Source organism: Mesocricetus auratus, unplaced genomic scaffold, assembly GCF_017639785.1.
Source record: "Mesocricetus auratus isolate SY011 unplaced genomic scaffold, BCM_Maur_2.0 Super-Scaffold_6730, whole genome shotgun sequence".
In the NCBI taxonomy this organism is placed as follows: Eukaryota; Metazoa; Chordata; class Mammalia; order Rodentia; family Cricetidae; genus Mesocricetus; species Mesocricetus auratus.
This window is the reverse complement of record NW_024429184.1, coordinates 102,294,558-102,582,915: the sequence shown is the minus strand read 5'-3', so window position 1 is coordinate 102,582,915 and position 288,358 is coordinate 102,294,558. Positions and strand designations below refer to the sequence as shown.

The window sequence follows — 288,358 nt, the reverse complement described above, 5'->3', positions numbered from 1 at the left end:
AAAAGAGCAGTTGCTGTCAGCGGTTCTCCTGTTCAAGGACTGAGGCAGACTTGTTTGATATTTTTAGTTAGCTTGGTACTAAATGGCATGTTCCATTTCACTGGAGGAAGGCCAGCCAGGGTGGAAACCAAATGGCTGAGAATTAAAGGTTTATGGCTTATCTTTTCATAGGGGGAGCAAAGGGGGGGGGAAAGTCCATATCTCAGAGTGTTTGAAACCAAATTGTTTTTCACAGTATGCAGCAAGCTTTGATGGAAAGGGGGTGGCTTGCATGATGTCATCCACAGGGATTAAGAAAACAGTCTACTAAGGTTAACAAGCGGCAATCATAGCAGAACTAGTGAAGGATTATAGCTGGGCTAATCCATCAATTACTTTTAGTTGCAGAGGCCCCTACAGAGGCAGAAGCCAGTATACACATTTTGGCAGATGAAGGATCAGCTTGGTCAACAAAGACCCTGACAGCAACGAACATTCTTTATAACTTCATTTTTCATCTCTAAGAGAGGGAAATCTCACTAATGCCAGTCACTGCCACTCAAAAGCAGCCAAAAAGATAACTGTAAATATCTATAAACTCTCAAAACCCGCATATTGTGTCTCATTCGTTAAGTTTCACTCTCACTGTTCTCCTGTTAAAACTGACTTGGGAGAAAAACTAACAAAACCCAGAGCTAGAAACAGCTAAAGATTTTAGTTACAGTGTAATTTGCTTTCTTTCAAATACTGTGTTTGGGTTCAGTGCGATGTACGCTTGAAGTCTCGGTACTCTAGAGGCTCAGGCAAGAGGAGCAAGAGTTTGAGGCCAGCCTGAGCTACATAACAGGACTATGGCTCAAACAACAACAGAAGTAATTTCTAATTATGAGTGTTAAAGAATGCTTTCCCATGCATGGAGAATTTGAATGGAGTTGAGTGATGAGCTTTAGGTAAATGAGCTAGATATGAGGAGATAGATTTTTGATGTAGAAATGGAAAGGTAGGCAATAATTAAAGAAAACCAGCCATTTAAATTCCTCTGCTGTTTACTATATTAAAGACAGTAGGAGAGAAAATCGTGTAAGTGATAAGCCATTCTCTAGTTATTTAGAAGGGGAGATGATAATATAACACAAAATAGACAGATCACAGAAGGAACACAGAAAAAGGACATTGAAAAATGGAAAGCCATCCTCCAAAAGCAAGAATCAAGAATTCCTGGAAGACCTGTGATTTGAGATGTTCAAGCTAAGGTGAGGAGTAAGTCATGGGTTGCATGAAACAAGGAGATGCGCAAATGTCGAAGGAATACTATAAAAAGGGTCCTGTGGTAAACGCTTGGATGCAGTTGACGCAGCTGTTGACAGACAACTGGATCATGAGAGTGCTCGTGTCCTCAATGGGTTAATCTATGACAAGCTCACAGCTGAATGAGCTGTTAGGAGATATAGTAGGAAGACGTATGTCATTGAGGGAGAGTAACTTTGTCCCTAGCCCCTTCCCATCTGTGTGCTTCCCAGCAACCATGAGATGCGCAACATTTTTGCTATGCTCAATACCTCCCCACAATAATAAGACCAAGTGACTGTGGCCTGGAACTCCTGGAGGCTTGAGCCAAAATAGTTTTTTCTCCTTTAAGTTGACTTTCTCAGGCATTTATCAAAGGGGCAAGAGACTGTGTTGGCTAGTTTTATTTCAACTTGACACAGCTAGAGTCATCAGAGAGAAGGAAGCCTCAATTAAGAAAATGCCTTAATAAGATCAGACTGTATTTAAGCCTGTGGGGAATTTTCTTAATTGTTGACTGTAATGAGCATTCTTCACGCCAGCCTGGTCCCAGAGCCACATCAACCCCAAACGGAGACTCTATCAGTTACAACACTGTCGACTAATGTCCAGGGCTTCTCATTGGCTAGTTCTGTCTTAAGTATTAACCCATGACTACTAATATACATTTCTGTAAGGACTTATCTTTCTGAGGACGGCATCCTGACACATCCCCTCCTTCCCGGGATCACATGGCGACTCCCTACTCTTGACTACATTTCCCAGCATCCTCCTCGACTCCTAGTCCCACCTATCTTGCTTCCCTATTGACTAACAGTGCTTTATTTACATGTACACAGAAGGACTTCCCCCCATCAGTTGACTATTAGGGGATGACCGAGCCCATTGTGAGTGGTGCCATTCCTGAGCTCCTGGTACTAGGTTCTATAAGGAAGCAGCTGAGCTAGCCATGAAGACAAGTTAGTGAGCAACACTCTTCCATGGTCTCTGCTTCAACTCCTGCCTCCATGTTCCTCCCCTGTTTGAGTTCCTGTCCTGACTTCCTTCAGTGATAAAGTGTAAACTAAATAATCCCCTTCCTCCTCAGGTTGTTTTGGTCATGGTGTTTCATCACAGCAGTAGTAACCCTTACTAGGACACTGACTAACACACACCTCGTTGGTTTACCAGGAGCAATACGTTCACCTAAGTAAGAGGTGAAGAACAGAAAGCTAAGTTGGGATCATTTTTTAAGGGTTTTGAATTGCACAGGATTTGAACTTGAACAAAATAAGGGAGGGAGTCATTCAAACTTTGAGAAAAAAATATCAGAATCAGAAAACCAAGCAGTATCTACCCACTGTGTCCTGATACTGTTACAGTGGGGAGAATGCAGATGAGGAAAGTTAAAAGCTATTACCACAGTAACTCTAATAGAATCCAAAGAGTTTGTCCTCTAGTCATATGGAGTGCAGATATTGAAGGAAAGAAAAGGCTGGCTGGGGATTTGGCTCAGTTGATGGAATATCTGACATACACCAAGTCCTAGGTTTGAACCCCAGTATCACATAAAACAGGAATGGTGTCACGTGCCTGCCATCCCTGTATTCAGGAAGTGAATACAAGAGGTTAGAAAGATCTTCCTTAGCTACACAGTGAATTCAAGGCCAAACTGGATTACCTGAGCCCCTGCATCAAAAAAAGGAAAAAGAACCTTGCCCAGCCTAGACACAGGGGTGTGGGGGGGTGGAGAGATGCCTTGGTCCTGCCTCAACTAGATGATGGGACAGACTTAGTAGTCTTCCTAGGAGAGGCCTTACCCTCTCCATGGAGCAGATGGTGGGAGGGAGGAGTAGGGGAAGCAGGAGGAAAGGAGGGAGGGGAAATTCAGATTGGAATGTAAAAAATAAATTAATTAAAAAATTTAAATCACTAAAAAAAGACAGAGAGGGAGAGAGGGATGAGGGAAGGAGGGAGGAAGGAAGGAAGGAATGAACGAACGAAGGAAGGAATGAAGGAAGGAAGGAAGAAATTATAGGAAGGTAAAACAGGTTGTACCAACTTTCATAACAGGAACCATGAAAAAGTAGGACTGTCTGCCTGGGTGTCCTTAGTCAGGCCTCTTAGAGTTTTGACAGTGTCAGCTATATCCAAATATTTATGGAATTTAGCAAGGTTTATTGAGGAGTTGAGGAGCTGAGAATTTGCTCGTGTAGAATAAGGGTAGATACCCTTCAGAGAGAATTCCCAATTCTCCAGCAAACAACTTACAAGCTCTTGTCATGTGCCAGCTGCTGTATCGGGCATGCTAAGAGAAATTTAGATGTAAAACAGACTTACAGCGGAGGAGCTGAGAATCTAGCAGTTTTTCATTCTGAGTCTATCACCTAGAGCAAGCACTTTTTCCCCAGCTCGTTTATATCCCAGAAATAGCTCTGTGCCTATAATCACTTGGATGGTGGTTGTTAGATTTGCCAGGTATAACATTTTTTAGGATCATAAGCGGGTTTGCGGGAAACATTATTACAAAGTCATGAGGGCAGATTGGGGGAAGCAGTAAAGAAAGGGCTAAACTCCCAGAGTGAGCACAACAGAGGAAACCTTCAGAGAACTCTCTGAGGTTAGAGCCTGAACCCAAGCTCCTCACTCGTGTGTCACTTTTCATCAGAGTGAGCTACCATGGAGCCACCAGCAAGGCTCTGAGGCACAGCCAGGCTGAGTTCAAGGTTGAATCCAAAAGCCAGAGTGTTAGTATATACCTTTCTAAAAGGAGTCTCTGCCCAGCAGGGAAGTGAAGAGCCATGTAAAGACTGTAAGAATCATCCTGTCTCTTTCTGGCTTCCTGTATATTTAAGCTGCCTCAGAAATCTAACCCCATAAACATTTTGGTTTGGAGTTGCTTTTTGGTTTCTAACAGTGTCTCACTATAAAGCCCAAGCAGGTATTGAACTCACTATGTAGAACAAGCCAGCCTTTAACGCTTTTTTGTTGTGGTTGGATGGCTGGTTAGTTGGCTTTGGTTTTGGTTTTTCGAGACTGGGTTTCTCTGTGTAACAGCCCTGGCTGTCCTGGGACTAACTTTGTAGACTAGGCTGGCCTGGAACTTACAGAGACCCACTTGTCTCTGCCTCCCAAATGCTGGGATTAAAGGCATGTGCCACCACTGCCAGCCTGGCCTTTAACTCTCCATTGTCCTGCTTCTGCTTCTGCTTCTGCTTCTCTAGTGCTAGTGTTAAACAGGCTTGGCTTTACATTTTGCCTATCGTGAAATGTCCTCTGTGGGCTCCCGTGTTTGAAGACTGGGTCTGGATGTGATGTCTTGGAACGTAGTGGAACTCTTAAAAATTAGAGCCTTCCTGAAAGAAGGAGGTCACTGGGGGCAGGCCTTGGGTTTTACTGCTTACTCTACTTCTTACCTGTCCTCTACTTCTTAAGTATGTAGATGCTGTTTGAGTATCTGCCTCACGCTCTTACAACCATGCCATAATGGACTGTATCTCTTAAGACTAGAAGCCAAAATAAATTTGTTCTTCCTTAAATTTATCATCTATCATCTACCTACCTTCCTACCCACCTACCTACCTACCTACCTATCATCTGTCTGTCAGTCTATCTCTGTCTGTCTGTCTGTCTATTTAATCTCTCTCCTTCCCTCCCTCTGCACCCCCTTTCCCCACATTGCCTTACCCAGTTCCCTCTTTCCTACTTGTGTGCCCTCACTCTGCCTCTCAGTGCCATCTCAAGACTTTTTGTGTGATTTTTTTTAATTTGGATATTTTTATTCTGTAAGTCTTCTTTGTTTACAAAGGCTTTACTGTAAATGAGTCAACAAATTCATTCCCATCAATTCATTTGAACATAGGCCTATTCCACCATAACTTATTTTTCTCCTCTGATAGTTTAGCACCAAACAAAAACAAATATTAATCCCAGCACGTGGGAGGCAGAGGCATGTTTGAGGCCAGACTGGTCTACATTGGGAGTTCCATGCTGGGCAAGGCTGTAGAGTGAGATCTAGCCTCGAAAGAGCAATCACTTTAAGTGTTTGGTGATCTAGAGTAGAACTGTTGCCTAGTCTATCTGGAGCACTTAGGCAGTGCCAAACAATCTGTGAAGCAGGAAACTACATAATCCTTAGCACACTCACAGGAGAGTAATAACTACTTCTGCCACTTTTCAGATTAGAAATCTGAGGCCAAAAACTAAGATCCCAGTCACTCGCCTGGTAGAAGACTAAGCTGGGCTGGAATGTACATCCAGAGACTGTGCCCTCCTAACCGTGATTGTGATACACCAGGGAGAACAGGCTCTGGGGATCCAGAGGGTGACTCCTCTGCAAGCATTTGTATTACATCTCTCCACATTTAATTAAGGGATTAACTTGGACAGAATCCACCAAAGAAAAGAAACTAAGGATTATAGGGGAGAGTTGACTAATGGATAGGGTGAATTCCTGTTGGAGATTTGGTTAAGAAATGAAGAAGAATTTACTGACAATAAGAATTATTAAACAAAGAAGTGAATTACTAAAAGGGAATTAGGTAGTATGAAGGGCTCTAAGCAAGTAAACCTTGTCGTTTATAATTCCTGGTAAATTCAGTTAGGAAACTAGAATCAAAGGAATAAATAACTAAATTATAGCTAGTGGAACAATAGTGCAGCATATAAATGGTTATAAAGGGAAAATTCCAACACTAAGGAGAAAAAATGAAAAACTTGAAACTCTTTTGAGGTCTGGGAATACAACAATGTATGAAAAGCACTTGTCTGGCATGTCCAAGGTCCTGTACTCTATTCCAGCACTAGGAATGTGGGGACCCTCTCTTGAGCCACTCATAGTGGCACGTGTCTGTAATCTCAATCCACAGGAGGCAAGAAAGAGATATCATAAGACTGACACTAAATCTGCTATAGGAAGATGAAGAGGAAACATTCCAAGACGTGAGCAGAGGCAAGAAGCTCCCAAATCAAGCTGTAATAGCACAGAAAGAAATGCAAGACTCTATCGATGGGATCCAGGAAATTAAACTGTGTCTCCATAGCCTAGGACACTGAGCAGAGCGAAGAGTCAGCTTACAGAATGGGAGAGAACTCTGCCAGCTGCATCTCAGATGAGATGTCATCATCCACAATCTATACAGAAATGGGCCAATGAACAGTTCTCAAAAGAAGAAACACAAATGACCTATCTATAATTTTAAGTGTTCAAAATCCTTACCAAAAAAGGAAGTACAAGTTAAGACTCCCCCAGTCAGCCCAGTCAGAAAGGATGTGGAGAGAAAAACAGGTAGTCACTCTCGGGGGGAGTCTGAACCCCAGTAGCCCACTGTGGAAATCAGTACGGAGGTTTCTCAAACTAAAACTGGAAATCTCATACGATCCAGCTACACCATTCCTAAGAATATAGTCAAAGAACTTTTCGCCCTATGACAGAGGGCACTCATTTATACTGCAGTCTCACAACAGTCGAGAAACCAAACTAGCCTAAATGTCCAACAACGGATGAATGGATAAAGAAAATGTGGTACATATACACAGCGGAGTTTAACTCAGATAAAGAGAAATTAAGTCATGGTATTTGCAGTAAAGTGGTCGAAATTAGACATTGTTATGTAAGTCAGAATCAGAAAAATCATACCATGTATTTTCTCCCCTTTGTGGGTCCTTACATTGTGATTTTTATGTAACAGTGTATATGGGAAACAAGAAGGGGACCCATGGAAGGGGAAAAGGTAAGAGGGGTAGAATGAAAAGTGTTTGTAGAATACTCTAACCTCAAAGGAGGGGAGTCTCCTAGGGAAAGAGGACTAATAGAAATGGGCCAGGAGTGAATAAGCAATGGATAGGGAAGGAACATCAACAAGAACAAAGAATACATGAAAATGTAATAATGAAACCCATTACCTGGTGTGCTGATTCTAAAACTTAATTTAAGAAAGAAGATCATGAGTTTGAGCTAGTCTGGGCCATATACCATGGCTTTAGCACATACACACACACACACACACACACACACACACACACACACACTAAATAGGTAGATGGAAGAAGGAAGGAAGGATGGATGGATGGATGGATGGATGGATGGACAGGTAGATGGATAGATCCTTAAAACTCAATAGTAACGCTAAAGTCCAAACTTTTTTAATTTTTTTATTTTTAAAATTATCCCTTTGAGAATCTATTGAGCCTTGGGCAGCAGATCAGTACCCATCCCAAGTATACACATGGACTTTGGACTCCCATAGAACAATGTGAGGTGCACTCTCACCCTGAACTCTTGGGGAAGGGTCTAGGCCCTGCCCTATATGAAATGACAGACTATGGACACCCCCATGGAGGGCCTCACCCTCCCTGGGGGAATGAGGGGATAACGGGGGGGGGGGGTTGGGGGAGGGCCCGGGAGGAGGGGAGGGAATGGGAGAGGGACCTGGAACTGACTTGTGAAGCAACCTCGTTTCTTATCTAAATTTAAACTGGAAAATAAAATATATATAAAAAAAATAAGTGACCCCCCCAAAAAATTATCCCTTTGAGGTTATAATATAATTACATAATTTCCTCTTTCCCTTTCCTACCTCCAAAGCCTCCCATATAACCCTCCTTGCTATCTTTCAAATTCATGACCTCTTTTTTCACTAACTGTTGTTATGTACATATATGTATATACTTACATATTCCTAAATGTATAAATTCAACCACCTCAGCCTGCATAACATTACCTGTCTATGTGTTTTTAGGGCTGACCATTTGATATTCAATAACAATACCTGGAGAAGACAATTTCTCCCCCCTCTCATCATTCCTTGGTTGCCTGTAGTTCTTTGAGCTGCTCAGGTCTCCTGGATTTTCCCCCATCCACTTTAGCATGTCCACTGTTGTTGTACTAGCTCAGCTCACGTTTTGGCAGCCATGTTGGTGAGATCTTATGGGTGTGGCTTCTGACATCACTAGGAGACAATCTCACAGCAAATTCTCTGGTCCTCTGACTCTTACAGTCTTTCTGCCCCCTCTTCTGCAATGATCCCCGAGCCTCAGGTGCAGGAAGCGTGTATGTGTTTCTGTTTGGACTCGGCTCCACAACTCTGCATTTTAATAGGCTGAGGTCTTCTGTAATGGTTTCCATCTATTGCAAAGAGAACTTTCCTTGATGAGGGTTGAAGACTGCACATGTCTATGAGTGTAAGAACAAATACTTATGATGTAGTTGCTAATTTAGTAGAGAGGGAGTTGCAGTTTCTCCTTCAAAACCCATGACTTCATTAGCCCTGGGGAGATAGGTATCTACCTCAAAAAAAATCCCTATAATACACATTTGGCCATGTATAAATATCCATATATAGTTTAATGAGATTCTCTCACCTGAGCTGACAATGCTCCCTCCAAGAGTCAAAGACAAGATAACGAAGCCCCCAACACCAGACATGAAAAGCCCTCTTTTGACTTGTTGATCAGCGTTGGCCAAGGGACTTCTGTATTGCAGTACCATAATACTAAATTTGAAAATATGCCACCCTTGTCTATTTTTTACTATTCATTTTATATGTACTAGTATTTACCTGTATTTTATGCAAGCAATACTTGCTTGTCACCCACAAAGACAAGAAGAGGGTATTAGATTTCCTAGACGTTACAGAGAGTTATGATCTGCCATGTGGATGCTGGAAATTGAACCCAGGTCCTCAGTGAAAACTGCAAGTGCAAGTAACAGCTGTCTAGCTTCCCAGCCCAGCCTCATTCAGTTTTCACAGTCTTGGTTGTTTGCTCTTTTTACTTTCTCATCTTACCAATTACAACTTGCTTTTTAAAACAGTATTCCTTTGGTTCTGGCTGTAACTGGGAGGAAATGGGCAATATACTTAACAAAATGAAAAAATCAAAATACGCATTGCTCCACAATCACCCTTATCAAACAGAATTCAGCAGTGAAGGCTTTTAATTAAAAGCTTTGTCCTGTTGGTCTTATCTGCTACATGTAGGGTCCAACAAGGATGCTAATGTTCCAAGTTATGAGTTAACTGTGGTTGTATAATGGAGCCTCTAGTGAGCTACATAATTCCTTTTCCAGCCTGTTAGAATACCAGGTTGCCTGGCAAGCTATTTAAAAAAAAAAGACGGCTTTTCAAAAATCCTTACAACTCAATGCTTCCTTTGTACTAGATGTAGTGACTTATTTTCACTCCAGCTGGAGAATTAAGTTTGAAATACTGTCCGGAATATTCTGCCTCAAAGTGTGACATGCTGTGCTGGTTGATGGATATCAGGAGCCTGTTAAACATGTTCCCACAATGATGTCTTCACTATGCAAGCCTCTGGGTTGTTCAAACATTTCCAACAAGCAGAGTGCTCCTGTGACCAGGCCCATAGCTCCCTCCGAGTTTTAGACAGACCTACATGGACTTAGTGTGCAAAAATGCAGATAACCCCTGAATTCCCAATGAAGAAGAAGCTGGAACAGATGGTTTTTGATACACCAAAACATGCACATTGGGACACGTTAATGTCTTTGGGGATCCAAATCTGGGTTAGATCTAACCTAAAATTTTTCCAGTTTAATGATTCCCTTCAGATACTAAAGTATGGAAAGAAAAACTTAATGCCAAGTTTTACATAGATGTAGTATTCTACATAAATGCATCTTGGTAGAATAAAAGTCACACAGTAGAAGTATAGATTTTATTAAATCTAGCACTTGCAGATAGAAAAAATAAGCCATAAATTATTTTAAGAAAATATTTAAGTTGCTTGCGTTTTCTCAACAATTTGTTTTACTCATTTGCACGGTGGGGGAAGAAAGTACGCTACATCCATAAGGCTCGTTAAGGACCTGGGCCCATAGACTCCTAGAACAAGGGGAATTTAAGAACCTTTCAGAGGGAAAATATGATCCTCATTGCTCTTTGCCTTCCCTCCCTGAGACATGCCTCCTATTAAAATTCTTGGTTTCCAATTTACTCATTTAAGATAAATGATGCCAAAATTCTGAAAATCATTTAGGACCACTCAAAATATTTATAAGGGAGCTAGCTGAGGAGAGTGCTTGCCGAGCAGGCACAAAGTGCTGAGCTTGATCCCCAGCACCTCATAAAACACGCATAGTAGCTTAAGCCTGTAATCCCAGTACCCTGGAAGTAGAAGCAGGAAAATCAGGAATTCAAGGTCATCCTTTGCTACATAGAGTGAGTTTCAGGACAGCCTGGGCTACATGAGCCTAGTTCCAAAAGAAAAATTACAGAAAAAGAGTTATAGTTAACAAACAAACAAAAACTTTGGGGACCGGAGAGATGGCGCATCAGATAAGAGCACTGACTGCTCTTCCAGAGGTCCTGAGTACAATTCCCAGCAACCATATGGTGGCTCACAACCATCTATAATGGGATCTGATGCCCTCTTCTGGCATACAGGCAAACAGAGCATTCACGTATTAAATAATAATAATAATGAACAAAAAAAACTGGTTATCACAAGAATAAATGAAAAAACAAATTCTGTTAGACAAACTGAAAGAAACAGACTCAGAACCTAAAACTTTCATTCTTATGCTTTTTGAGAGAGCAGAGAAAGTGGCTCCCCTTTCTAAGGTTCTATCTCCTCATTCTAAAGAAAAAAAAAACACCATACACACAATTATGTCTACTCTGCCTCCCTTTCTGCAAACCATACTCCTGAGCAGCTCCCACACCCAGGAGCTCTTCTCCCCAGACCCCTTCTCCACGGGCCCTTCCTGCAACCCCTATCTAGGATGAAAATACCAGCGTTCCTCCCATCCCACGTTACGGAGAAAATTCTAAGGCTGGAGCTTTAGGCACTTTCACCCTCTGCTCCTCTCTTTGCCATTCTCACCGGCATCCTTTGGTGAGAATGGTGACTTAGATCCAAGGCTCAGTGATCCCGGTGCCATCAGTTGACAGGATGCTAATTCTCACCATGTTTGACTTAGTAAGGCTAGCCCTAACCAGAAAAAAAAAACAGGCAAGAAAAAGAAGTAACCACTGGAGTGAAGACAGCAAGCTATGTCTTAACATGCCTTCTATGTGATTCCAGAATAAAACTGATTATATAGTAGAAGTGTCTGCTATGCTCTGTAGGGCTAAACTCCGAGACCCAGGACCACGTCACATGACTGGCATCATCTCAAGTGTTCCAACCTTAAGACATTATATTATTTTGGTTTTTCTTTTACCACTCTAGTTTTCCTCTACTTATTGGATTGTCCTCTTCTCTCCCACTTTCATCTTATACTAGCAATTTCTCTAAGTAAATTGTATTGTGTCATCTATAAACTCATTTATGTTGATAGTGTTAATGCTAATAATATCATTTCTTCAGGATCCTCCAAGAATTCTAGATACTTAAAATGCATGATCCCTCCCCACAAAAAGTAAGGATTCCATATTTTCCTTTTTTCACCAAAAGGCACCTTACCTTCTTTCTTTTCATGTTGGTGTAACTTCCTTTCCCTTTATCTGATTACCAACTCTTCCCATTCCTCCAGATCTCAGTTCCACCATCTCTCCCTTTTAAAAAAGCTTCTTACATGACTTTAATCCCAGAACTTGGGAGGCAGAGGCAGACCAGCCTGGTCTACAAGACCTAGTTCCAAGACAGGCTTAAAAGCCACAGAGATACCCTGTCTCAAAAAACAAAACAAAACAAAAATCTTCTCCTACCAGCCTAATACTCATCACACTGCAACTTTCCTTCATTTGCATTATTTAGTCGGTACTTAGTTCTTTAATATAAGCTGTACAAAAACAACACTGTAGTGATTTACCAGACAGGATATCCCCAGTGCTAGGCACAGTTCCTGGCACACAGCAGCCACTTAAAAAGCTGATCCGTGTAACATAACTTAATGATTATGGCAGGTTTGGATTACTTTCTAGTGGAATTGGTGTTTTACATGAACAAAAAGGACTCTAACAACTTGGAAAAGGTCGATATGTTCATTCCTGAAAATAAAAGAGTAGTAGACCAGAGAGATGGCTCAGTGGTTATGAGCACATATTGCTCATGCGAAGGACCCAAGTAGGGTCCTCAATCCCCACATCAGTCAGCTCTCAACCACCTGTAAGTCCCATCCAAGGACTCTGGTATGCTCCTTTAGCCTCCATGGGCACATTTGCCAGTATGCATATACCCAGACACAGGTATATACACTATTTTTAAAAATACAGATAAATCTTTTCAAAAAAAGATGAAAAGAAAATAAGGGGCAGAGAAGATGGCTCAGTGGATAAAGTGTTTGACACACAAGCATGAGGACGTGAGTTCAGATCCCCAGAACCAATGTAAAAGAGCTAAGTAGGCATGCTGGTCAACCATTAACCCCAGTGTTCACAGGTGGAGAAAGACTAGTTGATGCAGTGAACTTGAGATTCATTGAGAGATCCTGCTTCAATATATAGAGTGAATAATAATTAGGGAAGATACCCCAAACCAACATGGGTTTCCACATGCATAGGCACACTCACATACTAACATTAATGCACATATGTATGCATACTACACACATATACACATACAAAAATTACTGGAAAGAAGATTGAGTTCTACATATGGATACAGTTTTGCATATAACAACTGGGCATTCACACAAAGGAAAATTGCTGGTCATCAGTCAACAAGAAAGAAGAGGCAGGAAATAACAAGAGAGCCACATAGTCACTCTGAGATGCCACACAAACACTGTAGGGTATCTGTCCAAAGGGAAGGCTCTGTTAACCCCTCTGATAAATGTCATCCAAAATTCTCAAATATGGAAATAGCAAAACACTATCTTTGTACCTTCCCCACACACAAATACCCTGTAAATGCTTTTTTTTAGATGCCAAGGAAACCACAAGGCATATGAGAAAACACAAAATGCACAGGGAACAAATGTGCATAGACCAAGAAGGCCAGGTAATAGACTGTCTACTCCAGTATACTTCAAAAGATGAGACACAAGTTGGGAGCAATAGTGCGTGCCTTTAACCCCAGCATTTGGGAGGCAGAGACAGGCAGATCTCTGAGTTTGAGGCCAACCTGATCTACAAAAGTGAGTTCCAGCAAGGGCTACAAAGACAAAATCCTTGTCAAAAAAAAAAAACTGAAACACTGCCACCATGAAGGTTGACAATACTGACTTGTCATTATAAAGGTATTTAAACTACAAGAATTTAAATAGAAACTAGGTATGGAACAACCCCACTAGCCTAAAGAAAGGTTTGTTTTGGCCCACATAAATAGCAATTCAGAAGTCTTTCTAACTCTGTCAGATGATCAGTATGTCACAGCTTTCCCCCATGAGGGGAAACAAAACTTAATGATCATTAACTCTCTCTGAAAACAGCCAAAATCACATCAACAGATGGGTGACTGTCAATTAGCCATTTGTTAACCAGTATGGGTCTCTTGGCAACTCTTAAAACCTCAACAAAATGAGAGGGGAGGCATGAATAAGGATGGAAGGATAAGGCCTCCTGAATCTCATTTTTAATTTTTCATCATATTTTATATGCTTGATAGGAAAATACTATGGTGGGAAAATAATGGCATGAGGAGAAGGTGAATTTGCCGAACATCAACAGAAGCCCTTTCGCCAAGACCATCCTGGTCTTCCGTGTTCCTCAGAGAAGAAACTTTTCTACGGTAAAACTGCTAAACTTAGCCACCAAACGCAGAGACCACAGTCCGAATTCTCCCCAGTTAAAGACACAACAGGATTGGTGCACAAAGGAACTCACAGAAACTATAGCAACACACACAGGACCTGCACTGGTTCAAGCCAGGCTGGGTCCCAGCACTGAGAGGGATGAATGGAAATCAGTTTTCTCCAATGAAGTATCACTGGGCGTATCAACCACATTCTAGGATAGGCCCCATGCTTAGGCTACTTACCAGCACAAAACAAATCCCATGGGGGGGGGGCTTTTTGTTTTGTTTTTAAGCATTTTTTGTAATTAAAAAAAATGTCCCACAGCTGGATCTTATGGAAGCATTTTTCTCAGTTGAGGTTCCCTCCTTTCAGATGACTCTAGATTGTGTCAAACTGACATAAAACTAGCCATCAGAGTTCCTTACTCTGATACTCAAACATCAGAGGCCACCAGCATCACCCTCAGAGCCAGTCAACACACAAACTGCACACAGATTCTGTCTGATTCCTATGACCCTAGAGGCACAGACTGGACTGATAGAGTAACCAGCACAAAACAGCAGTAGCCACCAAAACCTCAAAGAAGTAAAGCATAGATCTTTCCCACACTGTGTGTCTGGGTGGTGCCAGAGCACCTACATTTCCAGCAGGCTGGTGGCTAGCCCTACCTTGTAGGCAGTTACAGGCCACCCGCTGTGGTGGTGGTATCTTTGAGAATTGTATTTCAGAACTTGGATGTTTCCCCTTTACAAACTCATTGGAAAGTAGTAACAAACAGCAAAGATGCGCCATCAACTCTACAAAGGATCAAAAGTACCATGGTCTTTGATTTCCTTTCTGGAAAACAAAAAGCACACACACACACACACACACACACGCGCGCGCACGCACGCACGCACGCACACACACACACACACACACACACAGGATGTCAGGCTTCAATTTAAGAAAAACAGCAGTGAGAGTTGATAGCACAGCCTGTTATCTCAACACTGGGGAACAGTGGCACCTAGAATGTAGATTTCTTTTACTACATACTGCACTGTGAAATGAAGGGCCACCACGACAGGCAACAACGACAGCAAAGCCACCCTGCAGAAGCTCTCACTGTATAGAAGGGATGGCTTATGGAAGGAGTCTTCTCACCGTTTTCATGTGACATGATTGTGCCATTTCGGTCAGACACTCATTTCTGTGATTGAACACGCCAGAGACAACAAAATGTCACCTCCATGTCACCCACCGTGCAAGGGCTTTCATCAAAAGACCCAAATTTTCTGTTCCTACCAAAATACATTTTCTATTCCTTTGAGAAACATTGGGAATCTTGTTAAAATGATTTATCCAGTAAGATTAACACAAGACAGCACCAGTATTCACCATGGTAGAAACGTGTGTGTGCAGCCATAAATATACCCCGGAGCTGTTACGGGTCAGACACAGGTACAGTCGATGTGAAAAATGGAACAAGATTTCAGGTCTTAGGGGGCATGCACTGATGGTGAGGCAGGGACTACACAATACGGAAGCAAACAAGTGCTCTTGGTCAGGTCATAAGAGATGTGAAAAAGAACCAAACAGTCTCAGGTGATAAAGGAGAAGCTGCCCCACCACACTGCAAAGTCAAAGGAGGTTTCTCTGGTAAGGAAACATGAGTCATGAAAGATAAGAAGTCAAACACAATATTCATGAAGTTCCCTAGGCCAGAAAAGTTCCTGAGGCCTCAACCCTATACAAAGAACTGTAGTTAGCAGGGTAGAGCTGGGAGTGGAGCAGCCAAGAGCTCACCAATTGGTTCTCCAGCGCTAAGTGGTCAGCCCTGAAAGCATACATACAAGTAACATTGTATGGACTCGACAGATTATATTTAGGAATGTGTGTGTGTGTTTGTGTGTGTATACACAAATACATGTAAACATTCAGTAACAATTGATGATAAAAGATGCCATGATGGGGAGGGCCTGGAATGAGTTGGGGGAGGGAAAAAATGTAATCAAAACCTATTGTATGAAAAATTTAAATCAATAAAAATAACAAACAAAACCAAAACAAAAAAGATACCATGAATTTGAAGGCAAATAGGAGATATATATAGGGAGGGTTTGGTGGGAGGAAAGGGAATAAAGAAATGTTGTAATTAAAATACAATCTCAAAAATAAAAATAAATCCCCTAGGCCACACTCATTGTGTTAATGTATAGTTGTGGCCAAGGAGGCTATTTTCAATGATGTGGAAATGGGGAACAATTAGAAGGCAGAAGAATTGGGTGTTTCTTGGAAAGCAGGATGTGGGAAAGGGGTAAAGGGTGGCACAGAGACCACAGGTTGCCACCAGACGCTTCTGGGCATGTTTCCTGGGTAGGTTACATTCTGAATCCTGTTTTCAAACTGGTTTATTGAGACAGTCAAGCCCCAGTGTGCTGAAGTTCTAACCCCGACTGAGTCATTTCCACAGTGAAATAATTATTTTCAGGTTTGATCAGTCATGAGGCCCAGCCCCACAGGAACACACTTCAAAGACTTGGCAGTTGTTCTCAATCTGTCCATTCAGAGACAACAAAGGCCAGCACTGAACTCTGGACCGTCTGGTCAGCATGGTTAATCAAAGTTTACCGAGGACTCCTGCAAGGCAGACCCAGGTTAGAGGTTCTTGGTTGAATTCAAAGGAGCAGTATGCAGTACTTCAGTCAGAGCCTAAGTCACCACAGGCCTCTCTTCCTCTCCTCTCCTCCAAAACCACCCACCCAATTTCTTCGCATCATCCAATTAAACAGTATCAACTTCAAAAACTGTATTTATTAATTATTTGAAAAGGCCATACAATGTGCTCCGAATCTTGTTTGGTAGGTGACATGGGCATGTCTTTCTTGCCTGAGCACCTCACTGACACTTAGCCTCTGCAATTTGACCAACTTTGAATTTCTGCGTGAACCATTGTCCACTTCACAAAGAATTATCTGCATAGAATCAACTTTAAAGACAAGCAGAACTACCTAGATTCTTTAAAAAAACTGTGTCTTACTTAGGTAGCTTACATCTTGCCCCTCGGTCTGCTACTCTTAGCTTACCTTCACATTCAAAAGGGGGCAGAACTTAGTGTTCACAGAGCTTCTCAAAGGCAGAGAGAGAATGGTTCAGAGGGGGCAACTGTGAATTGGAAGTCACTTTGGTTAAATGTGCGGAAAGTGAACGCCATGGCTGCAATATTTCTCTGCGTTCTCTGTTCTTCTTCTTCTCCTTAGGCTTCCCTGAGCTTTTCTTCTAGGGAAACGGCACCTGTATTTATCCTCTGTACATCGTCCCAACTCTGGAATTTCTCGTTCTCTTTTCTGCCTTACAAAACATGTTGCCCTTACTGCCATTCTAATCTACACTCTGAATGGAGGTTTCAACTGGTTAATTTGAAACTTTAACTCTAGAGCAGTGCCTTGCCACAAGTGATCTGCCACTAGCAGCATCAACATAACATGGGAGGTTATAAAAATGTCCCTTCCGTGTCCAGCCTCACGCTCTGTGCCTTTGCATGCCTTTAGGGTGCTGAGTTCATGCGCTAGAGCTAGAGAAACACTGTTGTGGAATATAAGTGAGGAGTAATAAGTGATTGTCACTTCTAGATGTCGGGTTTTAGAGGGTCTTTTAAGTCTTTTTATAAAAACACAGTTATAAAAATTGCAGGATCCCGTGTGTAGACAAGGTGTGTTCCACTGTATCCCACAAAAGAAACCATGTAGTAGCTATTGACTCACGCTACCCGCCAAGGGCTTCCTTGATGACAAGGATGCTAGTTTCTGAAAAGGACCACTAGCTGTGTGCTCAGAAGCCAACAGAACATCTCGCCGGAAGGTGAAGCGCACATTCGAACGCGGTGGCACTCAGTACAGCCTGTGCTCAGCAGAGAGAGCAAATGGTGTCTTGAAACACCCTCCCTTGGGATATTAATGGTCTGCCTCTAATCACACATCATTTATTGAATGTGAAAGGAGGTCTGCTACGGGCAAGGTGTGATGACCTGGCCATTTATTTCACTTCTTGGAGTCACAGACCAGTTTCTCCGGGTTCAGTGGGGTCAAAGAGCTTAAAGTGTTATCTAGGATAAGACAAACATGTAATTTTCTCATGTTTTAGTCTTCTATTTTTTTAATGATTAATTAAGAGGTGTGCCTTAAGACACATGAGATGGGGTTGCACCAGTCTTTACAGTGAGTGATTCATAAAAGCTAATGTCTACAAGGTTAAGCTTGCTTAGGAACCCACGGGCCAGAATCTCCATCAGAAGGAAAAATTCTTACCAAACCTTACCCGATCCCCAATCTTCCCTGTACAGTAACATCCTCCTGGACTTAAATTTTCCATCCAGACTCAGACTTCTCTGCGAATCCCCTTTGGAGTGACATGACTGGCAGTGTTCGAAAGGCAAGAAAACACGCCTGCAGGGCTTACACTGAGTTAAGAAAACATTTTCTGCATGACATTTAGGGCCAAACGAGGGACCAAAGTCTTCATTCTTTTAGTCAGGACTAGGTTTACGTCTCCACAGGCAATGTGAAATGGACTGTGGAGAAATGATCTCATGAAATAAATTACTTTAGACAGGGTGCCTGGTTTGTTCCTACCCGTGTGTGTGTGTGTGTGTGTGTGTGTGTGTGTGTGTGTGTGTGTGTGTGTGTGTGTGAGCAGGCTTGAGAATTGAGAAACAATACTACTGAAGAGATGAGCAAAAGAAGGCTGTCCACCAGCAGCAGATGCTGGCTTTTTGTTTGTGTTTCACCACTTATGGATCAGGTGAACTTGACCTTGATGCAATCCATAAGTTTGTTTCCTCCATTCTCCATCAGATGACCCTGTAAGACCCAGTCAACCAGGGTGGAGAGGAACAGAAAGGCATGGAAGGACAGAACTCTGTGATGATGTATCAAAACTCAACAGTGTTGCCACTAAATGTCCCTTCTAATATTTGCATCCAGGTCTGTAGAGACACATGATATCTTTTCTTGGGCACATGCTGACACACCACAGCTTTGACCTTTCAGTGTCTCCCACCAGGACCTTGGAGCCATACATTTCCCAACAGTGGATCAAGCCACTATCTCTATAGTGATCCCGACCACAGCTGCTTCCCGAATAAGATAGCAGAATTAGGAAATTGAATCTGAGGTTCTCACATGGAAGGCCAGGGCATTAATCAGGCCGAGCACACTGGGGGATTTTCAGCTGAGTTGACTGGTTGAGTTCATAAAATCTCTTTCATTTTTCATCGGGAGATTCCAAGTTTTATATATTTATTATCCCTCTCATTATGTCACAGCCAGCGGCATATTTTGCTTGTAGCGGTGCCTAACTGGGAATAATTTTGGAAACCACAAAGCTTATGAGGCCGGGATTGCTGGGGCACCAGCAAGGCTGCCTTGCTCTTCATTAAGGGACTGAGTTCAATATTGCTTACATTTACACCCTGGTGTGCCCTGCAATTACAATGCTTTTTGTTGTCTTTTTTCCCCTACTAACAACTACAGAGCATGAGGATAATTCAACCTGGACATCTCCACCCCCCACCTCCACCTTGTAGCTGTTTCAAGGAACCTAGTGGAAGCATAATTTATGTAACTTCTTGTGTTCATACTGAAAGGCATTGACCATTGAGTGGCAAGAGCAATAACAGTTATTTTCATGACCAATGTGCCTCAGTGAAATATAGTACACCATCACCTCTGCCGCCTTCAAGCCACAGTCTACCCTTAAGAAACCGGTGTCCATGGGTGGTTGTCAGTATAGATCAACCTAAGAGGAAAAATATGTTCACCAAGAAGTCCTTTGGCCTGTACTATGATACACAAGAAACATGGTGATTACAGATGGATTTCTGCCTCTTTAAATGTTTCCATTCTTCTCCCATACTGCCTCCTCTGTGAGTTCATCTGGCTCATATTTGACCATGAAAGAATGAGTTTAGGTCACTCACTTTCCACAAAACACAATTTGAGTCTCTCTGTCTTCAGAGGTAAAACATTTATAGACTTCACTTAGCATTGTTTTTATAAACCTAATGAGATTATTAACACGCTTCTCTTTGGTGGGAAAGATTTTGCATTCTCAGTGCAGACAAGATAAAAACTTACAGGCAAATAGAGAGGAGGAGGAGAGAGAGGTGTACTGATAGAAGAAGAGGAAAAAGAAGGAAAGGAGGAGAAAGAAGGCAAGATTTATGCTTTCACACTTTGGAATCCAAAAGAGTAATGGCCGTGGTACAAGAAGTGTTTAAAGTTCCATGAATCACATCCCAGCAGGGTTCCTATGCCTCAGGAGGACTCCAGCAAGTCAGCCAGACCGGCTCCTGTCTTCAGGTCGCTCCAGAAATTCATGACCACACACCTTAAAAAAAAATCCTGAGGCTTGAGAGATGGCTTAGCACTTAAGAACGTGTGTCTCTCTTGAAGAGCAGAGTTCGGTTCCCCAGTACCCACATTGTAGCTGAAAACCACCTGTAAATCTAGCTCTAAGGGATCTGGCACCCTCTTCTAACCTCCATGGGCATACACATACACACACACACACACACACACACACACACACTGATAGCAATACTTTATTTAAATTAGTAACAAGCTTACTTAACCTGTCAATCCCAGCTCCCTCTCCCTCCCCTCCTCCCCGCCCCTCCACCCACCCCCTCAGACCCCCACACACACACACCCACAAATCCCCATTCCATTCCCCAGGGAGGGTGAGGCCCTCCATGGGGATCTACAGAGTCAGTCATTTCATTCAGAGCAGGGCCTAGGCCCTCTCCCAAGAGTCCAGGCTGAGAGAGCCTCTCTTATTGTAAGAGAGGCACCCAAAGTCCATTTGTATGCCAGGGATAAATACTGATACTGCCAAAGACCCCATAGATTGGCCAGGCCTCCTCTCTGACACCCACATTGGGGGGAATCTGGGTCAGTCCCATGCTGGCCTCCCAGCCATCGGTCTGGGGTTCCAAGAGCTCCCCCCTTGTTCAGGTCAGCAGTTTCTGTGGGTTTCACCAACCCAGTCTTGACCCCTTTGCTCATCATTCCTCCCTCTCTGTCATTGGGTTCCAGGAGTTCAGTTCAGTGTTTAGCTGTGGGTGTCTGTCTCTGCTTCCATCAGTCACTGAATGAATGTTCTAGGATGGCATATAAGGTAGTCATCAACCTCATTATCAGGGGTGGGTATTTAAGGTAGTCTCTCCATTATTGCTTAGTTTGCCAGTTAGTGTGATCCTTGTAGATCTCTGGAAATCTCACTAGTGCCAGATCTCTCCTCATACCTATAATGACTCCCTCTATTATGGTATCTCTTATCCTGCTCTCCTTTATTCTTCCCCTGACTCATCCTTCCTGCTCCCCCTTCTCTCCCCTCCTCTTCTCCCTCTCTCTTTCTCCCCCCTCTCCCCTCCCCCCATGCTCCCAATCTGCTCAGGAGATCCTGATTCAGTCCTCTTCTCTGAGGTACCATGTATATCTCTCTTAGGGTCCTTCCTGTTTCACAGACTCCCTGTCAGTGGGATTGTAGGCTGACCAATACTTTTTTTTTGATCACAGGAAAAGACAACATAATAATTCTTAGTTTAAAACTGGGTCAACGAATTGAACAGCTTCTCTCCAGAATTTAACATCATGCCCAGAACATTCCAAAAATTATTTTGGAGTGATAAATGAACATGTGTGGCGCCCCTTGGGTCTGATCTAACTAGTTCAGGGCAGTGTGGTATGGTGTGGTGGTTATGACCAGCTCTGAAGCCAGATTAGCATCATGTCACTTTTGCCGTGTCTTTGACCTTGAAACTTTCTGCTTCCAGTTTGTATATCTGAAAAATGATGATGTTGGGATATATTTCATAGGTGGTAAAGACAATTGAGAATAATAGTCTCAGGATCATGTGTGACACACAGTGAATACTATCAAAGTGTCAATATGTCTACCATGTAGCAAAGTTCTAAGGAACACCAGTCACATCCAAAGCTACTGAGTTATGTGTGTTACAACTGTCCAGGTTACAACTTGAAATGTCATATAATAGCTCTGGTTGTTTGAGATTTATCACTGTTATGCTCTATTTGGGCCCATTTTTTTCTCATTTCTCTTTGTTCTGATATCCAGAAACTGAGCAGAAACCCAAGGGTTCATGTTATATAAAGTCCAAAATAAGGAGATACTTTTGTATGTATAAGAAACCAAAGCATATTCTATTGTGTCCTAAACATTTTCCTTACCCAAGACAGACAGACAGACAGACAGACAGACACACACACACACACACACACACACACACACACACACATATGATGGGGGATGTCCTGTCTATATGCTGTGAATTTATTTCCCTTATTGGTTTAATAAAGAACTGACTGGTCAGTAGCCAGGCAGGAAGTATAGGCGGGGCTACCAGACAAAGAGAATTCTGGGGAAAGGAAGCAGAGAGTTAGCCTCTACAGAGACCCCATGTAGCCGCTGAAGGACTAATATGCTGGAGCATTCTCCAGTAAGCCAAGACCATGGAAATACTTAGAATAATAGAAATGGGTTAATAATTAAGAGAGAGCTGGCCAATAAAAAGCCTGAGCCATCAGCCAAACATTTTATAATTAATGTAAGTCTCTGTGTATTTATTTGGAGGTAAATGGCTATAGGACTAGGCAGAATGGAACTTCTATCTACAAACACACCACACACACACACATACACACACACACACACACACACACACACACACACACACACACACACAATCCATCTTCACTAAGAGAATAGAAGTGTTTTCACCCAAGTTGCTGATCACATATTTGTCCCAGGATCAAGTGAATGCCTAGAGCCAAGAGCCTACATATTCAGGTGCCTGAAAATTATTTCTGTGATGAAATTATTCCATGTAAGAAAATGAACAATGGTTCTGGGAAATTCTTCATAATGGCTGTCAGCATTCTGTCTCCAGGATGTTTGACCTCATCACTAAAACTGAGGAGCTCTAATCACACAAGGGACCAAAACAACAGCACCAACCTAGCAGTCCTTCTAACAAAGCATGATCACTCCTTGTCAGACACACAAGAGGCAGTGACCTTGAGAGCAGAGGACCCAACTCCCACACCTGTGAATTCTTAGGATTTTCTCCTCCCTTCCTCACCTCAGTGTCTTCCCATAGCTTATATAGATTAGCACATGCATTTACATTTACAAACTCAAATGACCCTTCTTTTCTAAATTGGAGAAATCCATTTTTCCAAAAAACCTGAGGCCTTTGCAAGTTCATTTAAAAGAAATTCTTTTAGAGGTTGAGTTTGTTTTCTCATATTTGCCAAAAGGTAATCAAATAGCCACTCACAAATTCCATCCAGGAAAGGAAACTTTGTTATCCACCAGATTTTATATCCTAATTCCTAGAGTCTAGAAAACAAAATGTTGTTTCTTCTTAGCATTATTACACAAAGATGGCCAGATAGACACATTTTGTAATTCCCTAGGAATGGCACAGACAAAAAAGATTATAGGTACAAAAAAGGACAATAAGACATTGAGTGTGAGGCTGGGAGCTCAGTGTAGAGAGCATGCTAGCATGTACAAGATCATGGGTCCCTTCCTTCCATCAGAAAGAGAGAGAGAGAGAGAGAGAGAGAGAGAGAGAGAGGGAGGGAGGGAGGGAGGGAGGGAGGGAGGGAGGAGGGAGGGAGGGAGGGAGGGAGGGAGGGAGGAAGGAAGGAAGGAAAATACATTCATTATGTGCGGATTGTTATCCATAGTGAATGACAGACAATGTAGTGTATGTATGGAAGGAGAGTGGTGTTACAGTTTGTTGACTGCTTAGTCTACTGTACACAAAATCCTGGGGTCACATCCCCAGCTCGAAGAAAAGCCTTACACGTCAGCACATGCCTGTAATCCCAGAACTAGGAAGGGGGATGCAGCAAGATTGAACATTCAAGGTTCTCATGAGTATATAGAGTTCAAGGCCAGCCTGCCCTACATGAGACCTGTCTCAGAACCTCAGTCACAGTGTCCTGGCCAGTGTGCCTCCAAAGAAAATCATGCTCCAGGGAGAAAAGGGATATAAGGCCAGAAGCCTATTGCATTGAGCTCAAATGTTATACTATTCCCGTTCAATTAATTTTAGACTTGGAAAAAGTTAAAGTCTAATAGTTTGGTGAAAAGGTGTAACATCTTAATGAGTATTTACAGAAGTACGGTATCACCCTTATGCATTCTATAATAAAGACTATTATTATTAAGGAATTAATAGAAATACACCAGGGTAGGAAAACTTAAGAGTAAAACTGTTAAGGGAGCTTCAATCAGACAGTGTAAGTAAAAACTACAGTGATTTAATGAGAACCATACTGACTTTATAAAACTAGTAACTTAATCACTTTTAAAGCAGGAAAGTAACTCGGTGCTACTGATAGGAGAATTGGGCTATTTATGTCATTCACTTTTTTTTGTTTTAATTTTCCAAAGTAGTAAAAGGATTTCCGCAAAGTTTGCCCTCCATGTTTTTCTCTGTTTTGACCTATAATCTAAAAAAAAAGGAAGGAAGGAAGGAAGGAAGGAAGGAAGGAAGGAAGGAAAGAAGGAAGGAAAGAAGGAAGGAAACGAGAAAAAATGAGTCATATGTTCACCCACATTCCTTTTGTCTGTCACAGTTTGTAAGTTTAAATTTATCATTTGGCAGCAGCCTTAAAAGAACTTAGAAGAATATCATTGATTCTCTCAGATTACAGCAACTAGGAGCACTTGATTAAAATACAGCATAGACTTCCTCCCTCCCCCTTCGGTCCTTCCTTCCTTCCTTCTTCTCTCCCTCCCTTTCTTTCTCCCTCCTTTCCTTCCTTATTTTGCTTCTCCTAAACAAGAGTCTAATAGAATAAAAGGAATACCTAAGAAAGATCATGTTGTCTTAGGTCCTATGTCATCTAATGAGCAAAAGAGTTTGCCAGGTGTGGTGGCACATACCTGGCACTCAGAAGGCAAAGGCAGATAGATCTCTGTGAGTTCTAAGCCATCATGGTCTACAAAGTGAATCCCTGAACAGTTAGGAATACATGGAGAGAACCTGTCTCTAGATGAGTGGATGGATGGATGGATGGATGGATGGATGGATGGATGGAAAATGAATATAAATAAATTCATCCGAGGACTGCTTATTATAAAATGTAATAGTTCCATAAAAATGATGACAAATGATTTTGCCACTTAATTCCTCATCTCTTTGTTGCTTACCTTTAATACTAATATTTAAGGTTAGTACTTACCCTTTTTTTTTTACTATGACAAATTGCTTCAACCTCTGACTTGCTCATTTTACCCACAGCACCAATGTGAATTTATAAACGTATTGAAATTTTTGCTACATCTTTATACTGTGAAATTGAGTAAAAATGTGGTATCTCTTAAGTACAGGGATCCGTGAGAACCTCCTGTCCATGCACCCCCGACAGCAGCAGCAGGGCCAGAACGGTGGCAATGTGGTGGGCATCCCCTAGTAGGCCATCTCCTGTTTTGTTTTGCTTTCTTTGAGAGAAACTCTCGCTAGGTAGCCTTGGCTAACCTCGAACTCACCATGTAGACCAGGATAGCCTCAAACTCAAAGATTCTCTTACCTCTGCCTCCCAAGTGCTAGGATTAAAGTCATAGGCCACCACATGGGCTCATCTAATTTTTTTGTAATTTATGTTTCTTGCTTCTGTTTCCTCCCTGAAGACTGCCCCCCCCGCTCTCCTTCTGATTTATGGCATCTTTTTTTCACTGATTGTTACTGCATGCATACATGTATGTACATATATATTGCTAAACATAGTCTATCTGGTCCATATAATGTACTTGTATGTATGATGTATATTTTCAAGGATGACTGTATCACTTTTTTTGAGACAAAGTTTCTCTGTATAACAGTCCTACCTGTTCTGCAACTCGCTTCATAGACCAGGCTGGCCTCAAACTCACAGAGGTCCACCCACCTGCCTCTGCTCCTGAGTACTTGAATTAAAGGCATGAGCCACCATCACCTGGCTATCTCATCTGTTGTTAAGGAAAACAAAAAGCAAAAACTGAGGTTTCCCCTTATGTGATATAACAAAAAGCCAGTCCACAGAAACAGAACCTTTTCCCTTCCCAATGCAATATTCTCCCCCACCAGTATGTATGTATGTATGTATGTATTTTTTATTCACTGAACAAAAACATCACTTACTTGTTATTCTGTGTATGGAGCATTAGCAAAACTAAACATAAAACATAAGAATTTAATTATTTTAAGAATTGTCTTTGAAATGCTTTGAAGAGAGCAGAAATGGAATGGTTTTGGATGCCATTCAGGCTTAGCAATTGGTAGAGGCACATAGGAATGAGCTGCAAAATTCTTTGTCATTGCGCAAAATGGAAACAGTTTTAATATCTATGAAAACAGGACAGGGAATAAATGTCATAACAGTTATTGCTTAAAGTATTAGGTATAGAAGTAATTTCAAGTAATTAAGTTAATTATACTACCAAGGAAAATTCCTCCAGACATGTTATTAAGTTGAAAAAAATCTATGCAATAATGGTGATTCATAATGAGTACATTAAGTATATTTCCATGGAGAGATATATGTTTTTATATAGCGGATCTGGATGGATACACACTTGGCAGACAGCAGGGCTAACATCTGAGATAGAGACCTGGATTCTGGGAATGTTGAAATATTTTTAAGGTCTCAATTTACGTGAAGAATGTGTTAATTTATTTCATGTATAGTCAAAGCTTTGTTTTAAATATTTTATTTTTATTAAGATTTGTTCAAGTATTCTATGTATTATGTATGTGCAGCATGTATATGCAGTATTCACAGAGGTCAGAAAAGGGTGTCAGATCCCCTGAAACTGGAGTTGCAGGTGGTTGTAAACTGCCAGACGTAGGTGTTGGGACCTGAACCAGGGTTCTCTGCAAGAGCAGCAAAATCTCTTAACTATCGTGCCATCTCTACAGCACCTGTGTTTGTTTGTGTTTTGTTTTTCATGCGTATGGATGTTTTGCCAGCGTGCAGGTCTGTGCACCACTTGTATGCCTGGTGCCCTGGGAGGCCAGAAGGTGGCACCAAACCTTCTGGACCGAAGCAATAGATGGTTGTGAGCAGTCTTGTGCTTGATGGGAATCAAACCCAGGACCTCCGGAAGAGCAGTCAGTACTCTTAACCACTGAGCCATGTCAGCATCCCCCAGACCCTGCTTTAAGTATTTTAACACTTTAGCCAGATGTGCTCACACACACCTGTAATCTCACTGCTAGGAAGGAAAATCACAAGTCTGAGGCCAGTCTGCACTACATAAAGGGTTGGAGCCCAGTCTAAGCTCGTATCAAGCCCCTGTCCCATGAAGAAAAATTTAATGTCTTTAGTAAAGTGTCAAAGATTTTGGCAGACTAGTAGAACTTTTTTATCTATAACTGAACAAGCAAGCAAAGGCAGTTGATAAGTGGAAATGACTGTCAAGATGGAAATATTTTATAGTTTAGATCACGTTAAAATACTATTTCATGAAATTACTCCTAGGTGTCACTTTCACATCATATCAATTTATTTATATTTACTTAATAAACATTTACAAACTGCAATGCCTTTGGCCACAGAAAGGCAAGAGAACATATGTGTAGAGTTTCAGGAACCAAGTAGAACCTCCGCCCATTTCCAGCATTCCCAAAGGGAACACAAGATGGCCAATAATTTTGCTCGATTATCTATGTCTTAGTGAGACTTTATTAAAATAAGACTTTAATGGAGATTTTCAGAGATATTCAGTTTCCTTCCTAAGACAATTGAAAGCTACAAGGTACCTTTTTCTTGATCTCTAATGAGAGTAATTCTGATTCAGAAATCCTGGGGTTTATGGCTAACTTCTAAACGAAGTGTTTTTCTAAATGCTGGTTTTAGAAGCTTAACTGTCTGAGATTTTCTTGACTCTGGTCCTGAGAATGTTATATTTAACATTCTGAGACAATCATCTACACAAATTAACTGTCCCAATGGAGAACATGGAATCAGCACAGGCCAAGCCCTCTGTGACTCAAACATGTTCTTCCTGGACAACCACATGGAACCTAGCAATTACACGTGTGAGCAGATGGGCAGCCAAAAGTCATTTGTCTTTTGAAGCAGAGGGCATTAGATCATTTATGAAGCAAGTTTACCTCCTTAGTTGTGTTTGTTTGCTCTACCTCTAAAATAAGCCTGGTTTGCATTCCCCAGCATGTGAGGATTGCTTCTCAGAAGTGTTCAAAAAAGAGACAGGAATACACATGGTTTTAATAATGACCTACCATGTACGTAATCCACATAAGGATAATAAAAGACCTTTTAGTCTGCTCAATTATCTGTTAGATAAACAGAAACTCCAGCCCCGTTTCCCTGGCCACTTAGTATACTTCTGGGGGACTCGTTCCAGGTCAGTGGGTTGAGACCCCAGGAATGCACACTCATTGTTAGCTCAGGTAAAACATCTTTTACAATCAATGAATCATTAAGCTCGGTGAAGGTCACTCACACTGTTAACATTTTTCTTCAGGATGTTCTCATACAGCCTGAGAAAGACAGGCAGGCAAGAATTCCATCTCTGCACGTCAAGGGGAATTACTAGCCCTCCGTATCAAAGCTTCTAGCCATCTCTGCCTTGCCTGCCTGCCTGCATTCCTCTGGGCCCTCTCTTCCCCCACCGCACTGAAATATTCACTACGAGAAGCAGGGCAGATCCCTGCTCTCTCCTAGGAAATGATGTGGACATATTGATTTCTTCGGAGGATGGTCTTTTCCACTTCAGTCCTGTTGCGCTGTGTTATAGTTTTGAGACCGGGTCTCATATAACACAAGCAAGTCTCAGATTCACTAGGTAACCAAGCATAGCCTTCAAATTCCTGATCCTCCAGCTACACCTCCCAAGTGTAAACCATGATTTTTAGATTAACACGAAACAAACAGGGCATTATTTACCAGCCATGAACCATCGAGCCCAGCCCCACAATCTGCTTTAAAGGTAAAATCGCAATAAAACTAGACACTGAGAAATCACTCTTTCCCTCCAAGTTTACCCCCACTTCCAATAAATGACAAAGGCTCAGAGTCAAACAGTTACCTACAGTAAGAGCTGAGTGAGAATCTCGTAGCCACCTAATTTAAAACGTCTATATGGGGAGCACGGTGTGGCGTGAACAAATGATCTGCCTGACTCTACCCCTACCCTGTTATCGCTGAGACTGAGCTAGAGCCCTCTGCTCCAGCCAAGCAGCAAGAGATGAACACTGAGACATTGTTTATAACCAATTGAAAGTCTGTATTCCAACAAGCCGGGACCACAGCCAAGTATTGGGGCAGGGCCAGGGTGGGGGATCCCCTAAGTATGGCCCCTAGTCTCCAGAACACTGGGTTGGTTTTTTTTTTTTTTTTTTGGTTTTTCAAGACAGGGTTTCTCTATGGCTTTGGAGGCTGTCCTGGAACTCACTTTGTAGACCAGGCTGGCCTCGAACTCACAGAGATCCGCCTGCCTCTGCCTCCCGAGTGCTGGGATTAAAGGCGTGCGCCACCAACGCCCGGCCAGAACACTGGGTTTTTAAGGGGAGAGAAGTCATTGTGGCATCTCAGTCGGCACCTTGGGGAGGGTAAGGAATGTGCTTCGCAGAGTGAGCAGTATGAAGCAAACCGTTTTAACAGAAGTTAATATTAAGACATTAGGCAGCCAGAGGGGGTTCCTCACAAACAGGCAGCTAAGATAAACGGTTAGCTGGAGGAGGTTCTACACAAACAAGCAGTTTTTAACAAAGGCTAAATTTAAGTGAGCTAGGACACCCTGACCTTTGGTTCCTAGAACCCAGTTGGATAGTTTTCCATGGGATTCCAAGGAGATAAGATTCTAGTTAAACCCGGAAACGGCCTCGGAAAAACACAGGATGGAGGAATCCCTTGCCCTCTCACACCATTGATTTTAAAAGCAGACAAATAAATAGGATTAGAATATCTGGAGACTGCAAAAATAAATAAATAATACAATTATATATTAAATTGCAATTAAATAAATTAATACAATTAAATAAATAAAATACAATTAGAAAGTAAGGTATCCTTTGGAGAGCATCACATAAGTCAACACAAACCTGAAAGCATTGTAAGAACTATACATTTGAGATTTTGCTTAATCCAATTCTTAGTTCAACTTTTCATACCTTTAACGAAGACCATTTTGGGTGGACAGTATTTCAAACTTTCTAACTACGAGTTTCCATTTATCTGGATGACCTCCTCTCTTATTCTTACCGTATACTTGAAGTAAGCGTGTGAAACTGCAGAAGTATCATTCCTTGGGCTGTTTTTCTGGGCCCCTGAAGAGATCCCGCTGTGTGAAATACTTGAGCTAGAATATGATAATAAGGCAGGGGGACTGCTGCCAGCAGCAATATGGTTTCCATTAGCACATGGTCCACATTTATAGTTGAAAACTTTATTAGTTAAGTTACTATTGGATGCTCAGAAATACTTTCTGTTTGCAAGAAGAAAAACATTCAAGCAAGGTCAGTTCGACAAAAGTGAGATATTTGCAGGGAATGCCAAGGATTGGCCATTTAGAAAGCCAAGTCAAATAAGGCACAATTAGATCTCTTTTGGCTTCCAACCTCTCAGGATTCATAAATTCACATTTTAGCAGACTTGGAGAGCCAGCTTCGTCTTCATCACGTCTTGTTTCCGTTGGCCCATCTGCACAACCCAGCCTCTCTTCTGATGGGCGCTTTCAGCAAATATCGTATGTCCTGGATCCTGATAACCCTTTTTCCAAGCTAGTTTTTCCTTTTCCTTAGTCAATGTTTTTGAACAGAGATCATATTTTATTTTGTTTGCAAAAGAATGGGGGCAGAATGTATTTATCTACATGGCCATGTGAAGAAAACAGACATCAAAAGCAGTAATTTTAGATTCCCAATCAGTTCTACCACTGGAGGCTCACTTCCCAAACATGTACATTGGCTACTAAGCCTCTGACGTTCCTATACACAGTGTGATCTCAAAAATAGATGAAAAATTAAGAGAAAGGAATCTGATACACCAAAACTTACCTTTACACATGTAAAATATTAGGCCAAAAATTTAGAGTTCATCATTGCTGGATGTTAATGCCAAGAGGCATAACACATTCCCACATTTCAGAGGACCTGGGGTTGCCTGGTTCCTCATGTATTCATGCCTCCCCTACATAGTCCTTACCTTCCCATCAGTTCCCAACTCTGGCACCTCTTGGTATGGAGATTTTTGGCTCCCAAATTGTGACCAATTCCATGAGAATGGCACAATCTTCAGATGGCTATAGTCACTCTACTCCTTACTAGATGATAGATGTATCTGAGCTTTGGTGGCAGACCACTCATCATCTCTACTGCCTCCTCCTGGCTGTCACAAATGCTCAGGAGTTAGAGCCATATCTTATGTCACATCAAGCCCAGCTGGGCTGGGAAAGTCAGCTGAGTTTTGTAACTGAGAAATGAGAAGCGACTTACTGGAATTCTCTGTGCCTTGATTCCTCCTCAGCTAATGAGGATAGATAATAATTGTTATTATTCAAGACTAATATGAAAAGATGTAGATGTGTTATGCCTCATACAGTTCCTGGTGTGTAATAGAGTAACGATAGTAATAGTAATAATGATAATAATTTACTTTCTTTTCTTTGTTTTCTCAGTATCAGGGAGGAAGTGCAGGACCTTGCATGCTAGGTGAGCACTCTATTCATGAGTAAGCTATATTCCCAGAGTGTGCTGGGTAGTTTATGTCAACCTGACACAAGCTAAAGTCATCTGAAAGGATTAAGCAAATGCCTCACAAGACAGTAGAGCATTGTCTTCTTTTAGTAATTGATGGGAGAGGGCTCACCCCCTTGTGGGTGGTGCCACTCCGGGCTTGTGGTCCTGGATTCTATAAGAAAGCAGGCTGAACAATCCAGTAAGCAGCCCTCCTCCATGGCCTCTGCCTGAGTTACTGTTCTGACCTCCTTCAATGACCAACTGTTGGCTGGAAGTGCAAATGAAATAAACCCTTTCCTTCCCAGCTTGCTGGTAGTTCATCACAGGAGTAGTAGGTCTAACTAAGACACAGCCCTAATAACGGTGACCTTCAACCTGACTCGGGATTTGTTTCTTTTCTTTCTCTGTGACTTCTGACGGCATTTTTCAAAGACACTACTCTATTGAGCTCTATGGCCCTCAGTGTCACAGACTTCCTTGTCATTCACAGGCAATTTAATCTCTATCCACCAAGATTACTCACCCTGTTTATGGTTCCCAGGCCTCTCCTCCAGCTAGCATGACTGTCTACCCTAAGTCTAACACTGCTAGGTATTATTAGACACACTTGACGTCCAGCTGTCTTAGAGAAAAGGTACCTTACCCAGGCTACTGGTCATACTATGTAGTTACGATGGCTTGAACAAAAATGGCCCCATAAGTCAACAGGAAGTGGCACTCTTAGGGGGTGCAGCCTTGGTGGAGTAGGTGTGGCTTTGTTGGAGGAAGTGTGTCACTAGATGATGGGCTTTGAGGTCTTAGAATGCTCAGGTCAGGTCTAGTGTGCCACTATCACTTCCTGATGCCTGTGGATCCAGATGTAGGACTCCCAGCTACCTCTCTAGTGCCATGTCTGCCTGTATTCCACCAGGCTTAAGATAATGGACTATACCTCTGAACTTTAAGCCAGCCCCAGCTAAATCTTTTCCTTTATAAGAGTTGCCGTGGTCATGTTGCCTCATCGTGGCAATAAAACCCTGTTTAAGACAGTAGCCAAGGAAGACCTTGATCTCCTGATCTTCTTGCCTCTACCTCCCAGGTGTTGAGATTACAGGTATGTGCCACTATGCCCAGTTTATGTGGGGCTGGGGGATTGAACCTAGAGCCTCAGGTATGCCAGGAGAGCACTCTACCAACTGAGCTATATTCCCCAGCCCCATACCTGAGTTTTCTATCTCCTTTTCTTTTTACTTTTATGTGCCAGCAGTTAAAAGAATGTTTATTAAAAGTAGGCGTTCCTCCTACTGTACCTTTTCTCTCTCTGTCTCTCTATGGCTGTTTCGGTAAAGTTATTCTAAAATAAACAACTAATTTTGTTCTCTGTGTTAGCTAGTGCCTTCCAATCTTTCACCCCTAGGTTGTTACACAGCATGGGGCTTGTCAATTAGGCTGCCCCTTCTACTCACTGTGTGTCCTTGGACAAATAGCTTAAGCCCATCTGTATCAAATTTCTTTCTTGAAGTATTTGTCTAATTCTTTTTCTTTCTTTTTTTTCTGAGATTGGGTTTCTCTGTAACTTTAAGAGCCTGTCCTGGAACTCCCCTCTGTAGACCAGGCCGGCCTCGAACTCACAGAGATCCACCTGCCTCTGCCTCCCAAGTACTAGGATCAAAGGTAGGCACACCACTGCCAGGCCTAATTTTTCTTTATCAGTAAAAAATTAAGAGTCAGATATCCACGGTAAGAACCTGAATAATCAAAAACCAAAAAAAAAAAAGAAAGAAAGAAAGAAAGAAAAAGAAAAGGGCCAGGTGGTGGTGACGCACGCCTTTAATCCCAGCACTTGGGAGGCAGAGGCAGGTGGATCTCTGTGAGTTCGAGACCAAGCCTGGTCTACAGAGTGAGTTCCAGGACAGCCTCCAAAACAATACAGAGAAACCCTGTCTCAAAATAAAAAAAAAAAAAACAAAAACAACAACAACAACAACAACAAAAAGAACCTGAATAATCGGAGAAACACCAGAGAAGCCACCAGCCACCTCCTATCTCTTCCATTCCTCCATCCAAAAGGGCTGAGATTCTCTCTCTTCCCTAACTTACTACTCCCTGTCTCCTACCTATCTATCTTATCCTCCAAAACCTCTATGGATAATTTTGGTCAGCTAGTGGCTAGCTCTGCCCTCTGACTCCAAGCAAGCTTTATTTATAGAACATAATCAAAACATCACACAACACACACACACACAAATAAATAACTTTTAAAGATACCTTTTTCCTGGATACAGTTCTCATAGATACAAAAGAGAAGAAAGCTAGAGAGAGAAGCAAGATGGTGTAGGAGTTTTTTGAAGAATCAGGAAGCATGTCTGCACCCATTTACACCATCAACAAAGTCCCACATGGGTCCTGGTACAACTCTGAAAACAGTGGAAAGTGGTGGTTAGTACCTGCAATTACCTAGGAGATGTCTCGGATGGCCTGTGAGGGATTATTTAGAGTAAGTTTACCTCTGGGCACGCCTGTGGAAGATCAGCGTGGTTGTTAATTGCAGTGAGAAGACCCACCATTAAGAAGGGTGGCACCATTCCCTGGGTTTCAGTAATAGACTACATAAAAGGGAAGTAGCTAGCTAAGCATGAGCTTCCTAAGTCTCTGTCTTCTGATTATAGATATAATGTGACCAGCTGCCTGAATTGCTCAGCCATGATGGACTGTATCCTGAACAGCCACACTGACTGGTCAGCCAGAACTAAATGATCAACCCTGAAAGTATACATACAAGTAACACTCTGCTGGTCAGTTTTATGTCAGCTTGACACAAGCTCAGTCATTTGGGAAGAGGGAACCTCAGTTGAGAAAAGTGGCCTCTGATGGTGCATTTTCTTGATTGATGACTGACGGATATAGAAGGACCTAACTCACTGTGGGTGGATCCATCCCCGGGCTGGTGGCCCTGGGTACCACAAGAAGACAGGCTTAGGAAGCCATGAGGGACAAACCAGTAAGCTAAGCAGTACTACTCCATGGTCTCTGCATCAGTTCCTGCTTCTAGGCCCCTGCCCTGAGTTCCTTCCCTGACTTCCCTAGATGATAATTTGTAAACTGAAATAAACACTTTCCTCTCTAAATTGTTTATAGTCATTGTTTTATCACAGCACTAAAAACCCTAACTAAGACAAACATTATATGGATTGAGCAGGTTGTATTTATATATTTAGGAATATATATGCACATGTATGTATAGATATTGTTAATCTCACTGGTCGAGAGTAAAACCAATATCATAATTTTGAGCCAAATTTGAAACAAGCTTTAACTAAAAACTGGATAAGATGGTGGACTCTGGACAGATCCATTCCTGGGTTCCCAGGAAATGGTCATGAATCATGTTTTGAAGAGGTTTAAAAAGACAGAACCATAAGGCCATCCACCAGGTTCAATCAGGGACAAGACTACATCCTAATGTAGTTCCTGCCTTTGTACCTCCCACCTACATCCAATCAGGGGCTAGCATACTTCCTGAGGTATTTCCTGCCAGTGTACCTCCTACCTATATGTGATCAAGCACATCCAGTGCAGTTGGATCAAACTTGTCTAGGGAACAAACACTGACTTGTTATCTCCCACAAACAATAGCCTCCAACATTTCAGGAAGTATCTGTCCTTGGACAAGGGGCTTACAGGTTAGAGGCATTTTCATTTCATGAATCTCTTAGGCACAATAATTAAAATTTAGAACACAGTTGCTGGCTCTCACAATATACACATATATCTAACAACAATTAAAGAAGAAAGCAGATAATGCATTTGAAAGGAAGCAAGACGGGCACCTGGGAGGACTTGGAGATAAGGAAGTGGTAAAATTGTGTTGTAATATTGAAAAAATATTGAACTGAAGGAAAAATCCCTTAGGTTACTATTTTTTGGTTTATTTACTGTTTGTGTGCATGATGTGAGGGCATGATCAGGAGTGCCATGATGTTTGTGTAAAGATCTAAGGACAACTTTCACGAGTTGGCTCTCTTGTTTCACCAAGTGGGTCTGGGGATCAAACTTTGATCTTCAGGCTTGACAGCAAACCACCTTACCCCTTCACTGTCTTTATCACCATCCACTCCCCTTGTGTTGTATTTGGGGTAATTTAATCTCGGCCACAGGACGTTAACTCAGACAGGGAAAACCTTCGGAATCTCAAGAATAGGGATAGCATGGAGTGTTAGAAGGACTAACCTGAGCATGGACTTTGGGACTAGAAATCCAGAGTGTCACAAATGTCACAGTGGCTGCCAGTGAGAAGGGAAGTCAGCAACTGAAAGCCACCATCACCACAGCACCAGCAGGAAGTCATATCAAGGTGGCAGACACCTCTGCCACAGAGGAAAGAAAATTGGGCAACAACAGCACCCACCCAGGCTCTGGCTCCCTCAGAACAGACACTGTGAGCTTCTTCCTCCAACCTGGACAGAGAATGCTCTGTAAATCTCCGTTGAACCAAGATGTTGATTAATTTTCTACTTCAACGTCAGACTGAAATGGCACAAGAAGCATCCCGACACCATCCCCCACACCTTAACTAAATTCATATGCAAACAATAGCAGCTGTGGAGAAAGGAGGAAACACCATGGGAGAGAGTGTGATCATGGACCCAAGACAACTAGAAACTAAATTGGCCTGCAAAATTCAGCAAATATTTTAAATAGTTTGAGCCACTAGAGGGAGTATGTCCAGGTTCAAATGAAATAGGATAAAAATTGCATTCGAATGTTTAATTAACAGCCGTAAGGCTTATGCCCAGGTATAATTCTTTTTCTTTTCAAAATACAAATAATTCAAAAAGACAGAGTCTGTGAAAACTACGGAACACCAAATTATTTCCCATGACACAAAGCCAAAATCAAATATTGATTTTTTAAAGACAATGTAAACATTTATTTTTTAATATTTGCTATGACTGTATATATATGTATTTTGTGTGTACTATGTTGTGTGTATGAGTGAAAGCATCACAGTGTTCTTGTGAAGTCAGAGGACAACTTTCAGTGTCAATTTTCTCCTTCTAGCATGGGTTCCAGAGAACTCAGGTCATGGCAAATGACTTTACACACTGAACCATCTTGCCAGTCCTGAGAACTTTTTTCCTTAAATCCTTAAATTCATTACCTATTTGTTTTGTGTCTGTGTATGCGTGTGTACTCATGTGCATGCATGTGTTTGAAGATTCAGAGACATTTTTTGGGAGTCAGTTATCACCACGTGGGTCCTAGAAATCAAACTCAGTCCACCAGGCTACAGCATCACCTTTATCGACTGTGTCATCCTCCCCACCCACACCCCACCCCTACCTTAAGTTCTTTTGAAAACTAAGACTGGGGCCTAGAGAAATGGCTTCATGGTCTAGAGCACTGGCTGCTCTTCCAAAGGACCCAGGTTTGATTCTGAGAGCCCACATGGCAGCTTATAGCTGCCTATACCTCTAGTTCCAGAGGATCTGTCATCTTCTGTATTACATGGACATCAGGTGTGCTAACGGTATACAGGCATATGTGCAGGCAAAATGGGAGGCAGAGGCAGACAGTTCTCTCTGAGTTTGAAGTCAGCCTGGTCCACAGAGCTAGTTCTAGGACAACCAAGGCTACACAGAGAAACCTATCTTGAAAAACAAAAACTAAACTAAGCTGTTAAGAATTGGCAACCCTGGGAGCCAGGTGGTGGTGGCTCATGCCTTTGATCTCAGCACTCTGGAGACAGAGGCAGGTGGATCTCTGTAAGTTGCAGGGCAGCCTGGTCTACAGAATAACTTGTAGGACAGCCAAAAAATAGAAATAAAAGGCTAAAACAAACAAAAAACAGAAAGATTTGGCAGTCTTGGGGCTGGAGAGATGACTCAGCAGCTTACTGCTCTTTCGGGGGATCCAGATTCAATCCCTGGTGTCCACGTGGAAGCTCACAACCATCAGTAACACCAGTGCCAGGGGATCCCATGACTTCTTCTGACCTCCTCAAACATCAGGCATACAAGGTCTACACATACATACATACATACATACATACATACATACATACATACATACGCAAACCTGCAGACAAAACACTCACACACATAAAATAAATAGATAAGCTGAACTTGCAGTCATTCTGTGCTATTCGGCCTTAAATAGCAACTTAAAGTGACTTCTCAATCCTGATGCCATATTTTGAAAACTTGCAATCAAGAATCATAAAATAAATATAGATTCGCCAGATGTTTCACTTCAATTTCTAGAAGGAAATGTTAGTGATTCTCATTTAGTAAATGGGGTGGATGGACGGGGGTCCAAATAGTCCATCAAATTATCCAGGGTCTCATTCTAGCTAACAGAAAACTCTAAGTATAAATGGATCATCATCACCATCATCATCATCATCATCATCATCTACCCATCCAGAATGGGACTCACTTAGCAAATGCCCCTTGATAGCACATCAGTTTTCAAAGCATTCTTAGAATTGATTCATTCAAAGGTCAGGGAGCTGGGTCAGTAGGTTAAGAATGTGCTTGTCACTTAACTCTGATTTTCAGAACCCATAATGGAAGGAAGAACCAATACCAAAAGTTGTCCTCTGGCCTCCTTATATGTTGGTGATTGACTCTCTCTGTCTTCTCTCTGCCTTGATATTCTGCCTACTCAGGCTCATAGCAGAGAATCCAGCCAACTTTTCACTGAAACTTTTGAGATCACAAGCCAAAATGCATCCTTTCCCTTTTAAGTTGCTTATGCCAAGTATTTTGTCACAGACACAAAAAAACTAACGTGTTACCTAAGAAGATTAATGTTTGGAATTTTTTAAAATCCCTATAGAATAGGCAAAGCACACAGCAATGGTCTTTCATATCTATCTCAGTGAGTATGTAAACTAATACCTCATTATTGTTTCTTTTTAGAATGGGTCTCGTGTAGTTCGTGGCCCGAAACTCACTAGGTAGCTAGGAAGATATTGAATTTCTGATCCTCCTGCCTCTGTCTTTGAGTTCTGGGACTGCAGGTATGTACAACACATCCAGATTAGTTATGGCTGGGGATTGAATCCAGGGTTTCTTGCATGCTAGATAAGTGCTCTGCCAACTGAGCTGCACCTTTACCCCACAGATCCATCTTTTGAAAGTGAGTTCAGTAAAGTTTTATGTGATGGCATGGCAGAGGCAGGCAGATATCTATGAATTTCAATATGGTCTGGACTACATAGGAAGGGCCAGGCCAGTTAAAGCTGCATACTGAGACCCTATTTTAAAAAAATGGGTCAGGAGCCAGCATGGTGGTGCACACCATTAATACCAGCATTCAGGAAGCAGAGGCAGGTGAATCTCTGTGAGTTCCAGGCCAGTTTGGCTACAGAATGTTCTAGGCCAATCAGAACCACATAGATAGACCTTGTCTTAAAAAAAAGGCATGAGAAATTAAATATCTTAAAATATCTACATTCAAACAGAGATGTACATTTAATCATACTCATTTCTACTTTGTGAATAATGAGGTAATAGAAACCTTCTAAATGCCCAACGTAAGAAGTATTTAAATAAAAAATATCTACAAAAATAAGGACATACTATACAGCCATCAAAAGCCATTATGCTGAAGATTAATAACATAGAGAATATATTCAGTGTAAATCCAGATTAAAATACATGCTAATTGTAAATTCTGAAGATGTATTCTGTGGTAAAGAATTTGCCTAGCATGTGTAAGGTCATGGGTTCAATCCCCATCACCATGAAAATAAGTTAATAAACTACTGGTGTTGACATACATTGTGAATGTTTTTGCATGCCTGTGTGAATGTTTAGAGAGGAGAGAAAGAGATTTCTTACAACAGAATTCCAAAGTAATTTCTTTTTATAATTTCTAATTTTCTGTGTGTTTGTGAACTAGCTGCTTAAATTCCCCGACATTGTGTTTGCTTGTTTTCATGTCTATAACATGTCTGACTGCAGCTGATGACTTCTCAATAATCTTACTGAGATCATAACCAGCTTCCCCCATTCCACTGCCAGCGGCACCACTAATAAAAGCCTGAGGCTGGGTTGCTGCCAGGTGGGGAGCAGGGTTTCTACTGCCATGAGGAAACAAGGCATAAGGGAAATATACTCATCAATAGTCCTAGTGTACATGGTTTCTTCATGGCAGACCAATAGAGAGCCGAGTACAATGGTGCACACTTGGTATTCCAGCACTTGGGAACCTGCAGTTGGAAGATTGCAAGTTCAAGGCCATCCTAGGCTACATAAAATGTTCAAGACCAGGGCTAGGGAGATAACTTAGCCTTTAGAATGCTTGCCATATAAGCATGAGGACCTGAGTGTGAATTCCCAGCATCCATGTGGAAATCCAAGCATAGCAACATGTGCCTAAAAGTCTAGTACTGGATGGGATTGGCAAGCAGGAAGATCCTTGGAGCTCACAAGCCAGCTTGTCTCAAAAAATATAAGAAACACAATGACTGTACAAGACATCCAATGACAACCTCTGGCCTCTACATTCATGTACACACATGCATGTGCACTGGCATGCATGTCTACACACAAACCACACACACACACACACACACACACACACTCCTACACCACATGCACACCAGTTCAAGACCAAAAATTACTTTAAAAATTAAAGACACTCAATACCAACTTGAGTTACATAATGAGTCCCTGTCTGAGAAACCCAAAGAGCTTTGTTATAATATAGCTCAGTGGCAGAGTGCTTGACTAGCATTTACAAGACCTGCCTTGGATTTGATCCCATGTACAACAAATAATCATTCTTTGCTAGCATTTGTCTCTAAGAACACATAAATTGCTTTCTTTGGTTTGAGTTGGGTAATCTCACTGATGCAATCCAAGTGGTTAGAACAATGCCTAGCAAATAGCACTGCCTCAGTTTATCAGTTTTGATATTGAGCCTTCCCCTCACAGAGATGGGCATTTGAAAGTCTTATCTACAGCATGATTTTCATGAAGGAAATGTTTTCCATGAAAGAATTTCTCTTGTTAGAGAAGCACTCTTTTAGACACTGCCCATCTGGGTGTGGTGACACATGCCTTTTTTTAGGTTTATTGTTTAAGAAAATATAATTGTTATAGTAGCATTAACTGACAATTAATTGTATTTGTACTCTAGTTTTAAAAAAATAGATGAATCATATATCTATAGATATGTTTCTGGATTCTATTTTACTTTATTAATGTTCTTAACATTATGTTCTTTTTTTTGTTTGTTTTTTTGAGACAGGGTTTCTCTGTATTGTTTTGGAGGCTGTCCTGGAACTCACTCTGTAGACCAGGCTGGCCTCGGACTCACAGAGTTCCACTTGCCTCTGCCTCCCGAGTGCTGGGATTAAAGGTGTGTGCCACCAATGCCGGCAGCATTATGTTCTTTATTATGTTCTTAACATTATCTATTGTAGTAGTATCTAAATGTGTGTTTTCAGAAATATTTTAAGTAGCTTGCATTAATTATACATAATAATGAGCTTCATTATGACATTTTCATATACGTATGTGACACACCTTTTAATAATTTTTGAGACAGGGTCCCTTTCTGTAGTCCCAGTTGTTCTAGAACTTGCTGTGTAAAGCAGACTGACCTTTAACTCATAGAGATGGCCCTGCCTCTTTCTCCAGAGTTCAGGGCTTAACGACCTGTGCCACCACACCTGGCTGCATGTTAGCATTCAGTCTTATTTGCCGCTATTACCTTCTCTTGCCCACTTCCTACTCATGTGGGTCCCCTTCCTCTTCCCAATGAAGCCATCTTCTACTTTCTTCTTTTTCTCCTCCTTCTCCTCTTTTTCTTGGAAGACCAACTGAATATTGTATAGGTACATGCATGAGGTATTATTACAGACACATTGGCATCTTGCCAGTGGCTACACCACTGAAGATAATGTCTCCCTCCTACAGCAACCACTAACTATCAACAGAACCTCAAGGAATGGTGAAGTCTCTTGAGCCCTTCCACTTTCTATAATGGACTGATGATGAGTCCAGTCTTGTGCAGGTAATCAGCGATGCTGCTGTTATGTGGGTATTACCAGAGAAGACTGCTCAGACCTGGCTTGAAGCAAATACGAAGTCTTTATTAGCAGTCTGGCGACTACACTGGATGTTTTGGGATCCCAGCATAGCATACAGTCTTCCTTGGGGTAAGTCTTGAAGCATGAAAACCATATTCTGTTAACTTCAGTTAACCAGAACATTTACCCAGAAGCAGAACTACAGAAGCCAAAAATCAAGGTTAGTACTAGAGACTTTCCCAGAACTATGGACTTTGTTTTCATTTTGGCAGGTGGTACTATCTAGGTGCTGAGTTTTATGCCCGAATGGTACTTCCATGAAGGAGTGAGTTGTGTGAAGGTGGTGGGGGTGGTGGTGGCTACTAATGTCTGGGACCCTGTTACAGCTGTGAGTTCAAGAGTGTCACAGTGCAGAAGAAGGTCCACATCTCTCCTATTCCCCTTCCTCTGGCACCTACGTTTCTCTCCACCCCTCTCCACAGTGTTCTCAGACAACTACAAAAATGTATGTCTTCTCCATGCAGGAGTTGAAGGCCAGTCATTGGGTTAGCCTAGGCCAAACAGTAGTTCAACAAGTGAGGGGACAAGAAAAGATGTCTGGTGTGCACGCAACGAACAGCATCTACTGAAGCTAATTTCTGTCAATGCATTCAGTCTGTCTTCTCTTGAAGTTGCCAAATAGGTTTTTAAATATGTCAGATAATTCATCTCTGATTTCTCCCTCTAATGGGTGAGGAAGAAGTCAAATTTGTAGCAGCCAAGTCCTTCACTCATTAGTTTGGCCTGAGGAAATCTTGGTGTTATCTTTAACACTAGTCCTAAAGTGAACAACTTAGCCTAATAATAATACTGTAAGCCGGGTGGTGGTGGTACACGCCCTTTATCCCAGCACTCGGGAGGCAGAGGCAGGTGGATCTCTGTGAGTTCGAGGCCAGCCTGGTCTACAAAGTGAGTTCCAGGACAGCCTCCAAAGCTACAGAGAAACCCTGTCTCGAAAAAAAAAATAATAATAATACTCTAATGCTGCTGACATGTGTCCCTTAGGAAGGAACTTGAAATCACAAAAAGATTAACTTCACTCACTTGAAACAGCGTTTTAGTGTAGTTCATATAGCAGTGTTCTTGCCTAGCATGCAAAAGCCCTGGGGTTGATCCCCAGCAACACACACACACACACACACACACACACACACACACACACACACACACGGCAGAGAGGCATGAGTGTATAATCCCAGAACAAGGGATATTTAAATTTTTTCGGTTCTGTTCCTCCAGGGACCTCTAGGCTATTCTATAAACTACAACCCTCCTGCCTCAGCTTGCCAAATCCTGCGATTATAAGTCTGTGTTATTATACCCAGCATGAATGTCTAAACTTTGGCTTATCTGATGTCTCTTCAAGATTAAATTTATATGTTTTTAGGCAAATATACCATGGAAGTTACACTGTGCCTCTCCAGTACATCTTATCTGAAGGAACATGGCGTCAACATCCTCAGGACTGATGATATCTTTGGTTCCTTGGTTAAAGTCAGGTCTCTGAAGTCTCTCCATGATGGCAATTCTTCACTATATCCCATGAGTACCTCATAGGAGAATATTCTCTGTCTCATCAAACTTTCATACATGAATTTTAAAGAACCATTAATGATTCTTATGATAGCTATTTAGTGAAGTATTTCTCAAATGATTTTATATTTCCAACATTGCTTTAATATTTATTAATTATAAATTCACATATTAAAATTCACTTATTTTTATTACTTATTTATATCAAGATGGAGGCATGATTATTTTTGTTTGGAGACAGGATCTCTCAAGTAGCCTAGGCTGACCTTGAACTTGCCTTGTAGCCAAGGATAACCTTGAACACCTGATCCTCCAGCCTCAACCTCCCAAGTACTATAATGACAGGTATGTGCTACTGTGGACAGTTTCTGCAGAGGTGGCCTTGGAATCCGAGGTTTCCTACATGCTAGACAGTCTACCAAGTTGAGCCGCATTCCCAACGCATGACTATTCATTTCATCCCACAGGGTAAAATGAATTACTTAATGTTTTTTTTTCTATTCTCTATTGTATAAATACTCCTTCCAGTTAGTTCCCCCCATGCCCACTTTTTGAGACAGGGTCTCACTATGCAATATGTCCCAGGCTGGCCTTGAACTTCTCAACCTCTCTTTTGCTAGAATTCCAAATATGCACCATCATACCAGACTCCTATGTCCCTTTGGCATGACTCCAGGTCCCCCTTCAGTATCCTTTATTTCCTAGAACTGCAAGATAGTTCAACCTCTGGCACTTTTCTTGCTCATGCCACAGGATCAGGTTAATAAGTTTCTCTGATTGCTCATATTGGGAAAGAACTAAACTCTACAGTCAGGAGGTGTTTTCTTATATTTTTAAACCCTTCTCTGATACTAACATGTGGAGATAGTTGCCAGAAAAGAACTTAGAAAACAAGTGAAGTTGTAAGGGGCCATTTTTAAACATGGGTGGAATCCAACTTAATTGTAATATCTCCAACTAACTTTTGGGCTTCTTGTTATTACAACTCCACATGCATCAAGAGATAAGGTTCCCTTGAAGACCAAAGGACTTCATCCCCCTTTTCAGCAAAATAACAAGTTATGTGATTTTGGTAAAGAGTAACAAAAGCCTTTTCTTTCATTCCCTTTTCTTATCTTTTTTTTTCTAAGGTAGTCTTTTTTATTAGATTTATTCCTTTTATTTTAGGAGTGTTATTGCCTACATGTATATGCTCCTCATGCATTCTTGGTGCCCACAAAGGTCAGAAGAGGTCATTGGATCCCCTGGAACTGAAGATGCAGATGATCGTGAACTGCTATGTGGATATTGATAACTGAAGCCAGGTCCTCTGCAAGAGCAAGAAGAGATGATTAGTCACTGAGTCATCTCACCAGCCGCCCCCTCCCCAAGCCCATTCTTTATGGGAAGTCCCAAAGGGCCAGCTCAATCTCTGGCCTGACTATTGGGGAAATAAAATATTTCAGACTCATTAAGGAAAATGAGAAGCCAATATAGCGTGTTGCTATAGGGTTATAGACATCAGACTCCGTAGAGACTTGTTCCGCAGTAAACTGATGTCTCCAATCCCAGTCTCTCCTTTCTGAATTAGCAAAGCCCTCACATTTCAGATGGGCATACAGTCACCAGAGTAAAGTCATGCTTTATAGGTTCCACTAAACATGAATGTGACCATGGGCTCAATTTTTGGTTAATGGTTATGAATAAAAATGAAATTAAGTCTCCAGTTACATTCTTTTTTTTTGTTTGTTTGTTTGTTTTTGTTTTTACGAGACAGGGTTTCTCTATTGTTTTGGAGGCTATCGGTCCAGCCCGGCCTCGAACTCACAGAGATCCGCCTGCCTCTGCCTCCCGAGTGCTGGGATTAAAGGCGTGTGCCACCACAGCCCGGCAATTCTCCAGTTACATTCTTAAAGTAAGGGTTCCCTTTCACTGTTTCCTTTTTCTCTCCACCCTAATGCCAGTGCCATGGACAATCTTACAAGAGCCAGAGAGGCCACCTTAGCCAGAAACAAAGCAGTCACATGCTACCTAGGTCGCGTGGTAAAGGTGTGACAGAAAGGACCTGACCCTTGCCACCATGGAGCTGCCGTTTTAGATAAAATCAGTCAGCCTTTACCTCAAAACCTAAGCAGTCTGTTTGTTTTTCCTAAGCAATCCTTATCTGGGGATCTTTCTTAAATGGGAAGCCGGTAGCTCTTATTTTTCCCTTAAGCAAACCTAGTTAAACTGTGAGCGGCTGTGGTGGGAAGGCAAGCCATAAACTGCCCAAGCCTGCAACCAAGGAAGTAAGTTGGAAAAATTCATTCTGTAGGGAGCTTCTTGGCATCTGAAGCAAAGCCCCACAGAAGGGATGACGTCAGAGATAATTTCTGTATGAGAGAAAACTCGGTGCTTTTAACAGACACTCTGTCTTGCTTGAAAGCTACGCTGAGTGTCAAGTATAGTGATCTGAATACTCAAGGGTCGGGAAAAAATAAACAGTTCTTCTACAGCACACACTGAAGCAAGAGGTAGTTCTCCGGCTGCAGCACCCAGCGGCTGCTATAAGGGAAAAGGAGAATGGAGTCCCCATGCTGTTCTTAAACTCGTAAGCATTTCTGTTGGAGAACCCCCGAGAGACAATCGGAACCAATCCAATCCCAATATCGGACTACAGCTGGGGTCTGCCCTCTCAGCCTATTATTTCTATTTAGGATTAATTTGTATTACTTATGTGTGTGGGGGAGGAGGTGCTTGTGGGAGTCAGAAGAGGGTGTCAGATCCCCTGGAGTCGGCGTCACAAGCAGCTGTAAACCACACGATGCGGGTGCTGGGATCCGAACTCTAGGCTGGTGAGCCATCTCGCCAGCCCCGCCCATTATTCCCAACGGTGTCCAGACTGAGGAGCATATGACGGTTTGAATGTAAAGTGCCCCCAACAAGTTCTTGCATTGGAACACTTGGTTTCCCAGCTGACTGCACGGCTTGGGAGAGAGCCTTTAGGGACTGAGACCTAGTTCTGCAAGAGGCTTCGGGACTCCAGCCTCTCTCTGCTTCCTGATTGGCTGTCAAAATGTAAGCAAGCCTCACTCACACACCTGCCACCACAGCCTTGAACCCTGCTATGCCTTCTGGCCACAGAACTATGAACTAAAATGCCTCCTTCCTCTTTCAAGGCACCAACATCAGATGTCTGTCCCAGCCAAACAAGGCAAGGGATCTGTGGACAGAAGATACAATATTTCAGTTACAAATCTTGCAGCTGAGTGAACTTCATGCTTTGTGGCTGTCTACCTGAAACTGATTTGAAGTAAATAAAGCAGAGAAATAACATGGGAAGGTGTGGGGATAGGTTACTTCCAAGGAAATCAGCTTTCTCCTGGGTTCCCTCAGGAAATACTCAAAAACTGTGTAATGTGAGAATTGTTTAACAAAGGAATTATTTATGAATTATGGGGAAAAAAGAGACCGTAGGGTGTATAAGAACCTTTCAACCAGGAACGGTGGAGTGTCTCAGAAGATAAAAGTTGCCTAGGGGCTAATGGCATCACCACGCTAGAGTGTCCCAGCCAGGAGCAAGCCAGGCAAGACATACCCCAGCACCCCTCTTCTTTCCCTTCCTCTGGGTCTTGTCATTGAAACCCAGAGGACAAAGGATCCCTTTATATACCAAGATCGGTCCATCTCCCAGAAAAAGAAAGAGGGTGCAAAGGGGATAAATTGGTCATCTAAAGGAGCAATATTCCAAACACCTCCATTGTAGCTGCAAAGCTAGAAAACTTCCAAGAACAGCCGAGTCCCCAGTATGTGCTCCAGTTGAGGTCACTAAAGACCAAGGGCTCCTCTCAACGCAATGCCAGACGCAGCCCACTGAAAGCCAGGAGAGAGCAGCGGAATGCACTCCTAGGGAAGCCGGTCTAGCAGTGTCTGCTCATCTGTACCTGGGACGGCCTCTCTGTTCTTTCAAGTGAGAGCCTTAACTGTGCTTATTACAGTGTGGGAGAGAGATAAGTTGCCTTTCAGTTCATAGGTTGCCGGGTCACAGGGAACCATACCCAGACACAGGAGGATTACACATCACCCAGGGATCGGGACCTTGCTCAGAGATGCCATGATTAGATGAGACAAGTTATCTGCTTTTGGATAGTAAGGGAAATAAATATGCTTCCCTTGTGAGATAAAGCCTGTGCACAGATATTTTGGTGGTTAAAAGACTGTGGCAGAGGTAGTTAATTGTCCTCTGATATCCGATCTTCCCATCTTCCTTCAGAGATAGAGTCCCCAAATTATAACTGAGCACATGGTCATGGTCTGCAGGCAGTTGCGGCTCTTTGACTAAAATCTGTCAAGGGCATGTGAGCAGAAGCGATATTGAAATTCATTCCTATGTCCTTTAAAAAAAAAGTGGTCTCTGCTTTTTTTCCACAACATTCTTGCTGCTGGTTAAGGTGGAATGTAATGGAGCAGTGAGAGCAGCCATCTTGGAGCGGGAATTAAAGCCACATGTAAAAACAGCATAGCAATGAAGTTGATAAAACATGGTCCCGGCCTAGTGAAAGCGCCATGGCTTCTCTGAACTGCTTCTTAGATGATGTATAGCCACCGCGCTTCTTGTTGAGAGACAACCACCTAAGGCAAGTCGGATTCATGTTACCTCACAGCGCCAGAGGTTTCAGTCCACAGTGCTTGACTGACTCCTGATGCTAGGCCCGCGGTGGTGGCAGTGTGTGGCATGGGTGACTCACCTCATGGTGGACAGAGCAGAAGGGACTAAGCAACTGGGTATAGCCTTCAAAGCCATGCCTTCGGTGACCCACTTCCTCAAGCGAGGCCTTACCTCCTTAAAATTTCCACAGCCTCCAAAAACAGCACTATTGGCTGGGGACCAAGCCATCATCATCACGGGAGCCTATGGGGAACATGTCATGCTCAGACAGTTCACGTGTGATATTTGAGAGTAAAGAAAGGCCTCGTTATGGGAAGGATGTTACAGAAGCCAACGTTCTAGCTCAACTAACTTTTAGACAAAAGTGTTAACAGAGAGCAACAGGAATGCAGTTGGCTGGAGGAGACACTAAATAAAGCAGCCTGAGGCCTCCAACCCCACCCCCAGCCCGGCCCTCACCCCGCCCCCTAACCCTTATGGCCCCGCCCTGCCCCGCCCCTTCTCTCACAGGCATGCTCAGAACAACCTCTGCATTCAAAACCCTTCCGAGGAATGTTGCACAATATAATCAACACGAGAAACGTCCACGTTTCCCCCTCACAAGTGTATATGGAAACTGTCTGACATTCCCTCCAGACACCAGTCTCTCTCCCATCCCCAAGCTGAGGCAGTCCTGGGTACAAAGCAACAGACAAACTATGTAACAGCACGGCCTGAAATCAAGAATTAATTTAGGCAAAGCCAAGCATAGTGGCCCATGCCTTTAATCTCAACACTCAGGAGACAGAGGCAGGCAGACCTCTGTGAGTTGGAAGCCATCCTGATCTACGAGTGAGTTCCAGGACAGTGAGGGCCGTTACACAGAGAAACCCTGTATCGAAAAACCAAAAGCAAAGCAAAAAAAAAAAAACAAAACAAACAAAAAAAAAAAGTCAGAAGCAAGATGACTGCCAGTGGTTCACAAACAGAAGTAACTGGCATTCACAGTGTACCTCCTCTTTCTCAACTCTACCTGATTGGCAAAGATTATTTCTCATCCTAAAATATACCATTATTACCTGTTTCCTGTCCATGCTGTCGTTCACAAATAAAATGACAAAGTAAGTTATAAAAATTCAACTGATATTGCCGGGTGGTACCGGCACACACCTTTAGTCCCAGTTCTCAAGAGGCAGAGGCAGATGAATCTCTGAGAGTTCCAGGCCAGCCTGGTCTACAGAGTGAGTTCCAGGACAGCAAGGCCTATACAGAGAAACTATGTCTCAGATAACCAAAAAAAAAAAAAAAAAAAAAAAAAGGCAAGGAAACAGCTTTTCTTTTGAAGTCCTACAAACATACTCAACCTGCTAACACCTTGATTTTGCTCAGAACTGTGTTGGGTTTTTAACCTACAGAACTCTTCCCCAGTTGTGGACTTATAAGCAATATAAATCAGCATTTAAAAAAGGGTAAAGCTGACTGTGGCGGTGCACACCTTTAATCGCAGCACTTGAGAGGAAAGGCAGGCAGGTCTGTGTGAGTTCAAGGACAGCCTGGTCTACATAGCAAGCTCCAGGTCGGTAATGATACACAGAGAGACCCTGCTCCCCCCCCCAAAAAAACAAAAAAAAAAACGATATGGATAAAGTTCAATACTCTCTCCACATGAGCCAAACAGTTCAATTCCCCAGCCCTGTAGGACAGCTCCAACGTATAAATTCTAGGGTCTCCACTCTCAAAAGTTTGTAAGTATTTCCTCCTTGGAATTCGCTAAACCTCCCTCCACTGAGGCTTACAAGGGACCCTGTCCTCACTCTCTGTGATGACATGACCTCTATTTCTTCTCTTAGAAAAGAGTCGACACATAACAACGAAATACAATACTCTTCAGAGTGATGGCTACTCACAGAGCTGACAGTACGCAGAGGCTGGTATGATGGCTCCATGCTTAACAGCACCTGTTGATCCCATAGAGGACCTGGCTTCAGTTCCCAATACCCACATACATCTCACAACGACCTGTAACTCCAGCTCCTGCCGATGTACTGACCTCTGTAGGCACCAGGAACACCTGTGGTTCAGAGGCACTCACGTAAGCAAAACACCCATAAGTATAAAAATAAAATAATAATAAAGAAGTTAACAGTACAGAAGTGAGGCAAACTACAACTTTTTAGTCGGCTCTTGGGTGTTTTAATGGATTTCCAGGCCTCTTGTTTTAACCTGTTTGAAGATGCTTAATGGATTTAATTTTCTGTTTAAGAGCCTCTTTTCACTGGAACCATAAATGCCCTTTTAAATCCATAATAGTGAAAAGAGTTATCCTGGAGATAATTATATTTTGCAATTACATTTTACAGCACAGCTATTTCAATCAGCTACAACAATGTTCTCACTTTCCTTTGGTCACTGTTCCTCCAAACAAGAGGAGTTCACTTTTACGGAAGAGGGTGAGACCCAAGGAACTTCAGGGTAAATCTTCACTGAAGCATCCCAGGTAAAGTGACAATTGGAAAATAAAATAAATTTCCTCACTCCTCATCCCCCAATGTTTTCAAAAACTGAATGATGAGGACTCAAAGAAAATCAGTTTCTCAGCCTTTTGGCTGAAAACAAATCAAGTAAGTTCCTTCTGAGCAGATTGGGACTTTCAATTCTCTGGAAAAGATGCCAAGAAGCTGGAAACATCCAGCCTATACCTGGACCACCAGCAACCTCTCTCTCTCTCTCTCTCTCTCTCTCTCTCTCTCTCTCTCTCTCTCTCTCTCTCTCTCTATCTCTATCTCTCTCTGCATCTGGCTGAAGACTCCCCCTTTGTTCTTCCCAGAGCTCTCTCTGTCCAGAAGTGCCTGCTATTCCTCCTGCCTAGGTATTTGCCATTTAGTTTTTCTTATTAAACCAGTCACAGTGACACATCTTCACACAGTGTAAAGGAATATTCCACAAGTGGTTCTCATTCCATTTTTTTCAGTACTGAAATATGACCCTCAGGCCTCCCATATGCTAAGCAAGAAGCACTCCACCACTGAGCTACACAACCACCTCCTTTATTTATATTTTATTACAAGATCTCAATGAGTTGCTCATACTGGCCTTGAACTCACTTTAGCCCAGACAGGACTTGAACTTTCAAACCCCCACACAAATTAAATAAAAACCTGCCAATAAAAGACCTGACACTTCAAGGTAGGGACACATAGTGAGATCACATTTGGGTTGTGGAGAGGGGAGTTGGAGGAGGAAAGGAAGAGAAAGAAAGGAAGAGAGAGAGAGAGAGAGAGAGAGAGAGAGAGAGAGAGAGAGAGAGAGAGAGAGAGAGAGAGAGAGAGAGAGGTTGCTGGTGGTCCAGGTATAGGCTGGTGGTCCAGGTATAGGCTGGATGTTTCCAGCTTCTTGGCATCTTTTCCAGAGAATTGAAAGTAAGTCTTACACAGATTTGCAGAAGCAAAATAACATTATTTGTATCAAAGCAATAGCACGGGTCATGGGGAGACACACTGTCAAGACTGACAGAGGGTCACACAAGTGAACGTACTCAAGAAGAGTAGCCTGGGCTCTCTTTGATGGGGTCTAGGGGAGAAAGGGGGTCATTACTAAAGGGTTTGAGTCCTTCTCTTTTCCTTTCCTTTCCTTTCTTTCCTTCCTTTTCTTTTCTTTTCTCTTCTTTTTTCAAGACAAGGTCTCACTATGCAGCCCTATCTGTCCAAGAACTCAATGTATAGTAGACCAGGCTGGCCTTGAACTCACAGAGATCTCCTGCTTCCATCTCCAGAGTGCTGAGATTAAAAGTTTTTGATTAAAAGTGCTTTTCTATTTGGATCAATAGATTAGTTTATATAATCACGTCTCTACTGTCCCATACTGCATTTGATTTTAATCATCCGCACACCCAACAGTGCATAGGCATACAATAATAAATGGGGGATTCACTATTCCTTACTGCCCATACACCCACAACTACTTCAGGTCAGTTGGGTCTTTCTGTTCTTCACACCTTGATATGCTGGAAAGTATGAATAAATAAATAAAAACAAATAAATAAATAACAAATCAAAGCAAATTTGATTGTTACTGGGGCAAGGAAAGTCATATTATTGTTTGGAGATGTGAGTACATGCCTCCTGATACAGGCGGGGTGGTCAAGGGGTTGTGTGGTTGATAGCACATTGTTTGGAGAAGAGTGATGTGCGCGCGCGCGCGTGTGTGTGTGTGTGTGTGTGCGCGTGCACGCGCACGCATACGTCTCTGTGTCTGTGTCCGTGTGTCATCTGGGCAGATGAGGGAAATAGGCTGTCAAATGCATTATTACAAGGAACGGAGTGCATAACCTAAACCCAATGGCTGTCCTGGAATACTACGCTCTCTCCTGTGCTTGCCTGCCTCACGTGATCCTCCTGCCTCAGCCTCCCAAATGCTAGAATCACAATCAGGAACCAAGATTTAAACCAGGCCAGGTTTAATAAGCATTGGATGTTTTCACTATTCTCATTTTACTTTCTTTGTTTTGTTTTCTGCTTTGTTTTTGGTGGCTTTGTTTTGGTTTGGTTTTTTGCGGGTTTGTTTTTTTGACAAGGTCTCTTTATGCAATCCTGGCTATCCTGGAAATCATTGTGTAGATCAGACTGGCCTGGAACCAGCTGTGATCTTCCTTCCTCTGCCTAGTTCTGGGATTAAAGGCATGTGCCACCATCCCCAGAAGTCTTCTGTACTTTCAACCTTAATAGACTTTAATCATATAAGAAGAAAGCTTTGCTTAGGAAACGTTCAACAGAGCCAGTGAGATGGCTCAGCAGATTAAGGTGTTTGCTGCCAAGTCTGATGAACTGAACTCCATCTCCAATCCCACACTCTGGAAGTAGAAAACCAATTCCTGCAAGCTATCCTCTGACCTCCACATACGTGCCCTGGTTTACCACACATGCACACACATACACACTAACACAGGATAAATAAACAGATTAAAAACAAATAATAATAAAAGGAGACTAGACCTTAATTGAAGAGAGGACAAAATTTAAAGTGAGGAATGACAGTGATTGCTGGTTCACAGTGAAATACGAGGTAAGGATACACACTTCCAATAATGAGTATTTACAATGTGAGAACTCACAACTTTCTTTCTCCAATCAGTGTGTTCTCACAAAACATGAGATAAAATTGTAATGTACATAAAAGCTTCCCTCAGGAAATCATTGGAAACTGTTTAAAACAAATGCTTAGCATTAACTATTTCTGATCCTAAGAAATAAAACAGTTTCACGGGCTTTGTGGTAGCTGATATATTTGCAGAGAGAGAAAATCCATCTTCATAACCAGCTCTAGTTGGGGGAATAATTTCTAGAATTACAGACAATTGCACTGTATATTTTAACTCTGCTTTTAGATGACCACAGAGTACTGGGAATTGCCCTATTTTATGGCCCAGAGGGGATCACATACAATTTGTGTTAAAGTGATTATAGAAGAACTACCTAGGCAGTAATGTCTTTGGTTCTGCAAGCACTTATCCCGGGAGGCTCTTTAAAGCTGAGTGGAGAGAAAGTGCTGTGGTCATCTAAGACCTGTCCATCCAGTAAAAGTCAGCAACCACTGGCAACTGTAGTCTAGCCTAATGTCATCCCTCAGTCACCATTGGACACCAAAGCAAGGAGTTACACCATGGGAAAATGTCACAGATGGAGTGTTTAGTGTCACATCTTAAAGACCTCTTCACCCCACCTCCAGATCATTTTAATTGAATTTTTTCTCAATTGAAGACAGTGATTTTTAAATTTATTTGGCCAGGTCAATGAAGAGGTTGTATAAACAATATAAAAATGAAATGTTTAGCTTACCTCCAAGCTTTTAAGCTCTTTTCAATACCAAATCATTAGTTGTTGGTATTTTTCCTACATTTGTCAGTAAGAAACTTAGAAACAGGGCATTTATTGTGCTTTTTCTGTACAAATGGTATCTACATAGGCAATGAGGGAACTACTCTCTCTAGAGCAATACCAATTTAATAAATGCAGAAGAAATGAGTTTCAGCTCCCAATAAAATGTCTGCCAGTGAAAATTAATGACTGCTAGTATTTCATTGGGCAAAAGGAGGGCTGGAGAGATGGCTCTTCAGCTAAGAGTACTGGCTACTCTTCCACTGGACTAAGTTTGATTCCCAGCAACCACATGGTGGGTAACAACCACCCTTAACTCCACTTCCAGAGGATCCAGTGCCCTTGTCTGGCCTCTCTAGGCAACAGGTGGTGCAAAGATGATATACCCATACCCATACCCATATTTTTTTTAATCCTAAAACAAAAACACATTGGTTAAAATGTTCCTGGGACCTTTATAATATTTTAGATTTTTAAAATATTTCCAGGTGAAATATATGTGATGCCCTGGTAAATTCTTTCATTTTTTGCTGTGTAAGAAATTACTCAAAAACTGAAAGACTTAGTGGGGCAGTGGTGGCATAAGCCTTTGATCCCAGCAAAGGGAGGCAGAGGCAGGCGAATCTCTATAAGTTCAAGGCCAGCATAGTCTACAAAGTTACACAGACAAACCCTGTCTCAAAAAAACAAAAACTAAAAAAATTAAAAACTGAAAGACTTTAAGCAACACTAGCATTTATCCTCTTGAAAGTTCCTCTAACTTGGGGATTAAAGAGTGGTTCAACTAGTGATCTAGTGTTAATCCCACCAGCTGAGAATAAGACCACTACTACAATTTTTGAGCCAAATTTAAAACAAGCTTTATTAAATACTGGCCAGGACAATGAACACTGGCCAGGTACATCCCTGAAATTTCCAGAGAAGGCCACAAACCATGTCAGTAAGGTAGGTGCTTATAAAGGCCAAACCCACAAGGCTACTTACTTCCCGCCTTCGTCCAATCAGGGGCAAGCATACATCCTGACATATGTCCTTCCTATATGTGATCAAGCACATTGTATGCAGTTGTGGCAACCAGCCTTGTTTACAGAAGTGAAAACACATGGCTTGTTAATAACAGCCCCCAGCATTCCAGAGGGTTATCTGCTCTTGGGTAAGTGGGGCTGAAAGGTTAGAGACATTTTTGTTTCATGGATCTCTTAAAATGTAACTTTAGTCCACACATTAACTCAAGGAATCTCATGAGATCCCGCTGAAGGAAAGCCAAGACTAGTCATCTAAAGACTTGACTGGAGCTGGAGAATGGGCTTCCAAGACGACTCACCCCATGGCTATGGGCAAGGTGCCTTGGTTCCTCACCACATGGCTTTCTTCATCCGGCTGCTTGCCTTTGCAGCTTCTTCTCTCCTCCAGAGGCAGAAGCCACAAAGTATTTTGTCTGACTTGACCTTCTAACCTGTGCATTGTTTCTGTTATCCTCTTCGTGTTGGAAGAGAACTACATGGGAAATTAACGTGAAAATTTGATGTCATTGAGACTTTTTGGAACTTGGTTGTTATAAATAGGAAGCAGTCCTAAGAAGGATTTTTAAAGCATTTATTTAGTTGTGTGCATGCACACACGCCCCAGCATTTACAGTATTTGTGTGGAGGTCAGAGAGCAGCCTGTAGGGAATCAGCTCTTTCTGTCCCTGTTCATGGGTCCCTGGACTGTCAGCTTGACAACAAACACCTTCACACCAGCTCTGTGAGGATTTGTTTGGGTTGGTTGGTTGGTTGGTTTTTTTAATTTCATTTGTTTGTTTTTGTGTGTTCATTTTGATCAGTTAGTTGGTAGGTTTTTGAGACAAGGTCTCACTCTGTAACTCAGGCTAGCCCTAAACGCACAATCTTTCTTCTTGGTCTCTGGTATGCTGGGATCATAGGAGTGTACCACTGCACCCTACTTGTATGGAGTGTGTTTTTTCCCTCTTCATAAAAATTCTGAGGTTTACACTTTAATACCAGCATTTGAGACTCAGAGGCAGGCAGAGCTCTATGAGTTTGAGAGCAGCCTGGCCTGAATATCAAGAGGCAGGACAGCCAAAGCTGCATAGAGAATAAATAAATAAATAAAATCAAACAAACAAATAAAATCCACCAAATTAGATGGATTTAGGTCTCCCTTTTCCAATTGTAAGAGACAGGGGGGAGTGAAGAATGGAATAAGGGACAAATTCACCACCCTCATGGCCTTACAATTAACCATTTCCAGAATGGGACAGTCTGATGAGCAAGGTCAAATTTCTTCTTCCAGTAAACCGTCTGAGGGTGGGGGATGCAGATTAAAGGAGATTTGACAGATGGTTCACGCTAATGATTTAAACAAATTCCTATTTTTGTAGAAATGTTTCTTTTGTGCAGTTGTGAAAATTTCAAGGAATTGTCAGTCCTGTTCAGTCAGATAAGGGCATTACGAGAGGGTGTGTTTAAAAATGTCTTTATTTCTTACAGTTACACACTGAAGTATTTACAGTTGAAAAGCAGCGATGTCTAAAATCATTCAGTGAAAATGACCAGTCATGGATGACTCAAGTCTGGCAAGAAGTTGAGAGTCTCTGAAACTGGCTCAGAGTTTAAAGGAGTGTTCATTTCTTTCTCTTCCTAATCCTGAACGTTTAGGGATATCTCTAGTTTTAAGGTCCCGAGCATTTGGGACAAGTCATAGCAACTAGTGTTTCATAGTAGTACTCAAAGAGGTGCTACAAGATGCTTAGCTGAGTTGGGACATGTAAAGGCATCTGAAGTTGTGGTTTTTACACTTCCAAGAACAGTAAGAAGGCTAGCTGGAGGGAAGATGGGCTGAAATGCCACAGAGGGGTGGGGCAGCAGGGAAGTACATTCAGAATCACTTGCAAAAGGCTGAGTACAGAGGTCACGCAGTGTCTTCCAGGAAAGAGGCAGGACTGGAAAGGAAAGAAAACTCCTGAGTGGGTAGGAGAGCACGTCCTCCAATAATCTGCAGCTGTTTCCTGTCAAACTGCCACCATATCCTGTGTGACTTCCTTGCCTGGGATGCACTTTATTTTCACGTGTGGCTAAATGTCCATAAGTGTTTTTCTTTATAAGGTTTTTTAGTATAAGTTTGAGATTTGTTTTTAAGAATACTAGAAAGGGGGGTTGCACATATGGATTAACAATTGTTGTGACAGCATGCACGGGGATTGTGCAGGTTCTGCCAGACAGCATCCTATCATGTAGAGGGAAGGTGGGCATGAAGTCCACCCCTAACTAAGGAGCTATTGACAGCTGATAGCTGCTGGAGAGGGAGAGTCAGTTTATTCTAAGGGTGTGGACCCTGGTGGGCTGACCTAACTCCAGTGAAAACCACACATGCAAAAATAAATGTCCAGAGTCAACTGTACTGAGCATTTTAAAGTAAGGGAGGGAGTATGGATCTTGGAGGAATGGGGAGAAGGCAATGAATATGAATATGAATATGATCAACATTCCCTGAACAAAATTCTCCAAGAACTAGTAAAACCTGGAGGAAAAAACTTTTTAAAAAAGAATGCTAGGTAGGGCAGGAAAACCAGAAGATGGTATCTTCTCTTACTCTTCCTTTAAACCTCTATTTCTCAGTCTATTTTAACAATATTTACTAAGCAGTGGTGTCTAACACCTTTAATCCCAGCAATTGGTAAGCAGAAGCAGGGAGATCTCTGAGTTCAAGGCCATCCTGATCTACAGAACAAATTCTAGAACAGCCAGGGCTAGACAGAGAAATCCTACCCCAACAAAACCTATATGTAGTCCAAGCTGTAAAGACATGTATAGCCAGGAAGACCATGAACTTGTAATCATCATGTACCTACCTCACAAATACTTGAGTTATAAGCATGACCACAGGTCCTGGTGTATGTCTTGCTGGAGATGCAGCCCAGGGCTTCCCACTACTAGGTAAGCACTTCACCAATAGCCCTTCAGCCCTAGTCTCTAACCATGTTTTAAAGTGTGTAGTACATACTAAAGAACGTGGGAGAACTGGGCCAGGCCAGCCAGGACTACACACAGAGGGAGAGCCTGTTTCAAAACAAACAAACAAAAATAGCATAGTCAAAGCAATCCCCATCAAAATTTCAATATCATTCTTCACAGAAACTGAAAAAAAGCAGTCTTCAAATTCATATGGAAACACACACACACATGCACACACACACACAATTAGTTAAAACCATCCTGAATAACAATAATAGTAAAACTGCTGGAGGTATCACTATTCCAGATTTCAAGCTGCATTGCACGGCTATAGTAATAAAAACAGCATAATATTACCACAAAAACAGACATATTGATCAATGTAAAAGACATAATTTCACACACCTACAGACACCTGTTTTTTTATAAAGAAACCAAAAATACACACTGGAGAAAAAAGTGTCTTCCACAAATGGTGCTGGTCAAACGATGGCTGAATGCAGATAGACCCATGTCTATCACTTTGCATGACTCACAAATGGTGCTGGTCAAACGATGGTGAATGCAGATAGACCCGTGTCTATCACTTTGCATGACACTCAACTCCAAATAGATCAAGGACCTCAACACAAGACCAGACATCCTGAATCTGATAGAAGAGACAATGGGGGATAAGCTAGAATGGATTGATACAGGAAAGGCTTTCTCAACAGGACACTGATAGCACAGGCACTAAGACCACCAAGTAGTAAACTAGCCTTTGTGAAGCTAAAAACCCTTCTGTACAGCAAAGCAGCAGCCTGCAAAGTTGTGAAATAATCTTTTTTTGTACACTGTGAAGATTTGTCATTCTGGTTGGTTCAATAAGCTAAACGGCCAATAGCCAGGCAGGATTTCTGGGCAGAGAGGATGCTGGGAAGAAGGGGCAAAGATGCCAGGAGACGAAGAACAAACAGGATGGGCACTAAGGAGATGACGTAATAAAGCCACAAGGCAGAAAGTAAATTAATGGAAATGGGTTAACTTAAGTTGTAAGAACTAGTTAGAAATAAGCCTAAACTATGGGCTGAGTTTCATAATTAATAGTAAGTCTTCATGTTGAGATTTGGGAGCTGGCTGGTGGGACAAAGAAAGACTTGATACACCACACAATGGAAAAAAGGTCTTTACCAACTATACATCTGATAGGGGATTAGTATCTAGAATAGATAAAGAACTTAAACAAGCTGGGCAGTGGTGGCACACACCTTTAATCCCAGCACTTGGGAGGCAGAGGCAGGCAGATCTCTGTGAGTTCAAGACCAGCCTGGTCTACAGAGCAATTTCCAGGACAGCCAAGCCTACACAGAGAAATCCTGTCTTAAAAAACCAAAAAGAAAAAAAAAAGAACTAAAACAACTGAACAGCAAGAAAACAAGTAGCCCATTTTTGAAATAGGGCACAGAACTAAGCAGAGAGTTCTCGAAAGATGAAACAAAAGGGTAAGAAACAATAAGAAATGCTCAATACCCTTAGCTACCAGGGAGATGCAGATCAAAACTACTTTGAGATTTCATCTTACCCCAGTTAGAATGGCCAACATCAATAAAGCAAATGGCTTCACATGCTAATGAGGATGTGGAGAAAGTGGAAACACTTACTCATTGTTGGTGACACTGCAAACTTAGACAAATACTATGGAAATCAGTAGGTGGTTCCTCAGGAAGCAAGGAATCAATTTATTTCAAGATCCAGCCAAATCACTTCACCTAGTTACTTTTTTAATTGCTATGAAGAGACACTATGACTAAAGCAACTTACAAAAGAAAGCATCTAATGGGGAAAACCTCAGTTCCAGAGGGTTAGAGTTCATGGCCACCATGACGAAGAGCATGGCAGCAGGAAGGAAGGCGTAGCACTGAGAAGCTGAGAACTTAACCCCTGTTCATAGACAGGAAGCAGAGAGAGGTAACTGGGAACTACATGGACTTTTGAAACCTCAAAGCCCACCCCCAATAATAGACCTCCTCCAACAAGACCACACCTCCTAATCCTTCCCAAACAGTTCTATCAACTGAGGACCAAGCATTCAAATATATGAACCTATGGTGGTCATTCTCATTTAAACTACCACAACACTCTTGGGCATATACCCCAATTACTCTACATCTTAATACGCAGATAGTTAGTTGTTCATCTGTGTATATTACTGCTCTATTCATAATAGCCAGACACTAGAAACAACCTAGATCTTCAGCAGCTGATGAATGGATAATGTGGGCTTTTCAGAAAAAAGCAACTCAGAAATGTGCAGGTAAATGGATGGAGCTAGAAAAAAGTATCTGGAGTGAGGAAATCCAGACCCCAAAAGACAAATATTGTGTGTTTTCACTTACATGTGGATGCTAGCTTTTACACTTTCAAAATGTGTACTAATGTCTGAATAACCACAGAGTTTGGATACCTAGCAAGAAAGCAGGGTGGAGAGGTTCTCCCAAGGAAGGGGAATATAGAATATATTGTCATGTAGAGACAAAGAGGAAACTAGAATATGACTAAATAGGGAAGGGGGTAGGAGAGAAGGGTAAAAGGAGTAACATGGAGACAACTAACACTCAGGGCCATTCTTTAAATTTTATTTATTTAATATGGAAACAATTTGATTTTACATATCAATCCTAGTTCCCTCTCCCTCCCATCCTCCCATGCCCTCCTCCAACTCCCCCAGACTCTGTCTCAAAAAAACAAAACATTAAATTTTAGGAACTCTGAGAGCAACAAAACACCAAGTCCCTATAGTCGCAGGTCTTCTAACAAAACACTGTAGGGTGGGAGGTCTTGGGCAAGTCTTAGTCTAGCGATTGTCACTGACAAACAACATCCTTAAACAAAAGAGGGCTTTACCAGGGACTCATGGGCTTACCTTATTTTTTACTGTTATTCTTTCAGTACTGTAACTTTACATGTATGATTTATGCACTCTTTGAATGTTGGTTAGTGGCAGATTTAAAGGAAGATCAATAAAAGAAGGAAAAAGGTGCTGAAAACTTTGGAACTTAATCTTTTTAATGTCAAGCTAAGGAAATCAGACAGGGGAACTAGGAACATGGCATATACCGTAAAGAGCAATTAGCATTCTACACGGCTTTTATGAAATGGCTACCTCTTTTAACTAGCTATATTGCTTCCACTCAACAGTGTAATAATCCAGAAAGTAGTAAAACTAAATGCCTACCTTATTGATTAGTCATCAAAAATATTATCATATTTTACCTTTCTCATAAAATATGCTCTAAAAATTTATTAGGACATTAATGTATGAGTTTACCTCTCTGGAGGGATATACTATGAATATAAAGCAATTTGCTCACTTTGGTCTTTTCAAAGGTGGCATTCTAGAACCAGGTCTATTGGGGTTACATAGTGAGTTCAAGGCTATTCTCAGGAACTTTGTCTAGAAGAGGAAAAAAGAGAAGGTGTGTGTGTGTGTATGTATAGTAATTTCCATAAATAAAGATTTGTCTTTGTTAGTCCACATGAGTGAGTAATTCTATTTCTAGGGCAATGGTTCTCAAGCTGTGGGTCACGACCTCCTTGGGATCAAACAATCTTTTCACAGGGGTCAACTAGTGCCATTGGAAAACACAAATACTTATATTATAATTCATAACAGTAGAAAAATTATAGTTATATAATAGTAAGAAAAGAATTGCATACTTGGGGGTCACCATGGCATGAGGAACTGTATTAAAGGGTTGCAGCATTAGGAAGGTTGAGAACCACTGCTCTAGAGTTTTAAAATATCATCACTTCTTTATGACCCTTCAATACTTTGGAAGAAACAGCATAAATTATTAACCTTTAGCACTGCCATGTACACCTGGAATCCCAGCATTAGGGAGGCAGAGACTGGAGGATCAAGAGTTTCAAACCATCGTGAACTATACAGAATGACCCTGTCATTTAAAAACTAAAAGCAAACCTGGTGGTGGTAATGCATACTTTTAATCCCAGCACTTGGAAGGCAGAGACAGACAGATCTCTGAATTTGAGGCTAGCCTGGTCTACAGAGTGAGTTCCAGGGCAGTTGGGGCTACACAGAAAAATGCTGTCTCAGAAAACAAAAAACAAACAAACAAAAACTAAAAGCAAATAAAATACAGTTATTAAGTGAATCATATTCTTTTTCATTTCTGGATTTATGTGACTAAAGTAATACTATTAAGCTGTAGCTCAGTGATAGAGTTTTTGCCTAGAATGTATGAAGTCCTGGGTTTGATCCCCAGAACATCAATAAACAAACAGCCATCTGTGCTAAATACGTAGCTATTTACCTCTGTTACCTAAATGAATGTTTTATGACTTATCAATTCTGGAATAATTAAAATGTAATGGTCTGCTTCAAAAAACAGCCGTTTAGTCAGACGCGGTGGTCCCTGCCTTTATTCCCCAAATTTGGAAGGTCCAAGCTGGAAGATCAGCAATTCATGGTCAGCATCAAATACAAGGTCCAGGCTGTCTTGGGCTATATGAAATAATATCTCAAAATTATATAGGCAGATAGGTAGATAGATAGATAGATAGATAGGTGCTTATTTATTTTCCCCAATAAATTTCTGTATTTTTTAGTAAATGCTTCCAAAAATCAACTCATTAATCTTAACATGCTAATGAGCAGTCACAGTATTTTATATATTTTATTCACTGAAAAGCTTTTATTTCCTCGTTTTACAGTTCTACTGTGAGCAAAACAGACCAAAATTCCTGCCCTGGTAGGGATTACATACTGTTACTAGTAATGAGACAAATCTCACATAGTTTCACGTGCCTCGCATGAAAGCATTTCAACATAGGTAATACTAATTTTGTCATTGTTTATTTTTATTTCATAAGTGTGTTTGTGTGTGAAGTTCATGTATGTATGCACATATGCACATATGTAGGTATGTGTGCTCTCAGATGAGTGTGTCCTACACATCAGCAGATACCATAGGAAGTAAATACCGTACCAGGAAAACAGGCTATCCTGTTCTTTACTCTCTACCTTATTTCCTCTAGAAAGGGAATAAGAACCGGTACCTAGGGTGTTAGCTAGTAAACCCCAGTGTCCTCCTTGTCTCAAACCCCAGTGTCCTCCTTGTCTCTGCCTCCTCATAGTCTTACGGTAACAGGCATGCGCTATTACCTCAGACTTTTTACATGGGTGCTAGAGATTTGAACTTGGGTCTTTATGCTTGCATAGCAAGCCCTCCTACAGGCTGAGTCATCTTCTCAATGCTGTTATTGTTGAGACAAGCTCTCAATTTGTATTCCTGGTTAGCCTGAAACTTGTGTTGTAGACCAGGCTAGCGTCAAGCTTGAGCTGATCCTCCTGCCTGTGTCTCCCCTGGGCTGGGGTTACAGGAATGTTCCACCATGCCTGTGGGTGGGAGTTGTTAAGGATCAAATCCAGGACCACATGCATAAGAAACACGCAGTCTACCACCAACCTGCATCACAGCCCTCAGCCCACTGTTGTATAGACACTCTGGAGTGTCAGTGCCAGCTGAATGAAGTGGGGTTGGTGAAACTCAGAGCACAGAGAGGCCTTGCCAGCATGGCAATTGGTAGAGTGAACGCTGTTAAAAAAAAATGTTACATAATGAAGCAAGTGGAGGGACTTTAGAACAGAAACAGCTAATATCTGGTACTATGGTCACCTCTTGGCTTTCTACAGATTACATACTTGACCTTTGAAATGTGGAAATCAGAGGCTAAAGAGTTGGCTCAATGGCTAACAGTGCTTCCTGCTCTTGTAGAGGACTCCATTTCCATTTCTATTTTGGGTGGCTTACAACTCTTCATAACTCCAGCACCAGGGGATCCTATGCCCTCTTCTAGCCTGCATGGCCTACCTACACACACACACACACACATACACACACACACACACACACACACACAGTGACCCCAGAAAGAAGGAGGGGTTGAGTGACAAAAACTAGGGTTAAAGAGGATGGAGCCACATGTAGTCTTAGGGAAAACTAATAGCAAGCAATGATAGACTATTCCCTAACTCCACCACTTACCAACTTATCCTGTGGCCTAGGCTGTGGCACACAAGTCTGCTGAGCTATAGGATTCTACAGTTAGCCATCAGCTACTCAGCATCTGGGAGATCTCAGTCAACAGAAAGAGACTTCTAGATCCCCTTTTTCTGCCTTGAAAGGCCAGTCCAGCCTCTTGCATCCTGAAGCAGGAAGTGAATCATGCAGCTGCCATAGCACCAAGTTCTCCCAAATCCTCCCGATGGCCTCGAGATTTCTCATTTCAGGGACTGTAAGGGAGTGGGACCATTTGCTTCTTCATCAGGCTTATTTGTCTATCTTAATACCTCATTGATTTGTCTCTATCTGAAGACATGCAAAGAATGGCTGGTGTGACTTGCACTCATGCACCCCCAAACATGTAGTGTTTGATGAAATCAAACACAGTGAAAAAGGAAAGGGGGGAGGGATGAACCGGCCATTGTCCATCATGACAACTCAGAAATTAGGCTTCATTCCCACATTAGTAATGATTCATTAGCTCTTTGTCTCTAAGCCAGGCCATTTGGGTTCAGCATTTTGAGCCCCTAAATTACACAAAAATACTTTTGAAGAATTAGGTCACAATGCATATTTTTATTTCCCCCCATTACCAGCTGCATTATTGCGAAAGAATGAGCACAAGGAGCAATTCTGTGCTCTGTCTGTGCTCTGACTGCTGGCAGCTCACCATGGCCTACTGCTGGTCATCCCCAGCTAGTCCCCTCACCTGACGGCCTCTAAGGTCCCAGGGAGTAATCAGTGAACTCTTGGTGAGAGAAGATGGGAAAATGTGAATGACAGTGAGCAACTTTTCCACTTAACCCCAATCAACTGTCACATTTTGCGGTGAAATATTATTTATTTACAATTTATTAAAGCTTGCCTGAGGATTCAGAAAGCAAAGCCAGTCACAAGCCACAGAGACCAGGCACACACCTTTAAACCCAGCAGCCAGAAGCTAGAGGGTGGTGGCACACATCTGTCATCCCAGGAGGTAGACTGATCTCTGTGAGTTCAAGGCCACCCAGATCTACACAAGATTGACCCAGTCCTAATGAGAAACAGCTCACACAAAGATGATCCCAGCATTATGGAGGTATAAGACAGGAGCAAGGTCTCAGTATTGAGCATTAATTCTCCAGCCACACTGAGGACAGGAAGACATTCAGTCTCAGATTTCTCCAGTCACGCTGAGGAAAGGCAGCAGGATCAGCCAGTTCAGCCTGAGGTAGTGGTAAGAGCCAGTGGTCCACTACTTTACTTCTCTAATCTTCAGCTTGAAGTATCATCAGTCTCTGGGTCTTTTATTTTTCGAATGACAAGTTTGGTGCCTCTTTCTAGCATGCTCTGTGGGGTGAGTGCTACTGCTGACAAAGACGATTATGTAGCTTCACAACTGCTTTGGGGATAAGGGAGGTTGGTGGACAATTATGTGAGCTCCAGCCTTTGGGAGTAGGTTGAACAAAGTTATAGTAGTATGTTCCCTGCTTTGATAAAGAAACATCATCTGCATCACCTCTGCTAACACAAAAAGGACTTTCCCCATGGAGTGGAGAGACTATGGACCTTGGTACAAGCCATGTCTGGGCATGTCTGTGCATAGTGTAAACCAAAGATATGGTATGCTTTGTAAAATTAAAACAAAATACTGATTCACTTTGAAACTGAATTACATGCTCATGTAAAATAGGTCCAGGTTTAACTTTGAGTACCTTTTTTTTAGACTTTAAATTTTTTATTTTTAATTGTGTGTGTGTGTGTATTTGTATGTGTGTTCAAATGACACTAACATATAGGTACAGGTGCCTTTGGGGTCTAGAAGAGGGTATGGGATTCCCTGAAACTGGAGTTATGGGAGTCTAACTTGGGTGCTTTATAAGAGCGCAACTGCTCTTAATCACTGACCCATCTCTCCATCCAATTTTTGTTTTCTTGGAATAGGATCTCACTGTAGCCCAAGCTGGCTTTGAACTTGCTGTGTAGTAAAAGATGATGATCTTGAACTCCTGATCCTCTCTGCCTCCCAAATTCTGGGATTATAGTTTAAGCCACCACAAGTGACTCAGTTTTTGTTGTTGTTTTTAATGCAATAGTGAGATGTCCAGCTTTGTATTTCATTCAAATGTTTTGATACGGATCCCCCGCCCCCACCCTGCCATTTCTATATAATTATGAACAATAGGTGAAATCAACTGAGTTAATGCAGTGCTGTGGGTTAAATTATTCATAATGTTGATGTCCTAACCCCAAGTTGCTCAGAATGTGGTTTGGAGAAAGGGCCTTTACATGAGGTAAGTAAGCAAGCTCAGTAAGACAGACTTCCCTATTCAACATCAAAGGGGACTTTTTTTTTCTGATATTGAAGATTGAAGTTGAAACATTATTCAAACAAGGCAAATTATTTAACACAGTACTATATCCCCAGACTTGGCATTCTTACTGAAAAGGGGAAGTGTAGTGTCAGCAAGTTGGTTCAGTCAGTAAAGGTCTTGAAGTCAAGCCTGGAGACTAATCCCCAAGTCCCACGTGGTAGAAGGAAAGAATGACCCAGAAAGATGTCCCCTGACCTTCATGCATGTGCTGTGGCACATATGCATTCATGAACAAACACACACATGATGCATGGATGTAAGGGATGGTTACAAGGGACATGATCAAGTGTATGTGAAAATAAGCATCTAAAGCCAAGGAAAGAGCCAGGGTAGACTCTTCCCTCAGAGACTTCAGAAGATCCCTGCATCTGTTTGAGAGATCTGGGAGAAGGAAAGACCTCACCACATAGTTCAGGTCAGACTCGAACTGAAGCCCCTTCCAGCTTCCTGAGTAGTGTTGGGTTCATAGGGCTTACCACTATGCTCAGTTCCCACCGAGTATCTTGATCTGACACTTCTGGCCTGTAAAACTGGGAGAATATACGTTTCTGCCGTTTAAGGCACCCAGTGTGTGGTCCTTGTTATAGCAGGGCTAGAAAACTAACATATATGGGGAAAAAAAAAACAAAACAAGTTTTCTCCCCCCATTTTCAGTCCAAGTAAAAACAGGCCGTAAGCTGGGTTTCTGTTCTGTGATTGCAAGCTCCAATGTTGCAGAGACAAAAGCTGGTAATCAAAGTACTAGATCTAGCTGGTCAGACTAGGCAGGGTTCCCAGAGGGAACTAGGCAAACTGGAAAGTAAGCAGTGGCCAGCTAGAGCCAGTTTCCGTAAAGAAATACAGGCCCAGTATTGCCCAAGACTCTGATCCTTGAGAAAACTCCAAAATGTATGGTTGTTCTGTCTTATTTTTGTTTTTGCTGTTATAAAAATCTCCTGTCTAGAGTACTAGCAACTAATTAGGGAAAAAATCTCAATATTGCCCTGGCCAGAGGGAATACATGACCAAGGGAGAACAAGATTATGATGGAGAAATCTACAGAGACAGCTGAACCAAGCTCGTGGTAACTCATGAACTCTGGACGAACAGCTGTGGGGTCTCCATGGGACCCAGCAAGGCCCTCCGTTCGTGGGAGACAGTTGTGAAACTGGCAGTAGGACCAGGATCTCTTCCTGGTGCATGAGCTAGCTTGTTAGAGCCCATTCCCTATGAGGGGATACCATGCTCAGACTTAACACAGCAGGGAGGGGCTGGGCACTTAATGTGCCAAACTGTGTCGACTCCCAATGGGAGCCCTTACCTGTTGGAAGGAGTGGATGTGAGGTGAGCTGGGGGGGGGGCTGGAGGAAGGGTAGGAGGGAGAACTTTTGTTGTAAATGAAATTAAAATAAATAAATAGATATTTAAAAAATATTGCCCTGGCCAACATCTTAAATAAACATCCAAATAAAATCTAAGGCCTGACCCAGCCCACAGGCTAATGAGGCTCAAGGTATATTTACAGAGGAGGGTGTCAGAGCCTGAGAGGGATTCAGTCCTTGCTTTTAGGTGTGGCCCTGTGACTAACTCTGTCCAAAGGAATGTGGCCGATGGAGAAGAAGCCAGGTACTGCCATGTCAAGGCTAGCAAGTGTGTCAGGCACCTTCTTACTACTCCACCTTTCCAGAATATACTGGATGTATACTGACATTCACAGTTTAAAGGACAAGATTTCATTTGACAAAAGCAGGAACTTGAAGTGTGGGGACAACTACAATTTTTTTACAGAGAGGATAATTTTCCCTTATCCTGGCCCTAAGGGAAAGAGTAAGACGGAGGGGGGGGGGACGGGACGGGACTGGACGGGACTGACGGACGCTGTCTTGTGCTAAAGAATCAGGAGTCATGGTCCCACTCTCTAGTCCTCTGGCCCAAGATCCAAGGGTGACAACCACTCATGACTTTTTTGCTGGTTCAGTCCTCAGGCAGCACAGAGAATCAGTGAGAAACAAACAAGTTTTTCCTATAAACCCACTCTTGAGATAGCTTATTTAACCTATCAATCGTATGAATGAGCTAATCTGTTTATGAGGGCTGGGCCCTAATGGGATTAAATGTCACTGTGAGTTTTTGAGAAGACAACCCAGCTTAGATTCATAGCACTAAGATCAGATTTCCAACTTCATCTTTGAAAGACACACAGGAAGCCATGAGAAAGATGTAGCAATTTCCCCTTACCTGACAACATTTAGGAAGAGTCTGGTCCCCTCTCTGTGTTCACTCCCTGTGTAGGGAGGGAAAGGTGCCCATGGCTAACATGTCCACTGCCTTAGGTTCTCTGGAGCTTGTATAAGAAAATGACTACTAAGTAAAGCTTTCACTTCTTTCCTTTCTATACAAAATTATTTCCTCAGTACAATCATTGGAAAGATGTTGACTGAAAGCTATCACCGCACTTGTACTTCTAACGCTTTGAAGTAAAGTTACACAACTTAATGGGATAGCAACTTTATTAAAAATAGAACTTCTCTTCTTTTTGAAAATACCTTTTAACTTGAACTTTGAGATCTTTGGAAACCCTGGGCCTTGAGACTGAACTGAATACACATACAGTTCCTGTGGCCTCTTTATCTAGACTCATTTACTGAGTTTACCCATCTTGTCTCTGTTGCCCTGAAGTTCTTTGCTGGCTATCTTAGGACCTCTTTTACATTATCATTTCTTCTCCTGAAACCCTCCCCAAGAAGTCTTTATCTCATTAAACTGACGGTCCAGAGCTTTCAACATTTTTATGTTGCTGCTTGTCTCTACTTATTGTGAATGTCCCACTGTGAATCCCTGGAAGGCACACACACACACACACACACACACACACACACACACACACACACACTTGTTGTTGGTTGTTTTATTCTTTTGCTCTTTGTCTCTAGGCTCTTTTTTCTTCTGGGAGCCCACCACCCAACTGCCAAATAAATACTCACTGAGTCTTATTACTACTTATAAATGCCCAGTCTTCACTTAGCTTGTTTCTTGCCAGCTTTTCTTAAATTATCCCATCTACCTTTTGCCTCTGGGCTTTTACCTTTCTCTATTTCTGTACATCTTTTCTTTCCTTCTTATTCCATGTCTGGCTGTGTAGCTGAGTGACTGGCTCCTTCTTTTCTCAATCCTTGATCCTCTTCCCAGATTCCTCCTCCTATGTATTCTCTCTGCCTGCCAGCCCCACCTATCCTTTAACCTGCCTTGCTGCTGGTTGTTCAGCTCTTTGGTAGACCAATCAGGTGTTTTAGACAGGCAAAGTAACACAGCTTCACAGAGTTAAACAATGCAACATAAAAAAATACAGTATAACAAAAAATGCAGCACATCTTTGCATCATTAAACAGATATTCCGTATCTTCAACTAATATTCTGCAATACCCTATAGCCTTAAATTTTTTTACCTATATCTTTTAAAATTAATGATATCTAAATGTAATGATTTATGGTGTTATCCATACTTCTATCTGTCAAAAATAAATCTTTACTGGAGGTGGTAGTGCATTCCTGTCATATCAAATCTTGGGAGACTGGAGCTGAAAAATTGTAAGTTCAAGGTCATCCTCTGCTACATAGTGACACATGTCTCATAAAAAGCAAAACAGGCTTACTTGGTATAAGCACTAACATATACAAAGATAGAGGCTGCTTCTGCCTTGCACGTCAATGTTTATTTGGTTGATTTGGGCTCTTTATTTTTAGATTTGGCAAAACTAAGGGCTTTAAAGAATTGGATTCTAACTGGGACAGGGGTGCTGGCGAGATGTCTCCACAGGCAAGAGCACTTGCAGCTGATTCTGGTGACCTTAGCTCCGTACTCAGAGCACACACGGTGGAAAACGAGAAACGACCGACTGTCAGCAAGTTGCGCTCTGACCTCTGTGTATGTGCCGTGGGACCTCCATGTCCACATTCCCACCCTCACACAGTCACAAGATAAATGTTTCGGGCTGGAGAGACTGCTCGGCCACCAAACGCTAGGCTCAGAACCTTTAGAAATATAAAATAAATGGTTTAGAAAAACCAAAAATAAGCAAAAAAAAAAAAAAAAAAGAGCTTGTGAATGCCTTTAATCCCAGCACTCAGGACGTAGAGGAAGATGAATGTCTATGAATCTGAGGCCAGCCTGGTATACAGAGAGAGTTCCAGGACAGCCAGGGCTACACAGAGAAACCCTGTTTCAAAAAACCAAAAAGATAAAAAATAAAAAAGTAAAGCATTGGACTCTTGGCAAGTATTAGCAAGCTAATCCTTGAAGGATAACACTCTAAACCAGGTAATCTAGCACCCAAAAAGCACAGGCAGGAAGATTGCTGTCATTTCAAAGCCAGTCTTGTGCATAACAGCAAGTTCTAGGCCAACCAGTGCTACATAGCTAGAATTTTGTCTCACTCCCATCCACTTCAGACCCCTGAACGATACAACTGCATGATTATTCTGTAAAAGTCATAGCGATAAAGCAGGTAGCACAAATGTTACCCGCAGGAAGAATTCACAGGGGACACATGATGTTTCAGGAATACTAGATGAGAGAATTTTATTTCTGTAGACTTTCTTCATTCTGCTGGGAACCTTCCTTTATTCTTTAAATATGATCTTGAATAGACTGAATTTTACATAACTGTAGACTTTTTTTTTTTTCGGCTTTTCAAGACAGTTTTTTTCTGTGTAGTTTTGAAGCCTGTCCTGGAACTCACTCTGAACACCAGACTGGCCTTGAACACACACACACACACACACACACACACACACACACACACACACACCTTTCAATCTAGATTCTGTAGAAGAGAAGAAGCTGATATTTAGTCTTCAGAGTCTTGTTTAGCTTGACATAAAGATCTCCAGTCCCATTTTTTTCTCCTGAAAATAATATAACTTCACTCTTCTTTACAGCTGAACAGAACTCTATTGTGTACATTTTGTTTATCTGTTCATCCTGATAGACAGCAAGATTGGTTTCACATCTTTGGATATTAAGAATAGTGCCGAGCCGGGCGTTGGTGGCACACGCCTTTAATCCCAGCACTCGGGAGGCAGAGGTAGGCGGATCTCTGTGAGTTCGAGGCCAGCCTGGTCTGCAAGAGCTAGTTCCAGGACAGCCTCCAAAGCCACAGAGAAACCCTGTCTCGAAAAACCAAAAAAAAAAAAAAAAAAAAAAAAAAAAAAAGAATAGTGCCATAGCAAACATGGATGTGGTGCTGGCTTGATTCATTCAGATTCATAAAGAAAAAAGAAAAAAAGAGCTTATTCAGGAATAAACGTAACCAATGAGGTGAACGTCTTCTAAAATTAAAACTTCAGGGTTGGCAAGATTGCTGGCTGGGTAGCAGCATTTAGCACACAAGCCTAGCCACTTGAGTTCTATCCCCACAGAACCCAAGTTAAAAAAAAAAAAAAAGCTGGACGTGGGGGCACCAACCTGTACTCCCAGCATTCCCACACTTTGAGATGGAAGTTAGAGGCAGGAGAATCCCCTGCAAGATTGATTGCAGGTCAGCTAGCCTGGACTAGCCAGAAGGACAGAAACAACCAGAGCCTCTGTCTTAGCAAGGAGAGGGTCAACATTAAAATCTTCTTTTAATAAACCAACTCTACATCATACTGGTTCATCCTGAAATGTATTTCTGGAGCATCCAGGGATCCCAGCTTCCCTTGCAGAGACGTCTCTGAAAGAAATTCTCAGGCTTCTGCCAGTTGTAGCCCATAGCTCTTGGGCACAACAGTTAATAGAAAGTCACTCAGGAAGAAAGTAAGACACAATCAAGAACATGGGTGTGGGCGTCTCAAACTGAGAACTCTAAGAAAATGTTGCTATATACAGTAGCTAACATACATTGTTTGTGTTGGCTTCTGAAGCTGTGCCTGGAAGAGTTGCTACATGAGATCATTGGGGTGGGATTCCTATGCACCGCCTAGGAGTCAGTAGATATGCTAAAACCTCAAGGGCTCAGCTCCAGTGAAGATGTTTTTGTTGTAAACAAAGATTGTATCTTGTTTATGAGAAAAGGAAAGGTCATCTGCCATCATTCCTGGCTTATTTGTTTTTGTATTCAGTCCCTTTCTGTCAAAAAATCAACTTCTGCTCAGTCTAAAACTGTTTTATGGAATGGAATGTTGCCTGATTTTGGAACTGAAAATAAAGCCAACTAGAATTTTTAAACTGGTGTATTACAAACAAGTTCCAGGCCCGCAGAGGCTGCACAGTAAGACCATATCTCAAAAAAGTAACCCCAAAGGCTGTCCTGGAACTCACTATGTAGGCCAGGCTAGCCAGGAATTCACAGTAATCAGCCTGCCCCTGCCTCCCGAGTGCTGGGATTGGGATTAAAGCATGTGGTGTCACACCCAACTGGTTGTTATGTCTTCTATCACCCCATGTCCCCCTTGCCGTGAATGGCCATTATAACTAGGATACTTCACCAGAAACCCATCTCACTGAATCCCTTTGTTGAGCCTGGAAATAGTCTTTATTATTATTATTATTATTATTTATTTTTTAGTGGAGTTGGGGGTGCAGCATGCTATGGTGCATGTGTGGAGGTCAGAGGACAACTTGTAGGGAGTCCCAGGGGATTCAAGCAGGGTCATCAAGTTTGCATTTGTTGAACAGTATGTGTTTTTACTGGCTGCACCACCTCGAATCCCTCTCACCTCTCCTCTCTCCATCTTACTATGTAGCCCCGACCCTTACTATGTAGCTCTGAACCAGGAGGCCTCGGGTCTCAGCCTCCTGAGTGCTGGGATTACAGACATGTGCCATGGTGTCCAATTTGTATTTATTTGATTAGATGGTTTCTAGTTTTATTTTTCGTAAAGTCTCACGTAGTCTTGTGGTTCAGCGGTTAAGAGCAGTTGCTGCTCTTGCAGAGGGCCTGGGTTTTATTTTCAATTCTGCAATTTTCAGTCCAGGCAGCATTTCATTCCATAAAATAGACTAGGTATAGGTCTGAGCCATAGTTGGCTTTGTGATGGAAAAGGGCTGAATGAAAAAGAAATAAGCCAGGTAGGTGTTTAATCCAGCACTCTGGAGGTGGAAGCAAGAAAACTGCCAGTTCCAGATCCCCTTCAAAATAAGGGGGTGGTAGGAAGACAACCAAAAACCAAACAGAAAGGAAAAGTGGAGGAGAAGGAAAGGAGAAACCACACAAGCAAGGAGCAGGAAGATCACAAGAGCTTAAAGCCAGTCTGAGTTACTACTAAAGACACAGAAGGGAGGGAGGGAGGGCCGAGGGAGGGCAGCCTGGCTCCTGGTTTCCTGCATTGGATCTGAGTTCATTGTCTAACAATCTTGAAGAACAACAGTAATAGAAGAGGAAGTAATTGGAGTGTGAGGAAGTAAAGAAAGCTCTTGCAGCCAGGCAGAGCCTGGAAATGAGTGGTACTCTGGACTACCGGTTCTTTTATATCTTAAGAATGGGCTGGCTTGGTCCAGCAAGGGGTAGGGATGAGCCCTAGCAGCTATTTTGAATTCATGGGGGCATGGATGGGGTGGGGTGGGGCTGTCAAGAACCAGGTGGAAGAAAGCAAGCTCAGGAAAAAACAAACAAACAAAAAAACCGGCCAAACAAAATGCTCGACAAGAAAAGTTTGTTGGTGGGAGGAAGAGGCAGGAAATGAGAAGAAGGATGCTGGTGGTTAGCTGACGTCTTGCTGAGTCAGGGTCTTCGTGGATTTTAGCTCCAGAGCTCACGGCTTGTGCAGATTGCATTGTATAATGTCGATGTTCTTAGAAGTTACCAGGACATGTAGATACTTTTGCTTTCCTAGGGCCTATAATCCTGACTAGCTGCCTGTAAGACGGAGTTACTTCATTCCTAACTCCTATTAGAAGAACCCAAAGCAAATCATTTCAAAGTTGGTGCTGATGGGACAACAGAAATCTCATGGGTCGGCTAATGTTACTTATTTCAGTTTACCCCTTTCCTTGTGAGCATTGAGGCAGAGAGAGCTCGTTTGGGATTGGGACTGTTGTCTTACTTACCCTTTGAACACCTGATTAAAAGGTTTGGTTTTAGTTCAGGGCAAGTTGATGTGAATGACTCTAGTTTTGATTGTGCTTGATTTGTCTGTTGTGCTGGAGATAATGTTACAGTTGCTATGATCAGGGCTAAGTTGTGGGAATGGAATCCATCACTGGCCTGGGTGGAGACCTATATGCCACGGTTCCTAAACACAAGTGTTACCCAACTGGGTGTATCAATCACTTGGCTAAAAGATCATTCTTCTGGAAAGTGGATTTATCTAATACCCCCATAAAGAAATGAAAAGAATAATTATTCCTTTAGTGAGATACTGTATTTTCCTTTCACAGAATTCCAACCTCTGTGCAGTTATTACAGAGCCAGCACCAGGCTGTTTTAAGTTGGCCCCATGAAAAAGGGATACTTTTCACATTTTCTTTTCTGTCGTTTTCTTTTTGATGCCGGACAGAGGCCAATATGCCTTCTCTGGTAGTTTGAACTTTTTCACTATTTCTCTGAAGCTATCTCTCCCACTCCTTGCTCAGGGAACCTCTGTGCTTAACTCCATCTCCCTTCTCTAGGCAGCTGCTAAAAGTTACGGTTTGCCTACCTTGAAGTTTTTTTGTTTTTGTTTTTAATACTCTAAATAAAGTTGTCCTGGTGCTTTTTTTTTCTGTCTGAGTCTGTTCTTCAATCCTTTTATTAATGAGCCTTAGAACCCTAAAGAAACCTGATAACACATGTCATAATACGACTCCCCACAAAGATTTACTTTTATTTTATGTGTATGGGTGTTTGGTCTGCAAGTATGTGTATTCATCACAGAGGCTAGAAGATTCCTAGTTACAGCCAAATCCAGAGCCTTGCACATTCTAGGCAAGTGCCCTAACATTAAACTATTCCCAGCTCTCCATCTTCACTTTTAGCCTGGTCTGTTCCAATCTAGTATAGGAGTTCAATCCAAAGCAAAGCTTTCCCGGAATTTTTACTTACTACAACTCTGTATACAGGAAACCAACTTGCCAGAACTTTATCACATGGTCAGTCCTGACAATGAAAGAAGGGGAAAAAGTTCTCTTTATTCTTTGTTTGTTTGAGACAGGGTTTCTCTATATAGTCCTGACTGTCCTGGAACTGGCTTTGTAGACCAGGTTGACCTCAAACTCAGAGAGCTGCTTGCCTCTGCCTCTTGAATGCTAGGATTAAAGGCATGCACCGCCATGCTTGGATTTGCGTTCTCTTTATTTTTGTTTGCTGTAATACACTGGCTGCTCTTCCAGAGGGCCCAGGTTCAAGTCCCAGCACCCACGTGACAGCTCATAACTGTCTGTACTACAGTTCCAGGGTGTCTAACATCTTCTTGTGACTCTCTGTGGGCATACATAGTGCATAGACATTCATTTAGGAAAAACACCCACACATGAAAAAAATTTTTAAAGGAAAAGAAATATCTTAAAAATAACAACCACAACAAAACCCAATGCAAACCATATTCCAGGCTGGGCATGGTGAGGCATGCCTTTAATCCTAGTACTTGGAAGGTTGAAACAGGTGGATTTCTGTGATTTCTAGACCAGCCTCACCTATGTATAGAGTTCCAGGCCTGCCAAAGATACACAGTGTCTCAAAAAATTAAAAAAAGAGTCCTTCTTTGTGAAGGTAAACATACAGAGATCATAAACATTAATACCCACAGGATAAAACAATTAATCTTGTGCATTTATCTAAACATTTACCCCTATTGTTCCCAGAAAAATTGAGATGAGAGCTATGGGTTAAGGAAACCAAAGCCACCCAATCCATTCTCTAGGGAAATCAGCTTTGGGGAAGAGTTGCCCCATCTTCCTGTTTAATTGGCAGAATGGCATTGGGAAAGCTCTGCTATTTGCAAAACTCTGCTGTACACTGAAAATTCGAGACTCATTGTCTGAAATTATTAAGACTATTGAGATGGTGGCAGCAGAGTCAAACTTAGTCCAAGTCATTCGGAAAGTGGATCCTGTGCGGCTATGCTGGTGTTGTACCAGGCAAACAGCCATGATGCATGATCATAGTGCCAGATGCCTGAACAATTCTGGGCAGGAAAATGGGAACATTTGGGCAATAGGGGAAAAAACGACAGAGATGACATAAGAGTTTTGTTTCTGGGCATTTTGGATGGAAAAGGCAGGGGGTAAGAAGGGAAAGAACAAGGATTTTCTTGGTTTGATTTTTCAGGTGTTGGAATGACTTCCATAAATCTCTTTATGGTGTCACTTTGGGGGGGGGGGGTCGAGACAGGGTTTCTCTGTGTCTTTGGAGGCTGTCCTGGAACTAGCTATTGTAGACTAGTCTGATCTCAAACTCACAGAGATTTACCTGCCTCTGCCTCCCAAGTGCTGGGATTAAAGGCATGCACCAACATCACCCGACCACTTCTAATGAGCCTATGGGGGACATTTTCATTTAAACCACCACAGGGCATGAGCCAGAGAGAGCAAGCCCAGCTTCTGGAGATCAAACTCAGAAACTCAAGCATGCTACACAGATGACTGCACCTCAAACTCCAGTCTTTCTGATTTTGCTTAAAAATAGGGTATTTAGGCAGATCCCTGTGGGTTTGAATCCAACCTGGTCTACATAGAGAGTTCCAGGCCAGCCAGAGCTACATAGAGAGGCCCTGTATGGAGAATAAAGAAAAAAGAAAAAAATACTGAGTGGGTTTCTTGGCATATTAACACATAGCATACACTTGAGGGCAGCCTGGGCTTCACATTGACATAGCCTATAATCCAAGGGGGGAAAAAGGCAAACCTCCCCCTGAAACTGGGATAAAATACTGTGCAGTCAATGAAATTGCAGCAATGTCCATTTTTTTCATTATGTCTGTATTTTTTGAGACAGGCTCTGTTGTAGTCTAGGCTGGCCTTAACACCTTGAACTTCTGATCCTCCTGCTTCAACCTCCCAAGGGCTAGGATTCTAGGCACACACCCATCACAGCCAGTTTTATCCTGTGAGGTGCTGGCGATCACACAGGGCTTTGCACATGCTAGGCAAGCACTGTGCTAAATGAGGCTACATGCCCACCCCAGACCTTTTAATTATCTAGGGCTGCACTAATAGGCATCTACTGGTCATCAATAAAATGAAATGAAATTTTAAAGCCCCATTTCAAGCGCCCAGTAGTCCCGCGCAAACAGTACAGGAAGGGAACACTAGCACCGCTTCAGAAGTTTCTTATGGAACTCTCTGGCAACACCTGAGTATGTTTCTCTCTCCGCCAATAATCAGTCTTAACCCAGAATCTGTGTATGATCCAAGCTCAAAGGCTGGTGTCTAAGCCCTTCTGCTTCCTAGTCCTGTTGTAACGAATGTAAGACTTTCATGCTTCAAGTCTGGTCAGCACGCAGGAAGTAACTAAGTAAGGATGCCCAGAGCCAAACGTGGAAGCAGGAGGAGCGGTGAAGGGGCGGGGCCAGCTAGGAGCTCTGGGGCTCGCACTGCTCCAGTCGGGGGCGGAGCCTCGCGGGGGGAAGGCAGCCCGGGGCGGGGCCTCGAGGGGGCGGGCCCGGGGGCGGGCCGGGGGGCGGGCCAGCCAGCGGGGTCGGCGCGCCAGCCAGCCCTGCCTTGCGTGCTCACGTGACAGGTCGGCGAGGCCCGGCTCTTGCAGTCGTCCAGGCCCGCGAAGATGGCGGCGGAGAGGGAACCTCCTCCGCTGGGGGACGTGAAGCCCACCGACTTTGAGGAGCTGGAGGACGGAGAGGACCTGTTCACCAGCACCGTCTCCACGCTCGAGGTGAGGCGGCCCCGCCGCGGAGGCCGCGTCTCCCCGCGCGCCCCCGCCGCCTTTCCCCTGCCGCGACTGTCCCTCCCCACTCCCGGGTTCGGCCAGGCCAGGTCCGGTGACACCTGTGACGCCGGCCGCACCTCACGTGCCTGTCAAGGGGGCTGGGGACAGCAGCCTGCGGGCCTGGGGTGCGACTTCATCCCCCCGGGACCCAGGGACGGAGCACAGCCGCGCTCGCTCGCTCGCTCGCCAGCTCTCGGGCCTTCCGTGTCATTCGCGCCTCTTCCTCCAGGCAGCAGGGAGGCTTGACCCGGCTTCCCCGGCACCTCCGCCGCCCCCGGGACTTCAGCAGCCCCGGGAGAGGGGCTTGTTTCTCTGCCCGCCGGAGGGTGTGCCCCGCGAGGGGAGCGCCCTGAAGTCATGCAGTGAGCGCTGAGAGCCCCTGGGGAGGTGTGGGTGCGCTCCTCACTGTAGTGCCCTTCATGGACTGTTAGCTCTCTTGGAGACCGGAGCCAACTCCTTTTTTTTCTTTGTATATAAATAGGTAAATGCATTTGAGTTAGTAGACTTTTCTTGAGGCGAGATCTCTTGCAGCACAGGCCGGATTCGAACTCAGTATGTAACTAGGATGGCATTGAACCCGTGATCTTCCTGTGCCTCCTCTTTCCAAGTGCTGAGACTAGTTGATGTGAGCCGCCTCTTGGGTTTTAGACTTTTTAGGGGCTGTGTTGTTTGGAAAATACAAAATCAAAAGGAGAGTGTGGTTCAGGAAACTTTTTTTTTTAATTACTAGGGGAGAAATAGAAACATCTCCACTCCTTTTTCCTCTTTTTTCGCATGGTCAGCGATCTCTGTAGCTGAGTGTTCCTGTTTTTGTCAAAGGAAATGCTCTGAGTTGAACGGTGTTGGCCCGCCCTTTTTCTAGTCACCTTTGAATTGCTTTACATTGAATGAGAGTGCATGCGCCCGAAATCCTAATTTTAAGTGTGTAAGCCCTTTTCTCAGAAGATTGTTTGCCTCAGATGTAGTAGTTGTTATTTTTTTAATTACGTGTATTTATTGTGTACGTGTGTGCGCCGGCGCCTGCTTATGAAACCAAAGGACAACTCCTGAGAGTTGGTTCTCTGCTTCCACAATTGTCAGCACCTTTACCAGCTTAGCTTAAATTGTCAAAACTGCTGTCTCCTAAAATTAGTTAAAATTACTTTGCAGAATAATTTTTCTGGGCAGGGAGAGTTTGTATCCTTGTGTACTTTGATATGTTTTATATAGCTTAACATGTTAACATGTCTGCAGGGACCTAAAACCTGCATTGTCTTTCTGAGATACACAGAGTAAAAAGAAGTATAGTCTGCATCTCTGAATATGATCTTTGACCCCTTTTTTTTCCCGTTTTTTAAATTTTAAATTAGAAACAAGCCTGCTTCACATGTCAATCCCAGCTCCCTCTTCCCTCCCCAGGGAGGGTGAGGCCCTCCATGGGGGATCCCAAAAGTCTGTCATATCATCTGGGGCAGGGCCTTGGCTCTCCTCTAAGAGTCCATGCTGAGAGAGCATACCTCCACGTGGGATGGGCTCTCAAAGTCCATTCATATGCCAGGAATAAATACCGATCTACTACCCAAGGCCCCATAGATTGCTGAGGCCTCCTCACTGACACCCACATTCAGGGGGTCTGGATCAGTCCTATGCTGGATTCCCAGCCATCAGTCTTGGGTCCATGAGCTCCCCCTTGTTCAGGTCAGCTGTTTCTCTGGGCTTCACCAGCCCAGTCTTGACCCCTTTGCTCATCACTCCTCCCTCTCTGCAACTGGGTTCCAGGAGTTCAGTTCAGTGTTTAGCTGTGGGCGTCTGCTTCTGCTTCCATAGCCACTGGATGAAAGCTCTAGGATGGCATACAGAGTAGTCGCCAATCTCATTATAGGGGCAGGGCATTTAAGATAGCCTCTCCACTATTGCTTAGATTGCCAGTTGGTATCATCAACCATTTTTTAAAAAGGAAGTTTGCAAAGTTTTATTATAAATATACTTATTTTGGTTGATACACTGTGAAAGTCGTAAATAAAGTTGGTTACTGACTGTTTATCTCATGGATTTTAAGAAAGTAGTGTGACTGAAATTTCTAGATGTCTTTTAAGTTTTTTCAGATTAGCATACAAAGTTCATTTTTCCTCTCTTCAACATGTTTGGGAACTGTCTGAGGGGTTCTGTGTCATTGCTTCACTTCTCTTTTACGTAGTGCTTCTTACACTTTGAGTGCAAAAGATCCTTAGTATTCATGCACAAATGTCTGCACCTGACTGGGATTCTGTGTCTAACAAATGCTTTCTTTCTTTTGAAACCAGATCTCTCTTTGTAGCCTAGACTGGCATGGAACTCCTCTTGGCTGAGCCTGAGTGCTCCATTACAAACATGTACCAGCACTCCTGACTGTGGAGTGGCATTTTTCCTGTACTTAGGTTGAGCATGCTGAGCAACATTTCCAGCCCCAGATCAGTGTAGATACAGGGGCCTTGTTGTACATATCAGGATTCTGTAGGGCACTGTAGAGACCTTTCGCTTGCTTGTTGGTTTGCTTTGAGTCAGGCTCTCACTGCCTCAAACTCATCAAGGACCTCCTGCCTCTGCCTCCTGAGTGCTGGGATAAAGGTGTGCACCACGCCTGGCCCATCTAGTGTATCAAGATTTCCTGATTCTGTAGGTTGTGCAGAAGCTTTTTAATTTTCTGAAATCCCATTTGTAAGTTGTTAACATTGTTTCCTGACTTAGTGGTATCCTTTCCAGTGCTCACTGTATTTTTCCTCTAATAGTCTCAGAGCTTCAGGTCTTGTAGGGTCTTTAATGCATTCAGAGACAGTTTTTGTACAAGGTGAGTAAGAGATTCACTTTTGTCCTTTTATGTGTAGATAGCCAGTTTTCCCAGTCTCATTTGTTGAAAAGGGTGTCTTTTCAGTGGTATATATTTTGGACATCTTAGTTGAAAATCTGGTGACTGGGAGCTGGTGAAATGGTTTATTGTGTAAAAATACTTGCCATCAAGCCTGATGACCACAGTTTAGTTCCCAAGGAGGGTACCAACTCCCTACACATTGCTCTTTGACCTCCACATTGACTGCTCAATAAATGTAAATTAAAAAAAATACTAATCAGGAGGCTGTAGCTGCATGGATTTATAGCTGCGCCCTCTGTTTTATTCCATCTGTCTACATGCTTGTTTTGTGCTAGTACCATGTTTTGTAGTACACCTTAATCAGGTATGATTGCAACATTGCTCTTTCCTTGCTTTCCATATGAACCTCATTGCTCTTTGTATTTCTATAAAGAATGTTACTGGAGTTTTACTAGGGATTGCATTGAATCTGTAGGTCACCTTTTGAAAGATAGATCTTCATAATAGTAATTCTATTGATCTTCGAGGGAAGTCATCTCATTTTTTAGTGTCTTCAGATTTGTTTCTTCACTGTTTTAATTTTTTGTAGAGGTCCTTTACTTTCTTGTTTAGGTTTATTCCAAGATATGTTTATATTCACTTCTTTATTTTTAGAGAAGTTTGATTGGATTGTTTTCCTGATTTCTTGCTTAACATGCTTGTTATTAGTAAATAGGAAAACCACTGATTTTTGTCTGTCAGTTTATCCTGGCACATTATTGGAAGTGTTTGTCAGATCCCGAAATTTTCTGGTGGAGTCTTTAGGGTCTATTACATAAAAAGCTTATCACCTGCAAATAAAGATAATTTGACTTCTTTCCATTTGTATTCCTTTTATTGCATTCTCTTGACTTTACTGCTCTAGCTAAGGCCTCAAGCACTATGTCGAATAGGAATATTAGTGGATATACTTGTTGTTCCAGATATTAGTGCAAATGATTTGAGTTTATCTCCATTTATCATGATGTTGGCTATAGGCTTGTTGTATGTAACTTTTATTATGTTGAGATATGTTCCTTCCATTTTTAGTCTCTTTGGGGCTTTTATCATGGAGGATTTTGTCAAAAACCTTTTCTGCATCTGTTGAGATAATCATGTGATTGCTTTCCTTGAATCCATTCATGTGATTCATAACATTTGCTGATTTTATATATTGAACCATCCCTGCATGTCTGGAGTGAAGCTAACTTGATCTTATTTATTTTTTGTGTATGAGGGTTTTGGATTTTTTGGGCAGGTGGTGGCTACATTCATGTATGTGTACTATGCACGGCTCATATGTTCAGAGTTCAGAAAAGGGCATCTGGAGTAACTGGAGTTACAGGTAGTTGTCGGCCACCATGTGGGTGCTGGTGGAACCTGGGTTCCTTTGCAAGTACAAGAAATGCTCATAACCTGTGTCTGAGTCATCTCTCCAGTCCCTGGATTACCTTTTGAATTTGGTTTGCAAAGTACTTTATTGAGAATTTTTGTGTCTGTTCATCAGGGAGACTTGTCTGTAATTTTCTTTTTTTGTTGTGTTTTTGTCTGGTTATGCCACCAACGTAACACTGGAGTCATAAGAGGAATATGGAAGCATTCTTTCCTTCTCTATTTTATGAACTGCTTTGTGAATGATTGTTGTTGATTCTTCTTAAAAGTTTGGTAGAATTCTGTAGTGAATGCATCTGGGCCTGGATTTCTTTTAGTTGGAAGATTTTTATCACTGTCTAAATCTCGCTTGTTACAGACCTGGTTACGTTATTTATTATCTCTTCTTCGTTTTAACTTCAGTAGGTCGTATGCATCTAGAAATTAATTTCCTCATAATTTTCAATTTTAGTGGAATATAAGGGTTTTGTTGTTGTTGTTGTTGTTGTTGTTTGTTTTTCAAGACAGGGTTTCTCTATGTATTCTAGCTGTCCTGGAACTAGCTCTTTTAGTTCAGGCTAGTCTTGAATTCAGAAATCACCTGCCTCTGTCTCCCGAGTGCTGGTATTAAAGGCGACTGTCACCACTGCTGGGCTGGAATATAAGTATTTTAAATTTAAAAAGGATTTATTTTTATGATTTTTATGTATATCTCTGTGGATGAATGAATGCTGCATGTATGTGGGTTCCTGTGGAGACCAGGAGAGAACATGATGTCTCTTGGATCTAGAGTTAAAGAATCCAGACATGGATTCTGGAATGGAACCTGGATCCTCTGGAAGGGCAGCTAATCTGCTGAGCTATGACTCCTAATGTATATCCTTATGATTTTATGGCTAATTCTTTCCATTGTAATGGGGGTTGGGATGTCTGCTACATACCGTACATGTGTGGCAGTCAGGACAAATTTTGGGAGTTGATTCTTCAATTATGCAGATCCTGGGAAATGTTTTTTGTTTTGTTTTATTTTGGGGGCTTGGCTGAGAACCCCTTTACCTGTTGGTTTTCTGACTTTTTTATTATTAATTTTTTCAGGACAGGGTTTCCATGTGAAGCCCTGGCTGTCCTGGAAATCGCTTTGTTGAGACCAGGCTGGCCTCAAACTTATCTGCCTGCCTTCCAAGTGCTGGATTAAAAGCATGCATCTTTTCAGATTAAGGATGTTTCAATAAGTCATTTCAGGTGTGGAGTGAGTGGGCACTACATGAACTGTTTGTCACTGGTTTATTGTAGAATTTGATAGGTGTACCAAGTAAATTTTATCAAAAACAGTATGCACCATTGATTTTGACTTTCATTAGTTTCTGCTGTAATTTCTACCTTTTCATCTCTAATTTTATTAATCTTTATTAATCTCTCTTGTTCTTTTAGTTTGGCTATTATGTGTTAATCTTAGTTATCATTTCAAAGAATTAACTCTGTTGATTTTTTTTTAATCTTTAAAAGTTTCTATGTCATTTATTTCCTGATTTTTTTTTCAATCTACTGGCTTTGGGTTTGCTTTGTTCTTGTTTTTCCAGGATACTGAGGTTATGTGAGAGCATTCTGATTTTTTTTTTTAAATGTAGGCACTGGTAGTTAGGAACTTTGCTCCGTAGGACTGCTTTCATTATATCCCATAAGTTTTGACAAGTTCTTTATTTTTTCATTCAATTCTCAGAGTTGTTAAAAATTTCCGTCTTGATTTCTTCAATGACCCATTTATCATTCAGTTGGGTGTTGTTTATTTCCCATGAGTTGTTTATGTACTTTTTATAGTTTATCTTGCTATTGATTTCTGCTTCATTACATTGTGGCCAGATTGGAAACAACAAAAAGCTATTCTAGTTTTACCAATTTGCATTCTAACAGGATCTATTCTAGAGAAAGTTCCATGGGCTACTGAGAAGAGTGTATTTTTTTGCCCCAAGACAGGGTTTCTCTGTGTAACAGCCCTGGCTGTCCTGGCACTTGCTCTGTAGACCAGGCTGGCCTCAAACTCACAGAGATCCACCTGCCTCTGTTTCTTGAGTTCTGGGACTAAAAGCATTAAAAGCATGCACTACCACCCCGAGGCTTTACTTTTATTTTATTTTTTAAATTGTGTGTGTGTGTGTGTATGTGTATGCAGTTACACATCCTACATCCAGTATACAAATAGAGAGGGGTAAGTGAACAACTGGATGGAATTGATTCTTCCCGTCTATATTTTGTTTGGTGTTGTTTATTTATTTGTTTGTTTTGGTGGGACCTGTCTTATTGGTGAGACTAGGGTATTATATTCATCATTATTGTGTTGGGGTTAATTTGGTCTTATATCTAGTAGTATTTGTTGTATGAACTGGGTCATTACTTCTTGTTTTTCTTTCCTTGGATTGTTTTCACAACCTTTCAGTTAAACATTTTGTCTTTGATGGTGAAGCACATTTCTTGGAGGTAGCAAATAGATGGATCCTGCTTTGTTGTTCTTTCTTTAATTAATTTATTTTTATGTGTATGGGTGTTTTGCATGCATGCATGTCTTTCCACCACATCCAAGCTTTATGTCCACAGAGACTAGAAAAAAATCACTGAATTTCCTGGAAGTGGAGTTCCAAGTGGTTGTGAGCTACCTGATGATGTGGGGCTGGGAACTGAATCCAGATTTTCTACAAGTGCAGCCAGTGCTATTAACCATCAAGTCATTTCTCTACAGCCTAGATCTTTAAGCTTTAAAAAAATTTGTTTTAGACAAACACTGTACTGAACTAGAATCCAGTGTCAGAAAGAGAGAACTGATGGGCAAAGGAGTTAAGAGTGGGCTGGTTTAATCCACAGAAACAGTTGACCTGAACAAGGGGGAGCTCTAGGACTCCAGATTGATGGCTGTGTGGAAAGCATGGGACTGACCCAGACCCCCTGAATGTGGGTGTCAGTGAGGAGGCCTAGGTAATCTGTGGGGCCTTGGGTAGTATTTATCCTTGGCGTACAAATAGACTTTGAGTGCTCATGCCACAATATGGGAGGCTCGCTCAGCTGGGACTCTTGGGGGAGGGCCTAGGCCCTGCCCTGGATGAAATGACAGTTACTGGAGATCCACCATGGAGGGCCTCACCCTCCTTGGTGATTGGAGTGGAGATTGGGTGGGGGACTGGAGGACCTGGTCTGGAGGGCAGGGGAGGAGGGGAGGGAGAGAGAGCTGGGATTGACATGTGAAACAAGATTGTTTCTAACCTAAATTTAAAAAAAAAAATTTGTTTTGTATTATGTTTGCCATGGACTTTGAGAACTGTATGGGTCAGTTGGACACTGGTCACAGTCATTTCTACCTGCTTCTTTTTTTGTGCTTGGCTTAAGAAATAATTTTATAGCAATCGTATCTTGAAGGAGTAGACATCATTGTATGGTGTTCTGTTTTCTTTTACCATCACACTAATAGGGCTTCTAATCCACTATCTCACCAGGAAGTCCTGTTTTTATTTTTGTTTACAATTTCTGTGGGTGTAGTGTGTTGTGGTGTGTGAAGCATATGGAAGTTGTTTGTCTCTATGTTGTGCATTCTAAGGATCAAACTTAGGTCATCAGGATTGACAGCAAGCATCCTGTCCACGGAGTCCTTTTTTTCTTTTTCTTTTTTCTTTTCTTTTTGAGAAGGGTCTCATTTACATAACCCAGGCTGGGCATAGGCTTTCATCGGTTCTGTCATAGCCTCCCAAGGCATTGCAAGCATGAGCCATTCCCTATACCTTTTTTTTTTCTGAACAGCATTGCTAAGGTACAGCTTATATGCCATATTGTTCACCAATTTGTGTGTATATTTCAGTGTTTTTTAGGATAGTGAAATATATGTATCTATTACCATAGTCAGCTTTAAAATATTTTCATTATTTTAGAAAGATATCTTGTACCCTTCAGGTGTTTTCTCTCCATTTTCCCAGCCTCTAACCTTAATATAGCAACTAATCTATCTCTATAGATTTCCTGTTGTGGAGCTTGGATGAGTAAAATCATATAGTTGTGCGTATATGTGTGTGTGTGTTTAAATTGTTTTCCCTACTCAGCATTGGGGTGGGGGGATTATCATAGTACATTGTCTGCAGGTATGACAATGTAAATAAATAAAAATTGGGTCTTGCCTTGTAGCCCAAAGTGGCCTTAAACTTGTGACCCTCTAGCTTCAGTCTCTCCTTCCACAGTCTCAGAAGTTTGCCCCTACACCTGGCTTCCTCTTCCATGTTGATGCTTTCAGTGTCATGGTCAGTATCTGCAGAATGCAGAGTCACAAAGATTAAGGCATTGATTTTCTTTAACTCTTTTTTTCTGTCTCACTATGTAGTCTGTACTGCTCTGAAACTAGAAGTGCGCCTATCTCAGCTTTCCCAGTGTTAGGATGGTATGAGTGCCCTGCTACACATGACTGATTTTCTTTATTTAGTTTCAAGTTTTTAAAAAAATTGTTGTTGCCAGGCGTTGGTGGCACACGCCTTTAATCCCAGCACTCGGGAGACAGAGGCAGGCGGATCTCTGTGAGTTCGAGGCCAGGCTGGACCGACAGCCTCCAAAACAGAGAAACCCTGTCTCGTAAAACCAAAATAAAATAAAATAAAATAAAAAAATAATAAAAAATTGTTGTTTGTATGCACATGTACATGTGGGTGCCCACAGAGGCCAGAAGTAGGTGTCGGAACCCCTGAAGATTGAGTTTATAGGCTGTTGTCAGCTGCCCCATGTAGACATGGAGAATTGAATGTGAGTCCTCTACAAGAACAGCAAAAACTCTTAACCACTGAGCCATCTTTCTAGCTTCCTTGTTTCTGTTCCAAGATGTGATCTCATGTAGCTCAGGCTGGCCCCAGACTTGCTTTGTAGTCAGAGATGGCTTGAACTCCTAATCTCCTTCCTCTGCCTCCACAAAGTGTTGAGATTACAGACATGTACTACCATGTCCAGAAAACGAATGATGTAGAGGAATGTGGGTATGGTTTGGTATGAGAGTGTTTGCCAGGCAAGTGTAAGGGCTCTAGGTTCAGTCGCTACCACTACAAAAACAAAAAGATGGCCTACAAAAAGTTTACTAACCACTAAAGAAGAAAAAAAATTGCTGTATGAAATTAAGAAATTCTGTTGTAGGTCTCTTATTAATGTAGACAGGTAAGCCATAGACTGCTGGAAATATTTGTAATTTAAATCTGATTCCCCCTCCCAAACAAACCCTTTTGTTTAAAAAATATGAAGAACCTCTACCAGCTGAGTTATAGTGGTCCACAACTTTAATCCCGGCCCTCTGGAGCAGAGGCGGGCAGATCTCTTCCAACTTTAAGGCCAACATGGTCTACATAGTAAGTTCTCGGACATCCAGGACTACACAGAAAAACCCTGTCTTGAAAAAGCAACAAACAAAAAGCTATTTTTTTAAAACAACAAAATGCTTGAGACCTTTGTCAGTCTTGTCACTCCTTGGGACTTAGAATCACCCTGGAACCATACATATCTCTCCGCATGTTAAGTTAGTAGAAGTGGAAAGCATACTACAGTGAGTGATTTACTACACATAGCAGTACAGAAGAGTTTCATATAGGCATAGCATTATGTAGGAAAAACAGCTGGGTATGATAGAGTCCTAATAATTCCAGAATTTGGAAGGGTGAGGCAGGAGGGTGTTGTTTTCTAGATCTGCCTGGGCTACATAGCCAGACCTAATTGAAAAAGAGAAGAGTCATGAATTTTCCAGCTGAGTGTAGTGCACACCTACACACAAGTGCATGGGAGGCTGAGACATGAGAGTGCAAGTCTAGCCTAGGCTATGCTACATATGAGACCCCTTGTCTCCAAAAAAAAAAAGTGTTTTGAGACATGGCACAGCTTTAGTTTGAAAATGTAGAATCTTAGAAATGACTGCATTCATAATTCATCCAGTATTAGATCTTTGCATACTTGTAGAAGTCAGGGGTGATTTTTAGGATCAGTTCTCTCAGAGACTGCATTCAGGTCACCATGTTGGTAGTAAGAGCCTTTGTTACCGAGTCATCTCACAGGCTCTTTTTATTTATGTATTTTTGCTTTATTTGAGATAGGGTCTTAAGCTAGTGTTGAACTTACAATGTAGTTGGGGATGACCTTGAACTCCTAACCTGCTTGCCCCATCTCCCATATTCTGGGATTACAGGTGTCAACTACCGTGTGTGCCTTTTCTTATTCTAAAGCAGGGCTTTGAACTCTGATATATCTGACCCCAGTAGGAAAACAACCATGATTATAAAAAAAAGGCACGAACTTTTTTTTAAATAACTTATTTTATTTTATGTATATTGGTATTTTACATGCACGCGTGTCAGTGTGAGGGTGTCAGATCTTGGAGTTACAGACAGTTGTGAGCTGCCATGTGAGTGGTGGGAATTGAACCTGGTTGTATTGTGGATAATACGATTTTGTTAATTAAAACAAGTATGATAAATTAGTGCTTCTAAAGGGCTGATACTTGAGTTAAGTGACTCTTGAGCAAAGGGGATGCACTAAAGTGTGTTTTGAACCTTAGAGAAGAATGTAAGTGGCTGTTCTTTTCCTCTCTAATCAAGGGAATGATGTATTTCTTTAGTTTATGAGAAAAGCAAAGAAGCATTCCAGTTCATTGTCTACTATTCTTTTCACAGTCAAGTCCATCATCTCCTGAACCAGCCAGTCTTCCTGCAGAAGATATTAGTGCAAACTCCAATGGCTCCAAACCTGTAGAAGTCATGCTAGATGATGACAGAGAAGATCTTTTCGCAGGTAATTGTCATATCTTGACCTTTTTTTAGTTAGTAATAGCCAACTATATATAATGTTATATGCTTTTAGGATACTCTTTAAAGCAACTGAAATTCTGTGTCTTAATGGGATCTCTTTTAACACCCTAAAAAGTGAATCTGAGCATGGTTGATGGCTATAATCTTAGCATTAGAGATAATGAGGCATGAAAATTGCTATGAGTTCAAGGTCAGCCTGGCTTACAAGGTGAGACCTGTAACCAACAACCAAAAAAATTTTTAGTAGGATAAGGACTATCTAGTTAGGTCACTCTGTAAGAAATACACACAGACCATTAAGAGGAGCAAAACTGCCCTTTATTTTTAAGCATTTGAAAACAGGGTACAGGGTACTGAGCATATTGTTGGGAGGTAGCAGTGATTTTATTGTTTTTGTTGTTATTGTTATTTACAAGTTGTCACAAAGCAAAATCAAAGTATGGGTTTGAGAATCACTATATGGGGGCTAGAGAGATGCCTCAGCAGCTCTTCCAAAAGGACCCAAATTTGATTCCTAGCACCCAGATAGTGGCTCACAGCCATCTGTTATCTTCAGTTCCAGGGGCTTTGATGTCTTCTTCTGGCCTCTGGGGGAACAGGCATACATGTGGTACATAGACATACCTATAGGCAAAACACCCATACACATAAAAAATAAAAAGAATCACTGTGTTACAGGTATGTTGTTAGGTAAGTTGACAGTTGAATGTATTCTAGTTATAAGGATATAATTAAAGGAATACTTGACTTTTCTAAATAATTATACCTTAAAATTAAGTTGAGATTTAAGTTAATATTTTAATACTGAAAAGCAAAAATTAAAATTTTAATATTGACACAAAATTAAAATAGTGTTTAGCAATTAATCTGTGTTGAGAGTGGAATGACAAGATCAGCGATACATAGCAAGACCCTGTGTCAAAGAAAAGGAGAGAGAGAGAGAGAGAGAGAGAGAGCGAGAGAGAGAGAGAGAGAGAGAGAGAGAGAGAGAGAGAGAGAGAGAGAGAGAGAGAGAGAGAGAGAGAGAGAGAGAGAGAGAGAGCGCAGCAGTGAATTAGGGTTTGGTAAGAAGGAATCAGTAGATGAAGTTCTTTTTGTACAACCCTGACTATTTTTGAGTTTGATCTGGTAAGCCTCAGAAAATGGAAACAACCAACTCCTGAAAATTGTCCTCTGACCTTTACAGGTACTACTCAGTGGCACGTGTTCCTGCACTGCCATACATGCACCATACATACACTCTCACATAACAAAAATCTTAAACAAAATAGTTTTTATGCTTTACAGTCTAACTTGACTGTTTTTTCTTTGTTTTTGTTTTTCTGAGACAGGGTTTCTCTGTATTGTTTTGGAGCCTATCCTAAAACTCACTCTGTAGACCAGGCTGGTCTCAAACTCACAGAGATCTGACTGCCTCTGTCTCCCAAGTGCTGGGATTTAAGGCGAGTGCCACCACTGCCAAGCTTAGCTGTGTTTTATTATGACATCTTTAGGTTATCCAAGACATTTTTGTAGAAATTATAATGTTTGATTCATATTTATAATGCACTGAAGCAGATCTATGTCTCTTCCTATGGAAGAATATGCTGCTAGGAACCTGTAAGTACAGCATCTGCTATCAGGATGATGAGACTTGTTGTCTAGTAGTAATAACATATTTCAGTGCATATAAAATGCAGTTCTAGCTAAAACAAAGTAGCCATTGTGATTTTATAAGCCCCAAAGAAATCAGATTATGGTGCTGTGTCCTGTTGTGCTTTAGATAACTTATATTGTTTATGGGTAGTTCATATCAGCACCACATTGGAAAAAATTAACTGTGACATGTTGTTGCTTCCTTATCAGATATTCACCAAATGGGTTCAACTATCTAACCCTTCTCCATTTGGTGCATCTTACTGAGTGCCTGAATATTGACAAAATCAATGTGCATTCACCCTCAAGTCTGGAACTAAACCCTCTGTATTTGTAACTCTTCACGTAGGTTAGAAAAAGTCACATCAGCCGTTTAAAGTGTGGACGTAGTGATACACACCTCCAATTCCAGCACTTAGTGAGTGGCAAGTGCAGGATCAGGTGCTGCTCAGTAATATGAGTTGGAGAATTCATGAGACCATGTCTTTAGTTGCTGGTAGCCTTGGCTGTCCTGGAACTCACTCTGTAGATCAGGTTGACCTCAGACTCACAGAGATTTGCGTGTCTCTGCTTCCCAAGTCATGTGCCACCATTACCTGCTGAGACCATGTCTTAAAAACCAAACAACAAAACAAATTTAAGGCAGACCATCAGTATGATGCATCTAAGCCTATTCGTTTGATTTCTTCTCTTTCTATATTAGTTGCTTAGATCATGCTTGGTCTTACTTAAGTTTCTGGTCCTTTGTAGCTGAAGCAGCTACTAGCACAAGCACAGAAAACTTTTTATCAGTATTAGACTAGTGCTTCTCAAGCTTCCTAATGCTGTGGCCCTTTAGTACAGTTTCTTATGTTGTAGTGTCTCCCAACCATAAAATTATTTCATTGCTATTCATAATTCTAATTTGTTACTGTTATGAATCATTGGGGGGGTCACAGCTCACAGGTTGAGAACCACTGAGTTTGAACCAATGTCAGTGGAACCTTTTGTTGATTTGCTGTTGCATATGTGTTGTGGCTGTAGTGTGCTTCCTGGGGTTCATGGGTTGATGGGCTCTGCTGCTTATGTTCATGTTGATGCTTAAGATTATTTATTTTTATGTGTAGGAGTAATTTTTCTACATTTGTATATGTGCACCAGTGCATGAGGTGCCTATAGAGGCACTAGATTCCCTGGAACTGGCGTTTTAGATTTTTGAACTGCCATGTGGGTTCTGGGAACCAGAAGAGTAGAGAACGATCTTAACTGCTGAGCCACCCCTTCAGCCCATCACACCTAGTTTTGATATACTGCATTTTATTTCCATACAGTGTTGACTGTTTTTTGTTTTTGTTTCACTATGTAGATGAAGCCTCAAACTCCTAAAGATCTACCTGTCTCTGCCTCCCAAGTGCTGGGATTAAAGGCCAGCACCACCATGCCAAGCGTATTGCTAACTATTTTCGTCTCTTTGAAATTTTTCCTATACATTTATTTGCGTGTGTGTGTGTGTGTGTGTGTGTATACACATATCACAGCATGTGCATGGAGGTCAGAGGATAACTTATAGAAGTTAGCTCTCTTCCTACCATGTAGGTCCCAAGGATCAAACTCGGATTGGCAGGCTTGGTGGAAAGCATCTTTACCCAATGAACCATTCTCTAGCCCTGCTTTCATTTCTTTAAGATAAATAAATAAATAACAACCAAATAAATAAATAGGTAGATAAATAAATAAAAATGCTAGCAATCTGCAAACTTTGAAGTGGTATTTAAGCTTTTAGTTTGTGCTGTCAGGGACATATATAGCCCGTTTTATCTGTATTTTGTATTTTCCCCTGTGGTTACCATAGTTTGGAAGATTTTAGTTATTCATTTTTCTTTTAATACAAAAATATGAAGAGATTCATACCAGTTGTCTTGTCAACATTAAATAGCCAGTTCAAGCAATTTGATAGCATGTCAAGCTGTGTAATTTCAAGTTGACTGCTTAAAGTGTCTCATTGACCACAATTAGTACTTTCTCCAAATTCCAAGAATCCAGAAACCAAGGCTGAAAACATTGGTCTGATCTCTTGTTTGCCTTATAATTTCATCTTCTTAGTATCAGTTCTACAAGGCAGTAGGACTGTTTTGTCTTAGGCTCACTGATTAAATTTCACTGTCCTAGCTTTTTTTTTTCTTGTTTCTACTTCTGCTGTTATTCTGTTTGCATGGGATTCTTCTCCAGCGTCTTTCTATTCTATTTAAACCATCTCAAATCAGTGTCACAGACTATTTCTGAATTTCCCCACCCTGAAGTTTTGACTCCTGCGTCTACTCAAATTATAGTGTTTGTTCTACCATTTATGTAGTAATTGAATGTCTTATAACATTCTTTATTGTTCTCTTAAGTCTTTTATTATTATTTAACATTCCACATGTCTTGTTTTCTCAACTAGATTATAAACTCCCTGAGGGCAGGTATGATTTTTTTCCATTTCTTTGTGTTTCTTCATTGCTTTTAGCACAGTATTACATAGTGTGTAGACCAGTTTATTGATGTGGTTTGATTTTAAATGTACTTAATTTTAGATATTTCAAGTGAATGAGCATTTAAAATTAAAACCTAAATGTCTCTTTGCTTTGTGTCATATTTGTAAATTCAACTAATCTCCAGTAATCTTTGGCAATTAATTGCTTTAGATTACTAATGTGGCGAGTTTTTCATAACAGATTTTTAATTCCAATTGGGATAGTTAAAAGTAGTCTTCCATAAAATGTGTTTTCATATGTATGAGCAATCATATTAACCTGAATAAAATATTATAAAGGTAAGTTACCACATGTAAGCTGTATTACCAGTCCAAACACAAATGAATATGGAATTAGTCACATCATTATTTTTCTCCTAGTATAGATAATTAAACTGACTTAATACATAAATATCAACTTAGTTCCTGTTTATTGTGAAGGTTTCATAAACAATTAAATAATTAGTTACATAAAGTCCCTTGTAGTGATAACTTATAAATCATGATACTTTGGAGACTTATTTGTAGATATGTTTTTCATATTTCAAACAGCTGTATGCTATAATTTCCTTGATTAACTTGTTTAATTTATGTCTAGAAGCCACAGAAGAAGTTTCTTTGGACAGTCCAGAAAGAGAGCCCATCGTCTCCTCTGAGCCTTCTCCTGCAGTTACTCCTGTCACACCCACTGCACTCATTGCTCCTAGAATTGAGTCAAAGAGTATCTCTGCTCCAGTGATCTTTGACAGATCCAGGGAAGAGGTATGGAGAGATGTTTATAATTCTAGGTTAATATCGAAAGAATATATATCTTTGTTCCTTACCTTGCACTTCTCTCCTGTTAAATTAAATTATTCCTAATCAAAGCCTTTCAGACATTTTAGATGGGAAAACTACACTAAGAAGAAAGGTGTGGTGGCACATGTCTGTAATCTCAGTACTTGGGAGGCAGAGGCAGAGGCAGAGGCAGAGGCAGAGGCAGAGGCAGGTAGATCTCTGTTTGTTAGAAGTCAGCCTTTTTCTACAATTGAGTTCTAACTCAGCTAGGGTTATATAGTGAGACCTGATGTTAGAACATGGCACGGGGCACCTGTTGTTAAATCTCTTCTAGAAATTGACCTAACATATTGTGTACACTCGTTTTGTTGTTTGAGTTTTAAGACAGGGTGTTTTTTACTCTGTAGCCCATGCTGACTTGGAACTCACAGTATCCCAACTGACTTTAAAACTTACAGCAGTGTTCCTGTCTTAGCTTCTCTATATGTTGTACCCCACCGAATCATCATACCACTTAACTTTCTTAAGTCAAAGAATTTGAAGCTGGAGTGTAGCTCAGTGGTAGAGTGATTGCTTCATATGCTTAGGACCCTAGATTCTATCCTCAGAGTCACCAAAACAGAAGACTGTTTGATGACTAAATCGGAGTATTTGACATTTATGGTCTTATGATAATAATGTAGGCCTCTTAAGGTTCCTGTGTTGAACAAGTGATGCGGGAAAGTACTTAAAGTGGTGTTATGAGTAATTTTCTTTGATAGAGTATGTAGTGACTACTAATCCTAAGATTGCTATCTAGCATCTATTTATTTTTACAGCACTAGGGGCTCTTGCATTATAGGCAACTGTTTTGCCTCTGAGCTGTATGCCTGGCCCAAATCTTTATCTACTTCCTTTTGAACTGCCTCAGGCTTTTAGTTTTAAAAGAAAGAGGTACATATCAATAAAAGTTGCTTCCTTATAACCTGATAATTCTTTTACTTTATAAAGGATAGAATTATTAAGAAACACATTTGAAGAAAAAAATCTTGGTTATTTTTAAAATAAAACATTAAAAAATTCAAGTAGAAATTTATAACCAATATAAACACAATTAAATAATGACTATATACAAAGGTGACTAACTTCCCCAAAATAAATCAAATGGAAAGTAGTAAGATATAAATAAATGAGTACTCACATTGTCTGATTCCATGATAGGAACATTAAAAACAGATAACATTAGCAAACAGTATATACAGCGGTAGATATCAGGCGATCAGCTGCGTTGGCATGGTGAAGAAGTTGTGACTGGAAGGCAAGCTCTAAGGAGGGTCTTTGGGGATGTATTTGTTGCTTGCATTTCTCATTTTGGTTCTGGTTACAAAGGTGAGTTTATTTTGTGAGCATTTATTGAACTGTCCACTTAACAGTTAATTTTTTCTGAATTACAGTGTCCTTGTACAGAAGATTAGCTTAATGTCTCTATAAAAAAAGTGACTTTGAAAAGAAAGATGGTTAGGAAAATATGCTTTTGTTACAACTTTATATTGCTAATATTGCCTTGACATTCTAGAGATTTAATACTGTGAGATTTCTTGTCCTTTGTTTTTTGCTTTTTGTTTTTTCGTTTGGTGCTATGCATAGAATCCAGGCCTTGCTTATGCTAGACATACACTACCTCTGAGTTACACTCCTGGCTGACCTCTCTAAAAACTCTTCCTGTAAACAAAAATATTTGAAATGCTTGGGTTTTGTTTTTTAAGACAGGGTTTCTCTGTGTAGTCCTGGCTATCTTGGAACTCACTATACAGAAGAGGCTGGCCTTTATCTGAGAAATTCACTTGCCTTCTCTTACTGAGTTCTGGGATCAAAGGCATGGGCTACAATGGCCTGGCTGAGGGTTTGTTTTTTTTTTAGTTTATAATTTTTAAAAATATATTTATGTTATTTCATGTGCATTGGTGTTTTGCCCCTGTGTATGTTTGTGTGAGGGTGTCAGATGCTCTGGAACTGGAGTTAAAGACAGTTGTGAGCTGCTATGTGACACTTGGAATTGAACTTGGGTCCTCTGGAAGAACTGTCAGTGCTCTTAACTGCTGATCATCTCTCTGGCTCCAAAATACTTGTTTTAAATTGTCTTCAAAAGGGCCTTTCTGTAGTTCCATCAAGTTAATTTTCCTACTTGTTAACTTTGAGTTTTACAGGGCATTTATTTGTGTCGAGGAAAATAATGTGTTTTTTTTATTAGATAATTAGAGAAATCATTCTGTTAAAGTTGGTTTTAGATATAATTTCTACAAGTATGTAAGTTTCTATTGGTACAGGTAATGAGTTCTTTTTAGTTGTTCAGGATTGGAAATTGTGGGGCAGGGGCTCTGATGACAGTCTTGTAGCTCTGTCAGTTGGGATGGGCATGTGGCAGTCTCTCCTCCTCCTATGTTGACTAGCTGTGGATTTCTAGAATAGTCTCCATCTAAAAGAAACTTCTGAAGGGTGAGAGCTACAACTATTTGTGGTATGAGGATAAGTATTTAGAATACAATTAGAAATTATATTGTTTTAGAGAAATGACAGCAGTACGATCTCTTTAGGGCACAGGCCTCTCTCGGTGCAGATAGCTGACCAGAACTGCAGTACTAGGTATAAATTCCCTGCTGTTAACAGGGCTATGAATCCAATTAGACAGCTGCTGGTTATCTTCAAGAGAAATGGAATTTTTAACACCAACATATACTTTTATAGATTGAAGAAGAAGCGAATGGAGATATTTTTGATATAGAAATTGGTGTGTCAGATCCAGAAAAAGTTGGTGAGTCATTATTATTTTCTGTACTTTTTGATTGGCTTGATTGTTATATCCTATAGTTTTACAATTACTTATATGGTTATGGTGCTTTCCTTTTAAATTTTTTTGTGTATTTTTAAACATTTAATTCAATTAATTTATTTTTAATTATTTTGGTGGTACTAATAATTAAACCCAGGGTCTTATAAACACTAGACAAGCAGTCTACCTTTTACCTCCTCTAGTCCAAGCACCTGAATTTTAATAATATTCTTTGACTTCTTTACAGGTGATGGCATGAATGCATACATGGCATATAGAGTAACAACAAAGGTGAGCTTTTTGCTTCTTTAATAAAGTGTTGGCCCCTCACTCTGTGTGGTAGAGAGGATGTGAGCATAAGAACGAGAGTTTACAGGAAGTGGACTGATAATGTAGACCTGAAGGTTAGGCATGGCCAAGGGAGTTCTAAGGTGAGACATGGGTGAGGGAGTGAGTAGGAGGGAAGGAGGAAGAGTCAAGGCATTGGACTTTCCAGAGTCCTGTCTGTAAGTGACTCCTGACTGCTTTATCTTATGGATTTTGAGTAGCCACATTAAGGAGTTCTGATTTCATCCTTAGCATACAGGAGAGCTGTTAGAGAGGCACTATTAGATTTTTGTTAGGGCAACTCTGTCTTAACTCAGTATGAATTGGGAGGATCCAAGTAGGTGAAGACTTCCAGTTAAAGGCCACTGCAGTCACTAAAGGATTAAGTCTTGACCCAGAAAGCAAGTGTGTCGTAGTGATCATAACTTTACACTGGGGATGTAGCTCAGTTAGAGTTAGAGTGCTTGCCTAACATGCATTAAGCCCTGGGTTCATGCTCCAGTATACAAAGCAAACGGGAAGTGATGTACACCTGTGATTTCAATACTCAGGAGGCAGGTAGGGGCAGGTGCAGCAGAAAGAAGTTCACAGTGAGCTTAAAGCCAGCTGGAGAAACACAAACAATTACAACCAGGGAGGGCATTGATACTTGACAAAGAAACAGATTTGAAAGTAATCAAAATCGTTTTTTTAATTATGTAGGTAGGAGAATCAATAATGTTTGAGTATAAGGAGTCATGAAGATATTTATTTATGATACAGGAAGTTTGTAGTTGGAGAAAGACAAGATGGGGAGGGACACAGTGAGGTGGGGTGAGTTTTGTTAATCGATGAAACAAATCCTTATTAAAACCCTTACTATGATTTTGGACTCTGTTGCAAGCGCCTGGCAATAGCAGTGAACAGTAGAGGAAAGTACAGTCCGTGTGGTCTCTTACTCTAGCACGGGAAATTCAGTGAGTTTGAGCTCAGTGAGATTTGTGTGGAGCTGCCTTTTGGGAGGTCTGGGCCATGGGTAAATATTGAAGAACCAGTAACCTATGCATTGTGAGATCAAAGCTATCCTGTATCAACACATGCCTCAAAACCAGGAAAGGGAGAAATCATTAGCAAAAGTACAGTAGAGAAGTGTTATAGATCAAACATAGAATAAAGCAAGTGTTTTCTAACCTTATGTTGCTTTTTAAAAAACTATGTCTTGAGCCCTAAATTTTAGTTTGGTTGTTGTTGTTGTTATCTATTAGCCATACTATACACTCTGCAGTCATTTGCAAATTAGAACAAACTATACTTGTAGTTACATGCAGTATTAATTTGTAAATGATTGCTTTATATTAACAATGTGAAATACCTGTTCTTCATTTGTAGACTTCTCTTTCCATGTTCAGTAAGAGTGAATTTTCAGTCAAAAGAAGATTCAGTGACTTTCTTGGTTTGCATAGCAAATTAGCAAGCAAATATTTACATGTTGGCTACATTGTGCCACCAGCTCCAGAAAAGAGTATAGTAGGTAAGCATAAGTCAGAACATTACTTTTTGCTGTTCCTAATTCAATTTTAGTTGTGGTTTATGTATCCCTTAATCATCTCCAGTCAGGGCTCCTGTCTAGAGGTGTAGGTTTATATGGGTTGTGATGATCCTCTGTATCCTTGAAGAATGTGTAGTTTGTAGTTTCCAACATATAAATATCTGGTTGTTGAATATTGGGTTGAGATTGATCAAATTGAAGGAGGTTAGAAACTAATTTCTAGGGTTGTTAGAATACCAATTTACTGAGTCTGGTGATACTCATGTTGTTAAAATGTTAATGTTTTCTCTGAGAGCTAGGTCCTATTTGGTGTTCAACTATATATTATCCAAAGAGAAATTCAATTTAGCCTTGCTCATATAAGAGCTATTTAAATTCTTCTTAGCTTATTGAGTTCCCAGCCAGGTTTAGTGGGATCCTGCCTGAAACCCACAGATCCGCCCTCATCTGCCTCCCAAGTGCCTGAAATAAAACAAAAATCATTACTGTGATCAGCAGTAAGGGCTTGGTTTTCAAAATTCAGAAAATTTCAAAAGAAGCAGAAGCGTTTGTTATGTTTACTATAAAATTTTTTGCTGCTCATTGTGTGTTGAGCGGTGTTACTCTTGCTACCACGTGCATATGGAAGACAAGACAATTTATGGAAGTTGGTGCTCTCCTTCCATGTGGATCCCTGGGATTGAACTTAGTCAGGTTTGGCAGCAAGCATCTTCATACACTGAGGCATCTCAATGGCCCCAATTATTCCACTTGTAAGACTTAAAATTTGTAGGGAAAGCATTTAGCAAATTCATCAATTACATTTACCACATTTCATCATTCCATAAAGACCTTTATTGACATTCACTGATGGTAGCTTTTTAAACTCCATTTTATGTGTTAAAGTATAGGACTGGTGCCTAAGGGGATGGCTCAGCCAAATGCTTGCTACTTTTGCAAAGAACTAGAATTTGTTTCCCAGGACCCACATTAGGTGCCTGTCTCACAACTGCCTGTAACTCCAACTCCAGAGAATCTGCTGTCTTCATCTGGCCTCTGCAAGACCTATATGCATGTGTATGTTACGAAATACACATATACACAGAAGTAAATAATGAAATCCTTTTAAAAAGAAATGTAGGGGAAAAATGAAGCTGGGGATCTGGGTCAGAGGTGGAGTACTTGTCTAGCATTCATAAGGCCTTGGGTTCTAGCCCAGGTCTAGGGAGAAAATAGTCTTGAAATATGAAAACATTGGTGTTTTTGAAGTGTGAAGTACCACAAAAAAATGAAATTTTTATGTAAGCTTTTAAATTTACTGTATGAGTTCAAAACCCACAAATACAGCTCAAGTTGTACTTTATTTACATGTTCCTGCTCTAGATATTTATTCATTACAGGTATTAACACATCATGAGATGTAATTCTTCAAAGTAGGTTTCTCTTTAAATAAGATCCCAGTTGCCAACATAGGGACATTACTATAAAGTTAAAGGTATATTTTGATTATGAATATATTATGATGATCTGTTTCATAGTAATATAAAATTCTTACAAATTTCATCCAACTTCTTTAAAGGTATGACCAAGGTCAAAGTAGGTAAAGAAGACTCATCGTCCACTGAGTTTGTAGAAAAACGAAGAGCGGCGCTGGAGAGGTAATTCCAAGTCACAGCACCACTATTGTTATGCTTTCATTAGTCCTTAGCTTCATAATCTAATGGCATGACTCCTGAGTCTGTATCATCTTGTGAGCAGGAAATTAAAGTAGTGCATTAATTATATCATACTCACCAAGAGCACTAAAAACCGGCTGTAATTGTAAGAGGGAAACATGGAAACTGCTTGCAGGAACACCTGGTAAAATGTCTGGAGAAGCTGTGTGTGGTGTACACTCCTGCAATCAATATTCAGTAATCTAGCAGAAGTACTTTTAGCTACATAGAAAGACCCAGTCTCAAAAAACAAAAAACAGGGAGGAAACTGGTCCTCTATGGAGAAATGCTTATATTACATTTCTGATGCCTTGAACCACACCCTCAGCACAGCCCCTTACAAAATAAAATCGGTATAAATTACTCAGATGCTTAGAAAGTTATACCATATCTACTATTTTAATTATGCCATATTTACCTACTATCTTACCTAATAATTTAGTTATAGTTTGTCTAAATTGAATTTTTAGATTAGATTGATTTTGATTTATATGAGTGTTTTGTCTGATTGAAAATATATACACCACATGCAAGCTTGGTGCCTGTGGAATTCAGAAGAGTGGGTTGGGTCTCCTTAAACTGGAGTTACAAACTGTTGTAACTTTGTAGGTTCTGAGAACTAGACCTGGATCTTCTCCAAGAACAACAACTCTTTATAATTACTGAGCCATCTCTCTAACCCTAAGTTACTTTTTTTGTTTGAATAATTATTTGGTGTAAGCACTGATAAACAATGAAAACTGCATGTGTGTGCCCTGACATTTTTGTATACTTGATTTTTACTTTAATGGATAGTAATGTTACTCCTTGCTTATTTATTATAAAGACTAATTATGACATTTATATCTTCCTTTAGAATATATAATTATACATGCCCTATAGATTTAAAGACTTGCTTTTCTTCTTTCCTTTTTGAGACAAGGTCTTAATGTGTGGTCTTGGTTGGCTTTGAGCATAAAGATCAGTCTTCCCCTGCCTCCTACACCACTAGGATCAAAGGCATGCACTGCCACACCTGGCCTACAGCTTACCTTTTTAATGGCAGACTAGAATATTCCTGCTCTAGTTTCTTAACATATAGTCCTTTCTTGCTTTGCTGAAATGTGAAAACAAAAGCGAGACTGTCAGAAGTCAACTCTACAGTACAAAACACCTTTTCTGTTTGTTTTGTTTTTTGGAGATAGTGTTTTACTATGTAGTCTTGGCTGGTCTGGAAATCACCGTGTAGACCAGGTTGGCCTGTCTCTGCCTTCCAAGTACTAGGATTAAATGTGTGAACCACACATGATCCTAGTCACTGAAGCTTTACCAGTTTCTGGTAGCATAGTTGATTTTATCTGCTTGTCATTTTACCTTCTGCCTTAAAATCAGTGACTAAGGTAGGTAGAATAGGCTTTTAGGAGTGTGTGTGTGTCTTTGTGGTACAAATTTTTACAACCATTTTTGAGGTAGCTATTTTGAGGTAATAAATTGTTAACATTTTAAGAAAATTTCTTAGTAAAGTCAGGTTTAACCTGTAGGAGAGAGCCCAGCAGCTAAGAGCCCTGGCTGCTCAGGTACAGGGCCCACATTCAGTTCCCAGCATTTCATAATCACTCTAACTCCAGTTCCAGGCCCTCTGATGCCCTCTTCTGGCCTCTATGGGCACTACATGCACAGACATACAGGCTGGCAAAGCGTTCTTATACATAAAACACAAAAATTTTTTTTGCTCTTTTTTGAAACAGGGTCTCTCCAAGTAGCCCTGGCTGTCCTGGAATGTGCTCTGTAGACCAGGCTGGTCTCAAGCTCCCAGAGATCTGTCTGCCTCTGCCTCCTGATTGTTGTGATTAAAGGCGTGAGCCACCACTGCCCAGTATAAAATACAATTTTTTTTTTCCTTTGGTTTTTCAAGACAGGGTTTCTCTGTGACTTTGGAAGCTGTCCTGGAACTAACTCTTGTAGACCAGCTGGTCTCGAACTCTGTCTGCCTCTGCTTCCCGCATACTGGGATTAAAGGCATGAACCACCACCACCTGGCCAAATTAAAAATTTTTAAAGTTTAAAAATAAATAAACTTAATATCTAAAGAATATGTAGTTTACTGTTTTTAAATTTAAAAGACTGAAAAGTGAGATTATTTCAGAGAGAATCTAGTTACTCAAAATGATCTAAATTGAATCAGAAGTTTAAGTAAGCACTGGAATTAATTGTGTTTAAGAGAAGTCGTAGAAAGAATACTTTAAAGATTAAAGGCCTGTAATGCTTTTTGTTGTTGTTGTTGTTTTTTGTTTTTTATTTTTTGAAACAGGGTTTCTCTGTATTGCTTTGGAGGTTGTCCTGGAACTCACTCTATAGACCAGGCTGGCCTCGAACTTACAGATATCTGACTGCCTCTACCTCTCAAGTGCTGGGATTAAAGGCATGAGCCACCAACACCCAGCTCTTTCTTGGTTTTCTTAATTTTGAAAATATAACCATACCCCTTGGAGAAACATTTCAAATCATATTTCCTATGAGTAAGTTGGGTTTTGTTTGTTTGTTTGTTTGTTTTATGTTTCTTTATTTTGGTTTTGGGTTTTTCAGATAGAATCTCTATAGCTCTGTCTCTCTTGGAACTCACTCTGTAGACCAGGCAAGTCCTGAACTCAGAGATCTGCCTGCCTCTACCTCCCAAGTGCTAGCTAGCATTAAAGGTGTGCACCACTACACCCTATGAGGAAGTTTGAAAAGTTTGGATGGCATGCTTGCTTAGACATTAAGATTTGTTGTGCCAAGGACATGGAATTTGATGCTTCAGTGTCCTTCTAGTTTGACTGTACCATCTAGTCCATTACAGTAGCTTCATGCAGTATAACGTGTCTTTTTAATTTCAGTAGTCCCTTAAAAGTCTCTGAAAATTCCTAAGTTAGCATACAAAGTGGTATCATGACATTTCATGTGTTGTCATACTTTGTCCTAATTTACCCTCCTTCTACATGCAGGCACTTTCTTTACTGATAAATGTGACTTGTTGAATGCTGCCTTAAGTGTAATTAGTTGATTTATAGAACAGATGAAATGGAAGTGATTTCAGCTTAACTCTAATACTGTTTTCCTAGGCCCATGAGATGGCTCAGTAGGTAAGGGTGTTTGCTATGCATTCCTTGCAACCTGAGTTCAATCCCTGGAACCCACATAAAGGTGGAATGAGAGAACCAGTTCTACAAAGTGGTCCTCTTATCTCCATGTGTATGCCATGCACTTATATGCTTGACTGCAGTCTCAATAATAATAAAACTAAATGTTTTATAAAACCAGAAAGAGAAAATACTTTTATTAAGAGTATAATAGGTGGGCATTGTGACTCATAGCTGTAATTCTTCTTGGGAGTCTGAGTGAGGCAGGAGGTTGTGATCTGTATCTTTGATGCCAGCCTGGACTGTATTTTTTTTAAAAGGGAGTGGGGCAAAAGACAAGCAAGTATCTCTTAAGCCAAACAGACGGAGACAAAGACATTCAGAGAGGCATGATTTAGAGTGACTTTCCATTGAAATCTGCCCTGTACTACAATATTTATGTGACCTTGGGCAAGAAGTAACTTCAGTGTATAATTATCTCTAAATGAATTGATTAGCATCAGTGTTCTTGTCAAGCACCTAAAAAAATGTCATTTGCATGACCCAAACAGATAAGATAGATTGATTAATCCTACTCTTCCATATCAGAAGATTTTGGAGGTAGGTCACTGTCTAGGGTTATCTGATTTACCAGGAAGTTCTGTTGCTTGTTTCCGAAGCCTGGACTCCAGTCTAGTGACTAGCAGTCCAGAGGCTTAATTAGCTACATATTCTCCTAATGGGCTCACCAATTCCATCCTTGACAATTCTATTCTTCTTTCTTTTCTTTGTTTTTTATTTTTTAATACAGCATGTACAGAACATACCTTGGACTGGATGTAGTTTCAAAAGCCTGTAGTCAATGCACCGGGTAGAGGAAAAGATCAGGCGTGCAGGGTCACCCTCACTTACATGGAGTTTGAGGCCACCCTGCACTACATGAGACACTTTCAAAACAAGCAAAACCACTCCATGGCAGATTGCACAATGTAATGTCACTCAATAAAACCAAAGCTCTTCAGGTTGACTAAAATCCCTACCTGACCTGCACTGTTCATTCATCTTGTTGTTACCTGTCACCCACTTTGCTCCGGGCCACAATGACCCTTTTGTTTTGAATCTGCTGCATTTCTACCTTTTACCCACCTAAATCTCATTATCCTTTCAAGTTTAAATGTTCAAGAAAAGTCTGTTCTGACACCTGGCTTCATTGTAACCTCTCTAAATTGGCATGACCACATCTTATGTACTCGGTCCATGGGTCCCATTCTTTTGTCTCAGGACTTGCCACTTTGTCCCATATTATGTATTTTGTCATTTACACGATTCTTATGTTTATAGTGTATCATCTGTCTTCTAGTAACAACTGTAAATTCCATGAAGGATTTTAAACTATACATCTTAAGGATTTTATGCAGCTGTCTTGTTTTGTCTTCACATGCAAGTAGAAACTGGAAAGCCCAAAAGATCCTTTTCAATTCATTCTGCAGATCTGAGTTGCTGCTGGCCACCTCTTAGTGTGATACTAGCTGGCTGGCATCAACTTCAGTTGTCGTTTACATTTACTTCCTTTCATGAGATTTCCTGTTTTTCTCTCTCTTCATATGTGTTTTTATATCATATTCTTCTTCTGAATGTGTTTCATTTCTTTCTTTTCCCTTGAACTTGGGCCTCACTATGTTCTCCCTGAGTTGGCATGTATTTATAAATGTTTGTTGTTTAAAACCTTGTTCTTAATTTTAACATTATAAAAGCCACAGTATCTTTTATTTATTTACTTCCCTATAGCCCTTAAGAAAAAAGTTTTATGTCTTTTTCTCAAATATTATTTATTGAAGTTGATTCCTCAGAAAGGTCTTATGTGCCAGGATAATAATGAGCTCCACTGTCAACTGAATATTGGTAACAGAATTTACCAAAGTTAAAAAGTTAAATCTTGCCAAATGTGTTCAATCCCAGCATTCAGGAAGCTGAGACAGGCAGGTCTCTGAGTTCAAGGGTAGCATAGTCTACCTATTGAATTAAAGGCCAGCCAAAGTTATGTAGTGAGACTTTATTTAAAAAAAAAAAAGAGTTAGAGCTTGTATATTGTATTGTAGTGTCAATTTAATACTATTGAGTGATTCTTAAAGGAGTAGCGAGCTGGTTAGATCAATCCACAGGTAAAGCTAATGGCCACCAACCCTGACAACCTGAGATTGATCTTCAGAATCCATATGGTAGAAGGAAAAAATTGACTCCAGCAAGTTGTCCTTGTCCTCTGGCTTTTGCACACATGTCCCCTGCCCCACTAATGACCTTTTTAAAAGAAGAAAGTACATATATAATATGTCTCAAACTTTCTTAATTATAGATTAGTCTTTTTATTACTGTTTGAGGCTTATAAACTATAAAATGTGCTTTGGAATGGTAGGTATTTTTATTTAGGCTTAAAATATAGAATGTTTGTCACTTTCTTTTCTTCTTGAGACAGGATCTCACTATGTAGCCCAGGCTAGCCATTTGGCCATTTCCAAAATGCAGGAGATTACACATGCTGCCACACTTGGCTGGAATACTTTGTAGTGATTGAGTGCTGCGTGTCTTGTTTCTGTATGTGAGCACCTACTGTTTTCCAGCACTGACGTTAACAATATATACAAACTGCTTCATGTAGTATGAGTCTAAATTGAATAACTTTATCAATAGTATTAGGAGAATTTTGTTGTTAAAAATTGTGAGTCTGAGTCTTATTATTTAAAAATAACATTTAAAATTTTAACCCCAAGCCTTATTTTATGTTTTAAATTAATTAATTTATTTAAATTTTATTTGTCATGTATATGGGTGTTTTACCTACATGTATGTTTGTGCATCATATGTGTGCATTACCAGCTAATGCCAGAGAGAGTATTGGATCCTCTGGAGCTGGAGTTTCAGGTGGTTGTGAGCTGCAGTGTATGTGCTGGGAATCGAACCCAGCTTCTCTGGAAAATCAACCACTGCTCTTAATTGCCGAGGTATCTCTCCAGCCCCAACTCTAAGCATGTTTTATAGCTCTCTGTCTCTGTCTCTCTCTCTCTCTCTGTCTCTCTCTCTCTCTCTCACACACACACACACACGGAGGGAGGGAGGGAGGGAGGGAGGGAGGGAGAGAGAGAGAGAGAGAGAATATGTGTGCACATGTGCACATACATACACACGTTTAGAGGTTGAGACATCAGTTATCTTCCTAAATCACTCTCTATCTTAATTTTTTGAGACAAGGTCTCTCACTGAGCCTGGAGTGCTCCAGTTCACCAGTTTGTGAGACTGTCTGGCCAGCAAGCCCCAAGGATTTTGAAATAAAATAGAAACATTAATATATTCTAGAGAAACTTAAAAAAAAAACTATATATGGATGTTTTTCCTACATGCAGGTCTGTGTACTATGTGTGTACCTGGTATCCATAGAGGTCATAAGAGGGTGGTGGATCCCCTGGAACTGGAGTTACAGACAGTTGTGAGCTGCCATGTGGGTGCTAGGAATTGAACCCAGGTCCTCTGGAAGGGCAGCCAATGCTCCTTTTTTTTTTTTTTTTTTTTTTTTTTTTACGAGACAGGGTTTCTCTGTATTGTTTCGGAGGCTATCGGTCCAGCCCGGCCTCGAACTCACAGAGATCCGCCTGCCTCTGCCTCCTGAGTGCTGGGATTAAAGGCATGCGCCACCATCGCCCGGCCAGCCAATGCTCTTATACTGCTGAGCCATCATCCAGCCTGGAGGGAAACATTTTTAACAAAATTGGATTAGATAAGTGAAAATCAACTAGTTAACCTTTTTCATTTCTATGAAATCATGATTGCTAATTTATTGTGGATGGCAAACAAAAACAGGCTTTTCTAGGAAGATAGTGACTAAAATTTATGAAAGAAAACTTAAAAAAAAATAGAGAAATTGCTAGGCATGATAGTATATACCTGTAACTCCAGCCCATGGGAAGCTAACACAGGAGGATAGCAAATAGACCAGTCTGGGCTACTTAATGAGAACTTGTCTCCCCAAGAAAGAGGAAATGATGAAGAAAATTTACTCTTCATCAAATCAAAACCAAGGACCAAAAGCTGTTTGTTGTTTAAATCTACCAACAAGCAGAACTATCGATAGGCAATCTCCTAATTTGGAGATAGTAATAATTATATTTGATGACAAGAAAATACACATAGAGGCATGTTAACTTATTTCTCTAAAATTGTAGCTGGAAACATTAAACCAAAGGCAAATTGTTACACAAGCTCATACACCCCTTTGTAACTAAAATGTCACAGTGTGAAGTGAATAAATTATTTACTTTGTCCCCACTTTCAAAAGGTGAGCAAAGGGACTAGAGAGACAGCTCAAAGGTTAAGAAGACTTGCTACTCTTGCAGAGGATATGGGTTTGTTCCCAGTACATGCATGGTGGCTCACAACTACCTCTGAGTCCAGCTCTGGCCTCAATAGACACCAGAAATGTATGTGGCACATGTAGGCACTTACACATACACATAATATACAATAATTTTTAAAAAATGAGATAGGATCTCACATGTAGACCTAACTGGTCTAGAACTTGCTGTGTTAGACCAGGTTATCCTCAAACTCACAGAGATCTGGCTACCTCTGCCTCCCAAGTGCTGGAATTAAGGTGTGTAACACTATGCCCTATTCAATTTGTATACAATTCTAGATAGTGAATGAAGACTAATAAGAGATAGATTTAAGATACTTTTTACCTAGTTATGTTTGTTTGTTGAAACACAGTTTAAAACTGTACTAAAATTGGACCAATTCAATTCTTAAATATAGGTATCTTCAGAGAACAGTAAAGCATCCGACCTTGCTTCAGGATCCTGACTTAAGGCAGTTCTTGGAAAGCTCAGAGGTATCTTTCCCTTAATTGCCTCATTGTCATAACTAATACTAGTGTAGCTATTCCGTAAATGATTAGTTAGTAGACACAGTAAGGCTGTGTGTTGGGACTTTGCATTCTGCTGAACTAAATTACTATCAAACACCTTCTGTTAGTGATAGAGGGTGATCAGTTCCTTTCTTGAAAAGTTTGAACTGGATTTAATCAAATGATTATAAATAATTTTACTGTCACTGCTCTGTTTGTTACTGCCTGAGTCTCAGAATTTTGTAGAAACTCACAAGCACAGCTCTAACAAAGCATGGGGGATTTTCCTCAGGAGCATCTTTGCTCACCAGCAGCTTGTTTGTGCTTCAGACAGGTGGCCAGTGGTAGAGCTTGGCAATTTCTTAATGTATTTTGACAAACAGCGTTTGTTCTATCTAAATGTAAACGTGCAGAAGAAAAGCAAATGGAAAGTCTATTTTTTAAGTTTTCCTTTGAGAATGTACAAGTAGTACATTTGAGAAATTAGATCTCACTGTTGAAATGTATGAGCATGAAGAAAATACAGCCTCTTCTCTTTTCTTCCCTCTCTTTTCTTTATTTTAGGAGTGGGGATCTCTTTTGTGCCCAGTTAAATCTCTAGGCTTTTAACCGGTTTGTTTGCCCTTATTTGTCATTCAATTCCAGCTGCCGAGAGCAGTTAATACACAGGCTCTGAGTGGAGCAGGAATATTGAGGATGGTGAACAAGGCTGCCGACGCTGTCAACAAAATGACAATCAAGATGAATGAATCGGATGCAGTAAGAGCTGATTTTTCGACTTGAATAATGAAATGAATTAATGAGCCCAACAATTGCATTTTAAAGCTGTACAAGCAGAAAATAGGATATTAATTTGCTTATTGAGTTCAGTTCTCAGCTACATCAGTTGACCACCATGGTTACATATGGCTAATTTGCTGTTCTAAAACAAGGAAGGTAGCTTGCTATTGGTAACCTAATTTACAATGGTTCGCTCGTCCTAAATTAGCTCCATTTTTCATTTTTTTTGTTCCTTAGTGGTTTGAAGAAAAGCAACAACAATTTGAAAATCTTGACCAGCAACTTCGGAAACTTCATGCCAGTGTCGAAGCCTTGGTCTGTCATAGGAAAGGTTTGTTTGCCAGGTTAAAGTGAACCCTCTGCAGTGGCCATGGGAAGGAAAGACAGTCTCAGAGAGTCTTTTGGGCTGAGTGGGGTGCACATAAGAGGCTGAAGCAGAACTGCCATGCATTTGAAGCTAGCCCAGACTACATAGTGAGGCTGTCACAAGACAGAAAGAGAATATTCTGTTTTCATATCATTTAAAACTTCAAAAGTTTATAAAACTTTTAATTTCAGACTAAAATTATTACTCATTTGGTCAACTCTTGATATGTTTATAATTTAAGAGATAAAATTGTTTTATTAGTAATTGATTATAATTTGAGATTCTAAAATTTGTATTTATAGAGCTCAGTGGTAGAGTGCTTGTCTAGCATGCATGAGACCCTGGTTCAATTCTCTGAACCATGGTGGAAAAGATTAAAAATTGGTATCTACAGCTTTTTTTCTTGAAGGTATTTGTATTGTGCCTTGGTTTCTTGAAAACCTGTGAACTATTTTGCTTATGTTTCCATGTATTTAGGGGCTGGATATGTTTCCTACTTGGTATTGCTTACTGAACAAGCAGAAGGCCCTGAGTTTGAGCTCCAGCACCACTTAAATCAGGCAGTAAGGAGTTCAGGGCCAGCCTCCATACGTGGAGTGCAGGCCCAGCCTGGGTTAGAGACAGAAAAAAATTATGATGTCCAAACCATGGTATTTAAGACTAGGTTTTGGGAGTAAAAAATTGATAGAAATTTTGAGTTGTAATTTTTTTAATCTGCAAGGTTTTGGGTTGGATTTTTGTTGTTTTGCTTTAACTTTGGGGTGGGGGTATTTTTAGTGTCTAAGACTCTTTTTAATGGTTTTCTAAGACACGATGTGATGTTTAGTAGATTTCATTCAGGTAGTAGTGATAAAACTAATTACTTATGATAAATTATTTTAGATTTTATTTTTATTTTATGTGCATTGGTATTTTGCCTGCATGCATGTCTGTGTGAGGGTGCCAGATGTCCTGGAGCTGGAGTTACAGACAGTTGTGAGTTGCTGTGTGGGTGCTGGGAATTGAACCTGGGTCCTCTGGAAGAGCAGCCAGTGCTCTTAACTTCTGAACCATATGATAATCATTTCTATATAATAGTTTATTATAGCTTTACTTTTCTAATATATATCTCTTAGGAAGTAGACTTTGGATTTTTTTTAAAAAAGAAATTATAGAGTAATGACACAGCTATGGAAAGTGTAATTCTTAGTCATTGTGAGTAGCCTTTAAACACCTAAGTTTTCTTCATTTGAAGTATTTAAAAGGTTATATTAAAAATAATCTAGAAATTCTGATTGGAGAAATTAAGTGTTTGAGGCCAGTCTGGATTAAATAGTGAGTTTCAGGCTAGCTCTTGTCTCAAAAAAAAAAATTCTAATTCTTAGCATCATTGCACAACAAATAAGCAAAAAAATTGAGTTAATTTCAAATAAATTGTATATTTACCTTATTTTTCTTTCTGGGTAGGTAAGATTGTCATTAAAAATTGAGACATTATTTTCAATGACAAATGTTTAAATGCCGAAGAGCATAGTATAAATTAATTGTGATCTTTTTAAAAAGTATTAGTCTTAATTATATGTACTTCTGTGTGTCAGTGTGTGTGTTTACAAATTGGGTTCTCCAGAACAGCAGTACAAACTCTTAACCTTGGAGCCATCTCTCCAGCCCCTTTAATTTTTATCCTTATGTTTCTTATATTAGAAACACACTTATGTCTTTAACAGAATATAAAAGAGAATAAATGAGCACTTTGGGGTAAAAAAGGGAAGGCAGGTTATTGAATTATTTAGTCACAGTTCACCATCTGAAAACATAAGTTGTGGTTCTTTTTTGGAGGGTTATGGGGCTATTCTGGGATTGGATGTAAACACAGGCCCTTGTTCATGCTGGGTTAGTGTTCTGCAGCCGTTACTCCATACAGCAGTGGTGCTTCTACTAGCATCTGTGCCCAAGGCATTCTATTTCATGTTAATTTTAGATATTCCTAAATTCTAATAAATACAATTAGAGAGCATGTAGAGAACGGGTATAATATTAAATTTTTTCTAACAAATACTAAGTACTTTTTTTTTTCTTTTGAAATTTCAGAGCTTTCAGCCAACACAGCTGCCTTTGCTAAGAGTGCTGCCATGCTAGGTAATTCTGAAGACCACACTGCCCTGTCTAGAGCCTTGTCTCAGCTTGCAGAGGTTGAGGAGAAGATAGACCAATTACATCAAGAACAAGCTTTTGCTGACTTTTACATGTTCTCAGAACTTCTTAGTGACTACATTCGGCTCATTGCTGCAGTGAAAGTAAGCCCTATTATAAAAGCTTTCTTACATTCTTTTTACTTAAGCCATTTGCTTTAGAAATACAAATTGTCTGTAATACTACCACCTGAATAGCAGATGCAGGGGGATCACATGTTCAGGGCCAGCCTGCAGTTTGGATTACCTAGCAAAACACGCACACGCACACACACAGTTTTCTGTTAGATATATATTTAAGAGAGCAAATCCTACTGCACTACTACATAAAATTAACTTAGATGAGTGCTTGTAAATATCATTTTCTTCTTATGACATAGATAGTACAATAAAACTGTTTTTAAGAAGTCTAAGGACAACTGGGCAGTGGTGGCGCAAGCCTTTAATCCCAGCACTTGGGCGGCAGAGGCAGGGGGATCTCTGTGAGGTCTATAAGAGCTAGTTCCAGGACAGCCTCCAAAGTCACAGAGAAACCCTGTCTCGAAAAACCAAAAAGAAAAAAAAAAAAAAAAAAAAAAAGGAAGAAGTCTAAGGACAACAGCTAGGCTCAGTAGTTAAGAGCACTGACTGCTCTTCCAGAGGACCTGGGTTCAATTCCCAGCTTCCACAAGGCGGCTCACACCTGTCTGTAACTCCATTTCCAAAGTTTCTAACACCCTAACATAGACATACATGCAGGCAAAACACTAATAATTTTGAAGGAAAAAAAGGGGATAAGGGCTGGAGAGAAGTCTAAGCAATGCCAAATAAGAAGTGAAAACAGTATACATTTATTTTCATATTCATATTAAAATTGTAACTATTTACTTTTATTTGCTCATTCTAGCAGTAACTGAAGCTGCCTATAGATTCTATTCTCGCCAGTAAAGCATGGTAGACAGTAAGCAATAAAATAGGATAAAAGCCAGGTGGTGGGACACCTTTAATCAGAGGCAGGCCGATTTCTGTGAGTTCAAGGCCAGCATGGTCTACACAGCCTGAACTGTCTTTAGTTGGGGAGGAGGGGTGAGAAATGGGATGTAAGTAGGAATGATGGTTGTCTTAATGGTTCAGTGGTTCAGGAGGTCTTTAGCATGAATTTGGACAATAAACAGATTTTGTGTCTGTGTACTCAAATGTATAGTCACATATTTATAGATGAAATGACACTAAATTAGACCACATATTAAATAATACTAGATTTTAAAGAAACCTATTTCTGAGTAGTTTCAGAAGGAATCTAGTTAAAAACTGGTGTTCTGCAAATGCTTTTAGTATTCATACCTCAAACTGAGCTATCAGTATGTCAACATTTTTCAGAAGATATTTTGTGATGTTACAGTGTCTTTAAGTTACTGTTATGGTTCAAAGTCGTCATGGGGAAGATCCAGCTATTTACCCACTGCTTTACCATGAATTCAAATATTTATAGAGCTAACGAGACTATCTTCCTCTCTTTTCTTGGCACACTGCCTATCTATTGATGTTTTGTGAGCTAGCTGTAGAGGATTTAACACTTCCAAATGGTGCATTGTTAGAGTTTACAAAAATTACCAAATTTATATACTCTTATGTTACTCCTTATGCTTCTGGTGAATTTTTTCTTTTTTTAGAGCTGTTACAGTTTTAGTGCATTCTTTATTATATTAGGCAGCCTTCATTTTTATTTTATCTTTTTAAAATATATTTTTAACTTTATTTTATGTGCATTAATATGAAGGTGTCAGATCTCTTGGAACTATAGTTATAGGCAGTTGTGAGATGCCATGTGGGTGCTGTGAATTGAACCTGGGGCCTTTGGAAGATCAGCCAAGTGCTCTTAACCCCTAATCCATCTCTCCAGCCTGGCAGCTTTTATTTTTAACCTCATCTTTGTCTGGTTTTCAAGACCTGGTATTTTTCTGTTGTTGTTTTTGAGAGTATTATGTAGCCAAGACTGGCCTTGAACTCCAGATCCTTCTGACTCCACCTCCTGTGTGCCCAGATTACAAACATGCACCACCAGATGGTGATTCCTGTTTCTGTCTCATCATGTGTTGCCTGTCTCTAAAGAGATGTTGAGAGCTGTTATTTAAAACAAACACAAAAACAGGAGGCTGGAGAGATGGTTCTCAGTTAAGAGCACTGTCAGAAGAAAGGGTTCAATTCCTAGCAGCACCTACACTGCCTGGCTCACATCCAGCTTCAGGGATCAAATGCCGTCCCTCTTCTGGCCTCCACAGATGCTCCTACACATATACCACATGTACAGAGGTAATGATAAGTCTTTAAAAAGCAAGAATGCTTAAGAAGAGATACCTGTGGACCAAGGAAAGAGATTGACAGTCTTTGAGGACGTGCTGAGAAGAGCTTCCCAGGGAGAGGCCCCATGGTAGGGTAGACCTGCCTGTGGTGATCCCTCAGGAAAAAGCATTCTTCCTACACCTAAAATCTTGTTAGGTTTTTACATTCTTTGAAATTAGTTACTGTTATGCCCAAGTTGTGAAGATCCCCAAAGACCACTGGAGAGACAGACCCACCAAACTGCAAAAGCAAGATTTATTGTTCATCCAACCATGTCAGGAACCCCATATAGCAAGCTGACACAGCAGCCTCCAGAGGAAGTGGAGTTCCCTTTCTATTGCTAGATTTTAAAGGAAAAAAAATCACAGGATTACATCAGTAGGTACAGGTTGGTTTATGATTGGTTGACATTTAGGAATAGTTAGGGGAATTTTTCAAAGTCATTTTGGCATTGAAAACCAATATTCTCATTCATCAGTGCTGAGAGGGAACATCTGTGGTTTCTATGGCTTTGTCTTGTTACGTGCAGGTGGACTGTTGTTCATAGATACCAGTAATTTTCAGAACTGTATCCTGGAGGCTACAGGGCAGTTTGTGGTTTCCCCTGGAGTTTCTTTTGTGACCAAACAGTTCCCAGGAACCAAGTGTCTAGGAGGCTTGGGGTGGTCTGGAGTTTCTTTGTGTTCACTTTTGGCCTTAGGCTCCAGGAGGCTAGAGAATCTGGAGTTTCTTTGTGTCATGTGGTTGAGTTAGAAAATTGTCCAAAATTTTCTAGAGAACACTGGCATCAAACGATGTGCCACAATCAGCTGGGCGTGGGAAGAGTTACTTAACTTTTTTAATCCAGGGGCACCAAAATTTATATGAAAAATTATTTTTTCATACAAAAACTCGTTTCTACTTCAGTATCAAAGGTGTGTTGAGAAATGTTGAAGGGACTGACTAAGAGAGTCACAGAGCTATGGTCAGCTTCTACTGAAATGTTGGTTGGGTCAGCTGCCTGAGCGTAAGAGATCAGAGTCGTAAGAGCGAGTAACAGGCAAGAAGAGCAAGGCACACAGGACTATTCATATAACCAAAAGGGTACATTTCCTTCTCTGCACAAAAGACTTCTAGTTTCTCTGAAAGCAGTTTTAATCTCCTAAGATTCTTGAGTGTCTTCATAAAAGACTAGTTATGCATGTGCATGACACCAATTTTTATTCCTATCCCTACTTGTTTTGTGCTTTTGTCAGTACATCCTCCAGATGTCTCCCTCCTTCCCTGCCTTTCTCCAAGAGGAGCATACTGTTCTTTACCTGCATCTTACACTCAGTCCATTTTAGAGCTATCTCCAGATCAACATTCATAGACATGTCACTTTATTTATTTATTTATTTATTTATTTATTTATTTTTGGCCTAGAAACCATATAACTAAGGATGATCTTGAACTTGAAAGCTTCCTGGTTCCTGTTGTGATTGCAAGTGTGTGCCATTACATCTGCTCAAATAATGCTGGAACTAAAACCCATGGCATATTCAAGTAATTCAAGGTGTTTCAACAAAAAAATTCCTAGAAGTATAATTATTTGACCAGTAGTTATATATAGATATGAAACTCAATTTTATACAACTACCATTTGTTCCTTTTGTCTGCTTAGTGATGGCTTTTCTGTTTATAGTCAAATTGCTATCTTCCTTCATCCCCTTTTTTTGTGCTTCTTTTTTGTTTTTTTTGCCAGGCAGTGGTGGCACACGCTTTTAATCCCAGCACTTGGAAGGCAGAGGCAGGCATATCTTTGTGAGTTCAAGGCCAAGGCCAGCCTGGTCTACAGAGTTTCAGGACAGCCAGGGCTACACAGAGAAACTGTGTCTCAAAAAACTAAAAAAAAAAATTGTACTGTACAAAGGAGGCGCTTCCTAGATACAAGGTCAGGCTTGAACTAAGTAAGATTTGTGTTTCTTTAGGGCCCAGTTCCTGATGTTCTGTTTCTGTTTCTCTGAGGCAGGGTCAAGGCTAAGGTAGCCTTGAATTCATGGCTCTCTTGCCAGTTATTGGGATTATAGGCATGAACCACAACACCCAGCTATTTACTGCTTCTTGATTAAAATTGAAATATCTCTGGTATAGTGCTTTTTGATTCACCTAGTTTGTTAATAGTTGGTTCATTTGCTGAGTTAGTAAACATTTACAATAATGTTAACATATCTCCAAAATCAAGCTAGAAAAATTCATAGTGGGTTTCGCATCCCGTCCCATCCTGCCCCATCCTGTCCCATTTCTTTTGTTCACACCCTAGTTGCTCTCCTGTGTCTGTGTTTCACTTATTTCTTCATTCACTTGATCTTACTCTGACTGCCCCTTGAAAATAGGTGTGGATTTGGCTGACTTCTGGTAGAGCCTCTGTCGATGTCTTCATCTAGTTCTGCCTTCTGGTTGTGTTCTCTGCCCCTTTTCGCCATGCACAGGACTCACCTCTTCCCCATTTTGTCAGACCTTTACTCTATTATTTATTGTTTGCTTTTTCCTATTAGAGTCATCTATGACATTTGTACTTCACTTTCTGTTACTTAGGATCCCCCGTGTGTGTGTGTGTGTGTGTGTGTGTGTGTGTGTGTGTGTGTGTGTGTGTGTGTGTGTGTGTGTGTGTGTGATTAAGACTATGTCTCACTGTGTGTACACCTGCCTTGCTTAGAACTCACCATATAACAGCACTCAGGAGGCAGAGGCAGGCGGATCTCTGTGAGTTTGATGCCGGGCTGGACCGACAGCCTCCAAAACAATACAGAGAAACCCTGTCTCCTAAAACCAAAAAAAAAAAAAAAAAGAAAAAAAAACAACTCACCATATAAAACAAGCTGGTCTCAAACTTAGCAACAGTCCTTCTGCCTCCGTCTCATAGTACTGGGATTACAGAGGTAGGGCTGGCCTGGCCCATTTTATGTTTTCAATTTCTGTTTTTTCAACATTAAATTTTTTTTGTATATTGTTCAATAGAACATCTAATGTATATCAGTATTTCTTCATTAACTACGTCCTTTTTTAGACCATACAACTCTTTTACATCTTATTGTAAGCCACATTGAAAATCCTAAAAGCTAGTGAAATTGCTATTGGCATGCATATTTTCATTATCTCTATATATTAGGATAACATTTTAAATAGTTTTATAGATTTCAGTATATACTTACATTGTAATGAAAGTATTTTTGCATTGTTGCCTAATAGCCTTTTGCCATCCACTTACAGGGTGTGTTTGACCATCGGATGAAATGCTGGCAGAAATGGGAAGATGCTCAAATCACTTTGCTCAAAAAACGTGAAACTGAAGCAAAAATGATGGTTGCTAACAAACCAGATAAAATTCAACAAGCTAAAAATGAAATAAGAGAGGTAATTATAATACTTTCTTTACTCAGATTTTTCATGTCATTCATATATGCATAATTTTTCATATTTTTTTCTGAATCATTCAGCACTTAGCTATTTCTCCATTTTTTATGAATTATGTGATTTAGTTAGAAGTGTAACATTTTTATAACCATTAAAGTCTCCAGGGACTTTTGTTACCTCACATGCCTATGAAATGAGTGAAGAAGCATGCAAGGAAGCAGTCTAAAATTAACCTTTGTATACGTTTCTTTTTCAAATAGTTTTGATTTCAGATCGTTACTCATTTTGTGTCTAAAAATGGTTTTAAGGGTATATCTACCCACATTTAGTTCTCTGGGCAATATTATACCCCATATATATGTATTATATATGGTATTTTAATAAATTTGTATAAGTTTATTATAATTTATACACTTTTTTTGCCATGCTTCAATAAGGAAATTGAAGAGGTAGGACAACCTTTATATTACTACGAATAACTACACCTGCTCTTTGCAGAGTATGGACTAGTGTTTTGGTTACATAGTGGAAAATACCATTTCATTGCTTAAATCTTTATTTTAGCTCTTTCATTTGTCACTAGTCACATTTTGTTGTTATCATACTGAATTTAATGTTTATTGATGAGTCTTCAGTAGACAATAAATAGTTCCACTTTTAAAAAATCTAGTCATTTTTCCATTACAAAAATTTTTTTGAAGTTCTTGTCATATATTGAAGTATTTCCATGACCACATGAATTGTGATAAACATGTATTGTTGGTATATTTGTATATAAAAGTTGAACTGCATGCCAGGCGTTGGTGGCGCACGCCTTTAATCCCAGCACTCGGGAGGCAGAGGCAGGTGGATCTCTGTGAGTTCGAGACCAGCCTGGTCTACAAGAGCTCTGTTCCAAAGCCACAGAGAAACCCTGTCTCGAAAAACCAAAAAATAAAAATAAAAAATTGAACTGCAGGACTTTTAGTTTATTTTATAGTGAACTTTATACTCAAAATTCTTCCAGATGTATATAGTGGGCATTGATAAGGTGGTTCTTTGATTTGTTTGTTTTGAGGTGGAATCTAACCGTGTTAGATGGGGTCTAACCTAAGGCCAGCCTGGAATTCAGTCCTGTTTCTCAATGTTAGAATTATAGGCAAGAGCTATCATACCTGGCAGGACATTGTAGTTCATTAAATATTGAAGTATTCTAATCTTAAATAAGTATAGCAATGAACTATTAATGGAATTTAAGCTGACTTGTGTTTCTACCACTAGGAAGTGAAATGCACTGTGTGTGTGTGTGTGTGTGTAGAGCATAAGTAATGTGTGTGGACATATGTATATGTGCATGGACATACATGTGTGTACATGGATGTGGAAGCCAGAGTATCATGTTTAGATGTCTTACTTCATCATTCTCCACCTTATGTTTTGAGTCACAGTATTTCACTTAAACCAGAACTTGGTGGTTTGGTTTGCCTAGCTAGCCAGCTTTCCCCAAGGATCTTCTGTCTCTGCCTGCAGGCTGCTAGGGTTATAGGCAGCTGCTGCCCACCCAGTGTCCTCGTGGGTGCTAGAGATCTCACTCGGCTGTTCATGCTTGACAGCACTGCTCTACCCCAATTGTCCTCAGCCTCTAGATACACACTGCACTGCGTTAGGTTGGTGTTCCAGCGACGATCTTTCTTGGTTCTTTTAGGCATTAAATGAGTAATCATGACAGTACAATATTTGTTTCCAGGCAAAAATAAGCATTTTTTTCCTCTTGTTTGTTTTCATTAGTGGGAGGCGAAAGTACAACAAGGAGAGAGAGATTTTGAGCAGATCTCTAAAACAATTCGAAAAGAAGTGGGAAGATTTGAGGCATGTATCATAATTCCATACTTTCCTTAATTTTGCTACAGCTCTGTGGTAAAATTAAGTTTAATTTCCTACTAATGTCCTTTTTAATGTATTGTACTTTAACAGAAAGAAAGAGTGAAAGATTTTAAATCTGTTATCATCAAGTACTTGGAGTCATTAGTACAAACACAGCAACAGGTAAGCTCATTTTCCTTACAACTTCTAAGGTTTCTCTTAGAGTTGTTTTAAAGATAATTAATAGGCTTTTAAGCTGGAGGAAAAATTACAGATAGACTAAAAAAGCTAGGACAACAAAGTGGCAAATGCTAAAGTAATTGGAAACTATCTTAGGTCTGTTGACCTCTACTCAATAATACACAGAGGTATACTATTCCCAAAACTAGGCCCTAAAAGGTCACGGAGGGGCTGGAGAGATGGATAAGCAGTTAAGAACACTTCCTGCTCTTAGAGTGAACCCAGGTTCAATTCCCAGCACCCACATGGTAATCACATCCAGTTCCAGTGGATCCAACTCCCTCTTCTGGCCTCCCAGAACACCAGGTGTACATGTGGTACACATGCGTTCAGACTAACACACCTACCCAGGAAATACCCCTGTCTTTGAAGCTCATTCTGTTTTGGAGACGGTATCTATGAATACCTCAGGGTAGCCTGGGAATTGCTGTCCTTGTGCCTCAGCCTTGCCTAGTACTGAGGCTGTAGGAGTGCACCATGGTTTACACTCCTGGTTTCCCTATCAGACTCCCTGGGGGACTAAGTACTCCTAGTACATTTCTCTCCTCCAAAACAGAAACTTAGACTGAAAATTAATTTTTAAAAAGTTTTTCTTTGTAGTATTTTGATAAATTTGTTTTATTTGGAATTTTTTTAACCCTACAAGTGGCATTTGTTTCCTTACCTAGGACTACAAGCTTCCATGATACATTAAATAAAATCTATAAAAATCATCTTGCATATACAAATCAAATTAACTTAGTGTCTTTAATAGAATAATTCTTCCAGTTAGTTTTAAAATGTTAATAGACACTTGTCCATATACTATGTTATGTCTTCAAATTCAAGCTAGGCACAGCGGTGCAAGCCTGTGACCCCAGCATTTAGAGGGGCATACATCCTGGAGGTGAGCCTGTGACCCCAGCATTTAGAGGGGCATACATCCTGGAGGTGAGCCTGTGACCCCAGCATTTAGAGGGGCATACACCCTGGGGGTGAGCCTGGTCTGCAGAGCAAGTTTTCAGGCCAATCAGGACTATATAATACAACATCATTTTCAAATAAGCTAATAAAGTTAGATTTTAAAAATGGAACTGCCAGATGGTGGTGCACCTTTAAACCCAGAGCTCTGGAGGCAGAGGCAGGTGAATCTCTTGAGTTCAAGGCCAGCCTGGTCTACAAACAGGACAGCCAGGCCTACACAGAGAAACCCTGTCTTCAAAAAATCTAAATCAGATAAAGTTGTTTTCAAAGACTTTTTTTTTTTTTTTTTTTTTTTTTTTGAGACAGGGTTTCTCTGTGTGGCTGTGGAGCCTGTCCTGGCACTCAACTCTGTAGACCAGGCTGGCCTTGAACTCACAGAGATTCGCCTGCCTCTACCTCCTGAGTGCTGCTATTAAAGGTGTGCGCCACCAACGCCTGGCTCAAAGACATTGTTTTAACTTTTTAGTATATAGTCAGTCTGTTTTCTGAGTGACCCAGAGACTGGTAGCTGGTTTCTCCAGCCCCTGTTTACCTTTCTTACTCAATATTGACTTTTTCCTCCTTTATTTTAGTCTTAACTAGCAATAATGCAAAATGTGTATATAAATAATAATATTATATAAATAAAATGTGACTATCCTAGAAATTAGGATGTTATTGCTTTATATTGCAAATTATTGTTTTTTAATTATTTAATAATAGTATAATTCTATGTATAATTTTGCATATGTCTAAGAAGTATAAAAATAGACATTGTTTACAGTGGAATTTGTAATTAGCTAGGAGTAATGTTTAAATAGGTTATATATTAATTCTGTTGCTAAGACATCTGGTAAGGAAATGATCCACTTAAGAACCATATGTAGCCAGGCTTGGTGATGAATACCTATAATCCCAGCACAGTGAGGCACAGGCAGAAGGACTGTCTCAAAGTCATGACCAGATAGTTCTATACAGTAGGGAGAGCCTATCTGAAAAAGCCATCAAAAACAAAGCAAAACCCACACAGGCAAGGTGTGGTCCTGCACATATAATTCCAGCACTGGGGTAGCTCAGGCATAAAAACCTGAAGCTTAAGGCCAGCCTGAGTTAACTGTGAGACCGTTTCTCAAAGGAAGAGCAGGTGATCCCCATAAGTTCAAACAGTTACATGTGTAAGTTTTAAAAGACTAAATTAGAGTTAGCTGTTTACATACATACTTTTTAAAAAAGGGATATATGCATTAAAATGACAAAAATGTAACAAAATATCTTTTTATTATCGCCCACAGCTGATAAAGTACTGGGAAGCATTCCTACCTGAAGCCAAAGCCATTGCCTAGCGATAACGTTATCCCCGTTAAGGAGACCTTGGATTCCTCAGTGAGATCATCTAGAAACCATCTAAATAAACCACTATATATTTTATGAATTACATGTGGTTTTTTTATATATAAAAACATATGCGCTGACATTTTATTACAAGCTGCATGTCCTGAACCTCTTTGAATTAAGTGGACTGTGGCATGACATTCTGCAATATTTTGCTGAATTGAACACTATTGTGTCTTAAATAATTGCACTAAAAAGTGCACCGCAAGGCCAGAAAATTTTACAATCTTTTGTCTTTTATGTTCTGTAGTATGTATGTCTACCCTCATTATGAAGCAAATTAGCAAATGCATTGATTAATGTTCACTTATACATTCCTGTACAGAAATTATGATTTTGTGATTATAGTAATAAAATATTACTTGTGAAATACTAGTAATAAATTATTTGAGTATGTAAACATGTTAGGGATCTTTTTAATAAGAAGAGATACTTCTAAATGTATTTTAGAAGTTAATACTGTCATTCCTTAAATGTTTTATTTGATAGGAAATGCCAAGTTCTTACATTGAATAACTAAATGAAACTTATAAATTGTCTTATAAAACAACTATAAATCAGGGAATGGTTACCTTGGTCATTTTGGGTAAAGAAGAGAATATTATAAATGCCCAACTGAAGAGTTAGAAGAGGTTTGGCATGCAATCATGCCTGTAATCCCAGTACTTTGGAAAGCTGTAATAAATGGATCATTGCAAATTCAAGGCTAGTCTGGACTAGAGAGTCAAAACAAAGGATGGTGTTTGTGTTTCAGTCATAGGTGTCATGGATTTCTTTTTCTTTAGCTCTTCAAATGTTTTGTTGTTGCCTCTGTTTCTATTTTAAACTAAAAGCAGGTCATCTGTAGTCATGATTGACAAGTAATTGGTACCAGATTAAAACCCATGGTTTAATGAGTAGCCAAGGACAGCAAAAACAAATTTGAAGGAAAATGAAACACACCGTGTCTTTCGCAGCCTTCTCACAGTTCTTGTGTGTCCTATTTAGATGACTGATATGCAGTGCTCAATGATGATGAAATTAGAAGTTATGACTGGCACCACTAATTTTCCCCCAATCAGATAGCAGCAATGTACTGTTAAAGAGGTGATAAACTTGGCTAGTCAAACTGCATTGGTTCTCAACCACCTACAAAGCCAGGCTCTTAGGAGCAGAGCATGAGGGAAAGGAGGAGTGCATGGAGGGAGGACAATGACACAATTCTTTGGACTTCTCTAAGGTTGCCTGTTCAACATACTGCTCATTTAGCCAATAATTGCCAACTTGTCACAGGGTCCCGAAATGGAGGGCTTGTTTCCAGCATCTTCCAGCTAAACATTGAAGTACCCTTTGACTCCCACTGCTTGTTCAGTGGTATTCTGGGCACACTGGAATAGTTAGTGCTAGGACTCCAGGCAGATGAGTGGACTTTGAACACACCACAGTGGCACATATCTAATCCCATCACTTGAGAGGCTGGGCAGTATCATGTGTTTGAGGGTAGTCCTATCTACAAAGTCTCTCAATTCTAACCCTCTACCCATCCCATCAAAAGCATGCACGCAAAGGAAGTCTTTGTGGAACGCCTTGACCACATCTCCCTTGTGTCTTACTGGGTATATGAAGTGACTTACTATTTTCTGAGTATGGGTTTTAGTTGAAATGTCAACACCGCTGTGGGTGCTGTTCAAACGAGACTACTAGAACCCAAGAGAGTACCTGTCACACATGTGCTAATAAATGCTTAATGAACTGAACAGGAAAGCCAACCCAGAAGATAGGAAGTAATGTTTACTTTTTAAGAAAACTACAGAGAAAGAATGCAGCCTCACATCACTGCTTACATTGAAAATAGCTTTGAGAAATTAGTAATTTGTAATAATATCAGGTGTCTTCTACCTAAATATTGAACCAGGGGCCAGTGATATGACTCAGCAGATTACGACACCTGCCACCAAGCTTGACCCTAGTTTGATCCCTGGGTCCACTAAGGGAATAGACTCCAAAAGTTATCCTCCGACCACATGTACACTGTGGCATGCATGCTTACATACACACGTGAAATAAATGTTAAAAAAAAAAACACCCTGTTGGGAATATAGTTTCACCTGAATGATGGCCTAGTTGTAATTCCAAATGTGGCTTATATATAGCTAAGTAACTGTTACTCAAATCCTAGCTTTCATATTTAGAATATTCTATAGCTCCAAATAATTGAGTATTTTCAGTTTTGATGAAGTTTTAGAAAACAACCAAAACTTAATTCCTCTGGCCCAATTTACTGCTAGTGTATTGTAAACCTCAGACAAACTGCATGAGTCCCTGACACCTCCCAGCATTTTAACAGTTATTACTTCATTTACTGATCTTATCTCTTACTGATATTTCTAAAGTTTGTTCCTGGGGCTGAAGAGATGACTCTGGTTAAGAGTGCTGGCTGCTGCTGGCTCAGTGGACCAGGGTTCCAGTTCCCACACCCACATAACTGCTCACAACTCAAGTTCCAGGGGATCCAACACCCTCTTGTGACCTCTTTGGGAATGAGGTGGTGCACAGGCATACATGCACCCATACACATAAAATTAAAAATAAGATGCTTTCTTTCCAAATGAAAAAAAAAGTTTAATCAAATAAACTTGAAAAAAGATCAACACAGCAATACAGTAAATGATCTGGATGTGGGTTATGAATCCATTCTTGTGTCACTTAGGGACTATATTATGACTGCTTGTGTTACTTACATTTAAGATTTTTTAAAATGTGTATGTTGAGACAGCATCTTTTTATGAATCCTAAACTGACCTCAAAGTTGTGGTCCTCCTGCCTCAGTCTCCTGCATTGTGGGATAACTTGGTGTGTGTCACCATACCCTTGTACATCTCTTATATTTAAAACAAATTCAAGGAATAATTTTTAAGAAAAAGTGTAAGGGCTGGAGAGATGGCTCAGAGTTTAAGAGCACTCACTGGCTGTTCTGACAGAGGACCTGAATTCAATTCCCAGCAACCACATGGTGGCTCACAACCATCTATAATGAAATATGGTGCCCTCTTCTGGCCTGCAGGTGTACACGCAGGCAGAACACTGCATACAGGAAAAGGTATAAAGGCCTAGAGAGAAGGTTCGTCAGTCAAGAGCATTGACTACTGTTCAAGAGGACCTGAGTTTGGTTTTCAGTACTCAGGTTGGGCAGCTCCAGGGAGAGCCATCATCTTTGGTCTCTGAGGATACCCACACGCAGACATGCAATTAAAAAAATAAAACCTTTAAAAATATAAATTAATAAAACTCTTGGTTCTTGAGTATTTTTCTTACATATTTATAAAATATTCAAGCTTCAGTAAACATATTTAAAATTATGTGTACATGTGTTAAGTGGAGATGATCTAATTAGCGAATCATCAGATCCTAACCAAGAGACGAAAGAGAACTGTTTCAAGTTTAAAGCCAGACCCCTGGCTACCACCCCATCTCCCTCACAAAAAAGAAAAATTCAAATCAAAGATATTAGTCTATTAGTAAAGTAAAATGAGTAGATTTGTGAGTCCTTTTTATAATTTCATTTAGGTATTCACGTGTGGGTGTGAGTGTGCCATAGCGCTTGGGTGGCGGGCGGATGGCAACTTGCAGGGATCCCTTCTTTCACAGTGTGAGTCCTGGGAATCAGTCCGTGTCACCAGGCAGTGAGCCATCTGGCCTGCCATCTCCTCACCCCGCTTTCAGACATTTTGTTTTGAAGCAGGGGCTCACTTTGTATATAGTCCTGTTCTGAGAGTAAAGGTATGTCATATGACATCCTGCTTAAGATGATTTTATGTAGCCGAGGTTGGCCTTGTTTCCTATGTAGCTGAAGCAGATCTTGGACTGATTTTTGTGCCTTAACTTCTCAAGTTCTGAGATAGGCGTGTGCCACCATACCCAGCTTGTGGCCTTGACTTCTAACATAAAAGTACAGTATCTCAGACTGGCATGATAACACACACCTCAAGTCCCAGCATTTGGACTGGATGGCCTCGGGTTTAAAGGAAGCTTGGGTTTTGTGGTCAAGATCCTATCTTAGCAATCCCCCAACTCAGGGTCTCACCTGCTTCGAAAGTTAACATTTTGTCATGAGCTGCAGCCCTAGAAAAAAGAAAAGTGCTTTTACACTTTAGTTTTGAGCCATTTTCAACTATTCAACTTGTGTTTACTATACTTAGACTCCTCTCTGTGAGAGGTGGGGTCATTTGGTAGAGTGCTGACCCTGGAATACATAGAGCCCTGGGTTTGAACCCAGCACCACATGAATTGGGTATGGTGGAGCTCAGGTGGAGACAGGAGGTCCAGAAGTTCAAGGGCATCTTTGGCTATCTAGTTGAAAGGCAGCCTGGACTGTAAGACACGCTGTCCCACAAACATATTAATTTCAAAATACCTTTTCACCTTTGCTCTTCTCTTTCTTAATGGCCCTGACCTAATAAAGCTTGTGAGTCTGAAGTGTTTCACTTGTGGTTTAAAATGTAAACTAAGCCTCTGAATGAAACTGGCTTTTGCCAAAGGAAGCCAGAAGAATTACAGAAGTTCAATGACTTTTTACTTTAAGATTGTTTTAATTGCATACAGTGTATGTTTCATTATGACATTTTCATACATGTTGATCTTGTTTAACCCCCATGTCCCATCTTCTTCTGTGATTCCCAAATACCCAACCATCGCCCCCCCCCATTCTATGTTCATGTCTTTTTCCATCTGAATTTTGAATGTGAGAGAATATCTGTATTTGTCTTTATGGTCTGACATTTCACTTAACACGATGCTCTACAGCTCTTTCCATTGTACTGCATGTCTCACAAATTTGATTTTCTTCCTGACTGAATAACACCGTGTTTTGTTTATACCATATAGTCTTTAGTTCCTTCATCAATGGGTACCTGGGCTGATTAACTAATTTGTGTAATGTCTTTAGTACTGGGAGAAACACGAGTGTTCGTGTATATATATGTCTTATATGCTGACGTATCTGTTCAGAGTAGCAGAGCTGCATCATGTGGTCATCCTCATTTTAGGTTTTTAAGCAACCATAATGACTTCCCTACATTTATACCAACTGCCGGAGGGTACACATGCACCCAGCAGCGTTTGCTGCCTGTTTTCTCGTTAACCATTCTGACTAGAGTGAGACAGAATTTCAGCATAGTCCAACTTGCATTTCCCTCATTGTCTGAATACGTTGAATATCCCTCACAACTAATTTCTTAACCCAGACTTCTAAAAGAATTACAGAAACTTTCATTTATTTCTGCACCAGGAAGAGTTGTGGCTAGGCTAAATGCAACTTCAGCCTTCTTGTCGTGGTTCCCCGCATGGGCAGTTCTGTGCTCGTCTGAATCAGGGAGACAGCAAATATATAGTAGTAACTACAGACAGACTGAGCAAGAGCCGCCTATTTGAACAAGGGCGGTGGTAAGGAGGGAAAGTGACAAGGAAACCCAGTCACCAACTTAGGGACATGGAGACTTTTTAATTTAATATTCACTAGTTAAAAACTATAAGGTGGAATTTTAAAACATTTTTGATCTTAAAAGGGACTAGAGAGCCTGGCGGTAGTGGTGCACACCTTTAATCCCAGCACTCGGAGGCAGAGGCAGGCGGGTGGGCTACAGAGCCAATTCCAGTACAGCCAGGACTACACAGAGAAACCCTGCCTCAAAAAACTAGAGAGATGGCTATCAGTGCTATTCCAGCAGACCCAAGTTCAACTCCCAGCACCCACATCATAGTTCACAACTGGCTATAACTCCAGCTTAAGAGGTCTGATACTCTCTCCTGGACTCCTCCAGCACCTAGCTTAAACATGTACATGTAATTTTAAACATTTTTAAAGAAATGTGTATGACAGGGCTTGAAAGATGGCTCAGCAGTTAAGAGCACATGTACAAAGGACCCAGATTCAGTTCCCAGCACCCAAATGGTGGCTCACAACCATCAGTAAGTCCATGGGATTGAGGTCTGACATCTTCTCTGGCCTCCTTAGGCATCAGGCATGCATATGGTGTACAAACATACACAGGAAAACACACACATGTAGGCAAAACACTCAGACACATGACACCTGATATAAGGAAAACAGAAATGTGTGTGATTGTTTGCATTTCTAAGTACAGATAAAAGACCAAATAGAATCTTGCCATCCCTGACCTAAATTTCACAATACATAAGACCATGCCTAACCTTTACAGTAAAAGACAAGGTTAAGTAATAATGGAGGCTAAACATGGAAACCAAGCATTATATTTCCTATAGCCAGACTTTTAAGAAGTTAAAAGTAACAGATTAATATTTAATCCAGACTCTACAAAATATTTTAATGTGTGGCCCAGTATATTGGATGTTGATGTATTTTGTGTTATCTTCTGCATCAAGGTTTTGATATCTGGTGTGTATTTTTTACTATCATCCCATCTTTAGTCATAGTTTATCAGTTATCACATTGGCTGCTGGCTATGATATGGACAGCATGGATTTAGACTAGTATAGGAATAACTAGTGTAACAGGGAGCTTATTAACACCCTGATCCAGCAAATAACTGAATGTGAATAAAGGAAGTCCAAGTTATCCTCTAGTCAGACGCAGTTGGGGCACAGGATTTTGTAGCTTTTGGGTATGCATGTACTGGGCACTCAATAGCAGCTATAAGTAACACAAACCACTGAACTGCCAGAAGGAGACATGGGCTGCCCAGTTGTCATTTTAGATAAGCAGGTCAGGCCCCTAAATCATACCTGGACTGTGTTTCTTCTTAAATTTGTGTGTTAACTGTGTGCAAACATTTCTTTTCCCTGATGTGTGGTAAGTTCTTCAAGATTCCTGTTCTAAGTGTCAGATGTTGTAGGAAGTCCTTTGGAACCCAGGACCAGTTTCTTCACACTGTTGCCTCAGAAGCTGCTAAGAATAGATGGCTGTAGTCAACAGGGAAGTTGTGGCTTGCTGTCTAATTTTTCAATGCCTATGAAATTTAGCATGCATATTTTCCTTTTTCATCACATGCATCTAAAATGTATTGAAGACAAATGCTCTTTAAGTATTTTCTCAGTTGGGAAAAATGGAGAGTTTTTAAATTAAGACAAATTCAGTTAGCCGGGCGTTGGTGGCACACGCCTTTAATCCCAGCACTTGGGAGGCAGAGGCAGGCGGATCTCTGTGAGTTCGAGGCCATCCCGGTCTACAAAGCGAGTTCCAGGAGAGCCTCCAAAACAATACAGAGAAACCCTGTCTCGAAAAAAACCAAAAACAAAAAACAAAAAACAAAAAAAAAAAACAAAGAAAAACAAGACAAATTCAGTTGAAGCTACCCACTCCATTTTGGTTTGCTTGTGACACAGCCTCACTCTCTAGCCCAGTCTGGCCTGAAACTCACTATGTATCCCAGGACAGCATCAAACTTAAACTCAAGGTGATCCTCCTGCCTCAGCCTCCCCAAATCTGAGATTATAGGTATGTACCACTACACCTGAGTTTACCTACTTGTTAATAAACAGAACTTATTTTTACTAATGTCAATTAACATGATAAACTATTCTAAAGGAATACTTTGAAGGGGAAAATGTTCTATTTTAAACATATATGTAACTTCAATAAAAACTAAATACAAACTTACCCAATTGCCTTCTTATTGTTCCATAATCAAAGTCATGGATTTTCATCTAGATTTACTCTAGCTCTCTACTAGGTCTTCTTACTGTGTGTGTATGTAGCATGCATTTATGGGTGTACCTGTATGTATGTACATGTTTAACAGTAAACTTTGAGACCAAACTTTGGGTTTTAAATTTCAGTTAGAAGTATTCTTAGGACAGGAAGCATACAGCGAGGGAAGAAGGGGAAGGGCTTGAGGTCTCCGCATCGACTGACAACTGTTCATTCAGATTGTTCAGTTGGTGTGTAGTTCACATCTCTCTTGTGTGATCTGATTGCCTGGACTGTCTGTATATTTAAGGAATGGCTAGGCTCTTGTTTCTCGTACAGCACGCTGTTACAGCCCAAACAACATAATAGAGTGGTTAGGAACACAGTCTGGAGGGGCTTGAGAGGTGCTTGGAAAGGACTGGAGTTCATTTCCTAGAAACCAGGCCATTCAGCTCACAACTGCTTTTAACTCCAACTCCAGGGCACATGATGTATCGTTTTGTACTCTTTTGGCTTACTTGGGCACCTGCAAAAAGACACACACACACACACACACACACACACACACACACACACACATACACACACACACACAGAGGAAGGAAGGAAGGAAGGAAGGAAGGAAGGAAGGAAGGAAGGAAGGAAGGAAGGAAGGGCAGAAGGAAGGACAGATGGAAAGAAAACACAGGTTACAAGAAGCCAAGGTAGTTAAATCCTGCTTCATGAGTCTACAGAGAGCTTGAGCGAGTTCTACATCTTTAAGATTTCATCTTTTCATCTGTAAAATGGGAAGTGTCCCTTAACTGGTAGGAACGCCCTAGCAATAACAAATGCTTAATATTTATTATTACACATCCAACAAGTACTTACTGATGTAGACGCAAGTTTCTGTCTCTCCGGTCCCACAGTTGTTTAGTCCCAAATAAGCACAGAGGCTTATATTAATTATAAACTGACTGATAGCTCAGGCATCTTGTTGGCTAGCTCTCTCTTAATTATTAATCCATTTCTATCAATCTTTGTATCTCCATGTGGTCTTGGCTTACCAGTGATGCCCAGGTCTCTTGCTTCCTCAGCAGCAACATGGGGTCTCCTTGACTCTGCCTACTACCTTTCTGTATCCTGTTTAGAATTACCACCTGGCTAAATCCTGCCGTCCACTGGCCGAAACACCTTTATTCGTCAACCAATAAGAGAAACATATAGTCACAGCATGCATCCTCCATCATACCCAGTCAAAGCACAACTCACAAAAGCCAGCTAAACCATTTCCTTCCCAAGTTGTTTTACGTTGAGGTTCTTTGTCTCAGCAACAGCAAGCACGCTGTAACAGGTAACAATAGGGATCCCTCCCAGAACTGTCTGCCCAGAAGATCTTCTATGAGTGTCCTTCTCGGGGTATGAAATCAGGTGTGCAAAAATGCTTGTGGTCAAAACCATTTTCTATCCATTTAGTAAAAGTGTAGTGTTACCATCACTACAGAAAAACCCCATGTGCACGAAAAGCATTGTTAACAGTCCTTTAAAGAAGTCTGGAGTCCCAGCCACTCCAGAAGCGAAGGCATGACTACCACAGGTTCAAGGCTAGCCTGGGCAACTAGGTCAATTTCAAGATTAAAAGAGGGGCTGGAGACATAGATTCAGTGGTGGAGTACTTGCCTAGCACGTGTGCAACCTGGTTGCCAAAGAAGGCAAGAGAAATCGAGGTAATTGCTTAGGAAAGGAATTTATTTTCTGCAAAGAGCCTTGACTAGATTGTAGGCTAAGGGGAACGGCAGTCAATGAAGGAAATGGGCAGGCGAGGGGCACTAATGACAAAGCAGTCAGCCAGACAGGGCTGGAGAGGCTGAAGCACAGCAGCAGAGGTTGTTGAGGGAAACGGAAGTCGCGGGAGGCAACTATCCTTCTTCCATCCATTCATTTTGCAATGCACGTGACTGCTGGGGAAACATGATGGCTAAGTGAAGGTTAGAGAATGTCAGGAAGATGGAAAGAGCCTGCTCCCCCCAAAATGGAGCATTCTTCTGAGTATGGGAAAGGGAGATGGGCAGACTTGGAAAGGAAAGGGGAAACTGCAGGGATTTGAACTTGGAATATTGTATTATCTGAGTGAAGTAAGAAATGAAATACCAAGAAAGCAGAGCAACTGTCAAGACAACGAATGGCAGACAGAAGTAAGAGAACAATGGATGAGGGCTGAGTGTTAAGAGTTTAGAAGTCAGGAGTTTACAATGAAGCCATTCCAGGAGGCAGAGGCAATAGGATCTCTGTGAGTTCAAGGCCAGCCTGCTCTGCATAGGGAGCCCAGGAGAGACAGGGCAATACAGGAAGACCCTTTCTCAAACAACAAAATACAGTGAAGCCAACACACACCAATAGCATCATTTTCTTCATCTATCACAAAGGCATGACCTAAAACAGACTGCTGAATTTATTTAGTATTTTGGACTGCTGATCAGTATGAGGGGGGAGAGCTAAGGACACTAAGAGAATGGGACAGAACCTGATGGTAGAGTTCTTGCCTTTGGAGCCCTCGGTTCAATCCCCAGGGCCTAGCACTAAAGGGGGATGGACCAAAGATGTAATCCACGCTTAGAGGCAGGAAGATCAGGGCCAGGGCCAGGCTACATGAGCCCCACCTCAAAGAAAAAGAAGGGAAGTCTTCACTAAGAGGAATGAAGATGCCTTGTGCGGCAGGACACATTTGTCATCCTGACGTGTCAGAGGCAGGGTGATCACAGTTCCCCAGCCTGGTCTACACAGTAAATCATTACGCAGTGAGATCTGTTTCAACAAAGTTACAAAAAAGACAAGTACAAACTAAAGTGATTCAAGACCATGGAACCAGCCCCGCAGAAGACACAGGGATTGTACACACGGAAGAAGGAAGTCTCAACTGAGAGAACGCAGGGTATTTGAGAATAAAGTTCATGAAAGGGCAACATGCAGGTGGGCAGTGAGCTTACTGGCTTTCTCTTCTAGCCACCAACCCTGTCACCCACCACACACCACTTAGCCCTGGGCACCTAGAACCAGAGCTGGCTGTGGCACACAGTGGCATCTTAGATATGTTGGCTTTGGGGCCTCCCTTGAATGGGGACTGCTGAGATTCCAAAGCAGTGTGTGGGCGGAGTCATTCACATTGCTATCTGGAGGGGAACTTTTCCACACACATGGAAACCACAGCCCACAGAAATAAAACAGTGTGTCCACTGGGAAGCGCACAACAGCCCAGGGCCCAGAGTCTTCGGAGAGCTGAGGCAGGGCCTAACACCTGAGCCCACAGCTTGCAGTAGAGAACTATCCAGACTTTAGACTGGACTTCCTGATCGTGTGAGATTTTTTGCTCAAGGGAAGTAAAGGTAAGTCTAGGATTGGTGTATTAGGAATGACTGCTAAGTGTCTGGGTTTCTTTATGTGGCCCCTGACAGAAAAACTCCATGGCAAGGCCTTCAGGCCTGCCCTTGTGCTGTGGAAACAAAGGTTCAGCTGAGGAGAGAGAAAGAGACTGTAAACTAGACATGATGGCAAAGTCCTGTGTAATCCTAACAGTGGGGAAACTGAGCTAGGAGGACTGTCAGTCTGAGGCCAGCCTGGACTGATAATGAGATTCCATCTGAAAAAAAAACAAGGCAAATGATGGAGAGGAGGGGGGATGAGAAGAGATGAGGGGAGGGGAGGAGGGAGAGGAGGGGAGGAGAGGAAAGGAAGGGAGGGGAGGGGAGAGGAGAGGAGAGGAGAGGAGAGGAGGGGAGGGGAGGGGAGAGGAAGGGAGGGGAGGGGAGAGGAGAGGAGAGGAGAGGAGAGGAGAGGAGAGGAGAGGAGAGGAGAGGAGAGGAGAGGAGAGGAGAGGAAGAGAGGAAGAGAGGGGAGAGCAGAGGAGACCTGACCTCTGACAGGGTAGGCTAGGGGCCTCAGTGCTGTTTCCTTGGCAGTTCTCCAGAGGCTATTGCTTCACAGGCGTATGTGTTAAAATCATCTTCTTGCTTTAGAACATTTTGGACATCTGGGAAATGAAGTGCCGGAGGACATGAAGCTAGGTCTGACTTGTACCCGTGTGTACTGATGTCATTATGACTGGGTGTGGTGGTGCAAGCCTTTAATCGCAGCAGTTGGGAGGCAGAGGTTGGCAGATCTCTTTGAGTTCCAGGCCAGACAGATCTATACACGGAGTTCAAAAGACAACACCGACTAGCAGGCATGGTTGCTCAGGCCCGGAATCCCAGCACCCAGGAGAGGGATTGCCATGAATTTGAAACCAAAGTGGACTACATAATCACATTTAGAGCAAGACCCTGTTAAAGACAAAAGATAGAGGATTAAGAAACAAGATCCAACCATTTGCTGTCTCCAAATATATAAACCTCTTTGGCAAAGATGCATGAAGAAGCTGAGTGTTACAGGGTGGCAGTAAGTAAATTTCCATTTGCTAAGTAAATGGAAACCTAGAGCTACCTTGTGTTCTAGGTTTAGAAGTAGCTACCTGTTGGGGAAGTCCTTTGTCAATAAAGTACTGTTGAGCCAATAGGAATCTAGATAGGTGGGACTAGGAGTCCAGGAGGATTCTGGGAAAGAGAAACACAAGAGAGTCGACATGTGACGCCATGGGGTAGGAAGCCCGGAACTATTCTCTGGTAAGAGACATACTTAGATTAACAATTATGGGGTAATTACTTAAGTCAGAGCTAGCCAGTAAGAAACAAACAAGGCCAACAGCTTCATAATTAATATAGCCTCCTGTGTGTTTATTTGGGACTGATGTGGCTCTAAAACCAGGCTGGCGGGAAGGCTGCCCTCAAAAGAAAAAGCTTCTCTTTACAGCTACCTCTATTCTTACAATGGCTAGAATAAACTTCAAGCCAAAGTAAGTTCAAAGAGACAAAGAAGGCACATCATATTAATAAAGGGGGGAAACCCACTTCCTTGCTGGATATAGAATAATTTTGAGTCTATAGGCCCTGAACATTGAAGACCCTAGTTTCATAAACACAGATAGACATAAAAGACATATAGGTCCTGATATAATAGTGGGGACTTGAGTACACCGTTATCTAGTCATAGACAGATCACTCAAACTAAACGCTGACTGAGAAACATCAACATTATTTGGCATAATAGGTCAAATAGACTTAATAGGTGCTTACAGAATGACCCATCAAACAGAAGAGAGGCCTCTGTAGCGCCAGCATGCCTGGCCAAGCAAGGGAATCAAGGGTTCAAGGTGATTCTTAGCTACATACTATCCAGGCTAACCTGGCCACATAAGACTCTGCCACCCTCTTTACCCAAAACCAACCAACCAACCAACCAACCCACAAGCATGTATTCTGTCATTATCCTGAGACCCAAACCAGGTGAGAACAAAAGAAGAAAAACCTATAGGCCACTATCTCTGATAGTCATAGATATAAAAATTCTACATAAAATACCTGCAAACTGAATTCACCACAATACATTTAAAAAAAAAAAAAAGATAGGTACCACAATCATGTTGATTTAATCTGGGAGACGAGAATGTTTCAGTTTATGTCAGTAGTTTTACTAGACTCAGAGACAAGTCATTCCAATAGACACAGAAAAGGCCTTGGATGTCCCTTTATAGTGAAAGCCCTGAATAAACAATGGCCAGTCATATCTCAACACAGTAAAGGTTACAGTCATAAACCTACAGCTAACCTTATAATAATCAGTGGAAAACTGAATGCATTTCCTCAAAGAACAGGAAGGAGACAAGGGTGCCCACTTTCTATTCTTATTCAATAAAGTACGATAGAATTAAGGCAAGAGAAAAAATTGGGGGATACTGATTATTTCTCTTGATAAATGGAAGTATCCTATGTGTGTGTATGGGGGTGGAGGTGTAAACCTATAATCCCTGTCACAGGAGAGAGAAAAGGCAAGAGGATTTTGTGTTTGACACCGGCCTGGGCTACACAGTGAGATCCTGTTTTAAAAAACAAACAGCCTAACTACAAAAGCAAACAAAACCCCCCAAACTGTGAGATATCAAAACACAAACAATCCAGAAACACTACTGACTTCCTACTCTAAGTCCCCCTGCAAATTGGTGCACACGACACTTCCTCACTGGGACATGACACGAAGCTTAAACACAGGCTTGCTCCATTCCCCTCGTTTTGTGTAAGTGTGTAGATTATATAGAATCTTCCAGAGAAATGTGCCAGATATAGTACCACAGAAAAGTGTCTTAGTTTGGTTTCTATTGCTGTGCCAAAACACTATGATCAAAAGCAACTTGGAGAGGAAATGGTTAATTTCAGCTCATAGTTGTAGTCAACCTGTCATGAAGGGAAGTCAGGCAGGAACTGAAGCAGAGGCCAAGGCCGTGGAAGAGAGCTGCTTACTGGCTTGTTCTGCCGTGGAAGAGAGCTGTTTACTGGCTTGCTCTCCCGTGGAAGAGAGCTGCTTACTGGCTTGCTCTCCCGTGCTTGCCAGTTTGCTTCCTTATACCACCCGGGACCACCTGCCCACAGTGCTATCAATTAGCAGTCAAAGAAAATGCCCCACCAGTTTCTCTACAGACAATCTGATGGATGCATTTAACCCCGTTGAGCTCCTCTTCCCTTTTGATTTTTAGCGTATGTCAAGTCGACAAAAAGCTAAGGAGGACAGGGAGTATGGTGCATTTATTTATTTGCTGTGTTGTGTGTGGGTGTTGGAAGTCAGAGGACAATCAGTGGCAGGTGGGTCTCTCTTGCTACCACATGGGTTCCAGGGTTTGAATCAGGCTTCGCAGCAAGCACCTGGACTCACTGGGCCATCCCACTGGCTCGAACGCTCTTGTTTTTTCCCCTTGACAAGGTCTCACTGTGTAACCCCATCTGTCCTGGACCTCAAACATAACTGCTTGCCTTGGCCTCCCTAGTTCTGGAATTAAAGCCCAGGGCCATCACAATCCACTAACACATTTTGGTTTTTTAAAAGGCAACTGTACCCTTGATTAGATTCTCTCTGGAATTTACCCGGAAAAAGACTGAGAAATCACACAATACAATGTGATACTTGCCAGGGGCTAAGGCAGTCTACAAACTAGACTTCGGGACTGTTGAATTACATCAGGAGGTGAGGGTGGCTACATCCTGGGCTGTAGCTGCTGGGTCAGGAGAATGCCTTTTCAGAGGTAGCTTTGGAGAAGGACGTTCCAAAGTCCAAAACGGGCAATTTTTAAAGCAAGAAGACAGATAACTGCCAGGAGGTGGTGATACACATTTCTAATCTCAGCACTCAGAGGCAGGCAGATCTTGGTGAGTTCGAGGGCAGCCTGGTCTACAAAGCCAGAGACAGCCAGAGCTATTACATAGAAAACCCTATCTGGGAAAAAACAAACAAACAAACAAACAAAAAAGAAAAGGAGGAGGAAGCCAGAGCATTTTCTCTGTGATTTAGGGTTCATTTTCATCTGTTGAATTTAAGTTGAAATGCCCTCTGTCCTCAAGGGCACAGTGAATTGAGTGCAACTGTTTACTTACTATAAACTCAGGGTGCCTCTAGCTGATCAGAGTTACTTTCGACAACCCCACTGCGGGTGTCATCTGAGCGTCCCATAGTTTCTTCTAAATTCTATTCTGCGCTAACCTAAGGAAGAAACGCAGTTTCCTTGAGTAATTTAATAATCCAGTTTCCTGAACTATCAGCTGCGGCCGAGGGACAGGCACTGTCTGGTCACCACGCTTTTAAGCAATCACCTCTTCTATCTTGTCCACTTTCTGTCCCTTAGAGGTAGGCAGTGAATGTCTTGGAACGAGAGCCAGCGCCAGTCACTTTGAGGCTCTGCGGTCTCATCCCCAGGCTCGGAAGGCTTGGCTGAATGGGGCGCAGCAGCAGCCGAGCCCCGGTGAAAGCCGGCACGGTTTGCCTCAGTCGGCACGGAAGCCGAAGCAAGCCGGGCGTTTCCCGTCCTCCGCTGGCTCTCACTCTCGGGTGGGCGCCCCGCACGCCCCGAGCTCGCGGGGCAGCGGAGACCCGGGTGGCGCCCCGCGTGGCCGCGCACACCCGCCGGTGCAGACTCCGGTCCTCAAGCCCCGCCTCCCGGGCCCAGCTGATCCGCGCCGCCCTGCAGGCCCCACGCCTCGGCCCCGCCGAGTCCCGCGCCCGCCGCCCCCGCGCCGCCAATCCCGGTCCCGGCCGTGCACCTCGGGCCGCGCGCGCTGGGAGGGCGGCGGGAGGCGGGGCGGCCCGCACGGTGCGGCGGAGCGGAGAGTGGCGCGGCCCCGCCGCGGCCATGGAGGTCTACATCCCGTCCTTTCGCCACGAGGACAGCGATCTGGAGCGCGGCTACACGGTAGGCCGTCCCCGCGGGTCCCCCCCCCTCCTCCCGTGGCACCCCCCACCCCGCCAGCGCGGTCGTCATGGAGACGGGTGTGCCTCCCCAGCGCCCCCCCCTCCTCCCGGGGCTCCATCCCTTCCCCCTCCGCGGCCCGCGGCCTCGGGAGCTTCGGGAGCAAGGCCCGGCTGCCCTCTGCTTGCTGTGTTGCAGGTTCTTCATGGCTTGCAAGTTCTGTAAGGTTCGTTCAGATGGAAAACGTGTTACCAAAGGGGGAAAAAAAGAAAAGAAAAACCCTTTTGGCTGTTCATTAGCCGGGGTAACACATAGATTGATTTTTAGATTTTTTTTTTTCAGATGGTTTTTAGAGTTTGCTTCTTTTTAGTTCTGCAGTGGCATGAAACGGCAGGCAGGTGCTTTACCTTAGCATGTGTCCTGTAGAGTAGAGTCGCCCGGGAATTTGAGACTGGTGACTTGCTCTGAGTAGAAACAGCTTCCGAGAACAGCCTGGACCCTTATAGGAATAAGTTAAATGAGTTAAGTACTGGTTGATTTCCTAGTACATTTAAGCGCCTTCAGTTAGATTGTCATTGCAAGCTGGAGAAACTCATCAGATTGGCTAGAACTTGCAAGAGGTTTTTTTTGTTTGTTTTGTTTTGTTTAGTTTGTTTAGTTTTTTGTTTTTTGCAGTTGTTGGAGAACAGACTAGAAAGATCATTCCAGACTGACAAACTTAGTGTCTTCTTTGTTGACTAGCAGCTGTATTTTCTGTCATTGGCCAGAGTTTCTTGTGAAATACCAAACAATAATTGTGATCACTCTGCTGCCTGTGCAGGTGAGATGCTGAGTAAGGCCTTTGCTGTGGGTTAGAGCAGTCGTCTGTAATGGATGGAAGGTGTGTCTTGCTGTTTCTAATTTAAGGGTTAAGAATAGGTGTGCTACACGGTGTTCTCTTCAGGGTCTGAAGGGATGTTGAGGAAGACTGCAGAGAGCGGCCTGGACTGATTGCCATCGTACTAACCGTGCCATTCCGGCACAGCATTTTGTTTGTTTTTCAAGACAGGGCTTCTCTGTGTAACAGTCCTGGCTGTCCTGGAACTCACACTGTAGACCAGACTGGCCTCAAACTCACAGATCCGCCTGCCTCTGTCTCCCGAGTGCTGGGATTAAAGAAGTGTGGCACCACTGCCGGTCCTGGCACAGCATTTTAGTCCTTCTTCCTTCCTCCCTCTAAGTATTGTTGGTGTCTTGTGACAGCCTGTCTAAACCCTGAGTTTTGGAAGTGAAAACTAAATCTCCCTCTGAAAAGATGCAGAAGTGTCTCTGAGAGTGGCTAATGTGTTAGCCACGGTCAGGAACTGGAGAGAGGAAGCTGCTCTGGCTCAAAGTAACTGTCTCTTCTGTAAATCCTCCCAGGCACATAGCACATGCTTAAGTATTCTGAATCTTCTTTTAAAGAAAAGATTGTAGGTCAGGGGCAGAGAGCGCTTGTCTTGCATCCACAAGGCTACAGGTTCTGTCACCAACAAGGCAAACACCAAATATCAGCAAGGAAATCCTGGAACCTGAGCCCATTCCATGGAGCAGAAACTTTGACTGTATTTTATTCTCCAGAAATCCCTCCTCTCCTGTTAGCACCTTGCTTTGGGAGGCATTCTTCTGGGGTTTAAAGGTAAAATGACGTTTTGTTAAGGGCTTTGGGCTTCAGGCAGCCCAAGCTAAAGGCTAATTACCAGCAGAAATAAGTGTCTTCGAATAGATGGCAATCCAGTTTCATTGCCCAATACTGAAATTGTTTGCCTTCTTTACATACTATTTGTTAAAGATTTCATTACATGCATTTGTGTGTGTGTGTGTGTGTGTGTGTGTGTGTGTGTGTATGGTCTGTCTGTGTGTGTGGTGTGTGTGTCTGTGTGTGTGGTCTGTCTGTCTTCTTAGAGGAGCGTGTTCTTAGTCTTTAGCTATGCTATAAGCATGTGTATGATGTACATTTGCCAGACACCATGTTGCCAATTAAACTGACTTTGGGAGAGTCCTTTGGGGTTAAACTTAGCAGTTGGAAAATTTCACTTACGGTGATAGTTTGTGCACTCTTTGAAAGTCTACTTTTAAAAAGCATAGCTTAGTTCGATTACCAGACACACTGCTGAGGTGGTTTCCTTTCTCTCTGTAAGCTCGTGAAGCAGCTGATGTTTTTGTTTCTTCCGAGGGATATCTACTATAGTTGCAGAGCCATGATTCACTTAACAAACATTAACCAAATGTCCTGTGCGCTCTATGTCTCTGTTCTGGGAGGAGAGCTGGGAGTGGTGTTTCAACGGAAAGAAAGAACAGTTTATGGAATGCAAAAAACAGATTAATAAAACTAAAAAAGCAAAGCAAAAAAAAAACCAGTTTAAAATCTGATAGTTTCTAAGATAGGAATCTGGTAAACCTGTATGAACTTGAGAGTGCAAAAAATACCTTTAACCCATAGTGATTATGTTTTTAATTAAAAAAAAAAGCTGCTACAAATTCGAATAATTCCCCTGGTAAGGAGGTAAAGCCCAGGCAGTTTCTCTTCCTCTTGGTTGAGAGTTTAACGTTCCCAGAGGTCAAGTGTGGGACTAGATTCTTAGAAAACAAGGCTTAGAGTGGTGCTCACCGGTAATCTCAGCACTCAGGGTTGGAGGCAGGAGAACCTGGAGTTCAAGGCCAGCCTTGGCTATACAGTGAGTTGGAAATCAACCTGTCTGACAGGCATTTACTTTGGGCCTGACTTATGTTGAGAGTGGAATTGAAGGCAGGAAGGTGATGTTCGTGTCCTTGAGGCGGTGTCTCTGAATCTAGAGTCAGACTTGGGGCTGCCAGGGAAGTGTTGGGTTCCAGTCTGTCTGTTAGAGTCCTGTGTGGGCCACTTCTGCTGTGCCTGTGGTGGGGGAGGGGCTTAGGAATGCTGACTTTGAAATCTGATTAGTGTTTTTCTGCTAGCATGTGAATTTTAAGAAGAGGAAATTCATGACAAAAATCTGAGAGCACTGGCATTTCAGACTCCAGATACACCAACTAAATAAGCTGGAGGTAGAGGTGGGGGTGGGGGACCTCCCAGTCAGTTTGCTCTCCAGAGAAGCAGGCCAGGCTGTGGTAAGGAGACAGCAGGTAAACTCAAACGGTCCCAGAGGCCTGGTTTCCTCTGATTCCCTTGTTTCTGAGCCTTCATGACTGTGACTTTGTAGGCAGTGAACTAAGTCCTTGGGGCTTGAAACAGTGTCTGTGTCCAGGCACAGGTCTGTCACGTGGTCAGGACTCAGCTGGCTGGAAAGCCTGATTTTAGGAGCTCAGACCTGTTAAGGCAGTGACCGGAGGCCTGAACAGCCTGGAGGATCAGGTGGGGTCGGTGAGACTGGAATTTCAAGTCAGTAGCAGGGATTGTATGAAGAGATCTCAGGGAGTTACTGGCTGAGAGCTGTAAACAGCAGGGATTGTACGAAGAGATTGCAGGGAGTCACTGGCTGAGGGCTGTAAAAGAAACCGGTGAACTTTGAGTTTCAGGGTGGGAGCTCTTTAGGGAAGGAAGTAACATGATTAACTTTGCGTTTAGACATCCTCTATCAGTTCCTTTGGGCTGCTTTGACTAGAATTCCGGTAGTCTGGCTACTCTATAACGGAAACTCATCTTCTATTGCTTTTGAAACTGTAAAGTCCAAGAAGGAGGTGCTGGCAGATTCATCGTCTGGTGACGGCTCTCTTGACTGGAAGATGGTGCCTGGCTGCCTTCTCATGTGGAAGGGCAAAGTGCTCCCTTGCCCTAGCTTGTCCCTAGCTTATGTGTTACTAATTCCATGTGTGAGGCCTCACCTGAATGACCTAACTATCTCCCAAAGGCCCTGCCTCCTAGTGTGACATTCAGGTTTACTTTTTAGTCTTTGAGACCGGGTCTTGTTCAGCCCAGGCTGGCTTTTAATTGGGTTATATGTAGCTAAGGGTAATCTTCAATTCTCTGATTCTGTGTATTCTTCCTCCACCTTCCTGTGTGTTGGAGTTACAGGCGTGAACCACCACAGGTACTTTGGGCTTAGGCCTCCATATAGGGATTTGGGGAAATCATCAGAGTGACCTATGGCAGGGTGGGAGTGTAATGTTTGCAGCACGGTGTGCTTGATGCTCTGTTTGTGATCCCAGCAACAAACAAACAAAGCCTGAAGGCTATGTATGTATGTATATATGTATCACACACACACACACACACACACACACACACACACACACACACACACACACACACACACACGATGGGGTGGAGAGTGGTTGATTTTCAGATAGCCAGGATGGGAAGGTTGAAGACCTGACCTAAGGCTCTGAACATGGAAAGGACATGCTGAAGACAGGGATTTGAGGTACAAGGCGGTAGAGTGAAGCCCACTGTGACTATATGAGGACAGAAACGGAGACAAAGGTTTCACTCCACGGCCTTTTGGGTTTCGGTGTAGGTGACTTTGTTTGATGTTGTGTTTAGAGCAGGCAGGGATCGGGGCTGGAAATGGCTGGAGGGGACCCTTCACCAAAGGTGGACAGTACTGAGCCAGGGAAGAGGGAGAGCTGGCGGCTCTTAGACTGCAGGTAAGCAAAACAGTCCCAGGACAGCAGTCAGCCGGCCCAGGAGCCCCAGACTGGATGACGAAGGTTAGGGTGCCTTATGAGGAGCAAAGTGCCAGGGGCTCTTTCGAGATGGGAGGATCAGTCGGAGGGATCCGAGGATTGGCTGCTCTTAGATGCCAGCGGCGGTGAGCATTTTCAGTTTTAAAAATCTATGGTTGGTACGGAAAGCCAAACAAACTAGCATCACCAGTTCGGTGACTACACGAAATTGATGCCTCCTATTTCCATTCTCATTGATGTAAAAATAAAAACACTGGGGTCCCCATGTGCTCCCGGAGGAGAGGACGCACGAGCTTGGCATTCTCATAACTCCAAATTGGTTTCCATCACACCAAGAGTCAGAAGCACTGTGGTGAGCTAATAAAGACTTTCACTGAGAAGACACTGGGAGCCCCAGGGCCTGTGTCTCCACCCTGCAGCTTAGGTTATAGGAACTTCCTGGTGTTGCTTGAGGAAGAAGCATCCTTAGTCTTGCTGCTCTGGCTCCTGACGAAGAGCGATGTCTCCAGGGTAGGCTGACTCCACTGAAGATGGTTCCTCCTATGGACCTTCCCTTCTGACCTAAGCCAAAAGCAGCGATTCTCACCAGAGCTCCCAAAGCTGGCTGTAGCCTGTCCAACAGCTACTCAGTCACATCATTCACAACTCTGTATCTTTCCTCTCTGGCCATATGAGTCTTTTCCGCTGCTGCTGGAACAGGCAGGACTATATGGATCAGGTTTGCACTCAATTCGCTGTGGAGACCAAGATGGCCTTAAACTCTCAGTGATCTTTTCATTAGCTTAACAACTGCTGGGATTATAGGCAGTGCCTAGCTACTCTTGGCATTTAAAATGGAGGCAACAGATTACACAGTAGGCAGAAAGGCGCAAAGGCTCTTGTGACTGAGACTGAGCAACATGCAGCCCGCGGGACTTGAGGGTCTCTGCGCACTCGGCCTGCGGCCTCTGGGGCACTGGCTGTTCCTGCTGGGGGTGCTACTTCTAGTTCCGCCTTTGTGGGTATAACCTGCACCCAGACCACTCCAAGCTCCTCCAGCGTTCCAACCACATGGGCGATCTCCATTGCTGATACCACTCTAGGCACGAGAGCAAGCACAGGCCCCGATGCGAGACTTTCTGCTTGTGGATGGCCATATCGACCTGCCTCTGCCCCTGAGAGAGCAATTCCAGAACAAGCTACAGGATGTGAATCTGCGCAATTTCACCCATGGCCAGACCAGCCTGGATAGACTTAGAGATGGCCTTGTCGGCGGTCAGTTCTGGTCAGCCTACATCCCGTGCCAAACCCAGGACCGGCATGCTGTGCGCCTTGCCCTGGAACAGATTGCCCTCATTCGCCAAATGTGCGCTGCTTACCCGGAACTGGAGCTTGTGACCTCAGCTGACGGTCTGAAGAACACTCAGAAGCTGGCCTGCCTCCTTGGTGTAGAGGGCGGTCACTCATTGGCCACTAGCTTCTCTGTGTTGCACAGTTTCTACAATCTAGGAGCCCGCTACCTGACACTTACCTTCACCTCTCCCTGGGTAGAGAGCGCAACAAAATTCAGACACCGCTTCTACACCAACATCAGTGGATTGACAAGCTGATCAGTGAAATGAACCGCCTGGGCATGATGATAGACTTGTCCACCCATGCCTCAGACTCCTCAGTGAAGCAGACCCTGGAGGTGTCGCGGGCTCCTGTGATCTTCTCTCACTCAGCGGCTAGAGCTGTGTGTGACAGTTTGCTGAATGTTCCTGATGACATCCTTCAGCTTCTGAAAAAGAACGGTGGCGTCGTGGTGGTGACACTGTCCTTGGGGGTGCACAGTGCAGTCTGCTTGCCTGTGTGTCCACTGCGGCAGGTCATTTTGATCACCTCAGGAGGACAGCCATTGCATCTGCGTTCATTGGGATCGGTGGGAACTATGGTGGATCTGGAAGGTTCCCTCAGGGGCTGGAGGATGTGCCTCCATACCCAGTGCTCATAGAGGAGTTGCCGAGACGGGGCTGGAGTGAGCAGGAGCTGCTAGGTGTCCTTCGAGGAAATCTGCTTCAGGTCTTCAAACACGTGGAACAGGAGAGAGAGAAGCAGCGGGCAGAGCCCTGTGGAGGTCAAGTTTCCAGACAGGCAGCTGAGTAGCACCTGCCGCTCCTGCCTTCCTGCCTCAACCCCAGGAAAAACCCCAGGACACATACTTCACCTAATCAGGTCCTGCGGAGGGTCTCAGAAGCCTCCCCATGCCCCCATTCCAGACCTCATGACTTCTGTCACCTCCCTAGCCCTCATCCTTTGGCTTTGCTGATCTGGCCACAGGTCAATGTGGCAAAATCCACAAAGTTCCCCTCCTCATTGCCCAGGCCCCAGCTTATGCTGAGAATAAATATTTGAAACATCAAGAAGAAAAAAATAAATAAAAACACTGACCTAAAAATATTTATTTTATTTTTTATTATTTGTTTTTTGAGACAGGGTATTCTCTGTATAACTGCCCTGGCTGTCCTGGAACTTGCTCTGTAGACCAGGCTGGCCTCAAGCTTACAGAGATCTGTCTGCCTCTGCCTCCGGAGTGCTGGGATTAATCGCCTGTGCTACCGCCACCACCACCTGGCAGCTGTGACCCTTTAACACACTTCCTCATGTTGCGGTGACCCCCTAGCCATATTTTGGTACTTCATAACTGTAATTTTGCTGTTATGAATTGTAGTGTAAATATCTGATATGCAGGGCAGTTTTAGGCGACCCCTGTGAAAGGGGCAAGTTGAGAACCACTGCTCTAGAAAGAGTCTATAGTGTGGCGGTACTGACGATCCAAACCTCTGACGTCTAAAAGGAATCTCGAAAGATCAAAAGCTTGAAAATGCAGCCCTGGAGAAAAGTAATTTAAAAATCTTTTCGAAGACATTTATTGCCTTTTAATTTTTATTTTTGCCTTGGGCGTGCAGGCAATCCATCTGTCTTTGTGCCATATCCCCAGCCTTGTTTATGTTTTTAAAAGGGAATTCACTTGAGAAATAGGAAAGCACTTCAACACTTCCCAGGCCACTTTGCATAATAAGATAGGCAGTGAAGCGCTCACACTGCTGGATTCCTTAGGAGTTGGAGTCCAGATGGGCAGCATAGTGAGACCTTGTCTAAACACAGAAACAGCTATGCTGCCAACAGAAGCGCTAAGGTGTAGTAACCATGTTTGCACAGGTGTACAGTCATGAATACATGAGCCATATTCAAATTGCACACTCAGCTCATTTTCATTTGTTGGTGGTGTTGCTGGGACTTGATCCCGGGACCTCTTGCATGCTAGACAAGGGTAGGTAGATGTTCTACCACTAGACTATAGTCCCTATCGTATTTGCTTGTTTGTAGTTACATTTTTACTTTCGTGTGTGTGTGTGTGTGTGCGTGTGTGTGTGTGTGTGTGTGCGTGTGTGTGTGTGTGTGTGTGTGTGTCTGGGTATGCACATGGAGATCAGATTTTCACCACTGTATGCTTCCTGGAGATTCAAATCAGACTGTTGAGCTTGGCAGCAAGTACTTGTCACTGCTGTTACCTGCTGAGACACCTTGCCAGCTTTTTTTAAAGACAGGGTTTCACTCCCGTAGCCTACCCAGTTTGTCTTGGAACTGACCCTATAGTCTGGACCTGGACCTCATGTTCTTACTCTCTCGACCTCCCCCATGCTTGCATCACAGGCATGAGCCGCCTCAACCTGTAACACCCATCTTTTCAACTGTGATTATCTGAAATATCGGGACAGACAATCTAAGTCTTCTGGCAGAGTTGATCAGTAACCAAAATGGGTCTGGATGGTGGCATGGCATTTGTAAGCCCAGGACTCAGGAGGCTCAGATGTTGATTTTGAGTGCCAGACTGGACTGTAGCCTAGCAAGACCCTGTCTGAATAAAAATCAAAAACAAACCGACAACAGAAGCCAGAGAGGTGTCACCACTGTAGAGGTGTGTTGGCCAGAGTTCGTATTTCACAGATGCAGTTCATTGTTTTGCTAATAGCCTAGAATCCTCTAAGGGACAATATTCAGCATTTCCCCGCAGGTATCTAAGTGTTTCCTTCCTTTGATGTGATAGAGCACACACAACTGGAAGGATGCCAGTACTTTCCCAGGATCTGACTTCCTAGCTAGAGCAGCGGTTCTCAACCTGTGGGTCATCAGCCTTTGGAGGGGTCAAACTATCCTTTCACAGGGGTTTGGTTAAGATCATCAGAAAACACACATATTTGCATTATGTAGCAATGAAAATGATTTTATGGTTGCAGGGGGGTCCCCACAACATGGGGTCATGGCATTGGGAATGTTGAGAACCACTGATATAGAACTTCTAGAACATTTGCTCCAATGGGAACTGTGGTTTGGGATTTTCTGCCTTCAGAATTTTAAAGTGGGGGATGCAACCTTTTGGGGTTGTGGTCTTCAGGATTTTCTCCTCTTCCTTCCCCCCTTTTTTGTTTTGAGGTAGAATTTCTCTGTGTAGCTCTTTCTGTCCTGGAACTCGCTCTGAAGACCAGGCTAGCCTCAGACTCAGAGAACCACTTGCCTCTGCCTCCTGAGTGCTGGGTTTAAAGGTGTGCACCACTGCTACCTCCACCAACCAATGTCTCCAGGATTTTCACCTGCAGGGACCTTGCCCTCCCTATTTAAGACCATGATGTAATGCCTGTCCTGGGTTACTGACTGGTGGTGTACACACAGCATTTTCTTCATGCCCAGAATAAATGTGCACACTGAGCGTATACAGCACTAGAGGAGCTGAGGTAGTTTCCTGAAACGGTGAAGGGAAATGATTAAGAAAATGGGTGGGGGGCAGCAGAGAGAAAGGTGCTTGAGCTCACCCAAAGTGCTAGGTCTTTTTTCTATGAGTCTATGTCTTAGTGTAAAGTAAAGAGAGAAAGATCTAGACTGTAGAAAGGAAAACACTGGGGTAGGCATGTAACTTGTGGAGGGCTTGTCTAGTGTGCACAAGCGCTGAGTTCAGTCTCCAGCTCCCTGTACCCAGTGCTTAGGAGATAGAGACTGGAGGATCAGGGGTTCAAGGTCACATTCAGCTACACAGACAGTTTGAGTCCATCCGGGGCTACACGATTTACAGCATGCCTCCAGAGAATTTACCTTTCCATTAACTGCGATTTCTACCTTATCGTTACCGCCATTTGATATGCAGTTCAAGAATGAGACTGAGGTTGAGTGAGGGAGCCTGGCTTTGTCATCTTACTTCTTTCCTGAGTAGTTTCCTCTTGTGGCAAAAAAAAAAAAAAAGAAAAAAAGAAAAAAAATTGTAGGCTTTGTAGACAGCACGCAGAGATGGAGAGCATACTTCCTTATAACAAAGGGACATTTGCCTCAGAACCCTGGGCAGATAAATGGCTTTTCAGATCTCGTTTTTAGTCCCCAGTCAGTCCGCTGATAAGGGACTCCTGTGTGTCCCTAGGTGGAGGCCAGGGTTCCCTGACACTTCAGGAAACAAGGCTAGGTTAGCCAGTTGGAGTGAAGAGTTGGGAGTCTCTGGGGCTGGGAGAAGAGCCAGTCGTGCCTGTCACCCAGCACTTAGGCATGCGAGGGACAAGTGCTGGAGGACACACTGAGACCACATTGTCCTCGGACGTCTCAGTCATCCATCCTTTGCCCATAGATGAACGAAGCCTTTGTAAGCAGTGCAGCGTTGGCACAGTGCCTCATTCACGCTGAACGTAGCAGAAGCACACGTTAAATATTTGTTGAATGGTGAACTCAGGCGTGTGTGAGATGTGATCCCTACCCTTGAAGACACAAATGCAGTTGAAAAGTTCTTCTTGAACATCAGCAAACTTAGAATGATTGCTGCATTGTCAAAATAAGGCCCTTGGTGTAGCTCAGTGGTAAAATGCCAGCCTTCGGTCTGATCCCTCCTATAGTGAAACAAGTAAATAATCAAAATTTTAGTATGCATGAGGCCCTCTCACACAAATAACAACAAAAGCAACTCTCAAAATTAGTACAGGAGGATTGAGTTCTGTAAATACATTATTTAGAAATTTGGGGATACAAGCTCATTTTCATGGTGCTAGAAATAGATTTTAATCTTGCGAGTGCTTTAGTAAGTACTTTGAAGTTGTAAAAACTTGAATAGCTGAGGTTTTCTATTACTGATGAAGACAAGCATTGAGTAAGTTCTGTCTTCTGGTGAGTTCTAGAAACCAGCCCCACCCCAGGTTCAGTCTGCCTAGGCAAGTGCTCAGAACTCCATGGAATTAGAAACAGGAACCACAGCAGTATACTCTAATTTTCTATGTGTCTGACATAGTTATTGTTGACTACAGATGTCACACAGACCAGAGTCTCAATCGGGCAGTGGTCTTTTTCAGGTTGGTTGGTGGGTGTGTCTCTAAGGGATTGTCTTGATACAGGAGTGCTCATACTGGAGTAGCAGCTGGACTGGAGAGATGGCTCAGCCGTTACGGCATGTATCACCCCTGCAGAGGACTGGAGTCCAATTCCGAGCACCATGTCAGGTGGCACACAACTGTCTGTAAACACACACACACACACACACACACACACACACACACACACACACACGACAGAGCAGGCAGAGAATACAATCTTTTATTTTTAGATTTATTTTGTATTATTTGGTGTGTGTGTGTGTGTGTGTGTGTGTGTGTGTGTGTGTGTGTGTGTAGGTGTCCATGGGGGCTAGAAGAAGGTGTTGAATCCCCCGCCTAGCATGGGTGCTGGAAAGCAAACTCTAGTCCTTTGAAAGTGCAGAAAATACTCAGCCACTGGTGAGTGTTTAAGCTATCTGTCCAGTCTCCTAAAAATAATAAAGTAAACCTTAAATGTAAAAAGAAAACTAGGTAAGTATGAGACTGTGAACAAGCCAGCCATCAGTGTCCCCGCCATGGCTTCTGCTTCAAGATCCTGTTTAGGTTCTTGCTGGCTCCCTCAGCGATGGACTGTGTGACCTTGGAGTGTAAGATGAAATAAAGCTCCCCTTTCCAAGTTGCCTTTGATGAGAGTGTTTTATCATAACAACAGATATCAAACTAGAACATTACCTCAGGATTTTCAAGACCAGTTCACTATGTGATGAACACCTAAGTGTGAGATCACACATGAACACCACATCTGGTTTTATTTGGTACTAGGGATTAAACCTACAGTTTTATGTGTGCTAGGTAAGCACCCTATCAGTAGAGCTACTACATCCTCAGCACCAGATAACACATCTTAAATAATTCCTTCTTTGCTCACACCAACTAAACACTCTTTCATTTTGTGTTGTTGATGTAGAGATCACTTAGTAATCTAAACATTCATTTAGTTACACACAGTACTGGGAATTGAATCTCGGAACTCACACAAGCTAGACAAGAACTCTTTATCTCTGAGGTGTAGCTCAGTCCATTTTTTTTTTTTTGCTTTAAAAAGATTTTTTTCATTGTGTGCATTTGTGTGTGTGTGTGTGTGTGTGTGTGTGTGTGTGTGTGTGAGTGCGTGTGTGTATGTATGTATGTCATGGGTTTAACAGTGCCAGCAGAGACAAGAAGACAGTAAGTGTACTGGGAATCAGATCCCTGGAGCTGGAGTTAGACAGTTGTGAGCCACCCATCATGGATGCTGGGAACCAAACTAAGGTCCCCTGCAAGAGCAGTACACATTCTCAAACACTGAGCCATCATTTCTCCAGCCCCAGCTCCCTTACCTATTGAGCTGAGTTTCATTAAGTTACCAAAAGCATGATATCCCCTCCCAGGGTGGGAGGGTGTTGAATGCGTATAATCCTAGTCCTTGAGGGGGTAGAAGCAGGAATACCAGGTTGAAGGTCATCCTGGGCTTCTTGGGAAGTTCTAGGTCAGCCTGGACTATACAAGGATACTGTCTCAAAAAATCAAAACCCAAAGCTAGACAAACAAAAAGCGCATTGATTTTGTTTTTTCCTTGCGTGATGTGTTATGTGGTGCTGCCATTCACAGCACCCAGTTTCTGCCCCCCTCCCTTCCTCTCTCATTGAGTCCCACTTTTAAATAAAGAAATTACACATGAAAGCTGTCGCCAGCATTCCACTGACAGTACAAAATTCTGTTTTCTTGGAGAATGGAAGGGTTTAATTGCAAACATATGGACTCTTAAAAGTAGAATGGAAAAGTACTTGCGCTTGTTTTATGATGACGTTATGGTTTATTCTTCTATTTAGGAAATATACCTACAAGTACCAATATAGTTGTGTCCCTACTCCTTTTCTTAGATAAACAGCGGTACTCAACAAGAAAACCTTTCTGCCTTGCCTTTAAAATTACACATGAAATTGGTGTGTATGTGTCTGGTAGGGGCTGGCATAGCATGCATATTATGGCTTGTGTGCCAACTCTTTCCCTCCACCATTAAGTGAGTTCCAGGGATGGAACCCAGGTCACCAGGCTTACAAGGCAAGCACCCTTACCTAATGAGTTATTTTGTTGCACCAGCCTTGCCTTTTGCTCTACTTAACTGTAACCCCTTAAGATGCTTAGAAGGTAGTGTACATAAGAATTCCCCGATCTTTGCCATAGTTATATTGCTTTCGTTGACAGACTGCCGTCAACAAACTTGTGAAAGGCATCCCGTTCTGCTCTGTTGTATTCTGTTTTGAAATAGGTTCTCATGTAGCCCAGGCTGGCCTTAACACCTGATCCTCTGCCTCCCAAGTACAGGGCTTCCAGGTGTGTGCTACACATGAACAAGCCTTTTGAAGTTCTTGTTGGTACGACTGTGGATTCCAAATAGTGGGTTACTGGGTCAAAAGTAAATGTGTGTGTCATTTTGGTGGCCACTGGAGTTCCAGCGAAACTTCTGCTGACTTGGCAGTCCCGTAGCAGGGTATGAGTGCAGCATCACCGCCTGCTTGCCAGCCGATTGTGTTGCTACTGTTGCTCTTGGAATTCTACCAATCTGATGGGTGAAGCCGGACATGGTGACACACTTGTAGTCCCAGCACCTGGAAGGTGGTGTTAGGAGACTCAGAAAGCTAAGGTGATCTTAGTGTGAGCTTGATGCCAGCCTGGGTTACATGAGATCCCCACCCCTCACTTTTTGTAAGGCCAATCTGGTAACATGTGCCATCATATTTTATTGTAACTTTTAATGTTCATAATTTCTTTTTTGTTTGATTTTCAAGACAGGGTTTCTCTGTGTAATAGCTCTAGCTGTTCTGGAACTCTATTGTAGGCCAGTCTGGCCTCAAACTCACAGAGATCCGCCTGTCTCTGCCTCATATGTGCTGGGTTTAAAGGCGTGCGCCACCACCATCCAGTGCTGCTTTGATTTTTGAGACAAACTCTTGCAACATAGCCCAGGAAGGCCTTGATTCACTATATAGACCAGGCTGGCTTGCCCTCCTGTCTCAGGTACCTGAGTGCTGGTGTTGAGCTACCATACCTGACTTCAAAAACAAAACAAAGAAATGCTAGATTGAGCAGGGGGGTCTCAGGCTTGCTATACAAGTGCTCTGCCACTGAGCTGTTCCCACAGCCATCCCCAGGACTTTGTTATACTCGTATTTAGTGAGCCACAGGGAACCAAAAATTCCCATTGAAAGAGAAGCGGTTACTTCTTCACTAGCTGCTCAAACTGAAAATAATGTAGATCCATAAACAAGGCAAATGGAAATAAAATGCCCTCATGAAAAATGCCTCCTTAGAGTTTGGGCTAGCAGCAAAGGTGGGCATTTTATCTTGTACCTAGAATATTTATTGACAAATTGGACTAGTGGGAAGAGTATGTTTCAAAAACAAGATTCCCACCAGGAAGAGCTCTATATCTGAATGTTGCTTTCATGGAGCTTCCCTAGAGAAAAGAGAAAAAATAAATCAGACCGTGCATGGGTTGGGGAATCTGAAGGCTTACCCTTGAAGCCCCACACCAAAATCCTATTTAGTGCCCAAGAATCCCAGGCATCCAGGCCCTGAAGGATTGCTGGGGGCGGGGGTGGGGTGCCTCTTGTGTCTGCAGGCATGGCTGGCATGCCCACACACTTCAGCATTTTGAAGTAACTGTACAGAGACTTAAGAGCTGAGAGGGTCTCATTAAAGTAAAGTGCTGGGCAAGTAAATGGATTCTTCTAACCGTAAGGGCCACCTGGGATGTTGTTCTTTTAGGGGTATTGTTTTAGATAAGTTATGAATGTCAGTCACGCCTGAGCTGTGAGCTTGTAAAACCGCTAAGATAGAGGACTTTGAGAAAGTCACTATATTTTCTAAACGTCTTGATTAGTTGCTTTATACTCCAGGGAAACATGAGGGAAATAAAGTATGCATCATCTGGCACCATGCTTGGATCACACACACAAAAATCATAGACAAAGAAATGTCTAGCTTGTATGTGTTTCAAAGTTATATCTGTCTCTTTCTATCTGTCCTTCTTCTCACCCATCCCCACACCCATCCCGCCTTCCCTCCCTCCGTCACAGGCTCTCACTCTGCAGCGCAGGCTACCTCTTAACTTGTGATCCTTTGCCTCAGCCTCCTGAATGCTATGATTATAGGTGTACACCACCACATCCCATTTTGGGGAAAAATTTAAAGCTGATTTTCTGTGGAATAGGAGGATGTCATCTCATGGTTACTGAACGTTCCCTTTGGCTTGACGTGGGCACCATCTATTAACCCTTCTTTGCATTCCCAATCTGACACATGAATGGCATTTAGGAAAACTCTGAGAAGAGTTTTGTTGGTTTCTGTCTATTTTTTACTTATCAGGAAACTTCACAAGGGATGAATGATGTCCCAGAAAGCTGAAAAACTCTTAGACCACACATCATTTTCTGCAAAGACTGATTGGGTGTGTTTAAAATATTCGAATGTCCTCTCTAATTACATTTTCTTTCTGGAGGGCTAGGGAGGATGGTATGTGAAATATGCTAATGTCTCTTTCTGAGGTTTGTTGGAGAAGTTGTTTAGTCAGCTTTGTATTTTATAGTTGTCTCATAGGCTGCCTCCTCCCAGTTCTTACAGAGCCCAGGGATGTAGAGATTGCTCTCGAGAGCATAAGGCTCTTTTCTGCTCTCTCCTCTTACTTTCCTTTAGTAAGGGGGATTTCTGTTCTGGTCAAGATGATATGATTAGGCAGGCTGAGCCTATGGGATGGCTACATGAGCCATTTGTTTGTTGACAAGGTCTTATTATGTAGCCTAGGCTGACCTCAAACTCCTGGTGATCCTCCTGCCTCAGCTCTTTGAGAACTGGGATGACAGGCAGGTCACCTGCACACCTGATTCTTGAGTTATGTTCCACAGGATCATTCTCATGTTACTGTGGCTGGGGAGGGGCTTTAGGGAGAGTGCTGTAGGCAGCATGCTCACTCGGTTAAGGAGCCGTGTTAAATCCCTGGAGAGTTAACCCTGACTGAGAAATGAGGTGAAATGGTGGCAGGCGATGGGATTCCAGATAAAATTTGATGATGTTGAAATCAAAGACCTGCTGGCAGATTGGAGAGGCGAGAGAAGTGAGTAACCAAGGTTTTCTAGGATGAGCAAATGGACGATGGTGGTGATTCTGCAAACAATGGAAGCCTCACAATGGCCCGTACCTCCTCCTTCCGTGCTCACTCTGGGACATGCTTGATTTGAAACATTTGACTAAATACACGGGCACTCTGTTGGTTCATTGGTGCTGAGTCAGAATTGCCTCTAAATCCAACTTTTGTCAACTGGGCATTTATACAGAAATCCTTAAACTGTGGTTAATTCCCCCAGATTAAGACAATAACAACACCATCAGTTGGCCTGTCCTGATACCACTGTCCTGTGTTCAATCAGAAGGACAGGAGCCTCTTTCCCCGAGCAGGAGCCTCCCCTGAAATCTACTCCTCTTGATACTCTGTGTCTTCAGTACTGTGGCAGAAAATTAATAATTCTTAGTTTGCTATGATAGACAATCAGTATATTTTATTTTACGTGGTGAGGGAATTAAAGAAGGTAAGGTTTTTGCTTGACATATGCCTGGCAGACCTTTGGAACAAAAATGGAGGAGATGATGTCTTGACAGTTGCCATCTCCCTTGTGTCTATAGCTGGTCATGTGGGTGTAATCATTGTTCTCTAGCTGCTGCCTTTAGCAAACATCTTAGCTGTCCATGCTTCACTCAGTGTGGTGAGCCAGACCATCATTTATGAGGAATCTGAGCCATTAATAATCCTACCCAAATTGGGGTTCAGTCGTCTTTTTTATATAAGTGTGTATTTTTGTTTTCTCAGTTACACTTATTTGTTGGGGCACGGTGGAGTGCATGTACCACAAGCCCCGTGTGGAGGTCAGGGGACAGTTTGTAAGAGTTGGCTCCTCACTTCTACCTTGTGGGTCCTGGCCATCAAACTCAGGTTATCAGACTTGGCAGCAGACACCTCTACTGCTGAGCCAGCTTGTGGGCACAAACTTTATTTTACTATTTGATATTTATTCTAAACTGTCAGCAGCAGTGGAGTGTGGACCAGTGACACAGCTCTGCTGCTGCCCTCAGTAACCTTCAGTGTTCTTTTCCAAGACCTCATTAAGAGTAGAGTTTATGAGCCTGGCGGTGGTGGCGCAGACCTTTAATCCCAGCACTCAGGAGGCAGAGGAAGGCAGATCTCTGTGAGTTCCAGACCAGCCTGGTCTACAGAGCAAGTTCCAGGACAACCAGAGTTACACAGTGAGACCCTGTCTCAAAAAAACAGCCTCTGTTCCCCAAAGAATATAGCTTAAGATAGTTTTCATCACAGGGTGAATAGACAGGTTTAGGCAAAGGCAGGACACATCCAACTTAACTGTAGGCTTCTCAAGAGTTACAATTAAGTGTCTTTACAACAGCCACTTATAATTTTGGTGACTTCTGAAGTTCGATCTCAAAGGACAGCTAAGGAACCTAAATAAGATCACAGAGTGTTTTTCAATGCACATTGGGTAGGATTGCAGCTGATAAAATGCAAACCTAGGTCACTGTCTGCCTATTGCAGATCTTCACTGCTAAACCTACCTGGTTTTTTTCTAAATTCTAACACAAAAAGAGTAACTTTTCCTTGCTTCTTTCTATTTCTTTAGGTACTAAACAAAATCCTAAATAGGGTTGCTCTGACACTCTGGGCAATCCCACACAATATACAGCTACTTACAGACCTCCTTCACTGACCCCAAGGCAAAGGGGTAGCTTTCCCTCTTCCTCATGTCTCCAGGCAACTGCCAGGATTTAAAAATGCCTACCCTATTGTCATTCTCTCACACTAATGAAAGGTCCTTTAGAGCTTCGAAAACAAACAAAACAAGTCATTAGTGTTGGAGAGGAAGTTGGGTTTTGTTTTTGCTGTAAATAAAAGTTTATAATCTTGTTCATGAGATTCCCAGAACATTTCAGGTTTATGTCATCGAAAGGACTAAGGCCATACTCAAGGCTCTAAGGCTCAGGCCTTCAGCGTGGTCCCTTGCTGTGTTAACATTTGTATTTGAAGTACATATAGAAGGAATATTTTATGTAGGTGTCCTCAGCAAATGTTAACTGTTGCCTCTTTGCTGATGAAAGCCTTCAGTCAGACTCTGTAATGAGGGGTTCCTTTCCTTTCCTGTGGCTCCTTGACAACCAACAAAAAGCTGAGTTTCCATTTGTGTGTGTGTGTGTGTGTGTGTGTGTGTGTGTCCCTCCCTCCTTCCCTCCCTCCCTCCCTCCCTCCCTCCCTCCCTCCCTCCCTCCCTCCCTCCATCCCTCCCTCCCACAATGCAGGGTCTCAGCCCAGTCTAGCTAATAGGTTTTTGCCCCCCTCCCCATGAGTTTCTTCACCAATGCAATAAGCTAGATCAAGCTAAATTAAAATAATGGTTTATTGAGAACAACTCTCAGGCAGGTCCTCCAGTTCCTGAGATTGGGGTCACACCCACAAACAAAAACGGAGATTTTTATGGATTGTAGATGAGGGGTGATGATGTGACCATGCAAGTTGGGTTTGTGTCCAAGTATGGTCAAAAACTTAATGTTTAGGCAGAGACTTGGGCAGTTGGCAACTTTTAGGGGGAGGAAGCTACAGTAGCAACCAAGAATGCCGAACTGGGGAGGATGGAGGCTCTCTGAGCTGGGTGGGCTTTGGAGACAGATGAGAGAGAGAGAGAGGGGGGGAGAGAGACAGAGACAGAGACAGAGACAGAGAGACAGAGAGACAGAGAGAGAGGACCATGTAGGGGTGAGCCAGAGACCTCAACTGAACAATAGCCAAGGATGGCCTTCTGTCTACCCACTGTCCCAGGAGTACCCATCCATGACTAGGTTATGCGATGCTGGAGATCAAACCCAAGGCTTCATGCTTGCTTGATAAACACTCTACCAACCATGCCACACCCTCATCCTTTAATTTGATGTTTCTACATAGCTCAGTCTGGCCTCCAATGCACATTTTTCCTGTCTCTGACTCCCAAGTACTAGGACTGCAGGCATGTATCACCACACTCAGTTTTGCACCTGAATTTTTTGAAACGTGATCATAGTGCAGGGACTGAAAAGTTGCAGAAAACGTCTATTTTCCTGGTTTTCTTTTCTTTTTTGTTTTTTTGAAGCAGGGTTTCTCTGTGTAGCTCTGACTATCTTGGAACTCACTTTGTAGACTAATCTGGCTTTGAACTCAGAAGTCCACCTGCCGGAATGCCATGTTCAGCTTTAGTGCATGGGAGAGGGACTTGGCCCTGCCCCAACCTATTATATCAGACTTTGTTGACTCCTCATGAGAGCTCTTACCCTTGAGGAATGACCTGGGAGTGAGCTCTGGGGGAGCTGGGGGCGGGGGAACAGAGGGAAGGGGGGGGGGAGGGCGAACTATGGTTGGAATGTAAAATGAAATTTAAAAGAATAAATAAATTATAAAAAAAAAGAAAGAAATCCACCTGCCTCTGTTGTGCTGTGATTAAAGGCATGAGCCACCACTCCTGGCTATTTTCCTGGTTTCCTTTATTTTCTTTTTTTTGTTTTGTTTTGTTTTGTCAAGACATGGTTTCTCTGTTTAACAGCTTTGACTGGCCTGGAACTCACGTCATAGACCAGGCTGTTCTCGAACTCATGGAGATTCACCTGCCTCTGCCTCCCAAGTGCTGGGATTAAAGATGCATACCACCTCCGCCCGGTTTATTTTGTTTATTTCTTCACAATGAGCAATTAGATCTCATTGTCAGTAAAAGCTGGTGAGCCTGTGCTAATGAATGCAACAGTTGTTCATAATCTGGTGGCAAATGACCTTTAAATGCAGCCATGTATAGAAGCTGTCTGTGGGGAGCAATTTAACTTCCAAATGATGTTCAGGAGTACTTATCATTTAAATATGCTCTTCCTGTCAATAAGGAATAGCAAACACTGGTTAGATTTCTGATGTTGATTCAGACGGTAGGAAATCTGCTGAATAAATTAGTGTATGTTTGATTTATATTGACCCAAAATTTTTTACACTGCTGTGTTCCAGGTCAAGGTGACATGCATTTAAATGCACCGTAGAGCATAGGTCACAGCTGACTGACAGGAATGCTTACACTGTTTTTAATTAACTTTTAAATATTTTTCTTAAATTCTTTCTCAAGAGCCAGTTATTAGAAACAGGATTGAACCTAAGTTAGAATGTTAATGGAGAACTTATTTTAAAAGTCAATAATCTTGATCGTTCTCCTAAAAATTACGGGAGTATATTATGGCTTTGTTTTAGCTACTGATTTGTATCAGATACTGAATATGCCTTTTTCTTTGATTATTTTTAGGACCATTCTAAGATAACATGAACAAAAACCAAAGTAATGGACAGTTCCTGCATGAAGTGCTTTATAGAACGCCTGTTTTCTTAGCGCTCTGAGCTTTTTCATTGATGGTGTTATATGTATGATAAGGACAGTCATTTGCAGGGGAAGGATGTGGGAGGGTTTTCCCAGTCATCCATTCGTTGTTTGCTTTACTAATCCTTGGTTTGCCCTTTGAGAGAGTATCTTTACACTGAATCTCATTGCTTTGGAATCTCTAGGTTTTTCGTTTTTGCCCCATAGAAGAGTGTTTGCATAATTCAGAGTTGTACAAAAGCTTTTATTCTTTTTAACCTTGGAGTTTTGTTTTGTTTTTTTTTTAAAGCCGAGCATGGTGGTACAAACTACACCACCAGATAGGAGAGGCCAGAGCTCTCTGTGTGTGAAGGCAGTCTGGACTACTTAGCTGAGATCCTGTCACCAAACAAACAAAACTCAAAATAAAAAACAAACAAATACCTACAAAAATTGAAAGTTGAAACAAAGGGGGCTGGAATTATGGCTCAGTAGCTACAAGTACTTACTACTCATACAGAGACCTAAGTTTGGTTCCCTGCATTCATGCTGGGCTGCTCAGAGCTGCCTGTAACTTCAGCTCTAGGGGGTCTGAAGCCATCTTCTGTTCTCATGGGCACAGTTACATGTATTGACATATACACAGAGACACACAAATACAAGTCAAATAAAAATCATAAAAGCAAGGCGCTGGAAAGACGGCTCAGGGGTTAAGAGCAATGTGTGCTCTTCCAGAAGGCCCGAGTTCTATTCCCAGCCCCTACATGGCTGCTCACAACTGTCTGCAACTCAGTTCCAGGGGATCTGATGCCCCGTTCTGCTTCACAGGATCCTGCGTGGATGTGGGGTGGGCACATAAGCTCGTACAACCACACATAAAAATAAAACAAAAATGCAATTAAAATAACCGAAACAAAAACTCTCCGATTTTAACCAGGCAGTGTGCTCTGGGCTTGTGGCGAGCAGGCTGACCTGGGCCTTGCATCCTGAGGAGCTATATGTTCTCAGAAGGCAACACAGAGTCCAAACCCTTCATTATACCCTCCACTGCAAAACAGGCTGCCTGCAGTTCTTGAAAGTAGCAGTCCTGTCCCTGCCAGGTTAGTGACAAGTCACACTGTGGTTCTTTTGTTGAGGAAAGACTTTTTAATGAATATATTTTACAAATACACGGGAGAGTCATGCAATGCTGCCTGCATTGGACGCAGTCCTGGGCTTCAAGTGTGCACATTCCTTTGCAACTGGACCTGTGAAAGCAGAGCCTTTCATTTCACATTTATTGTTTGCTGTGACCCCTGCATTGTCTTCAAAACAGAGGAACACCCCATCTTTTCTTCGACTTTCGTTGTCAAATTACCCCTGCTGGATGGACCTTTTGCCTTAGTTCTGGTTTGCCTTTCTTAACCGTGGCCATCACTGTGTTGCCCACGCCAGCAGCAGGAAGTCTGTTCAGTGGTCCCCTGATGCCCTTTACAGAGATGATACACAAATTTCTGGCGCCGGTATTGTCAGTGCAGTCCATCACAGGAAGACCCAGGGAAATCCGGAATTTCGCTCCAGAGGACCCACCACATCCTCGCTTCGACATCATGGAAGCCTGGAAAGGGTCAGAAAGCCACGCTGTGGTTCTTTAGTCTGTGGTGTTGTGCCTACATTTAACGTGACTAGACAGCATTGCCCCCAGATTGTCCCTGATGGCAGAAGTGACAGTGTTGAGTGTTCACAAGGGCGTTGAAAGCTGTGGGAGACGGGAGGCAGAGACAGAGGTGGCTGGATCTCCGAGTGCGAGGACAGCCAGGGCTACACCGAGAAACCCTGAAAAAAGAAGACCATCACCCCCAATAAAGGAAAGCAAGAAAAGAAAGTGGCAGGAAAATGACAGTGTGGTGCGCCTGTGGGATGAGTCACTCACTGGTGACTTAGGACAGCTGTGCAGCAAGCCACTCTCTTCAGGGAGTATGAGAGGCAGAGGGAGAGGGGGAAGTGGCGAGCGGAAAGAGTTGTGGTTGTCAGGACCAGGCAGGGAGCTGGGCTGGAGGCAGTGAGAGGAGGCAGGTGCGCTGGTTAGTTTGCTGTTTGTCAACCTGACCCGTGCTACTGATAGCCGGGAAGAGGAACCTTGATTGAGAAAAATGCTTCCATTAGAGGCCCAACGGGCAAGTCTGTGGGGCATTGGAGCCCCGCTGCCCGGGAGCAGTGCCATCGCTGGCCGAGTGGTCCTGGACCTTAGGAGAAAGCCACAGAGAGCAAGCTAGTAGAGTGTTCTTCACGTAGCTTCCGCTTCGGTTCCTGCTTCTGAAGTTTAGTTTTGAGTTCCTGCCCTGCCCTCCTAAAATACCACCCTTTTGGTTGTGGTGATCACAGCAGCAGAAACCAGCCTAAGACAGGGAGGGGTGCATTGCCAGTATGATGATTGTCACCTCTGGATAGATCTCCCTTACAAGGATGGGGGAGGGGTGGGCAGTTTTGAGTGCCAAAGCATGATGCTGACCGAGGTGCTCATCTGGACCTACACTTTAGACTTGAGCAGAAAGGTTCCAAACGGTGATGCCTTATGTCAGAGAGTTTGAGAGCTCTGGGATGTGGATATAGCTACTCCGCCTCTTGCTGGGGATGGAACCCAAAGCCTGAATGTGCTTGATAAATGGTCTACCACTGAGCTATACTCCTAGCCCAGCTTGAGGCTTTTCATTTTGTTGCCTTGGCTATCCTGGAACTCCCTCTGTAGACTCACAGAGATCAGCCTAGCTCTGTCTCCCAAGGGCTGTGATTAAAGGCATATGCCACCAGGCCTGGCTGGGAGGCTTTCTTCAGTGATTCCGATGAGCAGTCAAAGATGAAAGCTAATTCAATAAAATGTCCCAAGACTCAAGGAGGACGTCTGAGGATATCACTAAAGTTTCAGAAAATGGGCAGGACATGAGGCTATGAAGGGAATACAAAACAGACCCCCCCAAATGGTTTTCCAGGCTTTGCCTAGGCTGTGGTACACTCCAGGTGATTTTAATTTGTAGCTAAACCTACACACCTTGGGATGGGTAACTTATTATAGTCTGTTTTCTGTTGGTGTGATAAATACCATGACCAAAAGCAAAAGCAATTTAGGGAGGAAAGGGTTTGTTTTGTTTAATCTTATAGGTTACAAACTATTGTCAAGCGAAGTTAATGCATGAACTCCTCGAGGCAGGAACTTGAGCCAGAAAACCACAGAGAAAGGGCTTATTGGGTTGTTTCTAAGCTCCGGTTCAGCTACCAGGTCTACCTAGAGATGTCACCTCCCATAGTGGTGACTAGCAATTCTTGGTTCTTGGTTCTCCCCAAGTTCACAGCAGTCTGGAAAGGTGTTCTCCAGAGTGTGTAGTTAGTGTTGCACAGAGGAGAAGCACCAACATTGTTTCAAAGATGTAACAGTCAGCCAGTCACGTTCTGACTCCAGGCTGAGCGGCAGAGTGACCTCAGAGAGACTCTTCCGACCTCAGCTTCTTGGAAGAATGTCTAAGGCGTGTGAGGACTCAGGGGCTAGATCCACTTGGCTCCACATTCTGGCCTGATGACTAGTGAGGAAGCTTGTGAAAGTCATCTAATCTTCCACAACCTGACTTCCAAAAATGTGCACAAGTACCTTGGCCCTCACTTAGGCTCCAGCGAAAATTCTAGATGCACAATAAGAGCTTGTAATGTGGGAGTTGCTATTATTTCTAATGCTGCTAATTATATGCTCATAATTATCCATTATAAGTGTTTGACAGTTGGGGTTCAGATGATATAATGTACGTTACTCCCTTTCATCTTATATATTAGAATTTTTTCTCATCTTTGGATAATTCCATATGTAATTCACCACTTAAACCAGAAACAATTCTTTTCTTTTTAAAAAAGTTTCCCCCATATAACATTTTATTGATTCTCTGGGAGTTTCGTATCAGGCACCCCATCACAGTCCCTTCCCAGTCCTTTATGTCTACCCACCCCTCTTAGTACCTTCCCCCCAAAAGAAGTAAAAGGTTAAAATAAAAAGCCACTTTATATCATCTGTGTAGTCACTGGAGCATGGTCAAACTCTCACCGAGGCCTTCCACGTTTCTACTTCCCAGCTGTGAGTCCGCAGTTATACATCACAGCAGAAGTAGCCCCCTTGCTCTTCACCGTCAGCAGGGGCAGGGATCATGGACCTCCACTCAGTTTCTGGCAAAGCAGGACCACAGACCCAGATAAGGCCCCCGGAGGCTGCCTGGATCACGGACATCAATATGGCCCCCTGGTGGTAGCATGACCTATGGACATTGACCTGGCTTCAGGCTGCCGCACAGACCATGGGACATTCACATGGCCTTTGGTGGTAACTTGAACTGCAGACATGGACATAGACCCTGGCTATAGTAGAACCACAGACCCAGACATGGCAGCTGGACATCACCCTGGCCCCCCGTGGCAGCACAGCCTACAGACATCCATGTGTCTAACCCAGACCATAGATATTAACGCACACTCCAGCTATAGCAGGGCTATGGACCCAGATGTGGCTCTCAGTGACAGTGAGGACCTACCTGGACTTCACCATGGTCTTAGCTGGCAGCTCAGGCCTCCCATATTAACATGGCCTCTGGTGGTAGCCTGCCTCAGAATGGCCCCAGGCTGCAGTACAGACACAGTCATCTACTTGACTCTCAGTGGAAACAGATATCATCCTGGTCTCCAGCAGAGTGTGGCCAGGTGGGGCTTCAGTGGTCATATTACTGACTGTCTCACCCTGCCTTGAGACTCAATTCTTGCTTACTTGTTTGAAACATGGCTTCTCTGTGTAGTCCTAGCTGTCCTAAAATTTACTCTGTAGACTAGACTGGCCTTGAACTCGTAGAGAAGATCCACCTGTTTCTGCCTCTGCCTCTTGAGTGCTGGGATTAAAAGCGTGTGCCGCCACCACTACCTGACTGTTGTTTGTTTTTTACTTTTTAAAGACAAGATCCCATGCTGAGTTTGCATGGCCACGGCAGCTCCTGTCCTTTCCATCTGTGTTGGACCCTACCCCTCCCCCCCTTTACTCTTAAAACAAACAAACAAACAAACAAAAACCCCCCTAAAACAAGCAAAGACAAGGTCCCATGTGTCTAGCCCTGGTTAGCCTGGAGTTCAATGTATAGTGAACTTGAACTTCTGATGCTCCTGCCCCCACCTCCTGAGTGCTAGGATTAAACGAGGGTGCCAACATACCCAACTTCAAATGGAAACTCTAAGCAGTGTCGTATGAACTTTCCAGTGCTGCTAAACTGGAAAACGCCGTTTATAGCCATTCCTCTCTGGATGCTCCGTGCCGGATTAGCCGCTGACGTCTGACATATCCTGCTTGTTTAACTGCATTTGACAACCAGTTGCTGACAGCTGTTGGTTGGCGGTAGGGCACTCCAGCCTCTTGCCAAACACCTGGCCTTGCTTTAGGCTTCCCATAGTCTTCTCAGGTAAACTTTGCATGAACTGGTTTCCTACCTTTTTAGAAGAGGCCAGCCGTGCCCGAACATGACAGCGTCTTCACTTTAGATTGGTGCTGAGTAATATCAGTTTTCATTTCACATTGGGGAAATGTGCCGTTTGATATTGGACTATGTTCTTTTTTTTTTTTTTTTTTTTTTTTTGGTTTTTTACGAACCAGGGTTTCTCTGTATTGTTTTGGAGGCCATCGGTCCAGCCCAGCCTTGAACTCACAGAGATCCGCCTGCCTCTGCCTCCCGAGTGCTGGGATTAAAGGCGTGCACCACCACCGCCCGGCTGATATTGGACTATGTTCTTAATAATTGTGCTTATGTTATATATCATTTAAATACACATTTCCTGATTTATGAGTCTTTTTTTAAAATCATAGCCTACTACCTCCTGTTTTATATTTTATACTATGGAAATGATGTTAGGCCAGAAACAAATTAGAGCATTATTTTTAAAATTAGAGTTTAGGAGGCTGGAGATACGGCTCTTTGTAGAGAGACAACTGGAGTTGATTCCCAGCACTCACATAACGACTCCTAATCATCCTAACTCTACTTCCAGGGAAGCTGATGCCCTCTTCCGGCCTCCAAGGGTACTAGATACTCACATGCCACAGATAACATACTTGCCAGCAAAAGTCATGTGCATAAAATTAAATAAATATCTAACAATTGGCATTTACATTGTTTAGAAAGCAGCTGAGACCGTGTGTTTGACTGTGGAACTAGTAGCTAAAGGACATCGTGGTGGGAACTGAAGAGGGTTTGCAAAGGCGACAAGAGCCTTGATATGAGGAGCACACTGGAGGCCAGCAATGGTTGACAGTGCCCAGCTGAGAGTATCATGGAAGCCAGTTCTCTTACTACTGCACAAGAAGTTGCTGAATAACTGTGGACCATTCCCTAGGCTGTGGGGCATTCGGAGCAAATTGGAAAGGTGAAAAGTCACCTTGACCTACTATCCTCTTTATTCTGTGCAACAACTATCCGTTACTTTTCTGGATTGAGACTTGTGGTGAAAGGCGGCTGTTATATAAAAACTGGCAAAAACTGGCTAGCTCAGTGGTTGGACTGAGAAGGTACTCAAAGCACTTTATAAGGACAGATGGGTGCACATGTGTGCACACACACACACACACACACACACACACACACACACACACACTCAGTGAAACCATTGTCTGAGAAGTTGCTCAGTAAATCCTTGGGATGAATAGGAAGCAGCAACATATGCAGCCAGCTTTGTTCAACAGAAAGGGCCTGGTTCTTTGGACAACACCCAGTCACACACAACACAGCTAAGGCTTCGAGAGATGAATGAACTAGGCTCTGGTTTTGTCTCATCCACCATGTTCATTGGACGTGTCAAGAATGGACTACCCTTCTTCCAGCCTTTTGACAACTTTTTGCAGAGAACCAGCAGAATGTAGAAAAAGCCCTCATAAGTCCAGTGACTTCCAAGACAGGATTTTCGTGATAGAAGAAAAAACCTAACATCTTGTTGCCCAAAAGGCATTGATTATAATGGTTCCTACTTTGATGACTAAAGATGTGTTTGAGCCTAGTTGCAGTGACGGAGTCCACAGCCTGGACATGCACTTCCTTTTGCACCCACCCAGTTTGTTCCTGTAGCCTGGCAGTGGCACAGGGCCAGTCCCCATTCAGTCCCGTTCTTGCCTTTTGCTCTGATCAGAAATGATCCCTGACTCATTGCCGCTGAGCTTCCGCCAGGTTCAGATGAGGTCAGTTTGTGAGTGAAAGTCATTTTAACCTCGAGTTTCTTCTCAAAGCTATTTTTGCAGTCTGAGCTTGTTTTTCTTGACTTCTGGCTCTAGAAAATTCCTGTGCCACTTTTCTTCCAGGGGCCCAGAGAATTCTAAGCGCCTGTGTGGGGGAAGGTAGCAGTCTAACTGGAAGTATAGCTCAGGCTTCCTATGATTGACTGTGAGTGTGTTTGTAATCTGAGTGCTTGGGAGGGCCTGAAGAAGGGCTAGTGGGAGAGCCTGGCAGAAGCCAAGGCAGTTGGTAGTGGCTGAGGATTAGGTAAAGGGATAGAGATGGAAAGTTCAAGTCACAATTTCATATGAGCCCCAAGCTGGGAGTAAGGCCCCAAGTCTAGTACCAGAGAACTGATCTAGCTGGTGCAAGCTCTGGGGGTCAGTGCCCAGCACTGTGTCCCCCTCAAGAGTTATTAGCATCAATATTTATTTAGACTTTCCCCCCTCAACCAATAGTTTTTATAGGCCTTCAGTATCCTAGGCACTGCTCTGGGCCTTTAGTGATAGGGTTTTGTTTCTTTTTAAAAGTTTTAAGATTTACTTAATGTGGATGAATGTTTTTGCCAGAATATATATGAGTTTCATCATTGTGTGTATGTCCAGTCTCTGTAGACACCAGAAGAGCATCAGATCTCTTGGGACTGTGAGTCATCATGTGGTTGCTGAGAATCGAGCCCAGAGCCTCTGGAAGAGCAGCCAGTGTTCTTAACAGTTGAGCCATCTTTCCAGGCCAGGGTTTTATTTCTAAGACTCTTAATAAATACCAGCAAACTCTTAATGGAGACTATCTATTTGTGAAATAATATATAGTAGAGACCTCTTATTGTTCTGTGGAGAGAGAATCATAACCATATAGTTATGTTGTCAAGCATACACGGGGATAGTTTCTGCATCATTAGGACAGGCTAACCAGGGGACTGGTGATACAGCTTTGTTGGTAGAGTGCTTATCTAGCATGCACAAAGTCCTGGATTGGATTCCTAGCACCAGGTATAGTGGTGCATGCCTGTAATCCTAGCATGCCAGAGATGGAGGCTGGAGGCTCAGAAGTTTAAGGCCATACTGGGCTACATACTGAGCTCAATGCTAGTTCAAGCTAAATGAGACCCAAGTTTTAAAAAAACACAAACAAAAACCTAGAGTACCTAGTCCACAGACTCATTGCCAAGATTAAATGAAATAACATATGGGATATGCCTGGCGAAGGGTGCAGTTAGTTCAGTCAATGTCAGCAGCTGTTACTGTGATTGTCTCTGTCTTCACAACCTTGGCTCATTTCCTCCCCTGAAGACCAGGTTCTGGAATACAGCTGGGAGAGCCCTGTGCACTACAAAGAGGCAGAGGCTACAGAGGATGGGGAGAGGTGTCTGGGGTGAGAGGTTGTTGAAGCAGGGGTGTGAAGGTGTTGACTTTGGATGCTGATGGAGGAAGGTATAGCGTGCTTTACCTCTTCTGACCCTGGACCGAACAGCACTGAAGCCGGTGCTTGTGAGCAGGGAAGAACCAAGGTTAGGCTCATTTTGTAAATTTGACATTTGGGGAAGGATGGTCTGTGAGACAAAGATAGCAGCATGGTTGAAGAATGGGCTTGGCAAGTGATGAGAACTTACTGGACAGACTCCTGGCCCTACCTCACTAGCCACATGTTGAATGGGAACCATTTACTCCAGTATCCTGAGTGTAGAGATAATAGTGACCATAGAGATTGTTTAATCAAATGAAATATTACTCCCAAATACCTACACACAGCTGGTTCTGTCACAGTATTATATCTAAAAGCTAAAATATTTTGTTGTTTTGAGGCAGGGTATCCAGTAGCCCAGGCTAGCCTTAAGCTTACAGTCCTCGTGTCCCTGCCTCCTGAAGGATTCCAGGCAGGCACCACCATTCTGTGCTATATTAGTTTGAGTGCAATTAATCCATAAGCCCCCCTCTCCCCTCGCTACCAAAGCTGAATAGAAAAAAAGATAAAGCCTTTTCAGGTAAATGTCGGCTAGAAATTTCAGAATGGTAAAGAGAAGTTTGGCCTAAGTGTATTTTACCCATAAACTATTTACATGGCCAAGTGTGTCCAGTAGAGACCATTAAAGCTGATTAATGATAACAGCTTCACCAAGTGAAAACATATGATACCCTGGGGGAAGATGACCCAGAACTCTGCAGAGCGCAGGTGCTCATGCCACCATCATCTGATCCACGCCAGGTGAGTGCTCCCCAAATCCTGGATTCAGCCCAGATGGGGAGCACTTTGCCTGTGGTCACCGTACCTTAAGTTCAGGGAAGCATGAAACTAGGAAGAGGAAAAGGAGGATTTAAGTCAAGTTCTTGGGATGCAGGTCACATTTCTGTAGCCCAGAGCTGTGAGCCATGGAGCGGGTTGCATTGCATTCCTTATCTCTGAGGTGAGGTAGTAACTGAGTTTGTTATTTATGTTGGGACATGGTCTTATGTATCCCAGGCTGGCCTCCTACTGGATGCGTAGTTCAGGGAGTCTTGAATCCCTGGTTCTCTTTTGCCTCTACCTCCCAAGTGCTAGCTCTACCACCATGTCCCGCACAGATTTCAATTAAGTGAGATCCAGTATCTATGTCACAGGGTTATTGTAGAATATTCAGGACACCTAGTAACTTGACCTTCCGGGGAGCCTTCACAAATAGTTTCAATTTTAAAATGTTTAGATTACATTATTTAAATCAGGGTTATTTACTACTGTAGCTAATTTTATTTTAAAAATTTGAAAGATCTTTGTTTTAATTATACCTCGAAGTGTGTGAATATGTGCATGTTAGTCTGCAGAGACAGAAGGAAGTGTCAGATTTTCTGTGATCTGCCTGATGTAGGTGTCAGGAATTGAACCCTGGTCCTCTGGAAGAGCAGCCAGAACTCTTAACCACTGAGCTATCTCTCCAGTCCCCACGACTGTAGCTAATTAAAAGAAATTATTGTGTGTATGTACCCACACAGCATGCTGCATAGAATGGAGGTCAGACAATAGTCTGAGGGAGCTGGCTCTTCCCTACCATGTGGGTTCTGGAATCAAACTCAGCCTGAGACTTCAGTGGTGAGCACCTTTACTTGCGTGCGTGCATTCTTGTGCATGTGTGTGTGTGTGTGTGTGTGTGTGTGTGTGTGTGTAAGAAGTGAGGGAGAAATGGACACTTTAGAAAATTTTAAAGAAACATATTTATTGTATGTTTGTCTGAGTGTGTGTATAAGTTCCGTGTGTTAGCATGAACCTGCAGAGGTCAGAAGAAGATGACCGATCTCCTGTAGCTGGAGTTCCTATGTAGGTGCTGGGAACCAAACCTAGATGAAGAAACTGTTAGGGTGTAGCTGAGATGGAGGCAGGGAGGAATGAGTCCTGGGAGACTACTGTCCATGTGCCCTTTATCTGCTGGTTAGTGCTCCATTTTTCAAATGTGCTTTTCAAAAAAAAAAAAAAAAAAGAAAGAAAGAAAGTAAAGTCCAGCGTCAGACCGCATCACTTAGAGAGTATGTATGCACCTACCTACCCGCCAGCCTCCATCCAGCTCAGCCCCTCTGATGGAGTCCAGGGTTGATTTTTGCCTATAAAAGTAGAAAATGGACCTGATAAAAATGTTTAGTCTGCTAGGCCCCCTTTTATTTATCATATCAGAAAAGAACAATGTTTTGTTGGGCTGTGGTCAAAACAGACGGCGACCTTGCTTGTTCAGAAAAGCTCAAATCTAGAGATAAGGGGCAGAGTAATAGAGCACAATGGAGAGAGTAGAGTGTAATTATTTGTAGCTTGTCAAGTGAAGCCCTTTCAAGCCCCCTGTGATTCGAATCTGGGAACTCTGCACAGTTCCGTAAACTAACCACAGGCAGCATCAGAGAAATCTCCCTGGCCCGCAGACAGCACCGAAATTGCATCAGTTTGTCATGCACGGGGCATGCCAGCTTCACACAATATCATTTGGTTGCAAATGGGGCTGGCCCCAAAGCTCGGGAACACACTCTGTGGTATCTGACGCCTGGCCTGCGATTTGTCATGTCCCTGCTGCTATCACTGTGCAGTAATTTTAATAGGTTCTGATGGTTTCCTTGTAGAAACACAGGATGCATCTGGTTTGGACATAGGGTGTGGCAGGGTCCCTGGTGTGGCCAAAGATAACAAGAGTGTGCACAGGAAACTTGGAAATTCATTTGACCTCATTAAAATTTAGTTGTAGACCATAGAGTGCTAATTTCTGATTTAAAATTCATTGAGCAGTTTAATATTTATATAACACTGGGTTTTTCCTTTTCTTTAGTTGACTAAAATGCATTACTGACTGACGGTAACCTGGACTTTCAGAAGTCACAGCTGTAAGAATGATGTCAGTATAAGGTGATGGCTAGCTTGGTCCTCTACTATTCATAAGTATATAGGCCATGGTTCTCAGTGGTATTGGTGTTAGAACATTGAAAATTGGGCTGCTAGGCTCCACCCAGACCTGCATAACTCTGTCTGTTCCTCATTCTCATCAGCTCCTGGGGGATTGATCTGTATCTGCAAGTTCGAGAAGCTCTTTAGGGAATGCTTTGGGCCATTTGATCAGTTACGCAAAGCTTCAAATCTCTCTTCTGCCAAGTGAGGGTTGTAATACTTGTCATTGCATGGTATTTTAAAGATTAAATAGTGTCTGCCTCTGTCTACCTGTATGGTAGCTGAGAGACAGAATTCATGCCATAAGTAAAAGATATAGTGTTAACTCCATTAACTTCTCTTCAGAGCATTAGAAACCACCTAATTACGAAATGATTCGCTGGTGATCTATTTCCATGGCACAAGGCTTGTGAGATTAACTTTTACTGATCATGGCTGGCTCTAGTGTCAGGATGGCAGTATTGCCACTTTACTGCTTACTTACCTTCTTAATTTTGCCCTACAGCATCTTTGTGTCATGACTTAGAGTTACAGCTAAACCAAGGGAAGTACTGACTGCCTGGAGAGAAGTCCCTGATTGTTGAAGGTTAGTACCATCTTGGGGCATCTAGGTTCTCTTCCAGAGCTCCTGGCTCTATGGCCTTGGCCCATCTTGAATAGCTAGAACTCCTGCCTTCTTTATTATGTCCTTGTTCTGGACCCAATATGGGTACTTGGGGCTCTCTTCATCCCCCAAATCTGATTGTCACAAGTAGAAATACAAGCAAGACCTAAGGGGAAAAAATACAGAAGTAAAAAATAGATACCAAGGGATGTGGTTGGATAGGAGTAATAATAGCTCCCTGTGTTTACAGCACAATAGAGTAACTGTGGTTGACAGCATAGTGAGTATTTCAAAGTAACTAAGAGGGCATTTTGAATGTCCCAAGAGAAACAAATGGTAAATGCCAGAGCCAAGATTACCCCGAACAGATGGTATTCATTGTGTGCACCTCGGAAATGTCAACAGAGTCCCCCAAGCATGTACACAATTGTTATGTGTCAATTAAATTGCAAAGATACTTTTTATAAAGTTCTGAGCCATTTAGAGCAGGGTGGTGGTCAGCAGAAGCCAGGGCACATTAGCAGAAGGTAGCAAGAGGTGGGCAGATCACTGGTACCGAGTTACCATGAGATGCATGAAGGGTGGCTGTAGAAAACAGTAGCCTACTGTACATTCTCAGAGCTAGAAGGACAAATCAAAAATTTTCACCCGAAAGAATTGATAAGCGAGGAGGTGATACCTTGAGTTTGTCTGTCATGTTCATTTGGCTGCTCTCATATTGTAGCATAGCTTTATTTGTAAGTCAGAGTTAATAGTCATCTTTTGTCAGATGTTTAAGTGGATTGTGTCATCATCTTTATAATCTGATTTAATCATTATCGTTATCTATAATCTTATTTTCTCTCTAATAGTTTTTACATTTCATTCTTTATCTTTCTTCCTGTGCATTTTCAACTGTTATCCTAGAGACGTTTCTTTCCAGCCAGAAGGCTTGTATTGAATTCTGGGAAATTATTGCATTCTGGATTGCCTGTGATATGTGCGTAGAGGTCCCTTGACCTGCCCCTCCCTTCCTCTCATCACTCCTGCTTCCCTCTCATCCCTCCCGGGCTCTCGCTCACTGTCCGGCTTGTGCAATGGCACTACCATATCAGCAGTCTTCTCTTCACTCTTCCTAATCGTTGTTCACTGAACTGCTGAGTCCTTCATTGCTCAGCTTAGGCTGTTCTGTGAAGGATTTGTCGCTGACTCCTTTTCACCGTTGTTTTCGTACCTGGACTCACTTGAGTTTATAACATTTTATATTAGTGGGTACTGTTTCTTTCTTTCCTTCTTGACTGCTTTCTGCAAAGTAAGCATTAACTTTTACTGGTTGCTTTTGTATTTTTTTTGGTTATTTATAAACCATCCTCATGTATTGTAGAGTTTTTTTTCTGCAGACTCAACTAGTGAGTCTGTCCTCCCTCCATCCCTCGTATGATTTTTCCCTAGTGATTTGGTGGGCTGTCATACTTTCTGTCCTGTACCACCCCCTGGTCTCTCATTTAGTCAGGCACCTGTCACTTACAGAGAGGCATTTGTTTAGAGTGCAGGCACTGGAACTCCACAACCTAAGTTCCAATCTCCACACTACCCAATATTGTGGCTATTCTGGCTACATCGCTTAGCATTTCTGTGCTTCCGTTGCTCGTTGGTCAAGTGAGGACAATGGCAGTTTGAGGTGTGAATTTTTACTTAGGTAATTTAGTACACTGTTGCTCTGAAGTGTGTCTGACTCATAACCTACACTCACGTGAGTGTTCTGGTTGTAGTGGGAACTGTGCAAACACAGACTGAGCAGCCAGGCCTGTGGTCAACTGGCTGTGTCGCCGAACTCCTTCTGCCTCATACATTCGTTTTTCTTTAAGTGCACCCCTGAGTAACAATAAAACTCCCCAGTTTTAAGCACTAGGTGACCATGGCTTCCCCAACTCCTCAAAATGGACTTTTGATTTTCATTATACCACGTGAAAAATGAGCTAGCAGCCCCCCTGCTGGCCATTGGTCTTGTAGTTCTGTGGGTTCTATATAATATATATAAGCTCTAAGCAGTGAGTATACATCTATACATGAGACAGGGCCTTGCAATGTAGCCCAGGTTGGCCTCAGACTCAATGCCCCCCCAGTCATCTTTCCAAGTGCTGGATTATAGGTATATGCCTTATGTATGGCATGGGGGGATATTTCTGAAATAATTTCAGATATACAAAAATGTAGAAATAATGCAAATAATTCTTATTTCAGGATGGGCAGGTTCGTCCCTTTTAAAAAGCCTTGCTGCTCTGCTTTGTCATTCTGTCCCTGGCCCCTGGGTTGCACCTGTCCCCACATCTTCTTTAGAAGCAGTTGAGACTGTATTGTGCACATTATCTATGCCTCATTATTCTCTTAGCATAGCCACTGTAAAATAACCAGGATGTTTAGCAGTAGCTACATACTCTGTAGTTCATATTTCAAATGCTCCACTTGTCCCAATAAAGCCCTTTATTTCCCCCTGGTGTAGGATGTAGACAATGCATTATATTTAATTGTCATTTGGTCCTCTTTCATTTTGAACTGTCTCTCAGCTTTTCTTTGTCTCCCATGGCATTGCCAGTTTGGCACAAGACTGGTCAGTCATTTATAGACTGTCATCTTCTTCTGGAGTTTCCTGATGGGTAAGTTGAGGTGATGCGTCAGGGGCTGAAAAGATCCATAAGCAATGGGTGTGGCTTCTGCTTATTGCTAACTGGCGGTGCTAATTTTGACTGCTTGGTTAGACTTCGTTGAATTTTTTCCTTTAAAAAATTGGTTTCACATCAAAAAGATCAAGGCTGCATCTCTCATCAGTAACCCCATAAACCAAGAAAGCATGGAGTAACACATGTCAGACCCTGAAAGCAGATAGCTTCCAAACAAGATGAGCTTAAATGTAAATAGCTTCAACTCACCAATAAAAAGACACAGACCAAGTGGTACGATTAAAAACCAAGTTATCCCCCAAGGTACGCATCTCACTGGCAAAGCACATACCCACCAAGAGTCAAGCTGGTATAGCTATTCTGATTTCTCATAATAGGCCTCCACACACTGCAAGAGGGAACAGTCAGTCAAGAAGACGTACAGTGGATGAGAGCACTTGCTGTACGAGCTTTAAAGTTTGGATTCCCAATACCTGCATAAAGTCTCTAGTATGGCTGTGTGCACCAGCAACTCCAGTGCTGGTGAGGGTAGAGACAGGAGGGTCTTCGGGGCTTGCCAGCTGTCCAGTGCTAGCTGGAAGATAGTAAGCCCCAGGCTCATCAAGGAACTCCTGTCTCAGAAGAATAAGGTGGAGACTCATAGAGCAGGACACTTGATGTCCTCCTCGGGCCTCCACAAGTATGCATACAAACACGTGAGCACACATATAAATGACATGCCAATAATAAATTATATATATGCGCTGGATGTTGGGGCAAACTAAGATGTGCTCTATCACTTCCAAATCACAACACCTCACCCCAGTGACCGAGTGATCAGCAGAGGGATGATCTTTGCCTTGGTTTCTAATACTGCCATTTCTTCCACATTCATTAGCTGGTACCCTTCTTTGAGAAAGACCCTCCCCTCTCTGCTTCCCACTGTCTATAGACTTATGGCAAAAAATATGACATGATATTATTATTATTATTATTTTAGTTGCAAAATTGACCCTTCCTCTCCAATGACCTGGGGCATGACTCCATTTGTTTTTGATGGTCATTTCTTGCTTTCTGTCCAATATATACAGGTTCATTTTAGACTTTTCAAGTTCCTTGCTTTTCCAAGTACAGAAACTAAGAACTAGGTGACATGTGTGCTTCTAGACCCTCTCAGTAGAGATCTGGGAAGCATGCTTATAGTGCATATTTATAAGCACCCTCCTTACTTCATATGTCATATTCAAATGGAAAATTCCTGATCTGCATCACATGGAACCAGAAGTGGTTTGGATTTCTGATTTTCTTTTTCAGATTTTGGAATGTTTGCAGTGTGGGGTGATTTTTGTTTGTTTATAGAACCCAATTCTAAATACTTAATTGGCTTACGTTTCTTATTCACCTTTCACATGTATTATGAAGGTAATTTTTTTTCAGTTAGAGGTAATTTTAAAGAATGTGTGGGGGATGCCTATATTTTGGCTGTAATCTGTCACATGAAATCGGGTGTGGAGTTTTCTAGTTGGCATCAGTGTTTTGTCTTAGGACTTATCCTATTAACCTCTGTGCAATCAGAGTTCTGTGTTCAGAGTGTTCTTTTTTAATTTTTATTATTTTAATTTTAAATAGCTTGCTTCACATGTCAATCCCAGTTCCCTCTCCCTCCCCTCCTCCCGCAGCCCCCCAACCCCCCCAGCCTCCTACCCTATCACCATTTCCTTCCACATAGGGGATATCTAGAGTCTGTCATTTCACTCAGGGAAGGGTCCAGGCATTCCCCTAAGAGTCCAACCTGAGAGAGCATCCCTCTTTGTGTTATGGACACACAGAGTCCGTTTGTATGCCAGGGATAAACACTGATCTATTGCCCAGGGCCCCATAGGTTGCCCAGGCCTCCTCACTGACTCTCACACTCAAGGGGTCCAGATCAGTCCCATGCTGGCCTCCCAGCTGTTGGTCTGGGGTCCAAGAGCTCTCCCCTGTTCAGATCAGCTGTCTCTGCTGGTTTTGCCAGCCCATTCTTTGCCAATTTGCTCATCGCTCCTCTCTCTCTCACTGGGTTCCATGGGTTCTGTTCAGGGTTTAACTGTGGGTGTTTGCCTCTGCTTCCATCAGTCACTGGATGAAGGCTCCAGGATGTTTATAGATATCAAGTTCATTATCAGGAATGGGCATTCGAGGTGGTCTCTCCACTATGGCTTAGCTTGCCAGTTGGTGTCATCCCTTTAGATCACTAGAGGTTCACTGGTGCCAGATCTGTCTTCTAACCTATGATTCCCTCTTCCCCCTATTCTACCCCCCACTCAACCTTCCTGTTCCCCCATGACCTACTCTCTCTTCCTCTTCTCCCCCTCTCTTCTTCCCAGTTCCCACCCCCCACTCCTTGCCACGTTCCCAATCTGTTCAGAAGATCTTGCCTCATTCCTCTTCTCTGGGGTACCATGCATATATCTCTTACGTTCTTTCCTGTTTCCCAGACTCTGTTCAGAGTGTTCTTGAGTCAACCATTTACTCTGTATTGTCATGAGATCCAGTCAATATACAGCTATTTCTTTTTCTACTAATATGAAATTTAAGTTTGGGGGGCTGAGGGTATTGCTCAGCTGTAGGACTTTGCGTGCTTAGCATCTGCAAGGCCACAGGCTTAACTCCAAGCACCCAAAATATAAAAAATAAAAACTTAAGACTAGGAATGCATGTAGAACATATGATGGCTCTAAAGTTGTTACTATATACAAAGATCTTACTGGTGATATAATGAAGCACAGTATATGTATATTCTGCCCTGGGGTTGGAGTGTCCTTACATTTCAATGGCTAGACATGTTTCAAGAGGAAGTGAGCTAGGAAGAGCAGTGCATCAATATCTTGGTATGTATGTGTACATGCATGTTTGCATATGTATGTGTGTGCACACATGTTTTTTTCTGAGAAACCTAAGGCCTCTCATGTATGCTGTACCTAGTGGTTCCATGTACCTCAGTGTTTTCTAAATTCTCAGGATCAGCCGCATACTCTTATAGAAGCAGGATGAGATTAAATAAACTGTTACACTGTGCTTCTACGTAAAAATAAACCTTTTAAGTTAAAATAAATATTCTTCAGTAAATCATGTTAAGTAAACTTAATTGAACTGTAAGCGCCAAGTTTCAGTAAATCATTTCATTTTAATTTCTTTTTTGTTGTTGTTTACATTTATTTATTTGTGTGTGTGTGTGTGTGTGTGTGTGTGTGTGTGGGTGGGGTGTGTGTGTGTGTGTGGGTGGGGTGTGGGGGGGGTGTGGGTGTGTATGTGTGTGTGTGGGGGGGGTGTGTGTGGGGGTGTGTGTGTGTGGGGGTGTGTGTGGGGTGTGTGTGTGTGTGGGTGTGTGTGTGTGTGTATGTGTGTGTGTGTGTATGTGTGTGTGTGTGTGTATGTGTGTGTGTGTGTGTGTGTGTGTGTGTGTGTGTTCTGTCTACCACTGTTTGTTAGTGATCAGAGGACAGTTTGTGGAAATCAGTTCTCTCCTTCACTGTATGTGTTCTGGAATCGAACTCAGGTTGTCTGTCTTGGCAGCAGACTCCTCTTTACTTACTAAACCGTCTCACTGAGCCATGTTTTGTTTTGTTCAAAAGAAGCAGAACTAGAGACTTTACTAATGATTTTTTAATATGACCTTGAGAGTTAGGAGAGAAGAAAAGATAGGAGGAAGAAAGGAAGACACACCCAAGTGTGGGTGTGTGATCTCAGGGAGAATCATTGCTTGTTTGTTTTTGAGACAGGTTGGCCTAAGACCCACAGCAGTCCTCCTGTCTCAGCCTCCCAGGCATTGAGAGTTCATGGTCAACTACATCCTCATCGGAAAAATATGAATTAGAGATGTAGTTCCATGGGCAGAGTGCTGTCTAACATTCAGGGAACCCTGTACTCAATCCCCAGTACTACATAAACCAGATATTGTGGTTCACAGCCCCATCACTTGGGAGGCAGAAGGATCCAAGCTTATCCTCACCTATATCACATATTGAGTTTGAGGCTAGCCTGGGCTATATGTGACTCTGTCTGGAAAGGGTGGATAGAGGAGGGAGGGAGAAACTTCATGGTAGACAATATTATTCAGCCAAAATTATTTCTTTAAAATTTTATCCCTTGCTTTTTAAAAGTTTGTGCTGAGTTTATATTCCTATGCTGTAAATTGCACCGCAGTGTGGCACAGTACCTCTGGCTCTGGGTGATTAGCCACCTTTGTTCTCAAATAGTGGGTTTGGCTGTTTTGATACTCTGCTTAAGGCTGCACGTTGAGTTCACGGTGCACCCAGACTCCCCTGAGTCGGTTGACTTACCGCATAGTGGTACTGCAAGACAGTTCTTGTAGGAGTCCCTTCTGAATGTGCTGGAGTTGTGGCCACATTGAATGGAAACCAAGTGTAGCGAGTTATCTGAGCAGGAAGATAACTTTAGGTTTTTGATTACACCTGAGCAGTTTCCGTTGGCCGAGCCTGTCGGGTTGCAGTTTTCCAGCTGACTCAAAACAGAACTGGCTTGTCTTTTCCAGAGTTCTCGAGCCTGTCTGTGTTCTTGCTTCTGCAGTAAGTACATCCCATTGCTTGGTCCCACCCTGACCTTCATTCTGCAGTGGGGAGCCCTGCACACATTAATTTCCAGGGGAAGTTTCAAGTAAATGCCCTCTATATCTACCTGTGGGACAGTCCTGTAAACCCAGCCAGTGCGCTGCAAGGGTAGCTCACAGCCTGTTTTGATTAGGAACAATCTTCCTCCCAAGTATGGGGGATTTCAGCAGTACACATTTTTAATTGTTTTTTATTTTATATGTTTGCATGTTTTACCAGCATGTATGTCTGTGTATGTTTGTGTATGTTTGGTGCCCACAGAAGCCAGAAGAACACATTGGCTTCCCTGGAACTGGAGTTACAGATGCTTGTGAGCTGCCCTGTGGGTGCTGGGAATTGAACCTCATCTGTACGAGCATCAGTGCCCATAGTCGCCACATCTCTCCAACCCCACTATTACATACATCTCAATAACTGTGCAGTATGGCAGACCTTGGTTTAATTGTGTGTCAGTGTTTTTGCCCTGAATGACGTTCTCACACTTTTCTTCATGTTGGTGTCTTGCCTCCATGCCATCATGAATAACCTTAGCATATTTTGTCTTCCTATATGTAATGGAAAATACATTTATAGTTTTCAGGTTTTAGGATCAATTTGTGGATAATATGTAAATATTTGGTAGTGAAGTCAAAATTACAAACACTAGGAGTGTGTGTGTGTTTCTAGAGATGGAGTCCAGAGCCTTATACTAGGTAGATGCTCTACCCCTGAACTACACCCCTGGTCTAGGTAATTTTGACAACATTAAAGAGGATCTTTTTTCAAAATAGTTTTCACTCAAAAGTTAAGGCTTCACTGTTAAGTCAAGCTTTTTCCTTGAGAGGAGCCGTTCCGCCAGCCTGGTTCCAGAGCCGCTTTCCCGCCAGCCTGGTTCTAGAGCCGTATCCGTCCCAAATAAACACACAAGAGGCTATATTCATTATGAAGCTGTTGGCTTTGCTTGTCTCTTACTGGCTAGCTCTGCTTTAAGTAATTACCCCATAATTGTTAATCTAAGTATGTCTCTTACCGGAGAATAGTTCTGGGCTCCTACCCCCATGGCAGTTACATGTTGACTCTCGTGTTTCTCCTTCCCAGAATCCTCCTGGACTCCTAGTCCCTCCTATCTTGGTTCCCTATAGGCTCAACAGTACTTTATTGACAAATGCACAGGACTTCCCCCAACACTTCACAAACTAAAACACAGGGGTATGTTGCTGGAGAGAAGGCTCAGTGCCTACGAGCACATGCTGTTCTTACAAAAGACCCTAGTTCAGAACCAAAGCTAAGCAGAAATTTTAAAAAATTATTACTTTAATTTCTTTATTTGTTTTTCCAGACAGATTTCTCTGTGTAGTGCTAGCTGTCCTGGAACTCACTCTGTAGACCAGGCTGGCCTAGAACTTAGAGATCCACCCGCCTCTGCCTCCTGAGTGTCAGGGCTAATGGTGTAAGCCACACCACTTCCGGCTTTATTACCTTATTTTTAATCTCAAGATAGTGAAATTGCAGACCATTGGCACACATGTCCCGTTTAATTGTCCTTTTCTGTAGCTACCACAGACATTACTAATTGATCCCAGCACTGTTGCTGTTGATTATGCCTTAGAAACCTTACCAACGTAATATGGTCATTCTTATCAGTCAGATTGGGCACTGAGTTGCACATCCTGTTCTGAAGGTCGTGTTGCCAACAAGGTGGCTTCACAGACAGAATCTGGCGTGTGTATTCATGTCAGTCTGCTGCTCTGGCTTGACTGAAGCAGGGTTAGTAACTGCTGGCTTAGTCTCTCAGGCTCTTGTTGTGGTTGGTTGGTTTTTGTTTTGTTTTGTTTTTCAAGACAAGGTTTCTCTGTGTAATAGCCCTGACTGTCCTGGACCCCCACCCCCACCCCGCCGCCCTCTCTCTCCCAGGCTGGCTCCCAGAGATCCGCCTGCCTCTTCCCTTGCCTTCTGAGTGCTGGGATTAAAGGCCTGTGCCACCACCCTGGGGTATGTCTGCCAGGATCTTAGGTACCTGTCTTGTCCCCTCTGGAACTTCTTATCTTGCTCCAGAACATTCTATTTTAAACAGATGTGCTCAACTCAGTGGCTCTCCACCCACTTCCATGCATTCTTCCAGCTGCTTGGTCTTGAGTTTATTCACTCTCTGGTGGAATTCAATAACTGCATGTGTACGGGCAGAAAAGAAATTCTTAAATCTTGCCTTGTTTCTGTGATAGCCCGCAGCTTATTTAAAATTGACCATGGCTTGTTTATGAAGCAGCTAACACCCCCCCCACCACCACCACCACTGTTTTCTTGGTGTGTGTGACTTTTAAACAATTATCGCATTATGTGACTGCCCTCAGCCAAACATAATGGCCCCAGTGAGGTCTGAGGCATAACTGTAACCACTAGCCAGGAATGCTGATAGAGTTGGGACATTATGAATGGGGCAGCGGAGAGAAAGTTCCAGGCCTGGAATGTGTCCGTCCCCGGGCCGGTCCTTAAAGTTGAGAGGCAGACGTGGGGCTGTGGTCCTCTCTGTTTCAGTTCGCACAGCACTTCAGAGCAGCATGCTCAAGTCAAATGCCGTTTGACGAGGGTCAGAAATGTGCCCTATTGTCTCGTTGCTGCACCAGTAGGTGTCACTGTGTGCATTAAATGAAAATCAAAGATGTCATTAAATGAATCTTCAAATTAAACATTATCACAGGGTTTTCAAAGGGTCAGCTCCCCAAAGTGAACAAAGATGCTTACGCCCGTTTCCCCCATTTATAATGTCTGAAAAAGTTACCTTCTTAGGCTCCTTTAAGAAAACACAAGATGGTTCTTTCTTCCCACTGTAAGTGAGCTCTCATGTGCGTACAGAGTACTGTTGGAGTTGGACGACAGGTAGGCCGGTCTGTTAAGCCAAGGGAGCAGATCGTTGTGCATGTGTATCTCCCGGGGAAGAATTTAGTTTCTGAAGCTTCTTTGGAGGGGGCTGGATAGGCTTCCCTAAACTTTTCCATCTGCATCTGTTTATGTACTTGTTTTACTGTGGCTTGGGCACAGAGGTGCCATAGTGCAGATGTGAAGGTCAGAGGTCAGCTTGCAGGAGTGGGTCCTCGCCTTCCACTACGTGAGTCCCAGGGATTAAGTCCCGCTTGTGGGGCTTAGCAGCAAGTGTTGTTCTTTTACTCCCTGTGCTAGCTCACCAGCCAGTGGTGGGTTTCTTTACTACAGGTATTTTTTGTATGTGTGACAATACAAGAGAATAAGGCATCTAATGTATGGAGAACATTTATTTATATCCCAGAATTTTTGACAAAACTTTTTAGGGATTCCACATGTTCGTCAGACTACTCTTCTTTTTCTGAGAGGAAAAGCTAATACCTAATTGTGTTTCATAACCATAGCCATGTTTGCCATATTGCTGGGACTGCACGAGTCAAGCTTCCATGTCTTTCCCCTGCCGTGAGTTAGTTCACTCTTCTTTGTCCGTTCTGAGTATGGAGCACTGACTTTGTGTGTCTCGTGACTGGGTGTGGGGGTAGTATATGCTCACTTTGCAAGGTTTTGCTGCTCAGAGCAGTAAGCGTCTCAGAATGTGTTCCTTGGTGCAGCATGCAAATCGGGTTGCATAAGTGTTCCGGAGAGCTGTGCCTGTGTGGGGACTGGGCGGGCAGTGCTAGATAGTGAGCAATGTGCTGATGAAATGCTTGCGTGATCTTTAGTTCCTAACGGGGTTACTGTTATTTTAATAAAGCATGGCATGGAAAAGATTCGTGGGGATGGAGTGTGCCTGTGTGGGGCCTTAGGGTGTGGCCTTAAGGTTCCCACAGTCACAGCTAAACCACCTTGGTCCCTGTCGTCCCTGATTTTACAGTAACGGTGGAGATGAAGTCTGTTTCATGGAAAGGGCAGAGTAGCTCAAAGACACACACAGATAGCACCATTGGGCAGTGGTACTCATGCAGAATTCTTTTCCACTTACAACTCTTTAAATCAAGACCACTTAAAATTCCCAACTCTTTGTCCCTTTAGGCAGTGTGACAATGTGCAGTAAGTTCCATGGCCTGGTGTCAGAAGGTCAGGGTCTGAGTGCTGTATCAACACTCAGTTGTTTGTTTACGGGCTGAGCTCACACTTCCCGTTTTTGAATTTCCTAGTCTGTGTGCTATATGGGTGTGTGTGTGTAGGTCATTGGACAGCTTTGTGTACGTTTCTGTCCTTCCACATTTATATAGAGTCCCGGGACTGAACTCAGATCTTCAGGACTTGTGCCTACATGGCAAGCGCCTTTACCTTTTCAGACGTTATTTATTAAAGAGGTGAGATCAGCTGCCTAGGAAGGGGAGAAAGACAGGATCTCCTGAGTAAGTTGGGAGCATGAGGGGCTGGGGAGGGGAGAATGGGAGGGGGGAAATGCATAGCTCAATTTTTAAAATTAATTTAAAAATTTGAAAAGTGAGATGAAAGTATGTGTAAGCATATGTAAACCCCTGTTAAGTCTTGGTCATATGAAGATATGTTTGTACATTGTCTGTTCAGAAACTCTATAAAGCTGGAAGGCCAGGACCCTATGAAACTGCTCCTGAGGGTCATTGGTTGTTGAGCTGTTTTGTCACTAAGCAGACCAAATGTGCTTGCTGGGGCAGGTTGGTAAACTAGACTTTTGGAATTAGAGCAGAATTTTGACAAAAAAACTTTAAGCATTCCATAGTTTGTGGCCTGGGGAGGGTAGCTGGGTTTGCAGTGTGTGTCTCCTCACATGGTTTGTGGTGGGCTGTCCTATTTTGGTTTATCTCCCTTCCTCCCTTTTCGATTTCTCTCTCCCTCCAATCCTTTCTTCCTTCTCTCTCTCTCCCTTCATCCTGTCTCCCCCTTGCTCTCTCTTCTGTACTGAGACTTGAACCCAGGGCCTCCAGCATGCCTGATAAGCATTGTTCTGCTGATCTGTGAGATTCCTGCCCCATATGTCCTGCTCTGTTTTGTTTTGCACAGCACAGAGTTGAAGCTTGCGCATGCCAGGCAGGGTCTCTCCCACAGAGCTGATATTCCCAGCCTTCTTTTTACTTTTCATTCCGTATATCCCAGGCAAGCCTTGAACTTGTTATCCTCCTGCCTGTTGCTGGGATTACAGGCTTACAGGACCAAGCTTGTCCTGCCAGTTTTGAAAGCTTTTCGCCCTTCATGTTGACGACTTTGGGCTTTGCCATCCCTGCTGGAGTCTGCCTTCTCTGCTGCCAGCCTCTGGCCCTTCCCCTCTGCCCTTCCTCCTGTGGTCTTCCTCACGGGTGTCTGGGAGGGAATATTGAATCCCTTGTGTGACAATATATCTTCTAAGGGCAGGGCTGGTGGTGCAATAGCAGCAGTACTCTAAGCAAGGTTATTTCTTCATCTCTCATGGAGCCAAAAGAAACCAAACATGCAGTCTGTCAGGAATGCTTCAATTGAGTGATATGAAGCTCATTAAACACACACTGGAGAGTTGACTCTGCTCACTGCATCTTCCAGTGCTCTTCCAGGAGCTCCTGGTCTCTGGGGTACCATATGCTCTTACGTGGGAGATACTCAAAGCAGTGGAGGAAAGTTTCCACTCCTAAGTAGAAAAACCAAGAGCTTTAGTAGAAACTTTTGAAATCTTGATATCTCCCCACTGCCCCCCTCCCCGATTTTGAGGCACAAATGACAACTTAAAAATGTATATATAACATACATACATACATATATATATACATATAAACCTTCAACTCGTTAAATATAGATAGATAGATGATCGATAGATAGAGAGAGAGAGAGAGAGAGAGAGTGCAACAGCCAAGTTAGTGTATGCATCACCATAGTTAGTATATCCATTATACTATATGTATAACTATGTACATACGTGCATGTACACGTATGTATGTATGTATGTATGTATATAGAGACACATTTTAAAATGTGAAACATCTTTTAAAAATTAGGAACAGGAGAAACTCGAGTCCATCCACTGGGGAGTGTGCTCGTATTTCAGTTCTGTGTGGCCATCTGGAAGTGGGTGTGGCATCAAAAGCATAGTGGAAGGATACGCTCCTCCTAAGGACCCGCAAGCCAGGCTCTTCTTCCTCTACTGGTATAGCAGGGCTCACTTTTGAACCAGGGAAATAATCTGTGTGCTTTGAAAAGTGACAAAACATTGCTAGCATTTACAGTGAAGAGCTGTAACACGCTGCCTAACTTTTGGACCCAACTGAAATGCGGCTTGCGTTTTCCTCCCGTTTTACAAGGATTTATTGTGTTCCCGCCTCACGCTTTGAACTGTGTGTGGGGCAATACGGGGAAGATTTGTACAATGCAGTGCCTCTCCTGGGAACTTAGAGGCTATTTGAAGGGATTATAACCAACCAACAAGGAAAGCGAGGCTCTCACTGTGAAGAAGTAATCCAGTTTGAAGCAATGTGAGCACAGAAGCCTGGTTTAGAAGGGCCAGCATACAGAAGAGAAGCCTGGTTTAGAAGGGCCAGCATGCAGAAGAGAAGCCTGGTTTAGAAAGGTAGCATGCAGAAGAGAAGCCTGGTTTAGAAGGGCCAGCATGCAGAAGAGAAGCCTGGTTTAGAAGGGTAGCATGCAGAAGAGAAGCCTGGTTTAGAAGGGCCAGCATGCAGAAGAGAAGCCTGGTTTAGAAGGGCCAGCATGCAGAAGAGAAGCCTGGTTTAGAAGGGCCAGCATGCAGAAGAGAAGCCTGGTTTAGAAAGGTAGCATGCAGAAGAGAAGCCTGGTTTAGAAGGGCCAGCATGCAGAAGAGAAGCCTGGTTTAGAAGGGTAGCATGCAGAAGAGAAGCCTGGTTTAGAAGGGCCAGCATGCAGAAGAGAAGCCTGGTTTAGAAGGGCCAGCATGCAGAAGAGAAGCCTGGTTTAGAAGGGCCAGCATGCAGAAGAGAAGCCTGGTTTAGAAGGGTAGCATGCAGAAGAGAAGCCTGGTTTAGAAGGGCCAGCATGCAGAAGAGAAGCCTGGTTTAGAAGGGCCAGCATGCAGAAGAGAAGCCTGGTTTAGAAAGGTAGCATGCAGAAGAGAAGCCTGGTTTAGAAGGGCCAGCATGCAGAAGAGAAGCCTGGTTTAGAAGGGCCAGCATGCAGAAGAGAAGCCTGGTTTAGAAGGGCCAGCATGCAGAAGAGAAGCCTGGTTTAGAAGGGTAGCATGCAGAAGAGAAGCCTGGTTTAGAAGGGCCAGCATGCAGAAGAGAAGCCTGGTTTAGAAGGGTAGCATGCAGAAGAGAAGCCTGGTTTAGAAGGGTAGCATGCAGAAGAGAAGCCTGGTTTAGAAGGGCCAGCATGCAGAAGAGAAGCCTGGTTTAGAAGGGCCAGCATGCAGAAGAGAAGCCTGGTTTAGAAGGGTAGCATGCAGAAGAGAAGCCTGGTTTAGAAGGGCCAGCATGCAGAAGAGAAGCCTGGTTTAGAAGGGTAGCATGCAGAAGAGAAGCCTGGTTTAGAAGGGTAGCATGCAGAAGAGAAGCCTGGTTTAGAAGGGCCAGCATGCAGAAGAGAAGCCTGGTTTAGAAGGGCCAGCATGCAGAAGAGAAGCCTGGTTTAGAAGGGCCAGCATGCAGAAGAGAAGCCTGGTTTAGAAAGGTAGCATGCAGAAGAGAAGCCTGGTTTAGAAGGGCCAGCATGCAGAAGACGTCGCCGTCTAGCCAGCCTTTGTCCTTGGCCTCACTTCCTGCTGCTGCCTTTGTCCCGTGTCTGCTCCTCTTCCTCCTTATCTTATCTCTGTCATTGCCCCTTCCCTAATTTGTTTTCCAGAGTAAGAAAGCGTTAGGTTCATTTTTTTAATGTGTGCATGTTTTGTCTACATGTGTGTATGTGTACTGTACGCATGCCCGTAGAGATCAGAAGGTGTCAGAGTCCTAGAACTGGGGTTATATGTATGATTGGGAGCTGGTGCTAGGATTGGACCTGGGTCCTCTGCAAGAGCAGCAAGTGTTCTTATTTGGCTGAAACAACTCTCCAGCTCCTTGTCTTCCATATATATATATATAGATATATATATATATATATATATATATATTTTTTTTTACCATGTCTCACTATGAAGCTCTGAGTGACCTGGAACTTTCTAAGTAGACTAGGCTAGCCTCGAACTCACAGAGATCTGCCAGCCTGCCTCCTGCCTCTCCTTCCCCAAGTGCTGGGACCACGCTTAGCCTAGAATGTTTGGTTGTTTATGTAAGTTTCACTCTATGGAGCAAATTGGCCTGGAATTCACTGTATGGTTCAGGCTAGCCTCAAGCTCACAGTATTTCTACTGCCTCTGGGTCTTACGTATCAGAATTGCAGTCAGGAGCTGCCATGCCCAGGTCAGGTGGGAAATGGCCAGGGCTCACACCTAGGCCAGGCATGTACTCTCCCACTAAGCCGTTCTTCTGGGATCTTGGCTGTCTACCATCTCCATTGCATGTGACTTGCCTGCGCGTTTTTGTTCATCTGGCCTTGGCCCCTGGTGGGAAGCAGAGCGTTGTAGATGTCTGTCCGTGGGATCCACTGCAGCCCACCATGCCCTTTGTGGCTTCTTTCTGAGTCTTTGCCTCTGGACATGAAACTGGTCCTGCGCCCTCCGTTGACCTTTGCTCCCGGCCTCTCCCTCCATGGCTCCCTCCACTTGCAGTCTTCCTAGCCCACCGCATCTGCGTGGTGCTCCTCACCACCTACCCAGTGCTCCAGAGCGAAGTCATCCCTCCCATGTGACCCACCCTCCCCTTCGCCATCCTTTTCTCTGCCTGCCCCCCTCATCCGGGTATTCGTCTGTTTTCTAGAAAAGCCTATGGCCTTGGCCCCTGGTCCCAGCTTCCTATGAGTGCTTGTGCCCCTACGTTCTGCTTTGCATGCCCACTAGACTCTGCTTCACCGGTCTCTATGCGCCGCTCTCGAGCGTGCCTGTCCATTTCTGCTCTGTCTCGTCTGCCTGTGGTCTGGAGGTCAGGCTTACAGTTAGAATTTTGTAAAATCCTTCCCAATCCTGTCCTTGCTTCTTCTCCAACCTTCTCTTAACCTGTTTTTCAGGTTTCAATTATGTCATCCGTGTTGTCTGTTAGTCCTGGGTCTGCCCTCCTGTTTATTTTTTCTTAGGTTTGAGAAATCTATCCTCTGTGTTCTCCTGTAAATAAAGAACCCAGAGCCAGCTGGGACCCTTGCCCCTCTCTGCGCCTTCCTAAGTGCCCGGATGGAGATGGTTGCGCTTCTCTGTGTTTTTAAGAAGAGGGTGTGTTTCGTTCATGCCAGTGTTGGCGCTGAGGCACACCAGGGGTGCTGTCCATCTGCCTGTCTCTAAATCTGACCCCCACACGCTGCTTTCTGCATCCAGGTGCCTTCTGTGTGCTGGTACCCACACCGTATCCAGTTCTTCCCGGTTAGATGAGTAAAGTGCCACATAGAATTGCTTTCAAAGCTGGGAAATACTTGGCTATGCGTTTAATGTTGAGTTTTGTTTCTTAATTATCCTTAAATTTTGGTTTAGTATCAAATGTCTGTGTAATTTAAAGCAGAATGGCTATTTAAATCTGTTTGAAAAGTATATGTTTCTAAAATTTCCATATGTTTAATAAGCTGTTCTGTTGAATGTTTAATGTCCTTCATTGTGGATTACCGTTTCCATCTAATAGACGCTGCTTATTATACAGATATGTTCCAAGTAACTTTCATAGATATTCTTTCCAGCAACCACATAAAAAGATACAAATACAATGTCTTTGTATTAAAATTAAAACCCTCAATTTTTGAATGTTTTTATTAGCATATATTAATTAGACATAATAATAGATTTTATTGTGAACTTTCCATACATGCACATAATGTACTTTGGTCATATTCATTTCATGTCTTTTTTTACAACCCAATGAGTTTCATTAGTAGTCCTTATAGGACTATAGTAAAGATTTGTTTACAGGACTGTGGATACCTTGCCAGCATCCACACACACACACACACACACACACACACACACACACACACACACGAAAGTAGAACAGGGTAGTTGGAAAGAGGCAGGGTATCAGGGGAAGTGAGACAGTGACTGATTGAAATATATTATGTATGTGTATAAAAATGTCATAATAAAAGCCACTGTTTCATATGTAACATAATTAATATATGCTTATAAAAATATTGTAAATGAAAGATGATGTCTCTCCCTCCTCCATCAACCTTGAGTCCTGTGAGCTCTTCCCCACTCCATGGCAGGATATGGACAGGCCCAATCTTGTACAAACAATTATGTGGGTGATCCCTGCTGCTGTGAGTTCAAGTGTGCAACAGCCACATCACACCTGGAAATTAGTGCTGCATACCACTCCCCCAACTCTTCCTCTGACTCTCAACATTCTTTCCACCATTCTTCCAAGAAACTCCCTGAGCCTTGGAGGGAATGTGATGGATGTCCCATATATAGTTAAACAAACACCTGTCTCCTATTATCAGCACTTCAGCCAGTTATAAGCCTTTGCAGTTATGATTTTTCTAAAAATAAACTTATCTGACCAAAACTGATAGGAGCACATAATCTGTAGGCCCAAACGTATTCATTTATAGGCAATTTGACAGGCAGCAAGACAGCAGCAGTAAGTTTAGGGACTTCACTAGGCACTATGACTTCCCCAGTCAGGGGCTTTTGCCTAGCTTTACAGTGCCAGGCATGAATTCTCTCCTGTGAGCAGGCCTCAAATCCGATCAGAAAGCAGTTGGTTACTCCTATAGCAGACTTGTCACTATGGCACTAGTGGCTGGTCAGTGTTGTTGCACACAGGGTTTACAACGGAAACTTTCCTAGTTAATTGCTTCTAGAGTTAAATGATCAGTAGAGATAGGATACCTAATGTCTATTTTCATAGTCTTTATAAATTCTTTAATTTTATATGTATATATATATACACATATACATGCATATATATTTGGAGACAGGGTCTCACTGTGTAGCCCTAGCTAGCCTGGAATTCACTAGGTAGAACAGAATGGCTTCAAACACATGAGAACACACACACACACACACACACACACACACACGTGCGATCTTGAAAGCATGAGATAAATTTTAATTTTTTAATGAAATGGAAGAATTATTTGTATCTATGGGATGTTCCTATTCATGTATCTTTCTGGAGCATATAGTGTCATCTATATTGATTAATGTTATTATAGCAGGGCTTCTTGTCTGAGTACCCATTGATCAGTCTGTTCTATCTTTCCCTCTGCCCTACTTCCCTATTCGCGAGTTCTTTGGGCTAAAAATTTTTAGGCAATTATTTATTTAGAGACAAGTCTCAGGTAGTCCATGGCCATGAACCGTACAGCTGAGGAGGGCTTTGTTCTTCATATGTTCCTGCCTTTCTCTCTCTTGTGCTCAGATCGGTAGAGCGTGTGTGTGTGTGTGTGTGTGTGTGTGTGTGTGTGTGTGTGTGTGTGTGTGTGTGTACATATGTTGTACACATATACACACACTGCAGGACTAGAGAGATGACTCAGAGGTTAAGGGCACTTGCTGCTCTTGGAGGAGGACCTGGGTCCATGTCCTAGCACCATGTGGTAACCCACAACTCCATGTAGCTCCGCTGTGCACTCCAGTACACAGCGAGAGGTCCCACCACCTGGCAGAAGACTGTGGGTTTCTAAATCTTTACTGGATTGATCAGGGTGTCCAGCCCCAGCCACTTACTCAGGAGGCAAGGAACACAGGTGCTGTTGCTAAGTACAGTCGAAAGCTTTCATGGTAAAGCGTGAGGACTTGGCCTCTTGACTGGAGGTTTGCCTGACTTAGGAGTGTTTTAAGGGCCTTTTCATGTGCTTACTTACCTATTACTCCTATCTGTAGGCTCACATTATGACCATGATTTTCATGTGTAAAAATATTACTTAAAAACTCAAGTATATCTTTGACACCAAACAAATCACCACCTTCTTGTTGAAGGGACTCACTCAGGTCTCCTAGGTAAGTTATAGTCCGCTGAATCCTGGCTGTTTCAATTAATCATTCAACCACAGTTCAATATCAACTATCATCTTGTAAGGTGCTCATAGGTATGGAGACAGAGTAACACCTAAGAGTTGGGCAAAAAAAATGTGTACAGAAGAACCACACTGTATAAAACCACACTGTTGACCTTAGGCTGGTTTCAGCTCCCAGCACCCACATCAGCTAGCTCACAGCTACCTGTAACTCCAGTTCCAGGGCATTCGATGCCCTCTGGCCCCTGTGAGCATGTGTACACTCACACTGCTCATAAATTCATGCACACACATACACATATATATACAAATAAATATTTGAAAAGCAAAACAGTGACCCTTAGACTCTTACAGTACACACAAAGAGGTTTTGCAAGTGTGGAGCCCACATGCATGGAGTGTTCCTCTACAGTCTTAGTGTGATCATATAACTCCCCAGAATTGACAGGACATCTTGATAGTTGTGGGCAGAGAAAAGCAGCGAACTTGGATTGTCTGGAGACAGCCATGATGTCTGATCTGCTTATTGCCCTGTTCTTGGCTCTGTCTGGGTTCCACCACACCGCCCTCTTCTTGTTGCCACATACAAAGATTGTTCTTAGTGCTTGTCATTTTCCTTCCTAAGTTTGAGTACAGATAGTATGACTCCAGTCAATGTCTGTTTCTAGCTAGAAGACCAAGAGTGCAAAGCCCAAGTGTTTAGAAGCACTGAGTTTGCAAAGGTGCTAGCACATATATTTTTGTCTGGGTAATTGAAAAGGAAGATTTTATTCTAGTAATCTCAGAATACAAATACTGAAGCAAATTATATTAAATGGTAGGATTTATGAAAATTCAAGATTCTATGTTTCAGATAAGCACACTGGGTACTTTTCTGCATCTTTATTTGTTTTTGTTATCTGTGATGGTGCCATTAGCAAAAGGTCCGAAGTCACACCCAGTGTCCTTTACTCAGATCTACTTAACTGTTCTCTATGATCCTACCCATGCTGGCTTGGTCTTCGGGAGGGGGAGGCTGTGTATTCATTCAGGCAGCTCCACTCCTTGCTTAATGTGTTTGGGTGCTTTGCTTGGCCCTGAAAATGCCCCAGAGGTGGCTTAACCATTTTCTTCTCAGGACTTGGGGCAGAGCGGGGGTCTATATGCAGTGCCTGAAGCTGGGCTTGAACAAGAGTTGTCAGAGGGAAAGATGATCTTTGCTTGAAGCAAAGGGACAAAGTTTGACCTTTACTAACAAGGAGGTGACTAGAGTTGAGTCCAAGATTCTTCCTCCTCTCTGTCCTGTTTGTTTTTGTAAAATGAGGTCTATAGAAGGAAACCGGAAGAAATTAATAATAAAGGCTTACATTTATTCACCATTTTTCTTAGTGGCAGATACTGTGCCAGACACCTTACGCTCATAATGTCATTTGTTTCTTGGAGCAACTCCCCGTGGTTCACATACTGTTAACTTATTTTTTACAGAGGAAGGAGAGACACGGGGTCAAGTCCCTTGCAGTGTGGCAGGGCTAGCGAGCAGAACAGAATGGGAACACTAGCAGTAGTCTCCCATCTGTGGGACACCAGCTCCTCGGGCTGCAGGCAGGCAGAGGGCTCAGGAAGTGACTCAAGTGGTGCCTACACATGGCGTAACATCGAATCACAAGAAGACAGTTACTCTCTTTGCATTTACCCTGTAACCCCATGTCATTTCTCCCACTCGCGTTAAAGAAAAAGTTTCCCAAAGCTTTGCATGGCACTGCTAATGTCTCTTAACAAGGAGGAGAGCCCGCTGCAGTCCAGAACCTTCACCAAGAAGCATCCTTTAAAACTGCTCCTCTTTTCTTCTATCAATGGCAAAGTGATATCGGCTTCCTTTATCTGGTTGTAACAGCGTTGTCTTTAGATCATATTGGAGCAAGAAGTCGATTTGGAGGAAAATCTTAAGTCCAGGTAGGATGCAGATGTGACCAAGTTATGGAAGTGGTACGGGGATTCATAAAGTGGGGAAATTTCTCAAGGGAGACTGAGGGGTAAAGGTAAAAGCCAGATGGCTCTCAGGGGGGACTGTTCCTGTCCCTTCATCTGGAGCCAGAGGGCCAGCAAGTATGTCCCATTTGTGCCTTCTTTCTTCCCTTTAGGCAGCCTGCTGTGATTTAATGGTACCCGCTGCAGACTTGAAGAGATTTGTAACTTCACAGCCATGTAGCTGCATTGGCAATGGAAATGGGGAGTGGTTGGCGCTATTATCTTTAAAACCAGAAGGAACAATTTGTAGGCAGAGGGCCTTAGTCTGATGTCTTGGTTCTTGAGAAACAATTAAGTATCCAGCTTATCAATTTTTGTTTATTTCCTTGACAATGGTATGGGGGGGTGGCTGAAACATTTAAACTTCTTTGCACAGTGGTACCAAAGTTTTCACCTAGCCAGTTACAGCTCACTAAATGGTAATTCTAGTTTTTTTTTAAGGACAGTGCAATTAGATTTTGGTGAGATTGAGACTCCAGTGTCTCTTGGTATATTTGTCAGGACAGAGTCACAGGTAGTTTGCAAGTGCTCATGAACAAATCGGGGTGGTAAGACATTGGAGCCAGCACAAGTAGATTGTCCTCATCACCACATAGACAAAACAGTCAGGAGCCAGGCTCCCGGCTGTAAGCACAAGTGGCATGATATAATGAAGTTGTATTCCATTAGGCTTCTGTGTGCAGGGAGCAGATGTCATCACCTGAATGTGGCCGCATCTCTGTGATACAACCTCATCTGTTCCGTCAACTAGTTTTGCTCTGATCAATAAGCAGTTTTCTGTGGCCTTTCACTGCTGTCAGAAGCCGTTGAGTGATGTAAATGCATGTCAGAAACTAGAAACTTGACAGCTCACCCACAGTGGGCAGAGGCAGAAGAGGGAAATCGCCGCGACAGACACAGGTGACAGCTGACATTCCTCGTGCTAACTGATGGGATACTGGAGCAGCCGGCATGTTTCCCAGCATAAACACAAAGAAGATGATCCTGGTATGTGTAAAAGACAGAGCAGATGTTCCCAAATAATTTAAGAAAAAAATTGTTCTTTTAAGTTGTAGCACCATGATTATGTGATTTGTATAAAATGTTCCAAAACTAATTAGGTTTTGGCAAAAGGAAAATTAAGGCAAACACAGATATTTTTCTAGCCATTTTCTCTACCACTCATTGCTAAATTATGATTAGAAAGAGGTATTAGTCAGTCATCAAAAGGTATAGCCCCCAAAACATTAACTCTTAACAGTGTTCATGCAACAACAGGAAGGAAAGGAAAGCCTGTGCCCAGACACAGGAAGTTTCCCAAAGCTGCAGCCCAGTGGAAAAGTCAGAGGAGGAGCAGGCTCAGTGCTGACTGTCGAGGGATAGATCCAAGACTGACTGTTCAGAAACTCGCAAAGCACAGTAGAAGTTTGGGTGACCAGTGAGGACCTTGGGGAGGGCAGATTGGAACCTGGTCAGGGAAGAGTGGGATGTGAGGAGCAATTTCTGTCCTTGTGAATGTTCTGTTATTCAAAATGCTAAATTATAAAAAAGAAATTCTCTTCCACATGTAGGATTGTGTTAATTGCATGAAAAGAAATATAGTATTACCAAAGAATACATGTTCCAAGAGAATTCTGATTAGATTTCTATTACTACAGGGATATTCTGGACTGGAATTATAGCTTGTGGTCAAAGTGCTTGCTTAACATGCAGGAAGCCCAGGGTTAGAAACTAGCACCACATAAACCAGGGATGGTGTCTTATGCCTGGAATTCCGGAACTTGGGAGGTAGAGGCAGGGTAAGAAATCTACAGTTATCTTCTGCTGTGTAACAAATCTGAGGCCAACCTGGGTTACATAAGGCTCTGTCTCAAACAAACAGCCAACAAGTAAAAATGGATTCAAGGTCCTCCTCAGTGATCTGCAAACCTAAAAGATGGTGAATCGAGCTCTGTTCAATGGTCTGGGTACAGAGTAGTGGCAGAGAATTGGTTGAACAAAAGGACCCAGATGCATCTTCCTAGGAGGAAAGGAAGCTATCATAGACTCTTGACAGAACAAGATGGAGACCAGGACTGGAAGAGTTCTACATCTGAAGATAGGAAGAGGCATCAGTGAAGGGAGAGCCATGGAGGAGGGAGCCACCCTTGCTGTCCTCCCTGCTCCAAGTCTACAGAAAGAGAATGAACAATGACACAAAGAGTGAGAGAAAGGGACCACTATCAAGACAACGATGGACCCAGACAGGGCAAGGACCTTAAATTTAAATGACTTCAAGGTTATCTCCTGGCCAAGGAAAATACTTTAAACCCTGGAAGGACGGAGACTCTTAAGAAGGAGGGGAGATGCCTAAGATTCAGTCACTATTCCTGGAATTCTGCCAAGGAAACCACATGAAGCTGAACCTGGGCTCCTCTCCAAAGCAGAGCAAGAGGCTGAGAGGCTAAAGCCCCCGCAGCAGGAGGCGGAAGAGTGGCAGGTGATGCTCAAAGAGAGGGAAAAGAGAAGGGTTTAGGAAGATGCTTGACCCTCAGGGATGTTGGGAATGCAGAGAGCCAGTGGAACAAGAGACCAATGGAAAGGAAGAGAGGGAAGGTGACAGAAGATTGGGAAGAGCAGGTAGAGAGAGAGAAAGGGACCACACAGTGTTATCTGGGTGGCATAAAAAAACAGCACTGAACAATGACCACAAATTTTTCATTGAGAGGGGCATACCTGAAGATACTTCCATTGACTACACCCGCCCTTCACCAGGTTATTTCTTTTGGGTCACTAACCAGCTCCCAAATCATGACACGGAGACTAATTACTAGTTTTGAATACTTGGCTTAGCTAGACTCATTTCTTACTAGCTCTTTTCACTTAAGTCAACCTGTTTATCTACTATGGTAATATATTATTTATGATTTATTAAAACGTGCCTGAGGGCTCAGAAAGCAAAGCTAGCCACAAGCCATAGAGGTCAGGCAATGGTGATACACACTTTTAATCCCAGAAGCCATACTAGCTAGCCATAGAGATAGGTGGTAGTGGCGCACACCTTTAGTCCCAGGACTCAAGAGACAGGCAGATGGATCTCTGTTAGTTCAAGGCCACACTGAAATTCATGAAATTTATCCAGTCCTAAAGAGAAACAGCTCACACAATGGTGATCCCAGCAGTTTGGATCACACACCTTTAATCCCAGGATCTGAGAGGTATAAAAGGAAGAGACAGCAGTTTGGGATTGGAGTCTGATACTTAGCGGAGACAGGATTGCAGTCTGAGGATTTGTGGAGCTAGACGGATCACCCCTTCAGTCTGAGGTAGAGGTAAGAGCTAGTAGCCGGTTGCTTTACCTATCTGACCATCAGCTTGAACCCCAGTATCAGTCTCTGGGTTTTATTATTTGTACTGCAGACTGCCTTTGCCTTGGGGCTTATTAAACCCTTCCTTACTTCTATGTATCTTGCTTTCACTGCGTCTCTATGCCTGGCTGGCGTCTGCTGGACTTCCTGCCCCCCCTGGCGTGTACCTCGTTCTCTCCTCCTTCACTTTCATTCCTTCTCCTCTCTCTCGAGCTTGGATTTCTATTTATTCTCCTTATCCTCCAGCCCTACATATCCTTCCCCTGCCTAGCTATTGGCCATTCAGCTTTTTATTAGACCAACCTGGTGCCATAGGCAGGCAAGGCGAAACAAATGCAACAGATCTTTGCATAGTTATAGAAATGCAGCATAAACAAAAGTAACACCTTTACACAGCTAGAGTAACATTCCATAGTGTAAACAAAAATAATATTCCAAAACACCACCTTTTTTTTTAAAGGAACATCAGGCTACTGGAGGAAGATGGTTCAGTGGCTAAGAAAACATACTGCTCTTCCAGAGGACCTAACTTGGTTCCCAGCACCCATCACCCATGTCCAAAGTTTACAACTACTGTAGCTCTCGCCTCTGGCTTCCACAGCCTCCGTATATGGTCATTCTCTCTCTCTCTCTCTCTCTCTCTCTCTCTCTCTCTCTCTCTCTTTCTCTTTCTTTCTCTCTCTCACATGCATGAGTGCTCAAAGCTTAAAGATAATAAAATAAACCTTAAAAAAGAAAGTACCAGATACGTTTCTTGGGGTTCAGACTTCTTTGTGGGCATTGACCTAAAGCAGCAGAAACACGAGCAGTCATGCTTCTATGGAGACCTGATGGAAAAGAGGCAAAGCCTGAGAGAAAGGGCAGGAGGAAGACGGACTCCACACCTTGGAGATCATTAGTAAATACAGTTTCAAAAAGTCAACAGCTGTGCAACATTAGGCAGTTCCCATTGGGCTGCCTAATGAATCATTGGTGTAGTTAAGACTAGCAGTGGCAAGACGGCCATCCTCCTCATTCTGTTATTTGTCTGGATCAACACACTTCCAGGACTGACAAGAGTCAGACTAAGACCTGCTCATTCTGGCTCCTACCTGTGTCCTGGCTCAGCAGATTGAGGAAGAAGAAAGCATCAGGTTTGGAAAGCTGCTAGCTCAGTGTGGCTGCTGTTGGTGGCATCTCCAGAGAAGACCAAGGCTTTGGGCTGCACATGGATTGTGAGGTTGTGGTCATCACCTGGGGATATACAAAAGCTGGAGTTACAGGTGGTTGTGAATAGCTCCACTCAGGAACTGCTGACCAAACCTGTTCCTCTGTAAGAGCAGGGCTCTCTTAACCACCAAGTCATCTCTGCAGTCCTGATCAATGATACTTTTAACTATTTTAATGTCATTGACTAAATTTCAAGGACACTTAGGTCATAAACAATATAAGCCATGTGTGTGTGTGTGTGTGTGTGTGTGTGTGTGTGTGTGTGTGTGTGTGTATTGTATTCTGTGATATATAAATACCCACTTACTTAAACCTTCCCGGAGAAGATGGTACTGTGTCTCCTTAACAGACAAAAAAACTGATCCTTAAAGACCTTGAAGAGTATTGAAGATCATATAGCAAGTAAATGAGAAGGTGGGACTCGAACCCAAGTTTAAGTTCAGAGTCTTTTTAACAGTGTTGAAAAAATTTAAATGCTGGTTTCGGCCAGCCATGGTGACATACTCTTGTACTTCCGACACATGGGAGGAGGATGCTGGAGGCTTATAAGTTCAAGGCCAGTCTAGGCTATATAACAATACCCTGTCTCAATAAATAAGTAAGCAAATAAATACATTTTAAAAATAAATGTCAGGCACAGGTACCCAAACCTGTGTATGCTCTGAAGACAGTTGCCATCACCTGGCTGTGCAGTGTAGGGTAAATCTGGGGGGGGGGTTCTTCATTACTAGGCTTTCACAATTAGGTGACGTTTAGGCACCAGGTACCTTTCCTTCCATCTCCTATTGCAACTGTCATAGGCTTATAGTGGATTCATAGTCTTCCTTGTGTTCTTTAGGGGCTGGAGCAGATCTCCACTTGTTCAGAAAAACTACTTATGAGAGACATGCTGAGGGAATGACTCCGGTACTTGGGTTAGGGCAGAAATGTCTTGTCACAATGACAGGATTTTAAAGTAAGTGAGTGTGTATGTGTGTGTGTGTGTGTGTGTGTGTGTGTGTAGAGAGAGAGAGAGAGAGAGAGAGAGAGAGAGAGAGAGAGAGAGAGAGAGAGAGAGAACAAAGAACAGAGAACAGAAAACAGAGAACTTCAGGTATTGCTCCTCAAGAGTGATAGAAGTCTTGTTTTTTGAGACAGGCTTTCCCACTGACCTGGAGCTTGCCACGTAGGCTAGGCAAGCACCCGCCAGGGATCTGCCCATCTCTGCCCCTTACAAGCGAGTGCCAGCATCCTGATATTCACGTGGATTCTGGTGACTGAACTCAGGTTCTTGTGCTTACAAAGCAAGCACTTCAGTAACGGAGCCATCTTTCCAGCCCAGAAGCAGTGAGACTGGATTTCATTGGTTCTCTCCCACAAAGTGTTGGTTGGAGAGCATGTTTTTCACCAAGGAACGCAGCTCTGGGGCCAGGTGGCAAGAGAGCATATAGGTTCAAGGCAGAAAGATAGTTTATTCTGGAAATAGTAAACCACTGTTTACCTGAAGGAGTAGGAGCTGTCAAGAGAGATGTGGGGCGTTAAGGTCACCAGAGATCAGGTTCACTTTGAGAATGAGAAGAAATAATCTAATAGAAAGTTACTTCGGAAATCAAATCTCCCCACCCCCACCCCACCTACCCAAGGGTTTTAGGTGTTCTGTGTTTTGTTCCCGTTGTCTTGAGACCTCCCCACCCAAGTTAATCTCCTGGGCTGCTTCTCTTTGCACAGCCCCCTCCCCTATGTCTAGTCTTTGGTTTCCATAGTTTCTTTTGAAGTTCTTTTCTTGTTCATTTCAGGGTCAATGATGTAAGGACAGGGAGAGAAATTCCAAATTAGAGTCACTTCCTAGACGGCTGCAGGGCACAGCCGGAGTGTGAGGGGCAGGCTGGCTTCTGTGAGAGAGCAAAGCAAGCAACTGAGCAGAAGAAAGCTAAATAAATGTAACGGTTGCAGATGAAGGTACCAAGGTGGGTGGCTCCCGCCAGCTGTCACTCGGTTAAGGTGGAGGTGTGAGGGAGGTCACCGCTAGCCCTTTCATGGAGACCTCTGATTTGGATGTTATCAGTCATTCCCACCCTGCTTTCCCATAAAACTGGCCTCAAGTGTTTTCTCTGTTCCCACTCATGCCTTCTAGGCACTTTCAACAGTGTACAGATAGACAGGCTACAGACATATAGGCCCCCATATGCCCCGTGTGGCAATGGGCATCGTATGCACTAGGTCTAACTGCTGGGCTACATCACAGCCCTGTACCTCAAACTCTGTGCGTGTTATTGCTGGGCTCACTGACTCTTCTGCCCTTACTGAATCGCTTTAAAGAAACAGGCTCTTCACCTGTCCAGAGCCTGGGGTGTGTCTGGGAGCTCACAGGTCAGCCTCCTCTGGCTGTGATTTGGGATGTAGGCTTAGCTGCTTGCATGGCACATCCAGTCATGCCTCAGTTCTATACCGTACAGAAGATTTGTCAGCCAGCCTTAATTCTGTTATTGGGATCTCTGCAGCTTCAGTTGCTAACCTCATTTTCTGTGAGAGAGAAGGCTTCTACTGAAGTATAAATGACTCTCCTGATCCTAAGATGGCCACAGAGAGCAGAAGAACCCTGGTCCTGCCAGGCTTCTGCCTCATTCAGCAACGACCTCCTTAGAAAATGGCTTCCACCAATGAACACAGTAAACCTTCCCAGGGTGATTGGCTGGGAACCCACTATGCAGGCTCTTAACGTCTTCACAGAATTAAAGGAGTAAGTATGTTGTTTGCGTGCTTATTCTCTTCCTCTTTCTCCTTCTGGCTTCATATTCTGTTCTCAGACATTTAAGAAAGAGGATGTGAAGGAAACCCAGTGGGGTATGGTTTCAGATTTTTGGCTATGCCTCCCAGCCTTGACTGTAGTGATGTGCTCCTCATGGGTTTTTAGGTGTTGGGGTGAGGGTTCTTCTCAGGTTTAATTAGCAGCAGTCTAGAAATCACAAAGCCACATTCATGTATCCAGTAAATGATTTTAAGACAGAACTCACGCTACTTTAAACTTTTGCATTTATTTATTTATTTGTTGTGTGTGTTTATTTGTGTAAATGAGCATGCATGGGCTAAGGCATATGTATCAAGGTTGCAGGACAACTTTGTAGTCTGTTCTTGCCTCCATTTACATGGGTCCTGTGGATTGAACTCTGGTCTTAGGACTCGTGGCAAGTGCTGTACCCACTGAAGCATCTTGCCTGCTAGGAAGTTCTGTTTGGAATGTTGCCCCTAAGCCAGGAGGCATCGTTGAGAGAGAGCAGTGAAGATTATCTTTCAAGGCCTTTCTCAGGGTTGGAAAGATTTTTGTGCTCTGGAAAAGCTACATCCTTGGTCTCTGATGCCTCTTCTTCCTCCTTTGAGATAACCTTGCTATGTAGTTGGTCTGGCCTTGAACTTGTATTTATTGTGTACGGCTTTTCCTGTCAAACTCATAATGCTCTTGCTTTAGCCTCCTTGGTGTAGGAGCCAACACACCACTTCTTTCTCCTGTGAGGTGTTGGATCTTTCTGCCCTTCCTGCCTTACTCAACCGTCATTAGTTACCTCTTTACAGGACCTCTCTTCAAATACAACCACACTGAGAGAGATCCCACCGTGGACGAGGGAGGGTGCCACAGTTCAATCTGTGAGTGAGGTGGTCTCAAAGAACTTGGCTCCCTGTTAGGTGGTTTGAATGAGAATGTCCCCCGTGGGCTCATGCAGTTGGACATGGTTCTCAGTTGGTGGGGCTGTTTTGGGAGGCTTAGTGCAGCCTTGCTGAAGGGAGTATGTCACTAGAGGCAGGCTTTGGAGTCTTATCCTCTTTCTGCTTACAGTTCCCTCTTCCGCCTTGTGGTTGTAGCTGGGGTGTGCTCTCTCAGCTCCCATGCCTCCCTGCTGTCCTACCTTTCTCTCTGTAAGTTACCTTGGTCATGGTGTGTCTTCCCAGAAGCAGGAAAGTAACTAATAGGCTCCACTTACAGAATTATTCCTTAGGCTTAAAATTTTTTTTTGATTTATGTTATTAGGAGACAGAATTGCTTTATAATTAATCAAGTTGAAGCTGTGCATTAGAATTACTCAGCCCATGTCTAGTACAGAGCTGGGCACTGTGTTTATTACGAATTCAGCAAATAGGAGCTGGAGAGATGGCTCAATGGTTAAGGAATTCAGTAAATAGCTCATAGAGTTAAAGAGCCAGATGAATGCATGCTAAATGTCTAACCTAATTTCCTGACATATGTTCAGATGGGAGAGGAAAGATATTTCAAAGGTGTTTATCAAGGCCACAGAGTCCTGAAAATAGAGCAGTGTGGTCTTTCCGGAATGTGGTCCTACTGTGCGCCCCCAGCATTGCCTGAGTAGAGCTGAAATAAGGTTAAAGATTCTGTGTTTCTCTGTGCACAAACTCAAGGCTGGGTATGTCTGTCCTATAGAAAAATTTATTTTATACTCAGGGCAATTACAACTTTTTGCCACTTATTAAGACTTCAGAGATACAAACCAGTAGCTCAGTAATTGCTTTCTTGAATCTGCCTTTAATAATTACATTTAGTAAGACTGTATCGAAAATTAGAAAGGCAGAGACTAATGGAAAACTAGATTTTTCACTGAATTAGAAAGCAAGACAATCCATATATTGACAACACTTCAAGTTGAAACAGATCAGGAAAACTGTTTTGGACTGTTTGTGCAGAGAGGCAAACATGGGCCTGATGGGCAGTGGCATCCACGTTTCATGGAGGCAGAGAAACTCTCAGAGATTTCACGTAAATGGGCATGTTGAGAGGAGAGAGACCAGCTCTGATTTTAGGAGAAGTCATTTGAATCTTAAAGCCTGGAATTTCTCCTCGGTGCTAACAAAGAAGTAGAAAATAAGGAATTGTGTTAATGAAGTGGAAATATCTTTGAATTTAAAAAAAAGTGCACAACTCATTTGGGGGTCATACCTTACAACCAGAAAGAACCAGGAGCAGGAGAACAGCGAGATAGGCTTGTTTCTGTGGTGTTAGTTATGCTGGTTTTTGTGGCCAGAAAATTAGTCATTTAATTTCTCTGTATTTCAGGAAGTGTATTAGGGCTGCAACGAAATATTAACTCTTTGAAGTTGTTTGGGGATTAGGAAAGTGATGCCACAGTCTTAACTGAATGAAACAAAAACACTGTCACATCGTCTTCATGTGTCAGAGGGACAAAGGGCAAGAGACAAGGTCTGTACCGTCGCACACACTGGATTCCCTCCTAGCTCGCAAGCTGGCTCTGCAGGTCACTTGTGTAGGGTCCAGGGAGCTCTTCTCATGTGTCAGGTTATGGGAAGTTCAGAAAAAAAATGACTTAAAAAGGAGCTGAATCTTTTTCGTGGTGTCTTGTTAGCCCATCCCATCCATTCCTCAGAAGGCCAGTGTTTGCTAGCAGTAATTGCCACTGGTATAGTTTGCGTATCCCTCTAAGCTAAGAATGTCCAGAAAGTAAAGAAGTCAGGTGGCATGTTGTCTTGAACCAGCTTTGTAGGATTTCCTCCTAGGCCAAGAAGAGAGAAGTAAGAAAAAGAAGCCAGTGGGACACGATGGGAACAGAAAGTGTGTATGTGGCTGAGCATTTCTGGGAACCACTGTCAGACAGACAGACCTACGTCATTAGTTGGATAGGCTGAACTGATTTCACAGCAGAAGTTACATGGGCTGGGGAAGTTGGGCAGGGCGGAGAGCAGATAAAGGTGGCCTTCCTGGAGAACTACATCTGCTCCTTGGCAAGAGAGATGCAGAATAAGGCGGCTAGCTGGAAGGAGCTGCTGCTGAAGGTGGGGGCAAACTGTGAGGTAAGCAAGCTTACCTAGTGTGATGGTTTGGATGGCCCCCATAGACTCATGTGTTTGAATGCTTGGTCCACAGGGAGTGCCACTATTAGGTGGTTTGTCACCGTGGGGGTGGGCTTGGAGGTCCCATATGCTGAAGCTACACCCAGTGTGGCACCCAGTCTCCTTCTGGTGCCTGCGGGTCAGGATGCAGAGCTCTCAGCTCTTTCTCCAGCACCGTGTCTCCTGCATGCTGCCATGCTTCTCACCCGAGAGTAATGGACTAAACCTGTGAAGCTGTAAGCCAGCCCCCATTAAATGATCCCTTTGTAAGCGTTTTCTTGGCCATGGTGTCTCTTCACAGCGAGAGAAGCCCTAAGAGACCTAGTTATGGAGGAATTGGCATTTGATGGTCCATGCACTGTGTAAACTATGTCACAGAATGTGTGCCCATGATTACAGTCTCTATCTTAGAGCAGGTTTGGAACAAATATATCTGGCAAAGCAACTACTTGCATGTTATACGTAAGTAAAATACTAAGATGTAAAAAAGTACTTGGTCACTCCCCTCATGTTCTAGAAGAGAGCACAAAGCTAAGAAGTGATTTTCATGTAGTGCTGCCTAGTAAGTGGAAAACACGGAGGTAGTCTTTGTGATTGATGATTCATTTTTAATAGTCATTTTCAAAAAAGGTCTGTATGTGTTATGTATTCTGTGTGTAGAAAAAAGAAGGAAAAACTTGGAAAGGAGAACAATAAAGAAAAAACAGAGAAGGGGAAAACCATCTCATAATTCTTTAAAGACATTTGCCCCCTGCCACCCGCACCCCTACTTCTTCCTTACAGAGGCTGTGTGAGTGGACCTGTGTCACACGCTCTTATTAAATCAAGAGTTGCTCTTCTAGTAGCCTGCTTTCGTTTGTCCTGGTTGAGAGCATCTTGCAACGAAGCCCAGGCCAACTTTGAACCTGTAGAGTCTTAGTCTCCTTATTGCTAGGTTACAGGTGTGTACTAGCCTGCCCAGCTTTTTTTTAAAAAAACAGAATTAACAGTATCATTTCATGTTAATAAGTCTTAGAAAACATGAATATACTGTTAGTATTCCTTCTTAAAATGTTGCAATATTTGTCATTGAAATGTGCTTTTTTAAAAATAGCTTTGTCAGCTGAGTGGTGGTGGCACATACCTTTAATCCCAGCATTTAGGAGGCAGAGGCAGGCAGACCACTGTGAGTTTGAGAGTTTGAGACCAGCCTGGTCTACATAGTGAGTTCCAGAACAGGCTCCAAAGCTACACGGAGAAAATAAAACGATAAATAAATAATAGTTTTGTCTTCATTAGGGTTTCTATTGCTGCGATGAAACACCATGACCATGACCATGAAGCAGGTTGGGGAGGAAAGGGTTTATTCACGTGCACTTCCTTATCACTGTTCATCACAGAAGGAAGTCAGGACAGGAACTCTAACAGGACAAGAACCTGGGGGCAGGAGCTGATGCAGTGGCCATGGAGGGGTTCTGTTTTGCTGGCTTGCTTAACCTACTCTTTCTTATAGAACCCAGGACTGCCAGCACAGGGATGGAACCGCCCACGATGGGCTGGGTCCTCTCCCATCAATCCCTAGTTAAGAAAGCATCCTACAGCTGGATCTTATGGGGACATCTTCATTGAGGCTTCCTCCTTTCAGATACCTGTAGTTTGTGTCAACTTGACATAAGCCTAGCCAGCACAAGTTTCGTATAAATATGGAAAATAGGAGTTATATTTCAGTTTTCGCTTGGCACTATGTGCAATAAACAGCATATCAGTACATTATATGACTATATATTATAGAAATAATCATCATTTTGTGCTTTGTGTTCAGTTAGTGTGTTTGTGTATCTTCTTGTATTTGTGTGCTATAACAAGCATTCATCCCACCAGCCTGGTCCCAGAGCTGCGGCAGTCCCAAGTGAACATGCAGGATACTATATTAATTATGAAGCTGTTAGCCGTTTGCTATGGCTAGCTCTGACTTAATTACTAACCCATAATTACTAATCTATATATTTTTATAAGGTCTTATCTTACCGAGGACACCAGCCGAATGTGTCCTCTCTTCCTGGGATCACATGGCTACTCTCTACTCTTTACTACATTTCCCAGAATCTTCCTCAACTCCTAGCCCCACCTATCTTGCTTCCCTATTGGCCAACAGTGCTTTTTCCATCAACCAATAAGACACACATATACACAGAAGGCCTTCCCCCATCAGTGTGCCAGTACACTTGTGTGGGGGCATGCATACGCGTGTGTGCGTGTACATGTGGAGGCCAAAGGATGGTCCAGGTGTCATGCCCAGGGCCACCATCTGTCTTCTTCAGGACAGATTCTCATAAAGACCTGCAGCTCATCAATTAGGCCAAGCTGACTGGTCAGTGAGCCTCGGGAACCCTCCTGTGGTCAACTCCCCAGCCCTGGGATATAAGCATTCCCATCGTTTTTGTGTGGGTGCCAGGGATCAAACTCATGTCCTGGTGCTTGCAAGGCAGGTACTTTCCCAGCTGAGACATCCTTGCCGCTCCCTGTCACATTTTCATGGGTGTTCATTCAGCGTAATCTACTCTTGTGCTTTGACTCCTGAAAAGCCACGTAATAGGACAGATAACACTTTCATTTCATACCATCAACTGTATTTAAATTGGATATACTGTCCCTGAGAGCCAGGCAGCTTACTTCTTGGGAAACCTTTTTGTTTGTTTGTTTGTTTTTGTCCCTCTTGGGATGATACTATGATTTTAGTATTAGAAAAGTCAGTCTCTGCAAAGCCATCCTGAGGAGCAGAACTCTGGACATGTAGAGAACAAATCATGGTCAGAGGCATTATTTCCATATTCTGTGAACCACGTTTGTCTAGAAAAAGACTTATTCTACAAGTTTCCTTTAAACCTGTGTGCACTGGCTTACAGGGCAGTGCTTGTCAGGCGTTCTCTGCTATACTGTCGCTGTGCAGAGAGACAGAGAAACATCCATTATATGCAGGTAGGATAGGAGATTGAACTGTGGTGTCCGATGAACTAAGCTAGGGGGTGAGCCTTGCAGAGCAGGGCCAGCCTGCTCTACTTGTGCATTGTCTGACCTCCCCATAGTTGTCTGCTTCAGATTTCCCATGGACTCCTGGGAATGCCTGAATTAGAGCTTCCCATGTTCCATTTCTCTGGAGACTCAACATGGTGTGTTACGAAGAGTAAAGCAGCCCATACAAGGAGCAGAAAGCCCTCAGAATGATTATATTTCTGCAAGTCAACACCTTTTCCTGAATCCATTGTTCTTTTTTAAAGCAGTCAGACAAATTAAGTGATTATGATATATCATGTAACGAGGAGAATCTCTTTGTTTGGGGTAAGAGAAATCAATACGAGAAGCGCGCAGAGTGGCCTTTTCCTCTCTCTCGCAGCTCTTGCACATGGGTTAGAAATGCTGATTCTACATGAAGAATGACAGTGATTCATGTGGAGACCCAGCTCATTAGAAACCTGACTCCTCTCCCAGACCCTTTGCCACTGGTATTGGCCATGTAGATCTGGAAGTAATAATTGGCTTGAAACTGAACTTTAGCTGTAAATTTTTATAAATAAATTTGATATAAGCTGTGGGGCAGTACAGGGTTTGTTTGTTTTTGGTTGGTTCATTTAAACCCAACACAAGCTATTGGGTTGTTTTTGTGCATTCTGGGATGTGTCCTCATGTTCTGCACTTGTGTCTTCAGAGCTGTTAGAAATCGTCATGTCCCCTGGCACTCCCAGTTTCTTCTTCCTGGCTCCATACTCATCCCTCATTCCAAGTAACCACTTCCTAAAATCCAATTGATGAATTACTTACCTTTTTATATTTGTTGGTCCTGTCTCCTGTACTAGCACATAAAATTCTATAAAAATAGCATTCTGCCACTGCCCTACTTTAGAATTTTAGCTCAGAAGCCGATTTCCCATCACCAGGAACCTGGGCCAGAGGGGCTTTGATTTAGATGTGGCCTGCATGTGTTGGTGGCCCCAAATTTGCACAAGACCTACTCTCTGCCCGTCTTCCAGAGCCAAGCACTGGAGGGTAAGTCTAAGAGAGTCTTTTTGTAGCTGTTTGCAAGCAGCCTTCCCTTCCCATGATCCAATAAAGACAGGAAGTTCAGTCAGAGAGAACACAGCACAGTCTTGACTCTCATTGTCCCAGTGTCTACAGAAAGGGGCTGTGAATGAAACAAGTAATTCTCAGCCACCTAAGCTTGAGATGAAATTATTCATCCATCCATACATATGTAACATGTGTGTGTGTGTGTGTGTGTGTGTGTGTGTGTGTGTGTGTGTGTAAGAGAGAGAGGGGGATTAAAGAGCTTTTGTCAAATAAATTATTTTTTAAGTGCAAAAATAATCTGGGCATGGTGGCTCCTGCCTTCAACCCTAGCACTTGGGAGGAAGAAGCAGACAGATCTCTGAGTTCAAGGTTAGCCTAGTCTACACAGTGAGCTCCGGGGCTACACAGAGAAACACTTGTCTCTAAAAGCAAAGCAAGAAAAATAATTGCAAATAAAACCATCGCATATCAAAATCAACCAGACTCCAAGCCTATGCATTTGATGGACTTCTGCACTGTTAGACAGCCATTCTGAAGCTGTAGAGCCTCACCATGGATCTTACACTTTTACCGTGGGCTGCATCTCTAGGCACATATCCACTGCTGAAAATGAAAAATCACAACAGGAAGAACAAAAAAGTTGATTAGCTTTATATCCTCTTTCATAACTCATGTCCATTACCTGCATTCCATCCTGCCTTAAAGTTTTGGCCTTTGGAATTGTGGGTTTTAGTGAGAGTGTTGCTGCTCAGAAATAGACAGAGCATCCCCCAACTTTATGATAATCAGAAAAATAAAACTGTCAATCACCTTTGACTTCACTTAGTTTCCTATCCCATGGGATTCTAGAATGAGTTGAGACTCTGGGCGTGTGCCTGTCTGTGTACCAGGGCTTTCCCTATTGGTCTTCTCGGCCACCAGCCCTAAGACATCAGATGTTACTACTGCAAGGAGACAAGACAAGCATCAGGCCCTGTCACATGTGGTGCCAGTGGTGTCTGACTCTGGATGCTCTCTCCACAGCTTCATGTAGTTTCCTCCAAGCAAGATTAAGTCTAATAGTTGCCTTTTAATAAGAGGCCTTGTTTCAAAGTGACTTACACAGATTTTAGATGCTCCTGAACAGTACACAGTGCATATTTTAGGATTTTTTATTTTTATTTTATGTATATGGGTATTTTGCACATGCCTATGCAGTGCTTGTGGAGTATGTACGTGAATACACACATATGTGCAGTGTAAGTGTGTTCCCCTCTCTCCACATCCTCGCATAAATTGTCATTGGAGTTTTTGATTTTAGCCATTCTGACAGAAGTAAGATGGTATCTCAGAGTTGTTTTGATTTGCACTTCCAGAATGGCTAGGGATGTTGAGCACTTTCTTAAGTGTCTCTCAACCATTTTAGACTCCTCTACTGAGAATTCTCTATTTAGTTCTGCAGCCCACTTTTTGGTCACATCCTTTGGTGTTTTGGAGCCTTGCTTCTTGAGTTCTTTGTAAATTTTGGAGATCAACCCTCTGTCAGATGTGGGATTAGTGAATATCTTTTCCCAATCTGTGGGCTGCCTTTTTGTCTTGCTGACTGTGTCCTTTGCCTTACAGAAGCTTCTCAGTTTCAGGAGGTCCCATTTATTAATTGTCGATTGTAGTGTCTGTGCTACTGGAGTAATGTTCAGGAAGCTGTCTCCTGTACCAATTCGTTCAAGGGTGCCTCCCACTTTCTCTTCTAACACGTTCAGTGTGGCTGGCTTTATGTTGAGGTCTTTGATCCATTTGGATTTAAGCTTTCTCACAAAAGTAACTTATTTCACTTTTTACTGTAAGATGGCTGGACTACAGTGAGGCGTTTTCTTGTTCTTTCCAGTTTGTCTTCCTGTGGTAGCCAGATTCCTGGTAGTGTAACAACTCCCTGAAGTATTCAGATGGAAGGGGATTTTGGTTTTAATTTTGAAGGATCCAGTCCACAGTCACATGGATCTACTGCCTTGGGCTATGGAATAAAGTAAGGAAAGACACACGATTTAATCCCAGCCATTGTGCATAAGAGCTACAGCTTCCCATTGACTATAGATCTCCACTATGGGATAATATCAGTATTGTCATTTGTGCACATTTGGGGCAAAGCTGGTTTTCAATGCTAGGCTGGCATTAAAACTAACTCTTTACACTGGTGCTATGGGATATTTTGTGTTGTTTTAACTACCTGGAGAGTGGATTTGGGGGGATACCATTAATGTTTTAATAGTAACATTGCTTTGAGTCCTACATTTGTTGTTTTGCAAAGAATGTTGACAAACCTCTTTTTTTGAGGTCAGCTGCCAGATGTGGGTGCTGGGAACTGAATACGGGCCCTTTGGAAGATGTGAGCATACTCTTAACTGCTGGGCTTTTTTTCCAGCCCTTGACTTTTTCCTCCAGTCTTCTAGATATGGATATCAAGTTTCACTAGCAACCATTTGTCAAAGTCTCTTGTCTTTTTCCCAAAGTATGTTTTTGGCATCTTTGTTAAATTAGATACCTGTAGCTGTGTGGGTTGACTTCTAGGGTCTCTATTCTGGTCCACAAGTCTGCATATCTATAGCTATGGCAGGATTATGCTTTTGTCACTATGGCTCTGTGGTATAACTTGAGATCAGGTATTGTTGCTTTGGCTATTATGGACTATTCTTCCATATACATTTTAGGATTGTTGTAGTTCTGTAAAGAGTATCATGGATTTTGATGGGGGTTGCATTGAATCAGCATATTGATTTTGGTAATATTGTCATTTCCCCAGTGATAGTTCTGCTGATCACTGAGCATAGGAGGTCTTTTCATCAAATAGGTTTTTTTTGTATTTCCTTTCTAGCCACCCCATAGGCTTAGCATTCATGATGATTACACCAGAAATTAAATACTAAAATTGTAACCAAAACAATTTATAACATGTGTTAGCTACAGCTTTTTTATGTGACAGGGTAGAATGCCTGGGCATAGCTCAATCAATGTCCATGGAAATGAATGTATGAATAAATAAGATAAGATGAATGAATGAATAAATAAGCAACATATATGTGTATTAAAAAGCAGCAATTGAAGCCTGATGTGGGGTCACACGAATATCTCCAATTTGGAAGGCTGAGGCAAGAGGATTATGATTTTGAGGCCAGCTTGAGCTGCATAGCTAGAACCTATATGGGAAAGTTTTCTTGAATGAGTAATTGTCATTTATTATTTTTATGTTAGTATAAGTTGAAAAGGCAGGAATTTTATCACCTATTTCCTTATAATACTAATATGTGCTCTGGTACAAATTTACATTTTAGAGAAAATTATAATCATTAGTAACCCTACCACCCAAGTAGCCTTGTGAGCTATTTTTGTTGTTGTTGTCTTTTATTTATATTTATTTATATTATGGTCAACATAAAGGTCTGGATAAATATTTTTCTGGCTCTTTCAGTTGGTACTACAAATGTACAGATGTACAGATGTACAGATGTAATACAGATGGTATTACAGATAACTCCTTCAGTTGCTATTACAGATGCTTTCTTAAAACACCATTGTATGTTCCTCTTAAAATTTTTTCCTGAACAAAAATTCTAAAACACTACATCTTATTTGCCACATAGTCTTTTTTTTTCCGGTTTCTCGATACAGGGTTTCTCTGTATTGTTTTGGAGGCTGTCCTGGACTCTGTAGACCAGGCTGGCCTCGAACCCACAGAGATCCGCCTGCCTCTGCCTCCCGAGTGCTGGGATTAAAGGCATGTGCCACCAACGCCCGGCTGCCACATAGTCTTAATAGTCCATGAGAGTAGATTTGGTAATGCTGAGAGTAGAAATTGTGACCACATTTCACATTGATATAACTGCCATTTAGATACTCTTGTTTTAGGGGAAACATGAAAAATCATGCAAGCTCTACAAGACTGGTGGAATTGAACTTGTACGCTGTCAGGACAGGTGAGGGAGTCAGTCTGGAAGCCTGAAGCGTGAGTCAGCTCTGTACGGGCAGTGTCCAGCAGGGTGGGGAGGGTTAAGGAGGAGGCGGCTGTGGTATCAAGGTTCAGTGGGTAAATTACAGGTTTTGCAAGGTTTGGAAGCAACTAAAAAATGTTGTTATTTTTCCCCTCGCAAGCCATGGGCCTGTGATCAGGGGGTACAATCTGTAGCTAAGTGGTCTGTGAGAAGAAAGATGGGTTCTTGTTTCTTTGTGTAACAAGCTGGGGCAGGGTGTCTTCAGAAGCCCATGAAAACTATTCCCCGCTTCCTTCTGGGAATGTTGTCTGCCTCTTCATAATCAGCAATAATTCCCCTCCTGCTGCAGACGACCAAAGCATGTACTCCCTAGCATGCTCTGCCAAGAGTACTGTTTTGTCATTCCTATTTCACCAGTGAGGATGCTGTGTCACTGGTATTTAGAGATTTGCCCAGTTAGTAAGTAGTGGAGATAAAATGTGTCTTCATCCTTTCAGAGTAGACCTAACAGAGAATGGGAAGGCTCATAGAGCAGCTCTTTTCTGAAATGGCTCATTGTTTAACAGATACGATTTATTAACACAGCTCAAGCCAGCAAGGCCCAAGCAGCATTCACACTGCATTGAGTATCTAAGTCAAAGTCACATGATATTGAAGCTAATGAAAAACTATGCAGGCAATAATGCGTATGACCTGACGGGTTTGGATGTGTTTTTCCCTTCACTGAATTGATTGATTGGTTTTATGTCATACTGGTGATGTGGCTTAAAAGAAGAAGAAAAACGAAGACTTTCATAATCAAATAATCAGTCAAAAGGCAACCGCTAAAATCACCATGAGGGTTTAAGATGGAAAACCTGAAGTTGTGAAAGTGTATCTATGTATAATCTGGCAGTCCCACAAATATCAATAAGCTCAAGAAAAATCTTTCCTTGCCTCTACAGAAACATTTCAGACGTTTGACCCAAGTGGCATAATTATTATGATGTCTGAAAGCAAAATATGTACAGAGGAAAAATAAGATGTGTCCAGGGCCCCAGAGAACCGGGGATTGAAGCGTCACAGCTCTCAGTAACGCGTATCCCTCTTCATTGCTTGCTATCTCAATGTTCAAGCTGACTCCCCGGCCCTTCCCACAGTGAACTGAGCTCGACTGCCATCCGTGTATTTTCTTCCCTTCCTCGCTCAGCTTTTACCACAAGGATGAGCTTCATTTCACAGGCGTTTGTAATCTTGCCCTTTTCTCTAGTCTTGTGTCTGTCTTTGAGTGTGTGTTGCGTGGAGGACTACTTTGTGGAGGTGGTCCACTCTTCCCGCTTTTACATGGGCTCTGGGAGTCTAACAGGTCACCAGGTCTGTGCTTTGATCAAGCGCCTTGATCTGTTGAGCCCTCTTGCTCAAAATGTAATTTCCTTCAAGTTTAAAAGAAAGTTAGCATATATGTGTAATTTATATGTATGTGTGTAGTATGCATGTATTATATATTACATAATATATACTAAGTATATATATAACTTAATATATATTATATGTATATATGCTTAGAAACCTCTCTTCTGCATTTGGCAGCTTTTTAGCAGTGTCTTTTGATGGTCAATCACGTCAAGAGGAAATTCACACCCCAGTTCCTTTTCTTCTTTTTTCTTTTTTCTTTTTCTTTTTTTTTTTTTTTCGAGACAGGGTTTCTTTGTAGCTTTGGAGGCTGTCCTGGAACTAACTTCTGTAGACCAGGCTGGTCTCAAACTCACAGAGATCTGCCTGCCTCTGCCTCCTGAGTGCTGGGATTAAAGGCATGCACCACCGCTGCCCGACTCAGTTCCTTTTCTTTTAATTGAAATTGTATTTATTTTACATATGTGGATGCATACATATCACATGTGTTCCTGGTGTCACAAGAGGGTACCAGATCCCCAGGGACTGGGATTAGAGATGGTTGTGAACCACTTGTGGGTGCTGGGAATTGAACCTGGGTCCTCTGGGAGAGCAGCCAGTGCTCACAACCACTGAGCCGTCTCTCCAGCTGCTCAAGTTTCTCCTTTCTTGTTCCTTGCCAGTGCGTCTCATCTCTTCTGCTTGTTATGTCATTTTCCCCTTTTCAAAGGCTTTATCTACATCAGTTAAAGTCATGTCTTTTTGCATGTTTTTCCTCCCACGGTCTCTTTCTTTTTCCTTTCTTTTTATTGAAATGTTTTCTTTAACACAATGTATTTTGATCATCCTCACCTCCCAACCCATTCAGCTCCACATCTCCTTTCTCTCTCTTTAGAAAGTAACCAGGCGGACAAAACAAACCAGAGTAGAACAAAACAGCAGAGAGGGACGAAAAGGAAGAAAAAGCGTGAGAAGCAGACACGCGTGCAGACACGCAGGGAAGACCCCTAACAGCACAGAACCCGCCACATTTTTTCCACCGGCAAGGCTTTCACAATTCTACAACCTGCTATGGAAAATCATGGCCTTCCGTGCTGTATCCGTCTAGTCAAAGAGCTGAGTACAGTAATGAGCAGTTGCCACTACTGTGTGTGTGTGTGTGTGTGAGCAATCAAAAGTGGGCTGGAAATGTAGAGGGGGAGCATTAGTAAGTCAGTGGAGTCCAAACTGAAAAATAAATGTATTTCCTTAAAGGGAAGCGTCTGTCTCCTAAGTGAGGCCTTTATAACACGCCAGAGCTGTATTTTCTTTTTTTGTGAGAATATCTTTGAAATTATACTGGAAGTCAATGATGAAATATTTTGAAATGGGCTAGAGAGATGACTCAGCGATTAAGAGCATTGGGTACTCTTTCAGATGTCCTGAGTTCAATTCCCAGCAACCACATGGTGGCTCACAACCATCTATCTATAATAAGATCGGATGCCCTCTTCTGGCATGCATGTATCCATGCAGAGCACTCATATAAAAATATAAATAAACAAATTTAAAATATTTCAAAATGTTAGTTTAAACTTTTAAAGATTTACTTATTTGCATTGTATGTTTCTGAATATATTGAGTAAAATATACATGTAGTTCTTGGGTATGCCAGCAGAGGGCATCATATCCTCCAGAAGTAGAGTTACAGGTGGTTCTGAATAGTCTAATGTAGGTGTTGAGAAACAAACCCGGGCCCTCAGCTAGAATAGCAAGTGCTCTTAACCACTGAGCCGTTTCTGGAGCCCTACACCCAAGTTTTGCAAAGTATGTCCTTCTTTTCCTGTTATTGTAATAAAATATCCTGGGAAAAGCAACTTAAAGGAGAAAGGATTTATTTGACTCAGAATTCTAGTCTACAGTCCTTCTGGTCAGGGCAGTCACTGCAACAAGAAAATTGGTCACACTGTATCACAGTCGAGAACACAGAGAAAAGCTGGGCATGGCAGTGCACACCTTTGATCCCAACACTTGTGAGTTCAAGGCCAGCCTGATCTACATAGACAGCTCCAAGACAACACAGAGAGACACTGTCTAAAGAAGCAAGCAAAACAAAGCTAACACCCCAAAACACCATAACAACATGGAGAGGGTGGATACATCCTAGTGCTCAATTCACTTTCTCCGTTCTACACGTCCTTGGATCTGCTGTCTCGGGAGTGTTGCTCCCCAACGTGGGTGTGTCCTCCTACCTCAGTTAACACAGTCAAGAGAAATTCCCCACGTCCCCAAAGCATGTCACCTCCAATCAGAGAAAAAAGAATGCTTCTATCAGACTGAAAACATCTGATAAGTGATTTGTGCCTCCGTCAAGAGATCTGGCTTCTGAGGGATGGGGAAAAAAAAAAAAGAGAGAGATCTGGCTTCTGTATGTGGTACAGCATGTGTGTGTAGCTTGGATTGGGTGTTTCTGTATGTGGTACAGCATGTGTGTGTAGCCTGGATTGGGTGTTTCTGTATGTGGTACAGCATGTGTGTGTAGCCTGGATTGGGTGTTTGTGTATGTGGTACAGCATGTGTGTGTAGCCTGGATTGGGTGTTTCTGTATGTGGTACAGCATGTGTGTGTAGCTTGGATTGGGTGTTTGTGTATGTGGTACAGCATGTGTGTGTAGCTTGGATTGGGTGTTTCTGTATGTGGTACAGCATGTGTGTGTAGCTTGGATTGGGTGTTTCTGTATGTGGTACAGCATGTGTGTGTAGCCTGGATTGGGTGTTTCTGTATGTGGTACAGCATGTGTGTGTAGCCTGGATTGGGTGTTTGTCTTAGTCACTTTTCTAGTGCTGTGATAAAACAGCATGACCAAGGCAGCTTATAGAAAGAAGGGTTCATTTGGGCTTATGGTTCCAGAGACTTAAATCAGTAAAGTAAGCATCTGTCACCATCAAGGCGGGAAGCATGGCTTCAGGCACAAGGCATGGTGGTTGGCACAGGAGTGCTCACATCTTGAACCACAGCCATAGTCAGAGAGAATGAATTGGAAACGACTCCAGTCTTTTAAGTTCTCAGAGCTAGGTTTTCTGGGTCTTAAGTGTACTTCCTAACCCTTGCAGAGAGTTGAGAGGAACAAAGCTAAAAGTAGCTGGGACTACAGGCCATGTGCCCCAAACCCCAGAGTACAGGCCATGTGCTCCCCCTTCCCAGGAGTACAGGCCATGTGCCCCCAACCCTGGAGTACAGGCCATATGCCCCCCCCAGAAGTTCTTTGCTCCTGCAATACTCCCTAGAAACGAAGACATTGAGAGCCGTTGATGGAAGATGCTGTCTTCACTGCAGAATACTTCCAGGTTTCTCCCCACTCCGAGTAGGAGGCCCGGGGCTGTGTAGAGGAGTCTGTTCACTGGTCTGGGACTTGCTGAGCTAAGTTGTAGATTGAAGGGGCAGTGAAGTTATGCACCCTGCCTTACCTGCCAGGTGGGGAAGCTGGTGCCAGATGTAGGACTGGTGTGAGAACTAAATGTTTTGGCTGTGAGTAAAGAGTTGGAGTATGTTTGCACAGATGGTCAAGTCAAACCTTTTAACATACAGCTGACATACTCATGTATACATTAAATCTTGGTTATTCATATAATAGTATAGTTGCTTCATTTATTTTCTGGGTAGTATCTATGTTTTCTCTGCTGCATTTGAGACTTTCTCTGTCCTACTGGCTTTGAACAATGTTATGCCTTTGATTTGCTGTTCTATTTTTTTTCCTGAGAGAGAAAGAGAGAGAGACAGAGAAATACTTCATTGAGTTGGATTTGTTCGTTTATATTTTTAAGTTTATGGATGCATTTTTCTGTTTAGTTATCACACATAGTTCACTGATACTGTTTCTATTTTTAAGTCCCCCCACCTCTCCTGTCTGGACAATTTCATGTTGGATAGTTTCTATTACAGATTCTCAACAACACTAACCTTCCTCTTCCTCCTCTTCTCTCTCTCTCTCTCTCTCTCTCTCTCTCTCTCTCTCTCTCTCTCGTCTGTTATTAATTATATCTAGTGTATTTTTCATTACAGACATTAGTGATGGCATAAACAAGCTCCATGCCTGTAGTTTGGGTTTTCTGTTATGGCTTCCCCATCTCCTTTTAACAGTTAGCCTTTCATCCGGGGTCTTGAAAGTAAGAAATTACTTCATAACAATAAATGTTAATGAATGCTTTTATCCACGAGTCTTCCATCTCTTCTGAGTCAGTGTCTGTCATTGGTTTTTCTTCTCCTTTTAAGTCATGTTTCCTGCTGCTTTTCCACTGGTTACCAACAGAATTTTATCTCGATGAGGGATGCATATTTTTATATTTCTTAAAACTATCAACTCAGATACCATTTTCCCTGCCTCTATCCTCGGGGAGACCTTCCCTGCACACTAACACCCTTGTCAGACTCCGTGTCTGATCTGCTGTACTGTGGACACTGAGTGTGTGTGGCTGAACATCATGTCGCTGTGCACATCCTTCATTTATTGCTCAGCATCTCAGCTCCTTGAAGGGCCAGGCCCTTGCCCAGAACAGCCCCCAGGCACGTTGTAAGCCCTCTGTGAATATGTTACATGAATTAGCAGCTGAATGCCAGGCACTGTGCCGGTGCCATCCAGACACTGTTCCGTGAGTCCTGGGATGTCACTTTTCCAGGACAGCAAAGTGAGCCAAGGGTTTCCTTTGTAGCAAAGACAGTAAAGAAAATGTACTGAACTAACTCCATTCTAGCTAAACAGCTTCCTTTCTAAGATGTTTGCCCAGAACCCAGAAGGAAAAAAAGAATGTTAGCAGCACTGGGCAAGGTTAACACTCGCTATAAAGTTACCTTGTATTGTTGTCTCCTCCGCTCCTCTGCCTCCATGTGAAAGTAGTGTTTGTAGAGAGTAACTGTGGACTTGGAGATAGAACCGTCTTGAGAAGAGATGGGGTGAGGTTCCCTGAGGCAGTTAGAGCAGAATGGGTCTTAAGAGGGGCAGTATGAAGGTGACCCAGTAGGCTGAGCCTTACTGTGGATTCTTCCGCCAATTAAAGGGGCTGCTGTGATGCAGTCCCAAGTAGCCAGACCTGGAATAGCCTTATCAGCTCAGCAGATGGAAGCTACTTTGATTGCTGCCACATTGTTTTGATCAAATCAGGGACTTGACACTAGGAAGCGTCCCCCGCCACCCAGGTTGAAGCTGCCTGCCTCTCTGTCTGTTTCTCAAAATGTCTTCCCAGTTCTCTTTCTGACAGGATCTTGCAAGAAGGATTATTTTCTTTCATAAATTAGTAAATAATATTTTTCTAAAAAGCAGTGGGTATATATCTGAGAGTTTGAAGCATATGCATATTTTACAAGAAAATGCTTTTCTTAAATGGTTAAAGAAAAGTATTGAGGAAGAATTTTTGAAGAAATGAAATGTTAGTATGAAATACTGGCTAAATGATAAATTTTTTCCAGTAAATTAAAAAAAAAAGGTTTCTTTAACTGAGTGTTACAGTGGGAAAATATCTGATTCAAAGACACAAAACTACAGGTAGTGTATGATAGTAAGTCGGACTTAAATTATTATGTTACATGCAAAGCAGAAATACGGGGCCATCGGGCTCCATTTTCATATCGAAAGTACAGAACCTTTTCTGTTCTATGTTAAGTGCACGTGCATACTATATTTTCGATGAAAGGGTTTTTTTGTTTGTTTTTATTCTTCGGCGTCCTTTGTTCTTTCCAAAGGGTTGATTAAAACTGGAACTCGGGCTTGCCAATATTCTCTCATCTTGGTATTTGTAAACTCTCACTTAATAAAAGAAGGGTGACAGAGACTCCAGAATAGCACCAGCTCTTTATTTCCTGCCAAGCGCTCCTCCCTCCCCGAGCAGATACTTGTATTTTCATGAGCATCTCGCGATACTCCTCCACCCTGTTCCCAGTCTTGACCCACTGACCCAAGAATCAAGAAAATGTCATGTTAGTGCCTACTAATTAGTGTGCCCAGAGCACCTCTGCCTCTGGCCTTTCAACCTTCTGGAAGTGAGAGCACAGGCTGTCACTCACATCACGCAGGGAAAATAAGCCCTCCCTGCATTTGCCCTGTTTGCAAACAGCGGGGTAAGCCCAGCTGAGCCTAGAGACGAATATGCAGGTTAGGGAGAAATTAACCTAAAATGCACTGCTGTTTGCATGACTGTCTCAGATGACACACCACCTTCCTTGAAGTACCCAGTGAGGGTGCCGTGTGACTGGGTCCCCGGGGGTCCGGCTCTGGCAGCACACTCTCAGATCTGTACCGTCACAGTCGCTTGATGAAGTCATTGCAAGGGAAGGGTATCCTCTGCATAAAAAACGGATTAGCATTTCAGTGCATGGAAGTTTCCCGTGTGTAGACACATTCTTGGAGGATGCTGCAGTGAGTGAGTGAGCATTTGGTTCAAGGGCTCATTAATCAGTGCTGTTGGGTCAGAGTCTCCAGAGCCTTCTGGGTTTGGGGAGAATCGGCTTCTGTAATTAAAGGGATGAAATATATCACGGTCACAAACTTACCACATTGACAATTGAGGGTTTTGAACTAGCAGAATTAATCTCTTTAATTTTTTCCTTAGGTGTTTAAAATAGAAGTGCTAATGAATGGAAGAAAACATTTTGTTGAGAAAAGGTACAGTGAATTCCATGCCTTGCACAAAAAGGTAATCTTTGGTTTCATGTTTTCCTCCTTTTCTCAGTATGGCCTGTGGTATAATGTAGCTATAATATAGATTCTAGTCTATGTTCCTCAGAACATTACTGTCTGCTGTGTTTGTGGTGTCTTTATAATGCCATTAATTTCCTCTTAAAAGATTGTTCAGTTGGTGCGTTTGGTTTTTATTTTTAAATAAGTAGGTTTCCTGTTACAATTGTTTGCATATGCAAATCCGAGACAGTAAGCTCAAACATTAAAGAAATGCATTTAAGTTCTTCACAAAAAGAAAAGAAGCACGACAAATCACTATACAGGAAGAAATTCATTAAATTCAACTTAAATGTTGTGTACCTAGACAAGCTTGTGTACTTACACGTGTGTTCATACAGAGTGCATGGAAGAGAGGCTCCCTGCCTGCAGCTGTCCTCTGAGTTGGGAAGAGAGTAATTGATGTTTTAACTATGGGGTCCATTTCAAAGTCGCAGATTAAAGAAACAGAAATGCAAAAGAAGTAACTGACTTTCAGGAAGAAATGGTCATTAATGAATTGAAGATAAATACTTAAAAAAACCCTCCAACCTTGGGTTAATTTTTTGTGGGTTATAAATTATTTGGGTGCTAAATTTTCTATAACTTGAAATACCTAATGAGAAGAAAATCACAGTGATGAGTCAGTTTAACTTTATAATTTTTCTTTCACCTATCTGTGTCTAGGTGAAATTTATTTATAAATGTGTATGTATGAAACACATGCATGCACAGAATACATGCCATAATTAGATACTTTGGCAAGAAGCTAGAAATGGGTTACATTAGGAAAATCTTTTAATTTTATGCCTTTTAATGTCTACGCAATTTTTCTGGGATACATCACTGCATAAAAACGTCATAATGTGTTGACTCTGGATTAAAAGGCTTTTAGAACTTTGTAAAAAGTTTTTCCACTTTAATCAGAGAATAGAGAATTAAGTCTAAACGGAAAGATTAGTGAACCTAATTCCCTGTTGTCTGTTTTGAGCTTTTTGTTAGTCTGTTTAGTTTTGGTCAGGCTGTGTCTGGCTGTGTAACTCTGGCTGGCTTAGAAATGATGGGTTCGCCTGTGCTCCTCCTCCTCCTGAGTGCTGGCCTTGGCTTGCACCACAAGGCCCTCTGCCCCTCCTCCTGAGTGTTGTGATGGCCATACACCACCAGGCCCACTCCCTAGCTTCTTTTCAGAAATGTTCAAAGCTTTTGTGTTAGGGTGGCAAACCGTTTAATTAAATGAATTTAATTCTCCAATTAGAATTTCATCAAGTTCACGTTTCCTCCCAGGGAAACCATGGAAGTGCCTACAGATTTCCATCTGGTGTTGCCAGGAGACTTGCTTTAAAAAGCACCAGCCCTGGGGACCTCAGAGAGAAACAAACATAAAACCTGGGTCCTTCTTCCTCATGGGATTCTGTTTTGTTTAGGTTCAGGAGCAAACAAATTTCACCGGGCACCTGGTGAGTCCCTGTAGAAGGTTGAGAAGAAGTCTCTCTCCACCACATTCAGCTTCTTCCTGCCAGTCTGGCCCGGGCTGCTTGTCAGGTGCATGCCCTTCCTAACTTACTGGTCAGCGTGGAGTGCTTAACTCTATGACCAGCACAGCCCAGCTGTGCTCTCCAGATACCAGGTGACAGACCCCATAGCAGACACAGCCGGGTGACTGCCAATTAGGCTGGCCCTGTCCAAGGGGCAGCCCACAGCCTCTGCCCTTATGCAGGCTGACTCAGTCATATCTTGCTCTAGGACATTTCCCCAGCCCCCTCTGCTCAGCAACCAAGCATTGTCAACAACAACAACAACAAATCCTGTACTTTCTGGGACTTTCCGTTTCCACAGTTCCATTATTGATTAATGTTATCCAGTCTTTTTTTTTTTGTTTTTGTTTTGTTTTTTTGTTTTTGTAACAAAGTGTGCTAAAGTAAATAGAGTAGTAATTCTCAAATCTCTGACAGAATTTGAGACATCCTTATAGGGACATGGAGCTCACAGCTGTGGGGGAGGGGCAGACCGTTGGTGGAGTGTGCACCATAGAGAGGGAACAGCCCCTGCTGTGCTAGAATGGGTGGGAAGGCAAGTCCAAAAAACAAATGAACAAAAGTTCAGGGCAGTCTCTAATCCTAACTGTAAAACTGCCCAGAAGCACCAGGTGAAAGTGTTTCAGCTGTGCGCATGGGGGCTGCTCCTAAGCAGCGTGGTGGTTTCAGAGCTCTTCTTGGTGTCCTGCAGACACACAAATGCCGCCTTGCTGATTGTTCTTGCTAATTTTGAAGGCGGCACTATTGGAGCTTGTCTGGTTATTGTTAGAAATGTATTTTAAAACGTTTCACAGAATCTTTCTGTCTTTGTAAAACATTTTTTTTAAAAAGTCACACGTTTTTCTTTGCTTCTCTTGTTTTGGTGGTGATGAGGGGTTGCTGGAGCCCAACCCCAGGGCCTTTGCATGCTGGAGCCTGCTCTACCACCAAGATAGATCCCTAGCTACAGTTTCCCCCTGATATCATTGTTTTCTTTGCAGAGTCACCATATAGCCCAGGCTGGCTTTGAACTGTGATGCCCCTGCCTTAGCCTCCTAAGCTCTAGAATGCAGGCATGGGCTACCCCTCTGTGCACAAAGCTAGGGCTTCTAGCAGGTGTGGGTGAGGACAAGGGGAGTGTCCCACTGTCACCTGCCCATCCCAGCTCAGCTGCTAGTTCGCTAACATGGTCACTTTTCTTTCCTGGATTTTTAAAATCAAACCCCGCCCAGCAAGTTATTTTACCAAAAGCAGCACTTCTCTGTCTAAGGATATGGGGTTATTTTTTGTTGGTTTGGTTTTTTTGTTTGTTTGTTTGTTTTGTTTTGTTTTTAAATAGCACTGTTTAAAGCTCACAGTATCTCATTTGCTTTGGCCATTATCACTCTGAAAGTTGTTTGCTTAGGAAGCACACCCCTTTGCTTGGGTGAAGTGATGCCTTCTGATTTGATTCAGGTGCACATCTGTGTTCTATGTCTTTCGTTACTCTATTTCTGTGCTTTCTCATTTACTAGGGTCACAGACTTGGCTGACTGGCTTATTGGCCTGTTTATAAAATACTAGCCATTTGCTGAAAGTGTTTTGTACCAAAACCCTTTAATTTTGGTTATGGTAATTATTTATGTGTTGTTTTGCATGTGTGTCTGAGTGTGCATCACCTGCATGGGGGCCTGTGTGGGCATCAGTTTCCTGGAGCTGAAGTTATAGGTAGATGTGAGCCGCTTGGCATGTGTGCTGGGAGGATGTGGGTCCTCTGGAAGAGTGATGTAAACTCTTAATGGCTGAGCCATCTCTCCAGCCCCCTGAAATGTTTCAGTTTAGGTGCCCATATGATAAAAAAACAAGTTTTCATTTTTTCTAAGATAGTCAGCATTTGTTCTTTCTGGCTCTCTCTGTCCCTGTCTCTGCCGGTCTCTTGCTGAGGGTAAAGCCCGAGGCTTTGTGTGTTTGAAGTAGACACACTACCGCTGAGCTGCAGTCTTACCGGCTCCTTTTTGAGACGGCCTCACTGTGTAGCTCATTTCTGGTCCCAGACTCATGATCCTCCTGCCTCATGCTTTAATGATGGGATCCGAGCTGGGATCACATACCCACCATCACATCTGGATACCCTTTGTGATTTATCATTTCTTCTAGAGCTGTGGGAAGTGTTTGATTCTGTTTTCTTTTATTTTGAAAGATCAAAGTGAAGATATCTCATACCACTGGACACACTGAATCAGACTGTAATGGAGCCTACTAATCTACATCTTACGCCAGTTCCCCAGAGGACTTTATGCTCATTGAAGTTAGAAGTTCCTACTGTGAATTATATGTTTAAAGACATCACTCAGATACAGCCCTCCACCACACACACACACACACACACACACACACACACACACACACACACACCATATATACACACCATACCTACCACATATACCAGATACCACATACACAGATCACACACTCACCACACACACCACACACTATACACCACATACACACACCATAACACATGAACCACACACACCATAACACATGCACCACACATATACCACACACACACACACACACACACACACACACACACACACGAGGTGTAGGACTAAGCAGCTCAAGGTTCTGAATGTTGACGGTCCTTCTGACCTTTCTCTTACCAGAATTTTTCAGAATGTCACTAGGTCCCCATCAATTCATTCTTCCACATTCCTGCAATGTGTACCCCTTGGTTTTTCACTGTCACTCCAGAGTGGCGCTGTTTTATGTGTGTCAACAGTCTGTTCTTCCTCCTCTTACCTTTTCTCGACTATATGTCAGTTTGCCTTTGCCTTCATTTCCAGACCTTTCTCCTGCTCTCTCTGATGTGGGCTTGTCTTGTCTACCACATCACAGACAGTGACTCCAGGACTGTGTTCTCAAACCTTGCATTAGTTTCCTAGTGCTATTGTAACAAATAACAACAAAAATAGCAACTTAAAACAAAAAAGCAAGGCACATTTATTATCCCGTGCTAAGTGGGTGAACAGGGCTGCATTCCCATAGGACAGTCCATTTTCTGCTGTTTGTAGCTCCCAGCATCTGCCCGCATCCCTCTGCCCCCTCCATCCTCAAAGCTGACAGTCACCTCCCTCCCCGATTCTGCCTTCCTCATGTCATCTCCTGTCTTCACACCCGTCTCTCTCATCTTAGTAGTTCTTCTCCCCTTTGAGGCAATATTGGGCCCATCCAGGGTAGCCATCCCATATCATCAACATCCTTCATTTGAATCCCCCCTGAAAAGCCTCTTTCTGCGCAGGAACACCACTCACAGGCTCTGAGACACAGGGGTTCTCGTGTGTCTTTGGAGGCATTATCATTCTGCTCACGTAACCTTCTACAGCCAGCCCTATTTCTGCTGTTTCTCCTAAAAAAAGTTGGTGCTAGCCGCACCCAAGCATGTCCTGTATAGATCCCTGGCTAAATGCCCATCATCTGCCCATGTATTAAAAACAAAGCAGGGCATTCCAGTCCCTCAGTGCCAGCTGCCTGGTGTCTACTCTTTCTTTCCCCTTGGAACTCCTCTTCCGTTTAACAAGACATATCTACTTACACAATTAAAATTATATCTGAACACAATTAAAGCTTAGTTATCCCATATCTCCAGCTGGACTCCATGTTGTCTGAAAGCTCTTGGTCCCCCCACATACTACAATTTCAGGTGTGTATTGCCTATACCTCCCTCACCACAACTCCATGTGTTAGCGTTTGGATTTTTCCACAGGGCTAATTACCTGGTATATGGGATATTGGAGAGCATCGTCTGTGTTCTGGTGTGAATGTCCATGTTATTGGAAACCTGACCCCAGGTCCCTCTAATCCCGGTTCCTTTGTGGCTTCTACTGTGCTAGGGTGAGGTAGAGGATGACAAAAAAAAAAAAAAAACAAGACTTCATCCTGTTCTTTGTAACAAGGTGTCCCCTGGGGCTCAGGTATAGACTCTTGTGACAGGTCACCCTTTAGGTATGTGAAGGGCCCAACCCCATGCCCCAGTCACCCCTACCACTGCCAAGTAATTCATCACTTTCCATGGCCGTGCCCGCAAAGAGCTGTGCTGCCCTAGGCCCCAGACCTCATGCCTGACAAGAAACTCTTCCCACACTGCAATCCTATTTCGTTCCTCATCTCTTTCCAGCTGGTTTCTGTCAGTTCCAGCCCACCCTTCTATTCACAATGTTTTCGGTGAAGTATGGGGCTGGTTCATTTTCAGATTAACTAGCCTCATCTTTTGTTATTGCCTCCTTTGGGTTTGAGTCAAATGTGTTCTCTTCTATTCAATTTAATGAAGTACACATTTCAGATGGACCAGAAAACTGCTGTATGGGATCAAACTGCGTGACCAGCACGCTTGCACCATCCCTGGAGGAACCCTGAGAAAACTGGGGTGATAGTATGCAGGAAGGGTTATCTCCCCTTGCCCCATGTGTCTGCTTCTTTAGATGCTTTTGTTTCCATTTCTTTTCACTCCTGGCCTTCACAAAAGTGTCTCTGATCCTCTCTGTGGAAAACAGTAGGTTTTTCTACCCGTGTCGTATGTGAGTGAGTCTTTTCTGTCTGTAACAAGTTCTCAGTGAGTTCTAACAATGTGGAAAGGGAATGGCCACACACTGAAAAGGTGTGTGTGTGTGTGTGTGTGTGTGTGTGTGTGTGTGTGTGTGCGCGCGCACTTATCTACACACATCAGAAAGGTCCTCTGCCCGGATGCTGCGTAGCAGGACAGTTAATCATCAGATGAGGGAGACAAGGAGTATTTATCTTGCAAGCAGCCGAGTCCTGCTAGAAACACATTGTCTTGGGTTTGTCTCTCATCTAAATTCTAGCTCACCTCCAAGTGTGTCATGGATCTAGTCTCTGTGTTGATCAGCTCCCTCCATGCCCTCCTGTGAACAAAAAGAGAAAATGTCTTCAGTGCTGTGTCATCAAGATGCAAAGACAAAACCGGAGTGGAGACAGATGGTGGAACCTTTGTGGGGGTCGAAGTCAGGTTGTAAGGCTTGCACAGCCATCTTGCCTCCCCTTGTACCCCTTGGAAACACTCCTGTGGGGTGGCTTCTTGCGTACCCACTCCCTGCCCCCCAGACTTAACCCCCTCAGTATTCCACTGCAGCACAATAAATCACTTCCGATGCAAACCTTCCAGTCACAGTTGTTACACAGAGCCTCCGTGGGCCAGTCAGGCTTACTGGCTGTGGTCAAGGACAGCCATGGTGTGATCTTGTCCTAGGCTTAAGTCCAAGTCTCTGCTCACATAGGCAGACTTCTGCATGAATCTCAGGAGTGATGTCTTGTCTTGCTGACTGTCGGTCAGGGGTAGCTCTTAGCTGCTAGAGGCCATCTCAAGCCCTAACCACTTCCTCAAAGCCATGTCTGCTAAGACCGAGGTGTACATAAGGTAACCATGGAAGTGACTATCCCACTGGCGTCACAGGTTTTCCCAGACCCACATGGAAGGAGTTATATAGGTCGTCAACACCATCTGGGCAGTCTGTGTGTTCTGCCCACCATAGCCCTTTTATTGTGTTAGGACATGACTCTCAGTGTAATTTGATTTAGTTCTGTGTCTATAAATGCTGTTTACACAGTATTCAGAGTCCTGGGTTTACAGAGTTCTGTATACTTGCTCACACATTAGCTCACATGGACACCCAGAGGCATCTCTAGCTTAAACTCTCCAGCCTCAACAGTTGATTCTTATGTCAGGAGTGCCTAAGGTTGTACATTGTAGAACCTTGACTGGCAAGTAAGATGTTTATTGTTGTTATTCTCAGGAAAACTAAAGGCAGGCAGCCCAAGAGATGGAGCAAGCATCAGTGTCCGTTGTCCTAAGGTTGTGACTTTCCTTGCTTATTACAAAGTAGCTGCAGCCACCCCAGGCCTTGCCTCACACTTCCGGAGGCACAAATCCTGCTGTCTTTCTGGGGAAACAGAAGCTCTAGCCAGTGGCCTTTTGCTACACTTCACTCCTGTCCTTCATTAAAGTGTCTCTGATCCTCCCTGTAGAGAACAGTAGGTTTTTCTTTCCGTGTCGCATGTGAGTGACTCTTTTCTGTCTGCAGCAAGTTCCCAGTGAGTTCTAACAATGTGGAAAGGGAATGGCCACATACTCTGAATGACATTTTCTCCTGTTCACAGGGGATTAAATATAGGTGATGGTGGTTATAAATGCAAAGCAGAGGTGACAGTAGCAGATGGGATTTTGTTGTTCTGTCATGGAAGTGATCAGGCTCCTGTTACTTTACCATTCCCAACACCACACAGCTTGCGCCTCATGGTGGAAGGTGTCTGGTCTGGTTCCATCAATTGCATAGGCCATTTCTGTAAAGAGTGGAAGAATGGAAGGAAGGAAGGAAAGGTTGCCTCCCTTTATGACATCTAAGAGCCCTTCTTCAGATTGCATTGATGCCTTCTCTGCTTACCTCCCTGTGACCAGGAGTCAGTCACATTGTCACACACAGCTGGGGATGGAGTAGAGAGAGTGTGTTCTTCATTCACCAAAAACCAGGAGTTGAATCCTGTAGCCCCCAGGAATGTTAGATTTGGGGAATAACTAGTAGATTGGGCATTGCGATGGCCATTCTTGGTTGTCTACTTGACTACATCTGTAATGAACTAAAACCCACGTGACTGAGTGCACCTATGAGGGCTTTTCTTAGCTAAAGGGAAGACCCACCTTTCATCTGGGCCACATGACATCCTCTGTAAGGACATGGAAGAAGCTCTTGCTCTGCCTGTCTGCCCTCACTCTTGCTGGCAAGTTCACTTCTTCACTGGCACTAGAGCGCTTCTTGGAGATAGATGTTATTTTGTAGCTCTAACTTAACTTTGAACAGCCTTTTAAAAAATACATTTTTATTTTATTTTATGTGTTTGGGTGTTTTGCTTGCATGAATGTCTAGGTACCACTTGTGTGCCTGGTGCTTGAAGACCCCTGGAATTGGGGTTGCAGATGGTTGTAGTGTCACTCCCTAAAAGGACTGCCTAGATGTCCTAACTCAAAATTACCCTTCAGCTTGTGTGAGGAGAGCTTATGGCTACTCCTCTGGATTTTTGGAAGGACTATCCTTTGTCTATATTTTAAATTTAACTTCATTTCAGAAATCTCAAGACCCTTTCCGGAGTGTTGTGCTCTAATTCATGTGACATTTTCTAGGGACAGTGGTCAGAAATGACCATCCTTTGTTCTCTTTTCTTATGTGAAAAATATATGTGGAAGGACTTTTCCTTTTGTTAGAAAACTAGATTATAAGCTTGTGCTAATGTTGCTATGAAATAAATTGATTTTTGAAACTATCTTACTTTGCTTTCCTTTTAGCTCAAGTATTAGACTCTTAATTTTTCAGAAAAAAAACCCTAATTTTAAATTTGAAATAACCATCATAACATCTATCAAACATAAAGCCCATTTGTCCTGAAGCCTCAACAATCAGGACACCTAAGTAAGAAATTTTTGAAAAACTTTTTGGCATATTTTAGCCACAGTTTATTTTGCTTACTTGGCTTTTCTGTCTTCCAAATAATTTTATTATAATTAACAGACGTCTCTTTTCCCTTCTGTCTCGGAAGCTTAAGAAATGCATAAAGACTCCAGAAATCCCTTCTAAACACGTCAGGAACTGGGTTCCCAAAGTCCTGGAGCAACGGCGGCAAGGCCTGGAAACATACTTACAGGTAAGAGGTGTTTAGCTCCTCTGTGTAAGTAACAGTGCCTTAACTATTGTCTTACCCTGTTGGCTTAGAATATAAGAGTGTGACACCAAATACTGATCAGCAGCTGGAGATCCCAAGAGACAGGCTATTTGCAGTTACAAATATGGCTATCTGTTGGTTCATTTAGCGTTTATTGGATTCTGTTTAAAGTTGCTTATGTGTTGGGTAAGTGCAGATTTAGTGTCATTGGAAGGATGCTATTGAAATGATCTGTCTATTTTTAAAGTCAGCCATACAGATTACTGTGTTTTCGATGAAATAATTGTTTTCTCAACCTTTGGGTTTTAGATGTTCAGGCGCTAGTTAGAGTCCTGGGAGAAAGGAAGTCTTAAGTGGGGCAGGCTAAGATATGTGTAAAACCCCACGAAGGCTGTATAGAAATTGCCCCAATGGTCAGGCAGGCACTGCACTTAGTCCCATTTGAGAAGTGATGTGTGGAGGGGGAGGATAGCTGGGTGAGGAAAGGAACCCTGCCTCAAGAAAGAAGGATACAAATATGTTGTGCATTCCTATAACCCCGGCGCTTTGGGATGAAGATGTGTGGAGGTCTACCTATAACCCCAGCGCTTTGGAGGCTTGGACAAGAGCACCAGAGATTCAAAGCCAACCTGGCCTGCACAGAGGGAGACCCTATCTCAAAAAACAAGACAGAAGAGCCAGAAAGAGTTAAGAAGGTTTCTCCTTCTAAGATTATTACACTAGAGAAAGTGGCAGCATAGCCATGTTCTTCCATCATTGTCCTTGTGGACCCTTCAGGCTTTAGTAACTGCAGGATGGATGTAGTGTAGGAGAGAAGCTGGGAGCTGTGGAGCTTGTGAGCCTGTCTCCATATGGAGCTCTGTGAAGGACTGGGTGTGAGTCACTGGTGGCTGATGCCCAGTGATAAAGTGGAGGACACCTTCTTGGTGGAAAGAAAGATGCCAGGTGCCGGTCCCCAACCTTCTCTCATGTCCTAGTCTTTCCAGAAAGACAGACAGTGCAGAAGAGGCGGGAGCTCTGGAGAGGATGCTGGGGGAGGTTTTGCTATTGGAGCTTGGTAGAAGGGTTCTTCACAGTGTCTCTGGGAGTGAAAGCCTAAAGGAAACTGGAATCACAAATCCCAGGAATGTGTGTGGCCTTCTCTGAGATTCTAACGGTACAGCTATCAGGATTCCATAGCTTCAGGCAACAGTTAAGAGCAAGCAGCAAACCAAAAGCCAAGAGAAAGCGACCTAAGAAATTGTATGCAGAGGGCAGAAGGCATGGTCTCTGTAATTAGGTGGGATAGGTAAACAACACACTTTCATTTGTAGGCCAGATTTTCCACAGATATTGTATGTCTTCAGACTTCAGTTCTGAAGAAAGCTTCATTCCTCCCCCCCCCATCGCATTTGACACATGACTTCCATTACTCCTTAGTGTAAACATTTTAAGTTGTTTGTTCTTCATATGTAAATATGTGGATAAAATCATCTGGCACAGAGGGGAGCTTACAAGGATGCTCAAATTGAGCTTAGAATTTTCTATTCTCAGAAACAGGCTTGAATGATGTGGTTGAGGACTAAGAGTCCTTGCTTTCTGCTGTGTGGTTCAAATTCATGCTCAGTGACTTGAAGACCCAGAGGACATCAGCGGGAGCTCTTTCTTTTCCCTTTGGCAGTGGGGGCTAGCTGGAGGTTGCTGTGAGGTGCATGTGAAGAGTAGAACTTTGAATTGTAGACCATTCTTGCTTTTTATGTCTCAATGAGATAGGCAGCATTGTTGTTTCTTCCACGGCCTACCTGACTCCAGGGAGAGTCCCGTTCACCCTCTGGACCAGGCTGAACCCCAGGGAGTAGCTGCCACCATCTCATCAGACAACATCTTTCAAGTCAGCTCAACCCGTGCTGCTCAGTATGACACTGACCTGACCCGTGGCCTGACCAAATACTACTGCATCCAAGCTGTGCTCCCAAGGCCACAGGGCCCTATGTGACCCACTCTAGATCATTTGCTGCCTGTCAGAGTTCATAGTCACCCTTGTGGCGGTCTGCCTCATGACAAAGTCGGGGCAAATGACCCTTCTTTTCTGGAGGACAACTGGTCACCTGTGACTGCAGCCCCAACACGTTACCTGTGGTGGCCCGCATTGCCGTTTTCATTAGACTTGGGGAGACTGAGATCACAGAGCCTCTAAGACCTATGTTACCTCTGAGCTACATTTGTTAAAGGGCTCAGAGTTGACTTTCATTTTCCTATTGCCCCGTATGGGCTCTTCTCATTGTGCACTGGTGATTTTCTAAATTAGGAAAAAATGTTCACCCTTGGTAGTTTTATAGAGATATGTAATAGTAGGTACAAGAAAAGACTTAATAGTGATCAATGTTAGTTTATCAGACTGATTCTTCCCTGATTGAATAGTTGATTGGTGAGTAAATGTTTTTTTTAAGTGTGTGTGTGTGTGTGTGTGTGTGCGCGCGCGCGTGCGCACATGCGTGCATCCACTTGTCTGTGTGTGTACACATGTGTGCAGGAATCCACAGAGACCAGACGATAGCACTGGTTCCTGGAACTGGATCTGCAGGTGGTTATGAGTCGTCATATGGCTGCTGAATACCAATCCCTTGTCCTCTGCGAGATCAGCAAGTGCTCTTAACCACCGAGGCATCTCAATAACACCGTGATTTTAAATTTTTTAAAACTTGAATATTCAGAATTCTAGCAAATAATGCTCCCGTTTTCTGTGTTAAGTCATCTGGCTTCAAGGGGAGTTGTTTGCTGGCTGTTGGTTGTTTGAAACAGGCTGGCTGGTGCATGCTAACGTTGGACTCCTAGATGCAAACCAACCTGAGAGCAACACATGGGACGTCCTGGGAGCTACATTTAAGTAGGAGAGCAACTTTAAAGAAGAAAGATAAAGTCACCTACTTTCAAAATTAATTTTTTTCCTGAGAATTAATCAAAAGGAGCAAGACCTTCCTTAATGTCTGTATTTTTCACATTCTTTTCCATTCTTTGGTCACTAAAAGTTTGAAAATTAGAGTCAAAGAAAACCCACACTTCCTTTTGTTCAGAAGTGAATGGTGTATTAATGTATAATCCTTAATTTAGAAATAGCGTCAGCATCGACTTAAATAGTATAGGTTATTTAAAAATACAGAGACAAGCCCGGCAGTGGTGGCGCACGCCTTTAATCCCAGCACTCGGGAGGCAGAGGCAGGTGGATCTCTGTGAGTTCAAGGCCGGCCTGGTCTGCAGAGCGAGTTCCAGGACAGGCTCCAAAGCTACACAGAGAAACCCTGCCTCAAAAAAAAAAAAACAAAAAAAACAAAACAAAAAACAAAAAAAGTAAAATGCAGAGACATAGGATAGTTACCACTCCTCTGGCACATTTGTAACGGTAGGTTTCTGTAAAACAATTTACAGTGCATTTGAAAGCTGCCTCGTGATTGGGCATGACAGTCTGTGTCTGTTGTCCCACCTGCTCAGGAGATTGAGACAGGAGCCACTTCAACCTAGGAGTTCTAGATCAATGTAGGGAACAGAGCACGGACCAGGAGAGAAGGGGAGAGAAGAGGGGCAAAACGAGGGAGGAAGAGGAAGGGAGCTGCTCTGTTTTCAGTTAAGGATGTCTCATCTTCGCGGGGCGGGGGGGGGGGATGGAGTAAGCATATCAAATAAAAGTAGCGTGAAAGGCTGGCATGGTGGCGGTAACTGCGGCACTCTGGCTAGGGTTTGGGTGGACCTTTTAGTTTTTGGCTGCTGACCCTTCAGCTTTATGTAAGCCAAGGATTCATTCTTCAGGTCCTGGTGTCCTAGCAGTTCCCCTCTTCCCTGACACCTTCCAAATCTTATGCTTGTCTAATAGACACTTCCTGTTTGCAGTTGAATTAAGTGGGACGAGTAAGGAAAGATATAATCCCCGTCTTCTTGGAAGTGGAAGTCTATTTGTTGATTTTTAAACATAATAATAATAATAATAATAATTTATCTTAGTGCATAGGTGCTTTGCCTGCGTGTATCACGTTTGTGCCTGTTGCCTTCGGAGGCCAGAAGAGGGCATCAGATCCCCTGAGACTGGAGTTACAGATGGTTGTGAGTCGCATGTGGGTGCTGGGAATTGAACTTGGGTCCTCTGGAAGAGCAGCCCGTGCTCTTAACTGCTGAGCCATCTCTCTTATTTTTGTGTATGTGTGTGGATGAGGGCACATGCTTGCCACAGTACACATGTAGAAGTGGAAGGATGACCTTGGCATTGGTCCTTTCCTCCAATTCTGCTTGAGGCAGACCTCTTTTGACCGCACAGTGAAGACTTCAGGATGGCAGCTTGCCAGAACTTCCCTGGGACTCCGCTGCCTCTGCCTTCATACTGTAGAGGTGCTGGGATTACAGAAATGCATCACTATGCTCAGCTTCTACAGGAGATCCAAGCCAGGCATCATGTTTGCACAGCAGCTGTCTTTACCCACTGAGCCACCTTCCCATTTGTGATGGTTTGAAAGAAAACAGTCCCCAAAGGGAGTAGCCCTGTTATAAAATGTGGCCTTGTTGGAGGCAGTGTGTCACTGTAAGTATTAAGATCAGTCTTCCCGCCAGCCTTGTCCCAGAGCCGCATCAGCCCCAAATGAACATACAAGACTTATATTAATTATGAAACTGTTGGCCGTTGGCCTGGGCTTCTTACTGGTTAGCTCTGTCTTAATTATTAAACCATTTCTGTTGATGTAAGTATTTCCATGTGGTCTTATGTTACTGGAGAAAGGGTTGGGGACCTGTCACTCCCCTGGCATTCTACATGTCTACTGACTCTGCCTACAGTTTCCCAGATTCCTCCTCATCTTCTAGTCCCTCCTATCTTGCTGCCCTATTGGCCAACAGTGTTTTATTCATCAACCAATAAGATAAACATATACAGAAGACCTCCCCATCAGTGAAGGCAGGCTTTGAAGTTTCATGTATGTGTAAACCATCCCTAGTGAGATAGTTGACTCTTTGGATCAAGATGTAGAATTCTCCAGTACCATGTCTGCCTGCATACCACCATACCCCCAGCTGCCATGTTCCCTTCCATGATGATAATGTACTAAGCCTCTGAAAATGTAAGCCGCCATTTCAATTAAATGTTTTCCTTTATAAGAGTTGCCATGGCCATGGTATCTCTTCACAGCAATAGAAAACCTAAGTAAGACACCAGCTGTTCTTGGGTTTTTATTTGTTTCTTTGGGGTCTCCCCACATGTTTCAAAATTATTAGTGAAATATAAAATTTAGTGCCTTAGATGGTTTTATTACTTTTATTCTCATTTTTGCATTTTTTAAAGTGTATGGGTACATGTGTACTTGTGTACACACACATGCATACATATGGAAGTTCAGAAGACAACTATGGGAATGGCTGTCTCTTTCCACCATGTGGGTCCTGGGGTGGGATTCTGGTTGTCAGGTTTGGCAACAAACACCTTTACCTCTGAGTTGTCTTACTGGTCTGTTACTACTTTTTCTCTATTATTTTCTCTTCTCTAGTCCACCTATTTCTCCTCCAGTCTTTATGATTTCCTTCCTCTTCCTAGCTTTGGGATAGTCTGTTCTCCTTTTTCTGGTTTCGTAAAGTATACGGTCAAGTTGTTGGTTTGACTTGATTTTTCAGTTAAGCTTTTAAGTCTGTAAGCTTCCATATGGTGCCCCGAGTGCTTGTTTTCCTGGGTCCTGATGCATTGTGTTCTCATCTTCATTCATGTCCAAGTGTATCCCAGTTTTCCTGTGACCTCTGTCTTCTTTGCTTAATGGGGTCATAGCATTTGCATATCTTTATGCTATATGGTGGGGTCATAGCATTTGCATATCTTTATGCGGTATGGTGACCCATTTGGAACTTACAGGCAATAAGTACATGGTCATCGGTGAGTTCCTCTGTGACCCATTGCTTTGCTAATTGCAATGTTTTTCTTCTGAAATTTTGTGAATTTGCCAGTTTTCCTTCATGATATGATACTTGATCCCATAACTGTTTTACAATTAAAAAACTTGAGTTTGTGTCCTGATACAACCCTCAAACCCCCCGCCAGTAGGCTGGAGCAGTCCTTGCTTCTAGTTCAGTTTGTTAGGTGTGTGCACTTTTAAAATCTAGTATTTTTAAAAAATTATGATAGTTAATAATCTCACTGATGAAATGGGAACAAAATTGCACATATTTCATGACTGGGTTTCTAAATACCAAGGAGAGAACAATGACTTGGCAAAATATTTGCTCACCTTCTCCTTCCAGTTCTATTCCTATAAAAGGATGTATAAAGTAATGGATTTGTCAAGTAAATCTGGGTACACAAATATAAAAAAAACTGCAAGAGTGCCATCCTGAATTTGTTCAGCAAAGTGGGGTGATCCATGTTCTTACAAAGTGATTTGGGATAATGTACATACTGTCAAGTGAACAGTTTCAAGGAGTACCAATCTCCCCACAGATTCCTTATTCTGAATTCATCTGAAGCCCTTTCTATTCATTGTAGTAAATCCTGGTCATATGTAACATCCGAATGCTCCAATGTGGCAAGTCTGGATTAGAGTGGTCTTTAAATATAAAACACTACTTTTAAAATAGTATTAACACAAAGGACAGTGTAAACTATAATTTTAAATTGATAAAATTGTAAGATGATAGTGTGTATATATTTCTGAGACTGTTTCATTGGGTAGACTTGACTGGACTGGAACATACTATGTAGACCAGGCTGGCCACAAATTCATGCTGGAATGGTGGGGTTAAAGGTGTGTGCAAACATGTACAAAGTTTCACCTTTTCCTGCTTGTTCAGAGGTGGTGCTAACAGAGTGTTCTTCTGGGGGCCCTTTTCTTTGAGTCTTGTGCAGCATCCGAAGTTTTGTTTGTTTAAAACGTTCTGAGGACGGCATAGTAAGCCCCAGAGAGCTGAGAATAACCAGTTGCATCTAACTGAACTGTGATTTGTTCTTTGGGTCACTTCCCAGGTAGGGGCTCCTACACTCGTCTTGGCAAAATGACGAGCAGATCTACGTATGTTGCTAGAATTTTGAGTGTTCAAAGCTCCAAAGGTTGAGAACAGCTTCCAGTTTAAGGCTCAGAAGCATGTTATTGTTGAAGTTAGTTTTACCTCTTCAGGGAGTTTTCTCGTTATTATCAGTCTTATAACCGTAGATAGCCATGGTAGTTCAAAAAGTACATTTCTTATAGAAAATATTTTCATGTGCATCTCACTCTTGATCATCTAACTCTGGCTGAGGATCAGTTGGATTTTTTTCTTTTTTAATTCTTTTTTAAATAAGTAAAGGCATTGAAGCTGAATGAAGTCTGCATATGTTAAGGAAGCCCTCTGCTGTCACTGTCATTACCCAAACCCCTATAGCTCCCCATCATAGAATGTTCAGTTTGCCTCATAGACCAAGCAGTGATTTATAATATCAGATCCAGTTCTTGCCAGGGATTTCATTTAAACTGAAAATGAAGTGGAGAATAAGATCTTATCAACAGCGAGAAGGCAGTTGCCACCCAAGCATAGTGACCTAACTTTGAATCCCAGAATCCACATAAGAGTAGAGAGAGAAAACTGACTCCACAGACTGCTGTCACTTCCTTATATAGGCTGTGGCACACATGCCCCACCTCGTCCCACATCATACACTACGAAACAGTGTGTCTAAACCTCATGTATTACAGGAAATGGTATTGTTGGTTAGAAGAGGAAGCTGTGGCCTGAACTTCGTAAAACCACTTCAGAAGCCTGTAAAGTAGCAGTGTCTGTGAAGATCCTGCTTATTCCACCAGGCGAACTGTTCTTTGTTCTGGTTAGCATGGTGAACACTGTGTTAAATAATATTAATGGCTGGGATTGTCAGTACTTAACAGTGCCTTCCTTGTACAAGTGATTTTATTGATCGATACTGACTCAGTGTAACTGGGCAGATTATTTTTACTGATTTTATCGAAACCTTGACCAAGTTTGTTAGTGCACCACGTATCTTTAAATAGATCCAGATGATGATGTAGATTACGAAAAGCAAACCGCCATCCATCTCTTTTTGATCTGTTAATAACTTAAATCCATCATTGCTAGCAAGTGTTTTCAGATTCCGTTGTGTATTCATGTTTCTGTTGTGTCTGGGAAAACTCCTGTAACCTTTTTCCATGGTTGGCTTTTCAGACAGCCTGGTCCTAACCACTGATCTAGCATCTAGCAGATAAGCAAGTCAGCGTAATTGGTGGGGTGTTGGACAAACTATGAAAAGGAAAGGATCCTTTAGAAGTCTTTGTTTTTTTAATTTTCATAGTGGTAGGCGATCCCTAGGTAGACCTGTGGTTTTGTACATTTATGGCGGTTCTATCAGGCATTTTTATATTGAGCTAGGCAGTTTACAAAGGCTAGACCTATTTTCTTCCAGATATATTGGTCCTTCTCATATCGGAAAGGCTTGCATATGAACCACAGAGAACTTTGGTGCTTAATTTCATACATTGATTTTCTTTAAAGGGATTTCTATTCATCTCAAAATGATATGCATGCCATTTAAGATCATGTTTAGTTTGTAGCAGTGGTTAAAATTTCTAAAACTAACTATCTGTATTACATACAATCTTTCAAGACAATTAGACCTTTATTCATTGCATGAATTTATGTGTTTATATTTGAATTGCTAAGTATTGAACCCAGGTCTTCACTGAACATCCCAGACATTGAACTACACCTTCAGCTTGGAAGAAGTATTTAAAATTGTTGGATGATCCATACCTGCCCACCTTGGACAGACAAGCTTGGTGTAGCCCAGTCTACAGAACTCCAGAGATAGAGACCAGTGGAAAGGCTTTGGGAATCTTAAAGAATGTTTCTGATCTCATGGAGGGATTTATGTGGACATAGAGGATGATAGAAAACATGAAGTCCAGTGAATTGTGGCCCTAGAGTATTGGGAAGGGGGCCCTAAACTTTAATTATCAAATGTTGGGCATTGGTCTGCCAATGTGTTCTGACTTTTTACAGATTTACTCAGTAGTAATGTGTTAAGGTTCCTCCTCCTAACCAGAGCTCTGTACTGGTAAGATGAATATTTGAGGTATAGTTCTCTGAACCATTTATGCTGTTGGGAATGCTGTGGCTGCATGGTATTGTTACATAGAAGGCTGGTGAGAGGTCACTTTCCACAGTGACATGTGGAAAGTCCATTCAAAGCCCTTTCTCAGCATAGGTAATTAGTGATGTCACCACATGTATCTGAGGGCAAGGTACAAGTGTTCATGGTCTTTTTCTTTTTGTTAGGAAACAGATGAGTTTTCTAATAGCAGCACACTGCCCTGGGTGAGCGTTGTTATCTCTGTGGGTGTTGATCTTTGCAGTGCTGTGGGGTTGTGGTCTCTAATTGCTGTAGTTTGCTGTTCAGTGAAGATATTAGGAAGCTGGACATCACCCTTGAGCTTCCATGGGTCAGTATTTTGTCAGGTTGGTGAGATGGAGTCATGGGTTTTTAAAGGATTTTTTTATTTTTGTTTTTAATTGTATGTACATAATGTATATTTGTCTGTAGGTTTGTGCATATGTAAGTGCCTTAGGCCAGAAGAGGGTGTCGGGTACTGTGATTTAGTTTTAGTTTTTTTGTCAGTTTTAACACAAGCTACAAGAGGGAACCTCACTTGAGAAAATGCCTCCATCAGACTGGCCTGTGAGCAAGGCTGTGGGGCATTTTCTGGATTGGTGATTGATGTGAAAGGACCCAGTCCATTGTGGGCGCTGCCTTCCCTGGGCCCATGGTCCTAGGGTGTATAGGAGAGCAAACTGAATAAGCCATGTAGAGACAGCCAGTTAGCGATGTTCCTCTATGACTTCTGTTTCAGATCCCGCCTCTGGGTTCTTTCCCTGACTTCCTTTAATGCTGTACACTGGAATAGACCTTTCCCTCCCTGGGTTTCTTTGGGTAGTGACGTTTCTCACAGCAGTAGACATCCCTGCTGAGCTAGGAACTGGAGTTACCGGCAGTCATGAGCTGTCCAGCTTGGGTGCTGTGAGTGGGACTTGGGTCTTATGCAAGAACAGGACAGTTGTGACCACAGGGCTGTCTCCATGGCCCTGCAATCATGTGTCATAAAGAATGAGGTCTTGTGGTGAAGTCGCTTTTAGCTTGCCGATTAAAGTCCAGCCAAAGAACCCAACTTACCTACTTCCTTCATAGACATAAATTCTTACTCACGAATACTTTCTAATTAAATAACCTATTTTGTTATTTTCTGACTATATAGATATATATTCATATTTGAAAGCTATGAAAACAAAATACACAAGTAACTTTCTATAATTATTCTTCTTAGTCCGATGGTTCTGAACCAGGTGCAACATTTGCCTTACAGAAACGTGTAACAGTGTGTAGCGATGCTTTGATTTTTCATAGCTGGGAATGGGGTGGTACCTGTGTCTCACAGGGAAAAGGCTGCTCTGCACACCCTACAGTGCACAGCAGAGCCCCACCAATAAACAGATATCTGGTCTAAAACATCACTAGTGGCGAGATTAAGAAACCATGACTTAGATCTTCAAAACTGAGCTATGATTTCTTCATCTTGCACCAGCCTGAAACTCACTATGCAGACCAAGCTGGCTTCAGACGGCAGTGGTCCTCCTGCCCCTGCCCACCAAGTTCTGAGGTTATACAATTGCAATACCATATTTCAATCTGGCTTGTTACTCATATTTACAAATACTTATTATGCCATCCTTTATGATTTATAAACTCCCATACCAAATTCCTCTTTTAAAGTAATATAAATTTCCAAGTTGCTATCATCCAACTTAAACAGTTTTCAACTCACAAGAGATTCTATCTTTTCTCACACCCTTCCATATTTTGAAGAAACTACCCCAAATATATTTTCAGCCATGCATATTTTAGTTTGGATCCACAATAGGCAAAGATTCTTTGTAAAGCAGTTTTAATAACCATTACGTAATATTCTGTCCTGTAGCTGTATTTAGTAGCCTGTTGTTTGGGGGCTATTTCTAATTTACCCTTACAATTTCTTGTTTTGTTTGTTTGTTTCTTCCATCTGTCCTGTGTGTGTGTGTGTGTGTGTGTGTGTGTGTGTGCATGCGTGCGTGCGTGCGTGCCTGTATCTGTTTTCCTGTACTCTTCACAAGGAACACAGCCCTTGTTCTACAGGTGAAATAGAATGTGTGCAAACTAAGCAAGCAAGAATGAGCACAAGACCCTTAATTTCATTAAACGTTGGGTAACTGGTAAAGATTAATGCACATATCTCTTGCTAATTCTTTTCAATTACTGAGTTCATATAAATTCCCAAGCCTGGTTAATTATGCTGAAGCCAGGTCGTAATTCTGAGCCGTGTTCTGACAACAGGGAATTTTCCTGGCGTAACCTTGCCCTCCCTCCCAGGCTCTCGGCAGATTGGGCGCTCGGCCCCTAGTCCATTCATTTTCTGCTCAGGCCTAATTGCTGCCGACTGGCTGCCACAGGTACCTGGATAGCCTGTGTTCAAAGAGGCAGGGACTTCTGAGAACAAATAAGGAAAGATTAATTGTTTGTTTTGTTCCCTCCCAAGAGAAATGTGGGTGCTTAATCAAGAAAAATAATTTCTTCTGTTGATTTGGCTTATTTGGAGAAAAGATAATTGTGTAAAGGTGGGTGCCGAATGACACCTTGTAGAAGAGGTATTGCCACTTACCTGCACAGAGACACGGTAGGGGAAATGAATGTGGGATACTGACGAAATGGATGGGGGTGGCTCACATTCCTCATGGTAAGTAATCTGGCTGTTGGGCTCTTGTTTGTACCAATAGTCCTCGCTAGTATTGTCATTTGTTTTGTCTGGACCTTCGGAAATCTAATCAAGGAGACAATAGTGTAAAAAAAAATCAACAGCACTTTTCCAAATTGCTCTTAATTGCTAGAGCACAAAGTGAGCTAAATGCTGTGATGTTTCCAATTAAAGAAGCTGTTTCCACCAAGTGCTATTAAATCCATCTTTCCCAATCTGATAAATAAGCTATCAAAGAGTAGAGCAGATTAATTGAGTGCGGTTAGGCCCTGATTTCTCATAACAGCAAATGTGAACCTGCGCCATTAATGAGTCTGACACGTTTTTGGCATGGCAATGGTGTCACTTGCACCTCTGGCTGCTAGGGAAAGAAAACTCACACAGCATCCTGTTGCTTATGATTTTTAGTGTCAGGACCATTTTCTTTCCACAATTTTATGTATTTGAGAAGGATGTTTGACAGGGCTCAGAATCAGAGTTGGATCTGAGTTTGGATAGGAGGGAAACACTGAACTAAGGGGGGGTGCCTTGCCACTGTTACTGGAAGGTATAGAACAGGCAAGTACAGGGTCGTGTAGAGTGTGGGTCAGGGTTCAAACACCTGTGCAGGGTCAGTAGGAAATGGCTGTAGACTGCCACTCAGCTCAGCTGAGACACCTCTCCTTCTGTGATGTGAGAGTTGCCATAGGTGACAGTAGACAAAGCAGAGGTTCTGTGTTGTGATCTTACTGTGTTTATAAAGGTAGGCCAGGTTTGGCGGAGTTATAGTCAACAGATGGCATGGAGGCAGCTGTGCGTGTCCAGAGGTGGAGGGACCAGAATGGAGAATGTAGCCATTCCAGAGGTGCATGTATATTCAGAGCTACAGGCCTCCACACTCCATGTAAGCTACATTGTCACTTAGCTCCCCTGACCACTTGTCACCGTGGCAGAGTTGTCGCTGATGACTTGGTGGGCCAGTTACATACTTTCAGCAGCTCCTCAAACATCCTGCTACATAAAACTGTTTTTCCTCAGATCAGGGTGGCTTCTGCCATGCATGTCTTAGCCATGTTTTCTCCAAATCCCTGAATGTCCTTGTGACTCCAGGAAGTCATAGGGATTAATGCCTAATCTTAATTATCTAGCCATCAAAATTAAATTAGAACATGGTTTTTCAGGAACTGTGTGAGCATTCAGTTAAAACCATGATGCACTTAAAGCACTGTTTTGGACCTAGACAAGGCAGGACATTTAAATGGAGAGAATATTATGACTAGAACGTTCTGATGAAATCTTCTGTCCATTCATTTGCTCATGCATTAATTCAGGAATCGGCTTCTGTGAAGGATGCTTCTAGGCCTGGCCTCTCATGTACTTTCTTCCCCACCTCCAGGATGGCTGCATAATGTCACCGCTAGCCATTTTGCTTAAAATGTTTATTTTTATTTCTTGTGTGTATGGCTGTTTGCCTGTGTGTATATATGTGTGCCACATGCCCACCCGGTACCCAGAGAGGTCAGAAGACAACCTCAGATCCCTTAGAACTGGAGTTACAGACAGTTGTAAGCCACCATGTGGCTGCTGGGATCCAGGCTCCTCTGCTCTGAAGTGCTGAGATGTCTCCATCTTGTTTCACTTATAGGCAAAGGTGCAAGTGAGGCTCTAGACTTTCTTCACAGGACTGCAGAGTAGGGGCTGGCCTCACATCCTTCTGGACATGGAGAGCCGGGCTGCTGTAAGGAATTTCAAAGGAGAGAACAGGCCCTCCAGCCCACACTGCGGGAAGAGCACTGGGGTACAGGAGGCTGTGAATTAAAGTTCAATGATACAGTTTCACACTCATGTGAAATGGGCGTCCCCTTAATCCTTGCCTGAAGACATGCGACACCCCAACAATCTTAAAAACTGGGTTTAGTAAAAAACACACATTGCTAATTGTTGGGAAGCTACCCCTGTAGGGTACGGATGCTGCTCAGCCTCCTCTGGAGTCTGAAGCCCCCACCCCATCATCTGATCCAGCAGAGGAAGGGGAGAAGATAGTATGTGACTTCTGAAGTGTTGGGAGCCTCAGCACATCTTGAACATGATGCTTTGGAAAGTTGCTTTTGTTATGGCATCCTGTTGCCATAGCAATATGTGTAACCTCCTGTCTGTCTCGCTGAAACCTAGAAGTGTTACTTGGGGCCTGCTCAGAAATCGTTCATAGGAGGAATCTCATTTGGTCTTTCTCCAAAACTTTATTAAAAGCAGCATTCTCCAGTTGCTCTATAATTGTGTGACATCACGAGAGAAGAGTTTCCTGGCCGCATCTCAGCAGGTCTCTGCATTGCTGGTGAATGGAGCTGGTAGAAAAGGAAGGGGAAAAAAACGACAGTTTAGTAAGAGCAGCTGCGGGACCTACTTATCTTAGAAGAGTAATGTTGTCATAATGGCAGCTGTTAAAACCAAGTCTGTCTGAATTATGTTGAATTTCTGGTCACTCTTGAGTGCAGTGAGCAGTTCCAGCATCCTAGCACAGCAGGCACAGGACTCACAGGGTAAAAGTCAAACAGGAATGGAAGAGGCCTTTGGGTTGCTAGTAAACATCCTAAAGTGGAGCCTGCGTTGAATTCAGACAAGGTGTTACTGTGTAGGGAGGCATCTGCAGTCCTCCTTCCTCACCTCTGGAGGATGAGGGCTACAGATGTGAGCCACCAGACCCAGCTGAATGTTTTATGCATGCATCTTATGTGATACATAGTTGACGTAGTATTGCCTTCACATCAGCTGTGAGTAAATATGTATCTACTGGCTTTTACATTTGAGGAGCACTGGTCAAGGGGTGCTTAGTCCTGTATGAAATCCCTGGCTCAGCCATTCCAGTAGATCTTACATAAATGAAATAGTGTAGTGATGTGTTTTAACAAAACCAGATAGTCAGGTTCAAGAGATGACTCAGCTGTTAATACTTGGTGATGTTGCAGAGGACATAGGTTCAGTTCCCAACACCCAAATGGCAGCGTACTGCATTTGTAACTCTAGTTCTGAGGGATCCTATGCCCTCTTCTGGCTTCCCTGGGTACTGCAAGCACATGGCACCCAGGTATATACAAACACACGGGCAAAAACACTCATTCACAGAAAATGAAAATAAATAGACTCTTTTAAAAGTAGCAAAACAAGCCGGGCGTTGGTGGCGCACGCCTTTAATCCCAGCACTCGTGAGGCAGAGGCAGGTGGATCTCTGTAAGTTCGAGACCAGCCTGGATTACCAAGCGAGTTCCAGGACAGCCTCCAAAGCCACAGAGTAACCCTGTCTCAAAAAAACAAACAAACAAAAAAAAGTAGCAAAACAAGAGTCTTCCTGTACATCTTGCAATTTATTCAACTACTCTCACGTTATTATTTTAGATAACTATTGTACCATGTAGCTCTGCCAGGCTTGGAACTTTCTCTGTAGACCAGGCTGACCTTGCACTCACAGGCTTGGAACTTTCTCTGTAGACCAGGCTGACCTTGCACTCAAAGGCTTGGAACTTTCTCTGTAGACCAGGCTGGCCTTGCACTCACAGGCCCTCATGCCTCTGCCTCCTGAGTACTGGAATTAAAAGCACATGCCACCATACCCAGCCTCTGTTTTTCCTTTAGCCTTTATTTTTATTTCCTGTGCTGGGTATTGAACTTAGGTCCCACATCTTAGTTTGACGAGTGCTTTTGCAGGCAGGGTGTGAAGGTGAGCATCTGCAGCCCCGGGACTGGGAGGGCAGAGGCAGGAGGACTAGAGTCAGAACTACATGGAGAAAACCCATCTCAAAGAATAAATCCAGAGTATGACAAACCCCCTTCTGTGGATAAGAGTGGTGGGTGTTTACCTGCTGGTGGGGGACCCCTCACTTTCACACCCTGGACCCAAGTTCCCCCGAGCTACTGCAATGGAGTTAATGCTGCCCAAGAGGCTGTTACATCTAATGCACTCCTTGGCTGTGCCCTCTCCGCCTTTTCCTGTCCCCCATGACAGAACTGTGTGCTGGTTTGTTTGCTTGTTAGACGCTGTGACACTGAGGCGGCTCCTTCATCCCCTGCCCTTGCAGTGAATATAGGTGATTGTCACTGCCGCTGTTCCCAGAGAGCCCTTCTGACAACAGCTGCACAGACAGACCAGCTTTCTGGTTTTATCCTCCTATGCCTGGGCGGGGAGTTGAGATGGTTATAGTGTAGCAGTGTGATGGGTGTTGGAGAACCACCGGCCAGCTTTCCCTGCTGTTATTAGAACCACTAATTAGAAACTAGCCGTGGGCGCTTAGGACCTCACTGAGATGTTCTCCCTACTCCACAGTGGTGATTCGGCTCCTTCCCGCCTAGGCTGCCTCCCCTGCCCTGGGCTTGCTTATCTCAGAGGTTCCTGCTGGCTGTCTCATCACTTCCTTGTTGACAAGCTCCACGGTGGGCTGTTTTGGAAAAATATGGACCCTTATTAAATCCCTTTATGAGACCATTATTTTCACTTAAAACAGTCCCGTCCCCGTGTCCCGGGAGCTGTTGTGGCCAGTCCAGAGTACGTTCTGGCTTGTCGTCCCCGTATCCATCCCTGATGATTAGCACCTTGTTCCTTTCCGGGATCTTCCTGGTAGTTTCTCTCTTGACTCTGGCCACTCTGGGTCATGCGCACAGTCTGAACTCCTAACCTCTTTCAACTATAAATCTAGGGACATCATCTACCTGCCGGAACACCTGAGTGGCTCCTTGTCAAGTGCCAATCTGAGATGTCCTTGGGCCACATGTTCCGAACGCCAGTGCCGTTCTTGTGTGATCCCACGTCAGCCCACTGCCTTGCCATCCGTTGGCCAGCGTGTTTGTCACGCTGTGCCTGTCCACACCTTCTGCTCATGAGAGCATCCCCTGGAGACCCATCTCTTTCGTGGGGTCCTTCTGTAGTCTTCCCATTCAGACGTGATAGCCTTAAATTCTAGCGCACTTTAATTTTACTGTCATATTTTACCTTCTGTTAGCATTCTTAGAGTATTGATCTTATTTTCCACACATCCTGTGTGCCATCCATGTAGGCTCCTTCCAGTGTCCTATAACCTTAGCTCTCCCCCTCATGTGCTGACCTAGCAAAATTGCCAGGTAGTTGGGCTTCGTGTACTTACTTTTAGATTTAATTAGTTTGTGTGAGTGTTTTGTCTGCATGTACATATATGTACCTCTTCTGTGACCTTCGGAGGTCAGAAGGCGACGTTGAATCCCTGGCTACTAGAGTTACAGAGGTTTGTGAGCCATCACATGGGTGTTAGAAGCCTTCATTTGGTTTCAGCAAGAACATCACATGCTCTTAACTGCCGAATCAACTCTCTAGCCCCAACACATGATTTTTTAGAATTCTCTGTAGCCAAAAGAAATCAAAGTTATCACAGATTTAAATCAGCCATCTGACAAATCGTCTGAAAAATCTATTTACAGTAAATATGACAGAGTTCTGACTCCCAGGATAAAAAGAGCTTTTATAATCGCTTGGAGAAAATTGGAAAATTCATTTATTCAAAAAGTAATTATGAATGGAGCCAGTGAGATGACACTTGCCACCAACCTGGCAGCCAGAGTGTGATCTGCACAACCCACACACAGACGGAAGAAGCGACTGATGTCACAGAATTACCTTGTACCACGTACATACTGTGGTACCTATGCCCCCCCACATGTTCTACATACACACAATGACAATTGTTTAATCTTTAAAAATTACAAATGTTCCATAAATCAGGAAAAATTAATTTTATAGTTAACCAGAATGTGGCCAGCCAAGACAACACTTTTACATCTACAAAAGTTGAAAGAAAACATCTGTGTTCATTGTTGGTAAGGCTATGAAGAAATAACCATTCCCATAAGCCTTCAGGGATGCAAATTGCAAGAATCTTTTGGGAAGGAATTTGGCAATTCCCTCTATGAATCTATCAGACAATTATTCTTACATGATTTGGTTTCATGGTATGTGAAGCCTTTTCATTATAATGTATTGTTTAAAAAATTGTTCAGTGAGAAGGGAGTTGGTTAAAAATCTCTATCCAGTGAAAACCTTAATAAAATATTCCATAGAAATTCACAAGATTACTGTAAATCTGTGTGTTCTGCCCTATGGACTGATTGAGAAAGAAACATGGAAGTTCTTCAGAGACAAGCTTACAGCTATAATGCTCTGTCTGGTGATGGGTGGTATTTACATTTCACCCTCAGGAAGACTAGAATTCAGGAAGATCAAGAAAGTCAGTCAAAACCGTAGAACATAGATTCTAGCAAAATCTTCTAATAGTTAGAGTTTTTAAAGTATGAATTCTGTATTTCTTTCAAAACCACAGCTTCTTACTGCTACTTTTTTCTTCTGGGTGAGACAAGTTGGGTGAGGTTAGCAATCCCGTGTTACCGTGTTATTGCAACCGAGTAAGGAGCTGGCTCTCGGGCTCAGGATGGAATCCCCTCCCCCAGAGCAAGGCCGTTTGGTTTTCCCTGGCACACAAGGATGCTGAGTATCCCTGGTCGAGTCCTGCCCACCCTTTATACCAGTAATTGCATTGTTCCATGTCTTTATCAAGGACTCCTTCGCCAATAGGTTTGGGGAGGGACAAGTGTCAGGGAGGAGAAGGCACAGTGAAGTCCCTGTGATTGAGCGAAGATTGCACTGCTCAGGTCACTCCACAAAAACTTGTCAGTTTGCTGCCCAAATAAATGCCTAGGGGGCATAAGACACAGAGCACAGTGACCCCGGGAAGAAAAATCAATTGCAATTCATATTTCATCCGTCTATAACTGCTCTGGAAGGCATGGCTCCAGTTTGTTTATAGGCTTCCCCCTTCTTCCCCCCCCTCGTCTCCCTCTCTCTCTCTGCTTCCTTCTGCTGACTGTGACTCGTGGGCTCTGCTTTACAGTGAGGCAGATGTTGGACTTTTTCCCTTACCCACATCACCATGTTTATTACCCATGCCCTGCACTAGATTTGATCAGTGCACCAAACTGTAGACAGGCATAGACATAGTTTACTTTGCTTTGAGATTCTTGCAGGCTTGGGGCCTGTGTTCTGCTGTTTCACTAGAAGTGAGGCGAATGTGTGCAGGTGCCCGTTCTTCACACTGTTACTCAGGAAGGTTTTCCTCATCAACTGGGGATTTTTATCCATGGTCTTAAAAGCTTTTTAAATCAGGATAACGGCCCCTTAACACTACTAAGTTTGAGAACCATCTAGTGTACCTTCCTTCGACTTTCTTGCTCCAGCCCCCACCCTGCCCCCACCTACACTCTCTCGGGCGAGGCCGCTCTTGGATTCGCAGCCCCGCTGTGGACTGAGATGTCATAGGGACAGAGAAAATGCTGCTCACTTTATGGATTCCTGTTAGGTCAACAAAACTTTGGCAGCATTGATTAACTTGACAGTGAGTCCAGCAGTACATTTATCACTTATGGCTGTGCTGTAGAAAATCTAATAAGAGGCAAACAATTCCCTTTAGAGCTGTAGCAGGTTCACTGTGGCCAACAGAGCATGCACTGGAAATCCCTGCCTTTAAATTATACCCTTGCTGCTGGTTGGGTCATTGACTCAAAGCTACTGCCCTCCTGCAGCCACACCGCTGTTGTTAATTTCATCTCAAGTATTTGATCTAAACGAATACTTAAATAGTTATTTCTGTGCAATGTTTTTTGAGATGAATTAGACACAACTCTCTAGTGATGATTTGAAAATAACGTCCAGGCAGAAGAGCCTGTAGTTTGGGGTATTAGGGAACTGGGACTGCTGCAGGGAAAGTACATTCTGAACTCAGTGATTTAAGATTGATTCTCCATGGGGAACACTTGGTAAGGAAGAGAACTTGTTAGCTGCATTTGGTGTGAAATGGCATACACGTGTATATTGCTGGGAATCTGGTGGATCCTTTGTGGGTTTTTCTATATTTCAAGGATATCCTGTTAGGAGTTTTAATACTTTTGTTCTGTCCACTAAGCATCGTTACTCATTTTTCCCAGTAGACCACACAGATCTTCAGCAGTGTGCTCCGGTGTGCATGTGTGAGACAGGGACACACCCATTTATTAAATAGCCGATTGCAAGGAGTTTAGAAAAAATGTGGTGGATTTAGAAGATGAGAGTCAAGTATAAAAAGGCCAAGTTCTTCGGGTGTATTGTAAACTGAATACTGAAGAGAGTTTTGCTAGCCGGAAACCACACCTGCTGAAGGAGCAGCCGGTGTCTCCTTGTGTCAAGGGCTCTCTTTCAAGGAAGATGCCTAATTTATTTTCTTTCCTTTCTTTTGTTGTCGTGCTATGTTAAAATTCACAGTTCAGCTTGAGAGCGCCAGTCCAGATGAGGACGCTTTCCAACTTTGTTCCTTTGCTTGCAAACGTTCTTGAATTGGGAGCTTTTCCACAGTAGCGTCTCAGAAATGATAGTTTTCCCTGTAGGAAGAAAGGTATTCTGCCAGAATCAGTTGTCAAGAGGGTTCATATAATAAGGCAGCTTGTGGTATGACTAACGGAAACAGCATGAGCAGGAAATTCCCATAGCAGTTTGTTTTTGGAAGAAAAACTGAGTTCACCTGAAACATGAATACATTAAAACTAAGACTTAGTAGGCAGCATGTAGAGCCAGAGGATGGCTGTTCTGAAGCCCGTGTCAGTGGCTGCATCCAGTATTTGTCTTTGAGATCCTAAACAGCATATGAACCAAAGTTGCTTTTTCTTGAGATTGGGAACTGGCCTGAATCAGTAACATTTAAGCCTGTTGACATTAGTGTTTTGATTTAATTCAGTGCAAATGTGTTCCATTTAATCTGCAGGATAAATTCAGTGCCTTTCCCTTCTGAACCAGGCTTTTCTGAAAGAGCTCCATCTACCTCGCTGGGTTTTGCAGGTTACAATGGGAGTGCCCCCACCACTTGCCCCAGTGAGCAGAGGCCGGATATTGATTAACTATCACACTGGCATCAGAACTACTCTTAGGATTCAATTTTTTTGTTGTTTTGCATATTTTATTGATCAAAGTGGTAAATGAGCATCAAGCGTGCAAGAAGACGATGAATTGTTTACTTGCATAAAATAACCTTTCAATAAGGGAAGATGCATGGCTCACACTTCGGTTCTGTTCTGCGGCCCGAAGCAGATGGCATTCAGCTGCTATTGATTTACTTCCATAGTTAAGGAGCAGCCTGCAGCCTGGCATGCCCACTGCATTGTAAAAAGGGGTGCAGACTTGGGGACCAGGATGGAGGCCAAGAAGGACTGACAAGTCTGTCCCCAAATCCTAAGGAAAAATAAAAATCTTATTTGGGAACCATGCATAACTACTTAACTGCAAATGTGAATTAACATAGTCACATGTCATAGGCCACTTCACACACTGCTGCTTAGAAGGAGAGGGCATTTGTGGTCATCACATAGGCAGATGTACCCAGTAAATAAAGAACAGAGTAATAATCACCGAATAGTAATATCAAGCCCGTCATCATGGAAGGAAGCAAAATGAAACCTTTGTTCCTATGTTCAGGGCAAAAGTGGGTCTTCTTGAACCATACCATACAGTGCCCATATTGAGCCTTCTGGCCTGAGATCAGAGTGAACACACAACTGCTCTGACAGTCCTACTTGTGCTAACCCCTTTGCCATCTCTGAGTATGCAGGGCTCCACCCATATCCTTTGTCAGCGGCCAGATTTTGTCTTGAAATGTCTTTCCATAATTGGTAGTTACAGATGTTGAGTTTGTAAACATTTCCCTTTAAGCTGTGTCCAACATTGACTTTATATCATAAAAACTAAGAGTAAGCTAGCCTACCAGTTGTAGATTTTTTTCTTACTTCTTCTAGACTCATTAAATACTGAAAACCTCTCATCAAAAACAACATGAACAAGTAGAAAATAGACTTCACAGTAATGTGCATTTGTTTTTTCACTCATGTACGCACTGTCATGTTTATCTGGCTTAAACTACTTTGCAATTTGTAATTTTAAGTAGAAATAAAATACGCAACAAAAAATTGGACAGTGAAGTTACTTGCCCATCATTACAGGTCTCTGCAGATCTTCACTGGGCTCTTGTAAAGTCCCAAGAAATAATTGTCCTAGAACTGTTTCTATAGCAGCTGTTCCTTGTAGTGGAAACATTTCATTATGTCATTTTCCTTGTTTGTGGGGTAGAGAGTCAAGTTCACTCAGCTTGGTTCCAGGAGAATGTGAGCTCTGTCTGATGTTCTGTTCAGTTTCCAGACCTTCCACCCAAGAGACAGGCTTAGGGACTGGGAACGGTGGCAGGGGAAGGAGATGGACTTGAAATGGTAGTGTGTTGACTTGGGGGATGTCTGTGACCAGCTGCTATGCATCTAGGGTGATTCGGAGGATTTGCATGGGAGACAAGCTCTCATTCCCAAGAAAGGAAGGCAAGAGCAGTCAGTGTCCACTCTGAGAAGGAAAGGAGGTTGAAAGACGAAAAGTTCTTTGCCCCAGCAAGTTGCTGCATTAGAGAGAAATAGAGGTTCCGATATGGCAATATGAATACCTTGTCTCAAGTGCACGAGCTGTGTCCAAGGGCACAGATGACACCATAGGGCAGACAAACTGATTTACATCATTGTGTTGACTGTGCAGCCCAAGTACAATAATGAGGTTAGGGTTGGCAACCAGAAATTAACTTACTGAAATTCACCATAGATTCCTCATTTTGGATATGTGAAAATTCAAGCAAAATGTCATTTGTGCTTGTCGAGCATGTTTTCACAGGCAAGTGATATTTCTATACTGGCTTACAGTTGAGTGACTTTAGGGTGGTATACTTTTCCTCAGCAGGGGACGTGTTCCTTCCCCGTTCTCTTGGCCATGCCCAGCACTGAACGTTAGCCATATTCAACAGTCTTTTTGTTGATCAAAAGAATACTTCTAGTGTTTTGCCCAATTGTCTGGCATACTCTTGAATATCAGTTGTAAGAGAATGGAAAAATGAAAAGGAGATTTATCTCCCTTTTTAAAATTCATACACCAGCTTTATTTAGGTCACATTTACATACCACAAAGTACACACATAGCGTGTGATTCAAGCACAAATTCATATTCATGTGCACTCATACAGTCCAGTTGGAATGGTTGCTGTTATGTACTTGACATCTTAAAGTTAAGATATTAGCAGTTGCCTGGGCCAAAACCTTCTCCATGTTGATCTCATGCCTGACTTCCCAGGAAATGCTGAGCACAAGAGCCATTGTTAGTTGTGTTGCACAGACTTGCCAGAGCGCCTGCTTGTGGTGGGGTCTGAAGTGTGCTTGTGCCTGCTCTACTGCCACTAGTCACATTGGTTTTAAACAGTTCTTCTGACAGGCGTGTCACCGTATTTCACTTAGCACGCGAACTGAAGGATTTTGTGACAAATTAAATTACTTTATGTATTACAAAATTTTTCAATTTTGTGTAACTTATTTATTTAATCTATGTGTGTGTTGCATGCACACGTGTGTGTATGCACATATGCAGATCAACGGACAACTTAAGGGAGTCAATTCTCTCCACCATGGCAGTTGTAGCAATTGAACCCACGTGGTCAATGCTGGCAGCAAGCGCCTTTAACCACTAAGCCATCTTGCCAGCCCTCAACTCAGTTTTGTTTTGTTTGTTTGTTTTTAAGCTACTACATTTGTGACTGTGATAATGGTGACAGAGGGCATTGGTAGTCATTGATCTACTTCTCCAAATAAAATTTTAAGCTTTTCCTTCCAAGAGGAACCCTCAGTACAAACTGAAGACATCAAATGAAATGTTCTGCTTTCAACGAGTGACATGCTCCCCTCAGTATTTAACGAGTAATTACAAAGTTAGTCCTGGACACAAAGATGAGGCCAGTAGCCATTTCCCTCTGAGTGTTTCTGACATATTTAAGGCATATCTATGTGCTTATATTTAGGTTATTCTTTGTCTTCTTTTTTCTCTTAAATGAAATATTACTTGTTTTGTATACTCACATTGACTTCTGCATCACTGTGAGGTGTCACTTCTTGGCTCTTTGCCTTAGGGTAGTTAGAACTTACACCTTCTTTTTAATATGTTAAAATGTTTAGCCATACTGTGTGCCATCTACCAGAAATGGAAGCTATTTGCCTTGGGCTCTGTGCAATTCAGACTCAAACCTGTTAGGAGTCAGGGCAGGGCAGACTTCCAGTCAAGCCTAGTCATTAGCTTCTAGTGGTAGAAAGACTAGTGACTCAGGCTCCCACATCCTCTGAGTGTACACTCAGAGTAATCAGCAGTTGCTTTCTAATCTGCAATTGAGTTGTTTCTATCCACATTCAGAGTGAATTTGGTATATCTGAAAAGGTATGCTTTGGCGTCTACTAAACGTTGATATTAACTGTGGTAGTCACCCATCATGTTAACAATGTAACACTGCTGGAAAGTCATGACAACCTGTTGGTTTGGCTTCGGACTTGATGTTCTTCAGGAGCCATTCCTCTTTGTAATAGTCAGTGAAGAAATACCTCATCTCTTTACATGGGAGTTATCGGCCGGGAGTTCGTGCAGACACGGGTCCCTCGCCTTTCCCTCTGCAACCTGCTTCCCTCCAGCTCTGCATGGTTGGCACAGCAGTTTGTTGAGTTCTGACTTGAAAAGCAGGCTTCCCCCAACCACAGGTGTCATTAGCCAATTCATGTGAGCACTCAAGTATCTCCATGTGCATTCTCACGGAAGCGACCGCTCCATACACTTTTATTTTGATCCATCAAATTGATCCTTATTTTATTTTCACACAGATGACAGTGAGCGGAGTGGGATTTCTAAGCTTAAAGTGGCTCCCCCAAAATTAGAGCATTAACCCCAAAAGCACTGAATTCCCTGATCAGCTTGCTGCTTTCTGCTCAGACTTGGAGAGGGCACCTGCTGTTTAATGTAATTAGTTTCAAAGGGAATGTCAAATCAGTCCTCTGGACCCAAAACCCTCCTAAGGAAGGATCAGGGAGACAAAACAAGACAAGTTACTACAGTCAGGAAACTCCCCTCCTATATTATTCGGGGTCAGTGTTAAGGGGTCCACTTTGCTGTCCGGCTTACTTCTAGTTACCAAGTGCTCTCAAGACAGGGCTCTCACAAGTGCTCCATGGAGCATGTTTGACTGCATTAGGAAAATCAGTACATTTCTGGAAATTCAACATCAGTTTTCAGTTTTCACAATACTTAAAAAGACAAATTAGGCCAGGTGGTCTTCAACCTGCATTTTTCCCCATGGGCATTCAAAAGTATGCCAAACAAAGCTATTTCCAAGTCCCCTTTGGTGCTAAAACTCACCTTACAACGAGCTGTAATAAAAAGCAGAAGGGGACTGGACTGCCCGCAGGTTAAGGCCAACCCAGGGACATCACTGTTCTGTTTGGTTATTTCTCCCACAGCTTAAATGACAGTCGCTTATTTGATCAGCAACATGAATGTCATCCCCTCTTTGCTGATTTTTCCCTCTGTCGTCTGTCTTGGTAAGTCTTGCTTCCCTAGCCGAACAGAACTGACTTGTGTTCCAGCATCTCATGGAGGAGGTATGGATGAGGTGAAGTGGGAGCCGCTTACTCTTGTGGGAGCAGCAGGATGAGAGAGGGACCCTTAAGGAAGTTCAGGGAAAAAGTACAAGACTTGGATCCTCGGTCCCACCCCAAAAGATGAGCTGGCAGGACAGGGTTCTGACTCTCTTGAATGCCATCTCTTCAAGCTAGTAAGTATTCTTAAGTTGACCCACCTCGAAGGTGATGGTTAAGTGACCCAGCCCCTGTGAGGCCAGTAATTGAGACACAAAACATCCCAAAGACATTAGATGCCATTTGTTTGTTTGTTTTTGTTTTTGTTTTTTCATAGCAGATCCCTTGCTTGGTAGCCTACCTGTCTATAAATCCTTGTGAACTGAGCTTCCAACAGCTTTTGGTCAGATGCCGTTCCCAAACAGAACATTCCACCTTCAGCCTGTAGCTATAGTATTTCTCTTTGTAAATGCAGCCCGACCTCTCTTTCTCAGTGTTTACCTCTGATTCTGTCTATGGAGTAACCCTCATGCATTCAAAGCTCTTGGTTGTTTAGCTTTGCTTCGTGTGAGACAGGTTCTAGCTGCACAGTCCAGGCTGACTTGAAATTGGCTCTCTCTCCTGTGCTCCCCTCCAGGGACGACAGGTGTATACCACGATGTAGAGCCAAAATCCTGTCTTAGATCCGGAGGTACAGTAGTGAATGAGACACTCACTCAATCCTGCCCCCTTGGAGCTGGAGTTGAGTGGAGGAAAACCAAGTGAATGTAAAAGGAAATACAGGAAGCAAACGAGACATCAGGAAGGTAAATGTCTGGGTGCCAGTGGTGAGGGCGACACCTGTGAGGTGGCGTCTACATGGAGGAATGCTGTCCATGGGAAGTGAGTGTGTGGACTCACTGTGGGCCAGAGGACCGCTGAAGCGGAAGTGTCTCAGCGAGTGGGAAAGGATACCAAGTAATGCTGCCAGCAGGCTGGCGCTGAAGAAAGAGACAGCAGCCTTCAGACACTGGCAACTGGGGGGATAGACGGAAGTAAGGAACGTGATGGGGACTGGAGTGGCAGATTATTATTGTTTCAGGAAGTAAGTCATCCTTTAGATATTTTGAAATGGACATGTTTGTAAGACATTCGGGTGGGAAGGAAAAATTTTTTAAAGAAATTCAAGTGGGCATGTTAACTACATCTTTATTTCTGTGAATCTAAAGCCTGCGTGAAAAATCCAGCGATTTGCTAGCAAGTTGTGCCTCATTAGTGTTAAGGTTTTTAAAACCGTGGAAGAAAGTGTGCCAGAAAAGAAAGTGACAGCAGAGGCTTGAAGACCTCTCTGCATTCTGAGAGGTAGGAAAAGAAGCAGCAAGAAGTAACAGTAGGAATGTGAGAAGACAAAATCCAGGAGTGTGTGAGGAAGCGGAAGTAAATGCAGCATTTGAGGAAGGGGAAGGGGCCCTTCGGGGGCTGCTCAGAAGTTGGGTGTGTGAAAACAGAACTGACTGTTGGATTTAACAACACAAAGAGTTCTGCAGGAAACAGCCTATGCTTGAAGCTGCAGTCAGTCTGTGACGATGGAGAGGGAAGGAGCTACCGATGAGATGGGGAGACTGCGCCTGAGAACTTTGCCAGAAAGAGCGGGGAAGTGGAGTAGGGTCTCAGGCTGCAGGGGCTTCGTTCACTTGTTCTGTTTCACGGCAAGATATTGGAACACACATACATGCTGACACTCATGGTTCTGCAGAGATGAGCAGTGGGTGGGCGAGTGGATGGGAACATTGATGGGTGCAGATTGATAATAGAATTAATCAGTAAGCATGAGAAGGAAAGCAGTAACTGAATAAATAGGTAACTGAAAAAGAACAAGGGATGTGCCAAGAATCAGAGGGGTGTCACACAAGCCAGTGTGGAAGTAATAGAAGAAGAAACATTGCTTCCATAAAGCTCAGGCGGTAGAAGCAGGAGAGAAGGGAAGCGCAATGAAGAGGCCAGGCGCATCTTTTTGTTCTCCTAATGTATGAAGAGGAGCTGTCAATCAGGAGGGAAGATAGAAGGCCAGATGGTGGTGGTGCACGCCTTTAATCCCAGCACCTGGGAGGCAGAGGAAGGCGGATCTCTGTGAGTTCAAGACCAGCCTGGTCTACAGAAACAGTGCCAGGACAGCCTCCAAATCTACACAGAGAAACCTTGTCTCAGAAAAAAAAAAAGAAAAAGAAAAACAGAGAAGGTAGATGAAAGTATACAGAGGAAGTAGACAGAAGAAGACTCAGGAAGGCTGGGTCTCCAGATAGCAACAGCACCTTCTGAAGTTCAGCAAATTCTTCAAGACAGGAAGTGTCAGGCCCCACCAGAGGCTGTCCAGGTTAGAACTGTTGGTGGACTGTGCCAGACAGCCTGAATGAGCCTTGTAGGTGATTCTGGCAGAAGCTTGAAAGCTGCTGTTGTTGAGAAGAAGGAACAAGGTTGCTGGGCCATATTCACGAGGATAAGAGCTTGAACTTTAAGTCAACATGATAGGCTCGCTCAGTCCTCCGTTTGGAGTTGTAGTTGAAGAGATAAAAAAAACAAGCTAGTCTATAATGGAAACAATTGGACACGTCTTCAAAGGTGTGATTTCCTCACTGTGTTTAGCAGTGTGGGCCAGGACATGGATAAGAGAATGCTGGAGGTCATCCTGAGCAGAGATGTCCTGGGGGCGGGGGAGGCATGGGACTGATGGTATTGGAGGGTTTTGGGGACTGATTTTGGGGTGGATTTGGAATCTTAAGCTGCACAAGAAGGACAGAAAAGCTAGAAGGTACCTGGGAAGTAAGAAAGAATCTGGTCAGCAGGCTGAGGGCTCACTGTAGCAAAATCTCAGAATCAGTACGCAAAAGGGCCTTGGATGCAGGAAAAGGGCCTGGGTGATCCGCCGATCCTGCTGCACTGCAGAGATGCTTTGAAGGGCAGGCTTCCATGAGCCCTGTATGTATACAACAGTCTGTGGAAGAAATACATTCCTTGCCTGTGTGAACACACTGAGGGGCCAGGAAGTTACAGCATAGTTGGATTATGTACAAAACACAAGTTGTTTTTTTTTAATTAATGGTAACATAATTAAAAACAGAAGATGATTCCCTTTTTTCCCCCAGTTTCTGTAACAGATTATTATGTTCCTATAATAAAAATATGTAATGAACTATGTCAGGCTTTTATTTATTCATTCTTAGTTTACAAAAACCTGTGTTTACTAGATTATTGCTATGGACCATGCACTATTGTAAGTTGCTGTCGCTTGAGCTGAACTTTACCATGACCATCCTCTGAAGGAGATCCTGCCATTGAGCCTATTTATAAATGAGAGAATTGGAGCACTCAGGGCCCAACAAACTAGTTCATCCCAGTTTGCTTTCTAATACTGTGATAAAGACCATGACCAAGAGGGCTGGAGAGATAGTTCAGTGGTTAAGAACATTACCTACTCTTCCAGAGGTCCTGAGTTCAATTCCCAGCAACCACATAATGGCTCACAACCATCTGTAATGAGATCAGGTACCCTCTTCTGACCTACAGGGATGCATGCAGACAGAACTCTGTCTACATAATTAATAATTAATTGATTAAATTTAATTAATTAAAAAGATCATGACCAAAAGGGTGTTTGGCTTATACTTCCCAGTCACAGTCCATCACTGAGGGAAGCCAAGACAGGAGTTTTAGGGGCAGGAACTGAATCAGATCATGGGGGAAAGCTACTTATTTTTCATTGCTTGCTCGGTTTCCATTCTTAGATACCCCATGACTACCTGCACAGGGGTGGCACTGTCTACAGTGAGCTGGACCCTTCCACATCAATCATCCATCAAGACAATGCGCCACAGGCTTGCTTACAGACAATCTGATGACTGAGCTTGTGTCGAGTTGACAAAAAACTAGCCAACATGTAGTCAAAGATTAACTTCCCGAAGATTTAAGCAAATAAATGTTCAAAGGAGCACGAACCTCACGGAGTTGTTGTAAACCAAACCATTCTCCTGCCCTGTCGCTTCTCAGTAACTGTAAAGCGATCTGTGTCCTTGATTGCTGGTGGCCCAGTGTTCAGCAGCCACTGAAGCTTGAGGGGACATCTGTAGAGAACTGGGTGGGCAGGCAAAGGAACAAGTCTGGGCCCCCAGGCATCTCCCCTGTCCACTTATGCCTCAAGGTGAGGGTGGCTTTGTACACAACCTGGGGTAGTTTGTGTGGATAGTGAGGTAGTAGTGACAGGCTGTCTGGGTTGTCATGGTTACCTGGGGTGCATCTCCTGAACCTCTCACCCAGCACCAGTGATGTCCACCCAAAATGTTACCTTGAGATGCCAGATGTTCAGCTTCTAACTACTTCTTATAGCAAGGTTTGTTGTCAGACTATCTTTGGATCACTGGCCCCCAAATAATGACATGGAGACTTATCATTTATTATGAAAGCTTGGCCTTGGTTTAGGCTCTCAACTAGCTCTTATAATTTAAATTAACCCATTTATATTAATCTACATTCTTCCATGTGGCGTTACCTCATCCCTGTACTGCCCATCCTGCTTCCTCTGAGTCTGGCTGTCAACTCTGCCTTTCTTCTTCCCAGAGTTCTCTCTCTGTCCAGAAGTCCCGCCTATACCCCCTGCCTATCTCTTTATTGGCTGTCTAGAAGTCCCGCCTATACCTCCTGCCTAGCTCTTTATTGGCTGTTCAGCTTTTTATTACACCAACCACAGCAATACATCTTCACACAGAATACAAATATCCCACAACACCTTGTCTCTTTAGTTTTATTATTTTCTTCTCTTTATTTAGTAAATTGTTTCTCTTTCAAACTTACTCAGAGTGTTTAAGATACAAATTTTCTTCTTGAAGATATATATATATATATATGTATATAGTATGTACACATATATACATTCAATCTACTAGACTTTTAATATAAATCCTTATTATCCCCCTTTATTGCTATTAGTTGAAAACTGTTAAATGATCATAAATGTTGTGATTAGAAAGATCTGTTAAATAAGATGTGTATTATCTTCATGCAGCCAGTGTGGGTGCATTTCCTGTGGTCATTCTACAGTGTTTGGATAATCCTTGGGGAGAGAAATTCAAAGAAACTCTGCATTCCTAGGGGGAGCACCCATCTGGGAGGACATCAGCTCCTCAGCTTCCATTTTTCTTTGCTCAGCTTCATGTCATTAACTGTGAGCTTGACTTCTTTTCTGCCTTGCAGTATGTGTGCTTAACACCTGTTGAGTTAGGCACACATGGTTTTCACATGTAGTTTTTTTTATAAAGTACAAGGTATGTGTGAACTGAGTTTCTTTTTGGTTTTCATATACTGTTTTTAAAGAACTAAATTAAAATGGAATATCAAAGCTGGTGTTCCTCCTCCAAATAATCTTACTCAAAATAGTAAGTTAAATACACTATCAGAAGCCTCTTCTCTCTCTCTCTCTCTCTCTCTCTCTCTCTCTCTCTCTCTCTCTCTCTCTCTCTCTCTCTCCATTCTGTAGCCTATGGGCCAACAGCAAACTTCATAACCTCCAGTTGCACAGACAGCAACCAAAATAAGTGGGTTCCATCATAGTTGAAGGTTCTCTCTCAACTGTTGGGCAGGGCGCAGTAGATAATTATAAGTCTTGCTTTATTGTCTCAAGATAATCACATATTAGAATTATTTTATTCTTTCCTCTTTTTCTTATGACCAGGAAACTATAGCTAATTTTAAATGCCCGTGTCCCAGCAAGAAGGGAAGGGAAGAGAGTGGACAGATGAGCAAAGGGAACACTGTCGGGCCTGGCTGTTCATTTTGAGGGAGCTTGTTGGTCTTTCCCGCTTACCTTGTGGTCATTACCGTCCATTTACAGAGAGGACTACACTGTCATCTGACTTATTGCTGTGTTCTGTCCCCCTTGGTGTCTGTGTGGACTATTGCTATCCTCTCTGCATGTTTGATCTGAATCGCCTCATTGGCCGAATTGTTCATTGTTGCAGAGAAGCCAAGTGCCTTCTCACACCTTTGTTTTTAATGGTCTCCTTTACAGATTAGCTTTTGATTTTAGACCTAGGAGCCACTTTCATTCCTTGTATTGTTTCTCTGAGGTCTTGCTCTGGATCTTGAATTAAGTCACATGTCACACTCAAGTCGTTTTCCATTGTGTTTCCACTAATGAGCTTTGCTCATCAAGGGCTCTTAATTTTATGTAAAACTAATTATAGGTTTAACCATAGCATTGTTCAACCAAGTGACATATGGCAGTGTTTGCAATTATAGGGATAGAAAATGGTAAATCATCGTTAGCTGATGGCATCCTTTTAACTACAATGCTGTAGCGACGTGTTCACCCAGGAAGGACCAGGCCTTCTAGACTGTGCTGCTCCAGCTGTGCAGGAGGAGCTGGGTCAAGTTGCAAAAGAACAGAATGCTAAGTAAACCAAAGGCGTACGCGTTGGAGGAGCGTGTGAGAGATGTAAGTGAGCAAATTGTTTTCTAGCACTTTTGAAAACTTCAATTCATTACCACCCATGGGCTGTATTCATTATAAATGTTTCATTAAAATCTAGTCTACTGAGGCCTCCCTCAGGCAACATCTTGCAAATCCAATTGTGCTTACTATTTCCTCCTTAAAATAATAGGACAACACTTCCATAAACACACTGTATAATTTGTATTTAAATTAGTGCCTAACTACATAATTTGACTTACTGAGCCGGCTTTGGTTTGCTTTGTAACCACAGTTCTACTCCAATGCATTAGTCCCCAGACCTTGGTTTTGACTGACAGATAAGTAACTAGTTTATAGTTGTGTTAGAGTTTGTTTGCTTGTTTGTTTTTCCTGCATCATCAAGAAAATCCCACATCAAATGTTTTCTATAGTTTATAGTCAAAGCATATTTTTATTCAACATGTTGGGTAATTTAAATGGATTAAATATATGTAATATGTATTCTTTTCTTCCCTGAGAGCCTCATGCATACACTGAGCACTTGGGAAAAAAATTAGGCCTGCCAGAAGTTATCTAAGAGGTATTGAATTGTTTTGAGGCCAAGTCTTCTTTTTCTTTGCCTTGTTTTCAGTATATTTAATATAAAAGAGTAATGAATGAAAATAATTTCTTTTCTGATGCTGGGGTTATATTTTTATTATCTTTAATTATGTGCATGGATGTGTGTCTGTATTTGGATATGTGCACTTGAGGGCAGGTACCTGCATAAGTCAGAAGCCTCTAATTCCCCGGAGCTGGAGTTACAGAAGGCTGTGAATCACCTCTCTGAGCGCTGGGAACCAAACCCAACCTCTGGAAGGCAGCAAGTGCTCTTAACCACTGAGCCTTCTCTCCAGTCCCTGCTTCTGGAATTCCTTATATCCCAGCACAAATTAATTGAGATGTTAAGCTAAATTTTGGTCCCAAGAAAGGAATATATTTTTAAATTGCAGTGGCTATCTTGAAATTATGTGTGGTTTAAATTAAACTAAGAAATACAAAAATATAGATATTGGGAAAGCAAAATACTTCAAGAAAATTCAGTCACAATCACTGCCCACTGTAGGGAGGAAAAAGTTACTTTTAAAAATTAATTATTTATTTAAGTATGTGTGCTTTGCACACCAGAAGAGGGCATCAGATCCCGTGGGACTACAGTTACAGACAGTTGCGAACTGCCATGTGGGTGCTGGGACTGAATGCAGACCCTCTGGAAGAGCACCCAGTGCTCTTAAGGGTGGATGGAATGACTTATGTTGAACTTGACCCCACAAAGTCCTGCTAACGCTGAGTTCATGAACCCCAACTATAAAGCACAAATGAGCATAAGTAGCCCTAGCAGCTTCTTTAGCTTCTGGTTTATTGTTTGGCATTATTATTTTTCCTGTCACTTTCTCATATGTTCTTACCTTCCACAGGCCTTTGAGGAAGCCATGCTTTGTGTTTGGAATATCCTGTTCTCTTTACCCTTTTTAGCTCATTGGGCTCTCAGCTCCAGGGTCACTTCCCCAGGGAAGCTGTCCCTCTCTCCATGGGTTAATAAGGACTCTTTGTTACTAATGATCAAGAAGAATAGCCTCTTCCTTCCCAGGTACTGACCCTGTTTGCAATTTCACGTTCATTTACTATCATTACAGAGACACCATCCACTTCAGCACTAAAAGATAAGTAAGCCCTAGGAAGGCTTCAGCACCATGTCTGTTTGGCTAAATGCCCTGCTTATAAATGGTAGAGATGAACATTTTTATATAAATAGATAATGCAGAAAGACACAGAGCATAAACTCTGATGTTAAAGTAGTCCAAACGGTAGTTTCTACCGTTTAGTAGTCAAGGCCTCAGTAGATATCCCTGGCTGACCTGGTTCTCTCTGTTTTGACCAGACTGACCTTGAACCCACAGAGATAAATCTGCCTCTAAAACTGTATTACCCCCCCCCACCATGGTTAATCTTTTAACATCAAAATTTATATCCTGCTAGGCAGAGTGGCATATACCTGTACTCCCAACACTCAGAAGTTAAAAAGGAAGAATCAAGAGGATAAGGCAAGCTTAAATTACACAGTGAGTTCCAGGCTAGGCCAGAATATGTAGCAAGACCTGTCTTTAAAAAAGATTTGGGCCAGCAAGATGGTCCAGAGGGTACAGGCAGCTGCTACCAACCTTGTCATGAGTTCCATCTCAGAGACTCACAGGCCAGAAGGAGACAGCTGACCCCGAACATTGTCCTCTGCCTTCCATTCCCTACACACACACACTTAAAATGTAATACATCCTTAATGAAAATCTTTAAGGATTTCTTTTCAAAATTTCTTAAGACAAATCACAGTATTTCTTTACAGACTCTTCATTCCTTAACTAGGCCCTTCTTGGCATTTGGCTTTCCATGTAGGTCCTTGGAATTTATTTATGTGTGTGTGTGTATGTGTGTGTGTGTGTGTGTGTGTGTGTGTGTGTGTATGTGTGTGTGTGTGTGTATTAGTCTACAAAGGGAAACCTTAGCAGACAACCGTTTGAATTCTAGAAGTAGCACAAGCTTTGCCAGGGCACAGGCTAGACACGCCTTGGGGCTGGAGTCACATCAAAACAAAGGACGCACCAGGCAGTGGGGGTTCTTCGGCAGCGCACCTGCTCTTTAGTTTTTAGATGGTCTTCCTGAGATCTGTGCACTGCATGGTTTTTTAAAATGACTTCGTTAGGCTCATTGTGTGAATTGTGACCAAGTGCCAGGAGGTGGCTCAGTGGGAGACTGAGGACCACAGAGCCTCCACAGGCTGGTAGGCTTCGGTCCCAGAGGACAGTGACACAGAGGCCCACTTACTGGTGTGAGGAGGTATTGATTTTTCTCCCTCCCTGTTCTCGGCGACTCCTCTGAAGTAGGTATGATATGAAGCTTCTTTCGTAGACAAGAGAAGAAAAACTGTCGTGGTGAACTTTGTCACTCCCCCAATCAGACATTTCAAACCAAACTAGATGGACTGGAAGTGCATGCAGGACTCCGGAAACCTCCTGACTTCTGTGACAAAGAGGTCCCCTACAGGTCCATAGCAACCTTATAGGGGGAACATGCATGCAGTCCAAATCATCCTTATAGGGGGAGTGAAATACATGCTATGCATGTATGCATGTGCATGTTTGTTTATGTTTAATGTTTTAAAAAGATAATAAAAAGATCAGACGTGAAGACCACGGCGCTCTGTGCAGTGATCACAGAAGGTTAGCTGAGTGGGCTCATCCAAGCTTTCAAGATGTTCCCTTCCCGTTATAATTGGCTGCTGGGTAGGTCTGGCCCTAACTAGAATGCCAGCGTTCGATTTCACCGTGTCCTCAGTGGAGACGTGTCACCATTTATGCTGGCTTTAGTGACAATTTTCTAAAATGGAAACTCGTGGGAAATCATTACCGTGTTTATACGTCCCCTTGTCGGACGGTGTGATCCTGTGATATTTTACCAGTGTTTTCTACCGCATGATGGCATCTTGCAGAGGTTAAGGCAGAACAGGTCCCTCTGTAATTTTGTGACCACATTTTACTCACTGCAGAAGAAAGGATAACTGACAATTAAGTATTTGGGATGCTACAGAAAGAACATGTGCAACTAATCAATGGAACCCTTTGGGACCGTGATTTTATAAAGCTGATAAGGTGGAAAAATCAGGGTTTTGTGATTTGTGTTACATGATGATAATTGCACCTTTTCAATAAAAATGACATTTCCGGAGTAAACACTGAGCCAGCGAGGCTGCTGCTCCAATGCTGTTGTTTTCTGTCCCATTCAGACAAGTTTTTGTAAATGATTTCATTTACACACACCTACTTGACACTATGTAGAGAAAAATAATAAAGTCTGACTTTTACAAAGCATGCTTAGCTGCCCAGTTTTAATATTTATTGACATTTTAATATTGACTCTTTATTACATACAGTTATATCTAAGTGTGTCACAGTACATTACACACTCGGTGCAGTCCCTCGATTTAATTCCTTTTCCCGTGTCATCTTATTCACAAGCACATATTCGATGCATAGTCCTAAGTGATAAACCGGATGAGTGAAAACTCACAGGTGTGTTTTCGGTTCCTCTGTAGGGTTTCCCGCTGTGCACGCGTTAAAGGGCCCTAATCATTTAGTCGCTCTTTGGTGTTTCTTTTCCCATATGTGGGCTAGCCTCCTAGTTTCGCTGAACGGGCTCCAGTTGGAGTTAGACTTCTTCTGTCACTACTGGGACAGGTTTGATTTGAACACGCTGAGTTACCAGTTACCCTTCGCAGTGGAAGAGTTAGCCCTCTCTACTGCGGTCCAATACTTACTGTCTCTCCTTGTTTGAGCAGCCTCCTTCTGTGGAAACTCCAATGTTTTAGTCATTGTCATTGTTGCCTCTGAGTCTTCCATGGTTGTTCTTTCTCTTTCTTGGATTGTCGGGGGTGCGGCAAACTTGCTGAGGAGGGTGGGGGGATGATCGGGCTCTATTGACAGCTTGTAGAAGAAACACTTGGTGCTGACCCACCACTGGAGACCCACAGCACTTGCATGGAAGCAGCTACTCTGTCTTGGATCTGTGATTAATTGTGCCTCTTACAGTGTTTCACTCAGCGTTTATACCTGTAAAATTCGATGGGATTTATTTCTAGCCTTTTTTCTAATTTGTCCACTTCATTTTGAGTGGCGCTCTCTTGCTTCATAAATCATTTGACAGGCCTGACATGCCAGCTTCGCAGGAATGGGTGAGCAGCATGGAAACTCTACTACCGGGGACTTCAGGGAATCAGTCAGACAGCTCTGGACCTGGGACTTTGCCCTGTCCCACCACCAAATGCTCCTTACTGCATAGGTGTGGAGGTCTAGGCTTCACCAACTACAGCTGAAGAGTTTCAAATCACATTTTCCCTGTTCATTCCTCAGGTTGGAGAACCCTAGGCACCATGAATTGTTACACTTGGAGCCGTATGTAGAAGAACACAGAAGCAGTGAACGTAGAATTCTTCCTAGAACTAGTGAATAGTGGATTTTTGTCTGTCAGGAAGAATCCTTTACCATAGTGACTTTGCTGCTTAGACAAATATATTTTTAATTTATTTTTTATTTCATGTGCATTGGTGTTTTGCCTGCATGTATGTCTATGTGAGGGTGTCAGATCTTGGAGTTAGAGATAGTTGTGAGCTGCCATGTGGGTGCTGGGAATTAACCCAGGTCCTTTAGAAGAACAGCCAGTGCTCTTAGCTGCTGAGCCAGCTCTCCAGTCCCTAGACACATAATTTTACCCATTGTCCAGAGCTGAAACACTTCAGCTACATCCTGCTTGACAGAGGGGTAGGCCCCACACAGGAAGCCAGCACATCTTTTGGGAAGCTTGTGAACAGCACTGGCCTGCGTGTGTCAGGTTCCAGGCCAAGTGTGAGTCCTCAGCAATTCGACTACTACAGCCTTACTAAAGGAAGGTGTGCACTGCTGGACTGTCAGGGGTCTGCACCTCCTTCTCTGAAAGTGTGTGTGTGAGAGAGAGAGAGAGAGAGAGAGAGAGAGAGAGACAGAGAGAGACAGAGAGAGACAGAGAGAGACAGAGAGAGACACACACACACACACACACACACAAAGAGAGAAACACTGAGTTTCATCCAGTTTTCAGAAAGCTCCACAGATCATGTGTGGCTAAGGTCTGTTCACTACATAGATAATCATCCAAACTTTCCAAGTGGGTAAAATGAGTTGGAAGTCAACACATATGCGCAGGCATGCACGCACACACTCACACACGCACGGAAGAGAGTGAAATCTCTCACATGCTAGTTGTATGCCAGAAACTCCTGGGAACGTCCCCCTGAGTCCTCAGGAGAACACCGGAAGTACAAGGAGGAAGGATGCTGAGCAAGTCTGGCTATAAAACCCATGTGCCTTGTGCACCTCACTGCCTTGGGAATAAAAATGAATACCACCGAAAACTAACAAAGACCAGCGATCTAAACCAATGGGAACATGATTTCACATTCAAAAATGTGATTTTTCTGTACAATTAGGAAGTTATCTGGGGAATAAAGTTGGGTGATTTAAACCATATGGGTTCTGAAGATGTGGGATGAGTCCGGGTGTGGCTTTGAAAAGGGACGGTCGCTCCTGAAGCTGAGCATCGCAGGGAACGAAGATGGAAATGGAGCAGCTGGGAGCCCCCGCTTGCTGTCCAGCCTCCTGCATGAGATCATGTGTTTACGGCCCCAAAGACTGAGCTGAACTAATTTAATTCCTATTTGGCATCTCTATACTAATTAATGACAGTTGTTTCATTTGTACATATTATATTAAATTAGGTGAATTCTTCATCTTTCTTTGGACTAGAGTATTAATTCTTTTTTTTTTTTTTGTGCAAGGTTTCCTAACAGAGCTGAGGAAACATTCCTGACCACATAGCTGAAAGCCTTACCAACACCCCCACTATACTAAGGGTACTGCTTTCTTTATAACATTAAACCCTAAAGAATAGCTTGATCATCGTTTTCTGGAAAATATTAGCTGAGAATATTCAGGGAACAAAAGTAGATGCTTGTAAGTTTCTAGAGTTTTCTGCATTTCTTTCTGCCAGGATGTCTTACCTAAAACAATGTGGTCATCTGTTTGGAGAGCTCCAGGGAGAGGGAGCAGGATTAATTCCTGTCCCTGTGTGCAGTGTAAACAGCTTTTTGCCTGTCTTTTGTCATTAATGATCATGCCGTGGATGTAGCCAGTGCATTGTAAGCCAATCTGTCAAGGCAAATAAACAATTCACCTTGTTAAAATTCCCTAAATCTTGCATTAATAAAACCGAAGGAGCCCCCTGAACACTCAGGAGATGTCTTCCTCCATACTGCAGTGATGGATGACATGTCTAAAGAGCCTGGAAATTAAGTAGTTTGGGTCATTAAAAGTATCCCACGCTTCTTATTGATTTAATTTATTTTTAAAAGGTAGGGCTGGAGATAAGAATGTTGCACCCTCCCCTACTTTTTTATTTTTTAACTCTGAAAGCTACCACCTATACAAGTAGTCAAAATAATTTCCATGGCAAATTGTTCCATACTCACCACAATAAAATTAAGTTTTATTATTCAAATGAGTATTATGCTGTCCTGTTAAGCAAACATCTAGAAATATCTCTGTAGTCCTTGCAGCCTTTGTCAGGGCAAAAACTTGTAAAACTTCTTGGACTACCGAAGCAATGATCTTTAGATATTCAAAAATTCTGTTAAGTGGGTAGGATTTGAAATAAATGTCAAACCATTTGAAAGAAATGAACTGGAATGTAGGAGATTATGTCTGTGGGCAGAGAGCCTCTTTTGTCCTTCACTGTCTCAAGTCTTTGCTTTCTGCTTGTATAGTTAGGGAAAGAATATAATATCTGAGATGAAGGAGAGGTGTGTATGTGGATGGATCAGTGGAAGGGAAGGCGTTCAGAGAGTGGTGTGTAGGATCTTAACCGTCACTCTAGGTTGTTTGAGTTGTTCATGTGCTAATTTCTTTATCCTGTACTCCACTGAGCCCACTCTATTTACTGTCATTTCCCAGCACCTGATATGACAAGCACCCAGTCAGTTTTATTTAATGAACAGAGTAGGATTCCCATCTACTTTTCTGTCTTCTCTTTTTTTCCCTTAAGATCTTTCTGGTAAAGTGGGCTCTGCAAGGGATGGCGACAGCCCAGATACCCTAACTTTCCAGATGGGCTATCTCTGGTACTTGAATAGTAGGAGAATTGGGCACTGCAATACATAAGCAGGCCTGAAAGCCTTTGTAGCCCTAGTCTGTGTATGTGATCTGAAATGGGCAGTAGGGTTCCACACCAGTGAGAAATGAGGCAACTCAGTATGGAATGATGGCATGCACAGGATGTACAGACGCACTTATAATTTGACCCAATTTTTTATTTAGTCTATATCTCCTGCATCAGTTAAATGACTGTTCCTAAGATGCTGTCAGATAATATTTCACTGATTTCCATTATTCTTCAAATACATGTATTATTATTGGGGGGAAAATCACCCATGGTATGTTATTTAAGTAGAACCTTAAGAATAGTTATATTATGAAGTATGGCCACTCCTAACTGTAATCCCAACACTGAGGAGACCAAGACAAGAGGACAGGTGTGAATTCAGGGCCAGCCTGGGCTAGACTGTAGACCTCTCTTTCAAAAGAAAAGCAAAAGAACAGTTGCATAGTCTTTGGTACTTCTCCCTCACTCTTTAGTGGAGAGAGAGGACCAGGTATCAAATGTGTAATCTGTTAGCACACATTTGCAGATTCTTTTAAAATGCATAAATATAAAAATGCACTCCATAGCCTCCATCAGATTTCTCCTCCATGTTGCATAATTTTGATCTCGGCATGCTGACACGTTTATGCCATTATGCCAGCTCTTTAGCAGAGCTATTTAAGTGGAAGAACTTTATAGATTTTTTTCAATACATACCCTGATTTACACTTAGCGGTAAAGTTGTCACTGACCCTTTAAGTGGAGCTGTCCAGATGGCAATAAATGTCAACTGATCCTTGTGCAGAAACAGGTGATAACTAAGGGGTTAGACTAAATCTTCCAGATGGAAAATCTGCAGAATTTCCTAGGAGTAGTGGCCTGTTATGGAAATGTAAATACTTTATCGCTCAATAAGGAACATTGAGGTTGGACTGTTCAGGGTGGATCAGAGTCTCTGCGAAGGCAGGGAGTGTGTCCAGTGCTTCCCCAATGTCTTGTCCATTAGTGAGTCTCTGAAGATAGGAGACACTTCTGTAAATCTACCGTGACGGAGTGGATAAACTACAGGGTGTGCTCACACTGTGTAGTATGCATTAACCTGGATCTATTCCTCGTATCAATTATGAGGAATGTTGCTGGTGATGTGATGACTTTGATGGACAGTTATGACTTTTTGATAGAGTTCCTTTGATTGATGGTCTAACAGACTTCCCTCCCATCTCTAATTTCATTTTCTGCTTTCACAGGCCGTCATTTTGGAAAATGAAGAACTTCCCAAGCTCTTCCTTGATTTCCTCAATGTAAGACACTTGCCATCCCTTCCAAAGGCAGAAAGTTGTGGGTAAGAACTGCTATTTACATTGTGGGTGTGTATTTTAAGTTACTCATCAATGACTGATTGTCCTAACAGTTACCCCATAGTGGTGACACATGGCAAGCTGGCCACATCTAAGCTCTTAGTTGAGGTGTTACTCTCTCTCTCATATCCCTCTGTTTATAGTGAGAGGAATCTCTCCCAAGTCTTCATCTCCATCGTGCAACAAATGGTCCAGGCAAAACCACACCTAGGCATAAGTAACTAACTTTTTAAATGATGGTGTCACATAGTGTCACAGGTGGTAATTTTGAATGCAAGGTGTAATTAAGGGCAGTCCCTTGACTTGGACCAAGTATACATATTTATTTAGCTTTTTAAGGGCTTACTTCTATTATTTATGTGTATGCTTGTGTCTGTGTATGCAATGTATGTGGAGGGGGTTGCCTGTGGAATCTAGAAGAGGACATCAGATCCACCAGAACTGGAGTTACAGACAGTTGTGTATTGCCTGACATGGGCACTGAGATCCAAACTTAGATTCTCTGGAAGAGCATAAGTGTTCTTAACCATCTCTCTAGTCCCCATATTCATACAGTTTTAAAGTTATAGACGACTTTGGAGATCATTGATACAACACCCCTCTTTGGTTGCTGGTCAGAGACACAGTATTTAAGTGCCTTTCCCAAGCCATGCAAGCGGCAGAACCCAGGCCTTCCATGGAGGGCTGCTTTCTTCTCTGACCACTGCTTTTCCCTCAGGAACTCATAGCTCATGGGCTGTAATCCCTAGTTCCTGTTAACCATGAAAGTAGAGGTGTAACATCACTGGCAGCTGAAGAAAGTTCTAAAGACTGAAATCTGCAGCAAGCTGGGTTGAACTAGCCTCCAAAAGCAGCTAGCAACACCCTGCCCAGTCAGTCAATCCCCAGAGACATTAAGGCAACACAAATCTAGCAGGGCACAGAGCTTTGCCATTCTTTCCCTCAGCTTTCAGCCCATTCCTGAAATTGGGTTAAAACTGATCTGTCTACGGATTCACCGCTCCTTGTCAGTACTGTTGACTCATGGCCACTTGCTACCCACTCCAGAGCCTGAATTATGTTCCATACTCACAAAGTGATCTATGTGGCCAGTGTGTCCTGTCCCAACCTGTGCATTCGTGTTTTCTCGGAAGGATCTTGAATTTTACACAGCGACATTATCAGTGACAGTGAATGAGGTCTTCTTACTTCTATTCCAACCCCAAAATAGTAATAAAGTGTAGATGGAAGTTTCTGTCCCGCCTGGCCCCACAGTCATTAGTCCCAGATAAACACACAGAGGCTCATATTGATTATAAACTGTTTGGCCTATTGCTCAGGCTTATTACTAATACGCTCTTACAACTTAACTCAATCCATAATTCTTATCTGTGTTTAGCCAGATGGCTTGGTACCTTTACTCAGTGAGTGATTCTCATCTTGCTTCCTCTGCCTCTGGCTGGTAACTCACTTTCTGCCTTCCTCTTCCCAGAATTCTCCTAGTCTGGTAGCCCCACCTATACTTCCTGCCTGGCTACTAGCCAATCAGCATTTTATTAAACTAATGCGAGTGACAAATCTTTACAGTATATAAAAGCGTTATCCCATGTCAATAAGGCCGTGTGATTTTTAAATGATCTTAAGGAAAATTGAAATGTCCAGAATCTTCCAGGCTGACGATTTTTTTAGACAGAGTTATCAGCCATACTGCGGCTCAGTACAAACTCAACTTTTCTGTTTGTTTCCCAATCCAGTGCTAAGGATGCTAACCTCTTGCTTTGCTGGCATAAATATTGGCCCAACTTAATTGGTTTGTTTTCTTTTCTTTTATACAAATTTCAGATCTTTTGATGAGACAGAATCTGAAGAGTCAAGGTAAGAACTAACACAGGTCAACAAGGAGTTACAGAAATTAATACTAGAACTGTAGTTTGTTCAGTGTCTAACTACCCATGGTATACCTTCTTTTAGTCATATTTCTCTTGAAAATACTTTGTTGGATATTGGTTTTAAGATGATAAATATTTGACAGAAATTTCCAGGGTTAATTGCTTATAATTGGGAATGAAAAGGGTTAAGAGCCCACATGGCTTCATGCAAGTAATAAGAATACTGTTTTACTTAGGATCAAATTGCAGTTTAAGAAAGTACTTTCCAGCAGTGATATTTACAACATAGATGAGAGTCTGTCTCATATCCCAGAGAGAAATATTTGGAAGACAAGTGCAACGCCCATGACTTCCCTCTGTGTGTTTGCTGTTATTCCCCCACACTGGAAGATGCAGAGACCTAGAGACATCCCACACAGCAGTTTGATCCCCTCAAAGCTAGTTTGTAGTGTTTTCTGTTTACCATCGTCCCCTGATGCTGACATGCCTGTTTTTGACCTTTCCAGCAAGCTGTCCCACCAGCCGGTGCTGCTGTTCCTCGGGGATCCATACGTCTTGCCTGCAGCCAGCGGTAATCAAACCTGTCATCTGCTAACAGCTCTTTACTGATCTGCCCCCGCACCACATAAACCACGTTTGTAATACGGGTCTAACAGAGTGACATCGGTCCAGGGCTTAATCATCTGCCAATAAACCAGTGCTCTTGGTGTAAGAGACATTTAGAATTTTAATTGGGGCCGGCCTTTCAGGAGGAAATGTAATTTTTCTTTCTCTCTTCCTAGCCTATTTTGAATTAGAGAAAGAATGGATAAAGGTATCTATTTTTCTTCTTTTTTGTGTGATGTTTTTTAGACTGCTACTTGTTTTTAATCTAGACGTCAGAGTTCAGGTTTTAGTCTTTCTCCAAAAGCTGTGTACATTCACTGCAAGTATTCCTGTGTTTCCATTTAGGTCTCAGTATCTTTGATGATAGACTATATATTTTTAAGTTGTATATGTTAAATACAACTAAATGATTTAAGTGTAACCATAATTAATATTTTAGCACGCTACCTTTTTTGGTTCCAGTTCCCTAAAGTCCCTCTCAAAACGTTCTATGTGGCATTCCCAGAGAACATTCTCAGACATCATCTCATTTAATTTGTAAACAGCCTTATGAAATAGGCTCGGCAGAGAATATCATTGGCTAATGGGGAAAATTCCAACTTAAGGATTTTGGTGACTTGCCAGGCTCAGGTGTCCCATTTGAAGCCCAGGTTTTCCTTCTTTGCTTTTAGTGTATCAGGTCTCCAACCTCTGAAAATCACAAATATCAAGCCACAGGAAAGCATAGACGAAGGATCCATTGTTTCTGTCAACAAAACCTTCCTAGGAGCTGGAGAGAGGGATTTGCCATCTGTCTGTAGCATGGGGACTGTCCTGTCACCCACCTATCTATCAGTAAAGGAACGGTGACCAGGATGCAGACATCGCTCACTAAGAGGCCCCTCTGACCCTGCTCAGAGAGTCGTTGTCTCAGCTGCAAAGAACATGGTTTCACCATGTGTGGCTTTTTGTGCGCATCAGTGAGGAGCTGTTATCCCTCTTAAGGACTGCTCCCCGTATTTAACGCATTTATATTAATTATTAGGTAATGTAGTAGCTGGTGTTGTATTAAAATCTTCTGTCTAGCAAATAGAGTAAACTTAGTCTAGATTAAATGCCGTATTGTCTTGTTAAAATGACTCCATAGGTAATTGTCCCGGAATTGTCTCTATTCAGATGTTTCGCGCACCTGTCAGATAGTTCCCGCAACAGTGGGGGAGCAGAATTATACGAGCCAGGAACATCCAGGGGCCTGGTGGAAGTGTGTGTGTGGATGCATCTTGTGATCCATATATCCGGTTCTTTAAGCTTATCAAGCAGCACATAGTATACACTTGACAACCGAGACCAGAGGGGCCTTCTGGGAGGCAGCATCAGGACAGATGTGGGAAGCAGGAGGATTAAGGTGTATGTATTGTTGATTACTTGATAGCTTGGACCAAAATAAGGGAAAGCCTATTTGAGAGTAACTGAATTAATGGGTTCGGTAGACAGAAGGAAAAGAGTACAGTGGCCAACCCTTATGTGAATTCTTAGACTTTGGCAGATCCAGTTGCAGAAATCAGACTCCTCTGGCCCTTGAGAAACATTATCTGTACCACACTGTTCTTAAGATGCCTTTTAGCGAGTGGAAGTCATTATTCCTGAAATACTGAATGTGGAAATCTGGAGGTTTACCAACCCCCATTTAAGTTTACTGCCTTTACATTTCAGACATTCTGTCTAAATGTCCCTTTATAAAAAATAATAATGGCTTTATTGGTAAAAAGCTTGCCACTGGAGGATAAAAGTTTTAGTTCTACCCACAGGACCTACATTAAAAAACAAAAGGCCAGGCATAATGGTGCATTTATAAGCCAGCACTTTGGAGGCATGCAGGAGGATCCCTGGAGCTCACTGGCTGGTCAGCCTAGCTGATCAGGGTGCTCCCCATCGCTGAGACCCTGTCACAAAAAGCAAGGTGGATAACTCCTGAGAATGACACTGGAGGTTGACTTCTACGTTCCATGTGGGTGCACACATATGCATGCACTCACACACGCACGCACGTGCGCACGCGCACACACACACACATACACACGCACACACACACACACAGGAAAAAAAGAACAGGCTGATCTTTATCTCCTTAGCTTTTGACATAAAAGTCAAGAGAATACCCTGGGTTTTAAAGATTGGTTTATTTTTACTTTATGTGTATGAGTGTCTTGCTGCACGTATGTATATACACCATCTGTGTACCTGCAGAGGCCCCTGAAACACGAGTTGTAGATGTTTGTGAGCCCCCATGTGGGTGCTAGGAACCGAACCTGGGTCCTCTGCAAGAGCAGCCGGTGCTCTTTTTTTTTTAATAAACACTTTTTATTATATATTTAAATTAGAAACAAGCTTGCTTCCCATGTCAGTCCCAGCTTTCTCCCTCTCCCCTCCATGCCCGCTCCCCCCCTACCAGCCCCACCAGTCTCCCACCCAGTTCCCACTCCATTCCCCAGGGCACCTGCCCTGCCCATCCTACTGACCCTGCCAACCCTACCCCAAGGGCACCTGCCCTGCCCATCCTACTGACCCTGCCAACCCTACTCCCAGGGCACCTGCCCTGCCCATCCTACTGACCCTGCCAACCCTACCCCAAGGGCACCTGCCTTGCCCATCCTACTGACTGCCAACCCTACCCCAAGGGCACCTGCCCTGCCCATCCTACTGACTGCCAATCCTACCCCAAGGGCACCTGCCTTGCTCATCCTACTGACTCTACCAACCCTACCCCCAGGACACCTGCTGCTTCCTCCTTGAATTCTCTGGTTAGCATGCTTGGTGGTCCTGTCAGCTCCCAGGCCTTGTGTTGATTGTCACGGCTTTGAAGCCTTTACTTCTGAAGCAGGCTCTATACAGCTTTGTTCTGTTGTTGTTGCTAAGGGTGGATGTTCGTTAGATAGAGGAATGCAAGTAAACATAACAAGAAATGTATCCCAAGTTGCGTTCCTTACCCTCTCCTCCCAGTGGTAGACAAAGGTAGGAACAGTACAAAATGGACATTGTATTCAATCATAGCCATGGGGAAGTCTGAATCTCAAGTTTAAAGTCCAGTGGAACAAATGAGTGGGGACAGATGCAAAACCTATTATCCCACCGGTGACCATGAGGTTGGCCCACCCTCCTGTCTGTCCACTTTTTCTCAGAGCGCCCTGTTGGCTTCCGTCAGTAGAAATGGCTGTAGACTGTGTCCTCCAGAGGACCTCCCCACTGGCTCTCCCTGTGCGGGGAGCACTTTTTTCCTGGACACCCTCATACCTGCCTCCTACGGCACATCACACAGCCCACTCAAGCGGCACATTCACCCTGAGCCTTCTTTCCCTATCCTGTCCCATGTCCTGTAACCTGTGCCCTGCTTTGTGTCCTGACTTCCAAGCCTCTGTCTGACATATTAATCATGGTATAGAATTACTCATCAGACATAATGGGGTTTTCATTGTTGTTTTATGGGACTTCATTGAATCCACTTAAGTTAAATATGTTCACAGTATAAATTAACTGTATTTAAGTAGATTTTCAGATCTCAGATGGCAAAAGATAACAATATGCAACCTGTGTGAAATATGTTTGGATGTTTTATTGAAAATTAGTCAGTGGTTCAATTTATTAATATCTGTATGAGAAGTAAATTTACAGTTAGAATTAGCTAGACCATTTCTTCAAATATGCAGACATATTTAAAAGCCTACTGAAGGCTTTTAAACCTCTGACCTGTGAAAATGTGTGTGTGCATGCGTGCGTGCATGTGTGTGTGTGTGTGTGTGTGTGTGTGTAACGGAAAGGCATACACTCAGCCCGTGTTATCAGCCAGAGAGAGCTCACTAGTCATGTAGTAGACAGATTTGTTTAAACATTCTATTTGTATCATTTGCTTGCTAGCACCTGTTCCATGGCCTGAACAGAGACTGTAATTTATATTTCCAGTAGCTAGATGGGTTTATGGCATGTTGTAATGGCCAAGTATTTATTGTGTGCTAGGCCCAGCCCAGCCCAGCCAACTTTTCAGTAACCTGTAAGTAAGGTATTGGGGTGAAATCTACTTCACCACTCTTAAAACAACTCAGCCGTGTTCATCGAGCTGGGAGGTGACACCCACACACACAGGATGCAGAGCCATTTCAGTGAACGTTTGCTGAGGTGAATCAGTCAGTGTAGCCTAGGCTCAAAGGTGTCTCAAACTCCACAGGGCCCAAACTGAAGTGATTGGCTTCTAGTTCAGTCTCCTTCCTCAACTTCTCCCACAACCCTCTAGGTTAGTCAGACGCATACCCAAGGAGCTCCTGTGGTGACTTCAAGTAGTATTAGTTATTTCCTGCTTCCCTCTCTCTCCTCCTCTGTCTTCCTTCTCCTTTCTTCCAGCCTTTCTGTGAGACAGAGTCTCACTATATAACCCAGGTTGTCCTTGAACTTGAGGTGCTGCCTCAGGTTTCATTTCCTGGGGTTACAAGCTCACACCACCCCCATCCAGCTTAACCCTTGATGTCTCCCGTTATCCGCTAGTCATTTACCTCTGTCACCAGGCCACATCGTTCGTTTCTCTGGAACCCTTCCACTTTTCTGAGTCCTGCGTCAGGACCCCCCTTTGAACTGTAGCAGTGACAAAGTGACCTGTGTGCCCCTCACACTTGCTTCAGTCCATTCTCTGCACGGCAGTCAGTCATTTTTCAAACTCCAGTGTCTTGCTTCACTGTAAAATCCCTCAACACCCTCAGCACACTTCTGACAAAGCCTGAATTCCTGTGAGATCGTTACAGATCTGACCTGGTACCCCTGGCCTCCAGAGCCCCAGTCCCTCATTACATCACCTCCACTGATGACTCCCAGCCCTCTAGGCTCCCTTGCCATAGGCTGTACTGTCACCTCCTATTCCCCTGGGGCCTTCCCACCTTCTCTGGTGAAGCCCAGTTCCCTTGTACATGACTTTCCGTGGTAGCCACTCCGTAGAGAATGGATGTATGAAAAGAAGTACTAAGGAATTGGTCCATTTGCATAGTAACTCTGTTCAGAGTGGTCAGCCTTCACTAGGTCCTAACGCAATTGTGTACAGATCGAAGCTTAACCCCGAATGCCTGAGCCATGGGAAGATTGATCCCCCCTGCACAGTCCCCTACACCTTACCTGCTCTCACACCAGAAACCGGCTCGACATACTGTGTGTACCTCTGCGTTCCCTTTGCGCCCTCCACAAGAGTGAGGCTGGCGTTTCAAGCTTGACAGGATGGCTTTTGTTAGACTTTTGCCCTTTGGAGCTAAAAGACAGACCCCAGCTTTCTACTCTCCAGAAGCACACCCACAAGTCCACACACACACAACAACTTGGACTAAGTGGCTCCCTAAGCCTCAGCGGAAAAACCGCAGCCAAGTATTCCCAGTAGAAATCTTGGAATTCCTTCAAGTGTATTGAGATTTTGTTAGAAATTGAATTGCCAGCGTAATCCATCTTCCTTGTGAGGAAACATCCAGATAAAGAGCCGGGCCTAGCAGCATTAAGCATTAGAAGAGCAACCTCTGAATCAATAATGCTACAAATCTGGCCGTGCAATCCTGCAGCACCTGCTGGGAGCCAAAATGGCCTCTGGCTGACAAGCACAAATGGTAGCACTCCTCGACTATGGGTGAATATGCCCAAGTAGTAGGCCTGACCTCTGACACCATGGCCTTGATCTCTGATCTTTCCTGACCAAGGGCAAATGCCTCGGTCATGGGGACCCCAGAGAGGTGTGGTGGCTCCAATCCTTTTTCCACAAACACAATTATATATTGTTGATACACGTTAAGAAAAGCGGCTTTCCTTTTCTTTTTCAGATTTTCCAAATGTGGTCATCGAAGGAGTTCTTCATGGAATATTTTACTCTCATCTGCAGCCCAGGTAGAAACCCTACCTGGCCGGATGAAGCTGAAGCGAGTTTCAGTGTCAATGGCAAGAAAATCGATAGCTCTACCAACTTACCTGAAACTCCATGACACCATAGCTCTAGCTAGCAGGAAAATTCACAGTCCTAGCTTCCTTCAGAACAGGGACGTTTCTATTAGAATGGTGCTTTTAAAATTAGAAACTGAACCAGGGCAGCGTCAGTTTAAGGCCAATTGTTTGAGTAAAAGGGAGATTCCAACATGGGAAGTCAGGACCGGCAGACCACAGAGGAGCACTGGCAGTACCGAGTGTCACCAGAGCCAGCCTCTGCTTCAGCTGCACCATTTGCTAATTGGAAATCAGACCCTGCGTCATGCTGACACTGAGCAACTTTGGTGGCCTTTTATTCAGACCTTGACAACACTCATTTTTACGCCATGAGGTTTTTCTCAGTGAGGGATACTGTATTCAGGGGTCCTGGCACCAGAAGAGGGTCCTGGGACCCACTATGCTAAGGGGGAGGAAAAAGCCACGCTGGAAATTGAGTCGTATTCACAATAGAATGCATTGAAGAATAGAATGCATTTGAGTTTCCATTACAGAGGAGTTACCTCCCACCTGGCACTATCTGTGAGAGTCCCTGAGAAAGACACTATGCCAGAAATCTGGCCTCCCATTTTTTCCTCTCGTGTTGGAAAGTATGAGTGCTCCTCTGAAGACCAGCTGACACCCCTGATGAAGTCCCAGGGGCCATTTCCTGTAGAAAGTACACACTTTGAACGCTAGAACCACACTGCAAAGTTCTTGTTCCAGTGGGAGTCAGATGTGAGTTGACCGCGGTTGCAACAGGAGCAGATGGACTGTTTGTATCTGGGTTTCCTCCACGGTGTACATTATCATGATATTACCACAGGCTTTTGTGTGGTTTTTCTTATAGGTTCCTTTTCACTGACATCGTGTGTGCATTAATGTGAGTTAGGTGTTTGATGCTGTCTCTCCACTGATGTCACACAGATGGCCATCTTTTGCTCGGTGACAGAGCCAAGCGTATGTCCTACCTGTGTGTGTGTGTGTGTGTGTGCTGATGAACAACCAACTTGTGGTTATGGATTTTCATAAATTTAAATGTTGGAAAAAATATTGGCAATTGAAAGTACCATGTCATGAATTTTTATTAGCGTCTAAACCTACAGATTGAAAACCTGCTGCAAACTTTTAAAGATACGTTTTTATGATTGATTGTGTAATTACATGTTAGGAATAAAGTAATCAAGTGTTATCAGCGAAAAAATAACTAAATGGTGAAGTACTAGAAATACTTTTTTAAATGTTTTTATGTTACTAGCTATTTTGAGTTAAATAAAAGCAAATAAAAGTAAGTATTTGAATTTGTGGTTTTCCCAGGATTACAGGAGGTGTAGATTGTGTCTCTTTTTACATATGCACAGAACACAAATACTCTCACTTTTCACTAGACATGTATTTCTATTCTGGAGGGCGTACTAAATTACTTCATCTGTTGTTAAGATAATTGGTACTCATTAAATACTTCATGATTTACCAAATTAAAATAAAAAAAGACCAAATATATGGCGGTATGTCACTCAAGAAGTCTTTTAGTTGGCATGTCACTCAAGAAGTCTTTTAGTTGGCATTGGTAGCTCACAACTGTGAGGCAGAGGCAAGAGGACCACTGTGAGTTTGAAGCCAACCTGGTTTAGATACCTAGGTTCAGTCCAGCCAGGAAACCAAGACAAAGATAAATCATTCTCTTTTTGGAAATTAAATAACAGCTTAGCAGTGACCCGTTTTTAAAAAGCACTTAAAATTTAGTATATGGACTAGAGAGATGGCTCAGTGGCTAAAAGCAGCTTAAGAGCACTGACTGCTCTTCCAGAGGTCCTGAGTTCAATTCCCAGCACCACACTGTGGCTCACAAGCTTCTGAACAATCTATTCTGTACTCTCACGAGTTCTGATGCTGTCTTCTGGTATGGATACATGCAGACAAAACATCCATATACATAAAATACATAAATAAATCTTACGTGTATAATCTTGCCACTTGGGGTTCTTGTAGGAACTATAAACCACTGTAGGTCTTTTGAGCATAAAGAGTTGTGTATCTGAAACTGAGAAGACCTGGGTCAGTTTCTCAGCACCCACCTCAAAGTCCTGACAAGACACTTCTATAATCCCGACACTGGCGAGGTAGAGACAGAAGGATCCATGGGCCTCTCTGGCCAACAAGTCTAGTTGACTTGGTAACTTCCACCATCATTGAAAGACCTTGTTTCAAAAAGAAACAAAAAACAAAGTGAGAGCCATTGAGGAAGACACCATTGTCAACCTTTGGCCCCGACATGTATGCACATATACACATAAACACATCAAAATTCAAAACCAAACGAACCCATGATTTACCAGCCAGTATCCACAGCCCAGAGCAATAGGAAGTTGGTGTTCATCCCACAGCCCCTGACATTTCCCCACTTCATTGCCCATCAACACATGGCAGTGCAGTGTCTTCCCCGCCACAGTGGAATCTGGGAGAAGGCTGGTAGCCTTTTGATCAGCATAGCTTAGGACACACTGGGAAAAGAATGGTGTATATTTCCGTGGTTAGGAACATAAAAATACAAAAGAATATATAAAGAAACCCCCTCTCATTCCATCTCTTGAATACCCTAGTCCCCTCCTATAAGCAGCATGGTACTTAGTTTTTCTGTATAATACTTTGAGAGAGAATTCCTCCATAGGCAAATATATATTGTCCATCTACTGTTTTTATTTGATATTTTAGATTATGATATGAGTATGTTGTCTGTATGTATGTACAGCACATACATACTTGCCTGGGGCCCACAGAGGCCTGGAGAGGGTCAGATTGCCTGGAAGTGGAGTTACAGGTGGTTGTGAGCAACCATGTGGGTATCAGGAACTGAACCCGGGTCCTCTCCAACAGCAACAGTGCTTTTTACTCCTAAGCAATTTTTCCAGTCCCATCATCTAATGTTGATACTTCCTATTTCCCCCCTTTTTACAAACCTGGTAACCTACAATGCTCATCTTTTATACATATTTTCATATAATGACACATCTTGACAGTCTGTTAGTATACAAAGTATGTTTCTTTTCTCTTTACAGTTGTATACCTCTGCTATAATTTATGCAATATCATATTGTGATGCTGTTGACATTTTTCTACTATAAAAACACCACAGACAACTTTGTATGTATGTAACATATCTACACATTAATGTTAATAATAATTTTCAAAAGTTAATGGTCACAGCAACACTTTCATATAGAAACCATGTGTAGATGCACACTTATAACATTTTATTATTGGATTCCGGCTGACATGTGTAAGAACACCTACAATATTTCACTCGGGTTCCCTTGCACATGGTTGTGTTGCTATGCAGGTGGTGCACTATACAAGACCATACCATGCCATATACAATGTAGAATGTGAGTGGTACATTGAGCCATGCCTGAGGCTCTGCACATGAAGAAGTAATAAAAACTGATCCATTCAGAGCATATATTCATAAGCAGTAGAGAAATAAAGGAGCAGATGACAGAAATCAGGAAAAGAAGAATCCCATTGCCACTTGATCCAGGATGTAGGGTAACCCTCCTCCCCCATCCACACAGCTGTTGGACATTCTGCCCACCTGTCCCCTGGTGCTTGTTCTATGCAGAGCTGCTCTCCCACCTCGCCTCTGCCCTGCTCATTTGCATACTGGCTGCCCTGGCCCTGCTGTCCTTCCTACTGGTGTTACTTCTCCCTGTTGCCCTTCAAAAGTCTCCCATGTGTACAGTACCTCGTGGCGTCATAATCACTGCTGCCTGGTAAACCCTGCATTTAGAAGCTCACTTTGGAAAGTGTGGAAATCCCAGAGTCACAGCTAGGAGAAATAATCACACTTCAAAACTGATCACTGGACAGTGACTTCTTAGCACTTCGTTGATTCTGGCAGAATTTCTGTATGACTCAGTGGTTCTGGAAATGAGGACCACAGCCGAAGATGGCATTTGGGTATCTGTGTTCACAGAATTGTATACAGAAGGGGAGGAATGACCTAAGTGCCCATCAGTGGAGTAATGAGTTAAAAACAAGTGAATTCTGGTGTGTGCTGTTGGATGAACCTTGAAGACATAAGTTAAATAAGCCAGTCATGAAAGGACAAACAATGGATGACTCCATTAATATGTGGTGTTTAGAGTAGTGAGCTTGCCAGACACCAAAATATGGTGGTGGGTATGCCGTGGGCTCCAGGAAGGGGACATAAAAAATTAGGGTTTCATGGGTTTCTTTGGAAAAGATGACAGTTCCGGAGATGGACAGTTGTACAATGTGGATGTGCTCAACGTGCACCACTAAAAATGATCCAAATGATTGAGTTCATTTTGTGTCTTTCACTTCAATGGGAAACAACCTGAAGGGGGTGACTGGGGAACATGGAGCTCTGTGAGTAAGGACGGAGCACTCCATTGATGCTCTCTGCCATGACTGCAGGAGTTTTCACACACACACACACACACACACACACACACACACACACACACACCGTTGCTGCTCTCACAGTCCTGGAAACTTCTAAAATTTAAACTGAATTCAAAATTCTTAGATTGTCAACTAGAATAAGCTATGAACCACTTAGGATTCTGAGTCAGCCTAGACCATCCCGCCTGAAGATTAGAACCTCACAGTTGACTGACACACACTAGTAGGAACCACTGTAGCAGACTATGAATCACCTTTAGCATCTCTTTAAAATACTTTTTATCTATTCATTGACTGTTGGGGAAGTCCTGTGCATTTGTCAATAAAGCACTGTTGAGCTAATAGGAATCTAGATAGGTGGGACTAGGAGTCCAGGAGGATTCTGGGAAGGAGAAACACAGGAGAGTTCGAGATGTAACCGCCATGGGGTAGGAAGCCCGGAACTATTCTCTGGTAAGAGAAATAATTAGATTAACAAGTATGGGGTAATTACTTAAGTCAGAGCTAGCCAGTAAGAAACAAGCAAGGCCAACAGCTTCATAATTAATACAGCGTCTTGTGTGTTTATTTGGGACTGATGCGGCTCTAGAACCAGGCTGGCGGGGGATAAACCAAAGCGGCTAGCAAGGAAAAAGCTTCTCTTTACAAATGGTTGTCAGGAGCAGGATTGAATTTCCACGTAGAACGACAAAAGCTTTAAAGGAATTTTAGAAACAGAAGAATGGAGAGAAGCACAGATTTTTGATAGCAGCATTTTTCTCAGGTGTTTTGCTAGCGACAAGCTGAGATTCACGTGGCTCGCTTACTGGAGTCTTCCTGACTCGGCATAAAAAGAAAACAAAAAAACCCAGCAAGGTTGTTTTAAGAGACTCTGCTAACGATTGAAAGGTGTGTACGTACAGCTGGAAGTGGCAGCTTTTGCTGGATGTCAGCATGGACTGAGATGGTAAGCTGGAATCACGCTTACGCCCGCCATGTTGGAAAATACGGCAGTTTAAACTGCCTCGGTTTTAATAGATAAGACACATGGCCAGAAAAATGTAAAGATTTACAGTAAAGTCAGACTTGGATAAAGAAAAACCTCTAAAGGTTTACAGTGTGTTTAAAAATATACGTAAGATTGAGAGAAAAAAAAACAAACAAAAACGGCCTGGCTGTGGTGGCACCCGCTGGTAAGATTTGCTACAGAGGCAGAGGCAGGAGGATTTCCAAAGAGAAACCCTGTCTCAAGGAAAAATAAATAAAAGTGAAAGAAATAGAGTAATAATAATAATAGATAAATAAGCCACGTAAAGATGGAAAATACACAGAGAGTCTGGATACTGTACGCTATTGTGTTTTTCAGTTTTTTGCTTGCTCAGGAAGGAACTGCTACTAAAGTACACTTGATTATAAATGCTGCTGAATTAATCCAACTTCTATCTTTTGAAAATGCCTTGACTTCAAAATTTAAGTATAAGGATATGTTACTTGGGAAAGGAGATTTTGTTTATGTTTCTACAGAAAATGAAAAGCTGAGGATTCCTTTCAGGCTTCTGTGGTTTGATGAACCAAGACCCCCGGAAGCAGTGGACCAGGTGTTCCAACAACTGAAACAGCTAAGATGATGCAGCTTTACAGACCACGAAAATAAGGATTTATACAGGTTTCTGAGTTTTGTCATGATCCCCATGGTATGAACAGTGCCCCTTCCAGCATGAAGCAGTTTGGAATGAGCGACGTCCTAATTCCCATCTTGTTTATAAACCTTTGTTTTCATTTAAATGGGATTGTTTATAATTGGTTAATGATCACAGCCAATCTCTTTTTAATGGTAAAAGGGGAATTATGGTATGGGTATTGTTTCTCATTTACTGGTACAAATTCAAGGTCAATTTTGTGATGTGTATATTTCTCCTCTTGATTAAGTATTGTGCTTATACTGATCTTTTAAAATGTAATGCATAATTGAATACAGACTATAGATAGTTACTTATAATAGAATTTATAGTTAGGTAAGTTAGATTTTCTAAATATACAGAAATATATTTGAGATAGATAAACAGTCTTCAAACCTTTCAAAGACCTTCAGAAAATGGCATTTAAAATGGTTTAGGGTTTTTCTTGATAATGAGAAATGTCTGCTCCTGGCAGCACCAATTACGTCTGAGAGGAAGATGGGCATCGACGAAACTTGTTATGGAGTTTGCTTTCAACATGGCAAGATTAGCCATTTGGGCAAGAAACTGCTCTTGCCTGTACTGCTTGACTGTTGTTGTATAATCTGGACATGCAGGACCCACAGGAAAGTGACTGCTGAACTCAGTCTTACAGGGTTCCTGCTTCATGGAAGAGTCTAGGAGACGTTCTGCAGGACACAAAGAAATGACTGACAGACTGCCAATGCAGATGGACAGTTTGAAATTTCCTGCTTTGCTGAGAAGTGTTCCAGACACATTGCGGCCTATGGGCTGAAGATGGATGCCCCAACGTTACAGAGGAACTTCGGGTGACTGTCCAGGCAGTAAGATATCTTTGTCAATCCTAGTGTTTATATATTATCCTTCTGTGGTCTTTGATGGAGTTGAAGACAGATAGTTATAATTATAGTTTTCCTTAGTTATGATAAAAGATAAGCTACATATAGAACTGTGGACTCACAAGGAGGGGATGGATGATATTTTCTTTAAATCTTGGTAAATGTTAATAGACAAAATGTTGTAAATATGTTCTTACTTGATAACTGTTCTGTTATATATAATTTGACTATGCTAAAGTTAAGACCTTTCTTTTTGTTTAAACAGAAAAGAGGAGATGTTGGGGAAATCCTGTGCATTTGTCAATAAAGCACTGTTGAGCCAATAGGAATCTAGATAGGTGGGACTAGGAGTCCAGGAGGATTCTGGGAAGGAGAAACACAGGAGAGTTCGAGATGTAACCGCCATGGGGTAGGAAGCCCGGAACTATTCTCCGGTAAGAGAAATACTTAGATTAACAATTATGGGGTAATTACTTAAGTTAGAGCTAGCCAGTAAGAAACAAGCAAGGCCAACAGCTTCATAATTAACATAGCCTCCTGTGTGTTTATTTGGGACTGATGCGGCTCTAGAACCAGGCTGGCGGGAAGGCTTCTCTCAAAGAAAAAAGCTTCTCTTTGCACATTGACAATTTCATACATGTACGCAATGTATCATGAGTGTGTATAACCCAAATGCCTCTTCCTCCTGTCCGACCAATACTCCCTACATTTGTGCTCTAATAGCCTCCATCAGATTGTGCTGTGGGAATGACTTTGAGGTATTTTCTCTATGAATGATTGGTGTGAGATGGTCCAACCCACTGTGGGAAGTGCTTGCTACCCCTGGGTATGTGGTCCTGGGTTGAGTAAGGAAGACTGTTGAGTGAACCATGATGAGCAATCCAGTAAGCAGTGTTCTATGGTCTCTGCTTTACCTTCTGCTCTACTTGAGTTCCTGCCTTGACCTGTGATAGATTAGGATGTGCAAGCCAAACAAACTCTTTCTTCCCCAAGTTGTTTTTGGGAACGGTCTTTTTCACAGCAATAGAAAGCAAAGTAGGACAGGGTCATCCACCATGTCATAAGCCACACAGCAGAGGCCACACCCCCCAAAGAAAAATGACTCTGTCCCTTTCAGCAGCTGTCAACTGCTGACAGCTTCTCAGCTAGAGGTGGATGCTCATGAGTCATTTCCCAGTCCATGCTGGAATATTGGCTGGCTTGATCTTACGTAGACTTTGTGTAGCTGGCCATAACTGCTGTAAGTTCATGTGAGTAATGGCCGTGTCATATCCAGAAGATAGCATCTTACATTCTTTCTGTCCTCCCTTTCATGATACTCAAGAGCTTTGGAGCATATGGGGTTAATATAAATGTCCCATTTATAGCTGAGCACTCAATAGTCATTTATTCTCAGCACTTTGGCAAGTTATGAGTCTCTGTGTTAACCACTGTCAACTGCAAACAGAAGTTTCTTTGATAAAGATTGAGAGCAGCATAAATTTATGGGTATAATCGTAAATATTTAAAAGGCAGTTTGACAACATATCCGTTTAGAAAAATGGTAATAGCATCCCCATGGGCATGTGATCTGAACCATGTACTTTTAACAAATTTATGGTCCAGGCATTCATTCCTTCCTGCAGAGCAGGCTTCAAATGCAAGCCAAAGTGATTGGTTGCCACATTATAGTCATGCCACATTTGCATCCATAGGTACCACTTGCCTAACAGGTCAGTATTGTAGCATCCTGGGTCTACCACTGCCTAAGTCCACTGATTGCTTCTCACCCAGCATCCTACTTATATGGCACCTTGGGCACTATGAAAGCTCACCAGCAGAGAGGTAAGTTCGTTTGATTTCTCAATGACCTGCAATCAATGTGTGTTATGTCTTCAGCATGAGAGTCATACATACTACCTAGCTGTACAGGATAACTAAGAGCAGCAGCAACAACCTCTGGGGCCTTCTGATTAGTAAGTTTAACATCTTTAGGGATTTCTCTCCCCTCGTCTCTTCTGTTCTCTCTCCCTTATACCTCAAACTCTCCCTCCACGCTCTGTGTATGTCTTTGAGATGATCTATTATGTTGCGTGGCTGGGCTCGAACTCCTGGGCTCAAGTGATCCTCCTGCCTCAGCCTTTGGAGTAACTAGGTTTGCAGGCACCTACCATTGTACCTGGCTGAGAAACTTGATAAATTTACTTTAATAACTCCTTCAGTATCCACTATCCAAAAACACACCTATTCAAGTCAAGGTACTATATGTGACCACATCAAGGGTGATTGATAGGTTTGAGGAACATTCTTATTCAATGTGGTTGTACACTGGGGAAATTCTGAATTTGCTTGTTTATGCATTCATTCAGTGAAGAACAATTGAGTTCTTCTAAAACATTAAGCCACTGTGATAGCCCTCTAAAGAACAAAATACAATCCCTTATTTCTTGAATTGTCAACCACTTACTAAGAAGTTTCCTTCACTATGCTGAGTTAGGGAATACAGGTCAATCAGTGTGTCTACTCTCTAAAAGTCGGCATCATCTTAGCTCTGTTTTGGTTTTTATCTTTGATGATAATTGTACAATTGGAGCTGAGCAGAGACACTCAGGAAAATAGTACCCACTAGTTCCAAACTAAAATGTCTAAATTTGTTTTCTATCTATGCAGATGCATCATGACAGCTAGAATTTTGATGGTGAAGCAAAATGTACTTTTGTGTGAAGAGGAGGAGAATATAGCAACTATAAAGCTATTGGGATAGATTTAACTTACTAAAACAAAATGTGAAAATATGCTAGTGAATTTAGTCTGAAATTGTGAACCACTTCCTGCCTACCAGTGTTCTCTGCAATATCTGTTTTATTCCTAGCTATGATGTCCATTTCACTTGGCCACTCCAGAGCTTCTCCCATGTATGCTGTGGGACTAAAGCTTTGTATACTTATGCAATTGAGTCCTATTTTATACAGAATAGTGTTATACATAGCTATATTTGGAAAGCAGAGATTTAGCTAATCTGAGCATTCCCTTGGGGCTGGTAGTTTCTGAGTACGTCCTAGTCATGGATGGTGCCTTTGCAGACTCACCACATCTGTCCGGAGTCATCCATTACTGTTCCATGCCACCATAAGGAAGGTCAAGCTAATGAAAGAAACCACGAGCCACCACTTTACACAGGGCACCAGAATTTGAAAGTTACTTCTGCAAAGTTCAGGCCAGTCCACGTTCCAGTCAACTTTCTGTTTACTGTGTGAGAACTCTGGGTTTTGTGTGTTCTGTTTAGACAGGGTCTTTCTATGTAATACAATCTGGCTTTGAAATTGTGACCCTTCCACCTCTCTCGAGTGCTGGGATGACTATGGATACAGGATATGCTCCCACATCTTATTGAAGATGCATAACCTTTATCAAGCTCTATGTGTCCCCACCTAGCTTGGAATGGGCAGAATGGCTCCCCTTAAAAGAAGGGTGGTGTAAATAGGAAGGGTCATTTTACTATTGAGGAGATAACCCAATACTCCTGGGGAGCTGACTTCAAGAAACATGACTTCCAACTCTCAGATCAGGCGTTTACCATCAAGGAGCAGGAGATGGCAAATGTGCTCATTGGTACCAATCTCTGCAAAGCTTTCTGACAAAGAGCGTCCTTTCTACATCAATGTGCTTGTCTGGAAAGCATAAAGAAGACAGAGCCTCAGAAGAAAAAAAGCTCTGAACTCTGGTGACTTGTCCCTGTCACCACGTCAAAATCTACACACTGTTGACATGGATAAGCTAGCCACAGGAGTGTCAAGTAAAATTATGAAATTGTTCCCCCAAAAGTATGTACTGCAAGGATGTGTTTGTATGCTGGACAGTTTGGGTCCTACATGTGTATGTCTTCTATGCATCCTGATGATATACATGGTGATGGGAGAGAGATGCTGACCATAGGCTTTGCGATGCATTTTGCTTTGTCTTCTAATATTTGTCACATAGACATTTTCCTGCCACTATTCCTCTGCCTTAGCCACCCCAGTTCTGTATTGGTTACAGCTGTTTTTCCATCACTCTGGCATATCACTAACATTTGGGGCTATGTTATATCACAGCTACAGCTTCTGTTGGCCAAAATCTTAAGTCCCTGGGCTGAGTTACAGAATTAAGTAAAAGCTGTTATGTACTTAGTGGCACAAAATTTTCCATTACAAATACTGTTTTCACTCTTCCTTAAGCTGAAAGACACAAAAATGCCTTAAGGGGTATTTGAATTTCTAAACCTTCTAGATCAAAGATTTATTTTTTTGCCTGTCTGAATTATAAGAATGTTGAAAAACATAACAAAACCCCTTATAAAAAAAAGCCTTGTGGTGTTTTTGCCTTTTTGTAACTCAAAACGGCTGAACTGAGAAAGGAAGTTGGTTGAGCTTTATTCAAAAATCTAAGAATTCATGAAAAATGAAGTAATTGATAATCCTGAAACTGTCATTCCAACTAATATGATCCAAGAATAAATTTTACTGAGCACTTAGCTGATGGTCCAGAAAATTACTAACAAGCTCTTGGAGAAAATAAAGCACACTATTACTAAGAATGCCAAAATGTTTTAAATTGTTTATTAAAGTGATTCTAGACTAAATTGCAATAAGTTGGTCTTGGTGATGGTGTCCAGTGTAATTTTCCTCCGAGTCCATATCCACCCACAGCTACACATGTGCCCTCTTGTCATCAGGGTCAGTAAAATAGGGAGGTGTTTACTTCAAAAACTGCTGCAGAAACATGCTCAACTATAAAAAGCAACAGGTGGGCCAGTGAGATGACTGGGCCAGTCAGGGAGCCTGATGATTTGAGTTCCACATGCAGAACACACGTGGTGGAGAGAGAAAACCATCCCCAAGGTCCTACGTGCCTGCCCATGCGTGCGTGCGCACGCACGCGCGCGCGCGCACACACACACACACACACACACACACACGCAGTTTCATAGTGATCAGCTTGCTTGCGTTCAGAAAGAAGCTTGGTGTCATTAGGTCATTGGTCATCTGTTATAGTCAAAGATGTGATAATTTACTTGAATGCTCTCAGAATTTCATCACTTCTAAGATGAACTACCTTTCCCCTTGTCGCTGGATAAGTGTTGCTTCCTCTCCTACTGATTAAAACCTAGATAGCAGATATGGTCCAAGGTGCACATCCTTATGCATGGGATCATGGTAGCTTGTGTGCTTTCT

The 288,358-nt window shown here is 42.6% G+C and overlaps 2 protein-coding genes, 2 long non-coding RNA genes and 2 pseudogenes across 10 annotated transcripts; 3 read left to right on the top strand and 3 right to left on the bottom strand.

Annotated features, from left to right (window-relative positions):
• The first annotated feature begins 77,692 nt into the window (after positions 1–77,692).
• Snx2 (sorting nexin 2) lies at positions 77,693–121,964 on the top strand. Of its 2 annotated transcripts, XM_040741817.1 has the most exons (16): positions 77,693–77,858; positions 88,797–88,914; positions 93,656–93,819; positions 96,559–96,625; positions 96,891–96,934; positions 98,339–98,480; positions 100,057–100,135; positions 108,073–108,148; positions 108,809–108,922; positions 109,181–109,274; positions 111,381–111,586; positions 117,035–117,178; positions 117,616–117,627; positions 118,946–119,026; positions 119,132–119,203; positions 121,495–121,964. In XM_040741817.1, exons 1-16 carry the CDS (start codon positions 77,751–77,753, stop codon positions 121,543–121,545), a joined length of 1,572 nt encoding a protein of 523 aa, XP_040597751.1. In that variant the 5' UTR covers positions 77,693–77,750; the 3' UTR covers positions 121,546–121,964. The 2 variants fall into 2 exon arrangements, with proteins under 2 accessions (XP_040597751.1, XP_040597752.1); XM_040741818.1 differs by lacking the exon at positions 117,616–117,627 and having other exon boundaries at positions 77,694–77,858.
• A 15,082-nt stretch (positions 121,965–137,046) lies between these two features.
• Snx24 (sorting nexin 24) lies at positions 137,047–277,515 on the top strand. Of its 6 annotated transcripts, XM_040741816.1 has the most exons (8): positions 137,431–137,541; positions 170,072–170,152; positions 217,671–217,754; positions 226,873–226,977; positions 267,687–267,781; positions 269,619–269,651; positions 270,172–270,236; positions 276,088–277,515. In XM_040741816.1, the coding sequence occupies exons 3-8, from the start codon at positions 217,692–217,694 to the stop codon at positions 276,153–276,155; spliced, it is 429 nt and encodes a 142-aa protein (XP_040597750.1). In that variant the 5' UTR covers positions 137,431–137,541; positions 170,072–170,152; positions 217,671–217,691; the 3' UTR covers positions 276,156–277,515. The 6 variants fall into 6 exon arrangements, with proteins under 6 accessions (XP_040597749.1, XP_040597746.1, XP_005069174.1 ...); XM_005069117.4 differs by lacking the exon at positions 170,072–170,152 and having other exon boundaries at positions 137,338–137,541; XM_040741813.1 differs by lacking the exons at positions 137,431–137,541; positions 170,072–170,152 and adding an exon at positions 166,232–166,684.
• LOC106021064 lies at positions 137,775–144,564 on the top strand (annotated as a pseudogene).
• Positions 159,101–163,345, bottom strand: LOC101826437 (annotated as a pseudogene).
• On the bottom strand, positions 192,217–195,874 carry LOC110340733. Its single transcript, XR_002382533.2, has 3 exons — positions 195,763–195,874; positions 195,414–195,498; positions 192,217–192,329 (listed from the first exon to the last, which is right to left on the bottom strand). It is a non-coding gene; the product is annotated as an uncharacterized LOC110340733 (long non-coding RNA).
• LOC121138868 lies at positions 240,970–256,430 on the bottom strand. The gene is made up of 3 exons (XR_005875746.1): positions 256,215–256,430; positions 255,035–255,213; positions 240,970–241,084 (listed from the first exon to the last, which is right to left on the bottom strand). It is a non-coding gene; the product is annotated as an uncharacterized LOC121138868 (long non-coding RNA).
• Positions 277,516–288,358: the final 10,843 nt, after the last annotated feature.

Coding starts and splice junctions, on each gene's coding strand:
- Snx2 (XM_040741817.1), top strand. CDS start 77,751: ATGGCGGCGGAGAGGGAACCTCCTCCGCTGGGGGACGTGAAGCCCACC. Junction 93,820..96,558: donor TTGACAGATCCAGGGAAGAG/GTATGGAGAGAT, acceptor ATACTTTTATAG/ATTGAAGAAGAAGCGAATGG. Junction 108,149..108,808: donor AGTTCTTGGAAAGCTCAGAG/GTATCTTTCCCT, acceptor ATTCAATTCCAG/CTGCCGAGAGCAGTTAATAC.
- Snx24 (XM_040741813.1), top strand. CDS start 166,592: ATGCTGATGGAGGAAGGTATAGCGTGCTTTACCTCTTCTGACCCTGGA. Junction 217,755..226,872: donor TCCATGCCTTGCACAAAAAG/GTAATCTTTGGT, acceptor CTGTCTCGGAAG/CTTAAGAAATGCATAAAGAC. Junction 270,237..276,087: donor CGTCTTGCCTGCAGCCAGCG/GTAATCAAACCT, acceptor TTTCTTTTTCAG/ATTTTCCAAATGTGGTCATC.